This window comes from Electrona antarctica, assembly GCF_951216825.1.
Source record: "Electrona antarctica genome assembly, chromosome: 1".
Classification (NCBI taxonomy): domain Eukaryota; kingdom Metazoa; phylum Chordata; class Actinopteri; order Myctophiformes; family Myctophidae; genus Electrona; species Electrona antarctica.
In genome coordinates, this window is record NC_136806.1 from 31,009,553 (window position 1) to 31,264,552 (window position 255,000).

The window sequence follows — 255,000 nt, forward strand, 5'->3', positions numbered from 1 at the left end:
CAACTTGAGACTTCAAAATAAAATGTCCACCATTTCCGTTTCACTACGCCTTTAAGTACATTTTTAATTCCGAACTTTTACTTGTAAGTATTTCTACATTACAGTATTGATACTTTGTGAGTACTTTTTCCACCACTGGATATTGCATAAGCGAAGGGGCATGCGTTCCCAAAGCATGACGTCTTATTGACTGGCCTAGTCCAGTGGTTCCCAAAGTGGGGTCCGGGGACCCCCAGGGGTCCTTGAGGGGATGAAAAGGTTTGGGAACCACTGGTCTAGTCAATAGCATAATGGGAACTGCACCAAGTACTCTGACAACAGGTACAACACACAGGTATTGCATAACTGAGTGTGTGTTCCCAACAGGCATTGCATAATGCCAGATAAACCTTTTATTTCTCCTTTTTTTTTTAATGCAAAAAAAAGTTTTACCAATTTTGTAGTGGATGGAATACAAGCTCAGCAGCAGAGAAAGTGTCAGAAATGAAAATGTTCAGCTCCAGAGCTATACACTTTACCCACACACATCTCTCACATATGAAGCCTGAAAGACATAATCCGCCTACAACCCTGCTTAGCTCATGGCAAATCATTCCACTGCATGGCTGATTCCACCCTCCTGCAGAGAGCCACAGGCTGTGTGCTCTTGGAGTAAAAGCATCATACTTTAGCTCTCTATGAGCTGTGGCAAACTTTAGTGTTTCTCTAAAAACACTGGTTCCCAAACAGTGGGGTCGGGACCCATTTGTGGGTAACCGCAGACACAGTTGTATGAGTCCCTTAATTTTGTTTTTCCTATATCTTGTTATTTATTATTTTTATTATGATTCAAAACATTTTCAAAAGCATAAACTTTTCATGAATTAAAAACAAAATGCAATGATTTTTCCCAGTAATTTCATGAAGAAATCAAAGAAAAATCTAAGAAATTTCATAAATTAGAAAACAAATATTTAGGAAGTAGTGAAAATAGCGCGAAGCGACACGTTGTTGTGAGCTTGTAGATCTGCTATTTTCACTAGGCAAACGTCTAATCTCTCTTTTGGGTTTCCAGCTAAGAAGTTAGCTGCATATCCTCATCGATATCAATGGCACCGTTGCGGTGGGTATTAACCTGCGCCGTACTAAGAGTCCGACAGGCATTAGTCCGACACCCTACACCCTACCCCAAACCTAACACAAGGTTGAATCATCAATCAACACTTTAATCGTTGACCTCAGAGGTATACGACTAGATTAAGCCGGACTAAAACTAAATATAAGATTGAGACATTTTTTAAGACTAAAACTTAATTGCCCAGACTCTTCTTCAACCAAGATGGCGAAAGCAAACATTCTTTGTTCGGTACTCATACAATAGTTTGGTACAAAACACTGAAGTCCTTAAACCAGAAACCTAACCTCACAGGGAAGCCACGGGTGAGTTTTAACCGGCAACGTATGTGTCTTATCCAGCAACGCATGTCGCGAGCCACAGGTGAGTTTTAACCGGCCACGTATGTGTCGTATCCAGCAACGCATGTCGCGAGCCACAGGTGAGTTTTAACCGGCCACGTATGTGTGGTATCCAGCAACGCATGTCGCGAGCCAGAGGTGAGTTTTAACCGGCAACGTATGTGTCGTATCCAGCAACGCATGTCGCGAGCCACGGGTGAGTTTTAAACAATTTTAGCCGGGGAGCCACAGGCCCAAAAGCTCAACAGTTAAGGATTAACATGTGATGTCATGACAGGTCTGCTCTGCCGGAAATATTGCGAAAAAGGTTATGGCCATTTCTGTATACCCCACCAAAGACAACCAATATAAGGCAAAATGTCATCATACTTTAAGTAGCATGTGACATGTCAAACTAGGGGGTTTTCATGATTCTGAATCCATTCCAAGCATTAGTTTTGCACGAAAAACACTCCTTGGCCTAAATTTGGCCATATCCACACTCCTTGGCCTAAATTTGGCCATATCCACTGGCCAAATTACGCCCAAATGTGTTGACCTCATCACATTTGTGTAGCTGTTTTTAGGCCAAGGAGTGTTTTTCGTGCAAAACTAATGCTTGGAATGGATTCAGAATCCTGAAAACCCCTTAGTGGTTATATCCATGTAGAAAACAGAAGACATATGTACAGTATGTGCGGGACTCACAATCTCACATACATACTGTACAAGACCTATCACACTTTCAAACCATTTTAGTTGTGTGTGTGTGTGTGTGTGTGTGTGTGTGTGTGTGTGTGTGTGTGTGTGTGTGTGTGTGTGTGTGTGTGTGTGTGTGTGTTCTGACTGCTGATAATCGTCTAGTTAAGCTACACTAAAACTGATGTCAAAAAGAGGTTAATGGGGAAAACTATTCCACAAAAATAAATCTATTTTCCTCAGATGCAGTGAAAGCGCAGCTTACACGTGCATAAATAATAAAGGTTGTGTAGATCAGAATCTTCCGTGGGCGGAGAAACCCTTAGATCAAAGCTTTATTTGGCATCCTTGCATTGCCTGAGATCTTATATCTTATGCAAATGAAGGAGAGCCAGCACACACGCACGCACGCACGCACGCACACGCACACACACACACACACACACCTGCGTAATGGAGCGGAGGCACCGCTCAAAAAGTAATTATACATATTTTTATGTGGTTCAAAGAATTACTACTATCTCTTCAAGACAGAGAAATTCAACAATGAATGAGAACATTATTTAAGAAGCGTAGCATAGCTGTGTAGCTGCTTTGACTGACACATTAAGGGAGGCCTTGTATTATCCTTTTAAGTGAAACAATAATGCCTGTCTTACAGTATTGAAATGTTGACTGCACTCCAAGAAGAGATGAGTGTGCCTCCAAGGCTAGCTCTGTGATTTGCATATCAAATTTGAAATATTTCACTATGCAGAAGGGAACATGGAGAGTGAGTAGGGGAGAGGCATACAGCAAATCATCTGACTGGCCAGGAATCAAACCAGTGTCAGGCATTTAATTGGGGAATTATCAGTCCACCCCAAAGACAATTAATTTAAAAGAGTTATGCAAGACTAGAGTAGAGGTTGTCCATACATGTGATCCCCATCTGTCAGTCCTTGTCCCTTGTATCCTCACATATGGGCATGCCCATATATGGAGCTGACTGATTCGTCCGCACGTGATGCCATATCAGAATCACAATCACTATAATTTGTCATTTTCCCCCATGTACTTACATACATACTGTAAAGAACATGAAATACCGTTTCCCCTCAGTCTTGCAGTGCAACATAAAACATAAAAAGCTAAAAACTAAAGAGCCCCAATATGTATGTATGATGACGTGCAGTTCATATAAAAAGTTACATATCCTATGGATAAAGTGCCATGGTGCAAAAAACATTACCAGCAAAGTGCTGTTGTGCCTAACCTCAATGGAAGGGCAATAAATATACTTCTAGACCTCAAGCACATTTTAATTGTACGTGTGAGTTTATACCACGTTGCCACCTGTCTCAATTTAGAAGTAGGGACTGCAATAATCCGTCCTCAGATGTGACACCGATAAGGTAATTACAGTAATACATTAGAACAAGTCAGCAAAGCGTAAAATTATGAAGTGGTTTAGCCTTCCCCTGTTCAACCCTTTGTAACTTGGGAGGGTTGTATGCACTACATACTTGTCAGGAGTCGATGCAAGTAGTTCTAGTATCTTAACATTCAGTAGATGTCAAAAATAGCTAAAATCGCTAAAATCGCTCACGAAAGAAAGCAGTAAATGAAAAACAAAATGGGTTAACCCCTTTATGGCCAGTGACGTAATTGACGTAATGAAATCAATAAAACCATCATGGCCAGTGACGTAATGGACGTAATCGATTGATTCCCAATAATCGGGAGCTTATTGTCGCAAAATTTAGCATTTTTTAGCTAATTTGGCTAACGGCCGATGTAATCTTCCTAAAACCGGCCTAAAATCCGCGCGTGCACGGTCGATCACACACGCGCGTGATCGCGCATGCATCGCTGCGTAAAATGCGATGTTTTGGGCTTGATTAGAGCTTAATTTGACTTAGTTATGAAAAATACGATGATAGCTTAGCATTCCAGACATCTGAGAGTGTAACACAGTAGCAAAGCTACTGCCGGATATTTTGATCCAAACCGGAAGTGGTCATCGTTCACTCGCTCTCTTTGGTCAGAATCGGCAAAATGGTGACGTTACCGCCACCATCAGGACTGATTGTCCCAATACTATAGTCTTGCCCCGTCAAAATGAGATATAGTGTGTATATCGCGGATTTTTCTATTGGCATTAAAATGACAAATGAAACATTTGAAAAATGCTGGCTGAAGGCACAATCCACTGTTAATTAGGTATAGCAATAAGTTAAGTACAGTACTTGAGTAAATGTACTTAGTTACTTTACACCACTGGTCAGGAGTGTAAACCTTTGATGGTGATATGAAATGGAAAAGGAACTTCCACATCCCATACCACAGTGACTCATGAGCTTATCTGTTTCGAAAAACACAAGATGATATATCCCAAGGCTTATCACTGCTTTATTTCATCTTTTCAAAAACAATTTTGATGGCTCAACACAGTTTTGACTTGTCAGTGTTACATTCTCTTGCTACAACCATGCATGTGTTAGAAGCTGCAAAGGGTCCACCGCAGTCCGGAAAAACATTGCAATGGCATAATAGTGTTTGAAGGCACTTCTCCACTTTTCATGCGAAAGTTGATAAGTAAGACACAGCAATATGATGAGTAAGACACAGCAATATGAGTTTACGTATACAATATGAACTTATGAAGCTGTACAATAAAACTTTAGTTATTTGATAAAAGGATTTGGATTCAACTGACACGATGAGTTACGTTCATCACACACACGCACGCACACACACACACACACACACACACAGTGTTAGTAACACTTTTGGCACTACTTTCTACCAATTTAATTGTGTTATGATTGTGAAAACATTTGCCAAAGGCAACTATAGTCTCAATGTGTCTACTTTGAGAGCTGTCAGAAACTGCAGGTCCCAACTCCCGAAGCACCGCCCATCCACCTCGGAAAATGACGAGTTATAACAGCGTGTCACTGTGGGAATCTATAGTCGCCCCCCCCATAGAAATACATTGAAAAGTGGGAATTACCATATTATTAAATAATCTACTAAGGGAGTAAATACATAACTTTGTTAACGACCATGACCGGCGATATTGCGGCTATCACACATTATGATTTCTTAATAATTGACACGACCGTTTTTGCAATATTCATAGTGAAACAGAGGCTACAGGTCTGCAGTCAAGTGCAGAGGGGTGTCTTGACTTCCCTCCAGGCTTAGAGCGGGCGAGTGGGGCCACTGACGCAGCGTAGCAAGCCCAAAATGAGTGGCTATCTGTGACTCGGTATGGTTATGGAGGTTTTTTATTTCCCTCTCTCGATTTTAGCGTTGGGCCATGGGACAAATAATGACAACATAAGATTAATACTAGGGGACAGGAAGCGTATTTGTGAGGGAAAGTTCATAATAAGACTTAAAAACATTAAACCAAGCACTTTGCCCTGAGGCTTTGATGATTCGAGACATAATGAACCAGGATTTGAGAGTAATCGAGTGTGTTTCATAAATCAGTAGGCTATTGATTAATAAAAATGTATAGGCCATATCAGGGTTGGCAGACGATATATATTTTACCGGATAAATAATACATTAATCAGCATTTTCTTAATCACCGTGAATAACGTTAAATGCGTGTTTGCTACATGCACCCAGCTCATAATTACACCTCGTTATGTTAGCGCTGCCCTTCTTTCCACTTTATCACAGATGCGATTGCGACCTGTTTTTATTAATTTGTTAACTAAATAATATATAATCTAGCTAGCCCTGGTCCCCCTGGAACATACGAGCGTCATAATGTGAGCCATGGCTACTTTAATGATTAAAGTAGCCATGGCTACTTTAATGATTACAGTAGCCATGGCTACTTGAATGATTAACCATGGCTACTTTAATGATTAGCCATGGCTACTTTAATGATTAGCCATGGCTACTTTAATGATTAGCCATGGCTACTTGAATGATTAACCATGGCTACTTTAATGATTAGCCATGGCTACTTTAATGATTAGCCATGGCTACTTTAATGATTAGCCATGGCTACTTTAATGATTAGCCATGGCTACTTTAATGATTAACCATGGCTACTTTAATGATTAGCCATGGCTACTTTAATGATTAGCCATGGCTACTTTAATGATTAGCCATGGCTACTTTAATGATTAACCATGGCTACTTTAATGATTAGCCATGGCTACTTTAATGATTAACCATGGCTACTTTAATGATTAGCCATGGCTACTTTAATGATTAACCATGGCTACTTTAATGATTAACCATGGCTACTTTAATGATTAGCCATGGCTACTTTAATGATTAACCATGGCTACTTTAATGATTAAAGTAGCCATGGCTACTTGAATGATTAACCATGGCTACTTTAATGATTAACCATGGCTACTTTAATGATTAACCATGGCTACTTTAATGATTAGCCATGGCTACTTTAATGATTAACCATGGCTACTTTAATGATTAGCCATGGCTACTTTAATGATTAGCCATGGCTACTTTAATGATTAGCCATGGCTACTTTAATGATTAACCATGGCTACTTTAATGATTAGCCATGGCTACTTTAATGATTAACCATGGCTACTTTAATGATTAGCCATGGCTACTTTAATGATTAACCATGGCTACTTTAATGATTAGCCATGGCTACTTTAATGATTAACCATGGCTACTTTAATGATTAGCCATGGCTACTTTAATGATTAACCATGGCTACTTTAATGATTAGCCATGGCTACTTTAATGATTAAAGTAGCCATGGCTACTTTAATGATTAACCATGGCTACTTTAATGATTAACCATGGCTACTTTAATGATTAAAGTAGCCATGGCTACTTGAATGATTAACCATGGCTACTTTAATGATTAACCATGGCTACTTTAATGATTAACCATGGCTACTTTAATGATTAGCCATGGCTACTTTAATGATTAACCATGGCTACTTTAATGATTAGCCATGGCTACTTTAATGATTAGCCATGGCTACTTTAATGATTAGCCATGGCTACTTTAATGATTAACCATGGCTACTTTAATGATTAGCCATGGCTACTTTAATGATTAACCATGGCTACTTTAATGATTAGCCATGGCTACTTTAATGATTAACCATGGCTACTTTAATGATTAGCCATGGCTACTTTAATGATTAACCATGGCTACTTTAATGATTAGCCATGGCTACTTTAATGATTAACCATGGCTACTTTAATGATTAGCCATGGCTACTTTAATGATTAACCATGGCTACTTTAATGATTAGCCATGGCTACTTTAATGATTAACCATGGCTACTTTAATGATTAGCCATGGCTACTTTAATGATTAAAGTAGCCATGGCAGTAGCTTTAATCATTAAAGTAGCCATGGCTACTTTAATGATTACAGTAGCCATGGCTACTTTAATGATTAAAGTAGCCATGGCTACTTTAATGATTACAGTAGCCATGGCTACTTTAATGATTACAGTAGCCATGGCTACTTTAATGAATAAAGTAGCCATGGCAGTAGCTTTTTTGGCAAGCGACGTCTGCATGATAGTAGATTAAAGTATAATCTACTATCATGCAGACATCGCTTGCCAAAAAAAGACAGCTCATTGAACTATAATATGTAAAACCTACAGATTGTTTTGTTTTGTTAAATGTTAATGTCATCGTGACTTTATACATTGCAGACAGACAGACAGTCACTCACTGCTTGCTTGTGTAATAGCCACGTTCCCATTTTTATTGCGTTTTATTCAGTCTTGTTTCAGATTCAGCCTTGGAACCCTCGGTTCTGTTCATTACTTAATTCATAATAAGACACTGAACCGAGAAGACTTATAAAGCGCTGATCAGTAGCGGAGCTGTAGTGTGGGCCCGATGTGGGCTTTGTTGTATAACGTGTTGTTTTACATACTAGCTCACAACGCAGCGCCTTGTGACCTTGTAGATTTGATATTTCTAACGCACAATATAGGCTGATCTATCAGCTGCATCTTTAAGAGCGAGTGGCCGTACTGAGTACGGCAAAATAAAGTGTTCTATGGTTGGATATGGAATACATCCAGGTTAGAATATCAGCCATTCTATGGCTAGAATAAAAATGTATTTGAGTTTTGACTTTCACATCACGTTTTACTATTCATTGAAAGTATTATTGAAGGCCATAGCAACCATCTCAAATGTCACCCGGTCTCATCTGTTCATCCTACAGTGCATAGCACGACAGTTTTGTATAGTCCCAAGCAGCTCGTTCAGGCAATTCCTGTACTTATCACATACCCGCATACCCACTTTTGGATTAGTCATGCGTCTGATTCATTTAGCTGCATTTCATAATATCCCTCCATCCTACCGAGTGCTTAGCTCAGTATTGTTTGGCACTGTATACTGTCAAGGAAAGTCTTAAAATCTTCCACATGTAAAACATGTCACTCAAATTTAACCTCCCTCACTATGTTCTTCCCCAGTCAACTGGGTGTCACCTCTTGAACACAAGTGAGCTCAGCTAATGATTGGATGGTGAGCTGCAGCAAATACAGTAGCCTACAGTATAAAACAGTGGAAACTGTAAATATACAAATATTTCACATACTGTGCAGTAGACAGTATGAACCTATTAAGCATGTAATCATCTAGCTGCTAGATGTGCTAGATTCTAGCACAAAACATGCACTTTCCTGGATGCTTTATGTAAAGGCGCACATCATATGTTGGTGGCCACTGTCTGTGACACTGGTAGCTTAGGAGGACGTTGTGCCAAACCCATTGAGTTACAGTACATAGGCTGTACACACAAAAAGGTACAAGGACTGAGGAGCTACAATACATTTCTGTTGGTGCAACTTCTTAGCCTGCTGCTTCACGTTTCTATTTCTAAGAACCTAGAGATTAAACAGTGCTGTAATGGAGTTTCTAGGATTGAGGGTCTTGGAAAGAGTAAATAAAGAATGTACCCCATTAGCGGGGCTTATTCACCTCGGCATGGTGCCACCGGCACCAACGAGGGAGGCTTATTTCCCAGCCTTCAACCTGTGTCCTTGGGATCACGGCGCCGGCGGCAAGGGCAAGATTACCACTGCAACAGCAAAACGCTTGTTTCTTTGTTTTCCTCCCCACTCCAGCGCCAAAGCCTGGTGGTGGTGCGCCTCTCGTCTCCGGAAAATTGCTTCAATTGCTTTCCTTTGAAAGCATTTGATCAAAATCGTGAATCGATATGCCAACAGCCGCAGGGCACCCGAGCAGAGGTGAAAATGGACCTGCAGAAGCAACTGACTGCAGTAATCCTCTTGCTGCTGACGATTACTTTTCAGCATTTATATAATGACTGCTTTCAAATGTATTACTTAAAGACTCGCCTATGAGGACCTGACCTTCTGCTTTTCATGTAATTTGACAACTGAATTTAGGTGACGGGTTAGCCGATTTGCTCGTCTATGACGTACTGTACATTTTTCTTTCATTGTCAATGGCATGTAATGTTTGTGTTGCCACAACGTTACGTCATAATTCAGGCACATACATGTAAATTCTCCTTTCATTGTCAATGGCAATTGTGAGACGTGACAGGACAAAAAGCTGTACTGTATATAGGAGGGGCTAGCAAAAACACTGTTTTTCTAACAATCCAAACCTTTCTGACCCAAACCAAATTGTTGTAGGCAGTCTATGCAAGTTTCTTTCTATAGCACATTTCAACAACGACAATGTACACAAAACAAGTGCATAACAACATACATCCAGCTATTAGTGTAGATTTTCGTCTTACATTCAATTCCCATTGACAATTAATGGAGAATTTACGTCATAATATTGTGTTTGGTGATGTACTGTACGATGAAAAGAGTGCCCCTCACTTCACACAGGTGTGATTTTTCACAAAAGAAATGTTTAGGTTTTCTGAGCTCAATTGCACCCAATAAAACTGAACTTTTAACATTCAGTAGATTTTCTGTGGTCTGGGGTTTTCTGGCTCAAACAAGCGCTCTGATTTTCCTGTGGACTGAGGGTAGTCCACAAAGAGTCCACAAATCCCATATATGACATAGGAATTTGCCAGCAGATGTCACTGTTGAGGGTTTGTCTGTTTTCATTGCAGCTCAAAAGTATTCAGAACACAGAGAAAACACCAGACCACAGAAAATCCACTGAATGTTCAAAGTTCAGGTTGTTTGGGTGTAATTGAGGTTATAAAACCCAAAAGAAAAACGAAAAAGAAAAATAAATTAAAATTAATGTCATGAAACCATTAAGTACCATCTGGATGCAGTGGATGGAATTCTATTCCACATCCACCGCCTCCAGGCATCCACCAAAGTTTCTGCCCTTCAAATCTAGGTGCTTCAGTATGAGCGATTATATTATCAATTACTTTTTCGATTACTATTATTCCATCAAAAAGTGTTTTGATGTTTGTTACACAAATGATATAGCAACAAATTGATAGACTAGAGCACTGAGTCGGTAACGATGGAAGTTGGAGATCCATGCCCCACCTGGCTATGCAATACCGGTTGTACCCGGGTCAAAGTACCCGTTCCACCCATCTGTCTGTGTCCATTTTATATGGCTATGTCTGTATCCGTCTCTCTGTGCCCCTTGATTCCTATATATGGAGTTCTGTGTCAGGCATATGGAGTGTTGTGATGTCAGAACAGGCCAGCTCCATATATGGAGCCTGGGGATCTGTCCGGGCAGAGGCCTGTTTGGGGCGGTTCTGGACAACCGTGGGTCCGACCGACTCGACACCGGGCACTGCACTCCCTGTGGTGGTGTGGAACGCGTGTGTCGAATTCGAAGTTGGTGGGGCGAACGGTTCTCGAGTTATGTGTATTACAGACATACATATGTACAGAGTTTGGTGCATTTAGATAGATTATCTATTATTTGTCGTAATGGAGTAAGTGGTGCATAGTGCACACGGTGCCACACTCCTCCCTCCCCCCGGGGTCCCTCTGGCATGCCCTCAGTGTGGTAGCTGCCACCTACAGAGCTGTCGACCTACATACAACATCACAACAGACAATCAAGAAAGGAGAATGCAAATCTCTGCCAGGAGCAGTGGTGGGGGAAAAATAATACTAAAGGTTTTTACTTGAGTATAGTATAACAAAACAATATCGCATGGATGCACCTGGGACGTATCCTCAGTGATGTATCCCATGGTCATTGGGGTTTCGTGTCTCTCGAACATCATACCCCTCTCACTCAGGCGACCCAGCCGGGGTGATCAAGTCCCGACTTACGTCCCATGTAGCTATACCCTCGATCAGTCCCATTAGGGAAAGACCAGGGCCACACAATCCGTTGGAACTACTCCAGAACTACTGTGCCAGGGCGGGGAGGTACGCTTCTGGCACATGGAAGGACTAGGCTCTGTGGGTTGACTCCTGTCCGGGCCCCTCCTACGTCTCACTCCTGCTCTCACCAGGCCCAGGACCTGTGTGTTGCACCAGAGTCCCAGCAGCACCAGACACTTAATTCAGGAGTGGTGGATTCCTAAGCCGCAATGGTTCCGCAGACTCCACCTGAGCAGGAAGGTGGAGCTGCAGGCGCCGCTTGCGGCTTGAGTGGCCCTCCTAAAGGCCTCACCGAGGGTTTGTTGGGCTTCCTCCTCACGGAGGACACAGGCTGGGGCGCTAACCCATACTGCTCACTTGGGTGCCGTCTACATCTATATTGCGGTTGTCACTCGTCTCTCCGGTGGTCACCAAACTATACCTGGTTGTCACATAGTCTATTCATATGAGTCACTATAAATAGAATAACTAGAAATACTCTGTTTTTACTCTGTAAAAGTCCGGAATTCAACATTTACTTGCATAAAAGTACAAATAAAGTATTGGCTTAAACATGTACTTAAAGTACCAAAAGTAAAAGTAGTAATTGTGCAGAAAATCCCATAAGCTCACAATGACTCGCATCGCTCATTGTGAGCTTGTAGATCGGCTATTTTCAAATGGCCAAAATGTATAGGGCTGAAAATGTTTTTGAGAAAGTAAGTACGTTTTCAAATAATTGTCGTGGAGTAAAAGTACAAGATCATGTAGTGGAGTAGAAGTCAAAGTATTGGAAATTGGAAATTTAAAAAGTTTAAATGTTACTTAAAAGGGACATTTCACCGCTGGAAGAAACTAAATGCTAATAGTATTTGTAGTAGCTAGCACAAAGTAGCACAATTTGAAATGTGCACCCTATGGCCAGAAAAATAATGAAGTCTGTGTGTTTGACTAGGGTTTGACTGGATTGCTGCATTCCTACAATGCCCATAATGCTTTAGTGCACTTCCCCTCCTTGTGGAGAGGGGGAGGCTGCGTGGAGGTCTGACTTTGTAGTCCAGGAAGGAAGCGAGACCACATTTTCATGACAGGGTTTTGATCATGAACATGGTGTCATGACTAAAACATAAAAAAACCCACACATTACACACATAAAAACCCCAGGAAAGTGTTTCTTGTATCCTAAACATCATTAAAATATACTCTGGTGAATTACTCTGGTGAATTAAGTGGCCCTAAGTACAGTACTTAAGTAAACTTACTTTTACTTTCCAGCTGCCACCTAAAGAGCTGACGACCTACATACAACATTACAACAGACAAACAAGAAAGGGGAATGCAAATCTCTGCCAGGAGGCACGTCCAAATAATACTGTGTGTGTGTGTGTGTGTGTGTGTGTGTGTGTGTGTGTGTGTGTGTGTGTGTGTGTGTGTGTGTGTGTGTGTGTGTGTGTGTGTGTGTGTGTGTGTGTGTACACACGAACATGTTACAAACCTCAGTCTAGTCATGATCACTGTCTGACACCTGTCACTGTTGGCATTCGGCTGACGTGGACCATTTTGAATAGAGATGGAGAAATGATTGAATTCTGTCAAAGCTGTCCAGATCCATCTTAACATCCACCATCATTTTCCACAGCTGTACACACATGCAGAATAGCTAGACACATGCTGGAAATTCAACTGTGTTGAAAATTTAAAAGGGGGGAATGTGGCAGTGGCAATGTGCTTGTGCTTGTGCGTACGTGAAATTCAGTCAAGCAATTTCCCCCCAAAAAAAGAAAAATCCCCAAATGTAACTTCCTGATACCAATGGAAACAATGATGATCAAATAAGGAACAATTTTTTCTTACTAAATTACTAATTTGATCAACTCAAATTATACACAGCATTACGTTACACAGCATTTCAGGTATGAAACAAAAGAGATACATGAACAACTCGGCCAGACACTACAGAAGCAAGCGTTTGTCGCTGTCAGAAGTTACAATAAATCGCCCCCCCCTTCACTGCTGATGCTCTCTGACACCTCTATATAGGGATCCAACCCCTTATTGTGACCGGAAAAAAAAGAGACTGTTTTCCTATCTAGGATGGCAGCTTTTGGACTCGACATTCAATCGGTCTGGTGGCTGTCAGATAAATTGCCTCAGTGCCATTGTCCGTATAGTTGCTGGCATGTTGAAGAGTATTGCTGAAGGACCGGGGGTGGGGGTGGTGATGGGAGGGGGTTGGCTGCTGGGGAGTGCTGTGCCACTGAGCTAAATTGCTGGAGAAACCAAAGGTGTGTGGAAGCGTAGGTCAGAAGATGGGGGGTCAGCAGAGAAGCAAATCGATAAAAGAGTTGTTAAAATTGCACGATCAATAGAGCATTGGCCTTCTTACTTGCTTACTTTATAGGACTAACTCGGGGAGGCTGGGACCCGAGGAGATTATGAAGCTTAAAGGCAGCAGCTGTTTTGTCTTCATACTCCACCAATAAGGAGCCTATACAATCCACTGTATGTGGGGCCCGGCAACAGCCTAACCTAATGGCTAGAGAATTGGGCTTAGAACTTGAAAGGTGCTTATTATAAGTGTCAGGGTGGGACTGCAGGGAGTGCAGGCTGGGAAAAACAAGATAATTGCTTTCAAAGTGTGAGGTGCACCCCCCCTGGTGAGGTGCCAGCGCATTACAGGGGATCGGGGCACAGAGAGAGCTGCGGTCAGGTGAAAGGGACAGTCATAGGCACTCAGTCTAATACTTGGCGCTACTAAGATGACTTACACCCAGCGGTAACCTGGCTGATACACCTATTTTAGCTTGAAGAATAGAATCCGTTGCACGGATATAATCAAAGTCCATCTTTGCCAGTAAAACAACAGGAGGTTACTTTATGCCTGCAGCCACTACAGTTGGACAATTAGACTTCCTGTTAGGCCGATGCCAGGTCAGGTGGTGAGAGGGCAGAGGTCAGGTGGTGAGAGGGCAGAGGGGCAACACATTTGTGGCTCTGCTCTTCAACACAAAGGACCCCAGTTCTACAGATGGACTACTATGACTGGAGGCATCACTGCCCGACATGGGAACTGCACATGCCCTCAAGCACAAAGCGCTGCTGAGGGTGGTACGGAGAGCACCAAGCATGCCGAGGGTGGTACAGAGAGCACCAAGCATCAGTGCATGCCAGCTAACTTCCCTCCATCCAGGATGTACAGTATACCACGGTCTGTGTGTCAAAGCAGCTCATAGGATTATCACCGACGCCAGCCACCCACCAACCACAGGCTGTTTCAGCCGATACCGTCTTGCAAGCGGTACCACTGCCTTAAGGCAGCCTGTCGTCCTGTTACTGTAGTACACGCATGCACACACACATGCACACACACACACACAGAGAGAGAGAGAGAGAGAGAGAGAGCGAGAGAGAGGTGGTAGAAGGTTATTCTCCAATGACTCATACTCCATTTCTGGATAATGCAGGAGGCTGAGTGAAATCTACACAGCTATTAGAGTAAACACAGGCTCATTTAGATGTGTACACTGAGCTAATTTAAACCTCAGGAGGAAAATGAAACCTGCAGCTTTGTAATAAGAAAGAACACATATGAGATCTGAAGGGGGGAATTGTGTGTAGCAAAATAAATAAAATAAAGTTTGCCTTGCCCACTCAAGCCCTCCAGGAGCCAATACAGTAATAATAGTCATTATGAATCAAAGAGATAAAGGTGGACTATGTAGACACAGTAGGCTCCGAGAGCTCACGCGCCTCATGTTATCCACAGGACGGATGCTGGATAATAACCTGTATATTCCCTGAGGAAAACGTTAAATGTAATGTTTACACTGAGCCACAGCATTGAAGCATGCCTCATAAACACCTCTGTAGTGCTAATTTTAATTGGCACAGCGATGAGTCTGCCTTCTCGATTCGTAGTCGTGTGTGTGTGTGTGTGGGGGGGGGGGGGCTCGGATGCAGCACGTACATTATGCGTGTGTTTGATTTTAAATGCGTATGGTTTTAAATGTATACATCCGCCTTCTTGTGTATCGTGTATCTTTGAATGTCCATGCATGCGTTGTGTACAGTATTAGGCTACACATGTTAAAATGTATATTAGAGATGTGTATACACATCTTTGAACTTTGTGTACATTGTAGGTATAGAAAATGTCTTTGTTATTCATGCTAGGTCACCATGTTTTATAAACATCGGAATTTTATCGAATATTGTCTCTTCTCATACAGTATAGCACAGATCATACAGTATAGCACAGATCCAGCTATGAACCGAGATGCCCCACTTGCAGTTTGCCTCGTCCAAACAGATCCACCAACAACACAGGTTCAGTCAGATAACTCACGAATAGATTTAACCAATATTTATTATAGAATGAGTGTGCATATGATATTTCATCTCGGTGTTTGTCTCTGCTACATCATTAAACATTAAGAGCAGGGAGATAGATATACAATAACAACCCCCCATGGTGAACATAAATAGCAGGGCCCACCGGTGGTGCTGGGGTGGTGGTGGGAGCAAACATCACATAAAAACCAGGAACCACATGCAGAAGGAAGGCAGGAAGAGCATGCAGTCTAGGGGAGCTTAAATACCCTGCCCAATCAGCGAATGACATGTCGGTCTTGCAAAACACTGAATACACCCATATGGTAATGCAGCATATTAACCCCTTGAGAATAAGTATGCACCGCATGGAGCCACTCGAGTATACCTGCCTGAACTAACTCCACAAGCTACGTATCCTTTCTACCAGTGTTGTGATTAACTAGTTACTAACGACTCGAGTTACTTTATGTAATGCAACAACCTTTTGTGGTAACCATTAAGGTGTGTGTGTGTGTGTGTGTGTGTGTGTGTGTGTGTGTGTGGTGGGAGACTTGGGAGAGAGATTGATAAAGAGAGGGGGAGAGGAGCGCTCTGATCACGTTCAAGACAGATATCTCATGTTGTGTTTATACCGACCCATTGCATATTGATCGTTCAGTCTAGTGTCAATTGAATATTTTGGTACTCGGTTCAGATTATCGGGCCTTGGTTCCGATAGTACGAGAACTTTAGGGTGGTATCGGCCTGAGTACCCGATATTGGTATCAGCACAACTAGTTATTGTTTTGCAAAACACAATTTTTTATATTATTACTCGTACACATTTTATCCATACATTACACAAATCGGTATACACTATCTCTATAGTCATGTGATCAACACAGACCTGTCCGCTTCCCCATATTCCATCGCTATTGGCTAAGATTGCCTTCCAAAGTTTGCAAGATTGGTCCGTTTTGAACAAAATGCCTCAAACCATGAACGCATGAGTGCAATTTGATCAATTTTTCATGCACATTCCCACTAGGCAAAGGAAGAAATGCCACTTGAAAATGTACACATCAACCTCATGGTGGCGCTATAACTAGCCCATTCGTGTATTTACCTATAACTGCACCGATCTGTGTAAAACTGTGTATGCACAATAGAGGCAAAGGAAAAACCTTTGACCTGTATTTTTCACATATGCTCTTTATAGCGCCACCAGGAGGCCGACTTATGTAAAACCCATTGTTGGATATTAGGCTACTCCTTCAGATTTGATCCAAATACATTTTCAAATAATAGTAGAGTAAAAGTAAAAAATTTGGCTCTGAGATGTAGTGGCGTAGAAATAAAAGCATTGGAAATTGGAAATACTCAAGTACAAATACCTCACAAGTGTACTATATGAAAATAAAATGGATGCCAAAAAAATGGGAACATTCATTTTTGTGTATTTATATCAAAAGTCCATAAAATTACTTCCTTAAAACGAAAACGTGCTGCGTGATGATGTGTCAAGGTTCACATCAATAAAAGCCAATAAAAATGAAGCCCTTTACCAAGGGCGGGTCTCCGTCTAGAGACGACGTAGTATTCAATCATGCAAATCATGTCATCCATCACAACACTCATCTCAGGAGCTCTGTCGAGCCAGTTTAAATAATCTACAAAGCATCTTGTTTTACCAGACAATTGTAAGCATTTTGATTTATGCTCTGCAGAACCCGTTTGATTCCCATTGCTGCATCGTCCTCCAAACACAGGTGGTTTTGATTAAAGAACTATTCCGTTTTTAATCTCATTCAAGATGACATGACAGTGACAGATGGCAGTGTATTACTCGTTTTAAACTTAATCATCACGCTAAAATATGTATATGGTTGTGTATAGGTTAGAAATAATCCCCTGATCTGGCGCGAAGCTCCCCCCCCCCCCCCGCTATTCATGTCAGTGGAAGTTGCTCAGTGGCGTTTTGAAGCACCCGGAAGAACCGTCTCAGAACGTCTACATTTTGGTGGTCAAATGCGGAAGTGCAACCGAGCGCTCAATGTTAAAGCCCAGCTGCACGGGGTTTCCCCAAGGGGCCTGCAGTGAGGCACTCCAACGTTGAAGATGCCACTACCTACCGGCGAAATGTGGAATTGCAGCACTTAATGGAAGTGGACGGACGTTCATGACGTCACGTGAAAAGCCCGGACCTCAAAATTGAGGTCCGGGGCTAGGCTAAACTTCCGCTCGCTCGAGCCATTGAGTTATCATTATACTTCCGGAAGTCTTCCGGGTGCTTCAAAACGCCACTGAGCAACTTCCACTGACATGAATAGCTGGGGGGGGGGCGGAGCTTCGCGCCAGTTCAGTCTCTATCCTTTTATATACTCTATGGGTTTCCCGGTCATGAATCCACGGGTCCGCCTGTAGTCCCTCCTCTTACCACTAGGGCCCAGTGCTTCAACGTTCCTCACTGGCCCCTTGGTCGTGCAGCATGAGACGGACTTACGTCCCATAGCCTGGAGGGATGCGATGCTCTGATTGGTTCAGAACTCAGATTCTGCCGTTTGAGGCTGAAACTTCTAAATAAAATGCCCAAATTAACCATTTCAACCCGTCTTTAAGTACAGTATAAGTAGGCTAAATGTACTTAGTTACTTTCCACCACTGCCTGTACGACAGCAGGTGCTTGAATAATTATGCCAAACTGGACTGAAAGTCTTCAATTAATAATAACATGCATTAAAATAGGTGTGTACTGCATTACATGTTTTCTGCGATGGCTTCCATCTGCCCCTGTGGACACAAACATTTGTGTGCCTCATCTCTATTAAATCAACTGCGGTGCTCTGTCTCCAAGTCTTTTTGTCTCTGCCAGCAGGCCAACATACACAGAGTATTTAAGCCTTATTTTAGCCCCTGTAACAAAGTTTAGAGTGCCGATGCCTGACAAAGTCAATTAATATGGAGACTGAGGTATAGACATGTATGTGTATGAGAGAGGGAGCAATACAGAAACAACTATGGCCCCCTAGCCAGCTAGGTCAGCGAAGTCTGGATGTCGGTAGTAATGATTTAATATTCATAAAATACAAATCTGAGCTACATAACTGTATAAATAACCAGGGGCTGTGTGTGATGGTTGGGGGGGGGGGGAGGGGGGTGTTGGAAGAGCAGCCCCTTCCACCCAGTGCTCCACTGACGTGAGACTGACGCATGATTCGATTCAAAGAGACCCGCCCTTGGTAACGCCCCGCCTGCCTCTGATTGGCTACCTGTTTGATCTGCAGCACTGATTAATGTAATTTATTTGTATGTGTTTTTTGATTGATTGATTGAAAATTGTATTAACAGTTTGCAGAATTATAGTACATTTCAAGCACAAACTCAATACAAAGGCTGTTAACTGTGAGTGGACGACCCAATTAAGCATTACACTTGTTTACAACAGGGTCCACCATGTTCAATTCATCAAAATGTTCATGTTGAGTCTTGATTTCAAAGTCAACAATATGTATATCCATAAGCAAGCACATGTTTGATCAAAATAAACTTGAAACATTATTGTAGGCTACTGTAGAAAGGCCTCTTTCTTTCCTCTTTATTCTTTTTAGTATAATAGTATTAGTTTAGTATAATTAGTATAGTTTGAATATGGCATTGTTGTTGCACATGCAGTCCCTAATGTTACTTCTTTGTTAAGTATTTTTGTTGAGGGGCGCTAGCCCCCCTATATTCAGCTATAGTGTAGATTTTTCTCCTAACACAATCACTGAATGCCATTGACAATGAATGGGGAATTTACGTCATAAGTGTCTGAGCAAATCCTTATGCCCCAACCGGGACGAAGAGGATAAGTAAGTAAGTAGTCTGAGCAAATCGGCTATTTTCATCCTACACAAAGATTAAATTCCCATTGACAATGAATGGAGAATTTACGTCATAATGTAGACGAGCTAATCGGCTATTTTTGTCCTACACAAAGATTAAATTCCCATTGACAATGAATGGAGAATTTACATCATATGTGTCTTTGCAACAGGGTCTACTACCCGTTATAACTTAAAATCTGTTGAGTGCTATTAACCAAGATGTCTACTAGAATCGTATCTAAATGTTTTAAGTTTCCTATATATAACTTTGAAACAGATTAGTTACGTCACCAACAATAATGACACTTTATTAGCCGGTGGAGAACATCAACATACATACATATCTCAATCAGCCACGTATGTCGGTGTTGTCCCTCGGCCAATCAGGGACCACCGTTCTTACCCCAACATGCAATCAAAACTTTTGGAATACTAGGACATTCAGTCATTCTTACACTCTCAAAGCGTGTTTTTAGAAAGTAACGCTGCCGGCAGCGGCGTCACAGGGCGCGGCCATCTTTGACTATTTTTGACATTGACAACAACGAGCTCTGACCAATCACAGGCAGGCGGGGCAGCCGGGGCGTTACCAAGGGCGGGTCTCTGGAGACAGACGTAGTATTCAATCATGCGAATCATGTCATCCATCAACACTCATCTCAGGAGCTCTGAGCCAGTTTAAATAATCTACAAAACTTACCAGACAATTTTAAGCATTTTGATTTATGCTCTGCAGAAATCAAAATAAAGATGTTGGTGACAAATAATGTGTTGCATAAAGTTTTATGATTAATAACAATAAGTCGCTGCTTCTTCGCCTGGAAAGGAGCCACCTTAGGTGGTTCGGGCATCTGGTTAGGATGCCTTTCGGGCGTCTCCCTAGGGAGGTCCTTGAGGCAACGTCCCACTGGGAGGAGACCAAGGCACAGTTGGAGGAAACACATCGACTCACTGGCCTTGGAACGTCTCGGGATCCCCCAGGAGGAAGTTACTAATGTTGCTCTGGAGAGGGAAGTCTGGAGGTTGCCCCTGCGACCCGACTACGGATAAGCGGTTGAAGATGGATGGATGGAACAATAAGTGTTCTAAAAGAAAAGGTAATGTCGATCTTACAAGGAATGAGTTATGAAGAAACATAGGCCTAGTGGCCTACTGTATGTAATGGCCAATGGACATCTTATCAAAAGGGGAATCCCAGCCAGGGAACATATTTGGCTTTTTTTGGTCTCCAGGCAGAGGCTCTGAGCCACTCTGCTACTGTACACTCACCTCTCTTTGAGCCTGCCATCACTGGGAAACCCGATCGGGTCACGGCACCAATGTGACCTCTTTAAGGGCGGCAGTAGCTCAGGGGTAGAGCGGCTGGATGGGAACCGCAAGGTTGCCAGTTCGAACCCGGGCTCCCCCAGAGTTAGTGAGCAAGACACTGAACCCTTAATTGCTCCTGATATGCTGGTTGGTGCCTTGCATGGTTTCCGCCATTGGTGAATGTGTGTGTGATTGGGTTAATGTAATGCACAATCTATGTAAAGCGCCTTGGATAAAGGCACTATATAAATGTACCATTTAAGATGTCTGGGAGCAGCTTTATCCTGCATCAATATTAAAAATCACACCCATGTGAAGTGAGGGGCGCTCTTATGATAATACATCATCATGCATCATCTCATACTGGCCTGTTGCCTGCAATTGGTTAGCTGATTTGCTCATTTACATATGAGGTACATTTTCCCTTCAATGTCAATGGCGTTTAATGTTTTGATGTTTAATTTACGTCATATTTAGCGGAATTGTGACATAATTTGTCCGTTCATTGTCAATGGCAGATCTTGAGACGTGTGGGGACAAAAGCTGTTTATAGAAGGGGCTAGTAGTGCCCCTTACAAATCACACTTGTGGGAAGTGAGGGGCGCTCTTATACATCATCATACATCACATTCTGTGCTCAGCCAATCAAATCATCTCCTATATGCCCACACAAAGCTGGGCATAGGAGGGGCTAGCGCCCCTCAAAAAGGACAGTACAGTATACTGTATGTAGACTATTGGAAACAGAAAAAGCACAACACACCCCCTCCGGACCTCTGTGATACACTCTGCAAGTTTGAAGTCGTCGACTGGTCGGATGGTCCAAGTTATGAGCGAGACAGACGGAAACAAAAACACGATGACAGTCTGTGCCTTTTTTCATATATTCTGCGCATTTGTAGTTAGTTACATGTGACGCATTAATTCTATCCATACACGATAGACAGAAATATGTTATTCCAAAGCTCTTGTTAAATATTACTCTAAAAAAAACTATAATTCAACCCCCCCTCCATGCTCTTTCAACATACTGACCATGCCCAACAAAAAAAACATAACCTAACCCTAACCCACACACACAGCACACAGCACACACACAGCATAATATGAACAAAAATGTGTTCTGAACGGACACACAGACGCTGCTATAGACGGCTTAGCCTTTTTCAGAGCCAAGCCATATAAGTCACACAAAAAACATGGTTTTCACTTTATTCTTATCTGTTGATAACTGTCCCCATTATGACTTCAGATATGCTCTAAATATAAACCACCTATTTCACTGAAGGAACATACGGTTCCTTCAGTTTGTAAGGGGTGTCATGTCTTCACTAGTGTCATGTCTTGACTTGACAGAATGGTGGCTGGGCTTCATAAATGTAGCTTGTCATGATAAACTTTCTTCTTTAGTATCCAGCCTTCCTCAGTTCATCAATCATTTCAAATGTTTTCTTGTTGAAATTTCCCCCGTGGACGCCTTCGTTGCCCTTGACCATAACCAATACTTGCTTTCCTTTGCCTATGGAAATGTTGTATGTTGGCTCTCCGTGCTCACTCTTTGTCCTGAGGTCCATTGTCCAGTCGGCTTCGGTGCAGAGGCTGTCTCGGATGACAGAGCACTTTCGATTTCCTAAGGTCAGCCCGTTGGTTAAGAAACGTGTTCGATCTCTTCCCACTATGATGGAAATTTCGTCAGGTGTAATCTCGGCAAAGGTACCGCCAGGATGCGCTGCCCAGACAAATCTGTTATCCGAGTGCCCAACAATGGCCGCGTCCTGGCAGTTGCCATCCTCCATCAAGTTCTCCACATAGGCTTGCCATGTGGACATATTTGTGAATTTGGCTAAAGGTGGAGATTCGTCAAATAAGTCAGAAGTCAGCAGTGAGAGTTGTTAGCAAGCTGTTCTATGGGCTTTAGGTACAAGGCCTCGAGCAGATCCCTGATCCTAAGTCATAAAAGGATTTTCATTTAGAAATGGTTGTAACGTGAAGGTGGGACATATAAGCATGCATGACATTATATATGACATCATATGACGTAACTATCCACATAGGGGATTTATTTTAGACATCTCGGCAGCAACACTGAATTAAATGGGTTTAACGTGAATGTGTAACATATATGCGCATATGATATCATATGACGCCGTAGTTTCAGTTTGCCGGGAGGTTGTTCCATGGGAATGTAGATGGTCCATAAAACTGAACACTGCTTCTACGGATTATGGACAGAAAGCATAGCTTTCCCAGGTCGCACCCAATCTCTGTCTAGTAATATGTAATATGCAGCACTGAGTGAGGACTAGTAATGTGCGTAGAAGAGTTATAGTTCTAGTGTAAAAGAGAGGCTGCTCCCACAGACCACAGTATACTGTAGCACCACCCGCTTTCACAATGCTGTCCCCCCCAGTCAAGTCACGTGACTCTTATACCTGCCACGATGTGCGACCTCTAACTCTAGTCTGGGCACAGTTAGGTGTGCGGTGTGCCCCCTGATAATGATGGAGCTCAGTCCTTGTTGACCCAAATCAAGCACCCCCTACACTACAGGCACAGCTGGCTCCTGACCTAGACCAACAAACATGGCATCAAGTGCAAACTCCGACAGCCCCACAGACTGGCATCCAATGAACAGAAGGACATCGGCCCATTAGAAGCAACAGGAGCCATGGTCATCACCCCGCTGGAAGAGGTGCACAAAGTCAAAGATGCAGCAGTGACTCTTTCCTTATGTGTATGCATGTGCTGTCACTGTCAGTGACAAAGGAGAGGAGTTGAGGAGAATGGAGCAAATGCATGCACAGAGAATGTGGCACTTACTAAAATGGAGGACAGACTGACAAAGAGTGAGGCGTTAAATGGTAAATGGTAAATGGTGCATTTATATAGCGCCTTTATCCAAGGCGCTTTACATAGATTGTGCATCAATTCACCCATTCACACATTCACACACATTCATACACTGATGGCAGCGGAAACCATGCAAGGCACTAGCCAGCACATCAGGAGCAATTTGGGGTTCGGTGTCTTGCTCAAGGACACTTCGACACTAACTCTGGGGGAGCCCGGGTTCGAACAGGCAACCTTGCAGTTACCATCCAGCCACTCTACCCCTGAGCCACCGCCGTTAGAAGAGCCAATTCCAAATATTGTAGGCAGCTGGTACTGTACTTGGTATCAATGCAAAGGCAGAGGAAGAGGCCTTGACTTGACCACAATGAAGCATGTCATCTGTGATGAAACAGGACCCTGGGCTCAAGCGCCCCCTGATAACAGAAATGAACAAGAGCAGTCCTTGGCTTAGACACGACATCAGGAAACTATATGACTGTGAGAAACCCAAAGGCTACAGACTACAGGATACCGAGGCAGAAAGAACGAGCAGCTGCCGCAGGGGAACGCACAACACACTGAACACAGCTAACAACTCCTCAAAAATTGTAGATATGGACCCTTGAGATAAAACAGAGAGAAGGGGAATAAATGCCTTAAGATGTTAGGCTGGAACAAGGGATGGATACAAGACCTTTGTCAGATGATATACTGTAAGTGGTCTCATGGTGATGTAAGGGCTCAACAAAACTAAGAGCTATGTGCAGCCACTAAGCAGCTCTAGCTTTTAAGGCCAGTGTAAGTAATGTTAGGGAGCTTTTATAAAGAAACTGAAGATAACCCTGAAAAGTCAGAGATGATGACACATGACAAAATAGGAATTAATTTCACAGACTACTGCTTTGTACCGTGTGCAGGGAAACTCAGGTCCACTTTACGATAAAAACAATAATGTCACTATATATATATATATATATATATATATATATATATATATATATATATACACGCATATACATATACACACACACACACACACACACACACACACACACACACACACACACATATATACAGAGGGCAGGCACTGAGTAGCACCTGGGGACCAGTTCCACCGACTAGGGGGCAGAGGGCACTGACAGGAGTATGTTCCCAATCCTGATAACATTTCAGTATGTCCCTTTAGGTGTTGGAGGAAACAAGAGCACCCGCACAGGCGCACACACAGAGAGAACATGCAAACTCCACAGAGAAAGGCTACATTCAGCAAACATTCAACAGGATTTGAACCGAGAACCTCCTTCCTGTGAGACAACAGTACCAACCATATATATATATATATATATATATATATATATATATATATACACACACACACACACACACACCGGTATATAGAGAGTAGCACCTGGTATTCCCAGGCAGTCATTCGTCGAAATATACAACTGTCCCGAGTCCGACTCCAACCTTGCTAAGCCTCCGAGATCAAATTAGATCTGTCGTGTTCAGGTTAGAGATGGGCGGCATTTTTGGTTATTTCCATATTCAAGTTAAATTATTGTATTGAGTATTCGAGTACTCACAAAAATAAAATCTAGCGCAAGAATAAGGTCTGAAATGAACACCCAAGTGAAAATAAAGGTTGATTTTTGTGGGGCGCTAGCCCCTCCAGGTGTAAACACAAACTTTGAAAACAAAAGTGTGTAAACAAAACAAACATTGAAGACAAAAGTGTGTAAACACAAACATTGAAGACAAAAGTGAGGATGCAAATTGTGATTGGCCAGCGTGATGGAGAATCCCTGATGATGTCACGTGATGTCATGACTTGACGCATGTCCATATATGGAGGCATGACGAGCCAGCGGGAAATGCACGTTTTCATAGTAAATGCGACCTGCAGTCGCAAAAAGGATTTGATTGCACATTGAACGAATACTGACATCCAAAGCGAGTACTCTAGTATTTTCTCCATGCCCATTCCACATTCAAGTATGGTCGTAATCTCAGCTCAACAATCAATCATAGCTCATCGAAATATATTGAGCGGTGTTCATTTCCTCATGAGTACGAGGCTTCTCTTTCTTTCTGTATTTTGTAAGGCGGCAGCAGAGCCTCTCAGTCCTGTCTTGGTTGATGAATTATTGACCTTTCCTTAGCCCAGCAGCCTCTCTGGTGTGCAAAGTACAGAGCAGCAATAACCGGGAACAACAACATTACCAAACCCATAAAAATGTAAAATAAATGAAAATACGGGAAATGAAACCTACAAAGAGTCACAACGCTTTTCGTGAATCGCCTGCATTATTAAGATATGGGCTATATATTTTTTTAAACAGTCAAAGAGGTGCATAACTTTCCTTTCCCAATAGGCTATTATAAAAGATGTATTGGCTAACAAACAGATACAAGGCCAAGCTAGGCCAGCTTTGACTAATTCATATAAGTGTTTTTACTGTGATCATCGAGTACAGCTGCAATAAGTGAATAGTTTGACTGAAGTTGCACGGTAAGTTAATATGCTTTTTTGGTCTCAACAAATGAAAATCCACAGTCAAATACATAATTGTGGGGGTCCTTAACATGAAAAAGTTTGAGAACCACTGATAGCAACATATATGTTTTTCTGAAAAATGTCAAAAGATTTAGAAGACATTTGTAGAATTGGTCAACATTGTATTAAACTGTATTAATATTAGCCTATTGTTGCCATAACGGTATGAAACATTGCTGTCAGGCAAAAAACATATCACACACACGCCCCTTGCTAGCCTGCATTGCATCTGCATCAACAACAACCACCAGCAACAACACAAGTTAACCAACCTCAATTCAAAACACATCTCCCTTCACGGCTTCACCTCACACAAAAACGCTTTATCCTGAATTGTTTTTGTCTTACCAAGTAAAATATTAAATTACACAAACACAATTAAGCTGCATTATTGCATTAACGTAATGTTAAAAGTAGCTAACTGACTCACCTGGAGAATGAATCCAATCAGTTGGAAAGAAAACCTCCCAATGCAGTTCATCAGGCTAATGACTCACTGTCATGACGATATATTTCACTGTTCTCTACTGTCTGTCTTGGCAATATAATAATACTGATACCTTACTCAACTTCCATGTGTTGGAATGCTACATTAAAAGTTCTTCATGAGGTGCGGTGGGGAGGAGGGAAAACAGTGTCGAAAATGTTCAGCAGACTCGGGGTGTCTACCTGCTACAGTGCTACTAGTAGGGAGTGTCTGCCAATTACAAGTATGAACTATGAAGACTATATCAGTGGTTCCCCTAGGGGTCCTTGAGGGAGTTCCAGGGGGTCCCCCAGCTAAGTGATAGTTTGGAACCAAATCTCAGAGTTAAATTAACCTTGATTTTACTATATAAATTGGGGGTCCCAGAGATAGAAATGCCACTGAATGGGGGTCCGTAGACTAATCCACGTCAAACTGGGGGTCCTTGAAATCAAACGGGTTGAGAGTCTCTGCTAGAGTGCTAGAGCCGTACATTTTTTATGGGGGTCCCTGGCATATCTTTTCAAATGGGGGTCCGCGGGCTAATAAGTGTCAATTTGGGGGTCGTTGATGTGAAAAAGTTTGGGAACCACTGTTCTAGGGAGCGTCAAAAATGTTCAGCACAGACTCGGAGTGTCTACCTGCTATAGAGGGTATGCGCATGCTTAAAGTGAATGGCACATCGAGTGGCAAATCGAGTGGCAAAGCAACATGCAAAGTGTGTTTAACATTGTTTAACGTTGTTTAATGCAATCAGATATGACTTTTCTGTGTGGATGTATGGGCTATCAAGGCCAGAAAGTAGTGTTTTGCCACTCAGTAGGCATAACTCCTGCATAACTTCCTTTTTTGATGATGATGTCATGCGCATAGTATGAACTATGAAGACTATATTTATTATAATAAATAGCAACTAAATCAAGTTTGTTCAATTCTAGACAACAAAGCAAATTCAGTCAAAGTAAAATAAGATAAAATAAGCTAGGCTATAAAATAACATCACACTAGGCAAGTCAATGGAACAGTAGGTCTGGGTATAGCCTATAGTTAGTTAGTTGCTGCGAGAGTGAGGTCTAGCCAACACCAACTCGGGATTCCTGGATCGCTGCACAAACCTCCACAAATTCCTATCCACAAATTCCTATGTGGAGGGCATAGCCGTGTTAAGTCTGTGACTTTGTTTCAACAGCATACATGATTGATTGATTGATTGATTGTTTACTTATTTTCGTGTCCTGCACACAATGTGCCCAACCCTCATGGGTTTATAAGACACCATTTCACAATTGCATTTACAGCATGTTTACATTACATAATTCATTACATTACAACCCAGAGTTATACAGAGTACTCTGTCTTCTTTCCCAAGCTTGACAAATAAAATCTGCCACAACAAAAGTCCCTTTGGCAAAACATATCTCCATTTTTACCTAGTCATTTAAATCTAGAAAATCCCCACAGATAGAAGTCATCCTATTAACCAAAATATCCCTTATGTCATATTTAGAGCAATAAAACAAAAAGTGAACCTCGTTTTCAATTTCACCAAGTTCACAGAACAAGCAATATCTCTCTTCTTCAGGAGTGGCATTAAACCTGCCAGTCTCCACTGCTAATGGTAATGTTCCTGACCGTATTTGTGCACAGAGAGATTGTTGTCTTTTGTTTAAATTATACTTCACATAAGGTTCTACGGTGTATGTCGTTTACAAGGCAGTAGGTTCGCAACTTAGGTTTATACCATAAGTCCCTACACCAGTTTTCTTTATATCTAGAGAACATTGTATTTCTAATTTGATGAACATTACATTGTAGTATTGTATTTTGAAAAATAAAAATAAAAAATAAAATTCTCAGTTAATTTGTCCAGGGGTGACCACCTCTAAGATCCCAATTAAAGATATTTAATTGGGATATATAAGTAGCTACTGTAGGAATAATATCAAAACTTTAATGACTTTTTCTATTATTTATTCAGACGGCCAGCAATGAGTAAAACGCTCTAAAAAATGTAGTCTCTATGACACATCTAGGGGCCACAATCTGCATTCAAAGATGTTCCTAGAAGCTTTGTCATCGTTTGATATGACTAACCAATCAAAAAGTAGACAGGCAAATCGACCAATGACAAAGTTTCTAGGAACATCTTTGATTGCAGATTGCGGCCCCTAGATGTGTGACAGAGACCATTTTTGTAGACAGACTACAGTGCATATACTGTAGTAGGCTATTTTTAGACACACTTGTCAGTTTGACAAATTATTTTGTTTTCCATGGAATTATTAATCGCAACAATAACTTTAATTTCTTTATATGCTTCTGTTACTCGTTTTAATTCCTTGAACCATGCAGTTCCTTCCACTGCGATTCACACATTGATTTGACAGTTGTTTTGTCTCTGTTGTTTTTCCAGGTTATTTTTTTCTTCTTCGTTCCAACCTGTTTTGATGTAGTCCTATTTGGTAAAGATTTAGGTATCGTTTGAGCATAAAGCATAGAAGGAATGAAGATGCCAAATGTTTTCTTGTCACGATTAGGGCAGTTAGGCAAACAAGTCCATCACGACACAGTTAATGGTGTGTTCTGTCTTCTTTCACACATCTGACTACTTCATCTATGCTGATGCTGTGATTTAATAGCCCAGAGAAGTTCCTCACAGCGACCCCAATATTTGTTTTCTTATTTTCCCTCTTTAAAGTAACAAGCAACTTCTGTGTAATAATATGATATATTTCGACAACTTTTCTGATAAGATTACTAGAGACATGGAGATATATATTTTTAGTTCACCTATGTTTAAAAAAAAAAATCCATTATAGCCTATATTCCCAGAAAGAGATCACAGATATTTCCAATATTTCTGGCTTCCAATCACTTTACCGACAACAATAATATATCCTCTTGGATAAATAGATCTCTGGTGACATTGACAATGTATTAGACAACTTAATATATTCACATTACACACTGTTGCATTGTTTAAGGGCAACTGGAGCACAGAAATAAATGCAGAGGTACAGTAGACAAGGGACATACATAACTCTGGTACTTATAGCTATAGGCACGGTTGATATTTCTTCAGAACTGGTATGGAACAGACAGCCAAGTGGAGGAGTTGGGGATGCAATTCCTTGCTTTGGGTCTGTAAGCTAGCAGTACGAGACCACTAGAGAGAACATTAGGGCCTCAATCTTCATCACATGCACATGGCCTAAACCAGTGGAACCAAAATGGAACGAAATATTTGGTTCCATTTGTACACTCTGAGTGAAATTAACATTGATTTTACAATATAAATTGGGTGTCCCAGAGATAGAAATGCCATTAAATGGGGGTCCGTAGACTAATGCATGTATGCATGAATCACTGCTAGAGCCGTAAAAATCCTCTTATGGGGGTCCCTGGCATATTATTTTCAAATGGGGGTCCGTGGGCTAATTAGTGTCAATTTGGGGGTCCTTGACATGAAAAGGTTTGGGAACCACTGGCCTAAACTATACAGTACAGTGAGTATACAAACACACACACACACACTGGGGCGCCCGCTGGCCTAGTGGTCCAGGCGCATGCCACATATAGGCTCTGGCCTGACAGCTGTGTCGCGTGTTCGAGTCCTGTTCATGACGACCTTTGCTCTCTCCCCTTCTCTCGCTCTCCCCGTTTCCTGTCCATCTTCACTGTAACCGGTAGTTCCGGAGTGGTTCCAACGGATTGTGTGGCCCTGGTCTTTCCCTAGTGGGTCTGATCGAGGGTAGCTACTGGGACGTAAGTCGGGACTTGATCACCCCGGCTGGGTCACCCGAGTGAGGGGTATGATGTTTGTGAGACCCGAAACCCTGATGACCTTGGGATACATCACTGAGGATACATCCCAGTTGCATCCATGCGATGTATTTTCGTTCTATCAATAAAGGGGCACAAAAAGACAAAAAACGAATCTTTAAAACACACACACACCCCACACACACACACACACACACACACACACACACACACCAGACCCACTTTTAAAGGCATTTATTGATGAAATACACACTTAAGTTTTGACAAAAGCTTCCGTAGTATTGTGTAAGAAATTCCAGCCCCCCGTTCTAGACCCAAACTCCTTGACTTAAAATGTGGCAATGGAAACCATTTTATCACATGTGCAATAAATAATAATACGATACAAAGAGGCATGGAGAGGGAAACCTGCATAAGTGTTAACTCATAAAATGGTCAATTCTGTCACAGGAATAATATAAAAAAAAAATAAAAAAAAGAGAGAGAGAGAGAGACAAGACCAAAATAAAAATCCAGTCGTTTCATATTTCGGGTGCATTAGTGTGAATTCTGAGTTTTCCTGGCCGTCCTCAGGACCAGAAGGCATTTGGTGACCTGAGGAATTGACTGGAAACAAAAGACTAATAAAACGATGACTGGAGTTCAACCTGGAACCATCTGAGAAATGTATATTGCACATTTTCTTTGCAAATACAACGAACCACACTGCCAGATGTACAAGTATTTACTTTTTTGCCAGACTGTGACCCCAACATAAACATACCTATTTTGGATTGGTTATTCATAGACTGAGCATTGAGTTGACATGATCACACTCACAGTAACAAAACAAAATAAAATAATAACAAATCAACTCTCAATTCATAATTTAAGCCTTAACAGTTAAAGCATGACTCCAGTATGTATCCACCAAAGAAATAGGAGAAGGGAAAACCATTTTTTGGAAGAGAAATTATACAAATTCATGAGCACAAGAGTAAATTCTCTTAAAAGATGCATCAACAAATAAGCTACTGCAGGAGTCATTATTTACAGCATAAATAAATAACAATACAAAATTGGACAGATTTACTGATGACATCTGTATGGCTCATGAGGGCATGCCACTGTGAAGAGTTGAGCTGATTCCCCAAAAGAAATGACTAGAACCAGAAGAATCCGCAATTTGGATCACACATGCAATCAATAGGGGAAAAAATCCCAGAAGACTAGCTGAAAGGGCTTTGGTGATAGATGTGGTGATAAAAACATGAATGTGTCCAGTAGTATAATCTGATCACTCAGTCAAATCGAGGGTGCTACTTTGGACTGCCAAACAGCCAGTAAAATATCTCTCTCTCTCACACACACACACACACACACACACACACACACTTCAGACAGCATTTAAGCCAGTCTGGGTGTGTCCGACCGACCCAGCAGTCCGTCACAATTCACATTCACTCTACCTCATTCATTTTGACTGGCTGTGAGATTACCAAGCTGAGGACCTGGAAAGGAGGGAGGGAGGCAAAGGAGGGGGAAAGGGGGGGCTGAACAGCCAAAAAAATAAGCTATCACGTTCCCAGAACGGTAGCATTACCACCAATAGCAAAGCCATTTTACGTTCCTGGGAGTAGTTTCGGTGCCATCTTGAACGAGCAATAAAACAAATCTTGCTGCATTCAGAGAATAGCCTTTCCAATATACCTCACAGAGAAAATAGACAGTTTTCCTTGTCTTCACAATATGTGTGCTCAGTCCACTTAAACCCTGTGCAACCATCTAGAACCAAAATTTCACATGGTTCACCAATTCCAACTCCTATCCGCCTGCCATGAATGTTAGTGGTAAGATAACAAACAGCTCTGACAGGTGTTCCTAGGTCGAATCAGTGAAGAGGTGCACAAAGAGGCAAGGCTTTTTGACAGGCGCTGTGGTCTACTGGAAACAACCATTTTTTAAAAGACTCGACATGGAAACCCTGTCTGCAGCCAGGCAGAATCAGGGGCTTCCTATATAAGCCTCTTACAGCTTCGGCTGGCGAGCGTATCGGCCACTGATGTCTCAATGTCAGGGCTGATAAAAGCATGAACAATCGACCCGTTCTCCTGAACCACAGGTGGAATATAATTTAGTCAGCAGTGTTCGCTTAATCACACACACACACACACACACACACACACACACACACACACACACACACACACACACACACACACACACACACACACACACACACACACACACACACACACACACACACACACACACACACACACACACACACACACACACACACACACAAAGTCCTTTGGGGCGGTGGAGGAAATGGGGGTGGGGGGTTAACTATGGAAACATTTCAACATCACCATTTCTGGACCCACCACTTTGCCAAGCCAATTAATTGCCGGCAAGGCACCGGAACCCAGTATTGGGAATTGCAAACATTCTGCTGAAGGACATTGCAGGTCAAATAGAGAAGTCTGGAATAAGCGTGTTTTTGAGGTGGGGCATCGTGAATAGCACACACGATTTCTCTCCACCTTTATGTTTCCTTTTGGTTTTCGATTCAACCACATCATGGTCTGGACATTATTTGACATTCCCTCTGTTCTGCCTGCTGGAGCACGCATTCAATTTCAGGGAAAACCAACAACAAACAAATAAAAAAAGGAGCAATAAAGCCTGCACCTTCTTAATCTATGCAGTAAAACCGCAAAAATAAAATTAACACACAATATTTATAGCATCACCTCTAAAGAAAGAGGCCATGTTGAATTAAAATGTTGTGCAGTCCCCCCCCCCCCCCCCCCCCAAAAGAAATGCAACATCTCCAATCTTTTGAAGAAGTTAAAAGGAAAGATAGAAGGTTAGCACCATAAAAAGCACCGTAAGTAGGTAGGTAGGGAGACAAAAAAACAACCTCCAACCTTCACTGTGGCAAAGCCCCGGAAAAACATCATCCTGCTCCTATGTCCTCATGCCCGAGTTCGTTTTAAGAAATCACAGGGTCCTTGAGCAGGACTCACAGAATACAAAACGGTTAAAGTGAAAAAATAAAATAAAATAAAAATGGAGAAGAAAATAATATACCCTTTGTTCCAATGGCAACCACTTTTACAACACAAAGCAGAATGCACTGCATAGAACAGAAGTATTTTGCAGTAGATCATTATTTTTTTCTTCTTTTTGTTTTCTTGATTATACTGGTATGTGTAGTAGCACCTTTGTGGTATTTTTCGGATACAATTCTTCAAGAAAAGTATGTATACATGTCACGGCTAGTTATGGTTATGGAAATATGTGTTTACATAGGAACTGAGAGGTGACAACACTTAAAGGAATTTGGGTGGCCTAAGCTAAGGTCAAAAGGCATGTTTAGGTAGATTTGAAGTGAGCGAGTGAGTGACAGAAAATGACTTAAAACACATAACTCAGACTTGGGTCAGTTGGAAATTGTAAATACTTGTGTTTTGTTCTACTTCGATGTCGGTGGGTTTAAGTTACTACACTAGACCACACTACTATATCTGCAAAGATGTTTGCATGATCACACACTTGTGACAATTCCAGCAAACCCTGCCCATCTTGCCCTCCAAGTACAATAAAACACAATTAAAGCCCAAAGGACCATTTGCAAATAGAGACTGACCAAATTAAATGAGTTTTGGTTGAGCTGTATGAAACAGGACTTTTAATATGCACATCATAGGACCCTCATTCCGGGGTTCCTAATTCTTAATTTCAAAATTGTATTCTTTTTCAAAAGCTTTTGATTGGTGAACATGCTTACAATGGCTGGGTATATGACTGTCCAGGAGCCAAACAATCTCATCGCAGAAGATTATGCTTCATAATCAATGTCATGAAAATATGTAAAATTGTGGTTTACAAAATAAATTCAAATAAAAATGCATCCATGTGCATGATAATTGATAACCTGACAGCAAGCATTTTTTATACTTTGTATGTGCAATTTCCAAACTTTTCATAATCTGGAGAGCTTCAACTCCCATATTTTTAAGTTCTCTATACTTTTTCCACCCTTTCAAAATCTGTGTAGGAACCCTGTATATTGGTATTGCATACGCCTTTTGTGTGTAGATACAAGGAACAATGCAAAGGGTGAAAAACAAAACAAGAAACTAACTCTTAGAAGTCAAACTCTTATCGAGGATAAGTCAGTGAGGTAATGCTCCTTGAGGTCTGAAATGGCGTTCCGGGGTCCAGTTGAGCAAGATAAAAACAAATCAGTGGTTTACACTGAACACTAAGGTGACCCATTAAGAATTAAGACTATTTTGTCCAACAACCAATTGGTTGCACTGTGTGTCACACAATAAAAGACAGTATGCTGCTAAAGAACATTCTGCACCAAGATTAATAAACATACATTTATAAGCACCAAAATGACCAAACAGCAGTCATCGATTTTGTCAAAATGCTCAAAAGAACGAACAAAGTATCCCTGTGTGGTACCTGAATTTGTGACCAATTCACAAGACTTGTCAATCAGTGTCTCGGAAAAAATGTGAACCGTATTGTACACTTGCTCTTCGACGTTTACGGCGAGTCAGTTGCTGCTTTTCAACATTGAATTAGAATCCTCCTCAACTTTCAGGGAAAACAAATAAAATAAAGATAATTATACCTTGGAAACAGGTACATTAAGTCGAGAAGTTTTTAAAAACATCCAAACCTTTTAAAAACGGAGGAGATACATGCTATCACAGGAGCATGATAACATCTGCTGGCTGGGTGTTCTAGAGCTGTGAGCACACATGGGTGTAATTACTGGCTAAATGATGTACCAGGGCGGGTTGGCGTATCAAAACTGGCTTGAAGAAACTCAAGGACGGATATTATAAGGACTGAATGGTGCAAATCTCAATTAGATTCAAATCAATATGCAAATAATGTTTCCTCTCTGTCAACTGCTGCTGCATATTGCATTGTACATCTCGCCGTCATATTTTGGACACAAATGCTCTGTATAGCATAATTCATGGGATTCTGCTTGACTACTAGACAATCATAACAAAAATATATATAATGGTAAACGATACTCCACGGAAGGCAGGTGAGATGAGCAACATGGGTGGGAAAGTGTTTCTGCTTCCCTCAACTGGCAAAACGTCTTATTATAATGCTGACACAGCAATGCAACGTACTTAGGCTCCAACATATATACCTATAAATGGCAGAGGATATGATATATTTGCTTTTGTGTCTTTCTCAGACAACATAAAGATGCATTTTTTATACATTTTGATACCGATAGTGAGTGTCTTTAAAATCCTAATTATACTGTATTACCGCCATGACATACATGTAGCCAGACCTATAGATATTTAGCACTTCTGGGATCCATCATTTTTTTTAACAGTCTAAAGTCTCTCTCTCTTTCTTACTTTCTTCAATCTCTCGTAATGACATTTTTTATGTACAATATTGATAATATAGAACATAAATTACTACACTTTTTTTTTTAGCCTATTCACAATCAACAATCATCAGGAAACCCAATAATAGCAAAGGGGGAACAAAACAAATCATAAAAAACAGCACAGTTTTGATAAAACAGCTTAAAAAAAACAATATCTTGTTTTAGAACATATATATTTTCTGTGCTTCCAAAATGAGTTGAGTTCAATCTGAAATGCCCCCCCCCCCCCCCCCCCCCAAATAAAATGTAAAACAAAAAAAAAACCTTCCTCATTTCGTCAGGAGGTTGGGGTCTGTCAAACTCTAAAAAGAATAAATGGAAAAAGAAAGATGGTCACATAACCCCCCTCCCCCGACATCTTGTTCGCGTGTAAACAGAGCACCAGTAGTGTCTTGATTCCAAGGGTCTCTTCTGTACAAAAGTATAAATATATGCTTTCTCTCCATTTTGTGTTCTTTTTTTCACATATCTAGGATCATGTCACGGACAAAAAAACAAAATGTTTTAGTTCCAAAAACCCACCAGTGTGTTGCAGTATCATCTGTGCTGGAGGTTGCTGTTTTTTTTGTCGTTTGTTGATGTTGTTTCTGTGTGTGTGTGTGTGTGTGTGTGTGTGTGTGTGTGTGTGTGTGTGTGTGTGTGTGTGCTCGCGTGTGCGTGTCTTTCTCATTGCTGGCTTGTGTGGACTTTTGCGGTGAGTGTTTGCTTGGTGTTGGCTGGCTGGTTGGGTTGATCGTCTCTGCATAAATTAGGAAAAAAAAGAGTGTCTTGCACGGTCCACAGAGCAACAGGGCCAACTAAACCAACCACCGCCGGTCCCTTCATACTACAGCAGATCCATCTTCGGTCTGTAGTGGAGCAGGAGGGGAGATTTCTGAAACAAGATGACAGCAAACAGGAACTCAATGCCAGAGCCAACATGAGCAAGTTCTGAAGGAACACTCTTTCCACACATATTTTGTATGAATTTATTTTTCTTGTTCCCTCTCCTTTCCAATTGGCCCACCCGGTGCCCCCTCGTGGCCCGCACTTCGAAAACCTGTGTCCCACAGCGAGTTACCTTAAATCTCCATCTCGTCACGACGACAAATTTCAATGTGTGGTCCTTTCCTAGGATTTCCTCGTTGCATAAAATGTCCAGCTGTGAAGAGAAGACAGTTGGGATGATGATTGTAAAGCAGCTTATTTGAAGGGGTGGGGGGGGGGGGGGGTGGGGGGGTGTTCCAGTTGTATGAAAGAGGAAAAATAAACCCTCCTGTTCCTCTGTGAGGTTTGATGAATAACGACGTTAAATAGTGGTTCTCAAATGATTTCACACTGGGACACAAACTTCACTAAGCATTCCCCATTCCTTCAGTTACATAACGTAACACTCAGCTATGTACAAATCGGGGGAAGGGAATCAATGTCATGAGTGTTTTGGCGGTGCAAGCTAAGGTGGTTCTTGTACATGGATTTGGTTTATTTTTGTGGTTCCGGAGCTTGAAAAAAAAATCTATTCCAGACATGGTGTCTTCATTCTTCATAATATGGTGGTTGCTGTGCAGGTCCCTGCACTACAATACTTAAACATAGTATTTTTTTTCGCTGGGACTGAAAAATATTTCTACATGATCCGTCTCACAAAAGCAACACTGTGTATGCAGTGGTGGATTTGGCCATGACCCCAAATACCTGAATGTGTGGCTGAAAGAATAAAGTTGAAACCCAGTATACACAAAGCAAATGATGCAATATGCCAGTGTTAAGGCTACAATCCGGAACTTATTTTAATGAATGAAAAAGCTATTTTAACCAGAATGTATGGTAGAGTAGAGTAGGTGGTGGTTGTCTCCTTAAGAAATGTTGACTCAGGTGTCGGGTATAGGACACCTACGATACTCCTTCACAATGTCAATAAAATATTATTTTATTGAATCGGGAGGAGACAATGTACAGATAGTAACTTTTAAAAATCACACCCGTGTCAAATGAGGGGCGCTCTTGTCATCTCCCTAAATATAAATATTTGTATGTATTGCAATTGATATATGATATGATATACTATGATGTAATAATGACAACATAATATAACAATGTTTGATTCCCCTCAAAAAAGTCCCTTTTCACAATGATCATGTAAGATGCCAACTGAATTCATGTGATTGGTTAGCGATTTGCTCATCTACATATGACGAAAAATTTCCCTTCATTGTCAATGGTGTTTAATATTTTAATGTTTAATTTACGTCATATTTGGCTGACCTAATTTCTCCTTTCATTGTCAATGGCAAATATGGAGACGTGTGGGGACAAGATTTAGCGGACATTTGACCTAATTTCCCCTTTGCTTGTCAATGGCAAATATTGAGACGTGTGGGGACAAAATCGGTATATAGGAGGGGCTAGCGGCCCTCAAAAATTGAGCTCCATCTACGAGAGCATAAACATTTCCAAATGTCACAGTCGTTTGTTATCCTGGTCCTTTAGCTCTGAGCCACATGGATTTACAATGAGCGTGAAAGAGCTCAATGTCTGGCAACAGGTCACCTGGCTGTTGAGCAACACTGGCTTTCGCAAGGATTAATCCGTTCAGGACGGGAAGGAGCCCCTTTTGGTGTTTTAAGCATTATGTTATACTTTAGCTATTGAAAAATAGCAGATCTACAAGCTCATAGCGCAGCACCGAGTGCCACGCTACAGCTTGTAGAACTGCTATTTTTGAAAAATTGTGAAAATGTGGCGCAAATCTTTGAATATATATTCTTTTAGAGCGAACGTTTTTAAGTCAAATCTTTGCTTCTGGGGGGGGGGGGAACAACATATTTTCAGATGGGGGTCCGCAGCCAAATACAAATAATTCTGGGGGTCCTTGACATGAAAAAGGTTGAGCACCACTGACATAGAAACATAGGTTTTTAAGAAAACTTGTAGGATTTAGAAGCCATTTTGTTTAGAATGGGCCTCAGTTCTAAATGGGTTAAACGATGGACGGGACTGAAAGAGACAAGGCAGACGGACAGAGAGGAAAACATCCACAGCAGCACCTGCTGGTGAGTTGTGGTCACAGCACCAAGCCTCTCGGTATTACTAGTAGTCAAGGGTTTTATGATCAGCAATGTAAGAAAATAGCCTGTATCAGGGGTGCACACACCTTTTTGACTCGAGATCTACTTTTAAAAATGACCAGCTCAACAAGATCTACCCACCCAAAAAAGAATTATCCCATTGCTGAAAATACATTAAACCCCAAAAAAACAAGTAACATCTTGAACAATGCATTGTATGCAATGCATATCAATCAAGTCACCTTAATTCAAAAAAGATTTTTGTAATTTTTGTTTATAATAATAAATATTTTCTTTTAATATATTTTAATTATTATAAATTTTAGGGGCATGTCATGTGTTCTACCTGCACAGCCATGGTGACCTAAATTCAAATATGAGCAAAAATAGCTGATCTACAAGCTCAAAACGTGTCGCAGTGGGATGCGTTTTGAGCTTGTAGATCGGCTATTTTTTCTACAACAATAATATGCAATGTGGCCCTCTGGAGTGGGAGTGGAAATTTAGTGGCCCTCTCCATCGTCAAAGTTTCCCCTGCTGGATACCATCATCCTGAAATAAGACCACGGCCCCATTTTCATCAGTACTAAACCCCTTATCCCTAAACTTTGCCTTTATTTTATTTTTTACCATTTTGAAAAACATCAAAATTGTTCAACAAACCGTTCTACATCAACACGTTGTGAGCTTGTAGATCGGCCATTTGAAACAAAAATGTTTTTCAAAATAGTAAAAAAAAAAAAAAAAGGCAAAGAAGTTTAGGGAGAATGGGTTTAACACTGACGAAAATAGGGCCCTAGTATAGTCTCTTTCCTATTGTAATAACTAGCACTGATCCACGACACGTGTCATTTCCTGTTATGTGTCGAGATGCAGTGCTCATTCTCATGTCACATGTCATGTGTTGCCACATTCCTGCACCAATGCTACCAAGACAAACGCTTGAACTTGTCAAATGAAGTCATTCTGAAATTTGTCGATCCACATATCAAACCCGGAAAGGATCCTATCCGTGGAAATAGGTTGTACTTTCACACAGCAATCATTGCCCGAAGATTGCATTCCTTTTCTTTGTCTCTCTTTCTAGCTTTTGACTTAATCTGTTAAAGCCGGTGCGCCCCATGAACGTGCAGCTTCCGTTCTCTACAAATGGCAGCAGGGAGGAAATAGGGCGACACATTCTTTGACAAAGCAGCGTGTTTCAAAGCCTCACTGTCAGTAACAGAATGCAGCGTTTATTGGAAGCAGACAACAATGATGATGATGAAGACCACCCACTCGTCTTCGTGGCAGATGGCAAAAAATGAGAGAGTGAGATCAAATGGAACAGCTAATGATTAGTCACGCAGTCCTAAAAATGTATCCATCAAATGATTACCCATGGCCGCCACCCTCAACGGCTGTGAAACGCTCGACAAAGGCGTGACAGCATGAAAATGTTAAGCTCTACAAAAGGACTTCACAGGAGCACAAACTAACAAGCACAACCGCACAGACTACAGCAATGGCTTTGATCGATACCTCGTTAAACGATGTCAGGTTGAGCTTTTTGGCGATGAACTTCTTGAGGTGGAGGACAGTGGCCTGCGCCGAGCAGCGGATCCACTTGCGCTTCAGACCCCGGAGTTTACTGCTGTTGCACTCCAAACAGATACTGACCTGTTGGGAGGAAAGCACACACACCACCACATTTTCACAATTTTTCAAAAATGACAGATCTACAAGCTCGTAGATATGCTATTTTTCAACAGCTAAAGTTTAAAACAATGGTTAAAGTTAGCCTGGGTTCCAGCCTGATTTGCTGCGTTCCGCAGATCTGAAAATGTCACTTCACAAGTCAGTCTGGACAGAGGCTGCTTGACTCGAATTTCCCTAGCGTCACCTGTTACGTAGAGACGTTGTTCCAACGAATCAGAGTAGCGTTACGTCATCAGCCAGCGCCACTCTGCCCATCCCATGCCTGGAGAGTTGTAAACAATAGGCACCAGGCACCAGACTCTAGTTTGAGACTCGACAGACTGACGACTCCAAGCTGCATTTCCAAGCTTGGCTGCTTCTTTCCTCTGGTCTTCCATAAGAGTTACGAGGGATAGGGAAGAGATACGACCAAAACAATAGCCCCGACGCGACCCATTTCCTCAAGAACCAGTGGGGCTAACTGATGAATAAAACACTCCCCGAAACCAGTTGGGAGAACACCCAACACATCGCCACCTCCAACAAACGCTTTCAGAGCTTTTAGAAAAGTTATTCCTGTTACCGTCTTTGTTATTGTTAAAGCCTTTTCAATAGCAACGTCAATGTTGTTCTCTATGGCTGCCATTTTCCACTGTCTCTCTGCAGCAGAAGCACGGTGCGATGACGTCAACTGGTGTTTTTTTCCAACCCGCACCACAGACCAATCAGAAGCATCGGTTCCATTTCAACCTGCATATGTCCCGCCTACCTGTGGGGAATAGGAGACTCTCCAGACTGACTTGCGAAGTGACATTTTCAGATCTGCGGAACGCAGCAAATCAGGCTGGAACCCAGGCTTGGTTAAAGTCGCTTATAGCTATGAGGTGACACGCAGATATGTCCTCAGGTGTAAATGGGTTAACCACTTACAATGTGCTATTTCTAAGTGTCAAAGTCAAGGATAGGAGGTAATGTTGAATGCATGATGGCGCCATCAACCGATGGGAATACAGTATAGCAGCTATTCTTCAATATTCCTCCTAATAATGATATTAATCTAGATATGCACCAGGCACCAGCAGTGCAGAAAATGCTTCTTTAGTGCGAACGAACGGATATATTTATCCACATATTTTCAAGCGTTCCAGAACTCCAGTTGCACCACAAGAACAGCCCAATGTTCTGCCCCCTATTCATTCCCAAAGGACTGCTATTTGCCCTGCCAAAAGCCAATCTCCCTCCAAGAACACAAAACAACAAAACGCATTCTGCTGTGCTCGTCGTAACATGCAATGCATCTCTTGCCGAGCCCCTGGCTGCATTTGTTATGCTGAGAAGAATGCAGTCTGTCTCTCTTTTCAAGAGTGTCATGGCGCGCAGTGCTCCACACGTTTGTTTATATCCCCAGGAGTATATGATCTTGGCAGGCCATAGTTGCAGGAGCCACAACGCATTATGGCTGTCAGGCCTCTTCGTACAGCCTGACCCCCTGGAGAGATGGTCACCCAGGTGCAGTGTCTCATCACTGTGTTTTGGAGGGACATTTGGAGACGAAGGAGGTTAGAACGTGTGTGTGCGCGTGTGTGTGTGTTTGTGGTGGGGGGATAGAGCAGAAACAATTGTTTTATTCTGCTATCATACAAACACCAACTGCACCAAATGAATGGTCTCCCCTTCCAGTGACCAAAATAGAGCCATATGTGTCTAGGAGCAGTTGTAAACTCAAATCTGTAAACACAGAGTTGGGTGGTCATGCATGGACAACACAGACTTCACTTTTTGCGACACCTTACACTTAAGGATCACTTCACCACCTTTCAACCCAGCTTGTCAGATGTCACTGGTGGACGGGTTTCTGAACTGCCCACAGCCCTCCTATGAGACACAATTGTGGCATTTTACGATGAACATTAATGAGGGCTAATTATATGAAGGTAGGTTGACACTTTTTGTGTCTGTGAGACTGTTTTATGTAATTTGTTCATAAAATATTCATTGACATTAATAGTCTCATCTATTTGCTGTCTGTGAAGGACAAGAATAGCATGAGACAAAATTGTATTGTCAAAGTCTCCTCCGTTGTCAAAAGTCTCCTCTAACAAGCGCAGCAAGATACTTGTGGCCCAGCCAAGAAAGCAAAGGGAATTATCTAGTCAAACCTGACCATGTTCTGTCGAGTAAATTCACTGTAACGGCTTCAGGTCAGTGTTAGAAATATGATATGCCTCTTAGGAGAACAAACCGCTACACTAAGTCCACACAATCCTTTCACTATCGGGCTATTAAACACTGACAGTAGGCAAAGTAATTTCAAATGATTCTTACTATTCCTTATTTATATTAATAACTATAACAAAATGTCCCATGTATTTATTTGATCAATAAAGACCTGTCTTCCTAAAGCAAAGCCTAAGCAGACTCCCACCGCCTTAGCCCTTTAAGACCTGATTCTACAAAATGTCTTCCGGACAGTTCTGAAAAACCCTATGTTTCTACGTCAGTGCTTCTCAAACTATTTCATGTCAAGGAGCCATGTCAATTTGGCCACCAGACTCCCCATATGAAAATATGTTGTTCCAGGTTAGGAAGATTTACAAGCTCACAAGGCCTCATGCTGTGAGGTGTTGTGAGCTTGTAGATCGGCTATTTTCACAATTCTCTTACAGTCTCTTTCTTATTTTATTTGACTATTTGGCCAATGTTTGACCAGTGTTTATACTATAGTTTGTCGATTACTATTAATGCAGCAATGGTCTTTTTCTTTTCTTTCGTTATTAAAAAGGTCTTAAAAGTCCTCGTCACTTCACTACCATCTGGGTTGGGACCGCCTCTAAATCATGTGGGGACCCCCCTGGGGTCACCCTCTCAAACCGTACTCTCTCCACACATTTCTTTTCCGTTATGTGATCGTTCTCTCAATCTGGAGACCGGCTACAGATGACATCCAGGCGTACTTTACCAGCCGTGATGGTGGTGAGTAGGCCTAGATGTCATCAGCGAAGGGTTCACTCCCCAATTCTTCCCAATCTCTCTCACTATTATCCCTTGGCTCATTGTGCCTCCATGCTATTACCCCCCCACCCCCGTGACATTTGTTTCGATCCTTCCTATATTCTGCTCACACAGCGACTCTGAAGTCGTTGGCCATTCTGGGGGGCGCAAACTTCACCCCCTGCAATGCCTCACTGCAGCCTCCCTCCAGCCATACTGCAGCCTCCCTCCAGCCGCACTGCCTCACTGCAGCCTCCCTCCAGCCGCACTGCCTCACTGCAGCCTCCCTCCAGCCGTACTGCCTCACTGCAGCCTCCCTCCAGCCGTACTGCAGCCTCCCTCCAGCCGCACTGCCTCACTGCAGCCTCCCTCCAGCCGCACTGCCTCACTGCAGCCTCCCTCCAGCCATACTGCAGCCTCCCTCCAGCCGCACTGCCTCACTGCAGCCTCCCTCCAGCCGCACTGCCTCACTGCAGCCTCCCTCCAGCCGCACTGCCTCACTGCAGCCTCCCTCCAGCCGTACTGCCTCACTGCAGCCTCCCTCCAGCCATACTGCAGCCTCCCTCCAGCCGCACTGCAGCCTCCCTCCAGCCGTAATGCAGCCTCCCTCCAGCCGTACTGCCTCACTGCAGCCTCCCTCCAGCCGTACTGCAGCCTCACTCCAGCCGTACTGCAGCATCCCTCCAGCCGTACTGCAGCATCCCTCCAGCCGTACTGCAGCCTCCCTCCAGACGTACTGCAGCCTCCCTCCAGACGTACTGCAGCCTCCCTCCAGCCGTACTGCCTCACTGCAGCCTCCCTCCAGCCGTACTGCAGCCTCCCTCCAGACGTACTGCAGCCTCCCTCCAGCCGTACTGCCTCACTGCAGCCTCCCTCCAGCCATACTGCAGCCTCCCTCCAGCCTCCCTCCAGCCGGACTGCCTCACTGCAGCGTCCCTCCAGCCGGACTGCCTCACTGCAGCCTCCCTCCAGCCGTACTGCCTCACTGCAGCCTCCCACCAGCTGTACTGCCTCACTGCAGCCTCCCTCCAGCCATACTGCCTCACTGCAGCCTCCCTACAGCCGTACTGCCTCACTGCAGCCTCCCTACAGCCGTACTGCCTCACTGCAGCCTCCCTCCAGCCGCACTGCCTCACTGCAGCCTCCCTCCAGCCATACTGCCTCACTGCAGCCTCCCTACAGCCGTACTGCCTCACTGCAGCCTCCCTCCAGCCGTACTGCCTCACTGCAGCCTCCCTCCAGCCGTACTGCCTCACTGCAGCCTCCCTCCAGCCGTACTGCAGCCTCCCTCCAGACGTACTGCAGCCTCCCTCCAGCCGTACTGCCTCACTGCAGCCTCCCTCCAGCCGTACTGGCCGTTTTGAGCATCACGGTTGAATGTCAAAACGGCACACCTCCTGCAGTGTAGGGCGCTGACTGGCGTGTTGTGTGACAATTATTTTAGTTGGCGTCGTGTCTTGTCTTGTCTTTTTTTTTTTTTTTGCTGGCGTCTTGTCTTGTCTTTTTTTTGCTGGCGTCTTGTCGTGAGACATCGAAGTCCTGTAATGGCACACCGTTCCGGTTTCCGATTCAGACTCAAAGTGTTTGTGATTGTGACTGTGTGCGTGTTGTTGATACTGTAAGCCCACTCGACCTGCATTATGAATATCATTTTGCAGTGCAAGAATGTGCCAGAATACTAATGAAATCAAGAAAAGCCCATTTGCATTTGCAACGTGTTAGCTATATATGGCTGCCGTGGTGACAGCCAGAGAGTGTGTGTGCGCGCGCGCACGCACGCGCGCGCGTGCGGCAATCATACAGCCACGGCACACAGGAGTTAGCTGATGATTTTTATTCAAGAGACCTCATTAACTATTACAAATGCACCTTTGTAAATGGGGGGGGGGGGGGGAGATATTTTTTTGCTTGCTTACCTCGCTAAGAATCCGATAAAAGTCGCTGATGATCCCTCGCGTTCATATTTTTGAACGAGAGGCAGTTGAGAAGTCAGAAATGAAGAGCTTAGTATATCCATCAGATCAAAACCACGGAGAGCTCCCTAGATTAGGAGAGACGAGGCATTCTTTCTGCAGCGGTAAACTAGGAAGTGAACGGAACGCGCATGAACGGAAAGCGAAGCGTATGGTGGCCTTGGAGTTCCAACTCAAAATAAAAAAGGAAAAAATTCAGAATATTCTTCTCTCGTTTGATATCATTGAAGATGCGCTAGGAGGATGTGTACACACGTCATTGCAACCCGTCGATTGGATTGCTTATGACGTGTGGGCACGTCGGTTTGACTGAACCAGTTAATGGTGACCATATGGATTTTGTCACTGTGGCGATCCCGAAGGTCTTTGGCTCGGGCGCCCTAGCTAAAATCACTAGAGCAGGCCCTGGGCTACATCTGTTAGCGCGAATTATCCCTATGCTGCGCAACTAGAAGAGATTACTTCCTGCTTGACAGTAGATGGGAGTCGTACCTGTTCGTCACTACGGTGATAGTCGTTGTCGTCTTCAGGTTTCTCTTCCGTGTCTTTACTGGCCGGATCTTCTTTTGCATCACCTGTTTTGGAAAGAGGAGAAGGTTGCATTTAGTACCATAGAAAGGTTGGTATTATTCATTTATTCATCCACATATTGGATCCCAAAGGCTGTAATCCACACCAATACATGTGCACAATGTATGGAATATTTAGTTACCAATCACATGAATATTGGGCTTCGTTGGATTAACATCGAAATGTCTCAATTTATTGTTCAATTTCTGGCATATTAGCAATGGCCCTGCGACTGCGTGCAATTACCACTGTCGATACAACGAGTGCCATCCACATGACTCCACTCTAACACTCATTAACTTAAGTTTAGTGGCGTGAGCTCGATTGACTGCCACGCCGCGGCGGCTCGCCAATCACCGAGGCACAAAACAATACTCACCGCAGGGTGCCTGAGAAAATGGCCATATTGATTCCCTTTAGTATGCAAAAGGCTGTCACCTGCTCAACCATGCCATCTGGCTCTCATAGGAAACCCATTTATAAGTTAATTGGGTGTCTCGGGCAAATCTTTTATATTAGTGGTTTTCAAATTAGCACGTCAAGTACCCCCAAATTGTTATGCATTTGGCCCACGGAACGCCATTTAAAAATAAATGTCAAGAACATTTTTAAATAACAGATCGACAAGCTCACAATGTGTCACACTGTCCGTGATGCTTGTCATTACAGGTTTTGTGTTTCCAAAATTGAACCCAGAATAAATGTGGGGTCCCAGAATCCAAACAGTTTCCCAAACCCTTGTGAACAGAGCTTATGGGTGTCCCAGACACAAAACATTCCATGAATGCAATCATCAAAATGTTTTACTGCATATTGGGGTCCGAAACCTTTTTTCGGACGCCTTCAAGCACTTATCTAAATTCTGGGTTTCTTTTCTCCCTACAATATGATACTCCATCAGAATCAGCAATTCATGAATCATTCACTACCTTGCTTCAAAAGAAACAAATGCTGATTAAAAATCTATATTTAGTTTCACATCCAATGTGCATGTGTAGCATAACAAATGAATTTTAACTCTGGGAACAGACATGCATTTTGGCAGTAGATGAGATGGTCAAATTATAAACATTTGGTAAATGGTGCATACTGTATATGGCGCACGCCTTTAAAACACATTTTGTGCCCAAGACGTCTGTGGACGTCTTTGGTATTACCGCACGGGCATAGCCCAAGACGTCTGTGGATGTCTTTGGTATTACCGCACGGGCATAGCCCAAGACGTCTGTGGACGTCTTTGGTATTACCGCACGGGCATAGCCCAAGACGTCTGTGGATGTCTTTGGTATTACCGCACGGGCATAGCCCAAGACGTCTGTGGACGTCTTTGGTATTACCGCACGGGCATAGCCCAAGACGTCTGTGGATGTCTTTGGTATTACCGCACGGGCATAGCCCAAGACGTCTGTGGATGTATTTGGTATTACCGCACGGGCATAGCCCAAGACGTCTGTGGACGTCTTTGGTATTACCGCACGGGCATAGCCCAAGACGTCTGTAAAAAAAAAAAAAAAAAGCATGCTCGCGTTGTGAGCAAGGTGTAAATATATAAAGCGATAATTGCGACCAAAGGTCGCACACTTACTATGCAAACGTGCGCTGTAATGCTAACTCAAGCCCGTCACATCACACACACATTTAGAGGGCTCCATCTGGTGGACTATTGAGTACTACACTACCAGTGACACACACACGTAATTCATGTTATTGTGCGTTTGTTTTGGTTTCAGTGGTTGAGCTGCTAACAAACGTCCTCCTACTGCTTAACGACCACAAATACAGTGTCTGTGACTCTTAGCATCTTTGTATCTTTTGCATCTGCCCGTGTGGGCAGCATGACATTTTGCCAGAGTAGAAATGTCCCTAATGCCCCCGCCCCCCCCCTACTTACTATGCAAACGTGCAGTGACGCTGTAACGCCAACTCAAGCCTGTCACAGGCTCCCATCAGGCCGTCACATCTCACACACACACACACACACACACACACACACACACACACACACACACACACACACACACACACACACACACACACACACACACACACACACACACACACACACACACACACACACACACACACACACACACACACACACACACACACACACACACACACACACACACACACACACACACACACACACACACACACACACACACACACACACACACACACACACACACGAAACTTCTATGACAGTGCTGACATAATGACATTCGGTCGCAATTATTCCGGTAGTGTCTCAGCCCTTCGGTCGCCCGTCGCCTAAGGCGTCTTACTGTGTATAATATACATATAAAGCGATATAAAATGTACTGTATTTATATGTCAATTGTAGACAACAGGTGGCTATTAGAAAAAAATCACACCTGTGTGAACTGATCGGTGCAACTATACATTTATTGTTATAGTTACTGTGCTGTACTTTGTACTGTATTGTAGTGTACTGTGCTCTGTACTGTACTTTGATTAATTTTGGAAAAGATCTTTGAGAAATGACAGAGTGGGGGTCCCCGGAACATCCAAACATCCCCCAGGAACGTGCCCAGAGGGGCGGCCCGGTTCCGGCGAGCCATCCCGCATCCGAAACGGGTCGAGAAATGTTAGTTACCATGTTGCAGCTTTCCGTGCTCAGACACAGAGACGGACACGCAGAGACAGACACGTATGTAGACATAGGGACACATAGTTGTGTGAGATGTGTTTGGAAATTAATCTTTGTTTTTTTTAGTCAGACTAATAGGCAGACTAATGATGTGGCTATTCAAATTCATACCTGAATACATAATTACATTTCTGGCTTGGTTTTAAGTCTTCAAAGACAGGGAGTCAAGGATATAATTAACTTTCAAGCCTTCTTCCTTGGCTTTTGGAAAATAGTTTGTGTGTGGTTGGGGGGGGGGGGGGGGGGGGGTAACTTGCATTTACTGCAATCTATCTATCCATTCACCCATTTTTCAAGTCTTCCTTCCCTGACCATTAGGCAATTCCACAAGGCACAATGAGCGACAGGGCCTGAATGAACTCCAGAGTAAGCCGTCTCACTGATTGTGACTCAACCTTCATCCAAACCCGAAGAGTCTCATCGACTCCAAATAGACGCACAACAAACCCTGCAGTGTATTTCAAGCAGTGCCATTTGGACATGGGATGATTGCTCTTCAATGCAGACTTGAAACATGGCCGTCTGCTGTAGAGGTACGTGTTTTGTTTCTCAGTCTCCTTCGTTTCAGCATGTCTAAATCAAATGTGTGATCATTCATAATAAGTTGGCTACGAATTTCTGTCCTCACTCCGTCATACACAAACACACAAATATACCGAGATGCAAATGTGAAAGCTCGTATTGTATGGCAGAGAGGGTAAACAAGCTTGGCTTCTTTTTGAAGAAACAGCATCAGGTAACAGGATGATTTCTTGCTCTCTAGGTCGTCCTCAAACGAGCCTTCCATCGTTGCTTCCAGTCATCCCGGTTCTCCATACATCCGGCCAGCTCGTTGGTGCTTTGTGCTCCTGCATCTTTCTTGAGTACATCCACATATGTGACCAAATTTGACTGAGGGACTGCCATTGGATATTTTTGAATTTTCGTTTTTTTCATGTCATATGAAAGCATACAATCATAGCTTCAAATTGACATATTGGTTCAGTTTGACCCACCAGTTTTGGAGATATGGCTTATAGAGTAATGTCTTTCAGAAAACAGCGAGTTGAGAAAGGTTCACTTCTTTGGTCTCTAACATTACACCTAGCTACATGTTTAAAGATGGAGTGCCACAATTTTTGTATTTTTCCAGTTTTGAGGTGACATGAGGTGACAGTACTTCATTAGAAACCCTGGAGTCGTTTTTATGTGCAATGGTGTATTAACTTTGTATTTAGGGTTTCTTCCTGGAGGCTGAACCCTTGACAGTCAAACGGGCCAATGAAATAAACAGTAATATAGTGACACCACACTATCAGCCCCTCCCCTAGCCCCTCCCCCTTTATCATACAACTACAGCTGTGGGTGCGGCTCGACTGCCTGTGCTATTAACTCATTTTGGAGTAAAAATAAAGTTTTTCTCTGGTGAAAATCTGGAATTTGCGCGATGGCAGGCTCTCAGTCAAATCTGGTCACATATGTTAGTATGGGACGTCCTCGTGACCGGTGCCCATGTGTTGGTTCCCACAGCACCAGTTTGCTGGCTGGCAGCTCCTGGTGTCTTTGGCAGTGTCCTGCAAGTCTCATTCTCCTGGCTGCTATTTTGTCGCTCACCCTGAATATTCCAGCATACAGATTCTCGTTGGTAACATGTGTACTCTTGCTGATGTTGAGCACAACACGTAACCTTCTGGTGTAACACCCGTCTAGAGCATTCTGCCGAGTTGGCTTCAGGGTCCAGCATTCACTGCCATATAGGAGAACAGATTCTACCGTCGCGTATAAGAAGCTTAGTTTGGTTTGGCGGGGGAGGTTGGAGTTCCATACACTGGCCATGCCATTCAGGGCCCTCCATGCATGTCGTCAATTTAAAGACTATTCTTCCGGGTGTTTTCCTCTTGTGGAGGTTTGGTTTCCTTGGATCATTTTGGTCCAGCAAGCAACCGTGTCTTATAAAGTGTACCGTTTGGTGCTGGAGAATCAATTATAGGTTTGGTTCAAGTCATTTTATCTCACAGATCCGTCTGAGCCGTGCATGCACGCACACATGCACGCACACACGCACACACGTTCACCATTAGTACTGCTGGATGCACTAATGACAAAATGTACAAGCATTATCTTGTATAACATTTTCACTCATGCAGTATATAATTAAATTCAATCAATACAAATGTTTTTGTTCCTTCAACTAAAATCTATTATAGGAACATTATCATTGTGTTCAAGAGGAAAATAATTGGCTATTATTGTCTATTTTAGAGTGCTTTCACATTCCACAGAACATGTGCGTTGACGTGTGAAACCCTTATTGGATTTTTCCAGCCATCAGATGCACACGCAAGCAACGGAACAATGGCATTCTGAAGTAGCTCTATAATAAACTATGAGAGTAAACAGCTTCACTGTGTGTGTGTGTGTGTGTGTGTGTGTGTGTGTGTGTGTGTGTGTGTGTGTGTGTGTCGATGACGGAGAGAGAGAGAGAGAACGAATGTTGTCACCCCATGCTTCTGAGCTTAGCTCCTAGGAAATCAGAGAGCACTTACTGCGGCTTTAAGTTGTCAATTATTCAGACAGAGGACGCCCAAAAGAAGCAAGCTGTGTGAAGTCAATGACGTCTCAGTGCACGGTTTATATATAAAAACTAAACGGATAGATTCACATCATCATAACACTCGTAGTGCAACTTCCCGCAAGGACGCTAGAAGTTCTTACTTGGCTAAAAGGCTGTAGTCCCAGGTTTCCAGATAGCCGTTTTCCTGTTTCGGTTAATTTGACCATAGCTTCATTTGAATGCAGCAGATTTGAACGGGAAACACATATAAAGGTGTCATTTGTGTTTCCCGCTCAAATCTGCAGCTGAGCAATCAAACGAACAAAGCCATCATAGAGTTATTTATAAACCAGAGAGCGGACTGCCCCGCCCCAGCTATTAATTTCAATGGAAGTTGCTCACTGGCATTTGAAGCACCCGGCAGAATGCTCTACTTCCTACTTCCCGCCTTTTCTTGATTTGGGCACCAACATTTGGTGTCCAAAATACAGAAGTGCTAACCTCCATGAACACGCCTGAAATCCATTCATGAACGAGCACTCCGTGTTAAACCCCAGCGGCATGCTTCTTTTTTTTGGGGCGACTTCAATGTTTTCTGAGGGCCTGGAACATAGATAGATACGCCCTAGAGCAGGAAGAGGCATCTACCTACTGTCTATGGCAGTGGTTCCAAAAGTGGGGTCTGGGGACCCCCAGGGGTCCTTGAGGGAGTTCCAGGGGGTCCGCAGCTAAATGATAGTTGGAACCAAAATGGACCCTAACTCTAAGAGTTTACATTTGTACACTCTCAGAGTTAAATTAACATTGATTTTACAATATAAATTGGGGGTCCCAGAGATAGAAATGCCTGTCTGTAGACTAATATGCATGTCAAACTGGTGGTCCTTGAAATTAAACCGGTTGAGAATCACTGCTAGAGCCGTACAAATCTTCTCTTATGGGGTCCCTGGAATATCTTTTCAAATGGGGGTCCACGGGCTAATTAGTGTCAATTTGGGGGTCCTTGACATGAAAAAGTTTGGGAACCACTGGTCTATGCTATGGGACACTGCACCAGAACAGGAATTGGGTATGCAACCTTCTGGAAGTGGAAACATGGGACTACAGTTATGGACGGAGCTTCTTCTCCGCTTGCTTCTCAGGGTCACAACCCCAGGGTTCTTTTCAGACCATTAATTGATCAGCCCAATGCTTAATCAGCCCTTAGAGACAACATCTGAAAAGGGAGGAACAGTTCCTCCTAATTTTACAAACAAAATAGGTGATTAGGCTGATGATTTCCCCTGAGCCCAGAGACCTTGGTGAACACGATGTTGTTCTGCTGCGCTAACCCATTTTGAGAAGATTCCCATGGTGACGAAACAATATCACGGATTCACGTACGATGCAATCGTCTTCCTTTCCAATGGACATTATCCCCACTAGATTCCTTAAGTAGCTATTGGAGACTATTGGTCCAAATATTCTCTAACATTCTATAATAATAATACTTTGTCCACTAGATTCTTTCCCTTAGCCTTAGGTCTTAAACATGCTTTCGTCCAACCTCTACAGAAGAAGCAGACACTTTGTTTTTGAAGTTTACTTCATCTTTTTCTTTCTTTCAGGTTATGTTCCTGTCATTGTTTGTGAAATGTTCTTTCCAAAAACATAAATAGTAATCACAGTCTTAGATGTGATCACATTTCCAGGTTTCCTTTTCTGTGTGTGTGTGTGTGTGTGTGTGTGTGTGTGTGTGTGTGTGAGCGTGCGTGAGTGCGTGCGAGGGTGCATGCAGACTGCAGAGGCGGGTAATGCAGCCCAGAGCCTGTGCCGCCTGCCGCTGACAAGGCGATGGGACAGTGGGACAAGACCGCTTCCACTTCCATTTGTGCCCTAATTGGGGGTGGTAAGTGGGTGATTAGGCCTGCCAGTGTGACAGTCCTCTAGGTGCACATTTACAGCAGCCCCAGGCAGCCATCAGGGTTGGAGGCACACAGCACAGTCAGACTGAGACTCTAGACTGGTTGGAGGCACACAGCACAGTCAGACTGAGACTCATCAGGGTTGGAGGCACACAGCACAGTCAGACTGAGACTCATCAGGGTTGGAGGCACACAGCACAGTCAGACTGAGACTCATCAGGGTTGGAGGCACACAGCACAGTCAGACTGAGACTCATCAGGGTTGGAGGCACACAGCACAGTCAGACTGAGACTCTAGACACACAGCACAGTCAGACTGAGACTCATCAGGGTTGGAGGCACACAGCACAGTCAGACTGAGACTCTAGACTGGAGGCACACAGCACAGTCAGACAGACTCTAGACTGGCAAAAACTGTTGTTTAACCACTTTCAACCTGGTGTCTCTACTTTGGGAAATGCCCAAAATATATTTATAAAAAATAGCTGACCTGAACGGCACAAACACTGCCCTTCATTAGCCTTCATGAGTTCATTAGCAATATGAGTGGGGCAGATCGTACCGTTGCGTTCTAGGTGGGTCTTACACAGCTCTCCCTTGATGTCTCCAGGCACTTCCATCCCTAGCTTCTGGTAGAAGTCTCTCTGCTTCTTCATCTCCGCTGAGAGAGACAAAGACAAAGACAGGGGGGGGGGGGGGGGGGGGGAGAGAGAGGGGGGAGAGATGGTTGGTCAGAGTCACAGAGAGAGGGAAAGGGAGACAGACTCAGGGGAGAATAAAGGGTGATTCATACTTTGTGCACGTTGTGGACCGAAAATTACTGATCTACAATCTCACAAGACGTCACAGCATGACGTGTGAGCCTGTGCCCTGTGAGCTTGTAGATATGCTACTTTCAGTGAACGACACGGCGTGCAACCAAGAATAAACCAGGCATTACGAAGGGTTAGTGATTGCAGATGCAGACACTGGGCTATTTAAACATTTAATGCTGTGTATGGCTACGCTATGTGCATGAACGTGTCTAACATATTTCTCTCATTAGACTGTAGATCGAGCCCATGCACCCATGAAATGTATTCATATACTTTTCATGCAGAGCTACATTAGACATTAGAATTGTGCACACAAAAAAAGAAGAAAAGAAAACAGAAATAGAATAAAACAAGACAATGGTGGGAAAGTAGTAATAGACAGCTTTGTCAAGACAAACCAGCTATGGTTTGAAGATTACCAACTCTTCTTGGTAACTTACCCTCTTGAAGTCCCGGTACCAACTTGTAGACAATGTCTTGCATCGTCCGATCATGGCTAAGAAAAAAAAATAGAAATAATAAGTTGGGCATTAGTTTAGATAAGAATAAAACATTACAGTCCACGTGTGCAGATTAAATAAGACAGAAACATCTGCATGACAACAATAAAGCAGGGCCTGCAGACAGCACATACACTACACTTATTTATAATTGCAGGTGAATAATTGGTTATGCAGGCAGGTTATTACCACTGAATATACATACCATAGCAAAAGAAAACAAATTTAAACAACCCAACATAAGTCTGACCCAGAGAAACCAGATACAACAGTAGGTAATTCAAAATAAAATAAAACTGTATTTGTAGTGATCCCAGAGAGGACATTTCTTCCCTGCTTTAGGAGGTGATCCTATGAGCACACAGGGAACAATTTGGGGGTTCAGGTTCTTGCTCATGGACTGTGGATACCTTACTTAAAGCTTGGGAATGGAACCGGGGACCTTCCCCAGTCAGCCGCTCTACCTTCTGAGCCACTGCTGCTCAATTCTGTGTCGAGTTAACACATTTAGACCCATTTAAAATGGCTTCTAAATCCTAAAAGTTTTCTGAAAAACCTATTTCTATGTCAGTGGTTTTCAAACTATTTCATGTCAATGACCCCAAAAATTATATGCAATTGGCCACCGACCCCCATCTGAAAATATGTTGATCCAGGGACCCCCCCGAAGCAAAAGATTTGAGTTAAAAACGTTCGTTCTGAAAGAATATATATATTCAAAGATTAGCGCCAAATTTTCACGATTTTTAAAAAAAACACCAAAAGGGGTTCCCGTCCTGAATGGGTTAATAGCACAACAGGCCTACAGCGGCATATTAAATATACCTATCCTATGCTTTATAATAGGGCCCCACAGAGGGGATTAATATTGACAAAATGTGAGGATTGACTACAGGGCACCAAGAATCTCGCACTGGAACATAATTATGTTGCTGTAACTAATACATAACAGGGGTCTCTGTAGAATGTCTCCTATCCTACATTTACCCTTCTTTAGTAATGTGACAACCATTGTGAAAGCCTCAGAGGAGAAAAAAAAGGGAGGGGGGGGCAAAAGGAATCTTTATAATGGCCAAATGCATTAATACAGCAGGATTTTGTAAGCAGAAGAATGTACCAGCACAGCAACATTGGAGAGTAGACCTTATATGACTTTGATTATTACAAGGGAGGCGAATACCTGTATTCTGCACACTAGCGCTGTCAACCGGGCTCAGAAATGACAAAATGGTGTACTTTCCATTCAATTCAATTAGTAATACTATGGTATTGTTGCATAGGAAATACGCACAGTAGGGCATTAACCCATTCTGAACGGGAACCCCTTTTGGTGTTTTAACTAAGCATTATGTTATACTTTAGCTATTGAAAAATAGCAGATCTACAAGCTCATAGCGCGCCACCGAGTGGCACGCTACGAGCTTGTAGGTCGGCGGTGGCTCAGGGGTAGAGTTCTCGGATGGTAACCGCAAGGTCGCCAGTTCGAACCCGGGCTCCCCCAGAGTCAGTCTCGAAGTGTCCTTGAGCAAGACACTGAACCCCTAATTGCTCCTGATGTGCTGGTTTGTGCCTTGCATGGCTTCTGCCGCCATCAGTGTATGAATGGGTGAATGTAATGCACAATCTATGTAAAGCGCCTTGGATAAAGGCGCTATATAAATGCACCATTTAGGTCTGCTATTTTTGAAAAATCGTAAAAATGCGGCACAAATCTTTGAATATATATTCCTTCAGAGCGAATGTTTTTTTTATTTCGACGTCAGGCCTAAATTCCTTCCTGGACTACAATCCCCATAATGCTTTGGTCCACTGCTCCTCCTTGTGGATAGGGGGAGGACTGTCTTACTGAGACAACATGTAGTCCAGGAAGTAAGTGAGCCCAGTGTCCATGACATCATGGAGCCCATGGACACTTTGAAATACTGAAATATCTAAAAACACATATTGCCCACATAAAAAACCAAGGGAAGTGTTTCTTGTCTCCCAAACATCATTAAAATAAGATCTGGTTGAAAAAGGGGTGAAGTGGCCCTTTAAACCCCATGTCGGTGAATTATCTCCCATCAATAACCACCTAGGCAGACATTATCCCGCTTATTACATGGCTAGTTAAATTGACCCAAAACACAACACAAAACACACACTAGTTTGGTCTAATCTCTCTTTTGGGTCACCGGCAAAAACGTTCGGGAACCACATGGACATGCAGGCCAGTAGTGGCTTTTCTCTACTGTCCTACAGCAGAGGTCATCTTGACTGGGGGCAAATTTAGCTCCCCCATCTCTGAGAGAGAGAGACACACAGACAGACACACAGACAGACAGAGACAGAGACAGAGACAGAGACACAGACAGACAGACAGACAGACAGACAGACAGACAGACAGACAGACAGACAGACAGACAGACAGACAGACAGACAGACAGACAGACAGACAGACTCCTGTAGGGACAAGGGATGGATAAAGTGGGAGGACAGAGCAAACGTTTCCAGTGCTGCTGTCCACCAGACGGAGAGACAGTGACCCCTGGCTGGCTGACAGTGCCTCTGCTGCACTTAAGCGATGTTGCCTCATGTTGTTTTCTAGTTGGCATTCAGCTTGGGAGACAAGGCAAGCATATAGTACTTGTCAACACACTGGCTGGCAACAGCAACATGCTGTATTTTCCCTGCAGTAATTACCACATGTACACTCATTTGCATTCAGAGAGTGTAAAAATGCCATTGTCTGCACTCACAGTGTGAAATGAACACTGAGGATTTTTGCCTGTATGCTACCGGTGGCCTAGGATCAAATCCTGCCACAAACTTGCTTGTGTTTCTCCGATTTAAATGGTCTTCCTGTCAGTATCCACACGGTCCTATCACAATAAAGAAAACCAACTGAAATGCAAAAGTGACCCGTCACCTGTCCACTTGCGGCTACATTGTCATAACCTGAATAACCCAATGCACTTGAAAGAAAAAACATAGAGGATGAGAACTCCAAACAGTACCAGCAAGCGGGATTAGTGCCGACAGTACGCGAGTTTTTTATTCCTATGATGGGAGGGAATTTGGAGCGCTGTGATTGGTTGTCAGTGGAGTAGGAAGCGCTGGGCTGTGTTTTGGACCGCACACAAGTGTTTATGCCTACTAGTACTCTATGACTAGTACTAACCCTATCTCTAACTCTAACCTAAACATAACCGCAAGCAGGGGAGCAACGCACCCCTCACCAACCTTAATCCAAAAACTATTAACGTACCCCTCACCAACCTTAATACAAAAAATATAAAAAAAATCTGCGGTAGTAAAAGATTGGTAAAACGAGCGCTCCTAAACCTGAGCTATCCTAGGAATAAAAAACTAGCCTCCCGTACACCCTGAAACAAGACTTCAGCAGAGCGTCCATTTTGGACTCCAAGGCACAAACTCAGAAGCAGAATCTGTCAGGCGATTAAAAATTTAGCTTTCGGATCATGAGACATTCTGTCTTCTTCACTGCGAGGCTTTGATCTAATTGTCAGTCAAATGAAGTGGAATAACAGCTGTGTGAATTGTTAATGCATTCCTAAATGGCAGTATTTTCCAACTAAACAGTGATGCCGCAGACAACAGTGTTATGACTGAATTGGGTGCGCCATCAGTGCATAAATCAGGCAGTAATGCACCAACGGTGTCATGGGGCTTGAATCAGAAATTCACCCAAAAGTTTTTGCCAGATAAATTGTGCATTTTATTCGGGGATCAGATAACGGTGTGTGGTCCCTGTGTGTGTGCAGTAACTGTATGTGTGCCAACACATCTATGTCCATTGAAAACATTTATGCAGTCTTAGGGTATACTCCACTTTAAAAGCCGAATAAGTGGGTTTGGGATGGGTCCCCGACACAAATTTAGGCTCTATAAAAGTCAATTCATACTAGCGCCGAAGTCGCTTGCAAATATTGGAGGTCCTTGACATGAATAATGTCTGTGGCCAGGAAACAGACCTGCTACCTGCTCATTGCAAGTGGTTCTGATGAAGACTTACAATGTCAAAATGCCATGGCAACTCTTCAACATCAATGAAAAACTAGTCCATCCATACACGGGGATGTGAGCACTGCAGACTTTGGGTCATGCACTGTTAGGGTCCAGTGTGCCAGCACTAACTCCAACTGACCCAGTGCCCGTCACTGTAACATGTGTTGGGGACTCAGTTTTCTGACGAATCCATCCACGGTTCTGTTCAGACAATAAGCTACGCCAGTCAACGGAACGCCTCGGGTGCTGTTCTCCTCTGACTGGCAATAAAATGAAGAAAGGCATAAAGTGCCAAGTTTACTGCTACGCTAGTGGATTGTCTATTGGACTGCATGCTTGATGCTCGACTGAGGCAGTGAGGCCCCAAGGGCAGTAACTGGCTCCCTGAACACTGAAGATGGAGTGTGTGTGTGTGTGTGTGTGTGTGTGTGTGTGTGTGTGTGTGTTTGCGAGTATGTGCACGCCTCACACTAATGAAGTCTTTGGAAAGAAAGAGAGGGAACAAAGAAACTTAGAAACAGAGAAGATTGAGTGCCTTTGCCTGTCTGCGTGCGTGCGTGCGTGCGTGCGTGCGTGCGTGCGTGCTGCAGCGGCCCCTCACTCACCCGATATACTGCAGTGGATGACTCTGGTGAATAACAATCCTACACGTGGGGCACGTGTTGTTCTCTTCCAGATACTTCACCAGACAGCTCCTACAGACTGCACACACACACACACACACACACACACATACCATAAGGGCTACTGTTTTTCCACCTCGAATAGAATGCATTCTTTACAGTGTTCACGCAAGAATGTAGCAATAGAAGAAAGCTAAAATATAATATTGTTATTTCTCTCTCTCTCTCTTCTTTTCTGTCTGTGCGTAGGATTGCAACAGAGGACGACATTTGAATTAAGGACTAATCCAGACACTACAGTGCTGCTCTCTAAGCCTATTTCCGTCTTGTTTGCGCCTAGCAAATGGACAAGCAGGCAGCACCAGTTTCATTTTGTGCACCAACCAACATGTGAACCGATGTTCACAAGCAACGCGGCGTATCAAACATATTAAATACTCTCACAACAATTGACAGGCATGAAGTCACAGAACACAGACATGGATATTCTTCACAGCTCAGTGAGCAACACACACAGGGTAGAGAGGCGAAGACCTGGTTACCACAATGCTCCGGGCAGCACACCCCTCGCGCCTCCACCTCCCAGTTCTTCTGCATGTGTGTAGTGTCAACACACGCAGAGATGACAGATCAGAATCACACACACAGACTCACGCGACAGTTTTGGTATGGAATGAACATAATATAATAATTAGGCCTGCATCGCTTTGCCTAACACTTAACTATGAAAAGGACCGCAATTGGATTTTGCGATTTGTTGAAGAGAAAAATATATTGTTATTATGCTTAAATTATCGCTTTGGCTAAACGCTGAATCCCGCAGATAAAGTAGGCTATGTACACATAACTACAGGCATTCATAACTACAGACATTAATATAGCCTACCGCATAGGATTGTACATATCCCTACATTTAACAAACAAGCTTGATTGACATTTGTAAATAGGTCAATACAAAAACTGCTATGAGGATAAAACCAGAAAAAGCAATAAGACTTGTTTACATCAGGTATAAGGTAAAAGGAAAACGTGACAACCGTATAGAAAAAGGGGCAGAAGAACTGGGAGGCGGAGGCGGTGCACTGACCGGAGCAGTGTGGTAACCAGGTCTTTGCAGTAGAGAGAGAGATGCATAGATACATCAACGTAACAACGCTACGGACAACAAACTTGCAGAGGAGAGAACACAGGTTTAACTTTTGTTTCTCTATCTCACCGTGTCTTGATTTTGACAGCAAATATTGATTTTAGTTTTAGTCATAGTAATGGCCGATTTTACACTTTTTTACGCTGAAAATAGGCGATCTACAAGCATACAACGTGTCGTGCTGCGACACGTTGTGATCTTGTAGATCGGCTATTTTCAGCATGCAACCAAGTGTAAAATGACTCGTCTTTTTTTTTATTTTTATGTGTTTTTGCCTTTTGTGCCTTTCTTGATGGTTACAGTGAAGACAGGAAAGAGGGAGAGAGAGAAGGGGAGAGACATGCAGCAAAGGTCGTCATGAACGGGACTCGAACACGCAACGCGTGTCAGGCCAGAGCCTATATGTGGCATGCGCCTGGACCACTAGGCCAGCAGGCGCCCCCAAAATGTCTCTCTTACTTAAACTGGATCTCTCTAGTCTAGATTTTATTTGTTATATATATATACTATATTTAGTCATAGTTTTAGTCATGATAGCTTAGTTTTAATTTAGTTTTTGACTTTTTGTTTAGTTTTCATAAGTGAAAAAAGGTAGTCAACAAACCTTTTCGTCATAGTTTTCGTCGACTAAATAAACACTGTAGTACTAACTACTGTCGGTTCCACTTAATCTTCCCATCAAGTTGTAAACATTGACAACTGCGTTGACACGAGGGAGAGAGGCGGGGCCTTTGCATAATTTGTGTGTAATTTGTGTGAATTAAGTGGTTATTATTGATGGGGATTAACGTCAACATAATTCCATTTCATTTCATGCATTTCATTATTTTTTTTCCCATCGTGCGTCACGTAAAAGGCACACTGATGTGAGAACAAACAAAAAAAGCCACAAAAGAAAAACCACTGTATGTGCATTTGAGGTCACAGAAGAACTTAGAGGTCCCAGAGCCGAACTCCGGCCCATTTCCGGCATTATTTAAACCCTCCACACACACAAAAACACACACACACACACACACACACACACACACACACACACACACACACACACACACACACACACACACACACACACACACACACACACACACACACACACACACACACACACACACACACACACACACACACACACACACACACACACACACACACACACTCGTAAGGACATCTGCCTCAGATGATATTGGTAATATTGCGAATGCATTTTCCCCTGTTGTCCTTACAAGTGTAAGTAAAGTTTTACTTTGCATGAGGTACAGAATCATATTTTAATGGAAAAGGTAAAGCATCTTTGGTGGATTATTTTCAGTGATATATTTGAACTGGAAATCACTGCTTCAGTAAGGTGGGGGGAATGCCATAATGATTCCAACTGTGACATATTCATCATATTAAATAGATGATCCGCTTATTCACAGTGGGTGTGCATGTGTGCAACTACCCTTAAAATATGCTTTTTTTAGTCGAACCGGAGACGGGAGGCATAGAGTGTTCACGGATCTACCTTGCCGCCCACTGGAGAAAAGACGGAGCTCAGCAACCACAACGTGATATAATAATAATATGAATAATAATATGAATGCTTCGGTGTTGGCTCTGGAGTCGACACGTCTCTTTTCTAACACAAGGAGGAAAAACACTGAGGAGGATCAAAGCTATCCACGGGGCTTTCAAGGTTTCTGGTGTTCAGAGTAGGCCAGCAAGTCCCCCAACTGTGGTACGATGGCTCCCTCTAGCGAAGGGATGAGGTATTACCATTATCGGTGTAATGATGTATTATAATGTAGATATTCAATGTATACTTAAAAATAACCTACAGTGTATAAATATTGTAATTCATAATTAAATACTTTGTATTGTATTTAACTTTTTCATCATTTGCCTGACAGTAACTTATAATGACTAGGTATAATTACCTAGGTTATGAAGTTAGCCAATAACATGTTTTTGTCGGAAGTTGCAGCCGGTGAAGCAGCATTAACGCCTCCGCTGGTCGAATGTCGAATTAATTGAAGTCAGTTGGAAAATCAAAACATTCGACCAGGGGAGGCGATAATGCTGAGGTTCCAATCCAAACAGAGCTAGTCTTAACTTGGTTACAAGGCAAGACATTGAACGACATTGACTTGAGCACCAATTAACTGCAATAGTCAGTGACTATATACACTCACGGTGTCTTATTATGACAGTTTTAGTGAGTACGTGCAGTATAATAGTTGTTAAATTCATCAACTTTTCCAGAAGAAAGAAAGAAAATGAGAGAATAATTAGAAAGAGTGGAAGCAGAGGTGCATGGAAATGTTAGGTAGGTGACGGCTACTTACAGGTGTGTAAGCACTCCGTTACAGTAGTGGCATCAATCAGGTACCCCTCACACAGCCGACACGTGATGTGGGCATTGATGTCCCACAACTTGATTTTCCGGGTCAGCATTTCGGGGTTCTATGGGGAGAGATAAAGGACAAACATGGTTAAATGTATTATATAGGAGCTGGTGGGTGCGCCAGTGTTTTAGACATTTTGACAGCAAATTTAAGATTTTAGTTTTAGTCAGTGTTTTGAAAAGTTTAAATTTAGTTTTAGTCACATTTATGTCACCTGGAATGTTGAGGTGTTAGTCTAGTTTTAGTCGACTAAACATTGTAAGATTTTAGTCGACTAAATCTACAATTGATTTAGTCGACTAAAATGTATTTTGGCGGGCCTTGATGCCGTCGTTTTTTACACTTGCTGAAAATAGCCGATCTACAAGCTCACAACGCGTCCCAGTGTTGTATCTTCAGCATCTGTTACTTATACTGGATCTCTTGTCGACTATAGTCATTTTAATCTATTTATTTAGTCTTAGTCATCGTAGCTTAGTTTTTATTCCGTCTTTGACAGTGAAAAAGGGTAGTCGACGAAGATTTTTGGTCGACAAAGTCAACACTGGTGTGCACATCGTGGGGAACATCATTGGGTGTCATTATGTCATATAGTTAGAGAAAAGACTGTAACTGCAGTGCTAGATAAAGGTAGGTGTAACATAGTCAAGAATGTGCTTGATCAATGTTGAGAGAGTGTGAAGTTGGCTGGTCCTCCTGGGATGCCACAATTTACTGTTGATACTACTCTAGGTATAGAGGGTATATGAGCATGCATAAAGTGAATGGCAAATTGAGGGCTAAAGTGAGTGGCAAAGTGAGTTTAATGTTGTTTAAAAGTTTTTAATGGAATCAGTAGTTTTTTGCCACTCAGCAGGCATTCCCGCATAACTTCCGGGTATGATGATGATGATGTCACACACGCGTATACCCGCTATTGTGGGCCTAATTCAACCATCATAGGAGGCGCCAACCACACTCGTTTAACACCCTGAGTGCTAGTATGCGAGCGATCTGACAATGAAATCGTGCGACAATCTGTCCTGGCCGACTAGTACTAACCCTAGTCTGCATCCGGTGATATCGCTATTGATAAAAGAGGAACAGTGGGTTATCTTGTCTTTCTTCAGCAGTAGTCCGGCACGACCGGCAGTCGGGGTTGTGGAGTGGGCAATTTGGTATATAGTATTTTTTATTGGCCTAAAATATTGTCTATATAAATACATTCATGAATCCACTTGCTGACCGGCTGTCAGTATTGAGGAATTATTTTTATAGGGGTTTCTTGTGACCCTACCAACAATACAAATGACGTTAGTTTTGTGAATTCATTTAATTTTAGTGCGTGGCCCCAGTGGCAGTGCCCCCCACAAAATGACCGGAACTACTTAATATTGACCAAAACCAGAGCAGAACTCCCACCACGGGACTCGGGCAATCAATTAATTCACAGTAGTTGCAACCACTATATTAATGGCAAGTATTTCACAAAAAAACACTCCTTGGGCTAGAAACAGCCATAGCCACTTGCCCAAATGTGCCCAAAATGTGCTGACCTCATCACATTTGTGCTGACCTCGTCACATTTGTGCTGACCTCGTCACATTTGTCATGACGGCTATGGCTGTTTTTAGCCCAAGCAGTGTTTTTTGTGTATCATCAGTATATGTATACTGTATATAATCAGAATCAGTAGATCTCGGTTAGGTCAGTGGTTCCCAAAGTGGGGTCCTTGAGAGTTCCAGGGGGTCCCCAGCTAAATGATAATTAAGAACCAAATGGACCCTTAAGGGTCTGTAACTCAGAGTGTACAAATGGAACCAAATGGACCCAGAGTTAAATTAATAGTGATTTTACAATATAAATTGGTGTCTCAGAGATAGAAATGCCATTAAATGGGGGACCGTAGCCTAATTCACGTCAAACTGGGGGCCCTTGAAATGAAAATGGGTGAAAATCACTGCTAGAGCCGGAAAACCTTCTCTTATGGGGGTCCTTGGCATATATTTTCAAATGGGGTCCGCAGGCTAATGAGTAACATTTTGGGGGTCCTTGAAATGAATACGTTTGGGAACCACTGGGTTAGGTTTTCTTATTGAGTGAACGGCTGAGATTTCCTGTAATGTGAACACCAAAACGTGGTACTTTTGACAACTTTCCTCTTTCCCTGATGAAGACCTTTCCAGGTCGAAACGTTGGTTTTCATTTAAAAAAAGATCCTGCATTGTGCCTACGAGTGTTCAGTGTGCGGCAACTTCAACATGCCAGAGAAAGACAGCAGTGGCAAAGGACTCTTAGCTGCTTGATGCATTCAACGTATGCTATAATGAGTTTTATCTTCAGCTGTTTGTTCAGTATAATGTTGCCTCTAAACTGAACCATTTTCCACATGAAAGTCGTTGCGTGTCCTCCTTTTGGAAATCATTTAGTTCCACTTGCATCTTTTCTAACCTCAGTCAAACAAACTTCACTATCATCTCTCATACATCCCCGTCTCTAGCTCGCACGCACGCACGCACGCACACACGCACACTCTGTCACAGACAGACATACACACCTCTTTCATGGTGTTATAGCTGTCTGTTGAGCTTGTTATTTTGCACTCGTTTGTGAAAATTAGAGTAGCCTACCCAAGATCAATGGTTTACAAGCCGTATCATAATGATGGTATTATTTGTTCTTGAAAACGACTGAGGACCTCTCTTAGCTGGTCGGCACATTGTCTGAGTGAGTACACAGGCTGGGATGTTGTCGTCCTCATGCCAGCAGTGAGCAGTCAGAGTGCATGTTTGCCAAGGAGAGGGGTGGTGATCTCGGTTTTGCATTTACAGAAGTAGCTTCCTAGTCACAGTAACTCCATATTCTTCAAGGTCAATGTGTTGAGTGTAGGTGGCTGACTGCCTGAACATGTGCGTTAGTTCATGTAGAACCTCCTTTGTGTACCATATGTAGAGTGAGTGAGTGTACACAGTAAATGCAAAACCGAGATCACCACCCCTCTCCTTGGCAAACATGCACTCTGACTGCTCACTGCTGGCATGAGGACGACAACATCCCATGCATTGAATGTGGCGAATGTAAATTTTAGAATTTGTCAGAATTGTATTGAGAGGATGGCCCCTTGAGATGCAGCATTTAGAGAGAAGCGCTTTGGATGAAAGCGCTATATAAATGGACCATTTACCAGTGAGTGAGTGAGTGAGTGACTGACTGACTGACTGACTGCAAGTCTTTGCTTCTGGGGGGGTCCCTGGAACAACATATTCAGATTGGGGTTCCTTAACATTAACAGTTTGACTGCGGAACACGCTAAATCTTTTTTTAAATTTTTTATCTTGTCTTTTCCCCTGCTGAACATGGTAATCGACCTATCACTGGCTTGCAAGGGCTGCTGGGAAACTGAGGCCCAATGCATTGCCTACGGTGCGTGTCGGCTGCTTCCTGCTTGATCTGTGCCCCGTTTGTCAGTCTTACCCCTAGTGCCGCCATGTGAAGTCCGTGTTTGTCAGTCTTACCCCTAGTGCCGCCATGTGAAGTCTGTGTTTGTCAGTCTTACCCCTAGTGCCGCCATGTGAAGTCCGTGTTTGTCAGTCTTACCCCTAGTGCCGCCATGTGAAGTCTGTGTTTGTCAGTCTTACCCCTAGTACCGCCATGTTTAGTCCATGTATGTCAGTCTTATCCCTAGTGCTGCCATGTTTAGTCCATGTATGTCAGTCTTATCCCTAGTGCTGCCATGTTTAGTCCATGTATGTCAGTCTTATCCCTAGTGCCACCATGTTTAGTCCATGTATGTCAGTCTTATCCCTAGTGCTGCCATGTTTAGTCCATGTATGTCAGTCTTATCCCTAGTGCTGCCATGTTTAGTCCATGTATGTCAGTCTTATCCCTAGTGCCACCATGTTTAGTCCATGTATGTCAGTCTTATCCCTAGTGCTGCCATGTTTAGTCCATGTATGTCAGTCTTATCGCTAGTGCTGCCATGTTTAGTCCATGTATGTCAGTCTTATCCCTAGTGCTGCCATGTTTAGTCCATGTATGTCAGTCTTATCCCTAGTGCTGCCATGTTTAGTCCATGTATGTCAGTCTTATCCCTAGTGCTGCCATGTTTAGTCCATGTATGTCAGTCTTATCCCTAGTGCTGCCATGTTTAGTCCATGTATGTCAGTCTTATCCCTAGTGCTGCCATGTTTAGTCCATGTATGTCAGTCTTACCCCTAGTACCGCCATGTGAAGTCTGTGTTTGTCAGTCTTACCCCTAGTACCGCCATGTGAAGTCTGTGTTTGTCAGTCTTACCCCTAGTGCCGCCATGTGAAGTCCGTGGATGGTGGCGTCGCCACCGTCTGTTGCTGTAGTTGTGCGGCCGGCGGTGTTAGCTCCGCATCATGAACAGCCTCTCATTGGAGCCTACACAGGGAAGGAGAGAATGGGAGAAACCACTGTAAGGACTGGTAAGGACTGGGGTAAAAAAAAAACGTACTGGCTACTTTCAACACTTACACACAAACGGAATGACAGAATGACTTTCAGGGGCACGCTTGTACGTCCTGAATTCAATACTGATGGCTGGTTTCTTTCCAAAGTAGCTTGAAGGGCCGGTGAACCACAGCTGAAATTCGCCAGCATTTAATTGGGGGTCAATTCCCCACCATCGGTACTATGTGACATTTATCAAGATGGCAATACAATATAATGGTAAGACAGCCAAGACTGCAAGACTCTTGGAGACCTCGCCAAATACTTTCCTTTCAGAAATGAATGACAATGTTCAATTCTTCAAAGTAAGATATTGACAGTCTATATTGAAGTTGGGTAACACATTATGACCGCATTCCAGACAGTGCACAAACCTGTATTGTCACCTGTCAAAGCCAAAGGTTGCACGGGTTCAACAGCAGAAGCAAGCAGATGTTTGTATATACCATGTGTCATCACTTGTGTTACAGACCAGCTAAATTTCCTCGAGTATATGTGGGTCATGGGTGGGGTCCGTTATCTCTACTTCCCATTACATGCCCTTTACAAAAAGCATATTTTTGTTTAATTAATTAATTAAAATAACCTTTGTGTACTTGTTGAACAGATATGATAACATTAAAGGAACTACAACATGCATTTTAAAACAGTTTTAAATTGAATATCATATTGTTTATGTCCCTCAAACGTATTTCGAATGGTTTGAGCCTAAATCACACTCTGATATAACCAGTCCATGTCATTTCATTCTGGCTTCTGAAGCAGTTTTAGCTGCAGTACCACAATGTCCTGAGGTGGTGGGGGCGCTGATATGCAAATTATTTAATCTTGAGTCATTATAATACTGATGCTAGATAAACCCAAGCTTGTTTCCATTCCATGCCAGCTTGGAAAATCAACAATGGCGGACATTGTAAATAAAATGGAAATGCAATTTTGGAACTGAAGACTGAGGGGGAGGAATTATACGAAGTAGGGTGATACAAATGACATCACGGGTACGACCAAATCAGTTGAGCCGTTTGAGAGAAATTTCCATAAAAGCCCCTATATGATGAGAAATCCTGATTGTTCAAAATTGCGTGGGATTGTGGGGATAGAAAACACATAGGGGAGCGCAAAAAACAAACAAATTTGGAAAAGTTGAATTTCATGTTGTAGGACGACCTTTAAAAGTTGTTATACAGATAAAGTTTTGCCTTGCCTATAGTAGAAAATGTTTCCACAGTTTAACACACTACTAGAACAAGGCCAAGTAAAATTGCAAGAGCAACACAACAGAACAGAACACAACAGCAACAGAACCGCTCCTAAGATGCCAACCAACCAACTGTTATTTTGCCCTACCAGCCAACGGTTTAGTCATATCATTATAGAAGTGATTCACAGACTAATTGCAGAAACCCAAACCCTCCAGTCACGACGTGCAGAGGAACGCCAAAATAACACACTGCTTGAACAGCCCACAGACAGATGGGCAGACACACAGACAGACACCGACGCAAAGTACACAGGAGCAGGCCATGAACAAACAGACACACACACACACACAAAAAGTCCTCTTTTAAACCGCACTGTCTTTATTAAGTGCACCAGTCCAGCATGCTTCCGTTTGTCTGCTCATCAGACTGTGAAATTAGCCCAGTTTATCTATTCAAATTCTAACTCAGAAATTCAGGCACAATCGCACATATTGGGTGACGTGACCAAAATAAAAAAGGCTAATATTGTCTAATTCTCCAATATGAGTTACCTCGCAATACTGGACTCTCCATCACAATCGCAATAAAAAAAACCATTTATTAGCAGTCCAATCAGAACTACCATTACAATACCATAGATTTGCCGCCGTCAAGCAGTCCAATCACAATCATCTCAACAAAGCAGTCCAATCAAATTTCCCATTCTCTCTATAATGTGTCGATGCTGCTTATAGAATCCAGTAGAAAGGCTGGAGCTATTCAAAGACCTTTGCCAGGGGGTCACCTCAATCCAGGTCATTAAAAGCCTCTTAATTGGCAGCCACAAATTAATTATTAACCTAGAGATTATATGGTTGTATATAGAGACTTGTGTTTCCTCTGTTCCTCCAAAATAAGAATGCTATGTGGACCACCGACTTTTGATATATTGATTTGACATACCCAAGTATTTTGGGTTGAGCCAAGAAGGTGCATGTTTTTAAAGCCTCACTATGTACCGGTTGTGTTTCATGGATAAAATGTAATTTTGTCCAATCTGTATGTCAGAGTATGTTAATTGCGACCGTAGCTCAGAGATGACTATGAAAACCTCACGCCTCCACACACACACACACACACACACACACACACACACACACACACACACACACACACACACACACACACACACACACACACACACACACACACACACACACACACACACACACACACACACACACACACACACACACACACACACACACACACACACACACACACACACACACACACACACACACACACACACACACGCGGTATGGTTGTCAGTGCACTCAAGAGACACGCGATATATGGCCATGAACCCTGGCCATACCATGCATGCTTTCATTATGCGTTTTTTGGTCAATGAAAAACAGGAGAAATATATGGGAATGTCAATATATGGCCATATTGTGATGAGTAACCAGAGTGGTTGCCGAGTCACACTTGCAAATGAACCAAGTTGGTACAACACATGGATCTCCACATGTGGAGCTGACTATCATCACCTGGATCTCCATATATGAAGATCACGACACTGACCTCATCAAACCCTGGATATACATACATGCCATGGTTTGACATACTAGATCTGCATATATAGAGCCGGCCAGCAACTCTACATCTGACCTCACTGATACCAGATGAATACTTAACTGTTCCGTATTAAGAAGCTCTGTTGATTCAACGAGGATTCTCGCCCTCAGGGCCTCTTACTGGTACAATAGAACGTATTTGGGGTGGTTGTATTGTGTCTCCCTGCTCTTCTATTGAAACATTTAGAATGATCAAAGGTCGTGTCTCATCTGGACAAAGGCCTGATGTCTCCCTGCTCTTGAAACATTTAGAATGATCAAAGGTCGTGTCTCATCTGGACAAAGGACTGATGTCTCCCTGCTCTTCTATTGAAACATTTAGAATGATCAAAGGTCGTGTCTCATCTGGACAAAGGCTCCGACATGAATTTTGACCTGATGGTCAAGATTTAATTTATTCCACAAGCAAGCAGTCCGGCTCTATTAGCTCAATGGTAAAACATGTCAGCACTTTAGCAGCATTTGAAACCAGGTTCAAATCCGGGGTAGAAGAGGAAAGTTACATAGACTGATAGTGCAGCTTGCCTTTAACCTTGCAGATCAATTTATTCCTTGCGGGTCAAAATTGGTCACTTTATTTTTGAGCAGTGCCTCCGCTCCATTACGGAGCTATGTGTGTCCGTCCGTATGTCTGTCTCTGTGTCTGTCTGTTGGTCCGAGCACGGAAAGCTGCAAGACCTAAAGTGGCCAGTAGAGTACAGCACAGAGTAAAGTGGCACAGAGTGCACTACAGCAGTGTTTCCCAACCTGTGTGCCGCGGCACTTTACTGTGCTGTTTGATGTGTCCAGGTGTGCCGCCTGATTTGACCGAAAATAACACTAACCCTCCCCCGAAAGCAATATTATAGCTACTGGGCTGCAGGCTTCCTATTGTTGCGTCGTTGTTGTTGTCACACGTCTAACCATTAGACCTGCGATAACGACGGAACAATAGACTCTAACGACCCTCGGCCATTGAAATGTTAATGCAAAAGAGATCCAGAAGACGCTACATTTCGCGCATATGCACGTAGACAGCAGACACATACAGTCCTACATGTCCCGACCCAAACACTGAGGAGGTAAAGTAAACGTGACGTTGTTGTGATTAAACATAATGTGCCACTAAAAATAGCTGTCCAACTGTCCAAGTGTTCATACATGATCGCCTCGTTCGGCCAACACAATATATCTCCCTCCCTCCACAGAAGCGCAGTGATGCCTGATTTATTCTTCGTCGTACACTTGTTCCATGCTGAAAATGGCTGATTTACTTACCTTTTTTTAAAGGAATATTTTTTGTATTATTAAATCCCCCAAAAAAAATGTATTCAATAAAGTCTGAGGTTCTATATGGCTATGGGCTGTGGTACTGTGGTAATAATAATAATAATTCAAAAAAGAAAGAACGAAAAAGAACTAAAATAGTTCATTTTTTGGAACCATGAACTTTAGTTCAAAATATATATATATATATATATATATATATATATATATACACACACACACACACACACACACTGTATATATTATATACACATACATACACATATGTATGTATATGTATATAGATAGGCCTATACACCGTATATCTAGGTGTGCCCTGAGATTTTTAGGCTATGAAAAGTGTGCCCTGGGACAAAAAAGGTTGGGAAACACTGCACTACAGTATGAGCCCTAGGCCGTTCCTGGGGCTCTGGATGTTCCGGGGACCCCCCGGGGACCCCCACACAGACCCCCCGAAAAAAAATTGCATTTTGTATTCATGAGTTGAATAACGCAGTGTGGGTGCAACTGAAACACACGCAATCCCTGGAGCTGCTACAAGCTGCCTACATATATTTATGCTTTTTTTCCATGTTCTAGAAATGTTTATTTTTATTTACAGTATTATGGTCCTGTTTGATAAGGTTTTAGCCTAAAAAAACACTCGGATAAACCATGGCCAATTATATTCTGTTCTGAAGGTTTTTTTTTTTTAAAGCAAAAGAAAACCCAAAAAAGACAAATAATAAAAAGTTAAATTTCATGATAGGTATTAGGCATTTGACATCATGATATTTCAGTGGTACGTGGTACTGTTCAGTACTCGTACTTAACACAGCTAACAGAAAACGGAGCGTATGACAACAGAAAATGGTCTTGAGTGGGTGGCTGGCTTGATGCGCGACCATTTGGATGAGTGGGTCACTGAGGGCCCCTAACTTGACCCCTCTAAATCAGAAGCGACCAGGCATATCACATGTCAGCTCACATTAACACCGTTTTGAGCCCAGCCTGCCAAGTGAGCTGCATGGTGGTGGATGTGGGTCTGTGGCACAGTGAGCTGCATGGTGGTGCATGTGGGTCTGTGGCACAGTGAGCTGCATGGTGGTGGATGTGGGTCTGTGGCACAGTGAGCTGCCTGGTGGTGCATGTGGGTCTGTGGCACAGTGAGCTGCATGGTGGTGGATGTGGGTCTGTGGCACAGTGAGCTGCATGGTGGTGCATGTGGGTCTGTGGCACAGTGAGCTGCATGGTGGTGGATGTGGGTCTGTGGCACAGTGAGCTGCATGGTGGTGCATGTGGGTCTGTGGCACAGTGAGCTGCATGGTGGTGGATGTGGGTCTGTGGCACAGTGAGCTGCATGGTGGTGGATGTGGGTCTGTGGCACAGTGAGCTGCATGGTGGTGGATGTGGGTCTGTGGCACAGTGAGCTGCATGGTGGTGGATGTGGGTCTGTGGCACAGTGAGCTGCATGGTGGTGGATGTGGGTCTGTGGCACAGTGAGCTGCATGGTGGTGGATGTGGGTCTGTGGCAGTGAGCTGCATGGTGGTGGATGTGGGTCTGTGGCACAGTGAGCTGCATGGTGGTGGATGTGGGTCTGTGGCACAGTGAGCTGCATGGTGGTGGATGTGGGTCTGTGGCACACCAAGTGAGCTGCATGGTGGTGGATGTGGGTCTGTGGCACAGTGAGCTGCATGGTGGTGGATGTGGGTCTGTGGCACAGTGAGCTGCCTGGTGGTGGATGTGGGTCTGTGGCACACCAAGTGAGCTGCATGGTGGTGGATGTGGGTCTGTGGCACACCAAGTGAGCTGCATGGTGGTGGATGTGGGTCTGTGGCACAGTGAGCTGCATGGTGGTGCATGTGGGTCTGTGGCACAGTGAGCTGCATGGTGGTGCATGTGGGTCTGTGGCACAGTGAGCTGCATGGTGGTGGATGTGGGTCTGTGGCACAGTGAGCTGCATGGTGGTGGATGTGGGTCTGTGGCAGTGAGCTGCATGGTGGTGGATGTGGGTCTGTGGCAGTGAGCTGCCTGGTGGTGGATGTGGGTCTGTGGCAGTGAGCTGCCTGGTGGTGGATGTGGGTCTGTGGCACAGTGAGCTGCATGGTGGTGGATGTGGGTCTGTGGCACAGTGAGCTGCATGGTGGTGGATGTGGGTCTGTGGCACAGTGAGCTGCATGGTGGTGGATGTGGGTCTGTGGCACAGACATCAACACACCCCGTAGACTCAGCCAACCATGACGAAATGACCTCTCTCTTACTTTCAAGCGTGCACACATGCACGCACGCACTAAGAAAACAATTAATTCTGTCCCAAAAGTTCTGTCTCAAACACACATTTTAATTTACGGCTAGACTGCTGCACACGCACAGACGTGTAACACACCCACACATTAATAAGACTGGAGGAAGCAAAGCAAATTTGCAGATTAACAACGTGCACAGTCAATTGCCATGATAAATTGCTGACAGTCATGAGGTGAACTGAGAAGTTGATGAGTACTTAGATTACACACACACACACACACACACACACACACACACACACACACACACACACACACACACACACACACACACACACACACACACACACACACACACACACACACACACACACACACACACACACACACACACACACACACACACACACACACACACACACACACACACACACACACACACACACACACACACACACACACACACACACACACACACACACACACACAGGGTAGTGGAGTGTTTTAGCCTGCGTATAAACTGGCTGCCAGCTGGTGGAGGAGACAGTGAGGGCTTGTGTTAGACTCAGAGGACACAGCCAGGACGTACGAGAGAGAGGACTCCGCTTGTTGTGGGAGGCGGTGCTCTGGACACACTTAACCAATCAAGAAAAAAAATACGTTTTCTGAAAAACATATGTTGCTCAGTGGTGCTCAAACTTTTTAAAGGCAAGGACCCCCAAAATTGTATGTATATTTGACCACCGAAACCCAATCTCAAAATATTTTCTTCCAGGGACCCCCATAAGATTTTAGTTAAAAATGATCACTTTAAATATATATACCCGGACACCACCTTGCCACAGAAATATCTCTGCTTTTGCATGTGATGTGAGTGTGACAGACAAGACACTTGACAAGTACTTTGCATTTGATTGCATTCCTCATAAAAGCCATAGAGCACCGAAGTCCTGATGTCACTGCCCTCTACTGTCAGTAGAGGGCGTCAGTCCACAGGTTCATGTACTTTTTATTTGCATTGTAATCTCCATAGGGGGATTTTAGATCGCCTCATATAAGAACTGTGTTTGAAAATTTAAACCGATCACCCCGGCCTTTTCACTCATATGGATATGAAGCATCGACTGAAGGTGGAAATGTACAAATATACCCAAAGAGTAACAAAATAAGCGTTAGAAACGAGTCAAACAACCCAGAGACTACATTTCCGGGTAGGGGGTGTGGCTGCATCTGCCCGTCGCACAACAGAAACTGAATGTCAATTACGTTTATTTTTATTTTATTGATATTTAATGTTTAGTGGTTAGTACGAGTCGAGTCACCACCAGCTGAGCTTACGTCAACGAGGAATCTCAGGAACGCAATGTGTTGACAGCTGGGCGTGACGTATATTAGCAGCGACATATGTAGTTTCAAGGCTTTTGCGGCCACATTAATTCCATTTTCTCCAGAAACTGGCTGTATCAAATATGAATGGACATCATTAACGACGCACAGCCACTCCCCTGACAGAAAGGCCGGTTTATTTTTCAAACACAGTTCTTATATGAAGCGACCTAAAATCACCCTATGGAGATTTCAATGCAAATAAAAAAATACATGAACCTGTGTGTTGGTGCCCTCTACTGAAAGTGACGTCAGACTTCGGTGCTCTATTGCCAGGCCCTGTATCTCAAATGGTCAAATAAATATTTGATTAAGGAATATAATATGTCTTTTGTATTCTTTCTGTATATCAGCAAAATGTAGATTTTATGTTAAATGTAGACATTATTGAGGGGAAATAAGATGATCAGATATAAAGAAAAACAAAAAAAACACAGCTTATTCAAACATTTGAACACACTTTCACGATTTTGCGAAAGTAGCAGATCTACAAGCTCATGGTGTGGCACGAAGTGACGCACCATGAGCTTCTAGATATTTGGAATTTTTTTTTGGAATTAATTATAAAATAATGGTTAAATAAGTGGTCAAAATAAAAAATGACACAGATGCTTCCCCGGTTTTAACAGGTTAAAGGCACACAAATACACTGATGCCACTGCCAGCAGACACACATCCATCCACACCAATATGCATGCGTCCGTCCACCCAGATATGCATTAGGCCAGTAAATCTAAGCTAAAGAGGGGCGTGACCCAAAATAAATTGCAATAGTAATCGTTCAAGGTATTTTATGATCCTTAGGGTCATCCAAATAACATATTAAAAATGTATTATCTATTCAAAATTCTACAAATTTCCTTAGCACAGAGCAAGACTGCTGCTCGCTTAGGCATTTCACAACGCCACGCCGCACGGACAGCCTCAATTAACCTAGCGCCACACAGTCCTGTCCTCCAGCCTCAATTAACCTAGCGCCACACAGTCCTGTCCTCCAGCCTCAATTAACCTAGCGCCACACAGTCCTGTCCTCCAGTCTCAATTAACCTAGCGCCACACAGTCCTGTCCTCCAGCCTCAATTAACCTAGCGCCACACAGTCCTGTCCTCCAGCCTCAATTAACCTAGCGCCACACAGTCCTGTCCTCCAGCCTCAATGTGCCCTGCTTACAAATACCAAATTAACAATCATCTTAATTGAATTCATTTTTGTCAAAAACAACTCATCTACCGCAGATCACGTGTCACCAGTGAAATACATTCTCCCGAGACGGCACATGCTACAGTGATACAAGCGCGACACCCGAGACCGACACAGGACGCCTCTCTCTCTCCACCTACCACTTCTTCCCTGCTTCTTTCTACCACCACCGCAATCTACTAAGTCATGCCAAAGTAATTTGCAAAGTTTAAACTGCTCGAACGTCACTGGATATAACTTTTAACTACACGTGGGTGACACACTCCTCTCCTACACCACCTCCTTCGCCGTGCCACACAAATACAACAGGGTTTTCCGAGTCCCATTCAGCCCGGGACGGTGAATTAGCAGCCACAACGTTACGTGCGCCGAGACCACAAAATGGAATGAGCGGGTCCATTTGGCTACACTCCCAAAGTTACATTACTGTGACTGCGCAATGACTGCCATCCCGTGCCGTCGACAAAAATAAAAAAAAGATAAATACATACAGAGATGCAATGACAGTTAATGGCAGATATCTAGCTTATATAATAACATTAATTTTGTGCCCAAGTTCAACCCAACTTCTCAAGATCGTCCATTAACAATTCCCTCACAATCAATGTAATCTATTATTTCGCATTACCCAGTTACCCACACTGTACATAATTTCCTGTTCATATATTAGAACGGGTAAGGCCATCGTTATATACATTTTGGATCATGGTAAATTCAGGGGTTGAACATTGGGGTACCATTGAAAACCTATATAAGGCAACAATGTCACATTTGAATTATGCAGCATTAAGTAGTGAATGAAGTAGCATGTGACATGTCAAACTGGGGGTTATTCATGATTCTGAACCCATTCCAAGCAATAGTTTTGCACGAAAAACACTCCTTGGGCTACAAATGGCAAAAGCCACTTGCCCAACTTGCTGCCCACTTGCTGCAAATGTGATGACCTCATCACATTTGTGAAGACGGCTATGGTCGTTTTTAGTATAAGTTTTCAATGGTACCCCAACGTTCAACCCCTGAATTTACCATGATCCAAAATGTATATAATAATCAATTTTAATATGTTATTTAGATGACCCTAAGGATCATAAAAAACCTTGAACGATTACTATTGCAATTTATTTTGGGTCAAATCTGAGATTGACTGGCCTACATTGCATGCACAGTTGCACACACTCCTCAGTCCTCAATCCTGGAGGTATGATTCAGTGGCGGTCAGACAATTATAAAAGTGCTTGTTTTTAATCAAGTGCAATGCCAGTGGTTTCAACCTCTTTCATATCAAGGACCATTATTTAGTTGGCATTTGAGCCGCAGACCACCATTTGATGACATTTAGTCCTCTCGGACCCAAAATTAAAGAATATTTATCGTTAGATAAACTTTTGTCCAAATTCAATGCTGTATTGATGTTGGCACCGTAGAAGCGATAACAGGCTGATGTTGATCAAAATAACAATTATGTTTTAATTGTGTAGACTTCTTGTAAATTAACTAATGCAGATGTATAACAATAATGTAACTCTTGATCATTTTACGCTCTCAAGAGCTAAATAACTATAAGGGTCCAATTGGTTACCAACATTCCATCATTTAGCTGGTGACCACCTGGAACCCCCAAGGACCACTGGTGGTCCCCGGACCACTGGTTGGAAACAAGACATGTGCAATGTCTGCGCCAACTCCTCCCGTGTGGAGTTTGCATGTTCTCTCCGTGTCCCCTAGGGTAGGTACCCTCACAAAAAACATGCAGTAATCCTGGTCTCTAAACTGCCTCCCCCTGGCCAGCCGGGGCGCCTGATGGAGGGGAAAGGAACTGGTTGGAATAACGTGTTCCTTCCACACGCTAACTCCCCCCTGTCAGGTGTAAAGGAGCAACTTGGACACTCAGGCATGAAGGAAGCATGAGTTCAAGTCCGTTTCTCTCCCCATGTCCCCCATATATGGGGACTAGGTTGGTGGAGGGTGTGTAGAGCCCAGGATCACATTAGATAATTGACACAGGGGTGAAAAATGGGTTACAAAAATCATGGGATAAAAACATTATAAAAGAAATACTAAGGTATACTCCACCAGGAGTGTAATGACCATCTGGCGTACAGGGAGTTTTACCGGTGGAATGACATACAAATGGGGCCAATAGACTAAAACAAAGGGGGGGGGAAGCAAAATAAAGTGCTGCCTATCTCTAACTGGCCAGTCCATGCGAGTGTGTTGCAGGCTCATTGTTTTTTTGGAACAACTTAGCTCAAATAACTTAGCTCAAATAAATCTAAATCACTTGAGGCAGGTACAGCCAAGTGTTTTAAAATATCAAATGATGTTAACGTTTGTGGCAGCAGCAGCACCGCCTCGGCTGCTGTCATCAGCAGTGCCAGTGATACATATTCCCAAAAAGGCTGCAGAGAGGAGGATGACCATGAACAGATTATTAGACCGGGCCAATGGCCAGCAGCACCCAAGTCTCGTCCCGGGGGTTGACTGGGTTCCTGGAATGGATTCCCTGGAATTTGGAAAAGGATAATTTATCTGTTTTAAAGTCATAACTTCCCGTTAAAAATGGTTGTAAACTTGTAATCAAGGGGAAATTCACAATCTCATAAACCTCCCCAATGTATTAGATATGTGTTGGTAAGTATGTAAAGTTAGTATGGAGCCCTAACAATATGCTAAAGATTGTGTTGAGGCTTCGTTCTAATGTTGCTTTTCCATAGAGTAGAGTTGGCTCTACCCGCCTATGGCTCTATCCTCCTTTTTTGCCTTTCCAGTACCAGGTACTTGAAGGTGGGCCTGCATGATTAATCGAAAAAAGATTGTGATCTCGACACCTATGATATGATCTCATTTCTAAATGATGGCGATTCTGTGACGTCATGCTGCATTCGCATTAGGGATGTCCCGATCACGTTTTTTTGCTCCCGATCCGATTCCGATCATTTGATTTTGAGACATGCCGATACCGATTTTTCCGGATCCAATCTTTATATTTTATACACTTATGCCATGCGAGAAATGTCACTCTAGTCTAGTCAAAGTTAAAACTCTTGTAGATAGATAGTAGGCCTACTACAGGACATTATTTCCGGAAAAGCGAGATTATACCCTCATCCTTGGTTATTGGTGACCAGCTTTAACAGCTTTAAATTCCTTGGCACCACTATTTGCTGCTCCCTGAAATGGGAAGTTAACACTAGTAACATTCTGAGTAAAGCCCACCAGAGGCTTCACTTCCTGCGTCTCTTAAAGAAGTTCGGTGTGACTGGGGAGGCGTTGGTTCACTTCTATAGAGCCACTGTGGAGAGTGTCCTCGTCTTCTCAGTCACAGTGTGGTATGGAAACACAACTGTCTTAGAGAGGAAACAGCTGGAAAGGGTGGTACGCACGGCATCTAAAATCATTGGCCTCGACCTCCCATCTGTCTCCTCTATCTACACCACACGCACTAAGCGTAGGATGCAGAAGGTGATCACTGACCCCTCCCACCCTGCTCTCTTTTCGCACCCCTGCCCTCAGGTAAGAGACTGCGGTCTCTAAAGTGCAATACCTCCCGCTTTAAGAACAGCACTTATCCTGAGGCTGTTCACCTCCTGAATGCTGACCCTCTCTTCACTCGCACTTTACAGCGTGAAGCTGCTTCATTAGAATGATGAACCTTGATGAATTGCTATTTATTTGAAATGAATTGTAACGTTCTGCATTCTTATTTATTGGTCCCTCTCATATGATGTTTGTACTTTTTCTACTGTCTGAATATGTGATGTGAATTGTGATTACGTGTCTATTCGTATGTCTGTTTTTAGTGCACTGAAACAAATTCCAATCAACTCTGTTGAAATGGTAATAAAGTCTTGAATCTTGAATCTTCATATCATGCATAGTGGGGGACTGGGGGTTGCATTTGTTTTCATCATGGGTCTATTTCACACCTCTGTGAATGTCTTTGTTGCATGATCTTTGAGACCAAATGTTTGCCACTGCTGGAACTAGTGCCCCAGGAGGAGAAACATCAAGCATAAACATGACAGTTTTCACAAAATATCATTGTTTATACATCTTTCTTTGAGATTTACATTAGACACAAGCCTATTTAGACACACTATTTTATTGAAATAAAAAAAGAAAACCGCAGATTTATTTCTCCCGATCATTTGAAAATGACATGATCGGCTCCGATTTCCGATCACCCGATCCGATCGGGACATCCCTGTGTGTGTGTGTGTGCGTGCGTGCGTGCGTGTGTGCGTGCGTGCGTGCGTGCGTGCGTGCGTGCGTGCGTAAAACACACAGAAAAACTCTGTCGGGGGGGGATGGAAATGGCTGTGGAGTCCACGGGAGATGCAACGGTATGCTGCCACTATAACCAGTACTATAATCAATGGAACCCGGCTAGTCGGCTACACCGAGCACGGGTGCGGTGCGCAGGTTGTGTGTAAGCGCCGCGCGTGAATATTTGTTCTCTTCTTGCTCTATTCTTCCAGGCAGCCCCAAATTCCTGGCCGCCTTCTTGGAGGTACGTGTCCCGCGGACCGGCACACGTGGGCACAAGACCGCCATTCAGACATTCAAATTCGTCGAAACGTCACAGGAACGCCCACAATGTCATTCGCACCAATGACAACATCACACCTTTATCCACGAGTACATCTTGCCTCTGCAACCACGCTGGTATCCCAGTAAAAACCTCCATCGGTTATGCTATTCATTACCATCATCCATCCAACACAATGCAAGCTACCACATCAAGTCAAGGAAGCAGAGTTTTCCATCCAGACTGACACTGTGCAGGACATCACAAATAATAATCAATGCTCTCTGTCATATAATGTATGTGATAAACTGATCCATGAGAGACTTGTGGCCGAGATGAAATGTGACGCGTCCACAGGACAATACTTTGACCAGGTACTGAACAAAGTATTGAACATGGAGCTTGACGGCAAGGCCAGTTTACAGTAGGGCTTCTCTGCCGTACTCCCACTGACCTCAGTCACAATGGTGAAAGTATTATTTGGGAGAAAAAGACTTTGCGGGGGTGAGACGCAGCACATGTCGCTGGGATCGGGACCCGCAACACACTGTCTGGATATTACCAGGCTACGTGCCCACACTTCCCAGGCGGCTACACCAGCCTCCCGGGCCACTGGGTAACTTTTTCAATATATTTTTGAGGGGCACTAGCCCCTCCTATGGTTTGTTTTTAGTTCAATGTTTGTTTTAAAAACGCCATTGACAATGAAGGGTCATATTGTCCCTCATTACGTCATTTTGTCTCTTTATTGTAATGGCATTTAATGTTTGTGTTGGCACCGTTTGTTTTACATCACCATTACATCACCTAATCAACATGAGTTAGACTTTAATAGTGCCCCTCACTTCAGTTCACACAGGTGTGATTTTTTTTAGCAACAATATACAATATGTTCCTGATACTGAGTGATCAATATACTGAGGATGAACATTTGGGAGGAGAGCAAGGACCAACGGCACAGACACCTCAGAACATACAGATGCTGTAAACTCCACACACACTGCGTATTATGAGTGGGAGGGTGCTTTGGATATCATCTCCATAGCACTAGCACCATAGAGTTAGAAAGGAGGGTGCTTTGGATATCATCTCCATAGCACTAGCACCATAGAGTTAGAAAGGATATCATCTCCATAGCACTAGCACCATAGAGTTAGAAAGGATATCATCTCCATAGCACTAGCACCATAGAGTTAGAAAGGATATCATCTCCATAGCACTAGCACCATAGAGTTAGAAAGGAGGGTGCTTTGGATATCATCTCCATAGCACTAGCACCATAGAGTTAGAAAGGATATCATCTCCATAGCACTAGCACCATAGAGTTAGAAAGGATATCATCTCCATAGCACTAGCACCATAGAGGGAGGGTGCTTTGGATATCATCTCCATAGCACTAGCACCATAGAGTTAGGATATCATCTCCATAGCACTAGCACCATAGAGTTAGGATATCATCTCCATAGCACTAGCACCATAGAGGGAGGGTGCTTTGGATATCATCTCCATAGCACTAGCACCATAGAGGGAGGGTGCTTTGGATATCATCTCCATAGCACTAGCACCATAGAGGGAGGGTGCTTTGGATATCATCTCCATAGCACTAGCACCATAGAGGGAGGGTGCTTTGGATATCATCTCCATAGCACTAGCACCATAGAGTTAGAAAGGAGGGTGCTTTGGATATCATCTCCATAGCACTAGCACCATAGAGGGAGGGTGCTTTGGATATCATCTCCAGAGCACTAGCACCATAGAGGGAGGGTGCTTTGGATATCATCTCCATAGCACTAGCACCATAGAGTTAGGATATCATCTCCATAGCACTAGCACCATAGAGTTAGGATATCATCTCCATAGCACTAGCACCATAGAGTTAGGATATCATCTCCATAGCACTAGCACCATAGAGTTAGGATATCATCTCCATAGCACTAGCACCATAGAGTTAGGATATCATCTCCATAGCACTAGCACCATAGAGTTAGGATATCATCTCCATAGCACTAGCACCATAGAGTTAGGATATCATCTCCATAGCACTAGCACCATAGAGTTGGATATCATCTCCATAGCACTAGCACCATAGAGGGAGGGTGCTTTGGATATCATCTCCATAGCACTAGCACCATAGAGTTAGGATATCATCTCCATAGCACTAGCACCATAGAGTTAGGATATCATCTCCATAGCACTAGCACCATAGAGTTAGAAAGGATAGAGGGCAGACTGCCCCACCCCCTGCTGTTCATTTCAATGGAAGTTGCTCAATGGCAGTTTTGAAGCACCTGGAAGAACGGTCTACTTCAAAATGTGGTGCCCAAAATGCGGAAGTGCTCAATGTTAAAGCCCAGCGGCGCAGGGTTTCCTCGTGATAAATGCAGGGGCCAGGGGCCCGTCTGCAGTTCCAGCTTTCACCACTACGGCTCGCAGCTTCAACGTTGGCAAGCCTTAGGAGTGCAGCCATTTCCGTCCCCAGTGTAGTCACACCCCTTAAGCAGGCGACATAGTGTTTTCCTGTGTGTTTTGGGGTGATGAGTGCAAACAAACACACACACACTCAGGCCTCATTCACACATATCAAACGAACATGCTCTGTTCCGTCCGTGTTTCATGGCCGCCTCAATGCTTTTCCAATGGAAGTCACGGGAGACCCCCGTTACTTAACAAACACTCTATAACAATGATTACTATCACAATATAGATGTTTTGTTTTAACCAAAGAACATCACTTACCCTACCTTTAAACCATAGAGAGCGCATAACCCAAAAGTCTGCATATAGTTTGGCTGAGACCATCACGGTACGGATTAGTTAACTTAATCATAATGCCGGTCACTTCTCAGCCAGGGCTATAACCATCTTTAGACATATTTGTCAATGTATGTCAATATGTCATATATACATGTCAATATGTATCTAAATGCATTGTTATTTTTGGAGCCTCTTTATGTAAGGTATAAACAACTTTCATTCCTCTACATGTGTTCACGTACTGTATAGAAAAGGGCAGAAGCCTGTGGTCGCATATGATTTATTCAAATCATTTCTATATCCACCTGCTGGTCTGTATCATGTATCTCACTTTTCCAAGCTAGAAAAACAACAAGAATATCAACACCACAGCACAGGTTAAAGCACATTGGGAAGGATACAATAATATAAGGCTTCTGACGTATGAAACCAAGTTAACTTATAGAGGATTCACACTGAGACGGACTGAGTCGGTTTCATTCGAACCGTTTCCGAATACGGTTGCCTGATCCCCGCTGGCTATGATTCACATTGCCCGAGATTCAACAGCGCACCCGGGTACACTTGCATAACCCACTTTGATCCTCCAGGTGGCGGTGTGCTTGATGGCTGGCGCACACGGACACTGACCATCAACTCTGTGACATTTTCTCCAATAAATCCAGACACACTGCATTGCCTCTTTGCCGTTATACTACTTCACTGTCTGCCTGCTATTCACTGTGTCAGTCGGTTCTGTGCTCCAGTGTCGTGTTTGATTAGTTTGCTATGGATTCTACTTTAGCATCATTATTATTTTGTTTAGCTCGGCCCGAGACTATATGCCAAGCAAAGCCCAAGAGCCACATGTAGTCCGCAGAATAAGATCAGCGCGTACTGCGCGTATACGCAGATTCAATAGGAGACGGGCGGCGTTGAGAAATGCGCTGGTGTTACGCGTCGTGCAGCGTCTGTGTGTTTTTTTTGTTGATGCTTGGCTCGTCGACTAGAGATTACATTCTAAAAAAAAAACAGTCCACTTCCTTCTTTAGGTACGCATGCATTCACATTGGAACGATCCGTATCCGAATACACTTCAACAATCCAGAGACCCGCCCCCCATGCGGTCCCGGGGACGGTTGGGCGATCATTCACACTACCACAACATCTGCCAAGTGGTCCCGAGTGCGCACCCGGGACCATAGTGTGAATCGCCCCTGAAGTTCTCTACTCCACTCAGGAGCAGTCTCTCTATCTTTTAGTACTAGAAATAGTTTGAGCACCAGCAAAACACAAATTCGACATAAAAGTCTAAGGCTAATAAATAGTTAAAAATTAAAAATTTCGTAAAAGTAATTCTCCATCCTGCCTGTGTTTGTAGTGCAGTGTAGCACTGCACTACAAAGGTAAGAGGGTGACAGCACAGCCAGGCTTTACGTTTCACCACCCGTGAATAAAAAGGTCAATCAAACTGTACTATCGGTATCTGTGCGTCCATCCCAGAGCAATGCCACCCAGCTTGTTCACTTTTATCTGACACTGACAATTATCATCATCTACCAAACTGTGGTCCTACCCAGACAGATAGAACAGGCACTACACAACCTGACAACAGGAGAATTAATCAAATGAGTACACAGCCTCAGACCCAAGCAGCACAGAACACACTGGATACCCGAACGGCTACAAGACAAAGGAGATAAGCTTCGGAACAAGGAATCCAGGCTCCTGGTTTCTAAACTACCTCCTCCTGGACTGGTCAGCCGGGGCGCCTGATGGAGGGGAAATGAACTGGTCGGAATGACGTGTTCCTTCCACACGCTACATCCGGCTGGGGAAACTCTCCCCTGTCAGGTGAAAAGAAGCAGCTTGGACTCCTCATGCATAGAAGGAAGCATGAGGTCAGTCCCCCCCAGGTAGGCAGAGGAAGTGTAGCGCCCAGGATTACATTTACATTAGATAATTGACACTGGGTGAACAAAATGGGTTGCACAATCGTGGGATAAAATTGAAGATTAAAAAAAGTTTCAAAATGTATTGTTTCTAGATGTTGCCGGCTACAACAACAAATTCCCATGGTCCTGGTGACACACTGGCATTAACCCCTGGGCCCTGATATGATGTTTCTAAAAGCTAGTTCATGACAACAAGGCTGTGCTTGCTATTGAGCTCTATAGCAGGGCCCTCTCAAGCCAACACTGTATTTACAGTACAGTACACAAGGCGCCCGTCATCGTCACCAACAACCACTGGAGACTCCCAACATGAATCCATCCTCTACATCAGTGATTCCCAAACTGTGGTGCCCCTTGTGGTGCGCGAGTGCCTTCTAGGGGGTGCAGGACATGAAAAGTGGTGGTGCTATGGTTTTATATTAAATGTATTGACATATGATGCCAATATATGGCAGCATATGCAGAATATAGCCTATGCTGCATATATATGCCATATTCAGGTTCATATATGTGGATAAATAGGAAAACCGCTGCTCTACATCTATGTCGGTGGCCTGGAGAACCCTGGTACAGCTGGTTGTGGCCGAGACTATGATTTTGTCTGTCCGCCTGCCTGCACGATGTGACAAAATTCTTCAGGCAGGGGTTAAGTTCCTAAGCTTTAACATTAAGATTGTTCAAGGCTTGAAGGGAACTCTGAAATGTGTGTGTGTGTGTGTGTGTCCGCCCGCGCACACATACACAATTACACACACACATCTTACTATTACATTTGATTTGTGCTATTAACCCTTTCAGAAGTGTTAACACCTTCCGTTCCCATCCTCGGTGTTACACACCTATGCTCTACACTCTTTGCGCAGTGAAATCCTTACAAACCAAAACACCAAAACTCGCTTACAATATGGCTCCCCGACGCCACCACACGACACTTCCGATCGGACTCCCGGAAGTTACATACTACACACACACAGAGCTACGTTCCCCAAACAACCACACACAATTCCAGACATATTCCTTCAGTGTATTTTTCTAAAGTTGCAGCCCGTTCAGAGCTCACTCAGAGCCAGAAACGAATCAGAGTCCTGATACGTGCATATGGTAAAAGCCCCATTTTAAGACATATTCGTCCATCCTATTGAGCAGCCTGTATGACAGTCGCTCGTAAGCGGCCAATAGTCCCATCGATGCATCCCAGAGGGATGGAGCAGGTGCAGATGGAGCCTTCCAGTCCTTGACCAACAGCCTCCTACCTGACATAATGGCCGTTTGTATCCATTCAGCTAAAGGAGGAGCAACATGCCTCAATGTGGCAGGATCCCCCAGAATGAACAGACTGGGTGAAAAAGTAATGTGTATGCCCGTTATTCTCTCCAGTCTTTCATGTATAGCAGTCCAATATTCCTGAATTTTGGGACAGCCCCAAAGCATGTGTAAAAGTGTACCGTCTCTATCCTGACACCTCCAGCATTCGGGACTTTTCCAGCGGTTAATTGAACTCATGCGTACATTTAAAAAAACCTTTATTAGAACAGACACAAATGTATCAACAAATTAATTTACTTTAAGACACTGTATACGGCCAAAACTTTTGGGGACAAACACTTCGCAGCAGCCTCACAACTCCGTTGGACTCTACACCACTTTACTTCACTTCACAGCAGCCTCACAACTCCGTTGGACTCTACACCACTTTACTTCACAGCAGCCTCACAACTCCGTTGGACTCTACACCACTTTACTTCTGACTTATTTTCTTTCCATTGACCTCGACGCCAATTCACTCGACTTCTGTTCTTTCAACATATACGGTAAGAATAACTTCTGTTTGTTTGTGTGTGCACGCGCCGACACAGCGCAGCGGTGGGTTGCATAATATTGACGCTTGGATCCAATCCTACATAGATACCCTCAATTATTATTTACATTTTTCCCTGCCCCACGACTAATTCCTCCTGTGTGATGCATTAGTCCACGGACAGTCGGACACCCATTAAATCACAATTCTATCTCTGGGACTGTGTGTGTGTGTGTGTGTGTGTGTGTGTGTGTGTGTGCCGCTGAACATATTCACATACTGTACCCTATACTACTGTAGCCTATAGAATAGGCCCTATACTACATACATATTCACATACTGTAGCCTATACTACATAAAGAACACTGGCCTCAACCTGCCACAAAATGTATTGTCCAATGTGGTTTCACAGCAGTGGTTGACAAACACTTGACCACACTTGTCAACACTACCTGCAGCTTCCACAGATATACAAGCTCACACTATTAAATATAATGTCTTTCCAAAGTTACATCTGACTTGCCTAACATACAGATACCCTGTTACATAAACTACAGTACAGTACACATGCTATTTACCCTGGGTGTGCGTGTGTCTACGATGTGTAGCCATACGTTACTACATGTGAAGGGCACAAATATTAATACTGGGTTTAAAAACACAGCTGAAACATGAAGTGGAGGCTGTCAAATCCCGCAATTTCTTCTTCCCATTGCGATGCAACGTAACTAGGCTGAGCCGCCCAAAGGGTGGAAGAATTCTAGTACATATACTTTTTAACTGATTAGCGGATTCAATCTACAAGCTCACTTATAGTAATTGATTGGCCGATCTACAAGCTCACAACGTGTTACATCATGATGCATTGTGAGCTTGTAGATCGGCTATTTTCATGCATAACTTTCTTTTACATACATTTTGTCCCCATGTCCGTCCATCCCTATGTCCGTCCATCCCTATGTCCCTATGTTTAGAGTACCAGTAGGGGCAAAAGTGGTGCTGTTGTGCTAGAAACAGAGAGAGAGATAGTGTTGCACTGTTGCCTGCTAATTACAATGTAGAAAGAGGTCTGCTAATTCCCCCACACAGTAACTCTTTTCGGACACGGGGCGGCTCGCCGGAACCGGGCCGGCACCGTGGGCGCGTTCCTGTGGGTCTGGATGTTCCGGGGACCCACCGGGGACCTCCACGCAGAGTTGCACCACTCAGTTCACACGGGTGTGATTTTTTATATATAATTGATTAAATTGATTAGTTATTATCCATCACATGTTGCAGTGCACCTCCATGCTTACAAGAGAAAAGAACCCTACTGATTTTCTTGCACACAACACAATATCTCTACAAATCTATTTGGGCAGATCCCTGGAGGAAGGCTCCTTTTGATTTTGATGACCCATGGCCTTTTGCACCACCTTTAGGCCAAAGGTTCCACTTAGTTTACTTTGCACATAAGATATCTCAAAATTCCTGCTCCTCAGACGATGACCCTTTAATCAACCATGTGACCTAATGAACTTGACAGGTCAGCTTTGCACAAGATACAGTCTATCAGCGATAGGCTACATCATCATATTCTAATCGGCAGATTGCATGATGAACCCTTAGAGTATACTGTATATTAACACAATCAGTGCCGGGATTCCTTCAAAATAGAAGCTCTGGGGTGCCGGAAAGACATGGCCGCTTTTACTCTGAATTTAATTAGAGGCGTTGTAATTAATGAATGTAAATTAATCACATTTTAATCGCATATCAATATTCGACCTGAGAACAGTGATATTTATTTTCAAATGGATTTTGTTATTTTGGTGTACCAGTGAATCAATGAATAGTGACTACAGTAGCTTATAAAACTTTGGTGTAGGCTACTTGATCAAGACCAACAGATAACGTGCAGCAATGCAAGTAGTCTATGAATACAATAAAAAAAAACTGTGGAATGAGAGCGTTTTGGGGTGTGCATACTGTCTGTTCATAATGTAATTGCACTGGTTAGAGTTGAAACAAAGTACACATTGCTTGAATTGAAAATGTCTTGAGAAAAAGTCACATTACAGCAAACTTTACTGGTTGGTTACTGTCATTTCACCACGTAAACCTGAGACATTTTTATGACTGAAGTCCCCCAGGGCTCTATACTAGATACCAGTATTTTCTCTACAATGTAGATTGACAAGTCTACATCAAACCTCTTCACAGAGGCCTGGGCCGTAGCGGTCCAGGCACCTTGGCTGATAATCCAGTCTGGCAGTGTGCCGCGGGTTCTACTCCCGATCCCGACGGCCTTTACTGCATGTCACACACCCCCCCATCTCTCTCCCCATTTCCTGTCAGCCTACTGTATATCCCTCTATAAAAGCATAAGAAATAAAGGCGAAAGCCACAAAAAAATACACAGAAAATAAAGCAATCAAAAAGCTCACAATATGTTGCAAACGTGACGGTATGCGACATGTTGAGAGTTTCAGCTATTTTTGAATGTTCACCCCAGAATAGGGACGCCGGTCCTAGTGGTTATATCTCATCAAGAGGTCGGAGATTTGATGATGACATTTCTAGGTCACACTGACTAGATCTACATGCTAACAACCCAGCGCAATGCGGCACATTGACAGGTTGTAGATCTGTACATTTTTGCGACACAGCTTTGTACCAGAGAGAAAGGAGAAAAAAAAGAGTTTGATGTCGTGTTAGCCTGATTTTAACCAGTGATCGGCACTGCAATTCTACTGAATTCAAAAACGTTATCGATGTCTGACTCTGTGCACCAGTGAATGAATTTAAATGACATAACTCTCGACATGGCATGTTGAGGAACAGTTCATGAACTCATGAAAGAGGTTCTAAATGTCTGTTTCAATACACTTTTGACTAATTGTCCAGCTTCTGATTTCACTTAATTCAAATATCACTTAATTTTTTTGGTTTGTTGTAATCCTCCCTACTATAGAGTGTGCTGCCCATATAAGGAGTTCCTCCCTGTCCCCAGTTAACCCCTGGGGTCAAAAAACCTTAGGTTTAGTTTTTGGCTAGGTGGCCCAGCCTTCATCCAATCAGGATAGAGGGGCCTTCCGCCAATCATGATCGAGCGGGGGCGGGCCTTGGAGTGCGTGCTGTTGGCCTGTTGCGTGTCCCCCCACTGTAGTGCGTGCATGTGCACATCTTGTTACCGGGGCAGACTGGGGGGTTTTCCAAATCACTGAATGCTCCTTTAATGCCGTTTTTCACCATACAAGTGTTTCAAGCATTCCCCCATCTCCGTGCCCAAATGGGAGAAAACCGGGTCGGCAGCTTCTGATTGGTCTGTGGGGGCAGGACCAGCGTTGTCGAATGTAAAACTCCAGTCACTTCCTGACTTGCCTACGTAATGGAAATATGACTCGAAATGACCCTGGCCAGACTGACTTAGCGAAGTGAGAAAAAGACAAAACATAGTGAAATCAGACTGAATTCCAGGCTAACGATTTCATATTATCTTACGAAAACACCCCCCTCCTAAAATCTGAAATAGCTTGCTTGTAGATCGGCTAAAATAGTCAATCTACAAGCTCAAACACGTCGCAACGCGTTGTGAGCTTGTAGATCGGCTTCTTTCACTATTTCTGAAGATTTGTGTTCCATTTCCGAAAAAGTAAGGCTTTTGGACAGTTTTCCACCTGACAGACGATTTCATATTAGCTTATGAATGATACACATTTATTACCATTATTAAAGGCCACCATATTGACATTGATTTGATTTTGATTAATAGTAGGACTTATGTGAAATGCCAATTCTTTAACCTTCACCCTAAACGGCCACCCACTTCATAAAAGACACACAAAGAAGCCTCAATGACTATGTCTTATTGATTCGGAATTGCACCTGTCATCAAGGCAGAGTGTCACTCCTCCACGAAAGCCTCTTGGCCTAATGACCTCCTGGGGTATGACACATCAGCAACCCAGGGGGGAAGCAGATAGACCCAGAGGCCCAGAACCCTGACCCCTCTTTAACACGCCTCGAATAGTACTGCTGGATAACTCTGGAACAGGGAAGGTCGCTAGAGGTCATTTCACTTTAAAATGGTTACAGCCGACTGATAACGGGAGGGCGTCCTGACTGGAGGGAAGAAAAAAGCAATGGGGGAAGCAAGTGAAATCTGGAGGGTTCATTTAACTCGGAGAGTGTGCAAACAGAACCAAACGGACCCGTAAGGATCCGTTTGCACACTCAAGAGTTACAAATAAATGTATCAATTTACCCAGTTGTCTGTGTATTGCGGAAGGAGAGTATGAGACATGGGAGGAGACAAGGAGCAGAAGTGTTTGTGAAAGAGGAAGAGACAAGAGAGAGACCCTTACTCAACAGAAATGGGAAACACAGGGACAAGACCGAGGTGGCTGACACAGCACCTCTGGAAAGGCCATTTTAAATATACTTAATTTATATTGTATATTCCCTGAGGGAGTTATGCGAGGAAAAGTCTTGTTGTTGTTGTGGTAACCAAAGTCAGTAAGTTTCAACCTACAATCCAGATAGAAACATGCTTTGGGCTTAGGGAGGAGCAAGAGAAAATGCAGAGGGGTCACCAAAATCAGTAGGGGTCATCCTCTGAATTTTTAGGAATTCAAACCAGCACTATGTATTGCAACCAACTATCAATTGATGGCTCTGTGAAAAGAGAAAATAACATGTCTGAGACTCAATTACACTAAAGACTAAATGCTGGGTAAAACATAGCTACGAAGATGCATTAAGGGCCTTTTAATCTCAAACAGTGAGTGGACTGAAGCCCTACAGGAGGACGCCGACAGGTGAGCCCAACATGAAGCCAGAGGTGGCAGTTATTATGCCATTCACTGTGCAAGTTGGGCAGCAGGACAAGACGAGCAACATAATTAATTAAACATTTGGCTCCTCAAACATTCATTTACAAATAAGCTTTGTGGGATCGTTAAATGTGACAGTAACACTAAATAGTGGTGTCCACACTCCACTCATTCACTGCCTTATTACGGATCGCCAGAAGATGAACCTGCCAATTTTCATCGCACATGAAGCGCTCAAAGAATCAACAGACCACAAAAATTAAAAGTCGCTGTGTAATAATATCTAGTGAGTTCAGTTGTATCAAGTGGATCAACTCAATATATTGTGACACAGGGCTGCTGGTCCATGAATTTATTCAAATGTAGCACTGGGTAAGATGAAAGCAACTCCTTTAACATTTTCCATTACAAAATATATAAATGTAACATCCATTGTGTTGCGTATTAATAATATTTCTCTGTTCTCCTCTCCCCTACAGTCAAGAAAGTCCTGATGCGTTTTTTGTGACATGCGTGAATTAATTGCATTTCACAAAGTAATAACTTGTATTGGTTCTATGCCTGAATCTTCTTTTACATCCGTATTTCCCATGCAAAGCCAGAGTAATAAAGTACAGTATTTATCAAACCAGGGGATGTACAAACAGATCCCCCCTCAGACCCTCAACTTACTGCTGATATACAATCGCGTCCCATGATCCGGAGTTATGAATGAAGTCCACTACATAGCTCCGGAAACTGTACAGATGTTTTAAAATGTATTTATAATCCATTTGGTTTTGCCAACCAGCTGATAAAGAGAGGGGTTGTATTCATAGTTTCATACACAATAACATAAACAAAGCACATCAGGATTTGTGAAGTAATTAGTTTGTAGAGAAGTACAAACAATACTCCACATGGTCACTCTCGGCTTAACATAGCAACAATTGGGTGATTTGCAGCAAAGGAGAATCATGCTGATGTGCCCAGTTATCACTGTTCACTCCGTCTGTCACAGCCATCTTCACTAGAGCTGGCCCAGTGGACAAGTGTGCCTGGAGTACCCAGCCAACAACCATCAATTAAACATCCCTCTATACGGCCAGCCAGCCACCACTTCAGGAATCAAGTAAGGCCGTCTACAAACCTATGGTATGACAGCATGAAGTTAATTTGGCGATGAGACAGGCCACCTGCCGCCGATCATGTGCATAATTATATAGTCTACTCTAGGTTTATTGTGAGCCTAATTCTCCCTGGGCCAAACTAGGCCATCAAAACTCAGAACGTGCCACAGTGGATCTGAAAATCAGACTGACTGTATTTCCTTTGTTCTCGGATGGCGAGAGTGAATGTGGCTGTATCGTGTGCGTGTGTGTGTGTGTGTGTAGAGAGCATGTTTGTGCATATTTTCAAGAAAACAAAAAAGCAAGTCCAGCCACTTCACTTTGCACAACCTGTTGAGAGCCAGTTATTCTAGATGTTGGCAGATAAAAGAGCAACACTTGTAAAAGTCCAGCAAGCATGATGTTACAAGCTAGCCAAGAACGGCTGTGATGATATCACATACATTTCATGCATAGATTGCCCATATGCCCACCCGGGTAGCATCTTCGCGGCATTAAACGCTGTCGCACTGAATGAGTACTCACATACATATTACGTATGGGGCAACTGACAGGCATGTTGCGATTGGTGTGGGGTAACATGTCAATTGTGTGTGCTCCCCAAAAGAAGTTTTAATTTGTTCAGTTTTCTGCCAGAACTTTCAAATGGATATGAAACTAGAGGACAATATCTGACTATAGTACCCGTGAGTAATCATAGGAGCGATCTATGGCTGTGTATTTGGAATGCATGAAATATATGTAATATCATAGCCATTCTAGGGCTAATTAGTTACATGCAAGGTGATGGTCCCTGTGTAGTATGTCTCCTTTCCCACATAAGAGGTAGTCAGGTACTGCAACCTGACAAAATGAACATCATTTGTATTTTGTTTCAATGGAGTGTTTGAGTGTCACATTTGTCAAGATAATGTCTTGAGGAGTGTGATACAACTTACAATTGACAGCTACATGGTTTACATATCATGCCACTGAGATGGATTTATGTATTGTCAGAATGTCACACAATGTACATTTGTCTTTACTTTGCTAGTGTCAAAAGGACTAGGTCTATATAGTCAAAAAAGTTAATCTGCACTGTACAAATGGATACAATGACAACGACAACTTTGTAATATAATAGTAGTTCCGTAGTACAGGATACTGTATAGAGTCCTTGTGCACTAATTACATTCTTAGGAATATCTATCCTGAGACAATACATCAAAGGCAAAGCCTTAATGTTTGTCAGTTCTAAAGACTTTACATGTGACATTACTTTATGGACCACCAGAAGGTGAGGACAGAAGAAGCCCACCTTTTATCTGCAAATCTTTGCAAAGATTTCTGAAATCAGTAATCCTAAGAGCCAAACATAACCAATTTAGCTTTAAACATGGAGATTCCCCTTTAACATTTAGTTGAATTGAAGAAAAGACTATGTTTGTCTGAGAGACTGCCTTTGAATTCATTTTCTTAACACAGTTTGCCACAAGGAAAAGCAGACATTTCACAACCCCAGGGAAAGAATAAAACTTCCTGCAAAAACTAGTAAAACAAATGTCTACAACTCTATCCTATAGTCAGCCTGGTCTAACATGCAAAACTTTTTGCTTTTCTTAAAATGATCAGAAATCACATTTATTTTCTAAATGTACCCGGTTCAACAGCACCCCACTCAACAGTATTTATAAACTATATATTGTGTATTAACACACCAATAAAAGGTCATTTTCTTCCACTATGTATTTAACCTATAGAGGGTATGCGCATGCATAAAGTAAATGGGAAATCGAGTGGCAAAGTGACTTGGCAAAGTGAGTTTAATGTCGTTTAACGTCATTTAATCAGATAGGACTTTTCTGTTTGGATGTATGGGCTGTCTAGGCCAGAAAAGTAGTTTTTTGCCACTCAGTAGTAGGCATTCCCGCATAACTTCCGGGTATGATGATGATGTCACGTGCATACCTTCTATTGCAGTGGTTTTCAACCAGCCCCCGAACTCACAGCGGTCAACCTAATAACAAAAGCCGCCCTATTATCAGTCGTGTTCCTGTGAGTTCGGGCCTCCTACCCCCGCTTTCGTTACGATCAACTAATACACCTCGTCTGAAAAAACTTCTTACCCGTCACCCTAGCCTTAGTGATCTGGCCCAGGGACCACCAGTGGTCCTTGAGGGGGTTCCAGGTGGTCCCCAGCTAAATGATGGAGAGTTGGTAACCAAATGGACCCTTATAGATCTTTAACTCTTGAGAGCATGAAATGATTTCATGGTAGTTTCATTTTACACTCTCAAGAGTTAAATTATTGTTAAACATCTGCATTACTTAATTTAAAAGAAGTCGACACAATTAGAGAATGTAGAAGAATTGTTATTTTGATCAACGTTTGCCTTTGCCTGCCATTTCTCCTAATGGTACAAACAAACAAACAAAATATTCTTTAGTTTTGGGTCTGAGAGGCTAAATCTCATCAAATGGTGGTCCGTGGCTCAAATGCAGAATAAATAATGGGCCTTGCCGCCTTGATATGAAAAAGGTTGAAAACCACTGCTGACTGCTCTATTGAATACTTGATTTCTAATGGGAGATAATGATAAGATAATGAAACAGATCTATCAACATCTATTATCCGTGTCCGTCCTAGTGTACTTTGTATTCATCATCATTCTGCTGTGAATAGGCTACTACTACCCTAAACATTCTGGATCTTGCAGTAATAGGTCGACCCCTCGCAGTTTTTAAAGGGATGCATAATTTCAACAATCAACACCTTGACGTGTGACGGTGTGAGTGCATGTGATACCCTGCTAGACCAAAGCAATGCCCAGTACAGTAACATGACACAAGACACGTACAAGACACAAGCCGACCGTACATTAATAGACAGCTGATATGATTCAGTCAGTGGTGTTGTCTGTCTGGACTCTGAAGCGAGCGGCGGCGGCAACACGTTTTGGTTGTTTTTTTTTAGGATACCGACCGGGGGTTGACTAAGGTAACGGTCCACGTGATTCAATGTAGTTGAACGGGGACGACGGGAACCTGCAGACGGACGGAGCCTAAAAGTTGCATGTTCCAGTTCGTGTTTTGAGTTTGATCTGCAATACAAGGCAGAATGTCGACATCAAAGTTGATGCTGCTTTGGTTTGGTTGTGTGTGCTGTCTGTGCATCAGACAGTGAGTGTCGTTTAGAATGTTGTGAGTCAGTCGAGGCCAAATCAACATTCGACAAGACGAACGGTTGATATTATTTTTGCTCAAACAACGTGTCGAATACATGCTGTATCTTTACGGATACATTAACCTTTATATGGGATAGTAGATGTACTTGTTGGTTGCTCTTCGCCTGCCTCTGCCTTCCCCCAAAGCTCCACAATGTCACAGCTCACTGCAGTCTAAAGCGAGGGGCGACAACATCCACCCTAAAAATGCATCAACTTTCCCCTTGTCCCTGGATTCGACTAGACCAGACCCTCATTCAGCATAACCCGCTTCTTGAACTTGGACAGCTCGTGGAAGAGGTTCACACTTAACGTGCTTTTTTTCAAGAACATTCCAGGCTATATGGGAGAACAGAATCGGTCCTGTCGCTCATATAAGAACCACCACCACCACCATTATTTATGACAGACGAGCAAGAGGAGCGTCCGCGAACGGTGTCCGACTCCCCGGGTACATGAACAGCGTGCATCGCGGCGAGCACACGGCAGCCCCCATATAATGCACTTTTGCGTCCAAATAAAAGATCCCCGGTCCGGTGTGCAAACTGCAGGGCCCGGCGCCGCCATACACCACCACAGGCACACAGAACAACACGTATAGCATGCCCCCAGCCAGCACCAAGCGAGCGGAAAAGAGACACGCGCATACTGAAGAGAGAGAACAATACGGAATCGTGACGGTAAAGCACCAACGGATACATGGAGCCAGAGACACGCCGAGAAGCCTTTTTGAGTTAAACGAACTAACCTGTTTGGTGTACGGGTACAGTCCACTGGATACTGGGGTTGAATCCGACGAGTTAAATCCACTACCAGTAAAACAAAGAGGCGAAAATATACGGGTGATGCCGAAACAGGCCGAAACAACACTCTGGGAGCCGTGCTGGGCATGCGCAGAGTCTACGAGGAAAGATGGGGGGGCAGGGGGAGGGAGGGAGGTAGGGGGGGGGGTGAATGACGGCAACTCATTTAGCAAGAGTGTCTCTCATTCATTCATTTTGGTCGAAAAAGAATGTTCCAAATAAATGAATGTGACACTGAGTGAGTAGATACAATTTTGCAAATGATTTGCATATCTCCAGCCACACACCCACTTGCCTACATTAATGACCCCTTTGTTTTAGGAGATGTGTGTAGGAAAACAAGATAGATCAAAGTGTCATTTGAATTGTTAGACATGTATTGTTAGACATGTATTGATTGATTGATTGATTGAAAGATGTATTAACAGATTGGGGAACTACAGTACATTTCAAGCACAACTCAATACAAAACTGTTAACTGAGCCTTGTTTTAAGGGCCTTTGAGGTGCTGTGGTACCAAGAGGTGCATGCATAGTCGAAGAAACCTTGTACGAGGGCTCATGTAAGGGTCTTCAGGGTGTTTTTGTTGACCAGTGAAGAGACCCTGTATAGGAATCTTGTTCTTTGGTTGACTTTTTTGATTACCCCCAGTTCAAATATGATTATTTTATCCTTGAAAGGTTTTGGAACCCTTGCTATAAACCAATGCCAGTGGTTCTCAAAGCGGGGTCCAGGGGGGGTCCTTGAAAGTAAAAAGTGTGAAAATCACTGCTCTAAAGTCTGTTGAGATGGTAATGTAGGCTACCTCAGTAGGAGCCCCAACCAACCTTGGCACTCATCCAATGAAACTCATTCACCAATACCTTCGTAATTTTTCTTCTTAAATGAAGTTCTAAAGTTAATTCCTTAGAAAAGTCGAGTCAGATTCCTGAAATTCTTAGAAGGCAGAATTGTTCGTAATTATGTTCTTATGATGATAAATCCCAATCCTCGTAACTTGAAGGGGCGTGCCAGTTATGCTATTATCATAGGCAGACACCCCACCTATCCCATTTAGCATCGAAATTAACATAGTGAGCCGCCCCACCAACCCCCATGTAAGGGTATGGTCCTGCCTGCAGTCACACCTTTTGTGTGATTTAAATCACAGGAAATCGCATCACTGATCACACAGTGGGTCCAGGCATTTATACTACATGACTGGAAAACCGGCCAATCTCTTTGATGGCACTGCCCACCAGCTGCTCAAAGCCCCGGAAGATATCAAAGGAACGGCTGAAGTGCTCCAGTGCCTGGGCTCGCGTTTTGCTTGCAAAAATAATCCACTTTGTGCTTGCACCCAAAAAAAGCTGAGAAAATGGAGCAGGTTTGGAGGAGTAGCCTACATCACTAGGACCCAGGAGAGGATGTTCTTCCGGAATGAGTAGCTGAAGAAATTCAACCTACAACAGAAAATGATGCTTCTACATGTATGGATGGAGTAGTGCATCCTCACCACATCATCACCTATGGTTTGCTGTCTCCACTGCCAAGGACAAGTTTGTAGGTTGCGAAAACTTGTGTCCTGCCATCTCTCCATGATCTGTACTACAGGATCATCAAGGAATCACTGTTGACTCTTCTCATTCGAGCCACCACAGACTTCCATCCACAAGAGGTGCCCAGTCAATCAAAACTAAAACACCAACAGTTTTTCCCCCATGACAGTAGGGCACACAAACAAGCCTCCCCATGTTGTGTTGCTGTCTGCAACATACACCACCATGTCAAATTCTTTACCTTAATAATTTTACCTGGAGTTTTACCTGGAGTGACCACAACAGAGTAGTGCTGCTAAGCTGAGGTGAAAAGGGTGGAAGCATTCTTTGTTGACTTCAAGATAATGTAATTGTGACGAATACCAAACAACTCGCCCCGGGCGTACAGCCGGCGGAACTGCACAGCCTGGTATTCCTAAAGTAACCTAAGTAAATTATGCTTAAACGGTTAAACCTAACCTTATTCCTAACCTTAACCTCAGTAAAACTATGCCTAAACCTAACCATATACCTAAATTTAACCCCAGTTAAACTATGCCTAAACCCTAAACTTTTTTTATAACCTTATTCTCAATAAAACAAAATAAAGAATACCCCAACCACGGCACCGAGCGGCTAGCATGAGGTCGACACTGACCTCATCTAACCCTGGATAACATACATGGAGAAGACTGGATCATCACTTAGACCTGCGTATATGGAGCCGGCCAGCAACTCTACATCTGACCTCAAACCCTTAGATCTCCGTATATGGAGCTGACCTGTTCTGACATTCCATATGTTGATCCTTCTCCAACTGGCCACCAGTCCTTCCTGTTCTGACATTCCATATGTCGATCTGACCTCAGGGTGGGGCGAGAAGCCTGTGGGGCGAGAAGCGGCCTTGCCCGCATCCGCCTGGGTGACGGCAGACTGCTGGGCGAGCGCTGGCGCTTTGGTATGGGGGGTCGTCAGAAAAACATATGGAATGAATTCTGTACTATAGACGGATTCAGAAACGGGTCTCATGGTCGCAGCTTACGTATTTCCTGTAGGCGGACTCGACGTAGCTGCGGGTTTAAACCCTCACCAGGCGCACCTCTTCTATAGTGAACGGCAGAGTGACTGATGTTAGTCTGCCTCAAACGTTACTCTTTTACCTGCTTTTTACTAACGCTAACATTACAAAGATGCCCAGAACATCGAGATGAACCTGTGTAGTTTATGGTTGAGACGAAGCAGTGAAAGGTCCTGAAAGATACATAACGTCAGTCTTACCCAATACCCAATCTTTCTGTTTTATGAACACAAGGCTGCCGTACTTTATCTCATACTTTAAATGCTTAGTTTAAATGCTATGGAATTTCCTCTTTCTACCCTATATCTTTGTATTTTCTTTCCACTTCACTTAATTGTTCAAATCAAACCACAGAGATTATTTTTGTGTCAACATTGAACAACAGAGGGCCTCTTTCTGTAGACCTAACCCTACACACTTTGAGTCAAGTCAAGAGCAAATCATTGTGCAGGAACTATTTATATGTAGTAGAAATTCCTAATACATACTGTAAATGCATACATTTAGTATTGTGTCTGTCGGGGCACTATGCCTAACTATTAACTATGTACTGTATGTACGCACGCACGCACGCACGCACGCACGCACGCACGCACGCACGCACGCACGCACGCACGCACGCACGCACGCACGCACGCACACACACACACACACACACACACACACACACACACACACACACACACACACACACACACACACACACACACACACACACAAATTACAATGGCACTCACACAAAGTGAAAATCAAACAGACAGCCCTTGGTAAGGGCCACAGGTGTTGGACAAGCCCTGAAAAATAACAATTTGGGCATCAGGGGAAAAAGGGCAGGTGTCATGTCAGGGCCCCCAAAGGACTTCCCCTCCTCCTCCTCCCCCCTTAGGAATGTGCCAGTCCTTTAACTCCATCGCAGTGTTGCCATGTCGGCTTATTATAAGCGACTTTGGGCTTGTTTTTCTGTAAAGTTGCTTGTAAATATTGGTAGTTGCAGGTTGCGGCTTTTTGGCGCTTGTTTCTAAAGTAGTCCACTTGCCAGAACGTGAACCCAGGCATGTTGAGTACACGTACATCCAGGGCCGGCCGGCCCTCCCATCAGGCAGAACAGGTAGTTGCCTAGGGCATCATGAGGGGAGGGGGGGCATCCACCAAGCAAAAAAAAAACACAGTGCTTTAGAACACAAGGGGGCCATGGTCATTTTTCAAGGGGGCATCACGAAAAATCCTGCCTAGGGCACCAAATTGCTCAGGTACATCAAAGGGAAAGATTATCTAAATTTCATCATGCTTTAAGTACCATGTGACATGTCAAACTAGGGGGTTTTCATGATGCTGAATCCATTCCAAGCATTAGTTTTGCACAAAAAACAGTCCTTGGGCTAAAACGGCCATAGCCGTCATCACCAATGTGACGATCAGCACATTTAGGAAAGTGGCTATGGAGTGTTTTTTGAGGGGCCCCTATATACAGGTTTAATGTTCTTTAGTTCAATGTTTGTTTTGTAAATGCCATTGACAATGAAGGGAAATGTACGTCATAATGTGCCTCATTACGTCATATTGTTTCTGTATTGTTAATGGCATTTAATGTTTGTGTTTGCACTGTTTGTTTTTACATCACCATTACATCACCTAATCAACATGAGTTAGACTTTAATATATTAGCGCCCCTCAGTTCACACGGGTGTGATTTTTTGCAATACTAATGCTTGGAATGGATTCATGAAAACCCCCTAGTTTGACATGTCACATGCCACATAAAGCATGATGACATTTTGAATAGTTTGGCTTCTATAGGTTGTTAATGGTAGGCTATGGTCACATATGCCAATTATGAAAATTGCTCTCAACATATGCAAGTTAGCATCCGGCAGTTTCTAAATGCTGGGGACCCATATCATTTCTAACATAAAACCTTGGTGTAGCTCACATTAATGTATTTGTCCAAAATGGTAAATGGTAAATGGTGCATTTATATAGCGCCTTTATCCAAGGCGCTTCATACACCGATGGTGGCGGAAGCCATGCAATTATGAAAATTGCTCTCAACATATGCAAGTTAGCATCCGGCAGTTTCTAAATGCTGGGGACCCATATCATTTCTAACATAAAACCTTGGTGTAGCTCACATTAATGTATTTGTCCAAAATGGTAAATGGTAAATGGTGCATTTATATAGCGCCTTTATCCAAGGCGCTTTACATAGATTGTGCATTACATTCACCCATTCACACACACATTCATACACCGATGGTGGCGGAAGCCATGCAAGGTACCAACCAGCACATCGGGAGCAATTTGGGGTTCAGTGTCTTGCCCAAGGACACTTCGACATGTAGCCAGGAGGAGCCGGGATTCGAACCGCCGACCCATGGATCATTGGACGACCTGCTCTACCTCTTGAGCCAGTCGCCCCAAGGACCCTACTACATCTTAAGATATTTTGTGCCAGTGTCCTTAAAATGTTTCAAAAATATTCCACATTTGTCACTTTTTTGTTGAAAATATCAGATCTACAAGCCTAGTGCAGTTGCTTCTTTGCTTGTTTTCATAGACCTGGTTGCTTATTTCTCCCACAAAATATGGCAACACTGCTCCATCCATACTGAACACAACAGGCGCTAAGACAAGTGTGCTGTTCACGTTGTACACTGGTTGTACCAGAGTAATCTGAGTGGCGACACTAGCGTTGACTCCCATTGTAACAATGGAATGCGGAAGTGCTCATTCTATGCGGCGAGATCAAAGCGTGTCGCCACTCTCTTAATAGATTACTCTGGGTTGTACTACAGTATGCTGTCTACTAGCCTGCTTATGATTTTCTATGAATCAGGAGGTGTGTTTTTGCTTCCTTCGACCTCAAACCGGCCGGGTGTGTTTAACCTACACACATTCTTTCTTGGGATGACAACACATATTAAGCAACAGCAACGCACAAGAAACAGTTCAAGTGGATATTATTTTCTTCATACAGCACTGATGATCCGTCAGCATTTACAACCATTACAATGTTTCGATAGATAGCTATACGAGACTAATAAGTGTGCCTTTACATAATCGGAATTACTCATGGACCAGGAGGACTATGGAGAAGGAGAGCACTCAGCCGAGGATAGCAGCAACGACTCGGTGATACAAGGAAATCCAAACAACAACGAGCTACAAAAACTTCTGGTGTTCAAAGTATACAAGAGGAGATGGTTCGTTCTGTTCGTGCTGTGTCTGCTAAACTGTTCCAACGCAGCGGTGAGTGAGTCAGTGGACCGTCATTGTGTCGTCCACAGTAACAGTCTTTGTATTGAGTTGTGCTTTCATGTGAAATGTACCCATTCTGCAAACTGTTAATAAATCAATCAATCAATCAATCAAACTCTATACAGTCAACGGTGTCGGTGTCAGTCTGTGTCGGGCAATCCCAGACATATTTCGTGTAACTCTCCTTGTACCGTGTGACTCGTTTCGGGTGTCATTTCTGAGTTCTGATTTAAATCCACGAACTTTGCTAGTTTGTTAAATTACCATGTAGTTAAATGAAATGCAGTGCACGAGCCAGTCAGGCAAATGATGATGCCGAACCGGGGTGAGAGACAAAAGTGGATGCCTTCAATAGAACGAATTGTTGATCTAAATCTAAATAATCTAATAAGGTTAGAGTCGACAAACAGGGCACCTAATCTTTAATCGAGTTTAATGTTGAATGTATTATCTTATGTACACATCAAGTAGCCTATAAGGTTGATTATTCTTACAAGTATGCCAGGCGTCATGTGTTTTAAATTATGTGATGGAATCTGGTTATGTTGTATTTCTGACCTCTGGTCATATCTTATCTAAATCTAGCATATGACCAATGAACTGTACTTTGGCATAATAATAATAATAATAATTAATAATAATAATAATAATAATAATAATATTGTGAGGTTTGATTCGCATAATTTGTCAGGGTTAATTTATCATGAAACAAAATAATGTAATGTAATACAGGAGTCGGGACGGACAGGTAGTTGGTGCCATGATGTGGTTGGTACACCTTTTTGTGTGTCACAGAACATGATATCACTCCCTGGGGCTATTGCCATTGTATAGCCAAGTGTGCCTGAGGGCAAATGCAGCCAAACAAACTCAGCCCCTCCCTAACCCCAGTTACCCCACCAATGAGTCCCTGGGGACCTGCTGTCACCAAGGTAACCATTATTTCTGTGTGTGCTGCAAAAGACACTCAGCTGGTGTAAAATCATCTGCCTGAATGTCTACTTATGAGCTTTATAAATAAAATATTCTTGAAATGTCCTTTTTTTTGTTGGGTGACAAACAGTGCTTGACAGATACAGTATCTTTGTGATATCTACAACAAATCAAAACAAGTGTTAGACCAAATAAACTACTGGGTCTGGTACACAAGATTGCGACCCTATTTTTAATTAAAAAAGTCATTGATTCTCAAAAAGGGTTGTATGGAATAAAAATGGACAAAGTGTATAAATGTGCACACCTATAATGGCATGCAGGACTCACTTATGCGAGAACAGTGGTGACCATTGTGTATACACATCAGCTGACGTGCCCTGCTTCAACTTGGCCGCATAAATTAGATTTTCTTGAATGCCAACAAAAGAGTGAAGTGTATCAGGGGACTTTTTTTTGTTGTCCCAGTGCTTTGTTAAACATAATACTTCCATTTGATTGGTTCCACCTCTCCTTAAAATAAGAACCCTGTGTGTTGCCTTTGCACTTCAGAGTTATACTAAATTAGTAAAGGAAAATACACATTTCTTCAGCTTAGTGTTTTTATTGCTTTAACCTTGTGTGATTTTATGGACATTACACGTTAGTTGTATTTTAGAAACACTTAACCACAGAACCCTAGCATCCATATTCTGGGCACGGCATGTCATAATAGGCGAACATTCGGCAAAAGCAGGCGTATACGCAGAATACAGATTACTTCTGATCAATAAAGTATATGAAGTCTTAGTCTGATATAGTTGATTTCAAATATGAACTCGAAACAAAAAAGCATTTCTGAGTTCTGTTTCTGTTGTCTGTTGTATTCATAGTGCCATTAGGGCCTATTCATAGTTACCGTACGTAAGGCTGGATCACAGGGACATAATAAGAGTATAATTACATCCTATTGCTTCATCATATTGTCCTTTTCTTTGGTGTATATTTATGATTTGACTCTTCATAGATCTCTTTCCCCGCCAAACAGCTGATGTAACTGGCTGCCCTTTGTACCCTGTAAGGTTGTTGTTGTGTATGTATGTGAAGATGGTTCACGACTCACGTCAGGTCATGAGACAGAACAGCATGGATCATTGTACCCCTGTCTTACACGGTCATCACATGACCACAATCACCACATGCATACATGTCATCCTTTTTTTCTTACCTATTAGACGCTATCTAGAGCCTAGACATGGTCTTTGGACTTCAAAGTCATTAGAGATTTATTTGATAAAGAAATCAATAGTGTGGACTCAGGTCAGATGACTAGTTCAATCCCAAATGTTTAATAGTGAATTCACAAATGTATTGTACGGCAATTAAAGATATTTATGGGGGGGCAATATCTCACAACGGGTAAGGACTAGTACAGATAAACTGGAGAATGATCCAGTTTACAAAGTTTTGGGATAATGTCTAACATTTGCACCTAGCCTATTATTTACATTTTAAGCATTCCACATTTCAGCCTTTTAAATTAGTGTTGTCTTCTGTGTTCCTCTCCCCGACTGTAAGGCCTGTTCGTTTTTTTGTGACATCGTTATTTTTTATCTCTACTCTACTATCTTGTAGGCTTACATATATTATGTATGCCTGAATCTTATTTGTACATCCCCCTGATAAATACGGATGTCAAACAGTTCCCCCCTCAGAGCCTCAACTGACTGCTGAGTGTGACTGACTCGTAGGCCTGTCTGTCCCCAACTAAATCAGTGACAATGACACCACAATCAAAAATACACCACCCTTATTTTTCTCTTTCCCCCTCAGCTATGGCTGACCTTTGCTCCAGTAGCAGACCAGTCTGCCCAGTACCTGAAGGCATCTCTAAACCAAATAAACTGGCTTTCTCTGGTTTACATGGTAGTGGCTATACCACTCAGCTTTGGAACCACCTGGATGCTGGACACTGTTGGGCTACGGTTCACGGTAAGAATGGAAAGAAATTCAAAGAATAGAAATTTCAACTTCCGTAAAGTTGTGGGGTTTCACAACATTAATAGCATTTAGGATTCTGAAGCTTAATTTACTTCATATAGAATCCATAGATGCCTTTTAATAGGTTTACATTGGTAGTTCCAGTGTTCTCAGTGGTTTCTTTATTATCATGCTCCGGTATTATACTACTGGAGCCAAGGAATCTGACCAAAGGAAGGGACGTGACTGGACGATGGGATGCGTCATGGCGCCATGACGCTCATCGGTGGCACTTTGTGCTCTTTAGATACTTCCTATAAAATGGCACAGTGCACACATCGAAAAGCAACACAGCAGACAATAATGTGTTCCGTCTTCTTTTATATTCCAGAAGCGATTATTTTACAATGGTCTCAATCATTCAGAAATATTTGTTCATATGCTTGTCTATTCGGCTCCATTGACTCCAATGTATTCCACCAGAGTTTCGGCTGCAGTTTGCCACCCAGTGTGACGAATCTGCCGGTTGGAAATATTATGCAGGGTAGAGAAAATGACGTCGGCGACCTTTCCTTTCGTCAGATTCATTGACCGGAGCCAGGCAATGAAGCAAAGCAGAAAATAATATTGAGATTGGAAAAATTATGAAACAGGACTGGAGGTTAATATGAAAGCATGAGTATAATCAGACTCTGTTTATTTACCATGTGCAGAAAATGCACACATTTGTTTACTGGAGAGAGAACAGTAGTTGAGAAAAAGGCAGATGGAAACATCTGACAGAGGCCTTTCAGTCACACAACTCTTTTTTTATAAAAAATGAAAAAAAAGTGAGAAAAAAAAGTTCCACATGCAAACAATAAAGCCTTTTGGTAATTGATTATCCAACATTTGTTACATTTTAAGTATAAACCAGGCTATGAAGCCTGCAGTGGCATAATGGTTAATACAGATTTATGCCGGTTGCACACTGTCACTGGTGCATTTTTTCGTTGCGTTTTGCTGATCCAAAAGTAGTAGTATAAAGTGAGGTCAATTTAGTTTTTACGTCCCCCGAAATTCACTCTGATATTTATATTTAGCTGAAAAAACGCACCAGTGTGCTTTATTGTTGAGTAATGTCTTCCTACTTGCAAACCAATCCAGCATCACTGAGCAACAGTGAACACCACATGTTTCTGCGAAATGTGTCCCCGTCTGTCCCCTCATTTCAATCCTCCAGCTGATCCTGGGAGCCTGGCTGAACATGCTGGGTGCAGTGCTGCGTTTCCTTGGTGTAGTAAAGAGTATAGGTGATCAGGACCCCTATGTCATGGTGATGTCCGGCCAGACTCTGTGTGCCCTGGCCCAGCCCCTGATCGTCTTCACCCCCACCAAACTGGCAGCACTCTGGTTCCCTGAGCATCAGCGTGCTACGGCCAACACCATCGCCTCAATGTGTGAGTGTTTTGTAAGGGATTCGTTGAATGAGCTTTTTTGGGGGTGCTTTGTCTGCATTTTATTTGATAGTGTACAGTAAGCTGACAGGAAATGGGGAGAGATGGGTAGTGAGTGACACACAGCAAAGGTCGTCGGGATCAGGAATCGAACCTGCGACATGCTGTCAGGCTTAGCAGCCTAGGTGCCTGGACGTCTACGCCAGCCGTCCGGGCCATAAGCATTTTTAACGCCATTAACAGACACCTACTACATGCCACTCTAGTAGATAATCCCCATGTCCATGGCGCTTGGGTGGGGCAGTGATGAAGTGCCTTGCCTACCACAGCGGAGGATGGGGCCGGGGGTTCAAATCCACCACAGTGCATCCGGCTTTGTCGAGCGTCTACTGTATGTGAAGTTTTGTGAGCACAATTGGTTCGGGGGAGGGTGATATTTGTCATTGCACATAGTGATGGACGGGACGAGTAGGATGGAGGCTCTACGTCCTCCCGGTGGGGGCTTCTCACTGGCAGGTGAGCCAGTAGGACACAACAGCAGTGACAACACACACGTGTTTGTGTGTGGGGAGGAATTAATTGGCATTAATTTAATTTGACTAAATTAGGGAGAAATGGGCTAAAAGTAAAATGTAAAAAGAAAATCGAAGAAAATAAATAATCATGTCCTCATTAGCTGACTGTAGCTAGGCCAGTGGTTCTCAAACCTTTTAATGTCAAGGACCCCCATAACTCCAAGGATGTACACAGTGGAACCAAATGGACCCGTATCTGGTTCCATTTGTACACTCTCAGAGTTACAGACCTGGAAGGATCCATCCCAAGAAACCCTGGGATGGAGAAATGTGTGTATTGGGTCTCCCACAAAAAAAGGTATCACTGTAGTATCCAGAAGAATTTAGTAGGCTATTTATCACGCTATTTATCACACAAGACTTTGCTGTGGATTTTGCTGAAAATAATTAGATGATTTATTTGTGATTTAGAGCCAGCCTTCAAGAGAAGAAGTGATACCGGTAAAAGTGGGAACTTGGAAGAGGAAGTATGAGCAGATTGCATGGGCTCTAAACATAGGAATGAAAGTACATATAGATAATATTACTGACCAAATCTCTCATTTGCAACTTCTCGTTTCTCGTTTCTTCCTCAGCCAATCCCCTGGGCCTCCTGTTTGCTAACATCTTCTCCCCTATGGTTGTTGGGACATACAACAGTATTCCTCTGCTGGTGAGTCAGACTGAAAGCTGGGTCCATAATGGCTTCTGCATTGTGAACTTTACTGACCCTTTGATATAGCCTCCCAATGCCCAGGCCCAATAAATATACTTTGTGATCAGAGGTTTACAGGTATAAGAAGTTGGTGAAATAATTTTGTGTGTGATAAATTGTGTTCAATAATGTAAGGATCCTGACTATAATGATGCCATATAAACACATTGAAATGATTATAAGTTCACAATATGTTAGAGAGAGAGCAAGTGTGTTTTACCGCACCGGCACAACTGCTGATAGTAGCCGTGGCAGTGTTTGCGCATTAGTCCGACACCCAACCCCAAACCTTAAAGGTATATTCAGTGATTTCACTTAATTCAAATATATATATATATTTTTTTTTATAATCCTCCCTACCATTGAGTGCTGACCATATAAGGAGTTCCTCCCTGTCCCCAGTTAACCCCTGGAGTCAAAAAACCTTAGGTTTCGTTTTTGGCTAGGGTTAGCCAGCCTTCATCCAATCAGGATGAGAGGGGCCTTCCTCCAATCATGATCGAGTGTGGGCGGGCCTTGGTGCACGTGCTGTTGGCCTGTTGCGTGTCCCCCCACTGTAGAGTGTGTGCATGTGTACATCTTGTTACCGGGGTTTTTTTCAAATGCTCCTTTAACCTAACTCTAACCTCAAAGAGAAGCCACAGGGGATTTTTAGCTGGAAGCGCATGTCAGGAGCCATGGTGAGTTTTAACCAGCCATGCATGTGTCTTACCGACAACGCATGTCGGGAGGCACGGTACACTGCCGCGGCTGTTATCGGCAGTGGAGTGTCATAATCCCCCCACCTTCCCCGGCAGGTGCCGCCTCTACTCCCGGGCCGCGTCTGATCGTTGGTGCCAGAGAATGCACTCGCTCCTTCTGATATGTTAAGCATAATAACACACAAAAGTCAGTTTGTTCTCAACTGGATTTAAAATGCCAGCACATGTCCAAAAGGTCAGGGATTTTGTACAGTTTCAAAAAAGCGAGAGTGCATACCTCCACCAATGCCATGCAATTGCCTAAATGTGCCAATTACATATTGTATGTCCAAGCCTTATATATCCAAAACCGAATATGAAAGTGTTTGGGTCGACTTTAGTTAGGTTTGGCAAGCAAACACATAATGTCTTTTCATGGGCCAGCGCAGTACGATTGAGGCTAAACAATCAGGTGTGAATAAGGTACACAGACTACACACCCTCCTTAAATAATCTTATCAATGTAACCCATAACTGCTCTATTAGACCTTTCTCAGAGGCCATCAGTAGAAGACTGGCTACTCCCATGGTTGTGCATGTTTGTCTAACTGTATGGATGTATAACACTATTGTAAAAAGCTCATGTGTGGTTCAAGGTTGTACTTGTACTTTATTGTTACATCTTGTGTACAGGTACATGAGAGTAAAACACATTTTGGTTTGGCTTCCTTCAGACAATGCAGCAGCATAGTGTGTGTGTGTGTGTGTGTGTGTGTGTGTGTGTGTGTGTGTGTGTGTGTGTGTGTGTGTGTGTGTGTGTGTGTGTGTGTGTGTGTGTGTGTGTGTGTGTGTGTGTGTGTGTGTGTGTGTGTGTGTGTGTGTGTGTGTGTGTGTGTGTGTGTGTGTGTGTGTGTGTGTGTGTGTGTGTGTGTGTGTGTGTGTGCACACAGTCATACACACATATACACAAGGTTTTCATCGCACAGCTGGTCAAAAAAGCATCCGGCACCTGCTCTCCTGTCTCTACTCCTCCTGCTGAAATGAGGCTCTGATATATTGTATATACTTGGTATATTATATACCAAGAACTGCTACAGTGCATGTATTCTATGCGCAATAAACTTTTTATGTCCAATAAAAAGTGTAATAAAAGGGAGAATGCTCAACAATACATCACCAAACAAAAGTGTGATGCTCAACGAAACATCATCAGGATAAGATAATTACTCAATTGGGTCCATAATCCAACAGCCTAGACTAGTCAGTCAGGCATATAACTACACAACCCATACCTGACATCCAAATGAAGATGCGTTGTCTTTTTGAGCGGCACACCATCTCCAAAGAAGTGTCTGTCTGTCTGTCTGTCTGTCTCTCTGTCTCTGTTTCTCTCTCTGTCTCTCTCTCTCTCACAATGTATGTCTGTTTGAGTATGGACAGCTGCAATACCACTGGGTGACCTACCTTCGCTGTTGAGCTTCACTTTATGATGTATTTTACCACAAGTGCTAATATAATAATATCCATTCATCACTATATTACTGTGTCCCCTCAGATGTTTATCTATGCAGTCCCAGCTGCCATCGCCTGTGTACTCGCAACAGTGGGGCTACATAGCAGTGCCCCGCCAACACCACCGTCTGCCAGTGCTGACTCCTCCAACTCTGAACCCTTCATACAGGGAATCAAACTGGTACGGACACAGACTGACTGAAAGTCTAACAAGCCAACAGGCTGTTTCACTGACTGGGAGACTGAGAGAAATACAGTAATATAATATTTAACTTGACAGACGTTTAGACAGGCTTACTGACAGACGGACACCAATAGTCTTACGGCTTATCACCGCTGATCATTTTTACAAAGCATACTGTGGTTTGTTTGATATTCGAGGAAGGTATGAAAATCAACTTGCAGATTTTAAATGTTCTTGAGATTGGTTATTATCTACAACGTTCTAATTATTTAGTTTGGTCACAGTCAGGATGTCATTGCGTTGTAAGGCATTTTCAAATGCGGATTGGTTAAGAAAGTGTGCTTGAAAATAGTCTTTAGAAATTGGTTTCTGAACATTTTAAATGTGCAATTTAGTTGGATAAGCCAATTTACAGTACTAACTCAGGTAAAGTTGGTTAATGTTTTAATGAAATTGAATTGAATTGTAAACAAACGTGAAATCTAAAAATAAGACGGTAACAAGAACATGGTCTGTGTTTATGTTTGATACGAAGCTGTGATAAAACAATGATATGTATTGATGCTGTTATAATTCGTTAACGACTGAAGACCCCCGAGAGTCTAAATCGTTATTTTTTACCATTTATATCAAATCTCTTTGCTGATAATAGCAGATATACAAGCTACAGAGCTTGTGGATCTGTTGTTGTTATTATTATTTTTTAAAAGATTTGTTTTGGGGCTTTTCATGCCTTTATTGATAGGGAACAGTAGTCAGGCAGGAAAGGGGGAGAGATGACACGCGGCAAAGGCCGTCGGGCTCGGGAGTCGAACCCGTGGCACGCCGTCCGGCTGGCTTGGCAGCCTAGGTGCCCAGACGGTTGAGCTAACCGTCCAGGCCGTAGATATGTTATTTTCAGGGCGACCTGAAAGTCGCCGTGTTTGATTCTCGGCTGGCTAGACAATTTTGTTGCATGTCACTCCCCTACTCTGTCTCCTGTGTCTCTCCACTGTACTATCGACTAAAAGCTTAGAAAATGAGAAAATAACTTTATTTTTGAAAGATGTGGAATGTTGACTAATTCTGACATGCCCAGAATAGGGCTGCTAGGGTTTATGTGGTTAATCTGATAAACAGATTAACCAAATAAACAGAAAGACTGGCACAATGCAGACAGATGAGCTCACTGGCTGATTCACAGATGGACACCACAGGCAGACCCAAGTGGCTGACAGCAATACACATCTAGAAGAAAAAAGTCCTTATGCACACCTATAGAGCGTCGCAGTCCCGCCCCCTACCATGGCCCAGGAAATGAATCCCAATGCATTTTTTCCATAGACATTTCAAAAAGTATTTATTTAAAGACGGTTACGCTGCGGACAAAGCCAACTCGAGTCGTGACAACTCATGACAACACAAACAATATTTTGGACCAAACAAATAATTACAAAGAAGAAAAACAACAAAAAAAGTGTTGTAACCTGCCGTTTTTTTCTTCTTTCTAATTATTTGTTCGGCCCCAAAAATTGTGTTGTCATAATTTGTCACGACTCGAGTTGGCTTTGTCCGCTGTGTAAACGTCTTTAAATAAATACTTTCTGAAATGTCTATGAGGAAAATGAACGGAGAATCATTTCCTGGGCCATGGTAGGGGGCGGGACTGCGACGCTCTATAGCGGACCTACATACTGACCTTTTAGATTAGAATTGGTTAAAAAATAAAAATAATCTAGTTTTTATTGGTTATTGGTTGGGTCCTGCCCCCCTTCCCCAAAAGGAACAGGGTCAGGGCAAAATACAAATGGTATTTTGTTTTTGTCTGTTTTGTTTTGTTACTCCCCATGTCCCCTTTCCCCAAAAGGACCACAACGGAAACAAGCCTAACTAGGCTTTCTTGTGTCTGTATCCTTTTTAATTAATTTGCAATAAGGTTTTCAATCAATCAATCAAAACAGGTGCGTTGGATAACTGGAACTGGTGAAGTAGAAAAAAAGGGATCCCGCACACTGTCTTCAATTACAGCATTACATTTATTGAGCAACGTTTCGGTCGTTCAGACCTTCATCAGGCATGATGCCTGATGACGGTCTGAGCAATACACATCTAAAATGGAACTAGATGGCAGCTTCAATTGTCATACAACAAATTGAACACTGGTCATGCTCCTCCTGCAAACCGGTGGTGAGACAGACGGATAGAAGTAAAAAGCTGTGACCTGCAGGCCTGATAAACTTGCATTTGTGTCCCTGTAGTTACTGAAAAACAAGGCATACCTCATCCTTCTACTGTGTTTCGGATCGGGCATTGCTGTGTTTACCTGCTTCTCTACGCTGCTCGAACAGATCCTGTGTGTGAAAGGATACACCAATGTAAGTGACATTATGCACACATTTGACAATAGCAATTAACGTGATTAATTATGTATATGTATGTGTATATTTTGATATTGAATGGATAGATTGATGCTTTTCTATAAACCTGCTCTGGAGACAAGGGCAATGAATGCAGATTAGGCCCCTTGTGGGATTTGATCCTAGGTCAAGCCAAGGATAATGCTTGCTAGGCACAAAGCAAAAGCTCTTTTAATGATTTCTCCTCAGTCCTCATCCTTGGTCCTTGGGAAACTGACTTTGTTCATGCTCTGGCTGTGTTTACAGGACTTCTCTGGCCTGTGTGGAGGTCTCTTCATTGTGTTCGGCATTGTAGGAGCAGGGATCCTGGGTGTCTACGTGGATAAGACCAAACAGTTTGTGGAAGTCACCAAAATCAACATGAGCTTCACTGCTCTGGCCCTCATTGCCTTTTCTGTGGTGAGGAAATAAACGGTTAGGGTTACATTTTCACGTTATAAAGTCAGATAGATTAATTAACTCTTTTTAATATATTTTCATATATCCAAATTACCAATTGATTGATTTATTGAATAATGTACTAGTCAAAAATGTAAACGGCTTACGGCACGTAGTACAATCAGACATTAAGGCTAAAATGATAACACAAACAAGTCCTGGGGACTAGTTTCCATTGCCCAGAGGGTGGGTGGACCGACATCCAGACTTGCAAGGCTCACCGTTTCTCCGATCCGCACACAATCTTGGCACAAACACAGTTCTGAGGTCTGCTATGAGAATAGCCACCCCAGGGGCCCCAGGTTCCTCCAGGTACACTGATGCGCTAATGCGCACCACAGCAGCAGGGCTGCTCTGCTACACAAACTGGACATTCAAACTTTGACTGGTGCTGCAGATAGTGAGCACGAAAGCGTATATCTAATGTGCGGCTGAGCATAGACATGGTAACGCCCCGCCTGCCTCTGATTGGCCTACCGACACTGCCCGTCTTGACTCTTGACTGGATAGTCTGATCTCTGCTGCGAGGTGGTGGAAAATAATACGGTATCGGTATGATACGAGAACTGCCTGTAACTTTTAAGTTTTATTTTTGTAGAAGAGGCAAACTAATATTTTTTATGCCGTTTGCTTTGATTGAATGATTGAATATTTACGCCGTAATATGATTTGATTTGGGTGTGTTCTAAATAAAGTGTTTGTGTTGATTATTGTGTTATGTATCATGTGTAAACGTGAAACAGTATTGTACTGTAAAAAGGTCTCTCTTCCATTCACCTTTATCCTTTAGTTTACACGATAATCAACACTTTATTTAGAAGTACACACCCAAATCAAATCATAGTACATCGTACACGTGTGTGCGTGTGTAATCAAAGCAAACGGTATAAACAATATTAGTTTGGCTCTAATACAAATATATTATCTTGTATTATTTCCCCACCACGGAGTAACCGCGCATCTCGGAGGACAGTCGAGGCGGGCAGTGTCGGTAGGCCAATCAGAGGCAGGCAGTTACCATGTCTATGCTCGGCCGCACATTAGACATACGCCTCATGAAAGGGTGCTTTTGCCCTGATTATCTATCATGAAATCTCTCCCTTCTCTTCCTACCCACCAGGTCTCTCAGATGCAGGGACAGAAAGTAGCAGTGGCAGCCATTTGCTCCCTATTCGGCTTTTTCGGTTTCTCCATCTACCCGGTGGCCATGGAGCTGTCCGTGGAATGTTCCTACCCTGTTGGAGAAGCTACTTCTGCTGGCCTCATCTTCATATCAGGGTATTACTGTCTCCAGGAAAAGCTATAACATTCTTGTCCTACACAGAGCTTTCCTGTAATTTTCAATGGGCTGTTTGGTGGTTTTAAACTTTGTAGTTGCCTGAAGAAGGTCAGTAGACCTAAAGCTTGCAAATAAATCTATTAATTGTGCACAGATTTGAGTGTGCGGAGCTTCCCTTTATTTTTTGTAACTCCAGTACCTTTTTTTTTCAGCAGATGAGTGGTGTTTTTTTTTACATTTTTGTCAAACTTTGTAGTTTCAAAATGATATTTGCAAGGTGCATGTTAATGACTTTGACTGGTTATAACTGTCGTGTGCTCTCACTGTGTTTTTCCAGACAGATTCAGTCAGTTCTCTACATAGTGCTCCTTCAGGCGCTGTCCAAGCTGGTCAGCTCTCCTATTGCTACCTGTTCAACTGATACCCAGTCCTGGAAGGGTAGGGTGCATTCTAAGATGTAATGACATGACATACTGTAACATGAGATAGCATGACACAATGCAGTGCCTTGACTACAAACCATGCCAGCTTGGGTGGCCTTATTGGGACACCCGGGTTAGGCTGTCATTCTCATCATTTAAGGGAAGTAAGGGTATCTGATGCAGGAGGAAGGACTGGACGTGAAGTATTTAATTGACTGTTTTCTCTGTCTCTTGCAGTTTCCGTGCTGGTGATGGCAGGCCTGTTTAGTGTATCTGCCTGCGGCTGTATCATCTTCTTCGATACGAGATACAAGCGACTGGATGCTGAGGCACAAGCCACCCAGGAGACCCCGCAAATCAAAGGCACCGCCACCCAGGACCGTATCCCAGTAATCTGGAGTGTGGAGGCATACTCCCCAGAGTGCCCACCCCCAGAATGGAATGACATAAAGACAGAGTGTATAAAGTGAAATACACCACTGGCTGATGTGGTAAAGTCCTCTGCCAGGACTGAAAGGAACTATTAACTGAATTAAGATTGGATCCCGTCGGAGCCTTAACTTCCACTGTCTGCCTCTTAGCTTTCTACTGAAAAAGAAAGCTGTGTTGCCAAAGTCATTGTTTCCTTATTAAGTGGTGGGACCCAAAGGCAGAGCCGTACTTGTGGTGCAGTGTATTGTTCACATTCTTCACCCTGTCACAGTTCTCCAAGCCAGATTACTTGAACACTGACCCAATTTGCCACTGAGAGAATAACACACAACATGCCAAAGAAATGGAGATGGTTATTGGATGTTCATAAAGGGGAGAGAGCATGCCTGGCAAGGGTATAGTAAAAGTTAAACTGACTGTTAGCTTACCTCATATCAGGGAGAAGGAACAATGGAGTGCTACAACAGTACACCAGGGCTAAAGGTTTTTGTTTGTTTTCTTCATTTATAGATACATTCCTGTGTAAATACTTTTGTATAACCTTTTTTTTAAGTGCCTACCTGGCCCTTTGTTATATGGAATAACAAGTAAAAAGCAATCACTGTTTGTACCAACACAGTATTTAACCACTTAAGCCATATCTTATATTTTGTTGTACTAAGGTGTTTGGCAGCAAAGAAATATCATCTACATCAGGGGTGGGCAACTTTGACCACGGAGAGGGCCCCAATATTTCCCCACTCACTCCAGAGGGCCACATTGCATAATGCTGTCGTAGCAAAAATAGCCGATCTACAAGCTCAAAACGCATCGCAGTGCGACGCGTTTTGAGCTTGTAGATCAGATATTTTTTTGCTATTTGAATTTAAATCCTGAATTAATTTTTGCTATGTTTGGAATTGGAATCCTGAGAAGTAACCTTTTTATTTAATTTCAAATGCCTTTAATTATAGTTATGTTAACTTTATGAACTAAATAAAAATGCATTGGACATTTAAAAAGACATTTTAATAATACTCATTAAGCTACTAATCTACTTATCAGTATTCTAGTGTTAACCTGAGGGCTGCATTAAGTGAAGGTGGGGGCCACATGTGGCCCCTGGGCCGCCAGTTGCCCATCCCTGATCTACATGTAGATCAGCAATAAAAACAGAGTGAAACATTTTGAAAGTGGTTAAACTGTAAAATTACGGGGTGCCTGCTGGCCTAGCGGTCCAGGCGCATGCATGCCACATATAGGCTTTGGCCTGAACAGCGTGTCTTGAGGCACTTACGGGTCAATTGTTTTTCCATTTGAACACTCAGTTATATTAAGGGGGTCCTTGCAAATAAAACATCTGAGAAGAACCACTAATAGTTGGACTCCTAATGTGCCATATATAGTAGTAAATGAGTGTCCTACACATTCTGAAGCAAACCTGGAGACTTGACATTCAGAAATAAGAACATAGTGGTGTTTGTAAAACAGAAAATCAAACATTTGCCACGGACACGTGTATGGACATGTTGGTGCCTGGTGACTCCAGGCAGTGAGTGCTAGCCTGGGGACCAGACGAATCTGCCGGTGCAAAACAAAACTGCCCACGCAGTGATAGTCATGCAGGCTAAGTGAGTGCACTGACCATAATGTTCCCTGAGTTTTAACCAATTGATGCCTGGTGCAACCTGTACGTACTACCTTTGATGCCGGCACGTTCTCCATGTCATCAGCTATTGCTATACATGTAGCAACATAACTATTTAAAAAATAATCTGAATTTGAAGATTTTCAGAAACCTTAGGTCAGGCCGTAGAAGGCGTTCCCAGATTCGGCCTCAGGCATCAATGGGTTAAAGGACTGTCTTGTGTTGCCTATGCCCAGCAACAAAGCAAGAATGGTTTCATAAACTGGAGACCTGTCCCAATATGCATGGTGGAGGTGGAGTCTAATCCATCTCAAAACAAATGAAGTACAAACTGTCTATTAGTACAATATCAATTTGTGGTTAAAAGCAAAAAGATGCTTTTGTGTCATAGTATACCTCTTACCTCTGTAAAGGTACATTTATAATTATCTTTGCCTGCTTTACAAAAATTGGGACTCAATCGGTCCTATAGTTGGTAAATGAACTGTATCGATTGATTTTCTACAATATACTGTAGTGTATATTGCCCTGAACATGAAGTCTTGTCCACAATATGCACACTGGGTTAAACTAAGTTGTCAATGTCTCTGAACCAGTGTTATCAGGTAAATAAATCCTCCGTCATGTAGTACCATACTAGCATGATTATCAGACTGAAGCTTCCACTCAGTCAAACAGTCAAGACATTGCAATATATTTCATCATGGTTTCAAAGCCTTACATGGTGCGTGTCACTCCATAGCCGAGTTCTTGAGAATGGCGGTGAGACAATAGACACAGCAGGCAAACAGACTCTACAGATCTTTAATCATTTCCCCAATTTCACATAAAATACATATAAAAAAGTAGAGCACTCTGGGTTTGGAATCAATCGGAGGAACACCTGAAATTGCCTTATACTGAGGGTTTATTTTTTTCTACTGCTCAGTTCTGACTCGCAGATGATACATTTAAAAAATACACTCATAGGACTACGAGCATTATGATAAAAATAACAAAACAAAAACCTAACTAATAAATGGCCAAAAGATTGACAGATTCCCGTTAGCATTCCTACTTTCAAAAGGAGTACATGTAAAACCAAAAATTGACCAATGAGATTCTTGAGGCAAGAACTGGTTTCTGTGCAAGTATGGTTGGCATTCAGTCGGTTGACTATATACACTGACTATGACTAAAAGGTCAGTGGACACCATTTCTAATTAGTGCCCTTTGTTCCAGTGAAATTAAATGTTTATGCCATAGCTACAATGATTGACATTCTAGACAAGGTCATTCTGTTTCAGATTGACAATCCCTGATGACACCCACACAGGGCTGCACAAAAGAAAAACAATGTAATTGTGACGCTACCAATTTAAAAAAAATAATGAATTTGGTCAGCTGTTGTACCTTGCCCTCATCTCCTCACCTTTATAAGAGTTAATATAACCACACAATGGGGAAGAAAAACATTTCATCATTACTAATAATCATGATCAAAATATTATGCAAAAATATAAACCAATCCACTTCTGAATGGATTGGTAGCAGCTATACAATTAAGATTTCAAAGGGCACTAATTAGAATCATTAATCTGTCCACTGACTATTGGTCATCATATAGCGTAAGCGTATATGGCAAGTTTTTAGAGGGAGATGAAGTGTGTGCGTGTCTGTATGTATGGTCTTAGAGCTGCAGGGCACAGAACTGCTGGTACACAGCCAGGATGTGAGGGTCAAGCTCTGCGGTGAACAGCAGGTTCTCCAAGGTGCCCATGTACTGCTGGATGGTCACATGGTGCTGCACAGGGGAGAGAAGGACCATCAATCAATCAATCAATTCATCCAACTCCAACTGATCCATTGGTTCTCGAAATGATTCATTTAATGGAACCAAATCCAACCATAGGAGCCACATTGTAAAACTCTTTTTTGCAGAGTACTTCCTTAGTGTGTGTGTATGTAATGTATATGCGAGTGCTTTACCATAAGGAAGATCTGCTCCAACCTCTCGATGCAGTTCTTGTACCAGGGAGTGTTGATGTCGACGCTGGCCGTCTCACAGCGAACCAGGTGCTCCGTCAGCATCATGATGAAACGCTGCAAGGAACACAAAACAAATATTGATTACAATTACTAATATATCGTCACTGTCGGGAGGAAACCATCAAACTCCATTTTCTTCTTCCATAAAATCAATGCTATTGAAAGATTGAACCAATGAAATGTATTAAAAAGTCCTTCAGACAAAACCACTCAACTCCATTGGACCCTCAAACTGTCTGCTAAAGCAGATATATTTATTGATTGATTGAATACTTTATTAACAGCCTTTGGGCCAATCCCCCAGGGTCTAGGCTTGTTTCCATTTTGGTCCTCTGTATCAGTGTTTGACAGCAAATTTAGATTTTAGTCATAGTCTCTTGAATAGTTTATTTAGTTTGTCACATTTTAGTCACCTGGAATGTTTTAGTGTTATCATAAGATTTTAGTCAACTAAATCTACAGTTGATTTAGTGGGCTAAAATATGTTTTGGCGGGCCTTGATGCCGTCGTAATAGCCAAGTCGTGCTGCGAAGCGTTGTGAGCTTGTAGATCGACTATTTTCAGCATGCAACTAAGTGTACATGACTTGATCTCGTATCCACTAGTCCCTTCCTAACATTTTAGTCTAGTTTTTATTTGTTGACGGAATTGTCAATGTATTTAGTCTTAGTTGGTCATCATAGCTTAGTTTATTTAGTTTGTCAGTGAAAAAGGTAGTGGACGAACATTTTTCGTCATAGTTTTAGTCGACAAAATAAACACTGCTCTGTATAATATCGGAATCGGTATCGGCAGATATGACCCTGCAAATAATCGGAGATCGGTCATAATTTCATAATCATGCACTGTGCATCTTTTTGACAAGAGATTTCAGTGAAAGGGCCTCCGACATAAACCACATGAACCATATCGTCCTTGTTCTGGACATATCGTAATGAGGGGATGTTTTGGCGAAAACAGGCTAACATTCAGCTAAAATAGCAGATCTAATAACTTATAAGGTTGTACAGTAGATGTGCTAAATCCAGCAAATAATTTTGATGTAGAAGGGGGGGAAATGGGGGGCCTTGGGGAACCCCGGTCAACAAATGATAAACTAAATAGTGTTCAAGTGGTTTAGAACCACTGTGGTACCTGGAAGATGACAAGGAAGAGGTTCTTCTGTTCACTCTGAGCAGACTCCACTTTCTCCTGGAGTTTATCTATCTGCTCCTCCAGCTGACCTTCCTCGTCCTCACTGTTCTTCTCCATGTCTTCGTCGTCGCCGCTGTGAGTGCTGTGAGTGCTGTCCCTCTGCACACAAACACACAGAATGTCGAACTGATCAGACTTTTCTAACTCAACATTACCAGTACAACCAAGGATCAGTTTCAACTAAGTTTTGTATGCAATAGGCCACGAAACTATGCGTACACAGCGGTTTTAACACAATCATTCCTGGACAACCAGAGTATTCATTTCAGACCATTGCATACATTCATAAAAATGTCTTGATCTTTCTCAAATCGGTGGAATGTTATTGGACACTATGGTTCTAACCGTTGCAATTCTTGCAACTGCTTGCTTGCTAATGTTGACGATAGAGAAATTTAAAGCTCAATCTATGGTCACGTGGTCAGGAGACGTAGGCTAAACGGGATCAGAACGTAATTCCGACGGATCATTAGTCTGACATGCGGGAACAACAGTAAGGACTACCGCTCGAACATGCGCTGCTCCCGTGCTTGCGGTTAGGGATAGAGGTAGGTTGTCGGTCTAATGACTAAACAGTGAGGTTAAATTAGGAATAAAAGCCCCCAGAGGCGGGGTTGGTGAAAGGGCCTTTCCGTGTGGAGTTTGCATGTTCTCCCCGTGTCCCCTAGGGTAGGTACCCTCACAAAAATCCTGGTCTCTAAACTGCCTCCCCCTGGCCAGCTGGGGCACCTGATGGAGGGGAAAGGAACTGGTTGGAATAACGTGTTCCTTGCATGCACTAACCAACCAGGGAAACTCCCCCCAGTCAGGTGTAAAGGAGCAACTTGGACACTCATGCATGAAGGAAGCATGAGTTCAAGTCCGTTGCTCTCCCCAGGTTGGCGGAGGGTGTGTAAAGCCCAGGATCACATTAGATAATTGACACAGGGGTGAAAAATGGGTTACAAAATCGTGGGATAAAAAAAAAAAAATCACACCCGTGTGAACTCTCTCTCCGTTTCTGGCACAACAGCGCCACTTTTGCCCCTACTGCTACTCATAGTCACATAGGTTACACATAGGTTAGCCTCGGAAACCCAGACGTTTTTTTTTCCAGGGAGAAAAAAAAAGTCTGGGTCCGAGTCCACTTCAATTCGGCATAGAGTAGCACAAACATCTCTCAATCTCTGCTGATTTCTGATCGTCTGCACCTTTGTTAAATTGACACACACGCACACATGTACACACACACACACACACACACACACACACACACACACACACACACACACACACACACACTCCTCTCTCTCTCGCTCTAAGTAATTAGTCTCATGTTGCGCAGCTGCGCAGTTTCTCCCGGCGGATCCTGCCGGGAGCTGCCTATGCCATAAAAAGCATAGGTGAGTTCCAGGCTACACATAGGTTAACACAGACATTGCTGTTCCTTGGAGTGGTTGCACCACTCAAAAATAAAAAAAGGAATAAAAGATTACCCTCTTGTGTTGCTGTTTCTCCAGCTTGTCCTTGGCCTCTTCCAGCTCTTTCTGGATCTTCTGCACATGTTTGTTCATCTTACGGATGGTGGAGTGCAGAATTTCCCAAACATAAAACCTATACAGAAGACAGGGTCAGAAGTGCTCATCATAGTTTCATTTAACGCTACTCCCTGTATCACTAAAATATAATAGAGATTAGATAGATCATTTTATAATTTGCTTTTCCATTCCAATTGACCCCCTTCCAGCTGTTTCCTGGCAGCCCCAACTTTGAAAACCTGGTCACTACCCAACAAAATGGCCTAGTAAATCCACATGATTAAATCTCTGATCTCCGTCTGTCTCTATCCACCTGGTGAATTCGTGAGCCATGTCCGGAGAGAAGAGCCAGTTGGCCACAGCCGCGCAGTCCACAATCTGGGTGCGGACCATCTTGTCCACCAGCACAGAGGTCATCTGCAATAGCAGTGCACACATGGTTAATACTGAATCGATCACGTTTTTACACTGCATTAAACGATCCAACTAGAATCTATCTATCCCTTTAAGATGAATTGAATTTGGTGACAATAGTTCTTATAAAATATCTGTTTGAATATTTCCAACTGGCTGATCTAGGGCATAAAGAGAGACAGAAGAAAGCGGTGGTCAGGGTGGTTAAGCAGGTATCAAGCTCATAACATTGCAAACAACGCAGGCAGCACTAGTCCACAAACCCATACACATCAGTAGGTTAGTCTTTCACTTCTGTAGGTTTACTGTAGTGTCAAACAACAAGGCTTGTTCTGTAATCCTGTACATGCCTGTGTGTTCTTGATTAATCAGTTAATGTCAGACTGGTTTTACCTCTGGATGGTTCCTCCAGACCTCATAGATCACTCGGAGTATGTGCAGTTTGCCCTCATCACACTCCGTCAGTGCTTTTAACACATCGTGGAACCTGTCAAGAAGGGATTTAGAATACATATCATGATCAGGCCCTGGACACATTATGTATCTATGTGACTATTCATTTTCTCACGTTTATATATATATATATATATATATATATATATATATATATTTTTTTTTAAACTTACATATCTTGTATCGATATGGTATGATACTCGGAGTACGATACAATTATTGCCGTATAGATTAATTGAACCCACCCCTACTTGGCACAGTGGGTGGGAACCAACCAACCACACAAACACTCACTTGGCCAGGGCACTGAAGGAGTGGCTGAAGGACTTGGCAGCCAAATGGAGCAGGGTCTGCAGAAACACCTCAATTTTCAGAGGGTTGAAGCTCTCTCCCTCATCTGGAAGAACACAGATGGAGACAAACGGACAAAGAGAAAGTAATTCAGAAAGTAGGACAGAGCTGCTGCTCTTATGCAGCTGGGAGGTCAGTCTAATGAACAGCTAAATGTCATATCAGTCCTTATATTGAGAGAGGGTAGAAACATGTATGTGGAAGAGATAACTAGCTCTAGCATGGGTAACATTGTTACCCATGTCCTGTTCACTGTCCTATAGCTATTTAATTATTATTAACTATTTAAATGCTATCTATTTTAGTTGGCTGGGCAGCAGATTCAAACTCAAACTACATGTACCCTGTCCTGGGGTCTAGAATGACAAAAATATGCTGGTTCTATATGCAGTCTCTCTAGCTAGCAACTTATTTTAATGAATAAAACATTTGAACCAATCTGTATGGTACATCGTTGTTAATACAATATAGTTAGCATATCTGCAGTGGTTGGAGGTGGTCTCCGTCTTTTCCCATCGATATATTTTGACCCTAGGGCTAGGCCTGGTGTCCGGTAAGACACCATACTGCTGGTTGACAACCCATGGAGCCACTCACCGTCATCGTCCTCCTGGTTAGGGTTGGGTACATCCTTGAGGATGGTCATGATCTCCTCATTGGATGCTCGGTTCTTGATGGCGTTGCTAATGGTGTTAGCCATTTGGTAACCTGGCAACGCTGCTGCGGATGCTGTTGGGGAGGGGGCACACTAATTACTTTAAAGTCTTTCTTTACATCAATTTATAATCCGCCGCTCCTGAACGAAGTGTCTGGTGGTGGGAGTGTCTGGTGGTTTCTCAATGACCTTGAGATACATCACTGAGGATATGTCGCAGCCAGGTGCATCCATGCGATGTTTTTTTAGTTCTTATCATCCATACCTCAATAACACATTTGACCAGAATGGTAATCACAGGCAATTTAACTGGAGGCATACTATTCTAATATGTTCGGCAAGCTCTAAAAATACTGAGTGTTTAAGTAGTGCACTCTTGTAGAATAATGAATGCCGATTAAATGAGCATACCGATGACTGCTTTGGAGTTCATTATTTAACCACAATTTAACTAGATTTCACTTGGAATCGTTCCAAAAGGAGAATTGGCCATGGAATGGGTACACAAACAAGCAGCATAATAACAGTGTATCACAGTTACAAATACAAACAAAAGTTACATCACTACAGATAAACGCACACAATTCCAGTGCAATACATGTCAGGGTCAAGACGATAATAATAGTCAAATAAAGAATGATTGACTTACGATTACTCTCTTCTAAGTATTTGTAGTAGAAGAGGGGTTCTGCTGGGATGAGTACTGAGAAACTAGCAGGGACGATGTCCACTATCCTCTGGTGGTATGACAGCCTAAATGGACAAATTGACAACTCAGCAGCTAGGACCAGAAATATAACGTGTTGCATTGTGAGGGGTTTGTGAGCTTGTAGATCTGCTACAACAGCTTTTGTCCCCACACGTCTCAAGATTTGCCATTGACCACGATAAGAGAATTCCGGTCAAATGTCCGCTACATTTTGCCATTGACGATGAACGGAGAAATTATGTCAGAATTCCGCTAAATATGGCGGAAATTAAACATCAAAACATTAAACGCCATTGACATTGAAGGGAAAATTTACGTCATATGTAGCGAGCAAATCAGCCAACCAATCACAGGCAATATGCATTCTGATTGGCCAATGGCCAGTATGAGATGATGCATGATGATAAGAGCTGATAATTCAGCTAAATATGACGTAAATTAAACATCAAAACATTAAACAGCATTGACATTGAATGGAAAACTTGCGTCATATGTAAACGAGCAAATTGGCAAACCAATCACATGTTGGTGGGAGCACTTGGCCAATAAGGGACCACTGTATGTAGCAATGTCAAATGTCCTCTAACATAAATTGATGTACGATGACAAGAGTGCCCCTCATTTCACATGGTTGTGATTTTTTTATGGTATTATCTGCCTTGATAGTACAGTGGATAGAGACAGGAAACAAGGAGAAGCGGTCAAGTTTCACGCAACAAAATTAGGTCCAGCCGGCTGGGAATCAAATCAGGGACTCACTGAGCCTGTCACTCACTATGTGGTACGCCTACGCACTATGGGCCTTAATCGGGTGCAGTACTTAGTTTAGACAGTACTTGGTTTAGACATTGTCATAGGTTAGACCAGTCATCAGTAGAATGCATTTCTATCAGTTAAATGAGTACACTTGATTTAATGAAGCTCATGGGGCACTTGAGGGCAAGAGGCAGAATTTCCATGAATCACTTGAGTTCAAGCTTGTGCCTACATTACATTACACAATGCGATGTGATATAAGAATTAATATTTGTATAAAGCAGACAGAACATCTGAGGCGATGATATGCAATGCCTCGAATATTTTATTACCTCATGCATTTCTCGAGCACCTCCTTGACAAATTTGGGCTTGGGTCTGTCTAGATCCACGGTTAAGCAGTCAGCCCTATGGAAAGAGTCACAATACAATCAACACATTTTAGAATTTGTGCAACATTAAAAAATGATAATAGCAATTGATTTGTCAAAAAGAAATGTAACGTATGCTGCACTTTATGTATTAATATTTTCAAAAACAGCATGCACTGAATGAAATGTAAAGGTTCAATATAAAATTAGAAGTAATTATTAGACTTTAACACATTCAGACCGTACGACGTGTGGAAACGTCATAGCTAATCCAAATGACTGATTGCGACGCGTGTACACGTCCTAGCACTTTTTCATTGATATCAAACGGAGAAAAAATAGGGTTGGCCTATCCTTCTGCAATGCACTCCAGGCTTTTCGCGCATGCACGGTCCCGTTCACTTCCCTGTTTAGCGATCAGAAAGAAAGGCTCGCCACGCGTAATCTAGGGATCTCTCCGTGGTTTTGACCAGATGGCTATACTTCGGTCTTATTTCTGACTTCAACATGCCTCTCACCTGGAAGCTTCTAGAGAGACTTGATCGTCATCATAGTAAGGTAAGCAAGCAACATTATGCCTCCCCGTTTTTGTACGGAACGGAAGCCCCCGGATTTAAGAGTAAAAGCTGCCATATCTGCCTGGTATCCCGAGCTTCTATTTTGAAAGAAATCCCGGCGCTGATTATGTTAAAATCATATACTCAAAACTCAATACCGACCTTCATTGTGCACATAAGTATTTTGCCGCAAACATAAAACATGTGTAGTCCCATAAATATTGATGCAGTATTTACTCACCAGTCTTCCCAACTCCATCGAAATTGGAAGTTGCTCAAATGATGAGCAAACCAGTTGAGGAGTCTGAAAATATTCACGAGACAAGCTTGTAAAACTTGACCACATAAACAAATGCAATTTCTACAAGGCCTTTTAATTGTTTGACAACCGTTAATCAATCGATGGCCTTTACATTGTTGAAGAGTGAAGGTACTTTTACCAATCAATTTGTATGTAATGTACACATTTTTGCGTTACGAAAATTATATTTTTTGGCCTCACTCTTGACATGGTTAACTGTCTGGTCCTACAGTACCCAGAAATCAAATCAATGTGAAGGCTGTTGCACCTTGTGTGAGAGGAGAGAATGGCTGTAGTTTCATCTTTCTTTTGATTTGTTGCTTAAAAGGGATATTTCACTTTCAAAAACACTTTTTTCATCTACTCAGGCTTATGTGAACATGGACACCCCAGACAGTTTTTAAGTTGCTATTGTCCTAATACGTGAGCGGTGCTGGAGGATGTTCTTTTCCAAAGAATTATTAAAAATGAATGAAAACAGTAAATTAAAATCCATATTAGACAATCACATATTAGGGCAGTATCAGTAAACAGAAAAAAGGTAGGGTATTTTCAAAGAATCTATCATAGTTAAAATAAAGTTTGAGGTTACAATGGGTTTGTATAGAGGGTATGCGCGTGACATCATCAAGTTATGCGGAAATGCCTACTGAGTGGCAAAAAACGACTTTCTGGACTTGACAGACCGTACATCTAAACAGAAAAGTCATATTTGATTGCATTAAAGGACTTTAATCAACATTAAACTCACTTTGTCACTCACTTTGCCACTCGATTTGCCACTCGATCTGCCATTCATTTTATGCATGCGCATACCCTCTATAGGAAATATCTAATCACTGAATCAAGTAAGTTAAAAACTGTCTGGGGTGTTCACATAAGCCGCCCTGAGTAGACAATAAAATGAACAAAAGTTTTATTTTTTAAAGTGAGTGAGTGTATTGATCAAAACTCACTGATAAAGACATGGAGATAAGATTGTAAAAACAGTAAGTGATTCACCGGCCCAGATACTCCATACAGAGACAGACAAAGCCTAGGTTTCATATATCGATGGCTATGGACAATCGGATATAGACAAAAGAGACAAATCTGAGAGTGCATAGTTTACCTATCTATGCAAGCGGTGTTCATAGTGTCCAGTCTCATGTACAGCATCTCTGTAGCTTGAGCCAACTGGCATTCAGCTGTTAAGGTCAACTCAAATGACATTTTATAATGAATTGAACAAATCTATATCAATGCTTTTAAATAAATAGCAAAGTATTAACAGCATGTAATGTGTAGGGCCACTATCAATACAATTATATTTGTGTGTGTGTGTGTGTGTGTGTGTGTGTATATATATATATATAACCATATTGAAGATTTAAAAAATGTTCAATGAAATAACTTCACCATTGGTACAATAATAAATTAGCTGCTCAAACATACAGCATTTTAACTAAGTTAAATCATCATCACAGCCGGTAAGGATACAACTTGGGGCAGTGATCCAGGCTGCAGTTTGCAGAGTTCAATGAGCAATGTGGTGTACATGACATCAATGTGTGGCGGAACAGGGAGCTGGAAAAGTTGTCCAAAAATCACCTGTGGCAAAGAGAAGCAGACATTTATTTTTCTACTACAGTGGGAACACCTCTGTCTCAACATTTTCCTGGTGACAAAAACCATATAAAATAACCCCATACCTCCACAATGTGATAGTTAAGTGGAATCTTGTTCTTCCCTGGATAGCTGAGTAACTGGGCAGCACTGAAAATAAAATCAACATTATTTTAGAGAAATATAAATTCAAGAAATTCAATTAAGAAATTCCTTTACCCAACCACTTAAACCCTATATACTTTGTTGACATGGTGTTGCTTGAAGATTCATTTAGTCATTTATTTTTATCCTACTAGTTCTTAGTTAGTTCTTAGTGTAAGAAACCGCACTGGCTCCCTGTTTAATGAAACATTTCAGGGCAAATACACGTTTCTCTAGCAATCTTTGAAATGACGACACCTGCTGGTCAACTACAAGTACTATGAAAATAGGATTCACACAATTAATCCAATCTCCAACAGGGAAACGGGAATAATTATACGATTTACAGGCACCAAAAACAATTGTACATAGGATAAACATAATAAAGAACAACTAAAATAATACAAACTTAATACAGCTAATATAAGCATTGAGGAAATATTTGAAATAACTCTTAGCACTAGCAGCGTGTACAATACATCCCATAGAGAATACTGTATACAATGGCTGGACCACACACAGACAAAATGCTCAACTTGCGAAAGGCTTTTCTCCCTTTAGCCCTAAAATAATTAAGACATTCCATGAGTTTTGTAGAAGGGGGCATTTATAGTGTATTAAGGCATACAAGGCTTATTAACCAGGGTGTGTTTTAAATTCTCACATCCAGACATGGAAAAGAGGCCCATAGTTTGAGGGTGATACATTTTTATCTTTGGCAGACAGCAGCAGAATTTGTACATTGGGTCCTAAAGGATTAAAAAGATTGGCCTAATGAAAAGGGACAACCCACCGCAAGAAGCTTTTATTGCACTTTTAATTTTGCCCACTCGGTGGCTGGTGCTAATGCACTAATGAACAACACCGAATAGCTATTGACCAGTTTACCGCCCTCGAAACCAGAGATAGCCGTTCCTCACCATGTTTTCCTCTCTTTCCAGTGAGATTTGATGATACAGTGTAGGTTCTCCTCAATAACAAACCTCTCAACTGAATGGCTGCCGGGCATAACAGGGCCCTGAGGATCGACAGAAGACAACGTTGTAGAGAAAAACAGTGGCAATACTTCTAGAATGGTACACAATAATTTGTTTTTTTTAGAGTGGGATCTTTTGGGCTCTACTGGTACACTATCAGTTGATATCAATACCTAGCCATATGAACACCATACCTCAGGGGCATCAGTGTAGTCAAACATACGGAAGACGACGCTGGGCATAGGGTACTGGGCGTCAGGCATGTGTCCCGGCGGGGTGAACGGAGGCAGGTTGTGCTGCAGGGCCTCGCATAGTACGCTGTCGAAGGCAATGTAGGGACGCAGGATGTGTCGCTCCTGCCAACGATCCTTTTTTAGCTTCTGAATCTGGGCCCAAAGGCAGTCTAAATACTGGGAGGGAAAGGGAGAGGATAGGTTACAAGTACATTTTATTTTACTACCCTATTCCAGATAAATAAAGACAAGTGACAGGACAATTTGATTTGATTGTGTTAAACATCTTCTTATAGATTGTCCTTGTTTCCACCTCTGTTTTTATTGTTTCACTGCTGGATTCGTTTAAGCATCTTGCAACCTTGTTAACACCCCGAGCGGCAAGGACGGAGTTCTCCGTTCAATCAATTAGTAACGCCCAGCGCTCAGGACGGAGATTGATAAAAGGACGGAGATTTATTGATATCAAAACCGATCGCATCGCTCCACAGGCTGGGAGCGTCTGTTGCACAACATTCAATGTTATTTTCCGGTGGGATGCCATCGAAAATATTCCCCCCCATTTTAGCCGAGAGACCGAAAATCTTAAAACGTGAATAACTCTTGATCTAAATCATAACGTCCAATTCTAAGGAAAGATTATGTGTTGGACGGCACATCACGGTCCCGTCGCTAGTCGCGTTAGAATTAATCATACCTCCCATTGTTGTCGATCGCATCGGGAGTGTATTGGCTACATCTAGCTACTTCAGCTACATCCGGGATAGCGCCTGGTCCGTCACTAAATGTGCTCAGTTGCTATAATCGCTGGGCGCTCTGATATAAAGATAAAATAACCCCGGGCGTTCGGGGTGTTAAGAAAGATTCTATAGTACAATCAATGTATTATCATGTTGGTTGCTTAGGGGTTCAAACATATGACACAATAGTTACTGGATGGTTGCTTAAACTGCCATGTCGCTAGGGGTGGAAAATAAAAAATTATTCATAGATTAATCGCAATGTGGACATCGATTATGAATCGATTCACAAATGTCAATAATCATTTTTATTGCATGTTGTTACAGAATTATTATTATTTTTCTTTTAGAAAGCGGTTTAATGTTTGTTTGTTTGTAGTGTAATAAAACATAATGGAAGTAAATTAACCAATTTGTATTATGGATCATTAGAAAGCACTTGATTTATTAGTCACACAGTGAGGGGGGAATACATCATGTATTGGAATCGTGACGCATCGGTAATCAATTTACAATCGAACAGTAGCTCTATGAATCAGAATCGAATCGTCAGGTACCTAGAGAGTTCCGTCCATACATGTCAACCTGCTACCACCATGCCATCACAAAAAAAAAAGTTTTTGCTTGGACTTCAATATACAGTGGCTGTTTCCCTCACCTCCTCTTGTGGGTGGGGCTTCTCTGCTGTCCACACCTGCAGCATGGAGACATGAGTCTTTGCTCGTCTCCTGACAATCAACAATGAGACACATATTTGAACTTCCTTCCAGTTTAAGGAAAAGCCAGACACTGCATGATTCTGATGTCTACTAAATACATTACTATATATGTAGTTTGAGAAATAACAGTGGGATGTGAATGAAAGCGAGAAATGAAAACAAAAAGCAAGAAAGGGGAATAGGAAAAGATGGGAGTGGAAAGTTATAACAAGAAATAAGAACTCTTACTTCAGGTAGCCCTCAATCTGGCTGAGCAGACGGTCCATCTCAACATCCTTCTTCTCGTACAGCTCCTTACCAACCCAGGGCAGAGAGGACAGCACGACATACACAAACCAGTCTGACCGCACCTGACAGGACAAAGAAAACGTGGTCACTTTTTTTTTTGCAGATTACATGAAATGTTATATTTCTCCATGTTTTTCTTTCCCATATCATTTTTAACCCCCTTATTTTGCACAGATCAGTAAAATATACTGTATAATAATGTATCGTTTTAATACATCTGCATTTAATACAACAGTGCAGGATTGGAACTATACCCAAATGCACATTTAAAAATCCACAAGATCCATATTATTTTGGTTGTTCTATCTTCACAATAGCACAGGTGAAACCATGTGCAATACATTGTGTGCTCCCAATAGCTACCTGTGGTACGTCCTCCTCTTGCGTAACACTAATGAAGTTCTCAAACATTGCCACCATGGAGGGAGCAGCAATCACATGGCAGTTGACCAGATCAGACAGAAATCTCACCTGCAAAATGGACAACCAGCATTGAATTAAAAGTAGGTAAAATTCAGATTACATAAGAGTCCATAGCGGTCCATAAAAAAATATTGAATGTATAGAAATTCAACGAGTCAAGAGAAGTCAAAGTCGTTTGTATCGTCCATGAGGTCACTTAGTAGCCCTACCAAGTAAACAGCTTCATTGTAGAAATTGTTTTTTAACGTCTCCTTGAGTTGTCTGATCATGGCCTCCACAAACTCGCCACCGAAGTTGTAGTTTCGGGCATTGAGAAGGCCAACCAATGTTGTATACACAGATAACTTCTCAGGTAGGAGCCGGGCACTGAAAATGCAGAGAGAGACAACCGAGTTAACTGTAATCCTGGCCTCACAACTTTGGGCATGTCATTATAGGCAAACTTTTTTTTTTAAATAGCAAAAAGGATTGACACTGTCATATGACAAAGTTGTATTATAACTTTATAAGAGAACAGGCTCTAAGGTAGTAACGTTAGGGCTCATGTGGTTAAGACTTTAATAAGAGAAAAAGAGAGAAATAGAAATGAGGTAACAGAATGTACGTACACAGCACATAAAATGCGCAGGATTTTGTTTTTGTAATTTGGGAGGTCGGCCTCTAGAACGCCTGCAAGACCTTCCAAATTGCTCTCCAGTGATGATGTACTCTGTGGGGCAAAAGAAACACCATTGGAAATAGTTTACAAGCAGTGGTAGGTACTGTAAATGTTTGACCTTGGTCCAAGTTCGGAACTAGCTACAGTGGTTCTCCTCCTAACTCACCGACCGGACCTACCAGGTTTCTTGGAAAGGTTTGCCATCATGCCCCCTACCCTACAAACTGGGGTCCCACAGGGATCTGTACTTGGTCCCCTCAATTTCTCCCTGTACACTAAGGGCCCTATTAAGCAAGTGGAATCTAATTACATATAATTTTACAGTTTTTAAGACGTGGGGGCGGGTGCAATGTCATATTACAATTATGGGCCAGGTAAGAAGCGCTTTCGACACCCCGTGGTGTGAGCAAAACGGCCTTGAATTAGTCATGGGAGTGTTTAAGGGAGTTTTGAGGCTTACCCAATGAACATGTCCGTACTATTCTCTTTACGACACCAGCTGATGATGCGCCCTTTTCGGCAAGTGGTATTACATTTCTGCAGACTGGCACCATAGACATGACATGACTTTGTCACATTTGGGTTAATTATTCATATTGCACTGCATGCCGTCACCTTTATGCCTCCAAAGAACAGATCCACAAGCTGTCACAGCCATGATGTGCATAGCTTGTAGGCCTATGTCTCTATTTTGTTAAGTAACTTGCAGTTTTCATTGGAAAGTCATTACAGCGGCGCAGCCATATGCTAAGGGAGGGAGATATACGCACATCGTCACTTAATTTGTTTCTGTTCTAAGCATGAAAAACAGCTGTAAAAATCTTTATTCTAGTTCATTTGATTCATAAATGAATAACTAAGACTTTGAAATGGCACCTACCTATACCTTTCAGATCGGAATGGAACTGCGAGTAGATACGCAGCATTGGCTGGCAAATTGGCAATCCATGCGTAATGTTCCCAGAATCGTCTAACCCCCGAACATACAAGTTCGTTTGATATTGTTTAATTCGATAAAAATAGAACCATGTACCATACAGCGAATGAAAGCAAGATTCCTAAGGAATATGGGGATTTTTACATTTTAAAAAACGGTTGAGAAATGAGAGAACCATGAGTGTTTATAATATCAAATATTATAAGAATAATATGAAAGACAAACGGGCTGTGAAGAGCTCAGCTCACCATCCCGACAAGGAGGAAATATAGCCTATAGTGCATGCACGTATATGCACTGACTGTTGCACACACGCTCTTTATTTGTTTCTATTGAAAAACACCAGTAAAATAACGTTTATTTTATTTTATTTCATTCGAGTCACGACGAAGGAATGAGTTGAAATGCCATACGTGCGCCATGCGTATTGCTGCGGCCCCAATGTTATGGTCTTCGCTCGTAGCATATTATTGAAGAAGAATTGAGTCGGGTGTGATACAGCGTATGAAAGCAAACCTCCCAATGAGTATGGAGATGTTTTAATTTCTAAAAAAGGTTGAGAAATGAGCGATATATGACCCTTTATAATCTCAACGAGAAAGCCAGAAAACTCGCTGTTGCCATGTGTCATAGAAACAAGTAAATAGGTCTATAAACATACTCCCAAAAGAATCGCATATAACAGGGGTCTACAACCTATTTTAAATGAAGTGCCATGTTTTTATTTTCTAGATAGTGAGTCTGCCATATCAAGATTCCTTTTAATGACACCACATTAAAATTTCCAGCATATTTTGATTGTCCACAAATATAAAGTTCTTCCTTCTTTTTACATATTTTCTTGCACATTGTTAGAATGATCATTATAAATATATATCCCCCTGCAGTCAGAGTTCATTGTTTTAATGAATGAATGTGATGCATTGTGAGCTGGTAGATCTGCTATTTTCAAAAGTAATCTTTGAAAAAAGTGACAATTGTGGAATATTTTTGGAAAATGTTATTGAAACATTTAAAAACACAAATCTGTCATGGGGGTCACTGGCTTAGTTGGGCAAATGCATTAATCTGGGGGTCCTTGACATGGGAATGTCGCTGTGTGAGGATCACTGGTTTAAACAACATTAGGAGAAAAGCCCAAATAAGCACTTTAGAAACAAGAAAAGCAACCACAACTACCAATATTTACAAGCATCTTTGCAGAAAAAGAAGCCGCTTATAATAAACAGACATGGCAACACTCCAGCAGCACTCCAGAGCCGCTCAAGTGTAAAATGAAACAGTGCTTTTTGCTTTTAAGACGTGGTCAGACCCAGGCGGAATCGGTATGCGCTGAGTGTTTTTAGGTCAAGGGGCTTAATAGCAAATTAGCGCAAAGCGAAAATAATTAACATATGGACACTCCCCCAATGCTAAATTATGCAGGAACGTGGTATTCCATATGAGTGAGCGCTCACCACGGCTTCCATAATACGAAAAGGCGCAGAGCGAGGGCGAAATCTGTATTACCGCATGGGTTTTTCGTCTTGCTTAATAGGGCTCTAAATCTCTTGGCACTATCATCACTGCTCACAATCTATCCTATCACTGTTATACCGATGACACGCAACTGTTTCTATCCACAACAGTCTTGTGAAAACTTGACTATTTTAACTCCCTCCTTACTGGCCTACCGCCGGCATGCGCACTTAAGCCTCTCCAAATAATCCAAAATGCCGCAGCTCGCTTGGTCTTCAACCAGCCAAAATTCTCACAGGTCTCCCTCCTTCTCCGCTCCCTCCATTGGCTCCCTGTCGCTACCCGCACAGTATACAAAACTCTGATGCTGGCATTCAAAGCAACCAAAGGATTGGCTCCCCCATATCATGCAAGTCTGATCGAACCCTACAAAACCTCCCGCGCACTCAGAACAGCCAATGCAGGGAAGCTGGAAGTACCTTCACTAAAAACGCTGTGACAACACGACACGTCCCAAACTCTACTCCCTTCTGGCTCCAAAACTATGGAATGCACTTCCCAATACAATCAGAACTGCAGCCTCACTCCCAATCTTCCGCCGTAGTCTGAAAACCCACCTCTTCAGACTCCACCATGGCCCGTAGCACTTGCCCTAGCCCCAACGACCTTAAAGGCGTATGCAAAGGCCCACTTTATGTAACTTAAGCCCTAACCACACCAAAGGGTCACCATGCAACTCCTTGGGTCCAAACGGTTGCAAGGAGTTAACGCTAAAACAGTCTTGACCCTTTGGTGTGGTTTGGGCCATTGAATTGCATGCGTTGAATCACTAGGGTCAACGTGCAACAAGACATATCAGACCGCAGGGCCAACGCCAACACCGTCTTGACCCTTTTGTGTGGTTAGGGCTTTAGATAGCATTTTATTTAGACTTATAGCATCTTATGTAGACATAGCACTATAAAGTATACATGCATAGTTTCATTATATAGATATTCCACTGTTGCGTTCTTACGTATGATTCATGATAACTACGTTTTATGTATGTGATGTATTGCCATGCTTTTGTTCTTGCTTAATGTAAGCCACTCTGGATTAAGAGCATCTGCAAGTGCTAAATGCCTAAATTATACGTAAGGATTTCTGAAAACATTCATATTCGTATAAAAAATAAAACAATAATGTTGCTATATGAGACACAGAGGTGTATGTGTATGAGGGTTCAGCCGGCATTAAAGGTAAAACAACGTATAGGTTACACCAGGTCTAAATGTGTTAATGCCAGGTCAATTTTCTCAACATAAATGATGAATAATGAACTAATAAATATGTATTAACTCCTAGTCACTTTCAACCTGCCATCCCCATTCTCATTACAGGCAAAACATCCATAAAATAGGCAATCTACAAATAATTAGCTATGAATTTGTATATTACCAAGACAGCAAGACTCCATTACCTTCTCTCCCACACGACATATCAACGACTCCAAGCGGTCCTCAATTTCAATGGGCTCAGATGTTCGCCTCCTTTTGTGGGCTTGGCCTCCTACGAGGGAGAAGTGACAATTAAAAAACATAGAATATTATGATTATGAAATCAACGAATAGTATTTTATCCTTCATGTCAGCTACATGTATTTACATGTAGCTCTGGTCCATAGCTATGGACCAGAGCTAATTTACATGGCAATGGGTTCATGGATGGGATTTATATTTCATTCACCAAAACACATACCCATAAACAATTTCTGAACTGTACTTCTATTTATAGTGACTCATAGGAATAGACTATGTGACAACCAACTCTGGTGACCACCGGAATGTAGACAGCACCCAGGTGAGCAGTATGGGTTAGCGCCCCAGCCCGAGTCCTCCGTGAGGAGGAAGCCCAACAACCCTCGGTGAGGCCTTTAGGAGGGCCATGCAAGCAGCAAGCGGAGCCGCAGCACCATTTCCCTGTGGAACCATTGCCCACCACTCCTGAATGAACTGTCTGGTGCTGGGACTCTGGTGCAACGCACAGGTCCTGGGCCTGGTGAGAGCAGGAGTGGACCTGGTGAGACGTAGGAGGGGCCCGGACAGGAGACAACCCACAGAGCTTAGTCCTTCCATGCACCAGAAGTGTACCTCCCAGCCCTGGCAGAGTAGTTCCAACGGATTGTGTGGCCCTGGTTTTGCCCTAGTGGGACTGATTGAGGGTAGCTACTGGGACGTAAGTCAGGACTTGATCACCCCGGCTGGGTCGCCTGAGTGAGGGGTATGATGTTGGAAGACCCGAAACCCCGTTGACCTCAGGATACATCACTGAGGATACGTCCCAGGTGCATCCATGCGATGTATTTTTAGTTATGTACCAACATTTGGCACTCAGTAATATCAGTGTTAATGGGTTTAGTGGGCTAATGAATACTGTATATTTATATGCCATTAAATGTTCTGATGGAGGACCCCTATAGAAACAAGCCAGGCATAGGCTTTCTTGGGTTATAAAATCCTCTTGTATTGAACTGTACTTTCCTGTGCTATTTTCTGCAAACGGTTAATAAAGAGTAAAGTATTTAATCAAACAAATCAATCAATGCAGGTTCACTCAGTCAGGTTGCCGCCCCCATACAGTCCACTGCCTGACTAGCTAGCTAACTAGTCAAGCTAGGATAGCAACTAGTCTGAGCAAGAAAGGGTGAAGTAGGAAAACACCCAACATTCAACTGATGCATTCGGTCATCATTTTGAGAACCTTTCGCAAGGTGGGAAACGACTCATACACACAATTACACTACGATGTTGTATTCATCACGTCACCTCGTACATGTGCTGCTGCACCATTGCCAATCAGCTAGCATCAGTTAGCCTAGCATATAAAACAAACAGCCAGTCGGTGTAACTGTAACGTGAAACTTACCGTCATCCCCGTCGCTGTGTCGTCTCCTGGACATGTTTCGTCGCGCACTTTAACTCACAAGTGTTTATAAAAACAGGCACTATGTAATCTATGTTGTTGTTATTATGAGAGTGTGTTTGAATTTGAATGGTCGCTGCATAAGAGAATAGCGGTTGGATTCAAGTGAAACGCATCCGGCGCAGCCAGCCAGTACCGGATGGAAATAATGGTTGGTGCATCAGGCTTTGTCTTCCGACGTCGCCCATCGTCATATTTGTTTTTGTCACACACACGCCTGCTGTGGTTACTTCTACCTTTGTTTTTAATTTATTATAATTCCTTTGTTAGTACAGTGTAGTAAAATGTGATGCAAATCCGAGTGACAGCAACGTATTAACTATTATTGTTCGTTATTCTGCAAAATATTGTGTTTCTGGTTGCCAGAAAGAAGTAGTTCGTCGTGAAAAGGTTCTGGAAACAATACCTGTATTTACCGGTATTTATTTTTTGCCAACCATGGAGATTGAGAACAAGCTTTCTGCAGAGTTCACAGGCTTTGATCTGGACTCATTCGTCACACCGCATGGGTCCAAAAGAGAAAAACCTCCCCTTTCTGCCACACTGAAAAAGTACCATGCATTCTGCAGGAGGAGGGTGAGTAACAACAACAACAACAACAACATGTCCTACAGATGGACACAGGTCCATGGGCAGGCAGGCACCATGCTATTTATGGAAACCATAACTTTAAATTTGCTGATTGCTATAGGGTAGGAGAATGGCTGAAAATTGAACTGATGTCTTTGGTTTGAAAATCAGTAGTGTAATGGTTCCCCAGGCTACTGCTGGTAGTTGAGAACAACTGATCAATGATTATTTTGTATTGTATATATGTTTCCTAAATAGGCCTATCAATTCTTTTCAGGCTTTTGCAACATATGTGGCATCCAAGACGGATGGATGCTGCAAGGAAGGAAATCCCATGCTAGCTTGGTGCTGCTGTGGTCAGACGTTCAGAGAATCCTCTTCCATTCACAAGCATGTGGCCAAGAGTCATGCATCTGAAATTCAACACCTCACAGAGTCCACGTTTAAACGTTTGTTGAGCCAACTTGAAGAAGAAGCTGTCAAGCATAAACAACCAAGTGTGCCACAGGCAGAGCCGGTGAACATTGCACAGTGGATACCAGACACCAGTTACATCACCGAGGATCAGCTTCAAAAGTATTTGTCTTTATTTTTCACTTTGTTCGGCCCTGTCTTTTGGCACTCTTTTGCATATAGCACACTTTAATGAATACACTTTTTTTTCATCAAAAGGGGTCCAGGCAAGGTACTTCTGTATTACTGCTACTGTGAGGTCGAAGACCCGCATGTCATCTCAGCTTGGCAGAAAGATTTATGTGAAAAGCTCCATTTAACTGGCAAGGTAAGTACATTTCCTTTCCTTGGAACTGACCTTTTCTAAGGTATCTGTAATCATTATTAGCCAATAATGTTATTGATTAATTAATTGGTTGTCCCGTTGTCCGTGGTCCCCCGGAGGTCGATCTATACTTGCTTGGTCGGTCCCCTCTTTACACATTTTGCCGCAAGCTTGTAGATCTGCTATGGCCGGGGACTGCAGCCAATACATAACTCTGACATCCCATTACTCCGACTATGTGGCTTTGCGTCCAGTTAGGGATAGGGTTAGTAATGTGTCTCTATTCCCCCCATCTGTTTAACAATGTTTTGCAGAATCTTCACCTTTCCATTCTGCCATTCTCAGAATAATGATGCTAGGATTCATGTGGCTAATGCAATTGCATATGGTTAATTCTCTCAGGTGAGGGTGGCCACTGAAGGAATCAATGGAACTGTTGGGGGCACTGAAGCTGCTGCTGACATGTACATCAAGGCAATGCGTTCACATCCACTCTTCAACATGATGGAGGAAGAAGATTTTAAGGTTAGAATGAGTTGTACTGTACAAATATCTGTTGTATAATGCATGGTACATGGCTTTCCCCATGATACACCTTTATTCATACACACACATGCCATACTAATAATAGATTGAATTGACTGAACTAATTAGCTGATGAAACACAACATTTTAAGCAAAAGCAATTTACTTAAAGATGGAGTGCCATGATCTTTTTCCACCCTAAAACATGAGGTCTAATTGTTATATAAGGAGGAAGACATTTTTCAAAAAAGTGTACAGTATTTGTTAAAATGTCGTTTTTATGTTGGCCCCCCCACCAGTTCATTAAGTATGCCTGGTTTGCCTGGTGGGTGGTGATCCACCTGAACTTAAGCCATACCCACAGCTGTAGTTGTATGATAAAGGGGGAGGGGTTAAGGGAGGGGCTGATAATGTGATGTCACTATATTACAGTTTTTTTCATTGGCACGTTTGACTGTCAAGGGTTCAGCCTCCAGGAAGAAACCCTAAATACAAAGGGAAGACATCATTGTACATAAAAACAACTCCAGGGTGTCTAATGAAGTACTGTCACCTCATAGACACATGAAAAATACAAAAATTGTATCTTTAAACTTAACTTCTGTTCATCATTCCTTTCAATGATTCCAATTGGTATTGTATTTTATATCGTTGTTATTGTTGAGATTAGTCACCTTTTACAAAGAGGTATAACTAGTAAGGATTGTGCAATCGTGGAATGAGCAACACATATAAAATAAATGTTTGGGTGGCGCCCCCCCAAAACTTGCCAGGATCCCCCCAAATCCACCAATAGTTTTGAGCGACAGGTGTGTGACTGGTACCTGAGCATGGGTCCTGCAACTTTGACATAGATCTGTCTGTGGCACCGGTGTGTAAAATGTGCCTGTAAATCTCTGGAAGAAAGCCTATGGTTCCTCATAGCCGCAATTTGCAACACTAGATTGTTGTCTCCACCAGGCCGACGGCACTCCGTCCATCCGTCCGTGTGTGTGTGTGTGTGTCCGTCCGTCCGTCCGTCCGTCTGTGGACAGCTAATCTCCGGCACAGTTGGCTTGATCGCAGCCATACTCTGCACACACACTCCCTGAATGCCACAGCTGTTCCTCTGCCCCAAGGTTTTCACATTGGCCTCTTATAGCGCCACCAGCAGGCCGCTTTGTGCAACAAAAACAAATTGGACAGTACACCTACAGATTTTGTCCAAACATCACGCAAATTGGTACACGGTCTCTCTAGAGCCATTCAACGAAACTGGTCTTTCAGATTTTTCAGACTTCATCCTGATTGGCTAAGATTGGCTACCAAAGTTCGCAGGAGTGCACGGTTTAAAACAAAATGCCGCAAATCATGAACACATCGTGTGATTTCCATGAAATTGTGCACGCACATTCCTAGCAGAGGAAGAAATGCCACTGGAACATTTTCAACTCAGCCTCATGGTGGCGCTATAACTGGCCAATTCATGTTTTTACCTCTAACTGCACAGATCTGTGTAAAACGTTGTATGCACACTCCCTAGAGGCCAAGGAAAAACCTTTGCCTGGAATTTTTCACATCTGATCTTTATAGCGCCACCAGGAGGCCGACATATGTAAAACACATTTTCTAATAGTACTCCTTCAGATTGTATCCAAATTTCACGGAAATCGGTACACATCTCTCCATAGTCATGTGATCAAGACGGGTTTGTTTTATTTATCATAATCCATCCTGATTGGCTATGATTGGCTTCTAAAGTTTTCAGGAGTAGCCCGCTTTGTACCCGTTTTGTACAAATGGCCACAACTCCTCAACGCAGCATCCAATTGCGGTGAACGTGTGCATGCATATTGCATGAGGAAGAAATAATAATAATTAATACAAATAATGAATTGCATTTTTATAGCGCTTTTCCAAGTGCTCAAAGCGCTTTACAATGGTTCATTCATACATTGGGAGGTGAAGCGGCAAACAGTCGACGCCAGCGTCCTCACTTCCCACATTCACACACCAATGGTGGCGAGCTCACACCAACCAACTCATTGGAGGCAATGTAGGGTTCAGTGTCTTGCCCAAGGACACTTCGACATGTAGGCAGGAGGAGCCGGGATGCAATGTCTTGCAATGACCTTTTCTAGTTTTATAATGGGATGAATCTAGAGTTGCAATACCATCCAGTGTGAGCCCATTCATCCAAATTGCATTTGCGATTTGCTTGTATTAAACAACGTTAAACTCACCAACATTGCAGCTGTAGTGCAAACTCGAATTATCCTCCTTCAATCTGCAAAGCGTTTGTTTCATAAAAAATCCATCGTATGAGTTACTTTCTGTCAAGAAATTCTGTGCCGTGATATTCTTGTAAGACGTTGGAGGTTGGAAGCACTCGTTTTTATTAACGGGTCGTGCTGCCTCCTGCATTATGTGCAAATTTGAAACAGGTGGTACACATGGTCGTTCAGTGACTTTGACGAGCGCTTCCAACTCCAACACTTGCCACTCTGCGTATCAGAACACCAGATTCCACTTGCCCTATTGCACGGGCCTTATCCTGAAGGGACAAACGTGGCATCTTTCCATGGGGGCATGTTGATGCTCGGAGCATACACAAACTCTACAAAGGACGCAGGACCCATGCTCAGGTGCCAGTCACACACCTGACAGGAGGACTGTTATGGCAAGTCGCCATAACAGAGAGTGATTACCAACAGAAGCATATTGGGAAATATGCTTACAAGTTGTACCTCATTGTAAAGGTGACTACAACGATAACGATATACAATTGTTAAAGATGAGGTGCCGTGATTTATGTATTCTTTCCGGTTTTTCATGTCACAGTACTTCATTGGACCCCTTGGTGTGGTTGTTATGTACAATGATGTCTTCCCTTTGTATTTATGGTTTCTTACTGTAGGCTGACACCTTGACAGTCAAACGTGCCAATGAAAAAAACAGTGATTTTACTCCGAAACCTACGACCCGGAAACAATCCGCTCAAAAAAGTTCTCTTTACATTGCTAGCTTACATTCCTATCGTTTTAATTTATACGATATATGATCCAAAAAGCGTTCATATTTTGCGGGAGAGATGGATGAGGAGCAGAAATGAAGCGCTAGTATATCGATCCGTTAGAAACCACGGAGAGCGCCCTGGATTAGGAGAGACGAGTCATTCTTTCTGCCGCGCTAACAGCTAAGTCAACGGTAAGCTAACGAGTCTAGAGTGTAGCATACGGTAGCCGAAAGGCGAACTGACAAATATAATAAAAAAAAAAATCAGAATATTCTTATCTCGCCCCGTATCATTGAGGATGCGCTAAGACGTCTGAGGACGTCGTATTTACCCCTCGGTTCGAGTCCCTATGACGTTTCACGACGTCCTACGGACGGAATGTGTTAATAAACTGGTGGGCGTGTCCACATAAAAACGTCATTTTAACAAATACTGTACACTTTTTTGAAAACATTCTTCCTCCTTATATAATAATAATACCTGATGATCATGTTTAGGATGGGAAAAATTATTAACTGTTTTTGAGTGGTGCAACCACTCCTATAGACAGCTATGTGTGTGGCTGTGTCTCTGGGTCCATCCCTGTGTCCCTGGCTGTCTCTCTGGGTCCGTCCCTGGGTCCCTGGATGTGTCCGAGACTCCGAGCACGAAAATAGTGTCACTGTTGTGCAGCCTAACACACACGCACATATTAACTGTATATGATGATTTCAGGTGTGACAGTACAGTACAGTGACAGTACAGTAGAGTAGAGGGACCCCCTGGGGACCCCCACACGGTAACTCTGTCATTCTCAACCATTTCGGACGCGGGGCGGCTCACCGGAACCGGGTAGACACCCTGGGTGCGTTCCTGTGGGTCTGGAACTTCCGGGGATCCCCCGGGGACCCCCACACAGAGTTGCACCACTCACTTCCCACGGGTGTGATTTAAAAAATAATATATATTTTGTACATGGTTTGGACTGGTTTCTGCCTGACAGCAGAGATATATTTTTCATGTGATTGTCTAGATGAGTGATGGTGGTGCACAGTGTTTCTCTGATCTGAGGGTTGGTGTCTACAAGGAGATAGTCCCCATGGGAGTCAGCCCTGATGTCATCTCCTATAAGTTGGCAGGTACTCAATACAATTACAGTACTCAATATAATAATGATAAGTATTGTAGCAGATAAAACTATTTGTAATTTTGTATAGCCCTTTGTACATTGTCAATGCATTAAAATAAAAGGAACAAATCTTATTGTTTCAACTAATCATCTTAATACACACTGGTGACTGAATAAAGGACAAATTACCGGTTTCAATTTTGTTTTTCAGGAATTCACTTGCAACCTGAAGAATTTCACAATGAAGTGGAGGCACTTTTATCTAATGGGGATTTATGTAACGATACCATCCTATTGGACTGCAGAAACTTTTACGAGAGTAAAATTGTATGTAAAATGTCTGTAAAGAAATATAAATTGAATCTGTGTATAAATCAAGAATTAAGAAATGTAGCAAAATGTTCACTGTCATTGCATATTTGTATGTGCATGCAGTGTTTCCCCTATATAGCCAGAAGCTGATGGTGTGGGGGGGAGCTTTCACCGACGCATGCATGCGCGATGCACGAGCGTGCATGCGTCGGCCCGTGCACATGCGCGGGTGACATTTTTGTGCTTTGGTTTGTGTGTTTTTTGCAGTCTTTTGTGGTTATTTGCCTTTTTTGGCCTATTTGCGGCCACCTACTAAAGTTCATACTGTGGGGGCTGGTCATAATTTTGACACGGTTCTTAAGACGGATTCAAAAGCATTACATTGATTATGAGCACAGATTAATAAACCAGACAGTGGGGAATTACTTATTTGAAATATATGCTTTATCCCCCCCCCCCCCCCCCCCCCCCAGGGACAATTCAGTCATTGTCTGGCCCCCAACATTCGGAAGTTCAGCTACTTTCCAGACTATGTGGACCAGAATCTCGAGCTGTTCAAAGAAAAGAAGGTTCTCATGTACTGCACTGGGGGAATCCGCTGTGAGCGTGCCTCAGCTTACCTCCGCTCCAAAGTGAGTTTCATATTGAGTTTACATTTGCTAGTAGTTAAATTCCAAATTACCAGATTATCAGCCTAACTAGATTTTTTTACCACCACACAAGGATGAAAAAAGAAATTGGGCAATTTCTGCTATCCACCACCATCATACATTGAAGTGTGAAAGTTGCTGGCTAAGTAGATAAACTTCATATGTCTTCAGGATGTGTGTAAGGAGGTGTACCAGCTGAAGGGTGGGATACACAAGTACCTGGAGCATTTCCCAGAGGGCTTCTATCGCGGGAAACTGTTTGTGTTTGATGAGCGCTACGCCATCTCTTCCAACAGTGATGTCATCTCAGGTCTGTGACGAATAATAATATGATGTTGTATATTACTTCTAAAAAAAACAAAAGAACATGTAATAAATACATTAAATATGCTAAATAGTTTAACACAGTGCCATAGGAATGACAGAATAGTCTTTTAGCATATTATATTACATCCACACTGCCATATTGATCATCAACCAATACCAATGACAGCAAATTTAGACTTTATGTCATTTGCTTTTTTTTCTTTTTTTCTTTTTTCTTTTTTAAAGATATTTTTTTGCGGCTTACGCCTTTTATTGGTTTTTGAAGGGACAGACAGTAGGCTGACAGGAAACGGGAGAGAGATGGGGGAAGACATGCAGTAAAGGCCGTGTCGGGCTCGGGAGTCGAACCCGCGGCACACTGCGACTGGATTACCAGTCGGGTGCCCAGACGGTTACGCCACCGCCTGGGCCGTCATTTGCTTTTTGCTTGTAATTTTAACATTCTATTAGTGTACTAATTTACGCTTTGGCAAAAAAAATGTCAGGTGACGTTGCATGTTCCACAACACTTTGATAAGCGGTCCTGCATCATTCTTCTCTGTCCCACGTTTCAGAGTGCAGGTACTGCAGCTCACCCTGGGACCAGTACCAGCTGTGTACCACACAGTTCTGCTGTCAGCTGGTGCTCTCCTGTCCCGCCTGCCGTCTGGAAGGGCGTACCGCCTGTTGCCTCGCCTGCCAAACCAAACGGGGACGGGCACAAAGTGACGAGTCTTCCTCCGCTCCACAGCAGAAAGAGGAGTGTGAGTGCACAGATGGGCGACTCCGGGTTCCCCAGGAGGTGTGACGTGTTGCAATGTCATCTCTGAGAACATATTTGTAGGACGTTTTCAGCCCCCCTCCGGCTTCCAATAAAGCATCGGTGAAGAGGTTTGCCGATGACCGAAATGATTCTTCTTTACATACCAACTGGTGAAAAGTACAGTAGAAGCGTGCACGCTGCACAGCTCAAGATCATGACTATGAATAAACAATACGAGCAGTCACAGATCAATAGTCAATGAACACTTTTCTTCTGAAAGAGATCTTCGGCGTAATCAAAACCAGCAGAATGTATTTAATAGAAAATATGATGTCCAAACCCCAACTGGCAAAGATAATGCATCATTACAGAATAGGGTCCATCAGTCAACATCAGTCAGATGTGTGTGCTCTTCTTTGTAATAAATTAATTAATCACAATGAGAACAAGAGTATATGGGACAGGGATTACATTATTTCTGTTTATATATTGAAATCTGGAAAACAGCAGTCTGTGCATTTGTATTTGTATTACCTTGTGTTTACCTTGATTACTGTAAATCGCTCTGGATTAGTGTCTGCTATAAACTGCCTAAATGTAAATTGTTAACAATATGTACACTGGGCTGGCTATTTTGAAAATAGCCTATCTACAAGCTCAACATAAGCCATGACACGTTGGGAGGTTGTAGATCCTCACTCAGTTTCCACACATTTCAGTTGAAATAAAAAGCAGATCTGTCTGCTTTTCTTCTGAATTCTTGCTGAATTCATGCTTCTTCTGAATGCATCTGCTGCCTCTTCAAAACTATAATCTGCTGTTAACATACTGTGTGTGTATACTACTGACGCAACGTCAACCAATAAATTATTATGATTCCCGTTTGGTGCCTTTTTAATGATGAGCTTTGGTGATCATGCTCCCTGTGTAGGGGCCGATTCATACTCCTATTTTACCGCTGTTTCGGCGCTGTAGTGCCGAAATGATTTCGGCTCATCAGAAATTTTCAGTAGCACACAAGAGCCGACTTTAGGACGGTACCCGCCCCCTGAACCTCAAATGACGTCACATTGTAGGCTCTACAGAGCCGAACCGACTTTTATTTGGCTCTAAAATAGGAGTATGAATCGGCCCTAGGCCTGTGCAGAACTATCATTACATAATACTTGAGTCAAAGATACTCTTGGTCAAAATATATTACTCACATATACAAGTGAAAGTTGCTCTGTTAAACGAGGGCTACTTGCTTTTATTGAATTCTATATTTGAAAATTTAGACATTTACCCCCAATATTCAAAGACTTCCCCAAAATGTATTCAAATCCCCAAAAGGTTTACAGCGCGTCATGATGCCATGTGTTGTGAGCTTGTAGATCAGCTATTTTCCCTATGTTTGAATTAGAGCCTAAGTGGTTAATTCATAATGTATTTTTGTAAGTTTGGGTCCCAGGAAGACACCAGATGTATATTTTGGACCTCGAACCTAGAATGTTTGTAAAACTGTACATACATTACTGACTTACTTAATCATCATCATCATGCAATGAATCCATGATCCAATACATAGAAATTGATTTATTGGAGATTCTGACTTTCAATTGTACTGTACATACATTTTGTTTTGACTGTATTGTTACTTTTTTTTGCTTTGGCAATGTAAACGTTTTCTCATGCAAATAAAGCCCTTTTGAATTGAATTCAATTGAATTCATTGAATTGAATTGAATCCAAAAGCACCTGCTCCATCATCCATAGCTCTAATGCCTTCAACGGCAGCAAAGGGCATTAGGGCTATGGAACAGAGCTACAATTACCGTAATACCTCTCCCGCACGAGCACACCAAAACCACGCAAGGGGGTCTAGCTTGGAGCTGGGCTGGCGGACCGCAGTGCAACGCCGCTCCGCTGACTGCCTGGATGTGACTGGGAAGGGAACATCCTCAACATCCGAGGCGACTGTGAGCAGGCGAAGGCTCGCCTCCCAGGCTGTTTAGAGCGCTGCGGGGGCCGGGGGGGTTTATACTTCAATAAATACACAGCCGTCAGCCGGCGATGCATCGTTGATGGCAACAACACACCGCTTCTTCTGATGTGTCTTCACACCACCACCACCAAAGTGCATCTGTGGCTATAAAGGAGGATAATAAGGCAGGCGGATCGGCGACATCATGTCTGCGCCGCCGGGTTTTACCAACCTGAACGCCTCCGTCCGTTACAGCCCAAACTCAACGGCCAACGGAGGAGAATATGCGCCCCCTTATCAGAACGGTAATCCATCCACCATCCATCCAGGCCATGGTGACTGGGATTAGCCACACGGCTAACCCCGTAGCATGCAAGCAAGCAAGCACGTCAGGTGTTTTTATTATTTAGACAAGTGTCTGTTTTGGTTCTGTTCAAGTCACCAGAGCATCATAGTACAAGAAATAACAGCTTTAAACTTGTCAATGACAGTAAAGCTGCGTTAGCTGGTCCACCCGGCTAGTTAGCTTTCTGCTAGTGTTAGCTGTATGCTTCAATGCCTTGTCGTTGGCATTGTGCTACTAGTCATTTAGCATAAAGTAAGGTGATTATAAAGCAACAGAAGTATTTGACAGATTGTACGTCATCCGTCCTGTCCCGTATATCAGTGTGTCTCGTCAGTCTGGCAATACTACTATAATGTGTCAATGTAGTGTAGTAGTAGGATGGATGCAGCTGGGAGACATGTAACTAAATAATGCGATTTCAAGTTACATTAACAACGGTGTTATAGCAGCTGTGTTTAATATTAACCTATGTATTTTGTCTGCAAAGGTTGGTGATGGAGTTAATTTGGAAATTAAACACAGCATTACATTGAATTGTCAAGAGTTTGGGGAAAGGGGAAACAGTAAGATAGGCTATTTGACATTGTGACCATCCGTGTTTCTTTGATTTCCAGGACCAGAACAGAAGTCCATGTATCCACCTGCAAGCTACTATGGAGCACCGCCTCAACAGCAAGGTCAACCCACCATTCCTGCACACTGTACCCCTGCCCCTAACAAGGCACCTTCCACGAACAATGCCTACAGTGCTAACTACTACCACAACAACCAGCAACAACAGCATCGCCTCCCTCAGCACCAAGTTGCCCCCAATATAGCACCCTCGGCGCCCTCTGGGGCAGTGGCACCCCCAAGCTTTGCCCCCCCACCCACCCATCCCTATGGTACCATCCCAGCCACCACCAACCCCATTTCTTCCCCTCCGACTCCACAAAACGCTCAACCTAACCCCCAGTCATTCCAGCAGCAGCATCAGCCGGACCCCTATGGCACTCCAGGAGCTTACTATGGACAGCAGCCGTTCCAGGCTCCCCACACACAGCAGCAGCCCAGTTTGGTGCCAGCACCACCCAGCTGTCCCGGCGCTCCTGTCTATCCTATTGTTTCTTACCCGTCAGCTCCTGGTAGCAGCCAGTATGGGACCCTGCGGTCTTCCCAGACCCCTGCTGGCGGCACTGTGGCCAACCTAATCAACACCCCCCTCCATCAGCAGCCCCCGGGGAGCAGTGCCTCACACCCCCCGACCCCTTCTACGACAGCAGTGCAGCATGGGTACAGTGTGGCCCCTCCTCCCGGTCAGTCGACAATGGCAGTGAATGGCCAGGGCAGCACAGGTAAAGTATTATGGCTTCTTTTTTATATACAGTACAAAAAAAGTAATTCTTCTCTTAAAAAATAAGAGAGGGGATTATGTGGGGAACACTGGTTTTGATCATATGATGTCATGATTGGGGAAACCGCAACGCTCACCCCAAAACACGCATGTATTCGAAATATGTTTATGGTTAGGCGTCGTTTTACTGAAGTTCAGGAATAGGGTTAGGTTTTAGCACCGTTTTACTGAGGTTAAGGTTAGGAATAAGGCACGTTTAGGCATAGTCTAGTCTACTGAGGTTCCGTTTAGGAATAGCAGGTAGAGACCGTTCCGAGGTTGCTGGATATTATGCGCCTGGGGCGACTCTGTTTTAGGGCAAGAGTTTTGGTATTCATCGCTAGACCTGTGCCTACTAACTTGCTGAACCACCAAGATGCTAGCCTGGGTTCCAGCCTGATTCGCTGCGTTCCGCTGATCTGAAAATGTCACTGCGCTACTCAGTCTGGACAGTCTCCTATTCTCCATAGGTAGGCGGGACATATAAATGGTGCATTTATATATATAAATCCCCTTATCATTCACTAAACTCACCCCACACAGCTACTGCTGTTGTCCTGCAACGTCCCCTTATCATTCACTAAACTCACCCCACACAGCTACTGCTGTTGTCCTGCAACGTCCCCTTATCATTCACTAAACTCACCCCACACAGCCGTAATTTTTTTGTACTACTGAATCTGACAGTGTACTACTGAATCGTTTACTTTTTACCGTAGGTTTTTACTCAATACCGTATAACGGCATACCGTTTTTTTCAACAGTGAGAAGCATGGACAGAGTGGTGCTGGCTGATAACGTATCAGCAACAACGTTGCGACGTAACAGTTGACTTGATGTTATGAAATGCGAGTCAAGCAGCCTCTGTCCAGATTTGAGTAGCGCAGTGACATTTTCAGATCCGCGAAACGCAGCGAATCAGGCTGGAACCCAGGCTACCAAGATGCCCCATTTCCTTGTATAGGAGCAGGAAAACAAATTTAAATGTGGCTTACCAGCCAAAGTACCAGCCAGGGCCAGGCAGATTTGTTACCGCCCAAAACAATAGTGTTCCAGTATATTACCGTTTAAGTAATCCTTGCTGAGCCATGTGGCCTCTCTAGTGACATATTCCAAAAATAACGGATCTACAAGCTTTATTGTCACATCACAGGGTTACAGGTCTAAAGAAGTGGGTGAATAATAATAATAATAATAAATTGTAGTGATGGGAGATTAATCGGCAAACACATCGGTATCGGACGATTTTAGTTGTTTTTAGATTAATCGGCATCGGTTTGATTAATCAATCAGACCGATTAATTAATCGGTCCGATTAATCGGTCTGTCTTTACAGATAAACAAGCCCAAAGTAACAGCTTGAACAGATCTACAAGCTCACAATATTAAATATAAAGGTATTAAAGTAAAATCTGACTTGCCTAAGCCTGCAGTGCAGATACCCTGTTACATGTATTTTTCAGAATGGACAAAATTATTATAATGTTTCAATACGGAATGAGATCGTATCGACATCTGTAATATCGGTTATCGGCCATAACACCAATTAATTATATCGGATATCGATATCGGCCGAAATGTCTCTCATCGGCACATATCTAATACATTTCTTGGTACTCAACGTTGCTTTCCAAGAACAAACAAAAAGACTACTTGTGCAAAAGAAGACTTTGTTCGTGTGACCCCCATTTAATGGCATTTATATCTCTGGGACCCTCTGGGATATTGTAAAATCAATGTTAATTTAACTCTGAGAGTGTACAAATGGAACCAAATGGACCCTAATGGGTCCATTTGTTTCCAAACTATCAATTATTTGGGGACCCCCTGGACCCCAGGGGTCTTTTTTGATTGATTGAAATATTTATTAACATTTTGCAGAATTACAGTACATTTCAAGCACAACTCAATACAAAGACTGTTAACTGTGAGTGGATGACATTTAGAGACGTACAAATAGACACTTCTATAACCAAAGAACAGAACAGGAATTCATCATAAAGGAGGTAAAAAGGGAAAAGAAACATTCCGATTTTACAGGGGGCCAGTTTCGAATTGCAGCCGTCCGTAGGTGCCCTTTGAGAGTGGTTTTGAAGGAGTCGAGGGATTTGCATGTCTTAATGACTGTTGGCAGGGCATTCCACATTTTGGTGGCATAAGAGCGAAAAGTATTTAGTCCCTTGCTTGTGCCGAATCTGGGTTGTACATGGTTTGTTGCACTCCCTCTGGTGTTGTGGGTGTGGACTTTGTTAACATTAAGGAAGTATTTAGACAGGTACATGGGTATCTTGGTGGTGTATCGAATCTTGTGGACCAGGCCCATTGCAAGACGCTGTACTCTGTCGTCGACCCTAAGCCATTCCAGCCTGTCAAAGTGGGCAGGGGTGAGGTGGGTTCGGGGGGTGAGGCCAAGTAGGAGCCTGACCAGTTTGTTTTGGGAGGTCTGGAGCCTTGTTTTAAGGGCCTTTGATGTGCTGTGGTACCAAGAGGTGCATGCATAGTCGAAGAAACCTTGTACGAGGGCTCCTGTTAAGGTCTTCAAGGTGTTTTTGTTGACCAGTGAGGAGATCCTGTAAAGGAATCTTGTTCTTTGATTGACTTTTTTTATTACATTGGTGGCCATTTTATCACCGGAAAGATTAGCCTCCAGGATGGAACCTAGGTAGGTATTAGGTAATTTTATTTCATCTTTTCGTGTGATACTATTGTCACCCACTCTAACCAAGAAGCCATCTGCCTTGCTGAGATTATTTGATCCGAAGAGAATGGATTCAGTTTTTCCTAGGTGTAAGGAATAAGGATAGTTTGTTATCAGCGAGCCAGGTGCAGATTCTACCGAGTTCAGAGCTGAGGGTCTTTTCAACCTGCAGTTTGTTCCTGTTCGAGACCAGCATTGCTGAGTCATCTGCGAACAGGAACAAGTTGCAGTCACAAGCTGATGTCATGTCGTTTACATATATTAGGAACAGTATAGACCCTAGTATGCTTCCTTGTGGAACGCCACAGCTCACTGGGAGGGTGGGGGACACTGTTCCGTTCACCTCCACCATCTGTTCTCTCCCCTCCAGGTAGGATTGCATCCAGCTCACTGATGTGCTATCAAAACCAATTGCTTTTAGCTTGTTAACCAGTATGGAGTGGTTCACGGTGTCAAAAGCCTTTTGGAGGTCCAGCATGACCATGCCGCAGTAAAAAAACAAAGCTAAACAGAAATCACAACATAATAGTGAATCAATAAAAGCAATCCCAGCTATAATGATGAGTTCCATAATTTAACTGCCCTAAAAATAAAAGATCAGCTTCCCATACTAGTTTTTATTTTTGGTAGAACATAAATATCTTTGTGTCTTGATCTTGTGTTGACCTGATGTTTCTCGCGAACTAATGTTAATTTATTCTTTATTTGGAGGGGAATATTGTCATGACCAGTGTAGTGGCCTTGTGGGGTTGGAGGGCACTCAGTTTTTTAAGTACCTCCTCAGTTGATACCATTGCCATTTTAAAATCATCTTTACAAACACCTAGGTTTTTGTAGAAGGCTTTGATGTGCTCTACACCAAAACGCCCAGAGTGGGAGGGCAGTTTGTTAACCAGCGTTGTTGCAATGTTTGTAAAGAAGATGTTTAAGTCGTTGGCTACATCAAGCTTGTCAGTGATGAGGGTGTCATTCGATTTGATGTTTATGTTTGTAAACCTGGTTTTTAGTTTCTGACCACAGCCTAGTTGTTTGTTTAGTAGCTTCCAGAGCTCTCGAGGATTGTTTTTGTTTTCCTCTGCTTTATCATTGATAAAGTTTATTTTAGCTGATTTGGTCATGGCAGTTACACTGTTTCTTAGCTTGTTTCGTTGTGTTTTTAGGATGCCCAGTTGGGTTTTTTGTCTCTGGCTTTCATTGCAGTCAGTATGTCCGAATTCATCCATGGCTCCGAGCGGGTTTTGACCCTAATGGTTCTCAAAGGAGCCATGTTGTTTGTCCTTGTCCTTGAGGGGTCCCTGGACCCCACTTTGGGAACCACTGTCATAGATTATGGATGGGCCTGGGTGGTGATTGTCCTTAATGATACGCTGAGCTTCGACCATGCACATCTTCTCATATAATGTCTGGAGGGAGGGAAGCTCAGCACATTGTGGAATTTGTATTCGGAAACTTTGGTTCCCTAAGCCAAGTTTATGATAGTACCACAAGTTACAACTCTCCCTATTACCACTTATTTGCTATGATTGTTAATATAAATTTGTCGACTGTTTCTGGATGCTCTCTCCCTGTGAGATGACTTGAATTTACACATTGGATTAGTACTATTATGAGCAACACGTATCTATTCATCATGTTTCTTAACACTTCAGGGCAAGTTGGGGCTCTGACACTTACAAACATATGGCTAGCACTGGAGTTTCTTGGAGCTCCTACCAGCTAACCTGACTCCGCCAGATGGGGCAGCAGAGAGTAGCAGCTAGAGGCGGGATCAAGGCATACACAGTGCTGCCTTGATCCCACCTCTAGCTGCCGCTGATTGGCCAGGCCGTTTTGTGGCCGGAGCATCAAGTCTGCCTGAGAGTTCCCAGATGGGAGCAGGAGGGGGGAACCCAGTGTACTCTCTGCTGCCCCATCTGGCGGAGTCAGGTTACCTACCAGCAGCCTCATACTATCATTATACGCCACCTTGAGTTTTCTCATGGACTCTTGTTTATACCGACACCACAAATGACCAGTATACAAGGATGTACAATATGCCTTAAAAATGTGTCTGTAATTCACCAGCGATTGTGAAAGATGACATCTGCTCAAACTTGTTCTCCATAGAGGAGACTGTGTTGTCCTCCCTACTTTACTGTTTTCCTTCTATATCAAAGCTGAGAGGCACAGGAGAGAAGGGTTTAGTGGGATTTGATCCTGAACCAGCAGAGTAGGTGCACTTAGGGTAGATTCACACTATGGACCACTTGGCAGATGTTGTGGTAGTGTGAATGCTGCGTAGTGCATACCGTACTCACTGTTCCCCAGAGCGGATCACCCAACCATTCCCGGGACCGAGGTAGTCTTGGGACTGATTGAAGTGTACTCGGATACGGATTGATGCAATGTGAAAACATTGAATACAGTTGAATGAAGTGTACTCGGATATGGATCGATGCAATGTGAAAGCATTGAATACAGTTGAATGAAGTGTACTCGGATATGGATCGATGCAATGTGAAAACATTGAATACAGTTGAATGAAGTGTACTCGGATATGGATCGATGCAATGTGAAAGCATTGAATACAGTTGAATGAAGTGTACTCGGATATGGATCGATGCAATGTGAAAGCATTGAATACAGTTGAATGAAGTGTACTCGGATACGGATCGATGCAATGTGAAAGCATTGAATACAGTTGAATGAAGTGTACTCGGATACGGATCGATGCAATGTGAAAGCATTGAATACAGTTGAATGAAGTGTACTCGGGTATGGAAGAATCAAGGCCAATGTGAATCATGCCAGCGGGCACCAGGCAATCGTATTCGGGAACAGTTTGAATCAAACAGACTCAGTGTGAATCTGCCCACAGACTATCGGATACAGCACATCTTAAGTGCATGATTTTGTATTATTATATTCTTTTCTTCTTTTCCCACAGCCCAAACCACAGGTCACCAACACATTGACCAAAGCCACCAGGCCTCTGTGACCTATGACCCCTACTGCAGTGTGGGTCCAGACAGAGACAGACCCCACTCAGGGACCCCCTCAGCTTCTGTCCATTCTTCTCCAGGACACCACCAAGGTAAAAGGCAAAGAAAAGATAGAGCGACAGTGATCGATGACGCAAACGGCATACCGTGACAATCATATTGGATATATAGTATAAATTAGGCTTTGTGCTCCATCGCAGGTGAGAATCACTTGCAAAACTCCAGATCTACAAGCTAACAACACTTAACAATGCAAAGTGTTTTCAGCTTGAATATCTGTTTTTTATTAAGGCACCATCGTAGTTGAACTAGAGATTGTACGTCTCTCTCTCTTGTACTAAAGAGACATTCAACACACATAGTGCTCCATTCTACATGCCGTTGAGGGAGTTGAATCGGGCGTTGCACTATGCAAATGATTCACACAGACTCAATTTATAAATGACCGACATTCATCCTTTGTTACACGTGTGTAACAAACTTAACCCATTTAGACCTGATGTGTTGCCTTATAGCTTTTAACCTTTTAACTTGAGCAGATCTACAAGCTCATAGGAGCTTGTAGATCTGCTATTTTTGAAAAATCTTGAAAATGTGGTGCAAATCTTTGAATATATATATATATATATATATATATATATATATATATATATATATTCTTTCAGAGCGAACGTTTTTAACTCATCTTTGCTTCTGGTTGTCCATGGAACAAAATATTTTGAGATGGGGTTTGCAGCCAAATACATAACATTTTGGGGGTCCTTGACATGAAAAACTTTGAGAACCACTGACATAAGGCGGGCCGTGGTGGCTCAGGGGTAGAGTGGCTGGATGGTAACCGCAAGGTTGCCAGTTCAAACCCGGGCTCCCCCAGAGTCAGTGTCAAAGTGTCCTTGAGCAAGACTCTGAACCCCTAAGTGCTCCTGATGTGCTGTTTGGTGCCTTGCATGGGGTCCGCCGCCATCGGTGTATGAATGTGTGTGTAAATGGGTGAATGTAATGCACTATTTATCATTTTACATAGAAACATAGGTTTGTCAGGATTTGGAAGACATCTTTAGAGTCAGTTCTCAGGTCTAAATGGGTTAAACAAAGGCACACAAATCAAGGCTGTGAAACACACGTTTCATGAAACTGGCTATAAAGGTTTCATGAATGAGGCCCAATGACTTGAAATAGGTGACACAATAATTAGTGGTTTGGTAATAGCTTTCATTGATAATGACTTCCTGTTAAGGTTTCTTGAATTTACATGTTTCCTTGTTTAGCGCTTTATTGTAGCAAAATGAAGAATGGGCTATTTCTTTCTGGCATCGCTCATTTCTGCCTGGGCTATTGCCAATGGACAGCAGACTAGCTGACTGCAGTCGCTGAACAGTCGTCCTTCCAGGCTATGGGACATAGTCTGTCCGCGTCTGGGCGTGGCAGATGTGGACTACTGAGCAATCCAATGCACTTCCATCCCAATGCAAAACTAGCGATCTGGTCAAGGCATATTTTCATTTGTATATTTTACTGCATTGCGCCCTGTCTGGCAGATACAGACATTAACACAACTTGAAAAGACAGAAATGTGTTTACTGTTTAGCAGTGGCTAAAATGTTGAGTTGACCATCTTTATTATCCTATCTTTTGACCAATCTATAATCAGATGTTGCAGTTTAGAGTGAGGACGAAGCTTGCACCAACGGCCCTGTCTGTGACAATCAACCTTTATTTATATAGCACATTTCACACAACCGAAATTGACCAAAGTGCTTCACAGAATCACAGTAGAAAAGTAAACATGGTAAAATGTAATCAAATAAGAAAAGAAAACAGGGAAACATGGCATGTATATTAACAAGAGGCATAAACAACAAGAATACGTAACCATTAAAATAATCAGATAACATTAAAGGCCAGAGAGAAAAGGTGAGTTTTAAGAAGGGACTTCTCGATGGATTGAGCAGCTCTAATGTGGGGGGGAAGGTTGTTCCGTAGCTCTGGGGCTGTATGAGTTCGGACATATATGGGGGAGCCAGGCCATTATCCCATTCTCGGCGGGAACCCCTTTTGGTGTTTTAAGCATTGTTATACTTGAAAAATAGCAGATCTACAAGCTCATAGCGCAGCACTGAGGGCCACGCTACGGGCATTTTCACGAAAAATCGTGAAAATGTGGTGCAAATCTTTGAATATATATTCTTTCAGAGCGAACATTTTTAACTCAACTCTTTGCCTTTGGTAGGTCCCTGGAACAACATATTTTCAGATGGCGGTCCGCGGCCAAATACAGATAATTCTGAGGGTCCTTGACATGAATTGGTATAGAACCAATGACATAGAAATTTAGAAGACATTTTTTTAGAATCGGCCTCGGGTCACAATGGGTCAAGGGATTTAAAAGTAAATAAAATAACCTTGAAATCAATCCTTTGTTTGATAGGGGAGCCAGTGAAGAGTGGTTAGGACTGGTGTGATGTGGTCAAATGTTTTGGTACTGAGAGAGGTTAGGACTGGTGTGATGTGGTCAAATGTTTTAGTACTGAGAGAGGTTAGGACTGGTGTGATGTGGTCAAATGTTTTGGTACTGAGAGAGGTTAGGACTGGTGTGATGTGGTCAAATGTTTTGGTACTGAGAGAGGTTAGGACTGGTGTGATGTGGTCAAATGTTTTGGTACTGAGAGAGGTTAGGACTGGTGTGATGTGGTCAAATGTTTTGGTACCGAGAGAGGTTAGGACTGGTGTGATGTGGTCAAATGTTTTGGTACCGAGAGAGGTTAGGACTGGTGTGATGTGGTCAAATGTTTTGGTACTGAGAGAGGTTAGGACTGGTGTGATGTGGTCAAATGTTTTGGTACTGAGAGTGGTTAGGACTGGTGTGATGTGGTCAAATGTTTTGGTACTGAGAGAGGTTAGGACTGGTGTGATGTGGTCAAATGTTTTGGTACTGAGAGAGGTTAGGACTGGTGTGATGTGGTCAAATGTTTTAGTACTGAGAGAGGTTAGGACTGGTGTGATGTGGTCAAATGTTTTGGTACTGAGAGAGGTTAGGACTGGTGTGATGTGGTCAAATGTTTTAGTACTGAGAGAGGTTAGGACTGGTGTGATGTGGTCAAATGTTTTAGTACCGAGAGAGGTTAGGACTGGTGTGATGTGGTCAAATGTTTTAGTAATGAGAGAGGTTAGGACTGGTGTGATGTGGTCAAATGTTTTAGTACCGAGAGAGGTTAGGACTGGTGTGATGTGGTCAAATGTTTTGGTACCGGTGAGAAAGCGGGCAGGCAGCAGCGGTTTGAACTAATTGCAGGCGCCTGAGTGCGGATTGGCCGATGCCATAATTTACGGCATTACAGTAATCCAGCCTTGAGCAAATGAAAGATTGGATAACGGTTTCGAATTGTTTGGGGGTAGATAGGGTTTGACTTTGGCGAGTAGACATAGACGGGACAGTGATATGCACATGGACAGTCTGCTCAGTTGTGATGGTCCAAGTGGAATAAAATAAAAATACATTTTCAAACGTGCATGACAGCACAAAAAATCACACCCGTGTGAACTGAGTGGTGCAACTCCCCTCTCCCCCAACAGCGCCACTTTTGCCCCTACTGCTACTCATAGTCACATAGGTGAGGACGGGGACGGACGGACATTGCTGTTCCTTGGAGTGGTTGCCCCACTCAAAAATAATGGCTAGGCTAGTAGTTTGCATGGGAAGTTTGCAGACATAGTAATTCTAATTTCTATCAATATCCTAATTACAGTGAGATTGAGCTAATAGTTAAATTTGTTAATCTCTGTGTGTTCAGTTTGGGAAAACTTGTCTAGCGCACAGCCATCTTCATGCTTGGTCTGGGCTGGCTGAGTAAACGGGGACTCGGACCCCATATATTTCCAGGATAATGGATAGATAAGACTTGTAGTAAGGTTGTTATTTTGAGAACTAAATGCCCCACAATATGAATACATTTTTATGTTTTATTTTCATGGTAACTGTATAAGTATAATCGCAATATTCCACTCGAGGGTGATGCTTGCAAAACTCTCCTCCGCCTGGTTCCTTACGGCATCACTGTCGTGCTCGTGCCAATAACCACGATAACGCACACACCCTTTGGAAAGGGGCTTAACAAGCTCAACGAGTTGGAGTGGCAAAATAAATTCAAGCATTTGACTGAACTTCATCACATTCCACAAATCATGTAACAACATTACATGACCTACTTAGTCACAGCACGATCAAATGGCCATAGGTAACGTTTTTGACAGTTAAAAGACAATTATGTACTGTATATAATGTACCTACAATAGATACGAGAGGGTATTTTCTCACCAAGCCTAAAGACTACCACTTCAAAATCAACCTAAACCACTGTAGGTAATGTAATAAAGCTTGAAGTTGTGAAAGGACTATGTTCACATGAAAAACAATCACACCCGTGTGAACCGAGTGGTGTAATTCAGTCTTACCCAATACCCAATCTTTCTGTTTTAGGAACACAAGGCTGCTGTACTTTATACCTCATACTAAGCATTTAAAGTACGAGGTATAAAGTACAGCAGCCTTGTGTTCACAAAACAGAAAGATTGGGTATTGGGTAAGACTGACGTTATGCATCTTTCAGGACCTTTCACTGCTTTGTCTCAACCATTACTCTGGTAATGGCTCTGGTCTCAGCCACCGCGGTAGATATTTTGACATTCCGTTCCGTGGTCTCTGGATCGGGTTCTGGTGAGGAGGCGGGCAGCAGAGTTTTGCACATACTGAAGTTTTTTGAGAACTTTAAAGGTGACACCTTGCAGTAGTCGAGTCTGGATGTGATGAAGGCATGGATGAGTGTCTCTGCAGTCTGCAGCAGTGTGGGATGGAGGCAGACATGCAGCCAAAAAAGATTAGTTTGGACCAACGAGTAATAGATTTGAAAGCAACTTTGCTCTCTTATTAAAGAGTATTCTCTAATCTCTTCTCTACACATACTCGTGAAATCTGTACAAATACCTTGACTTGGTTATAATTCATGAAATAACATTTGTTAATACTGCCTTACATTACACTTTTAAATTAGACATACACTGTAGAAATCCACCATAGAGCTGAGTTTTCCTGTACTAACGGTTGAGCAAGTTGGTACAGTACAACTACAGTATAATCTTTATGCTCCAACACCTGTTTTTTGTCTTGTCTGTTGTGGCTGTGTTAAAAGGAACATCTTGGTCTGTCCCATTTTTAGATTTGTAGACCCGACTGTGGGAATTATTGTCATGCTCACAGGTGTGCTGAGTCTGCTTACCAAACACACCTTTTGCTCCTTTTCACGCAGATCTACATGCATGTGACCAGCCAGACCATCCTCCATCCTAAACAAACTGTAGCACGTGTTGAATAACACTGCCATTTGACAGACGCACAACACTCTGTGCTGGGTGTTGCAGCCCCCCAGGTGCTCCCTGTGTACTGACTTCGCCACGTCACTTCACTCCTCACACACCATGTGTTCTGTACCTCTTCCACCCCCCACCCTCTCCCCAACAGGCCTGCAGTACGGATATGTTGCTAATAGTGGAGCTAGCTCAGGCTTTGCCGGCAGCGCCTCGGCCCAGGCGGCAGCAGTAGCAGCCCCCCCCTCGCCATCCAGCTCCGAGGATGATGACGATGATGAGGATGAGGATGAGGAAGCAGGTCTGCTTTAGCTTTGTACCACCCCACCACCGCCCCGTCCCCCCAAGTCACCCTGTCTTTCCAACATCACGCTTGCACTTTCTGTTTACTTTTTATATTGTACATCCCCACTCTTGACACACGCGAGCACCTGCGATCACTGACATTCATATCTCATCTGTATCCGTGTCTATCCATCTGTTGACCCCCCAATACTTATTGGCTTTCCATTTGTCATCTCCTCCTTACTCTTTTCTAGTAGACTAATCATGACTCTGTCCTCCATTTCTGCCTTCTTCCCTGCTCCACATCCTTCCAGCATTCAGCAAATTGCTCATCTTCCTTCCTCCTCAGCATAGCTATCAATGTCATTTGGAATCTTACATCATTTGTTTGGGCTGGGCACTTTGCATGTATCCAAAACCTCGTCTTTCAGACAGGTGAGAGGTAAGTTGCAGTACCTGCCTACTTGTCCTAGGACGGTGTTGCAGAATCCGCTCATCTCCTTGGGATATCAGAAGGCTCCCAAATGTGTCTCCTTGAACCTGTCCCTGAGCTGGACACTCGGCTCATCCTATGTCACTCTGGGAGTCTGGATAGGGGCTAAATGCATGAACTGTAATTGCAATGCAGACGGTGGGATTGTAATGCACGAGTGGGCATTCCATTCCTCACTTAGCATGTGTCTCGGTGCCTCCTTGCTAAGTCACCCAGTAAAGCTCTGGGCAATGATCTGTCTTCTGCTGCAGTGCACTTTAATTACCAACAAGCAATTCATCTATGGTGGCTGAGTGAAAATGCAATCATTATATCAGGATACTGGTTCTCAAAGTGGACTCCGGGGTCCCCCATCAGTCCCCCATCGGTCCTTGAGAGGGTTCTAGGCAGTGCTGTAGCCTAGGTTATTTTTTCAGACGGTCCATAATTATTCCCAGCGCGACACATGCACATATAGGCTATACGCTCGTGGATGAAATGGTTAGCACTAGACGGTATACGCTTTTTCCCCCTAAAACTTTGCCACGGTATACTGCATACAACGGTAGACTACATCACTGGTTCTAAGGGGTCCCCAGGCAGCAAAAAACAAAACAAAAATAAAAAGTTTAAACTCTTAAACCCTAGTTTATTTGTTGCCAGGACCGGCCCACAATTTCCCTCTGTATTGGGAAAGTGATGCTTGGTGCTTTGAGCCTGAGGTCACACAAAGTAGTGGTATGCTGTAGTAAAAAGTATATTCATAACTTTTTGTATGGTTGTATACAAGTCCAGAGGCACATCTGGACTTGGTATGGTTGTATACAAGTCCAGAGGCACATCTGGACTTGTCTCATGGCACACCATTTGTGAACCACTGGTGTAAATGTGGCACCTTGGTGTTCTTCTGAAAGCCATTCGTATGGTTTCACTACTAATGTCTGCAACCTCGAGGCTTTTGTTGGTCAGTCTGTCCTCGTAGCCTAATGTCCACACAGGAGATAATCCAGCAGGGTTGCCTGTTGGTTGGTCAGATTTAGCATGACATAATTGGATCCCACTCTTACCAATGAACTCTCGGCAAGCGCTATACTACTCCATGTGGCCCCAGTAGATTAACTGACTCATTCAAGTGTGTGTGTGCGTGCGTGTGTGTGTGCATACTGTGTTTGTCACTTGTATGCATACGCACACTTCTGTCCCCTCACCTCGAATTACAGAGGACATACACAGAGTTGATGTTCAGTTCAAATGACTAAAAGTTGCTCTTTGTTTTGCCATACAGTACTTGTTGTGCTTTCCTCCCCTCCTTTTTCGTTCCTTTTTATCATCTCTCATCTCTCCTTCCTTCCAATTGACTTCTTCCACTGCTGCCATGCTCATCATTTTATTCTGTTAACCTCTCTCTCTCTCTCTCTCTCTCTCTCTCTCTCTCTCTCTCTCTCTCTCTCTCTCTCTCTCTCAGGTGGTACGTCCTCCTCTACTACTGATAGTGCCTCTCCGGTCCCTAACAGCTATGACTCTTTAGAAGGAGGCAGTCCATACCCAGGTGCACTCTCCAGTCATGCAGTGCAAATATAATACCGCAACATAACAATGCTCCATTCACTAAACATGTTCTGTTCCTTGCACACACATCATCTCCATCCGAAACACTGGGACGTGCGTGTGCGCGTGTGTGTGAATATGCGCATGCTTTCTGGTATGAATGTCATTTCACAGAGAGAGACACTGTTTATATTGTTAAAATCTCTAACTCATGTCTTGCACGTGTGAATATCACATTATTAGTTGGTAGACTGAGGCTTCCAGCAGATTCTAAATTAGTGGTTCCCAAACTTTTTTATATCCAGGACCCCCAAATTGACACTAATTAGCCCACAGACCCCCACTTGAAAAGATATGGCAGGGACCCCCATAAGAGAAGATTTTTACGGCTCTAGCAGAGATTCTCAACCCGTTGAATTTCAAGGACCCCAAGTTTGACATGCATTAGTCTACGGACCCCCATTTAATGTAATTTATATCTCTGAGACCCCAATTTATATTGTAAAATTAATTAATTAATTTAATTTAACTCTGACAGTGTAGAAATGGAACCAAATGGACCCTAACGGTTTCATTTGGTTTCATTTCTATACTCTCTGAATGACCTACACTCTCTCTCTCTCTCTCTCTCTCTCTCCTGCTGTCATTCATTCTCTCCCTCTCCCGTCTGTCCTACGACACACACTGTCTGTCCCTCCCATCCATCGGCCTCTCCTCCAGACTCCATGCCTCCCTCCAATGACATGTCCAACCAGGCCCCGCCCTACAGTAGCTACGGTTACCCCGTTATGCAGCCCACCTATCAGCAGCGGCCCGTCTCCCACGTCGACTCCTCCCCTTCACACGAAGACTACGGCCAATCCAGCTACCAGCAGTATAACCAGGTAAAGCCTGATTGATTACAATGGTCTATAGATAACAAAACTACAAACTAACAAAGTTTTGCAGTGCGACACGCCTTTTAACATCTCAACATGCCCCTGAAATCACATGGAAGAGAGACACAAACCTTGCTAATGCTATATTTAGTGGTTCAGGTTAATAAAGAACATATTCAGGGGCATCTCTTACTTGAAAAACCTTTCATGTTTATATGCATTTGATGCATGCGTTTACCTTGCTTACTGTTAAGTCGCTGTGGATAAAGAGTGTCTGCCAAATGCCTAAATTATAATATACTGTATAAAATCACACCCATGTGAAGTGAGGGGTGCTCTTATCATCGTACATCATCATGACGTAACATGTCTATTTGCTCAGACACTATGATGTAAAATTGTCCATCCATTGTCAATAGGAATTTAATGTTTGTGTTAGACGAAAGTCTACACTAATAGCTGAATATAGGAGGCACCCCTCAAAAATCACATGTGTGAAGTGAGGGGCATCAGCATACATCATCATACGTCACATTCCGTGCTCAGCCAATCAAATCATCACAAATCTCATTCCAGCCAATCACTTTTATCTTCAATATTGACTTTGCTCAGCCAATCAAATCATCGCTATGGGGTGATCGGCCACAGCCAATCATCAGCCAATGTTTGTGTTCACACAAACCCTCAAAGCTGGGCTAAAGATATATAGTATATATAAAGCAACAGCTACAGTATATAATACCCCACACATTTTATGTACCGGTACCTACATTTTGGATTGGCCAAACGTCACCTTCCCAAATTGTGTCATAGTCAAATTACGTCAAATTTTACGTCATAGTGTAAACACAAACATTGATGACGAAGGTGCGAACGCAAATTATGATTGGCCGGAATGAGATGATGTATGATAATGTACGATGATAAGAGCGCCCCTCACTTGACACGGGTGTGATTTATTTTTTAACTTAATACTTTCAGCGCCATTGCCGAAGACCTTTGTCAATTGAAGCCTAATTTTGATACTAACACTTAACGCCATTGCCGAAGCCCTTCGGCAATTGCGCTTTTATAGTGCGTTCGATTGTTCAAGCCAAAATGCTACTTACGTTAGCCGGTTAGCTAGCTGTGTTGTTAGCACCCAGATGGCATTTTGGTCAAAACAGCGTTTCTTTGACGGCACAGAGCTGATGATCTGGAGCTCTGCAGAGCTCCGGTCTGGATTCACAATGTAAACAAGGCCGGCCCAGCTCTGTGTAAATTCCTAACTTAGGACTACTGCTAGTGGAGTGGAAATGGCGGCTTTTCAAAATAAGAGTTCAAATAAAAAAAATGCTAATCGTAAATTTTCAATAAATGATAGCGCTGAAAGGGTTAAAAATCTTTATATTTGGCATTGTCTTTATCAATGGTTGCAGGGTTGCTATAGTGCCTCTCTGCTAGTTAATGAATCCACAGGGAGTTCAGGTTTCTATTCTTTCTCCCCCTCCCCAGCCATTCCCTAACCTGTCCCAGCTGCAAACGGCCCTCGGGGGCCTCAGTGGGGTGCCAGAGTTGGAGATGGAGGCCCTGATGCCGGTGAACCTGCTGCATGAGAGGAACCTGCTGCCCACCAGACCCCAGGAAGCCCCTGAGCCCAACCTCAGCCCCGAGCTCAGGAAGGTCAACTGCAACCCACAGTGAGTTGAGCGTTCGCTGGCATACTACCGCGTAGTATTATTTATCAGGGGGCAGTTATATCCATACTATAGACATAGAAAGGTAGACGTCTCTTCCGGCTCTGGGGGTGAATGCTCTCAAGCGAGGGCAAGCTTCCATGTTGGTGCCAAGGAACGTAATTAAAGGAAGGGACGTGAGTCAGGTGACTGCAAGGCCACCATGACACTCATGTCCATATAACTCTATATATGGGCGCCACTTCCGCCCTCAGTGCGAGACAGGTTGCTCCAATGAATTGCAGCGGCCAATGAGGCGTCTACCTTTCTATGGTTATATCATCATCATTACTTGTATCTTAAGTCTCCCATTCTGGCCATGAAAGCCATAAAGACGTAGTGCAATGGCTATTTCGGTCATTTTATTTTGAAGTTTGAGTCTGAAACGGAAGGCTGTACGGTTTCTGAACCAATCAGTGCGTCACATGCCTTCAGGCGATGGGACGGTAGCTCTGCTACACGCGCGGCGCATGGAGTTTGATTGTTTACAAGCCAGACAGTCGGCCAGTATGCTGCTATTTGGCTTATTTCTAACCTATAATGTTTTCAGATATATATTTTAAGTTTGAAACGAGTAATACACTGCCTGTGTCATCTTGAATGAGACTTAAAAACGTAGTTCTGTAATGGAGGATAGTGTTTTGAGGACCGTGCAGCAATGGAAATAATTGAGTGGTGTAAACCACTCCTACAACTGGCTTTGTTATTGAGTGGTGTAAACCACTCCTACAACTGGCTTTGTTAGTCTGTCTGTGCAGAAAAAATGAGCATGGTTCCTACGGTCACCCGGTTCACCCGGGTGTGATTTAATTACGTCAGACATTACGTCAGACCACAGCTGATCAGGCTATATAAGACCTTACACCACTCAGTTCACACGGGTGTGATTTATTTTATTTATGCAGGACTCGACACATCATCACACATCACGTTTTCGTTAAGTAATTAAAATTTAAAAAAAATAGGACCTTTGACATAAAAATCACACCCGTGTGAAGTGAGGGGTGCTCTTATCATCTTAAAACATGATGATGTAAAACAAACATTGAGACAAAGCAAACATTAAATTCTCTTTATTGTCAATGGCGTTTTTAAAACAAACATTGAACTAAAAACAAACATTAAACCTGTATATAGGAGGGGCTATCGCCCCTCAAAAATACACAAAAGTGGAAAACCTCCCATTTTTTTGGCATCCATTGTTAGGTATGCCCATATGATGACCACGGATATGGTTTAAAAGTGTGAAAAACATATTTTTTTATTTCACTATGTCTTTAAATGCCTGGTGAAAGTGAAGTGATTCTTATGAGGAATATGATAGTTGGGTCATATTTGAAAATCCTTGCATTGTCTCTGTTCCACAGTACGTTCAGGTGTACCCTGACCAGTGTTCCCCAGACGCAGACACTGCTCAACAAGGCCAGGCTTCCCCTGGGACTGCTGCTCCACCCCTTCAGAGACCTCCAGGTAAGACCCACTGACTCGATGTTGGGAGCCAAATTACACTAAATATGTTGGTTAAAAAATAGAGATGTACAAGGAACCTGGCAAAAGTTTACAAGAAACCCTTAGGATTAGCAGTTACAGGCACATGACAGAGAAGTAGGTCAGGAAAATGGTTACAGTTGCGCACAATCCAGCCACATTTCCTGGGGGAACACAAACAATGCCTTCGCCTTAGAGATGAACAGAAACATATCTTTCCCTCATTTCATGTGTTTGGGGGATCATGAGGTGAACTCAAAACACAAACCATGCAATATGAAACACTTGGGTCCATACAGTACATAGAGTAAGACTCACAATGTCATTATCCCCCCCGCCCTTTTTGCAGAACTTACCGGTGATCACGTCAAGCACCATCGTTCGCTGTCGCTCGTGCCGAACATACATCAATCCCTTTGTCTCCTTCCTGGACCAGCGCCGGTGGAAGTGTAACCTCTGCTACAGGATAAACGATGGTACGACCCACCATCTCATAGAATAGGCACCCACCCACCCACCCACCCACTCACTCATTAATTCATTAATTTGCTTATATTATGTATTGAAATAAATTGTCCAACCTCTCTTTACCACCCTATTTAAATCAGAGAACTCAGTCAGTGTTGATTTTGACAGCAAATGTTGATTTAGTCATAGTCACTTGAATAGTTTTCATTTAGTTTTAGTCACATTTTAGTCACCTGGAATGTTTTAGTGTTACCGGTAGTCTAGTTTTAGTCTACTAAATATCATAAGATTTTAGATCTACAAGCTCATAGCACGGCACCGAGTGCCGCACTACGAGCTTGTAGATCTGCTAAAATTGTGAAAATGTGGCGCAAATCTTTGAATATATATTCTTTCAGAGCGAACGTTTTTAACTCAAATATTTACTTCTGGGGGGTCCCTGGAACAACATATTTTCAGAAGGGGGTCGGCAGCCAATTACATATATTTTTGGGAGTCCTTGACGTGAAAATGTTTGAGAACGACTGACATAGAAACATTTCTTTTCAGAAAACTGATTTAGAAGACATTTGTAGAATGGTCCTCAAGTCTAAATGGGTTAAACATTGTGTCATTTCCCCTCTGTCTCAGTGCCAGATGAGTTCATGTACAACCCAGTGACCCGCTGTTATGGTGAGCCGCACAAGAGACCCGAGGTCCAGAACTCTACTGTGGAGTTTATCGCCTCCTCGGACTACACGGTGAGCTCTCCTCTCCTCTCCTCTCCTCTCCTCTCCTCTCCTCTCCTCTCCTCTCCTCTCCTCTCCTCTCCTCTCCTCTCCTCTCCTCTCCTCTCCTCTCCTCCCCTCCCCTCCTCTCCTCTCCTCTCCTCTCCTCCTCTCCTCTCCTCTCCTCCTCGGACTACAAGGTGAGCTCTCCTCTTAAGTTTTGAACATTTAATTTGTCCGTCCACTAGAGGGAGTGCCGGTCACACAGTTGTGTGGCATACAGTGAGTGAGAATAAACAAAAGTGTGGCTCGTTTAATTTGTAAAATGCCATGGTATGTGCCCATGAGACAGTTTGGTCGATATCGATATCCGATATAATAAATTGCTGTTATAGCCGATAACCGATATTACCGATGTCGATACGATCTCATTCTGTAGAACTAGAATTATAATAATTGTGTCTATTCTGAAAAATACATAACAGGGTATCTGCACTGCAGGCTTAGGCAACTGAGATTTAACTTTAATGCCTTATATTTAATGTTGTGAGCTTGCAGATCTATTCAAGCTGTTACTTTGGGCTTGTTTATCTGTAAAGACAATCGGGGCGCTCTTATCATCGTACATCATGACATAAAATAGACACTGTCTATTTGCTCAGACACTATGAAGTCATCCATTCATTGTCAACGGGAATTTATGTTTGTGTAGGACAAAGTTTGTGGACAGACACAAACAAGACCAACCAAGCTGTATATAGGAATAAAATCATACCCCGATGACCTGTGTGAAGTGAGGGGCGCTCTTATCATCATACATCATCTCATGAACAACTGCATTTATGTGATTGGTTAGCCGATTTGCTCGTCTACATATGAAGTAAACTTTCCCTTCATTGTCAATGGCATTTAATGTTTGTGTTGCCACAAATGTACGTCATATTTGACGGACAATCGGACATATGACCTAATTTCTCCTTTCATTGTCAATGGCAAATATGAGACGTGTGGGGACAAAAGCTGTATATAGGAGGGGCTAGCGCCGCTCAAAAATATTGAACCAATGTTTTCTCATTTTCCGAAAAATTAACATTTTGGAGGTGGGTGGTTTCTGCTATATGCTTACACACGTGTGTGTGTGTGTGTGTGTGTGTGTGTGTGTGTGTGTGTGTGTGTGTGTGTGTGTGTGTGTGTGTGTGTGTGTGTGTGTGTGTGTGTGTGTGTGTGTGTGTGTGTGTGTGTGTGTGTGTGTGTGTGTGTGTGTGTGTGTGTGTGTGTGTGTGTGTGTGTGTGTGTGTGTGTGTGTGTGTGTGTGTGTGTGTGTGTGTGTGTGTTCAGTTGAGGCCCCCTCCTCCAGCGGTGTACCTGTTTGTGTTCGACGTGTCTCACAATGCTGTGGAGGCTGGATATCTGAAGTACTTCTGTGAAACATTACTGGAAAACCTAGAAAAGTAAGTGTGGCACTCTGCTAGCAGTGTATTCCTTACACATGTTTACATTTATTCATTGGTTCCTCTGGCTGACTTAGTTTAAAAACGTTTACTGTAAATCGTTCAATAACTCTCTATTCTCCCCTCCGATTGGCCAGCGATTCGGAACTCTTCCCAAGACTTTGTTGTGCTTTGCCATCACCTGATAGGACGGTATAGGGTGGGTGGCATACCCACCCACCCTATACCGTCCAATCAGATGAGGTGGTTTCCTATAATAGTGCGGTCTCCTATAGAGATAGGCAACCACACTCGCAATTCCGCAGGATTACATATTTCTAGTTAGAACCTAACTTTACTTGCTCCTCTCATATTATTGATCGAAGATTTGCCATAAGGGATTAACACACTCTTCCCTCCAAACCTACGCAAACTCCAAACTGACCCTAGAGGTGAATCCTACCCGCTGTCCAAACCCCTCTCAGCCGTCCTACAGTCTGTCTCAGTAAAGGAACACGTAAAAAGAGGGGTGGACGATGCACTACTATATAATGTGGAAGGAAACGACCGAAGCACTGGTTCTAAATGCCTGTCAGGTCTGTTTCTCAGGGAGATATTTCATCTCCTCTGTCCCCCTCATCATCTCCTCTGTCCCCCTCACCACAGAACAGGCTGCGACAGAAAGCTGGCCTGCAATCCTGTTGTCTGGACATCGTCCTACCTCTCTTCCTCTCCCCATCTTAACCACACTCTGAAGTCAATACTTTTTCAGTTAGGATAAAGTTCACTATAATGCAGTCTATAAAAATACAGTTTTGGGTGGACCTTCGACCCTCTCGGGTGCGGGGAAGGCCGGCAGGCTCGCCTCGAAGAAAACACTTTAACCCATTTTGGGCGGGAACCCCTTTTGGTGTTTTAAACATTATGTTATGATTTAGCTATTGTAAAATAGCAGATCTACAAGCTCATAGCGCGCCACCGAGTGGCGCGCTACGACCTTGTAGGTCTGCTATTTTTGAAAAATCGTGAAAATTTAAATTTCGAGGTCAGGCCTAAATGGGTTAAAGGAAAATGCACCAATCTGATGCACTTTGAGAGCCATATTAAGATTCTAGATCTATGAATAAAATGGGTCCTCAACACAGGGGTCCTCAACATGTTTCATACCAAGGACTAGGAATGTCCCGAGCACGTTATTTTGCTCCTGATCCGATTCCAATCATTTGATTTTGAGTATCTGCCGATACCGATTTTTCCTGATACGATATATATATATTTTTTTAACACTTATGCAATATCACAATAGTACAATATCCAAAATCACAGATATATGCTAAGGATAAATATTGACACTAGGGATGTCCCGATCATGTTGTTTTGCTCCAAATCCGATTCTGATCATTTGAAATTGACGTGATCGGGAACCTACCAAGGACCCCTTAGCTGAGAGAGAGGGGTAGAGCAACCCCTCTACCCCTGAGTGGCTCAGGGGTAGAGCGACCAGACGGGAACCGCGAGGTTGAACCAGTGTTGTAAGTAAGCCTTACACCGTGGCGTTGTGTGAATCTCAGGTTGCCTGGGGATACACGGACCAGGGTGGGGTTCCTGACGTTCGACAGCACCATCCACTTCTACAACCTCCAGGACGGCCTGTCACGGCCACAGATGCTGGTGGTCTCAGACATCGATGGTATGTGTCCATTATCTGAACTACTAAAACAGCGGCATTCAGTCCTGCAAACACTGTGGACTGTCAAGTAGTACCTAGCCTCGGAAACCCAGACGTTTTAGAACCAGTCGAGTAATTGACCCTGTGCATTGCAGCCATGTATGTGTGTTTGTAAATTAACAGACACAGTAGGCAGGCTCTATACTGGATCTGAGCAGTGGATAGAAACCAAGCTTTCCATACTTACTGAACTATGGAAAACCTGGTGATGTGAGTTTAAGTAACATTTTAAGGATATATCCTGGAGTGTTTGGTAGATTCAGTTGAAGGAGGTGGAATAACTGAACATCATACTATCGAGAGGTATTTAAACACAGTTGACTGGTGATGCAAGCTGGTAGCTTAGAATCTCTAGCAAAGTGTTGCTAATGACAGGGCAGGCATTATTAAAAGACGGAGAAGCTGCGAACATTAACAAATCACTGTACGATTTATAACGCACGGTTCAAGAGTTATAGGGCAAAATGTTAAGCAGCCGATGTGAAAAGTGTTCTTCTTCCTTGGTCTACCGATGGGTCCCGAGGTTAGCTGTTCACAGACGGACGGACAGACGGACTCGAGGGACTGAAAACATAATCCTTGCCATCGGCGTAACGGCCTGCCCTGGCGGGATAACAAATGCATGGCGATACTTCCCAGTTCTACTGGCAGAATGCATTAAGAACGTTTAGGCCCGGACAGACAGAGAAAAAGACATGCCCATTTGTAGACGGCTAGCCTCCTACAAGAGCCATGCTGTACAATAATTGAAGTAAATATGACCACATTAGGGTTATGAGTCGACCTTCCATAATGGCTGCTTGACCATTTAAATTACCAGCCACCAGTGAAGCATTCGACTGGTGGCTCCTATACTTATGAAACTTCTGGAATATTTGATGTGATTACCACACTTGAATACCAGGACGTGGATGGTGGCATGATTTATTACTTTTGACTAGGCATTCATTATTGACTATAATTATGGAGCAAATATTTCTGGAAAATCCATTTAAAATACTTAGTTCATGATTTATTCCTTTGCTAATGAAGAATGATGTTCACTAAGGAGTCTGAATGACTCCCAGATGTACAACAAAGGTATGCGGAGCGACCACCAGACAAAATACAGTATGTGGGGCGACCACCAGACAAAATACAGTATGTGGGGCGACCACCAGACACAATACAGGTATTTTGGCTGTGGTTGCTAAGCTTGTTTTCTCTGAGATTGACTAGTAATAAGTCATCCTCTGGAGGTGCTCTTCTTTAAAATTAAAAAAAACTTTTGGTGTCATGTGAACATATAATTTTGTTGCCTCGGTTGAAGACATCTTAATATATATATTCTTTCATGTTTTTCAGATGTGTTCATTCCATCTTATGACAGTCTAATGGTCAATCTAAAGGAAAGCAAAGAGGTAGGTAGGGCTTGTGTGTCTTCGTTGTGTGTTGTGATGTTTGTGTGAATGTAAAAATGGCTTATTCTATGACAGCCTTCATGTTTGTTGTGATTTGTTTTGGTTCATATTGTGCAACTTCACTCACCTAACTTTGTTTTCCTCTCTCTCTTCCCTGTTTCCCTGTCATTGCCCCCCCCCCCTCCTTTCCTCTCTCTCTTCCCTGTTTCTCCTGTCATTGCCCCCCCCCTCCTTTCCTCTCTCTCTTCCCTGTTTCTCCTGTCATTGCCCCCCCCTCCTTTCCTCTCTCTCTTCCCTGTTTCACCTGTCATTGCCCCCCCCCCTCCTTTCCTCTCTCTCTTCCCTGTTTCTCCTGTCATTGCCCCCCCCCCTCCTTTCCTCTCTCTCTTCCCTGTTTCTCCTGTCATTGCCCCCCCTCCTTTCCTCTCTCTCTTCCCTGTTTCACCTGTCATTGCCCCCCCCCCTCCTTTCCTCTCTCTCTTCCCTGTTTCTCCTGTCATTGCCCCCCCCCTCCTTTCCTCTCTCTCTTCCCTGTTTCACCTGTCATTGCCCCCCCCCCTCCTTTCCTCTCTCTCTTCCCTGTTTCACCTGTCATTGCCCCCCCTTCCTTTCCTCTCTCTCTTCCCTGTTTCTCCTGTCATTGCCCCCCCCCCCTCCTTTCCTCTCTCTCTTCCCTGTTTCTCCTGTCATTGCCCCCCCCTCCTTTCCTCTCTCTCTTCCCTGTTTCACCTGTCATTGCCCCCCCCCCCCTCCTTTCCTCTCTCTCTTCCCTGTTTCTCCTGTCATTGCCCCCCCCTCCTTTCCTCTCTCTCTTCCCTGTTTCTCCTGTCATTGCCCCCCCCTCCTTTCCTCTCTCTCTTCCCTGTTTCTCCTGTCATTGCCCCCCCCTCCTTTCCTCTCTCTCTTCCCTGTTTCTCCTGTCATTGCCCCCCCCCTCCTTTCCTCTCTCTCTTCCCTGTTTCTCCTGTCATTGCCCCCCCCCCCTCCTTTCCTCTCTCTCTTCCCTGTTTCACCTGTCATTGCCCCCCCCTCCTTTCCTCTCTCTCTTCCCTGTTTCTCCTGTCATTGCCCCCCCCTCCTTTCCTCTCTCTCTTCCCTGTTTCTCCTGTCATTGCCCCCCCCCTCCTTTCCTCTCTCTCTTCCCTGTTTCTCCTGTCATTGCCCCCCCCCCCTCCTTTCCTCTCTCTCTTCCCTGTTTCACCTGTCATTGCCCCCCCCTCCTTTCCTCTCTCTCTTCCCTGTTTCACCTGTCATTGCCCCCCCCTCCTTTCCTCTCTCTCTTCCCTGTTTCACCTGTCATTGCCCCCCCCTCCTTTCCTCTCTCTCTTCCCTGTTTCACCTGTCATTGCCCCCCCCCCCCTCCCCTCCTTTCATCTCTCTCTTCCCTGTTTCACCTGTCATTGCCCCCCCACCCTCCTTTCTTTGACTGTCATCTCCTCTGTCCTGCTCCCTACTCCCCCCACCTTCCTCTACCATGGCCTTCTCCTTCACTCCTCATCACCTCTTTCCCTCCATTTCTCATTCTCATCCTTTGGCCTACTTGCCGTTGTTTCTCCTGCTCTCATCTTCTGCCACTCCCTTCCCTCCCTTCCACCCCTGACCGTTCACCAGCTGGTGAAGGACCTGTTGCTCTCCCTCCCATCCATGTTCAGTCATAGCATGGAGACCCACAGTGCTCTGGGCCCTGCGCTGCAGGCCGCATACAAGCTCATGTCTCCCACCGGGGGCCGAGTCTCTGTGTTCCAGACCCAGCTGCCAACGCTGGGGGCCGGCCTGCTGCAGTCCAGAGAAGACCCTAACCAGAGGTCCAGCACTAAGGTATGGCACATTGAATACGGATTGATTGATTGGTTGGTTGGTTTTATCGATCAATATTGACTGATGAGTAGACTACTACTTGTGTGACATATTTGTTTTTTTACTAAAGCCTGTTGTGTTGACTTAATTACATCCTTGGTGCCTAACTAAGATGAGCTGAGCTTTTATTTACTCGTCAACAAATCAATCACTAGGATCCCCTTAAAATAGGATCGGTGAACCAATAGGATGTTTTCGACCGGCACCCGCCCCTCTAGAGCAGAAACCACACAGGCTAGGCCACCCGCCCCTCTAGAGCAGAAACCACACAGGCTAGGCCACCCGCCCCTCTAGAGCAGAAACCACACAGGCTGGGCCACCCGCCCCTCTAGAGCAGAAACCACACAGGCTAGGCCACCCGCCCCTCTAGAGCAGAAACCACACAGGCTAGGCCACCCGCCCCTCTAGAGCAGAAACCACACAGGCTAGGCCACCCGCCCCTCTAGAGCAGAAACCACACAGGCTGGGCCACCCGCCCCTCTAGAGCAGAAACCACACAGGCTAGGCCACCCGCCCCTCTAGAGCAGAAACCACACAGGCTAGGCCACCCGCCCCTCTAGAGCAGAAACCACACAGGCTGGGCCACCCGCCCCTCTAGAGCAGAAACCACACAGGCTAGGCCACCCGCCCCTCTAGAGCAGAAACCACACAGGCTAGGCCACCCGCCCCTCTAGAGCAGAAACCACACAGGCTAGGCCACCCGCCCCTCTAGAGCAGAAACCACACAGGCTGGGCCACCCGCCCCTCTAGAGCAGAAACCACACAGGCTAGGCCACCCGCCCCTCTAGAGCAGAAACCACACAGGCTGGGCCACCCGCCCCTCTAGAGCAGAAACCACACAGGCTAGGCCACCCGCCCCTCTAGACCAGAAACCACACAGGCTAGGCCACCCGCCCCTCTAGAGCAGAAACCACACAGGCTAGGCCACCCGCCCCTCTAGAGCAGAAACCACACAGGCTAGGCCGGGCTACAACTAAAGTAACACTTTAACTGTTGCGCATAGTTCTGAAGCGTACAAATCATGCTTACTGTTGTGCGTAGGCCCATTCTGAGCCAGGAAGAAGCGTTCTATAAAAACCTGGGTTTATGTATTGGTATTCATTGGAATTGGAAATCTTACATTTCTACTCTTGCCAATACTTTGTTGATTTACTAAGCGTGACATCATCTTAGACATGAAACAGTCATGGCCTAAAACACGAGAAAGATGTTCCCAGGACCATGATTTATTATCATCTGTTGTTTATAGAGCGATGTAGAACGACGAGGGCCCAGGAAATAATTCTCTGTTCATTTTCCCCATAGACTTTTCAAAAAGTATTTATTTAAAGACGTTTACACCACGGACAAAGCAAACTCTTGTTGTGACAAATCATGACAATAAACACAATGTTTTGGGCCGATTCTTTTCTTCTTTCTAATTATTTGATCTGCCCAATACATTGTGTTTATTGTCATGATTTGTCACAACAAGAGTTGGCTTTGTCTGCGGCGTAAGTCTATGGGGAAAATGAACGGGGAATTATTTCCTGGGCCCTCGTCAGGGGGCCCAGGCACATAAATAGAGCGACGCTCTATTTATGTGATGTACAAACAAATGACAGTCAGATGCATATTTGCATTACTGGAGCGTGTGATGATCGAGGCAGACAACTGTCCGCATCAGTATTATTATTCAAATCGCAGCAGGCTCTCAAAGACAATTATGTTGTATGGGGAAAATAAAAGCACATGCACTCAGTTGTGTTGTTGTCAATTCCAGAGTGTTCAGCACCTGGGTCCAGCCACAGACTTCTATAAGATGTTGGCTCTGGACTGCTCGGGTCAACAGATAGGAGTGGACCTCTTCCTGCTCAGCTCCCAGTATGCTGACCTGGCTTCTCTGGGTAAGAAATGCAACTCTCCTAAATACCTTTTTATTAAAGTGTCGGTAAGGCTGGGCAAATATCGATATTATTGTGACGAGACTACCTGTCATCTGGGATTTTGGATATTGTAATATCGCAATATATGGCATAAGTGTTTTTTGCCACCAACTGGTTTTATTTACCAATTTAAACCTTATTTTATACAATTTTCAAAAGTAGACAAAATAGCCAATCTCCAAACGCACAACGTGTTGCAATGTGCAACGTTTGAAATAATCGCCCAGCCTTAGTATTAGGTCTCCCAAGGTGAAACATCTTGTTTGAAGGTTTCCCATGCATTGATATTTACCTGGGCGAGAATGGGAAATTGTAATTAATGCTACCTCTGGTGCTGTGGGTTACTCATATAAACATTTTTAATAATGTTGAATGTTTTAATGCTGTTGATTGTCAAGCATGTGAAAGTCAGGGTCTATGCTATACTATACGTAGCGGCAGCGGTGGCCGAATGGTTTGCGGAGCGGTCTTGTTATCGGAAGGTCGCCAGTTCGAATCCCCGGACCGGCACGTTAAAATTACCACCGCTGAAGTGCCCTTGAGCAAGGCATCTATGAGCAGGGTCTGGCTGTAAACAAGCATCTCGAGCTTAGTCCATTCACCCTGGGTAAACAAAGAAATTTGCTTTGCTTTGCTTTTGCCTCAAATGTTTGCCCAGAATAAAGGTTCATATATGCACATTGTTAAATCACAGCTTGTACAAGATGTGGAGAAGTGAGTCCTTGTGCAATATTTGTGGTCAGTTGTGCAACATTTCACCGTATGTTTGAGCAATAAGGTGCTGTTCTTCTTTGTGCTGTTAGTGAAGTTTATGAGCAGTTTCAGAAGGTGCAATATTCTGGTTTTGCAATAACCGATTTTTATGAGCAGTACAACCAATGCACGGCACTGTAGTATTGACTGTGGTTGACCCAATAAGGTGCCACTTCTCCTATGATGATGTTTTCCAAATAGACACATGCAGGATGGTGAACTGCCACTGCCACAGCTGCTGTGGCTGCTGGGATGATTCCCAGTATGTTGGGGGAGAGATGTGTATATCTGAATGTTTGTGGTCTCTTCTTCTCTCCACCGAGTACTGCCTTGGGGAACTCCTTTTAACATTATGTTTATAGGATTAGAGGAATAGTGTCTGGGCTCCGAGACCTTAACCTTTTTGTAAAAAATGTAAACTGAGTAAGAATGTAGGTTGCTAATAGAATTCCAAATGTGTATTTCCTCCCTGCTCTATAAACGCAGCCTGTGTGTCCAAGTATTCGGCCGGCAGTATCTTCTACTACCCGTCCTTCCACCACATTCACAACCCAGCCCAGTTGGAGAAGTTCCAGAAGGATGTGGAGCGCTACCTCACCAGGAAGATCGGCTTCGAGGCCGTGATGAGAATACGTTGCACTAAAGGTAGCAGGGGGCAGGGGTTGTCCATGTTGTACTTGTTGTTTTTATGAAAACACGTTTTCCACTTGATATTAACACAATCCAATCCATGCCAACCTCGAGATATCTTGTGGAAAGCTATTAAACCCATCTTGTCCAAACACGGAATTTGATAAGAGAGCATCAATCCAGCATTAAAAATAATTACCTTATTTTAGCTTCCGACGCTAGACCCCATAGGGGTCCCATGTGTTACATCAGTGGTTTTCAACACCTTTCAAACCAAGGTCCATTATTTTGTGAAACCACTGTGTTACAACATTGAAAATCCAAAAACGCTGTGTAATGTAAAACATTAATTCAAGGACGTGGAACGTAACTATTTCAATGAAATGAACTGTGCGTTGTACTATATTTTTATTCTTTTAACTCTTTAAATGACATGAAATGAACTGTGTGTTGTACTTTATTTGTATTCTTTTAACTATTTCAATGACATGAAATCAACTGTGCGTTTCACTTTACTGTTATTCCTCTTCTGTCTGTGCCTCTCAGGTCTATCCATCCACACGTTCCATGGGAACTTCTTTGTGCGTGCCACTGACCTGCTGTCCCTTGCCAATGTGAACCCAGACTCTGCCTTCGCTGTCCAAGTGTCAATCGAGGATAGCCTGGCAGACTCCTCGCTGGTCTGCTTCCAGGCTGCACTGCTCTATACATCTAGTAAAGGTGCAAACACACATGCAGAAAGATGGACTCGCAGCCATATACCTGTGTACGGTATTCTGTGTACACACACAGACGGTGCCATTCAGAATGGGTGCATAGACACCTCATGCAGACACACAAAGACACAGTGGCTCAGGGGTAGAGTGGCCGGTAGAGCAGCTGGAGGTGAATCACAAGGTTCCCAGTTCGATTCCCAGGCTCCTCCAGAGTTAGTGTCGAAGTGTCCTTGAGCAAGACTCTAAACCCCTAATTGCTCCCGATGTGCAGGTTGGTGCCTTGCATGGTGGAGTGTGTCTGTTTGTGTGTGTGCTGCGCATTTAGCCCTGGAAGGTTCCATTTTGTTGTGATTTAAAAATAGTAGTAAAGATAGACGCTCAACCTTGCGGCAAGCAGGGGACCTTTCTGCAGCAACCTGGTTGCTGTGGTTTTCCGGTGGTGTGGTTATTGTCACACCCACCTAGTTACTATGACATTACATTATGCACATTTCACTACCGTGCTGCACGTACATGAACACTCATGTGCACTTGTGTATCATGCACAGATGATAACTAACTACTAATACAAATGCCAACGAATGCGTTTGATGTTTTGTCATAGGCTAAGTGTGTGGGTGTGTTTTCTCACAATGGACAATGCAATGTGTTCCAGAAGGGATAGACAATCACAGGAAAGTATTAGAAAGTCAGCCCAAGTTTGCTTTCCTCTAATGGACGGCCTCCCACACGCTATCTGAATCGCCCCACTTCTTCACCACTAAAGCCCTGTTTTATTCTTAGACTATCCAAAAATAGCCGATCCACAAGTTCACACTGAGTGAGTTTGTAGATTGTGTTTTTTTTTTTGGTGAAACATGTAATCTGTAATCTCATGCCCAAAATAAGGACGCCAGTGTGGAAGTGAAACCCATTCAGGACGGGAACCCCTTTTGGTGTTTTAAGCATTATGTTATACTTCGCTTGTAGATCTGCTATTTTTTGAAAAATCGTAAAAATGTGGTGAAAATCTTTGAATATATTTTCTTTCAGAGCGAACATTTTGAACTAAAATCTTTGCTTCTGGAACAACATATTTTCAGATGGGGTCCGTGGCCAAATGCAGATAATTCTGGGGGTCCTTGACATGAAAAAGTTGAGCACCACTGACATAGAAACACAGAAAACCTTTAGGATTCAGAAGATTTTTTTTTAGAATCTGCCTCAGGTCTAAATGGGTTAAAGCGAAAGGAAGCAAACACTAGGAATGTTAACCCATTCAGGCCTGACGTCGAAATTTAAAAAAAATGTTTTCTAAATCATGACAATTTTCTGAAAGATTTGAGGCACATTTTAACGATTTTTCAAAAATAGCAGACCTACAAGTTCATAGCGCGCCACTCGGTGGCGCGCTATGAGCTTGTAGATCTGCTATTTTTCAATAGCTAAATTATAACATAATGTTTAAAACACCAAAAGGGGTTCCCGCCCAAAATGGGTTAAAGAAATGATTGTATCCCCTTCAGTAATTGTTGGGGTATCTGCTACGGTAACATTTTTTGACTTGTTGGACCCTGTTCAAAAACACAAATACCTTTTTCATGAAAAGCAAATGATGACAATATCGTGTCCCTCTCTTGGTCATCCATGCTGTCGTCCAGGGAAGCGGCGTATCCGCGTGCACACGCTGTGTCTGCCGGTGGTCAGCCAGCTGAGTGAGGTGTATGCTGGGGCAGATGTCCAAGCCATCACCTGTCTACTGGCCAACATGGGTGAGTCCAAGACTCCAAGTCCCAGAATGCATCTTTATTTTAATTACATCAATGCGTTTTCTGCCTTGTAGTAATATGTGAATTGAAAGATTGTTAGGTGGTATCAAATCAAAAGGAAATAAATAACACACTCTTCCATTTTTCAGGCTTCAGCTTTGTTGCCTGTCATGTCCACTACTTATTTGATGTGTATATAATCCAGTTAGGAATAAAGGAATAGCCAGCACACAACACATGTCCTTCACATGGTTTATTTGCCTCTGACGGACAATAAACCATGTGAAAAGGACATTTCTTGTGTGACTGGCTATTCCTTTGTTCCCATGTGTACATTTGAGCCTTGCACCTACAAGACAACTTTCTAATTTGGAGTGTTGCAGGTTCTCTTTGTTAAAATGATTTGTTAAAGATGGAGTGCCATGATTTATTTCCACCCTAAAACATGATCATCAGGTATTAGTTATATAAGGAGGAAGATTTTTTTTTCCAAAAAAGTATTTGTTAAAATGACGTTTTTATGTGGACACGCCCACCAGTTCAAGTATGCCTGGTTTGTCTGATGGGTGGTTATCCACCTGAACTGAAGCCGCACCCACAGCTGTTGTTGTATGATAAAGGGGCAGGGGTTAGGGGAGGGGATGATGGTGTGATGTCACTATATCACTGTTTGTTTTTCATTGGCACGTTTAAAGGTCAAGGTTTCAGCCTCCAGGAAGAAACCCTAAATACAAAGGAAAGACATCATTGCACATAACAACCACACCAAGGGGTCTAATGAAGTACTGTCACCTCATAAACACATGAAAAACTTGAAAAAATACAAAGATCACGGCACTCCATCTTTAGATTTGTATAAAGATAGAATTTCTGAACACTTTATGTGGGTCTAAATCAAGGTGTGATATGTCCCTACTTAAATGAATTTCCCATGTCAACGTGGCAGCCATCGACCGGTCGGTGTCATCTAGTCTGTCGGACGCGCGGGACGCCATGGTGAACGCCGTGGTGGACTCCCTGTCGGCCTACAAGAGCACCGTGTCCAACATGCAGCAGTCGGGACTCATCGCTCCCTGTTCACTGCGCCTCTTCCCCCTCTACGTCCTCGCACTCCTCAAACAGGTGCATGTGGACACACACACACACACACACACACACACACACACACACACACAAAACACACGGCTGACGAACAGACTCAACAGAGGCATGCAAGATGAGATGATGAGCCCAAACCACACCAACGATTCAACATGCAACTCCTTGCAACGACTTGCAACCATTATCTCCAATAGCAGTTGGAAGGAGTTGCAGTGGTGTGGCTGACTGTTGTGTTGCAAGGATAGTTGCAACAGGATTGGTGCGGTTTGGGCTTTAAAATGCCTTCTAAATCCTGACCTAAGATTTCAAAAATGACTATATAGAAAACAAAAACTGATTTGCAACAACTAATTTGCAACAACTCAAAAATGGGTTCCCATCTTGAAAGGTAAAACCCCAAAATGGGTTCACGTGCTTAATGGGTTAACTAAAACTAAGCAGAAGCTAGAAACTAAACCTAGGTGTGGGGAAACAAGCAGAAAGTGTATTGTGCACATATGTGGTCGTCTTGGTCTGGTCAATTTGTCAACACAACAAGCAAGGAGAGTCGTGGATTATGTGTGCACAGTTTCATGCCAGATCGGTCCAACGGTGCCGGAGTTTACCTGCTCGGTCACAAACATAGTCTGGGCCACGCCTTCAGCATGGTGGAGACAATAACCTTGACACACACACATCCATCCATGTTGTCACCAGTGTTGCATGAAACCCCCATGACTCTTGCAGATACTAGACAGGATTAATTCGCACACATATTACCGAGGGTATTATTCACACACACACTCTAAACCACGCCCTCAACCCTGAGCTGCAAACATATCCGCCTTATTCACCCACATGTTCATACACAAACACACGCACGTGCACACGACAGTTTAATGCCATGCCACATTCTCCAACACCCCATTAATTCCTGTTTTCATCTGGGGCTTATGCGTATAGTATACATCCTGGCCTGGGTGTGTTCACATTGTTGCTTCAGACAGACAGACTGACATACCCACCATCAGCTGGCCTACACTTACTACTGACACACACCAAATTACAGTACTTGAACCTTTTATTAAAAAATAAAATATTACAGAGGGGTAATACCGCAAAATGAAAGGCCATGCTCGTTTGTTTGGTTGTCTCTATTGTTTGAGCCACCCTTTCATTGTAATATCACAGACAGTTAACATGTATTTTGTAGCAATTGTTCATTGTGGTAAATCTTCATCGGATCACCTTGATTTTGGACCATCTTGCCAAACATTGAGGGCGTTGAAGCCAAAATATAAAGACATAGTGATGTCTTCCCTGCCGTTGTAACCTAACTGCGTTCGTTACACCCCTAGGTGCGATATTATGTTATTGCTTTCATAAAGTAGGCGTAAACGTCTTTAAATAAATACTTTTTGAAACGTCTATGTGGAAAATGAATGGGGAATTATTTCCTGGGCCCTCGTCGTTCCTGGGCGACCCACGGGTTGAGAACCCCTGGACTAGTTGATAAGGGGAAAAAAGGGGGGGGGGGGGGGGTTCTCCTGTTTTTGTAGGCTTCAAGATCAGCTAGAATGCTAGATTATAGTCACCAATGTACACAGTTAATATAAAACTAAAACACACAGTGAAAGCCCTACTCCCAACGCGTCCCCTGACTCCCCTGCTGCGTCTCTCTCTGCAGACAGCCCTGCGGACGGGGACCAGCACGCGGCTGGACGACAGAGTGTTTGCCATGTGTGAGTTCAAGAGCCAGCCACTGCAGCAGATGATGCGTATGGTCCACCCCGACCTCTACCGCCTGGACAACATGTCCGACCAGGTAGGAAATGCAGGGCTGCAACCATCCAGCTTACGGTATGTTCTTAGCGGTTGTCCTAGCGTTGACTTTTTAGGTAAATCGAATAATCGAGAAGGTTTATTTTTAATACATTAACAATGTTAATCAATTTACCACTTAACCATTATTTTATACTTTTTTTGAACGTTTTTGAAAGCTTATCTTTTATACTCTTTTATACTGCTTTCAGATTTTTATTAAAGGGATAGCATGTTGAGATACAAATACAGATAATATACAATATATCATTAAAACAGATCTTAAGTATAGTGCTCACAGCCCCCAGCACTAGAAGGTGCTGGGGGCGTGTTCTCTCCTCCGCGTCATCAGTGCCCATACCCGAGGCGGGGTTGGCAAAAGGGTTTTTCTGTGTGGAGTTTGCATGTTCTCCCCGTGTCCCCTAGGGAAGGTAACCTCACAAAAAACATGCAGTAATCCTGGTCTCTAAACTACCTCCCCCTCGTCAGCCGGGGCGCCTGATGTATGGGAAAGGAACTGGTCGGAATAACGTGTTCCTTCCACGCGCTACGTCCAGCTGGGGAAACTCTCCCCTGTCAGGGGAGCATAAGGAAGCATTAGGTCAGTCCGCTGCCCCCCCCAGGTTGGCAGAGGAAGTGTAGCGCCCAGGATTAGATAATTGACACTGGGTGAAAAAATGGGTTGCAAAATTGTGGGATAAAAATGTAATTAAAAAGAAAACAAAACATACGTCATGGGCTCCCTTTAAGTTTTTAGACATCTCCAGAAGTCTCCTTAGTGTTAAGCAATGGGGAAAAAAAGGGCACAGTGCAAATCTGCGATCCATTAAATTGATTAGTTGGATTAGCTGTTGCACCACCCCTACAAGAAACAACCCAAAGTGCTGGGAGTGACGAGGAGAGAAGCTTTTATCCTCAAACTAATCCCCCTGCACCACCTCTCTGCCGCCGATAGGGGGCGCTCCATCTGAACGACATGGTGGTTCCTCAGCCCCAGCTGCTGCACCTGTCTTCTGAAAGACTGAGCCGAGACGGAGCCTTCCTCATGGACTGTGAGAACGTAAGACCCTGCCTCCTTCCTTCCTTCCTTCCTTCCTTCCTTCCTTCCACCCCACCAGGCTGAATCACAGCCATGCTGTGACAACCACACATGCTGCGGACGTTATTTAGAATTAGATCAGTGGTTCTCAGACATTTTCATGTCAAGGACGCCCAGATGTATATGTATTTGGCTATGGACCACCACCTGAGAGCTTGTACGCATATGTACAAGCTCCTGGGGCCGAGGGGCCAGGCACCCCCAGGTATTGAGCCCTGCATCGGGAGCGGGATGTCCCAATGCAAATGTTTCGGGCGCGGGCGGTATTTAAATACCTGCGGGCGGGAACAGGCGGTCAAGATAAAACCAGCAGGCCCCGCAAAATCCTGCATCCTCCCACAATTAACCAGATACAGAGCTTATATACACTTTATGAATATGACCTGAGGAAAATATAATTTCCCCTAATCGCATGTGGAGTCTCTCCCTCTCTCTCTGACTCTCCCCCTCAGCACAGGACGCAGTGTGAGAACGAGAGAGTCTCTCTCTCCCTCTCTCTCAGCACAGGACGCAGTGTGAGAACGAGAGAGTCTCTCTCTCCCTCTCTCTCTCAGCATGAGAATGAGAGAGAGAGTGCGCAGCTCTGTGTATGTCACAATATCATGGCCTACCAATAATATAATTGTCCCGTCGCAATATAAACACTTTCCCCTCTATCTGTGTGCTACTCCTCACAAATAAACAACCCCTCTCTCGTGCTTGCCTGCTCAATCTCAGCAACTGTTGGGTAAATGTAATGTTTTTCGATCTCAATGGAAATATTGCGCGTTTAGCAGCATTTTGTTGTATTATCTCACCTATGCAAGCGATTCATATGATAGAAAGGTAGGCACACTAAGCTAAGGCTTCAGCCTACACCCATTTGGTCAATGTTTCATTTCAAACAAATGCAGGCACTTTATTAATCCGTTTGTTTTTTCCTCTTTTAATGACCAAAATAAATAAACTACTACTGCATTAAACAACAAAATTGCAGGATGGTGCAGGATTAAATGGGACTTCATATTTGGTTGCGGGCAGAAAAATAATCCCTTGTGGTGGCTTGTATGGTCAGGATAGCCGCGGCACATTGTTTAGACAGATGCTACTGTAGGGCTTGTGTTTGTCCTGGTGTCCTAGTTACTTTGTAGCACTATATTGTGTTTCTTTGCTCTTTATGTAGGTGACCATTCATGGCAGGGGTTCATGCCATTTAATCTGATCACTCTTAGGGGTAGGGGGTTGTTTATGTTTTATGCTCTATTTCTCTAGACTAGAGAGACGGGAAGGGCAGAGAGAGGAGAGACTTACGAGCCAAGACCATAAGTCGTCATTTCTGACGTCACAATAGTTTAATTCAGTTAAGATTCGTACGGAAAACGATTTCATCTTGAAATCTCTAATTTCATCAGGATTTGATTTGATTCAATCCGATTCAATAATTTTATACAATGAATTGCTATCCTTCCATCTTCAACCACTTATCCGGCTTGGTTCACGGAGGTACTGTAGCAGGACCCTAGACTTCCCTTTCCCTGGCCACATTAGCCAGTGCTCAGGCTGGCTGGGGGATCCTGAGGCGTCATGTAGAGCAGTTACAATACCTCCTCCTTGCCCTCAGACTCTGTGGCCTCCTCCCAGCTGGGCAGGCCTGGAAAAAAGGCATCATTACTAGATGCCTGAATCACTTCCCCGTTTTTCGTACCCGATTTTGCAACAGTGAGGGGTGGAGAGCCCTGTATGCAGATTCAAACACACTGCCTCTGCCTTATTTACTACAGCAAACAACCTTAACAATTGTTTTAGTTGCCTTATAAAGATTCATAACTTGTAAATTGTAATATGCTATTGGCTATTTGTATTCTTTTTGGAAAAATATACTCATGGAAAGACTATTATTTTACTTCTATTGACCCTATAAACAATTTAGTATATTCATTTTTTGCCCACTCAAATGGTACCTCGTCAGATAATCCCCACATAGCCTACAACAACTTCCGTGAACCGACTTCACTGTAGTAACCTTTTCATAAATTAAATTATATTTGTACTTTAGGCAAAGTCGTGCAAGTTTATAGTTAGAGAAATTCAAAGTTTCAACACCAAAGTAGTAGTAGTTGTGAATTAGCAAACTGGACATTTTATCCTCATGTTGCGCATGTTGGCCACTTGAATCTCAGTCTTTTGTTCATGACCCACATTTCATGGCCATAGGCGAGAGTAGGAACAAGACCGAGAGCTTTCCCTTTCCCTTAGCTCCTTTCATGATAAAGCAGTGTGGTACAGCGAAACAAAACACAGCTTCTGCTGCCTCTAATCTCTGGTCGAGCTTAGGCTCCCTCACTGGAAAACACTCAGGGTAAGGAATCATTCCCTATATGGAATGGGCCATGGCCTCAGATTTAGAGATACTGATCCTCATCCAAGCCGACCTCGCACTCTGCTGTGAACTGACCAAATCAGTGCTGAAGTTGAATGAATAAAAATGCATTTAATGTGACTGGATGAACTATTTTGATCAGTAGTGGAATATGGACCGCAAATGATATGATACATCAGGCTTCAGGTTCTCTGCGCATTTCTCTTCAAGTGCCATATTTGATGTTACTTTAGCCAAATAAATTATAGATTGTAAATTGAATTTCCACCTTATAGTCTAGTAGCCAGCCCATAGAGCCCCATTGTGAACCCGGACATGTTGAGTACACCAAGGTTTTATGTTAGAAATGTTTAGTATGGATCCCCAGCATGTAGAAACTGCCGGATGCTAACTTGCATATGTTGAGCAATTTTCATAATTGTTAATGGTATGGTCACATATGCCAATTATGAAAATTGCTCAACATATGCAAGTTAGCATCCGGCAGTTTCTACATGCTGGGGACCCATACTAAACATTTCTAACACAAAACGTTGGTGTACTCAACATGTCCGGGTTCACTTTTTGGCTACTAGACTATTAGCATAGATGCACCAGTGCATTGTAACACCGCTAGTGTGAATATTGCCAATGAAGTATCATTTAAAAACCCAGGAGTGACTGTACAAAGGTTTTCAATTTCTGCTCTTATTCTCTGTCAGGGAGGTAACATGTACATAGTGTATGTACATCAGTGTTCCCTAACTTTGTATTTCTCCATGTACAGGTGTTTTACCTATGGGTGGGTAAATGCTGTAATGAGATGTTCATCAGAGACGTTTTCGGCTGTCCCAATCACGCTTCTTTACCACCTAACATGGTTAGTAACACGTTTCATTGCATTACCAAAATCAGCAAGTGGACTTCTTGGACAATTTAAAAACAAACCACTTGCACTTACCGTAATAGCAATGTTTCATCCAAAGCATAAAGACATGATTGAGGAATGACAGCTATGTCATGATTATGTCACAATATTTGGTTTTTACACACACACACACACACACACACACACACACACACACACAGAGAGTAAACCAGAATGCAGACAGCACACAAAGCTTTATAGGCCCAATTCAGGGCTCTTGATACAGTGCGGTATTATTATATACTCTACACCAGGGGTGCCCACACTTTTTGACTTGAGAGCTACTTTCAAAATGACCAGCTCGGCAAGATCTACCCACGAAATCAATTATTATACTATTGCTGAAAATAGTTTAAATATGTACCTGAGGGGGCTTCGGAATAGTAGAGTTCGTGTTACATTCTGTACAGTATAAGACAAATGCACTTGGAATGGGAAATAGAGGGGGAGAAATGTTTTTTTTTTTTTTTTTAATCGTTTTTTTTCTTCAATATTTAAATGAAATACTATTTAGGGGCATGTCATGTGATCTACCTGCACAGCCTTTGTGATCTACTGGTAGATCGCGATCTACCTTTTGGGCACCCCTGCTCTACACATTACAATTCTGAATTTCTAGCTTCACAATAAAATGCCTTCCAGTACAGTCAGCAGTGCAAAGCATGTCGTGCAGCAAAACAGATTTGCTTGGCTAGCCTTTTCTTTTGTACCCCCCCTTTAACAATAATGTTGCGGCTACCTCGGACACTGTCATTACAACACAACCATGTGGGTGTGATAACAATAGCCAAAACTAGCATCAATTGTCAGGGCTTGTTTCTGCCCTTTATTCCATATGTCTAGACCAGGGCTGACTGACACATCCCACAGCCACCTCTAGACCAGGGCTGACTGACACATCCCACAGCCACCTCTAGACCAGGGCTGACTGACACATCCCACAGCCACCTCTAGACCAGGGCTGACTGACACATCCCACAGCCACCTCTAGACCAGGACTGACTGACACATCCCACAGCCACCTCTAGACCAGGGCTGACTGACACATCCCACAGCCACCTCTAGACCAGGGCTGACTGACACATCCCACAGCCACCTCTAGACCAGGGGTTGACTGACACATCCCACAGCCACCTCTAGACCAGGGCTGACTGACACATCCCACAGCCACCTCTAGACCAGGACTGACTGACACATCCCACAGCCACCTCTAGACCAGGGTTGACTGACACATCCCACAGCCACCTCTAGACCAGGGTTGACTGACACATCCCACAGCCACCTCTAGACCAGGACTGACTGACACATCCCACAGCCACCTCTAGGCTGACTGACACATCCCACAGCCACCTCTAGACCGGGGCTGACTGACACATCCCACAGCCACCTCTAGACCAGGGGTTGACTGACACATCCCACAGCCACCTCTAGACCAGGGGTTGACTGACACATCCCACAGCCACCTCTAGACCAGGACTGACTGACACATCCCACAGCCACCTCTAGACCATGGGCTGACTGACACATCCCACAGCCACCTCTAGACCATGGGCTGACTGACACATCCCACAGCCACCTCTAGACCATGGGCTGACACATCCCACAGCCACCTCTAGACCAGGGGTTGACTGACACATCCTACAGCCACCTCTAGACCGAGGTTGACTGACACATCCCACAGCCACCTCTAGACCGAGGTTGACTGACACATCCCACAGCCACCTCTAGACCAGGGGCTGACTGACACATCCCACAGCCACCTCGAGACCAGGGGCTGACTGACACATCCCACAGCCACCTCTAGAACAGGGCTGACTGACACATCCCACAGCCACCTCTAGAACAGGGCTGACTGACACATCCCACAGCAACGGGGCTGACTGACACATCCCACAGCCACCTCTAGAACAGGGCTGACTGACACATCCCACAGCCACCTCTAGACCGGGGCTGACTGACACATCCCACAGCCACCTCTAGACCATGGACTGACACATCCCACAGCAACGGGGCTGACTGACACATCCCACAGCCACCTCTAGAACAGGGCTGACTGACACATCCCACAGCCACCTCTAGACCATGGGCTGACACATCCCACAGCCACCTCTAGACCGGGGCTGACTGACACATCCCACAGCCACCTCTAGACCATGGGCTGACACATCCCACAGCCACCTCTAGACCGAGGTTGACTGACACATCCCACAGCCACCTCTAGACCGAGGTTGACTGACACATCCCACAGCCACCTCTAGACCGAGGTTGACTGACACATCCCACAGCCACCTCTAGACCGAGGTTGACTGACACATCCCACAGCCACCTCTAGACCAGGGTTGACTGACACATCCCACAGCCACCTCTAGACCAGGGTTGACTGACACATCCCACAGCCACCTCTAGACCGAGGTTGACTGACACATCCCACAGCCACCTCCGTGCTTCACATTCCAAACCACGTGCATAGTTCTCCCCACCGCATATCCAATTGTGTAACCGGTGGCGGAGAGCAACTAAGTACATTTTACTTAAGTACCGTACTTAAGTACAATTTTGAGGTATTTGTGCTTTAGTTGAGTACCGGTATGTCACATTTCCTGTGCTTTTACTTCTACTCCACTACATTTCAGAGGAAAATATTGTATTCCGGACATTTAATTGTACGGGTGTATTTCTACATTGCAATATTGGTACTTTTACTTAAAGGACCACTTCACCACTTTTCAACCTATCTTCATATAATAGGTCCTCACTAATAATCATGATAAAATGGCACCATTTTTTTCGACTCAGTCTGTGATAAGAGCACTGTAACCCGTCCACCAGTGACATCGTTAGGCAGATTATTTTTACAAAAATGTTTAGATTTTTATTATCGTGAGAACGATGGCTTCCATTTTCGCATTGCAACTTTTCAGGACTAGAAAGCCTGCAGTTTCTTGGATTTCCCATTGATGATGTCATTGGGGGTCGGGTTTCTGAACTGCCCACAGCCCTCCTATGAGACTGAGTAGAAAACCTTTTTTTTGTGACATTTTATCATGATTATTAGTGAGGACCTATTATATGAAGATCGGTTGAAAAGTGGTGAAGTAGTCCTTTAAGTTAAAAAAAAAATATATATATATTTTTCCACCACTGGAAAGAGAGAGAGAGAAACCCGGGCTGAGTATCTGTATCTGCGAAAGCTATTTCTATCAAGTCGGTGGCTCTCCAAGGCTCGGTAGTAAAAACAATCCCTGCTGCATGTTTTGTTCTTTCTCCTCTGTTCCCGGGCTTATGAATCCCAGACCCAAATTCCTGAGTTGGACACCCCTCTGTCTGAGAGAGTGCGCGCATTCCTCGACTGGCTGCAGGACCGCAGACCCTTCTGCCCCACGCTCTACGTCATCAAGTAAGTATCTGCACAGTGGCGGAAAGGAACATATAGTACATTTACTTAAGTGCAATTTTGAGGTATTTGTACTTTTAAGTATTTCCAATTTTTCAACCCTTTTTTTTTTTACTTCTACTCCGCTATGTCTCAGAGGCAAATGTTGTACTTTTACACCACTACACCAACTTTAGTTACTTTGATTATTATTATTATTACAAATGCATACATTAACCACTTCAGCCATACTGTATATACATTTCGGCTATTTTCAAATTTATCTGCTATTTGAAAATATTATTTTCTGAAATGGGACATTCTATATAATGAGTACTTTCAACTTTTGATACATTTTAACACAATCCGTACTTTTCACGAGAGCTCTCGTGAAAACGTATTAAGGTCACCTGAGCCATCCACGAGAAAATATTTGATTTAAAAACATTTAAAAAATATTTGGTGGGTGGGTTTACTGATTTATAATCCATTCATATGATGTCATTAAAAGTAATCAAAACATATTTTACAAGTAAGAGATTTTTTTTTAGCCCACGGTTTTGTGACCCATTTCTTACCCTAAACTAATCTCCTTCTGCCAACCCGGGAAATGTGAAGGGGGAGGTGACAAACTAACGATTTGGACTATGACACACAGTATGGTAGCCCCCTATCCCCCTTCATATTCAGTAGATCCCATGATCTTTTGTGGACAGGTGTAATCCCCTGGGGTCTAGTAGGACTATAGGAAATAATAATAAAGAAATTGCCATTTCTTTTGTCAAAAATAGCTAAAATCGCTAAAACGAAAGAAAGTAGCACATGAAAATAAATAACACTCATCTTTTACTTTCTCTAATAACAACCCAAAACATGAACCTTGGTTAAAAAAAACAAAGTTGTCCTTCAATTTGTCAAACGTTGACTCTAATCTTGACTCTCCGCTCTCCTGCAGGGACGATGCTTCAGCCAAGATGACTTTCTTCCAACATCTGGTGGAGGATCGGTCAGAGGCAGCCTCCTCTTACGTCGACTTCCTCCAGCACATCCAGAAGCAAATGTCTAAATAGCAAAAAGCCCCATCAACAAAGAAAGCCACTTTGGTGGCTGTGTGGAACAAAAAAAATAGTGAGTGAGAAAATATTTCTGGACGGATGAGATGTATGGGGAAAGCATCGCTAGCCAAATGACATCTGAAGCCCAGTCCCTTTACAGCGGCTTGGTTAAGCTGTGACCATTTACAGCCAAAAGGGCAGGAGCTCCAGGAAAAAGATGCAGACGCCAGGCGGTTGTAGAAAACAACAGGAACAGAATGAAATGAACAAACAATTGTGTCTTGGTCCCCGGAAGCAGTTGGCTGAAATCACAAACGATCTACCCATTCAAACCACTTGGATTTCATTCCCCTCCCTGTGTTCTGCCGTCTGTCAGCCTCATGTAGCCTGTGGCCAAACCCTAAAAGAAGGGGAGAGAGCCTAGAAAGAAAGATGTTGTGTTTCCACAAAGTTTTAGTTGACTTTTGTGTCTGTGAGCTCACATGTAGCTAGTGCTATCCCCCCAATCCCTTCCCTTTTTACGTTTCCAACCATTTTGAAGACACTGGAGAAATGTATTTTTCAGCTTTTTTGTTTTGTTTTTTAACGTTTAGTTTTTATTTTGTTTGTTTGCTGCTAGTGACGATAAATTACCCTTCCACTTAAAGACGACCTAAAATGTATTTAATTTCCATTTCGTTGTGTATTTCCTGTGTGCATCTCAGCCAGTCAAACCGATGTGTTGGAGTTGAATTGAACCGGAGCTTGGAACCTCCAGGTGCCGTGCAAGTGACCATCTTTTAGCCAGCTATGAATTTCTTTCCACTTTTTTTCACTTTATTGTTAACTACTGTATCTCCATTAGGACCGCAATGTGCTCTAAATGGGTGAAAAACATTTTCCAATTCAGCTCGTCTTTAATGGGAAGATAAAGCCTAATTTATACTCCATAGCACGGCGGTGTCACTTGCCAATCAGAACAGATAGATAGCTGGAAAATCACTTCTTATTGGCCAGCGACACCGTTGTGCGATAGAGTATGAATGAAGCTTAACTCGTAACAGAACATGAAATGAAGGAACCTGTATCAAACCAGACCCTGTTTTGTTCCCCCTCTATGCGCTAACTGAAAATTGCTATCCACTTTGTAACTATTGAAAAGAGTCTTTTATGTGCGATAATTTATGAACCAGCTTATTAAATAAAGGTAAAACGGTGCTCTGCTTGTTTTAGTCTAATGATTGCTTAGTTATTACTGTCACAGTAACTACACTTTGGCCTTGAAGTAGCATTTGACAAGGAAAATGCAACAATCTGTTCAGAACATTTGCCATTTTGGACAGATTTCAGCTATGACTTCACTTTTAACACCGGCACTCAACTCTGTGACGTGAAATGAAATGATTACTATATTTACCCAGGGTATCTGGGCTAAGCTCAAGAACTTGTTTCCAGCCAGGCCCTGCTCATAGAACATTTCATCGTAGTGGTTCAATGCCTTGTTCAAGGGCACTTCAGCGCTGGTAATTTTAACGTGTCGGACCGCTGATTCGAACTGGTGACCTTCCGGTATCAAGACCGCTCCGCAATCCGTTCGGCCAAACGTTTTCTATACCGCTTCGGTTGACCTGTTTGGTCTATGTCCATTGTCCTGAGAGTGGTTGGGTGATTTTAATTTACATTTGAGAGTTAAAAGGTGCTATATTTCACTATACAGCTGATTTCCATTAAAAATAACACAAAAAAATAACATGGGGCGTGGGGGAGGGATTCTGGATCATAGAGATGTCTATACTTTTCCAAACTATTTCCACTTAAGGTTTACCTTTTTTCACCAATGTTTGTGCATTATGACATATTGATGCTTCCACAAGCCTGTGGTTAACTGAGGGTGACATCCACTAAACATCCAAACATCCAGTCAACTGTATGCTGTTGTGTTCATTTCTCTGCTCCGTTTGCAGACATATCTGGCTGCCATGTGTCCCGACTGTTTAGGGAAAATTACTCCCCGGACCTCAAATATTTCACTCAGTCACGCTTTCAGTGACAGCACAAGCAAAGTGCAAAATGCAGGCGTAAGTAGAGTTAGGTTTGAGTTCAGCCCTTTGGGCATGACCGAGGAAACTTGATGGTCTACATTGGGAAATATATTCAATATTGTAGGAGCAAAAAATGAGTTGTTTTTGCCCATATCCAGCTGGGAATGGGCGTTGAAACAGTCAAGTGTTTTCATGCACTTCAGAGCAAACCGCTGTTTTAAATCGTACATACTTGCCACTTTTCACAAATCTCAAAATAATTAGACCACTCACAGAGGGACACCAGATGTTCTTTCATATACAGTATCTCTTTCTTTCGCTCCCTCTTTCCCCTCAGCCTCTCTCGCTCTCACAAACACTATTGTACACATGCACTTGGCATGAGAAATCCAAAAAGCATCTTTGCTTTTCACCTCTGCCCTCAGTAGAGGCGTTAAAAGCACTGTTAATTTATTAGGCTCCCTTTCACCCAGAACACAACAGCCGAGTAGTGTTTGCCAGCTATATTTAAACACTCCGTTTTGACTGGTCCACCTCGACACACACCCACTTTTCCATGACTCAACTCCTCCCTCTCACTCACCCTCGCCTTGCCCAACCCCTCCCTCTCTCTACACGCCCTGGTTGACATGTTCATGAACAGCATGTCACAGTTACAAGTGCAACTTCACAGTTTGTATGTGTTAAGACATCTGAGTTGATCTGTTTCCTGGAGTCTAATTGTGCAGCCATGAAATAAGCTTAAATTCCTAGATCAGAAACGGTACATTCAGCGTCTGTAGTACATGGGTTCCCAAAGTGGGGTCTGGGGTCCTTGAGGGAGTTTCAGGGGGTCCCCAGCTAAATGATAGTTTGTAACCAAATGGACCCTGAGTGTACAATAACGGGTCCATTTGGTTCGTGTTAAATTAACATTGATTTTACAATATAAATTGGGGCCCCAAAGATAGAAATGCCATTAAATGGGGGTCAGTAGTCTAATTTACGTCAAACCGTGGGCCCTTGAAATGAAAATGGTTGACAATCACTGCTAGAGCCTTAAACAGCTTCTCTTATGGGGGTCCCTGGCATATCTCTTCAAATGGGGGTCAGCTGGCTAAAATATGTCGATTTGGGGGTCCTTCACATGAAAAGGTTTGGGAACCACTGCTGTAGTACATGGGGCCCTTTTCACAGTTTGGCGCTAAATGGTAGGGTACAAACTGGTGTTATAAATGAAATCTAATTAAGGTTGTGTTCCGTTCAGGTCAAAATAGTGAGGGTGCTGCGATTGTGCATGCTGGATCACTGGAAAGACTGCTACGCTAATGGAACAATTGGTATGATTGGAAACATCCGTGTATATACCCTACTATTTAATGTCAATATGGCTGCTATGAAAAGGTCTTTCGTGGTCATGTCCTCGGCAGTCGGCACCCTGACAAGCGATGTAATAAATATTCCTGAGATGAATGATGGTGTGTATTATTACAGTACTATGTTACTATTATATGAACATGGACAGGAATGTTTATGGCTTCCATTGTCCAGGGACTGTGGTTTTGTAAATCAAGTGTGGCGGCACTGTGGTTTCTCATTTTGAGCTCAATGCAAAACTTTCTTTTCATTCAGGCAATTTTATGTGACAAACAATTGTTGGTCTTTATTATTACACCTACAGTAGGAATGTTAATTCAAGCCAGCCAATTTGCTTGCTGCCGCACATTCCTTCTTTATCTACAGTGTACAGTATATGCCTAAATCAAAAAGCTCACGTTGAATTCCATAACTGTTTGTTTATCATGAATGACTACTGAATACATGTCTTCATTTGAGCCAGTTGATAAACGATAAACCTCAGCTCTATAGTGCCCATCGCCCTCCTTTTTAAGACAAGACTGACACACATCTCTTGACTTGTGGAATTCGAGACATTATCTACTGGAGAGATACAATGTGTTTCTGCAGTCTGTGTGCGTGTCTTGTAAGCACACAATGGAGTATTGTTAGACCGGATATACATCACATACTACTGGGCGGCAGTCAAAATAGAGGAAAACATGCTTTTTGTAGTCAGAGGAAAAGCATTTGTGTGCTTCCAGATAAGAACCTCTTTTCTGTCCCTGTGGTTCAATAAACTCTGCTTCTAGTGCAGGGTACTTATAGTATGAGGCCCGCAGGCATGGTTTGTTTTTATGTGGCTGCATGTTTTGACTTCATAAAGTAGTCCCATATCCTTTATATCCTTTCAAGTTGACTGTTTATTTGGTATAGTTGAACATCTGTCTTTGGCGGTCGAAGGACGCGCTACTGGAGCTCTTTTCCGTGTCCGATATTTCTATACCCACGAATAAAGGCTGCGCTTCATAATGCCTCTTTTGTAAAGAAGCATCACAATGATGCGAATGGAGCATGCATCATCTCTCTTTACCACTGAACTGCTGTTGTGTACCAAGCAAACAATGCTGTTTGTTCAGCTTTCCTGTTGCTTGACACAACTGCATGCAAGCAGTTTCCCCAGTTAACCTCCCCCTGCCCCCATTATGCCTTTCAACTGCCAGGGAGAAAGGGAGAGAAGATATGAGTTTATTTTGATGAGCATTCCTTCCTGAACAGACCTGACTTCGAACTTGAACCACATGCAGAACGACTTGAACAAGAATGCTGCCAAGCTGTTGGCATTGAGTGCATGGATGCTGCACTGCTGCAGGCTTGACTAGCCACAGAAACACACTACAGGCCCCAAAGGTGTATAATGGCAGTTGGGTTGATTATTGCACCAAATCCAATATCTCTTATAGGCTGGACATAATGAAAGAGATGTCCATGGCTCTCAATGAATGTATTATTCCTTTACTTCAAAGTCGCATGAACAGACCCAAAACAAAGGTTCTGGATGTGATAGCTTTGTTTTTAGAGTGTAATGTAGCCTAGAGAAATTTCTTACTGTTTTAATAGTCTCCCATTAAAAAAAGGCGTCTCAGATTTGCTCTGTTGGACTGGACTGTTGTACTTGGCTGGTGGCTCCCATCCGAGGGGGCCGTCAACAGGGCTCTATATTATACTCGGGCTCCTTTTCTAGAGTCACTACCTGCTAAAGGCCCCTAGCTGTGTTTGACGTCGAATGTATTAATCTGCCCAATTACATAAGACTTCCTGCCTTCTGGCCGCCTACAACTCAGGCTCCTGAAACGTCTTCATTGGTTGGATCAAAGTCAGGAGGCAGCTTCCTGCTTTTCCTGCGCGACATTGCAAAATCCTCCTGAGCGTCAATTTCAACTCGGCTCAGGGTTTTACAGTACAGGGCTTGGTTTCCCTTGCTGGCTGTGTGCAATGTCTCCAGTGCTTCCTCTGTGAATGGACTGAGTGTACTACTAGTCTGCCTCGAATGTCAGCCAAAGCGGACTGCAGACCCACATACCACTATATCTCTCTCTCTCTGTCTCTGTCTCTCTCCATGTGGAAGCAAGCAAGACACGCCATGAATATAATGTATTCATGCTGCATACTTCATCGAAAAAAGATCGAGATCTAGATTCAGACACCTATGCTATCTCATTTCTAAATTTGAAGAATCATGCAGCACTACTTGGCTGTCCAATACATTTTAGTTACTCTTGTGTTTTTGCTTTAAGAGAGGTTTTAAGTCAAGCACTTTGATGTTGTCTGTTTAAAGCCACGGTAGTTTGCCACATTTTGAATGTAGTAATGTTTGGTAATGTTCATGGTACTGTAATGTGTAGTGGCTGAGAAGCAAACACCAAATAGCTGTGTTTGTCACTATGACTGTCCCTGTCCCACTCTCTGCTTATGTCTCCCTTGTTTGTGGCTCTTTTACAGTATGCCGCTCAGCTTGACCCTGCCCGTCTCGGTCCTCAACTGTCCCTCTCCCAGCTACATGTGAATTAGGTTCCTCGCTTTCCAGATGTTGTTACTGGGGGTGTGGGGTGGGGGGCACAGAGAGAGAGAATCGGAGGGTAGTTCAGTCGTAAAGATAGGGGAGGACCAGAGCTGAGTCTCATGTAAGAGCCATGTGCCGGCAATGGACACCCCCATTCCAAACAAGGCTCTGTGAACTATGTGGTAAAAGGTGAAGGATGAAGAATATACAGGGAGTAAGGGTACTAGAGGTCTGTTCTCCCTGTTCCGCCTGACGGGTCACAGATTTATCGTAGCCTACTGTACATCATGAATAGATTTATTGTCCTTTGTTTGTCTTGCGAGGAGTCGTGTGCCCCCATTTCTGAACAGTGTTTGTTTTGGATTTCCCTTTCCTCTGGTCGTCTGGGCGGTTATGTAAACGGTTGTACTTCCTCCTATGTTTTTCTAATATATTCATGACATGGAGAGGATGCTGGGTAATAATTAAGTGAGATTACGCATCCCAGCTTCCTGAAGGGTTTGATTCCAAACTGCTATATAAAGCACATATCCTTTTATAGCAAAAGGATATATATATATATATATATATATATATATATATGGAGATATATATATATATATATATATATATATATATACCCGTGTGAAGTGAGGGGCGCTCTTATCATCATCATGCATCATCTCATACTGGCCAATCAGAATGCCTGTTGCCACAAATTTACTTCATATTTGGTGGACATTTGACCTAATTTCTCCTTTCATTGTCAATGGCAAATATTGAGACATGTGGGGTCAAAAGCTGTATATAGGAGGGGTGCCCCTCAAAAACAAAAGAAAGATACGCAGTAAAAATGGGTTAGAGACTTTCTGATTTATTTGTGCTGGGGAAAAACTGAAGCTTATCTATCTATCTGCAGTATACCCAGACATCCATCTCCATGTTTCCCCTGGAATGTGAAGATGCTGTTGTGAATAAACACAAGTACACACTCATGATGAGCATTCACGCAGGAACTTTGACACTGTCTGTAATTAGGTGTCAAAATAACACTTGACTGAACAACAGCATTTTGTAACAGCAGTCCCACCCACCACCCTTCATAAAGAAACAATATCATTATGTCTAGCAACCGGAATGCTATCTTCTGAAGTCAATATTATGATTCAGACTAGAGTTCTTCATGTCACAATTAGTACGATTACTAAAGGTTTCCCTAGCAGCACAATAACCACACCTACAATGATATTGTGGTGAAGATTTGTTACACGTATGCTTGGTGCCTGCAGTGCACTTGTATTGTTTTCCCTCACAGGTCCAGCCCATCAATAATAACATCAACTCCGCCTCGCCACCACCAATTGGATCCCTTATCTTCAGTCCTTCAATCACATCCAATAAATACACCTGTGTGCCTTCAAATCAGTCCACTTTTCCTTCCAGGCTTCCACCATGACCTGTTTGTGTTCAGACCTACAGTCTTTTGTGTTGAATTCAGGCCTGTTAGTGTGTCTCAGCATTCTGTTTTTCTATTTGAATCAGGGAAACCTGGGTAAGATTTAAGGTACCGTTTTACATTTCATCACGTTATGTTATACACTACTAGGTTAGGCATGAGTGTCTCTCCAGGTTTTGCCTCTCTACACAATAGATTCTTGTCCTAACATTTATGCCATTGACAATTAATAGAAAATTTACGTCATGTGTCTGAGCAAATCGGCAATTTCTGTGTTAACACAAACATTAAATGTCATTGACAATGAATGACTGATAGTTGGTGTAGTATGTTTTGTTGTTCAGTTAGGCCTTTGGGTTTTGCTGTACCGGTAGCTTGATTTGGCACTAACAAATCCTTTTCCCTGTTTGACACCTCACTAGTAAATAAAACATTGTATTTTTGCCTTTCGTTTTCGCTGGATATTAATACTGTTAAACTAGACGAATAGAAACCAGTAGAATTACGATAGCAAGTCTGTTTAAAAACTAGTCAGACCTCCTCCACATCCCCATGGGGCACCTCCTCCTCCAGGCTCCCATCCCTTGTAGATCCAAAAAGCATTGGATGCACAATGCACACAACAGCCAGGAACGAAGCTATAGTCCTGTGTAACTAACTTATGTTTCATTATGACAGTACAGCATAGCAGCTAACATCTCAGGAAAGCAGAGTTCATTGGCCATTAAGTCATGGTAGGACTACACATCACTGCCTGGAATAGGTCATGACTCCAGACAGGCCTTGGTATCTATTGTGTAGATGCATAGACACTCACTGCTATCTCAGCACTGAGTGTCTTTATCTCAGCCTAATGAGGACGAGGAGTCACTTTATCCAACACCGACAAGGTGTTTGGTTCAGCCATACCTTATAGTTCTCTGTCTCAGCATGTTTTTGTCTCCACCAGGCCGAAGGCATGGGGAGAGAGTATGTTTTGCACTCCGTCCGTGTGTGTGTGTGTGTGTGTGTGTGTGTCCGTCCTTCCGTCCGTCTGTGAACAGCTAATCTCCGGGACAGTTAATCCGGTCGATGCCAAACTTTGCACACACACTCCCTGGATGCCAACGATGAACCTCTGCCCCACATTTTCCAGAACGGCCTGTTATAGCGCCACCAGGAGGCCGACTTTTGTAAAACACATTTTTTTATATTACTCCTCCATATTTTGTCCAAAAATTCCGAAAATCATTACACAGTATCTCTATAGTCATGTGATCAAGACAGATCTGTCCGATATTGCATATTCCATCCTGATTGGCTAACAGTGGCTTTCAAAATGTGCAGGATTGGCCCGATTTCAACAAAAAGCCTCAAATCATGAACGCAGCGTACAATTTACGTGAAATCTTTCAAAGACGTTCCTACTAGGCTGAGGAATATATCCCACCTTTTCACATTGGCCTGTTATAGCGCCACCAACAGGTGGATTAATGCAAAACACATTTTTTTGAACAAAATGCCTCAAATCATCCAATTGCCATTCAAGGCATAAGAAGAAATGGAACCCTTTTCACATTGGCCTATTATAGCGCCACCAGGAGGCCACAACCTGACCTGCCCTGGTGGAGACCTGTGCCCTGAGGGGCACTTTTTCTAGTTTGTTTTGTTTTTGTTTTTGTTTTTTTAAGAAATAAAGTCAACATCCGCCACCCATTGAATGCTTTTTGCTTCTGGACTTTGGATGATTTGATTTTAAGCATGCAATTTCTACAGTTTGATATATATTGGCATTGTATAATATTGTTTCACTGAACTAAACAGTGCAGTAAAACATTTCTAGGGGGTTAAAGGCATATTTCACTTTACCTCCTATATACAGGTTTAATGTTTGTTCTTAGTTCAATGTTTGTTTTAAAAACGCCATTGACAATGAAGGGAAAATTTATGTCATCTTGTCCCTAACACAAACATTAAATGCCATTAACAAAGATAATTTAATGTTTGTTTTGACACCGTTTGTTTTACATCACCATTACATCACCTAATCATAGCAAACATGAGTTAGTTAGAGTTAGACTTTAATATATTAGCGCCCCTCACCTCACACGGGTGTGATTTTTATCATCAGGTTTATGTGAACATCCCAGACAGTTTTTAAGTTGCTTGATTCATTATTTAGATAGGCCTATTTGATATTCATTTTAGCTGCCCCACCCCCTTCCTATACAAACCCATTGTAACTTCAACCTCCATGTTAGATTCATCGTAAACATCCTTTATACTGGTGACTCATACTGCACTCCTATAATACGTGAGGTGCCTGTGTTTTTATCATTTATTTTTAATAATTTATACGGAGCCATATTCTTTCCCTGATGTTTTTCACAAAACAATTATAAAAAATAAAATATAGCTGCAAGCAGCGAAAAGGCGGAACCAAGCAGGACGGCATAAGCAATAAGAACAATATGCAGTCAGTTTTGATTGGGGGGGTTCTTGAAGACTCATACACTGACTTGGCAGTGCACAGATTTTAACCCATGACCACCAACTGAGCTATCTGGACACAATCAGTTGTAAACAGCAAAATCATACAGTGTTTTTAATAACAATCATGTGTGTCCTGGTTTTGGGTATCATCTCCCAAAACAGACTGTTTTTTAGATGGTCTGCACAGCCTGGGGACAGGTGTTCATTATGTGTTTGGCAGACGGTTCAGGCTCACCACATTCATATAGGCCTACTGCACTGTCTTTAGATATTGTTCTATGAACACTGTAATAGAATACATTTTATTCTGCTTTTATTCAATAAAAGCAATAAAAAGCAGCACAGCACATTTATTTAACCAATATGTTATTTTCTTTCTTTATTTTATTCATTTCTAACATTACAAGAAAAGGGTTAACTAACTAGTTTGTATTCTTTTGTGCATCATCCTCAAATGTTCAACTCAGTGTTCAATCCTTTTCTTCTGATGTGGCGGTAAGTAAATATTTAGTTAAACACCTCGATCAGTAATGATTCAGTGATTACATTTGGATTATGCTGTAAATGGGTAGACTATAGCTAACTTTGATTAGGCTACTTACACCAGCAGGAGAGGATTACCCAACGGGCCCCGTCACCAACAACAATGTTCTAACCCGTGCTGACCTCCCAAGCGTGGAACCGATCATCGCCAAGAACCAGCTGCGCTTACTCGGTCATCTATATCGCAAGGAAGACTCATCCTCCCTTTAAAAAAATAAAAGTTTTTATCCCACGATTTTGCAACCTATTTTTTTGTCAATTATCTAATGTAATCCTGGACGCTACACTTCCTCTGCCAACCTGGGGGGGGGGGGGGCAGCGGACAAGCCTCATGCTTCCTTCTATGCAACGTTATTCCGACCAGTTCCTTTCCCCTCCATCAGGATTACTGCATGTTTTTTGTGAGGGTACCTACCCTAGGGGACACAGGGAGAACATGCAAACTCCACACAGGGCGACAGCACTACCGACTGCCAACGTGCCCCCTTTACTCATCCCTCCCTAAACAGACCCTGGTGAACTGGTCCATGGTTCTAGGCTGCTATAGGGGGACTCAAGAGACGGCTGAAAGACCAGTTTGCTGCTAAAAAAGACCAGGATCCCAGTGGACAACTGGGAGGCCCTGACAGCAGACCGCCCATCCTGGCACAATTGCCTTTGGTGTTCAGAGACTTGAGACCGATCGAGCACAAGCAGCAGAGAAGAAGCGCCAACAAACACATCAACGTCTTATGCTACCCCATCCACCTCCAACACTTCCATGCCCAGACTGCCCTCTTCCACACACACCTTGGACTCCAAAGTAACCAGCAGGCACACAGATGGAGAGTCCAGTTAGCTCAGCTAGTCCAGAAGGAGAAGAAATGAATGGCTGAGGAGAACGGATCCTCCTTTTCGAGGCGGCCATGATGATGATGATGATGGTTTATTCATTCATTTCAATAAAATAACCCTAAAAGTCCTAAACCATCATGATACATTGCGGCAAGTGTTAAAACCTTCAGTTTATCCATAAGGCTTCCAGAGGGAGGGATCCAAAAAGCAAGTGTGAAACAACAACATTAGATGTTCTAATTTATTATTATGACCACAGCATTTCAACAATGAGGGGATCCATTTAGATAAATTGGGGTAGATAACATAATCTTATTGTTATCTACTCCGTTTTTTCTAAATAGGGTCCCCACATTCATACAATAGCATACATGTATAACAATTGACTGTATGGTCCTTTACATATGTGTTACCAGTGTTAGGCCTTAAGCTGGGACAGGTGAGATTCCTTAATTTATAGGGGCCCAACTCTTGCAAGAAACCAGGGGGCCTGCCCTATTTATAACAGATGAAGTAGCCTATAATGAGATGAAAAATACATAATATAGCTTCAACAAAAAGTTCAGCACCCGATTTACATAATTGTACTTGTGAAGGTCTGATACCAAGAATCACCACAAGACAAGGATGCATACGTTTGACACACCGCAGTGTGTTTTATTTAACATAAATAGGCAGGCCAGAATTCAACCGAGATGTCACTTTGCAAATAAACAGTTCATTATTCAACAGTCTTTGGTCTCCTTGGTCTTCACATTGCAAGGGATGAGAGTTCAGTTAGTCTTCAGTTAAACTACAACATAAAGTCCTTTTTCTGCGGCGACCCGGCTCTACTATGGAGGGAATTGAACTAATAGCTATAGCCTTTTTTTTCTCTTCCAGGTAGACGTGGCAAGCGGAGTCCATTATCTCACGGTCAGCCTATGTACACCAGGGTAATAGGTGTAGATCTGTATACTATATTTAATGTAGTAACCTGTTAGAAAGTAAACTCTTGCTTTAAAGAAAATGTGAAATGTGCTTGCCCACCTATTTACCTGCTATCCCTGTATGTGAAAATAATGAAGCATACTTCTTCATTATTATTAATATCATCAATGTATGATTATTTGTCGAAATGTTTATAATTTCAGGGTTAGGGTTTTTTCTGAGTAAAATCCTGCCAACTATGTCTCATGGCTTGTTCCTTGTTGGAGGAGTTGATGCCAAAAGCAGTTTAGCTTGTTATTAATTCAGTTCCTTCATTGACACAATTGTATTTGAATAACATTATTGGATAACAGTATTAGTCGTGCAATTTAGTTTAAACAAAATGCCATACAAATAGCTTTTAAAGTTATACAATGCCATAATACTTTGTACTTTACTTGTTGACCTCAATTGTTCTTGATTGGCGTTTGTTGGAATAAATACATGAAATGGAAGTGGTTGGATTCAATTTATGTAATTTGTTATCCCTGACCCTGAGTCACTAGAATAGCCCAAAACAAAACAGAGTACGGGGCCCAGCCTTGATCATTGATTTGATTTGTGCTTATGCCATGAGTGTAAAGTGGTATTTTCTCATACTTAATTAATCAAAAGAGGAGTTGTAGCCCTGTAACTGTAGTTTAATGTAACAGTCAAAAGTCACAATGCATAGGCTACTCTTGGTTGATTAGAACTGCCTTTACTACCTTTACTTAGTTAGAAAGGTCTAGTGGTGCAAGCCTAAAGGTGATGTTTCACAATCCTAAGGTTGTGGTTTTGAATCTTGGTCCTGAAGCATGGAGGCAGCCCACCTTCCTTCTCAGGGAGGAGCACAGAGGGTGCCCACCTCTCTGCCAGGATAGGTTGGATCTTGGTTTTTAGTATGTTCCTACTGAGCCTTGAACCTAGAACCTTCAGGTTATAAAACTTTGATTTATTGTTTGAGCCACAGTGGAATGCCAACTTTATGTGAGCAGGGTATAATTAGCCTTTTAGATTTTAGAAAGAGAATGTAAATGTTCTCATCAGTGGTCTTAATCCACATGTTTCGTGAGCTTTGAACAGAGAACCTTTGGTTTGTAAACCCCTGACTTGGGCTATAGCCCATGGTCTCTGAGTGATTTTTGTCTTTTTTTCAAATCCTCAAAAATGATGAAAAACAGCATGCTATAGTATGACGTCCGAGGCCATGGGCTATGGTCTCGGAGTGATTTTCGTCTTTTTTTCAAATCCTCAAAAATGATGAAAAATGGCATGCTATGGTATGCCGTCTGAGGCCATGGGCTGAACTTGAACCCACGACCTGTGGCTCACATAGACAGCAGCTTATCACAGAGTGCCACCATGCTCTCTGAGAATCTCCTCAGCTTTCCATCTCTTTCCAGTGTTCTTCTGGATGTTATTCTCCAAAACATGGTGCAGAGTGAAAGTACGTAGGACTAGTAGCATGCCAAAGTTTGTGCTATTGCCATTGAGAATGCATTCAAAGATTCCTTTTCAGGCAAACATGTCCACCGTAAGATGAACCTAAATAGGTTTGAATGGGGTTTCTAGGTGTAAGTATGTAGGACTAGTAGCATGCCAAAGTTTGTGCTATTGCCATTGAGAATGCATTGGGCGTTTAAGTTAAATAACTCAGAAACTACAAAACATTTCAAAGTAAAAGGTTCCAGCATGTGTCTCCACAGTAAGCTGAATTTGAAACAGTGTTAATGCAGTTTCTAGGTGAAAGTGCTTTTTTGACGTGCCAATATCTGCCATTGAGCCCCATTGTAGATTTCTCAAATTTGAAAGCACTATATTTCTAAAACTATGAAACATTTCAAAGATTCCTTTTCAGGCAAACATGTCCACCGTAAGATGAACCTAAGTAGGTTTGAATGGGGTTTCTAGGTGTAAGTATGTAGGACTAGTAGCGTGACGACGAGTATAATAAACTGGAAGAAAAGTAACAAGTGTGTGTTTTGGTCCTGTTGATTGAGCAGAGCAGGACCTATAAACCTTGAAGGTTTATAGGTCCTTCTCAGCTCAATCAACAGGACCAGAACACACCTGGGCTGGCTGCCAGGATCACATCCACCAATGGGGAGGCTGTCTGTGTCCTGTCATGGTTTATCCTCTGTATTATCTGATTAACATCCACGATAACACTTAAAAGCACTAAAGACACCTTTGATGCACAGCACCATTCAAATGCTCTGTACATGATCCCAAGGCCCCATTTGAAAAGTGACACCAAGAAGAACAACTTACAACCTAAACATCACTGAGAGCTCAGTGGCACCCTTGTTAAGATGACGTCCATGTGAGCCAGACGTTGTGAGTTCAAATCCAGCTGAGTTCCTTCTACTTTCACTCTGCAGCATGTTTTGGAGAATAACATCCAGAAGAGAACTGGAAAGAGATGGAAAGCTGAGGAGATTCTCAGAGAACTCTGTGATAAGCTGCTGTCTATGTGAGCCACAGGTCGTGGGTTCAAGTTCAGCCCATGGCCTCAGACGGCATACTATAGCATGCCATTTTTCATCATTTTTGAGGATTTGAAAAAAAGAAAAAAATCTGTCCGAGACCATGGGCTATAGCCCATCGTCTCGGAGTGATAACCCTCCTGGCAGAATGAAATGTTGTCCAGTAGGGGGAGTGGGTTTACCCAGGCTAATGCTATAGTATGTCGTTTTTCACGATTTCGGAGGTTGTGAAAAAATGGTGAAAATCACGGAAAAGCGAAAGGCTATAGTAGGTCTATAATATGTCTCGGAGTGAACAGAAATCATGTGTAATAAATAGACTTGGTAGCCTAACTGTAGGGAGTACAAACAGAGAACCTGGGGGTTATCATCTATGAAAAGGCAACACAATGAGCAGAAAATTAAAATAAACCATGTAAATACAACACATTGAGAAGAGCACTGCAGGGACTTGAACCCCGTTCTGGTAAACCAGGAGTACCACACCAGTGCCTTTGTTTTGTTGTAATTTACAGGTCCATTAAATGATGATAAATGATAAATGATAAATGATGATGAATGATGAATGATGATAAATCATATTTAGGATTTTTAAAAAAAGACGAAAATGACTCCGAGACGATGGGCTATAGCCCATGGTCTCGGAGTGATTTTTGTCTTTTTTTCAAATACTCAAAAATGATGCAAAACGGCATGCTATAGTATGCCGTTCGAGACCATGGGCTATAGCCCATCGTCTCGGAGTGATTTTCGTCTTTTTTTCAAATCCTCAAAAATGATGAAAAACGGCATGCTATAGTATGCCGTCCGATATGGGCTATAGCCCATGGTCATAAATGATGAAAAACGAGGATTTGAAAAAAAGACGAAAATGACTCCGAGACCATGGGCTATAGCCCATGGTCTCGGAGTGATTTTCGTCTTTTTTTCAAATCCTCAAAAATGATGCAAAACGGCATGCTATAGTATGCCGTTCGAGACCATGGGCTATAGCCCATTGTCTCGGAGTGATTTTTGTCTTTTTTTCAAATCCTCAAAAATGATGAAAAACGGCATGCTATAGTATGCCGTCCGATATGGGCTATAGCCCATGGTCATAAATGATGAAAAACGAGGATTTGAAAAAAAGACGAAAATGACTCGGAGTGATTTTCGTCTTTTTTTCAAATCCTTCAAAATGATGCAAAACGGCATGCTATAGTATGCCATTCGAGACCATGGGCTATAGCCCATCGTCTCGGAGTGATTTTCGTCTTTTTTTCAAATCCTCAAAAATGATGCAAAACGGCATGCTATAGTATGCCGTTCGAGACCATGGGCTATATATAGCCCATCGTCTCGGAGTGATTTTCGTCTTTTTTTCAAATCCTCGTAAAAGGATGAAAAACGGCATGCTAAAACTATGAAACATTTCAAAGATTCCTTTTCAGGCAAACATGTCCACCGTAAGATGAACCTAAATAGGTTTGAATGGGGTTTCTAGGTGTAAGTATGTAGGACTAGTAGCATGCCAAAGTTTGTGCTATTGCCATTGAGAATGCATTGGGCGTTTAAGTTAAATAACTCAGAAACTACAAAACATTTCAAAGTAAAAAGTTCCAGCATGTGTCTCCACAGTAAGCTGAATTTGAAACAGTGTTAATGCAGTTTCTAGGTGAAAGTGCTTTTTTGACGGGCCAATATCTGCCATTGAGCCCCATTGTAGATTTCTCAAATTTGAAAGCACTATATTTCTAAAACTATGAAACATTTCAAAGATTCCTTTTCAGGCAAACATGTCCACCGTAAGATGAACCTAAGTAGGTTTGAATGGGGTTTCTAGGTGCAGAGCAGGACCTATAAACCTTGAAGGTTTATAGGTCCTTCTCAGCTCAATCAACAGGACCAGAACACACCTGGGCTGGCTGCCAGGATCACATCCACCAATGGGGAGGCTGTCTGTGTCCTGTCATGGTTTATCCTCTGTATTATCTGATTAACATCCACGATAACACTTAAAAGCACTAAAGACACCTTTGATGCACAGCACCATTCAAATGCTCTGTACATGATCCCAAGGCCCCATTTGAAAAGTGACACCAAGAAGAACAACTTACAACCTAAACATCACTGAGAGCTCAGTGGCACCCTTGTTAAGATGACGTCCATGTGAGCCAGACGTTGTGAGTTCAAATCCAGCTGAGTTCCTTCTACTTTCACTCTGCAGCATGTTTTGGAGAATAACATCCAGAAGAGAACTGGAAAGAGATGGAAAGCTGAGGAGATTCTCAGAGAACTCTGTGATAAGCTGCTGTCTATGTGAGCCACAGGTCGTGGGTTCAAGTTCAGCCCATGGCCTCAGACGGCATACTATAGCATGCCATTTTTCATCATTTTTGAGGATTTGAAAAAAAGAAAAAAATCTGTCCGAGACCATGGGCTATAGCCCATCGTCTCGGAGTGATTTTCGTCTTTTTTTCAAATCCTCAAAAATGATGGAAAACGGCATGCTATAGTATGCCGTTCGAGACCATGGGCTATAGCCCATTGTCTTGGAGTGATTTTCGTCTTTTTTTCAAATCCACAAAAATGATGAAAAACGGCATGCTATAGTATGCCGTCCGATATGGGCTATAGCCCATGGTCATAAATGATGAAAAACGAGGATTTGAAAAAAAGACGAAAATGACTCCGAGACCATGGGCTATAGCCCATGGTCTCGGAGTGATTTTCGTCTTTTTTTCAAATCCTCAAAAATGATGCAAAACGGCATGCTATAGTATGCCGTCTGAGATGGTCTCGGAGGGCATGCTATAGTATGTCGTTTTTCACGATTTCAGAGGATTTGAAAAAATGGTGAAAATCACGGAAAGCGAAAGGCTATAGTCCATGGTCTCGGAGGGCATGCTATAGTATGTCGTTTTTCACGATTTCAGAGGATTTGAAAAAATGGTGAAAATCACGGAAAGCGAAAGGCTATAGTCCATGGTCTCGGAGGGCATGCTATAGTATGTCGTTTTTCACGATTTCAGAGGATTTGAAAAAATGGTTAAAATCACGGAAAGCGAAAGGCTATAGTCCATGGTCTCGGAGGGCATGCTATAGTATGTCGTTTTTCACGATTTCAGAGGATTTGAAAAATGGTGAAAATCACGGAAAGCGAAAGGCTATAGTCCATGGTCTCGGAGGGCATGCTATAGTATGTCGTTTTTCACGATTTCGGAGGTTGTGAAAAAATGGTGAAAATCACGGAAAAGCGAAAGGCTATAGTAGGTCTATAATAGGTCTCGGAGTGAACAGAAATCATGTGTAATAAATAGACTTGGTAGCCTAACTGTAGGGAGTACAAACAGAGAACCTGGGGGTTATCATCTATGAAAAGGAAACACAATGAGCAGAAAATTAAAATAAACCATGTAAATACAACACATTGAGAAGAGCACTGCAGGGACTTGAACCCCGTTCTGGTAAACCAGGAGTACCACACCAGTGCCTTTGTTTTGTTGTAATTTACAGGTCCATTAAATGATGATAAATGATAAATGATAAATGATGATGAATGATGAATGATGATAAATCATATTTAGGATTTTAAAAAAAAGACGAAAATGACTCCGAGACGATGGGCTATAGCCCATGGTCTCGGAGTGATTTTTGTCTTTTTTTCAAATACTCAAAAATGATGCAAAACGGCATGCTATAGTATGCCGTTCGAGACCATGGGCTATAGCCCATCGTCTCGGAGTGATTTTCGTCTTTTTTTCAAATCCTCAAAAATGATGAAAAACGGCATGCTATAGTATGCCGTCCGATATGGGCTATAGCCCATGGTCATAAATGATGAAAAACGAGGATTTGAAAAAAAGACGAAAATGACTCCGAGACCATGGGCTATAGCCCATGGTCTCGGAGTGATTTTCGTCTTTTTTTCAAATCCTCAAAAATGATGCAAAACGGCATGCTATAGTATGCCGTTCGAGACCATGGGCTATAGCCCATTGTCTCGGAGTGATTTTTGTCTTTTTTTCAAATCCTCAAAAATGATGAAAAACGGCATGCTATAGTATGCCGTCCGATATGGGCTATAGCCCATGGTCATAAATGATGAAAAACGAGGATTTGAAAAAAAGACGAAAATGACTCCGAGACCATGGGCTATAGCCCATGGTCTCGGAGTGATTTTCGTCTTTTTTTCAAATCCTTCAAAATGATGCAAAACGGCATGCTATAGTATGCCATTCGAGACCATGGGCTATAGCCCATCGTCTCGGAGTGATTTTCGTCTTTTTTTCAAATCCTCAAAAATGATGCAAAACGGCATGCTATAGTATGCCGTTCGAGACCATGGGCTATATATAGCCCATCGTCTCGGAGTGATTTTCGTCTTTTTTTCAAATCCTCGTAAAAGGATGAAAAACGGCATGCTAAAACTATGAAACATTTCAAAGATTCCTTTTCAGGCAAACATGTCCACCGTAAGATGAACCTAAATAGGTTTGAATGGGGTTTCTAGGTGTAAGTATGTAGGACTAGTAGCATGCCAAAGTTTGTGCTATTGCCATTGAGAATGCATTGGGCGTTTAAGTTAAATAACTCAGAAACTACAAAACATTTCAAAGTAAAAAGTTCCAGCATGTGTCTCCACAGTAAGCTGAATTTGAAACAGTGTTAATGCAGTTTCTAGGTGAAAGTGCTTTTTTGACGGGCCAATATCTGCCATTGAGCCCCATTGTAGATTTCTCAAATTTGAAAGCACTATATTTCTAAAACTATGAAACATTTCAAAGATTCCTTTTCAGGCAAACATGTCCACCGTAAGATGAACCTAAGTAGGTTTGAATGGGGTTTCTAGGTGTAAGTATGTAGGACTAGTAGCGTGACGACGAGTATAATAAACTGGAAGAAAAGTAACAAGTGTGTGTTCTGGTCCTGTTGATTGAGCAGAGCAGGACCTATAAACCTTGAAGGTTTATAGGTCCTTCTCAGCTCAATCAACAGGACCAGAACACACCTGGGCTGGCTGCCAGGATCACATCCACCAATGGGGAGGCTGTCTGTGTCCTGTCATGGTTTATCCTCTGTATTATCTGATTAACATCCACGATAACACTTAAAAGCACTAAAGACACCTTTGATGCACAGCACCATTCAAATGCTCTGTACATGATCCCAAGGCCCCATTTGAAAAGTGACACCAAGAAGAACAACTTACAACCTAAAAATCACTGAGAGCTCAGTGGCACCCTTGTTAAGATGACGTCCATGTGAGCCAGACGTTGTGAGTTCAAATCCAGCTGAGTTCCTTCTACTTTCACTCTGCAGCATGTTTTGGAGAATAACATCCAGAAGAGAACTGGAAAGAGATGGAAAGCTGAGGAGATTCTCAGAGAGCATGGTGGCACTCTGTGATAAGCTGCTGTCTATGTGAGCCACAGGTCGTGGGTTCAAGTTCAGCCCATGGCCTCAGACGGCATACTATAGCATGCCATTTTTCATCATTTTTGAGGATTTGAAAAAAAGACAAAAATCTGTCCGAGACCATGGGCTATAGCCCATCGTCTCGGAGTGATTGTCGTCTTTTTTTCAAATCCTCAAAAATGATGCAAAACGGCATGCTATAGTATGCCGTCCGATATGGGCTATAGCCCATGGTCATAAATGATGAAAAACGAGGCTTTGAAAAAAAGACGAAAATGACTCCGAGACCATGGGCTATAGCCCATGGTCTCGGAGTGATTTTCGTCTTTTTTTCAAATCCTCAAAAATGATGCAAAACGGCATGCTATAGTATGCCGTCTGAGATGGTCTCGGAGGGCATGCTATAGTATGTCGTTTTTCACGATTTCAGAGGATTTGAAAAAATGGTGAAAATCACGGAAAGCGAAAGGCTATAGTCCATGGTCTCGGAGGGCATGCTATAGTATGTCGTTTTTCACGATTTCAGAGGATTTGAAAAAATGGTGAAAATCACGGAAAGCGAAAGGCTATAGTCCATGGTCTCGGAGGGCATGCTATAGTATGTCGTTTTTCACGATTTCAGAGGATTTGAAAAAATGGTTAAAATCACGGAAAGCGAAAGGCTATAGTCCATGGTCTCGGAGGGCATGCTATAGTATGTCGTTTTTCACGATTTCAGAGGATTTGAAAAATGGTGAAAATCACGGAAAGCGAAAGGCTATAGTCCATGGTCTCGGAGGGCATGCTATAGTATGTCGTTTTTCACGATTTCGGAGGTTGTGAAAAAATGGTGAAAATCACGGAAAAGCGAAAGGCTATAGTAGGTCTATAATAGGTCTCGGAGTGAACAGAAATCATGTGTAATAAATAGACTTGGTAGCCTAACTGTAGGGAGTACAAACAGAGAACCTGGGGGTTATCATCTATGAAAAGGAAACACAATGAGCAGAAAATTAAAATAAACCATGTAAATACAACACATTGAGAAGAGCACTGCAGGGACTTGAACCCCGTTCTGGTAAACCAGGAGTACCACACCAGTGCCTTTGTTTTGTTGTAATTTACAGGTCCATTAAATGATGATAAATGATAAATGATAAATGATGATGAATGATGAATGATGATAAATCATATTTAGGATTTTAAAAAAAAGACGAAAATGACTCCGAGACGATGGGCTATAGCCCATGGTCTCGGAGTGATTTTTGTCTTTTTTTCAAATACTCAAAAATGATGCAAAACGGCATGCTATAGTATGCCGTTCGAGACCATGGGCTATAGCCCATCGTCTCGGAGTGATTTTCGTCTTTTTTTCAAATCCTCAAAAATGATGAAAAACGGCATGCTATAGTATGCCGTCCGATATGGGCTATAGCCCATGGTCATAAATGATGAAAAACGAGGATTTGAAAAAAAGACGAAAATGACTCCGAGACCATGGGCTATAGCCCATGGTCTCGGAGTGATTTTCGTCTTTTTTTCAAATCCTCAAAAATGATGCAAAACGGCATGCTATAGTATGCCGTTCGAGACCATGGGCTATAGCCCATTGTCTCGGAGTGATTTTTGTCTTTTTTTCAAATCCTCAAAAATGATGAAAAACGGCATGCTATAGTATGCCGTCCGATATGGGCTATAGCCCATGGTCATAAATGATGAAAAACGAGGATTTGAAAAAAAGACGAAAATGACTCCGAGACCATGGGCTATAGCCCATGGTCTCGGAGTGATTTTCGTCTTTTTTTCAAATCCTTCAAAATGATGCAAAACGGCATGCTATAGTATGCCATTCGAGACCATGGGCTATAGCCCATCGTCTCGGAGTGATTTTCGTCTTTTTTTCAAATCCTCAAAAATGATGCAAAACGGCATGCTATAGTATGCCGTTCGAGACCATGGGCTATATATAGCCCATCGTCTCGGAGTGATTTTCGTCTTTTTTTCAAATCCTCGTAAAAGGATGAAAAACGGCATGCTAAAACTATGAAACATTTCAAAGATTCCTTTTCAGGCAAACATGTCCACCGTAAGATGAACCTAAATAGGTTTGAATGGGGTTTCTAGGTGTAAGTATGTAGGACTAGTAGCATGCCAAAGTTTGTGCTATTGCCATTGAGAATGCATTGGGCGTTTAAGTTAAATAACTCAGAAACTACAAAACATTTCAAAGTAAAAAGTTCCAGCATGTGTCTCCACAGTAAGCTGAATTTGAAACAGTGTTAATGCAGTTTCTAGGTGAAAGTGCTTTTTTGACGGGCCAATATCTGCCATTGAGCCCCATTGTAGATTTCTCAAATTTGAAAGCACTATATTTCTAAAACTATGAAACATTTCAAAGATTCCTTTTCAGGCAAACATGTCCACCGTAAGATGAACCTAAGTAGGTTTGAATGGGGTTTCTAGGTGTAAGTATGTAGGACTAGTAGCGTGACGACGAGTATAATAAACTGGAAGAAAAGTAACAAGTGTGTGTTCTGGTCCTGTTGATTGAGCAGAGCAGGACCTATAAACCTTGAAGGTTTATAGGTCCTTCTCAGCTCAATCAACAGGACCAGAACACACCTGGGCTGGCTGCCAGGATCACATCCACCAATGGGGAGGCTGTCTGTGTCCTGTCATGGTTTATCCTCTGTATTATCTGATTAACATCCACGATAACACTTAAAAGCACTAAAGACACCTTTGATGCACAGCACCATTCAAATGCTCTGTACATGATCCCAAGGCCCCATTTGAAAAGTGACACCAAGAAGAACAACTTACAACCTAAAAATCACTGAGAGCTCAGTGGCACCCTTGTTAAGATGACGTCCATGTGAGCCAGACGTTGTGAGTTCAAATCCAGCTGAGTTCCTTCTACTTTCACTCTGCAGCATGTTTTGGAGAATAACATCCAGAAGAGAACTGGAAAGAGATGGAAAGCTGAGGAGATTCTCAGAGAGCATGGTGGCACTCTGTGATAAGCTGCTGTCTATGTGAGCCACAGGTCGTGGGTTCAAGTTCAGCCCATGGCCTCAGACGGCATACTATAGCATGCCATTTTTCATCATTTTTGAGGATTTGAAAAAAAGACAAAAATCTGTCCGAGACCATGGGCTATAGCCCATCGTCTCGGAGTGATTGTCGTCTTTTTTTCAAATCCTCAAAAATGATGCAAAACGGCATGCTATAGTATGCCGTCCGATATGGGCTATAGCCCATGGTCATAAATGATGAAAAACGAGGATTTGAAAAAAAGACGAAAATGACTCCGAGACCATGGGCTATAGCCCATGGTCTCGGAGTGATTTTCGTCTTTTTTTCAAATCCTCAAAAATGATGGAAAACGGCATGCTATAGTATGCCGTTCGAGACCATGGGCTATAGCCCATTGTCTCGGAGTGATTTTCGTCTTTTTTTCAAATCCTCAAAAATGATGAAAAACGGCATGCTATAGTATGCCGTCCGATATGGGCTATAGCCCATGGTCATAATTGATGAAAAACGAGGATTTGAAAAAAAGACGAAAATGACTCCGAGACCATGGGCTATAGCCCATGGTCTCGGAGTGATTTTCGTCTTTTTTTCAAATCCTCAAAAATGATGCAAAACGGCATGCTATAGTATGCCGTTCGAGACCATGGGCTATAGCCCATCGTCTCGGAGTGATTTTCGTCTTTTTTTCAAATCCCCTAAAAATGATGAAAAACGGCATGCTATAGTATGCCGTCCGATATGGGCTATAGCCCATGGTCATAATTGATGAAAAACGAGGATTTGAAAAAAAGACGAAAATGACTCCGAGACCATGGGCTATAGCCCATGGTCTCGGAGTGATTTTCGTCTTTTTTTCAAATCCTCAAAAATGATGCAAAACGTCATGCTATAGTATGCCGTTCGAGACCATGGGCTATAGCCCATCGTCTCGGAGTGATTTTCGTATTTTTTTCAAATCCTCAAAAATGATGCAAAACGGCATGCTATAGTATGCCGTTCGAGACCATGGGCTATAGCCCATCGTCTCGGAGTGATTTTCGTATTTTTTTCAAATCCTCAAAAATGATGCAAAACGGCATGCTATAGTATGCCGTTCGAGACCATGGGCTATAGCCCATCGTCTCGGAGTGATTTTCGTCTTTTTTTCAAATCCTCAAAAATGATGAAAAACGGCATGCTATAGTATGCCGTCCGATATGGGCTATAGCCCATGGTCATAATTGATGAAAAACGAGGATTTGAAAAAAAGACGAAAATGACTCCGAGACCATGGGCTATAGCCCATGGTCTCGGAGTGATTTTCGTCTTTTTTTCAAATCCTCAAAAATGATGCAAAACGGCATGCTATAGTATGCCGTTCGAGACCATGGGCTATAGCCCATCGTCTCGGAGTGATTTTCGTCTTTTTTTCAAATCCCCTAAAAATGATGAAAAACGGCATGCTATAGTATGCCGTCCGATATGGGCTATAGCCCATGGTCATAATTGATGAAAAACGAGGATTTGAAAAAAAGACGAAAATGACTCCGAGACCATGGGCTATAGCCCATGGTCTCGGAGTGATTTTCGTCTTTTTTTCAAATCCTCAAAAATGATGCAAAACGGCATGCTATAGTATGCCGTTCGAGACCATGGGCTATAGCCCATCGTCTCGGAGTGATTTTCGTATTTTTTTCAAATCCTCAAAAATGATGCAAAACGGCATGCTATAGTATGCCGTCTGAGATGATCTCGGAGGGCATGCTATAGTATGTAGTTTTTCACGATTTCAGAGGATTTGAAAAAATGGTGAAAATCACGGAAATCGAAAGGCTATAGTCCATGGTCTCGGAGGGCATGCTATAGTATGTCGTTTTTCACGATTTCAGAGGATTTGAAAAAATGGTGAAAATCACGGAAAGCGAAAGGCTATAGTCCATGGTCTCGGAGGGCATGCTATAGTATGTCGTTTTTCACGATTTCAGAGGATTTGAAAAAATGGTTAAAATCACGGAAAGCGAAAGGCTATAGTCCATGGTCTCGGAGGGCATGCTATAGTATGTCGTTTTTCACGATTTCAGAGGATTTGAAAAAATGGTGAAAATCACGGAAAGCGAAAGGCTATAGTCCATGGTCTCGGAGGGCATGCTATAGTATGTCGTTTTTCACGATTTCGGAGGTTGTGAAAAAATGGTGAAAATCACGGAAAAGCGAAAGGCTATAGTAGGTCTATAATAGGTCTCGGAGTGAACAGAAATCATGTGTAATAAATAGACTTGGTAGCCTAACTGTAGGGAGTACAAACAGAGAACCTGGGGGTTATCATCTATGAAAAGGCAACACAATGAGCAGAAAATTAAAATAAACCATGTAAATACAACACATTGAGAAGAGCACTGCAGGGACTTGAACCCCGTTCTGGTAAACCAGGAGTACCACACCAGTGCCTTTGTTTTGTTGTAATTTACAGGTCCATTAAATGATGATAAATGATAAATGATAAATGATGATGAATGATGAATGATGATAAATCATTTTTAGGATTAAAAAAAAAAGACGAAAATGACTCCGAGACGATGGGCTATAGCCCATGGTCTCGGAGTGATTTTCGTCTTTTTTTCAAATACTCAAAAATTATGCAAAACGGCATGCTATAGTATGCCGTTCGAGACCATGGGCTATAGCCCATCGTCTCGGAGTGATTTTCGTCTTTTTTTCAAATCCTCAAAAATGATGAAAAACAGCATGCTATAGTATGCCGTCCGATATGGGCTATAGCCCATGGTCATAAATGATGAAAAACGAGGATTTGAAAAAAAGACGAAAATGACTCCGAGACCAAGGGCTATAGCCCATGGTCTCGGAGTGATTTTCGTCTTTTTTTCAAATCCTCAAAAATGATGCAAAACGGCATGCTATAGTATGCCGTTCGAGACCATGGGCTATAGCCCATCGTCTCGGAGTGATTTTCGTCTTTTTTTCAAATCCCCTAAAAATGATGAAAAACGGCATGCTATAGTATGCCGTCCGATATGGGCTATAGCCCATGGTCATAATTGATGAAAAACGAGGATTTGAAAAAAAGACGAAAATGACTCCGAGACCATGGGCTATAGCCCATGGTCTCGGAGTGATTTTCGTCTTTTTTTCAAATCCTCAAAAATGATGCAAAACGTCATGCTATAGTATGCCGTTCGAGACCATGGGCTATAGCCCATCGTCTCGGAGTGATTTTCGTATTTTTTTCAAATCCTCAAAAATGATGCAAAACGGCATGCTATAGTATGCCGTTCGAGACCATGGGCTATAGCCCATCGTCTCGGAGTGATTTTCGTATTTTTTTCAAATCCTCAAAAATGATGCAAAACGGCATGCTATAGTATGCCGTTCGAGACCATGGGCTATAGCCCATCGTCTCGGAGTGATTTTCGTCTTTTTTTCAAATCCTCAAAAATGATGAAAAACGGCATGCTATAGTATGCCGTCCGATATGGGCTATAGCCCATGGTCATAATTGATGAAAAACGAGGATTTGAAAAAAAGACGAAAATGACTCCGAGACCATGGGCTATAGCCCATGGTCTCGGAGTGATTTTCGTCTTTTTTTCAAATCCTCAAAAATGATGCAAAACGGCATGCTATAGTATGCCGTTCGAGACCATGGGCTATAGCCCATCGTCTCGGAGTGATTTTCGTCTTTTTTTCAAATCCCCTAAAAATGATGAAAAACGGCATGCTATAGTATGCCGTCCGATATGGGCTATAGCCCATGGTCATAATTGATGAAAAACGAGGATTTGAAAAAAAGACGAAAATGACTCCGAGACCATGGGCTATAGCCCATGGTCTCGGAGTGATTTTCGTCTTTTTTTCAAATCCTCAAAAATGATGCAAAACGGCATGCTATAGTATGCCGTTCGAGACCATGGGCTATAGCCCATCGTCTCGGAGTGATTTTCGTATTTTTTTCAAATCCTCAAAAATGATGCAAAACGGCATGCTATAGTATGCCGTCTGAGATGATCTCGGAGGGCATGCTATAGTATGTAGTTTTTCACGATTTCAGAGGATTTGAAAAAATGGTGAAAATCACGGAAATCGAAAGGCTATAGTCCATGGTCTCGGAGGGCATGCTATAGTATGTCGTTTTTCACGATTTCAGAGGATTTGAAAAAATGGTGAAAATCACGGAAAGCGAAAGGCTATAGTCCATGGTCTCGGAGGGCATGCTATAGTATGTCGTTTTTCACGATTTCAGAGGATTTGAAAAAATGGTTAAAATCACGGAAAGCGAAAGGCTATAGTCCATGGTCTCGGAGGGCATGCTATAGTATGTCGTTTTTCACGATTTCAGAGGATTTGAAAAAATGGTGAAAATCACGGAAAGCGAAAGGCTATAGTCCATGGTCTCGGAGGGCATGCTATAGTATGTCGTTTTTCACGATTTCGGAGGTTGTGAAAAAATGGTGAAAATCACGGAAAAGCGAAAGGCTATAGTAGGTCTATAATAGGTCTCGGAGTGAACAGAAATCATGTGTAATAAATAGACTTGGTAGCCTAACTGTAGGGAGTACAAACAGAGAACCTGGGGGTTATCATCTATGAAAAGGCAACACAATGAGCAGAAAATTAAAATAAACCATGTAAATACAACACATTGAGAAGAGCACTGCAGGGACTTGAACCCCGTTCTGGTAAACCAGGAGTACCACACCAGTGCCTTTGTTTTGTTGTAATTTACAGGTCCATTAAATGATGATAAATGATAAATGATAAATGATGATGAATGATGAATGATGATAAATCATTTTTAGGATTAAAAAAAAAAGACGAAAATGACTCCGAGACGATGGGCTATAGCCCATGGTCTCGGAGTGATTTTCGTCTTTTTTTCAAATACTCAAAAATGATGCAAAACGGCATGCTATAGTATGCCGTTCGAGACCATGGGCTATAGCCCATCGTCTCGGAGTGATTTTCGTCTTTTTTTCAAATCCTCAAAAATGATGAAAAACAGCATGCTATAGTATGCCGTCCGATATGGGCTATAGCCCATGGTCATAAATGATGAAAAACGAGGATTTGAAAAAAAGACGAAAATGACTCCGAGACCATGGGCTATAGCCCATGGTCTCGGAGTGATTTTCGTCTTTTTTTCAAATCCTCAAAAATGATGCAAAACGGCATGCTATAGTATGCCGTTCGAGACCATGGGCTATAGCCCATTGTCTCGGAGTGATTTTCGTCTTTTTTGCAAATCCTCAAAAATGATGAAAAACGGCATGCTATAGTATGCCGTCCGATATGGGCTATAGCCCATGGTCATAAATGATGAAAAACGAGGATTTGAAAAAAAGACGAAAATGACTCCGAGACCATGGGCTATAGCCCATGGTCTCGGAGTGATTTTCGTCTTTTTTTCAAATCCTTCAAAATGATGCAAAACGGCATGCTATAGTATGCCATTCGAGACCATGGAGTGATTTTCGTCTTTTTTTCAAATCCTCGTAAAAGGATGAAAAACGGCATGCTAAAACTATGAAACATTTCAAAGATTCCTTTTCAGGCAAACATGTCCACCGTAAGATGAACCTAAATAGGTTTGAATGGGGTTTCTAGGTGTAAGTATGTAGGACTAGTAGCATGCCAAAGTTTGTGCTATTGCCATTGAGAATGCATTGGGCGTTTAAGTTAAATAACTCAGAAACTACAAAACATTTCAAAGTAAAAAGTTCCAGCATGTGTCTCCACAGTAAGCTGAATTTGAAACAGTGTTAATGCAGTTTCTAGGTGAAAGTGCTTTTTGCCAATATCTGCCATTGAGCCCCATTGTAGATTTCTCAAATTTGAAAGCACTATATTTCTAAAACTATGAAACATTTCAAAGATTCCTTTTCAGGCAAACATGTCCACCGTAAGATGAACCTAAGTAGGTTAGAATGGGGTTTCTAGGTGTAAGTATGTAGGACTAGTAGCGTGACGACGAGTATAATAAACTGGAAGAAAAGTAACAAGTGTGTGTTTTGGTCCTGTTGATTGAGCAGAGCAGGACCTATAAACCTTGAAGGTTTATAGGTCCTTCTCAGCTCAATCAACAGGACCAGAACACACCTGGGCTGGCTGCCAGGATCACATCCACCAATGGGGAGGCTGTCTGTGTCCTGTCATGGTTTATCCTCTGTATTATCTGATTAACATCCACGATAACACTTAAAAGCACTAAAGACACCTTTGATGCACAGCACCATTCAAATGCTCTGTACATGATCCCAAGGCCCCATTTGAAAAGTGACACCAAGAAGAACAACTTACAACCTAAAAATCACTGAGAGCTCAGTGGCACCCTTGTTAAGATGCCGTCCGTGTGAGCCAGACGTTGTGAGTTAAAATCCAGCTGAGTTCCTTCTACTTTCACTCTGCAGCATGTTTTGGAGAATAACATCCAGAAGAGAACTGGAAAGAGATGGAAAGCTGAGGAGATTCTCAGAGAGCATGGTGGCATTCTGTGATAAGCTGCTGTCTATGTGAGCCACAGGTCGTGGGTTCAAGTTCAGCCCATGGCCTCAGACGGCATACTATAGCATGCCATTTTTCATCATTTTTGAGGATTTGAAAAAAAGACACAAATCTGTCCGAGACCATGGGCTATAGCCCATCGTCTCGGAGTGATTTTCGTCTTTTTTTCAAATGGGCTATAGCCCATCGTCTCGGAGTGATTTTCGTCTTTTTTCAAATCCTCAAAAATGATGCAAAACGGCATGCTATAGTATGCCGTTCGAGACCATGGGCTATAGCCCATCGTCTCGGAGTGATTTTCGTCTTTTTTTCAAATCCTCAAAAATTATGAAAAACTGCATGCTATAGTATGCCGTCCGATATGGGCTATAGCCCATGGTCATAAATGATGAAAAACGAGGATTTGAAAAAAAGACGAAAATGACTCCGAGACGATGGGCTATAGCCCATGGTCTTGGAGTGATTTTTGTCTTTTTTTCAAATCCTCAAAAATGATGCAAAACAGCATGCTATAGTATGCCGTTCGAGACCATGGGCTATAGCCCATCGTCTCGGAGTGATTTTCGTCTTTTTTTCAAATCCTCAAAAATGATGAAAAACGGCATGCTATAGTATGCCGTCCGATATGGGCTATAGCCCATGGTCATGAATGATGAAAAACGAGGATTTGAAAAAAAGACGAAAATTACTCCGAGACCATGGGCTATAGCCCATGGTCTCGGAGTGATTTTCGTCTTTTTTTCAAATCCCCAAAAATGATGCAAAACAGCATGCTATAGTATGCCGTTCGAGACCATGGGCTATAGCCCATGGTCTCGGAGTGATTTTCGTCTTTTTTTCAAATCCTCAAAAATGATGCAAAACGGCATGCTATAGTATGCCGTTCGAGACTATGGGCTATAGCCCATGGTCTCGGAGTGATTTTCGTCTTTTTTTCAAATCCTCAAAAATGATGCAAAACGGCATGCTATAGTATGCCGTTCGAGACCATGGGCTAAAGCCCATCGTCTCGGAGTGATTTTCGTCTTTTTTTCAAATCCTCAAAAATTATGAAAAACGGCATGCTATAGTATGCCGTCCGATATGGGCTATAGCCCATGGTCATAAATGATGAAAAACGAGGATTTGAAAAAAAGACGAAAATGACTCCGAGACGATGGGCTATAGCCCATGGTCTCGGAGTGATTTTCGTCTTTTTTTCAAATCCTCAAAAATGATGCAAAACGGCATGCTATAGTATGCCGTTCGAGACCATGTGCTATAGCCCATCGTCTCGGAGTGATTTTCGTCTTTTTTTCAAATCCTCAAAAATGATGAAAAACGGCATGCTATAGTATGCCGTCCGATATGGGCTATAGCCCATGGTCATAAATGATGAAAAACGAGGATTTGAAAAAAAGACGAAAATGACTCCGAGACCATGGGCTATAGCCCATGGTCTTGGAGTGATTTTTGTCTTTTTTTCAAATCCTCAAAAATGATGCAAAACGGCATGCTATAGTATGCCGTCTGAGATGGTCTCGGAGGGCATGCTATAGTATGTCGTTTTTCACGATTTCAGAGGATTTGAAAAAATGGTGAAAATCACGGAAAGCGAAAGGCTATAGTCCATGGTCTCGGAGGGCATGCTATAGTATGTAGTTTTTCACGATTTCAGAGGATTTGAAAAAATGGTGAAAATCACGGAAAGCGAAAGGCTATAGTCCATGGTCTCGGAGGGCATGCAATAGTATGTAGTTTTTCACGATTTCAGAGGATTTGAAAAAATGGTGAAAATCACGGAAAGCGAAATGCTATAGTCCATGGTCTCGGAGGGCATGCTATAGTATGTCGTTTTTCACGATTTCGGAGTTTGTGAAAAAATGGTGAAAATCACGGAAAAGCGAAAGGCTATAGTCCATGGTCTCGGAGTGAACAGAAATCATATGTAATAAATAGACTTGGTAGCCTAACTGTAGGGAGTACAAACAGAGAACCTGGGGGTTATCATCTATGAAAAGGCAACACAATGAGCAGAAAATTAAAATAAACCATGTAAATACAATACATTGAGAAGAGCACTGCAGGGACTTGAACCCCGTTCTGGTAAACCAGGAGTACCACACCAGTGCCTTTGTTTTGTTGTAATTTACAGGTCCATTAAATGATGATAAATGATAAATGATAAATGATGATGAATGATGAATGATGATAAATCATTTTTAGGATTTGAAAAAAAAGACGAAAATCACTCCGAGACCATGGGCTATAGCCCATCGTCTCGGAGTGATTTTCGTCTTTTTTTCAAATCCTCAAAAATGATGAAAAACGGCATGCTATAGTATGCCGTCCGATATGGGCTATAGCCCATCGTCATAAATGATGAAAAACGAGGATTTGAAAAAAAGACGAAAATGACTCCGAGACCATGGGCTATAGCCCATGGTCTCGGAGTGATTTTCGTCTTTTTTTCAAATCCTCAAAAATAATGCAAACAGGCATGCTATAGTATGCCGTTCGAGACCATGGGCTATAGCCCATCGTCTCGGAGTGATTTTCGTCTTTTTTTCAAATCCTCAAAAATGATGAAAAACGGCATGCTATAGTATGCCGTCCGATATGGGCTATAGCCCATGGTCATAAATGATGAAAAACGAGGATTTGAAAAAAAGACGAAAATGACTCCGAGACCATGGGCTATAGCCCATGGTCTCGGAGTGATTTTCGTCTTTTTTTCAAATCCTCAAAAATAATGCAAACAGGCATGCTATAGTATGCCGTTCGAGACCATGGGTAATAGCCCATCGTCTCGGAGTGATTTTCGTCTTCTTTTCAAATCCTCAAAAATGATGAAAAACGGCATGCTATAGTATGCCGTCCGATATGGGCTATAGCCCATGGTCATAAATGATGAAAAACGAGGATTTGAAAAAAAGACGAAAATGACTCCGAGACGATGGGCTATAGCCCATGGTCTCGGAGTGATTTTCGTCTTTTTTTCAAATCCTCAAAAATGATGCAAAACGGCATGCTATAGTATGCCGTTCGAGACCATGGGCTATAGCCCATGGTCTCGGAGTGATTTTCGTCTTTTTTTCAAATCCTCAAAAATAATGCAAACAGGCATGCTATAGTATGCCGTTCGAGACCATGGGCTATAGCCCATCGTCTCGGAGTGATTTTCGTCTTTTTTTCAAATCCTCAAAAATGATGAAAAACGGCATGCTATAGTATGCCGTCCGATATGGGCTATAGCCCATGGTCATAAATGATGAAAAACGAGGATTTGAAAAAAAGACAAAAATGACTCCGAGACCATGGGCTATAGCCCATCGTCTCGGAGTGATTTTCGTCTTTTTTTCAAATCCTCAAAAATGATGCAAAACGGCATGCTATAGTATGCCGTTCGAGACCATGGGCTATAGCCCATCGTCTCGGAGTGATTTTCGTCTTTTTTTCAAATCCTCAAAAATGATGAAAAACGGCATGCTATAGTATGCCGTCCGATATGGGCTATAGCCCATGGTCATAAATGATGAAAAACGAGGATTTGAAAAAAAGACGAAAATGACTCCGAGACCATGGGCTATAGCCCATGGTCTCGGAGTGATTTTCGTCTTTTTTTCAAATCCTCAAAAATGATGCAAAACGGCATGCTATAGTATGCCGTTCGAGACCATGGGCTATAGCCCATCGTCTAGGAGTGATTTTCGTCTTTTTTTCAAATCCTCAAAAATGATGAAAAACGGCATGCTATAGTATGCCGTCCGATATGGGCTATATCCCATGGTCATAAATGATGAAAAACGAGGATTTGAAAAAAAGACGAAAATGACTCCGAGACCATGGGCTATAGCCCATGGTCTCGGAGTGATTTTCGTCTTTTTTTCAAATCCTCAAAAATGATGCAAAACGGCATGCTATAGTATGCCGTTCGAGACCATGGGCTATAGCCCATCGTCTCGGAGTGATTTTCGTCTTTTTTTCAAATCCTCAAAAATGATGAAAAACAGCATGCTATAGTATGCCGTCCGATATGGGCTATAGCCCATGGTCATAAATGATGAAAAACGAGGATTTGAAAAAAAGACGAAAATGACTCCGAGACCAAGGGCTATAGCCCATGGTCTCGGAGTGATTTTCGTCTTTTTTTCAAATCCTCAAAAATGATGCAAAACGGCATGCTATAGTATGCCGTTCGAGACCATGGGCTATAGCCCATCGTCTCGGAGTGATTTTCGTCTTTTTTTCAAATCCCCTAAAAATGATGAAAAACGGCATGCTATAGTATGCCGTCCGATATGGGCTATAGCCCATGGTCATAATTGATGAAAAACGAGGATTTGAAAAAAAGACGAAAATGACTCCGAGACCATGGGCTATAGCCCATGGTCTCGGAGTGATTTTCGTCTTTTTTTCAAATCCTCAAAAATGATGCAAAACGTCATGCTATAGTATGCCGTTCGAGACCATGGGCTATAGCCCATCGTCTCGGAGTGATTTTCGTATTTTTTTCAAATCCTCAAAAATGATGCAAAACGGCATGCTATAGTATGCCGTTCGAGACCATGGGCTATAGCCCATCGTCTCGGAGTGATTTTCGTATTTTTTTCAAATCCTCAAAAATGATGCAAAACGGCATGCTATAGTATGCCGTTCGAGACCATGGGCTATAGCCCATCGTCTCGGAGTGATTTTCGTCTTTTTTTCAAATCCTCAAAAATGATGAAAAACGGCATGCTATAGTATGCCGTCCGATATGGGCTATAGCCCATGGTCATAATTGATGAAAAACGAGGATTTGAAAAAAAGACGAAAATGACTCCGAGACCATGGGCTATAGCCCATGGTCTCGGAGTGATTTTCGTCTTTTTTTCAAATCCTCAAAAATGATGCAAAACGGCATGCTATAGTATGCCGTTCGAGACCATGGGCTATAGCCCATCGTCTCGGAGTGATTTTCGTCTTTTTTTCAAATCCCCTAAAAATGATGAAAAACGGCATGCTATAGTATGCCGTCCGATATGGGCTATAGCCCATGGTCATAATTGATGAAAAACGAGGATTTGAAAAAAAGACGAAAATGACTCCGAGACCATGGGCTATAGCCCATGGTCTCGGAGTGATTTTCGTCTTTTTTTCAAATCCTCAAAAATGATGCAAAACGGCATGCTATAGTATGCCGTTCGAGACCATGGGCTATAGCCCATCGTCTCGGAGTGATTTTCGTATTTTTTTCAAATCCTCAAAAATGATGCAAAACGGCATGCTATAGTATGCCGTCTGAGATGATCTCGGAGGGCATGCTATAGTATGTAGTTTTTCACGATTTCAGAGGATTTGAAAAAATGGTGAAAATCACGGAAATCGAAAGGCTATAGTCCATGGTCTCGGAGGGCATGCTATAGTATGTCGTTTTTCACGATTTCAGAGGATTTGAAAAAATGGTGAAAATCACGGAAAGCGAAAGGCTATAGTCCATGGTCTCGGAGGGCATGCTATAGTATGTCGTTTTTCACGATTTCAGAGGATTTGAAAAAATGGTTAAAATCACGGAAAGCGAAAGGCTATAGTCCATGGTCTCGGAGGGCATGCTATAGTATGTCGTTTTTCACGATTTCAGAGGATTTGAAAAAATGGTGAAAATCACGGAAAGCGAAAGGCTATAGTCCATGGTCTCGGAGGGCATGCTATAGTATGTCGTTTTTCACGATTTCGGAGGTTGTGAAAAAATGGTGAAAATCACGGAAAAGCGAAAGGCTATAGTAGGTCTATAATAGGTCTCGGAGTGAACAGAAATCATGTGTAATAAATAGACTTGGTAGCCTAACTGTAGGGAGTACAAACAGAGAACCTGGGGGTTATCATCTATGAAAAGGCAACACAATGAGCAGAAAATTAAAATAAACCATGTAAATACAACACATTGAGAAGAGCACTGCAGGGACTTGAACCCCGTTCTGGTAAACCAGGAGTACCACACCAGTGCCTTTGTTTTGTTGTAATTTACAGGTCCATTAAATGATGATAAATGATAAATGATAAATGATGATGAATGATGAATGATGATAAATCATTTTTAGGATTAAAAAAAAAAGACGAAAATGACTCCGAGACGATGGGCTATAGCCCATGGTCTCGGAGTGATTTTCGTCTTTTTTTCAAATACTCAAAAATGATGCAAAACGGCATGCTATAGTATGCCGTTCGAGACCATGGGCTATAGCCCATCGTCTCGGAGTGATTTTCGTCTTTTTTTCAAATCCTCAAAAATGATGAAAAACAGCATGCTATAGTATGCCGTCCGATATGGGCTATAGCCCATGGTCATAAATGATGAAAAACGAGGATTTGAAAAAAAGACGAAAATGACTCCGAGACCATGGGCTATAGCCCATGGTCTCGGAGTGATTTTCGTCTTTTTTTCAAATCCTCAAAAATGATGCAAAACGGCATGCTATAGTATGCCGTTCGAGACCATGGGCTATAGCCCATTGTCTCGGAGTGATTTTCGTCTTTTTTGCAAATCCTCAAAAATGATGAAAAACGGCATGCTATAGTATGCCGTCCGATATGGGCTATAGCCCATGGTCATAAATGATGAAAAACGAGGATTTGAAAAAAAGACGAAAATGACTCCGAGACCATGGGCTATAGCCCATGGTCTCGGAGTGATTTTCGTCTTTTTTTCAAATCCTTCAAAATGATGCAAAACGGCATGCTATAGTATGCCATTCGAGACCATGGAGTGATTTTCGTCTTTTTTTCAAATCCTCGTAAAAGGATGAAAAACGGCATGCTAAAACTATGAAACATTTCAAAGATTCCTTTTCAGGCAAACATGTCCACCGTAAGATGAACCTAAATAGGTTTGAATGGGGTTTCTAGGTGTAAGTATGTAGGACTAGTAGCATGCCAAAGTTTGTGCTATTGCCATTGAGAATGCATTGGGCGTTTAAGTTAAATAACTCAGAAACTACAAAACATTTCAAAGTAAAAAGTTCCAGCATGTGTCTCCACAGTAAGCTGAATTTGAAACAGTGTTAATGCAGTTTCTAGGTGAAAGTGCTTTTTGCCAATATCTGCCATTGAGCCCCATTGTAGATTTCTCAAATTTGAAAGCACTATATTTCTAAAACTATGAAACATTTCAAAGATTCCTTTTCAGGCAAACATGTCCACCGTAAGATGAACCTAAGTAGGTTAGAATGGGGTTTCTAGGTGTAAGTATGTAGGACTAGTAGCGTGACGACGAGTATAATAAACTGGAAGAAAAGTAACAAGTGTGTGTTTTGGTCCTGTTGATTGAGCAGAGCAGGACCTATAAACCTTGAAGGTTTATAGGTCCTTCTCAGCTCAATCAACAGGACCAGAACACACCTGGGCTGGCTGCCAGGATCACATCCACCAATGGGGAGGCTGTCTGTGTCCTGTCATGGTTTATCCTCTGTATTATCTGATTAACATCCACGATAACACTTAAAAGCACTAAAGACACCTTTGATGCACAGCACCATTCAAATGCTCTGTACATGATCCCAAGGCCCCATTTGAAAAGTGACACCAAGAAGAACAACTTACAACCTAAAAATCACTGAGAGCTCAGTGGCACCCTTGTTAAGATGCCGTCCGTGTGAGCCAGACGTTGTGAGTTAAAATCCAGCTGAGTTCCTTCTACTTTCACTCTGCAGCATGTTTTGGAGAATAACATCCAGAAGAGAACTGGAAAGAGATGGAAAGCTGAGGAGATTCTCAGAGAGCATGGTGGCATTCTGTGATAAGCTGCTGTCTATGTGAGCCACAGGTCGTGGGTTCAAGTTCAGCCCATGGCCTCAGACGGCATACTATAGCATGCCATTTTTCATCATTTTTGAGGATTTGAAAAAAAGACACAAATCTGTCCGAGACCATGGGCTATAGCCCATCGTCTCGGAGTGATTTTCGTCTTTTTTTCAAATGGGCTATAGCCCATCGTCTCGGAGTGATTTTCGTCTTTTTTCAAATCCTCAAAAATGATGCAAAACGGCATGCTATAGTATGCCGTTCGAGACCATGGGCTATAGCCCATCGTCTCGGAGTGATTTTCGTCTTTTTTTCAAATCCTCAAAAATTATGAAAAACTGCATGCTATAGTATGCCGTCCGATATGGGCTATAGCCCATGGTCATAAATGATGAAAAACGAGGATTTGAAAAAAAGACGAAAATGACTCCGAGACGATGGGCTATAGCCCATGGTCTTGGAGTGATTTTTGTCTTTTTTTCAAATCCTCAAAAATGATGCAAAACAGCATGCTATAGTATGCCGTTCGAGACCATGGGCTATAGCCCATCGTCTCGGAGTGATTTTCGTCTTTTTTTCAAATCCTCAAAAATGATGAAAAACGGCATGCTATAGTATGCCGTCCGATATGGGCTATAGCCCATGGTCATGAATGATGAAAAACGAGGATTTGAAAAAAAGACGAAAATTACTCCGAGACCATGGGCTATAGCCCATGGTCTCGGAGTGATTTTCGTCTTTTTTTCAAATCCCCAAAAATGATGCAAAACAGCATGCTATAGTATGCCGTTCGAGACCATGGGCTATAGCCCATGGTCTCGGAGTGATTTTCGTCTTTTTTTCAAATCCTCAAAAATGATGCAAAACGGCATGCTATAGTATGCCGTTCGAGACTATGGGCTATAGCCCATGGTCTCGGAGTGATTTTCGTCTTTTTTTCAAATCCTCAAAAATGATGCAAAACGGCATGCTATAGTATGCCGTTCGAGACCATGGGCTAAAGCCCATCGTCTCGGAGTGATTTTCGTCTTTTTTTCAAATCCTCAAAAATTATGAAAAACGGCATGCTATAGTATGCCGTCCGATATGGGCTATAGCCCATGGTCATAAATGATGAAAAACGAGGATTTGAAAAAAAGACGAAAATGACTCCGAGACGATGGGCTATAGCCCATGGTCTCGGAGTGATTTTCGTCTTTTTTTCAAATCCTCAAAAATGATGCAAAACGGCATGCTATAGTATGCCGTTCGAGACCATGTGCTATAGCCCATCGTCTCGGAGTGATTTTCGTCTTTTTTTCAAATCCTCAAAAATGATGAAAAACGGCATGCTATAGTATGCCGTCCGATATGGGCTATAGCCCATGGTCATAAATGATGAAAAACGAGGATTTGAAAAAAAGACGAAAATGACTCCGAGACCATGGGCTATAGCCCATGGTCTTGGAGTGATTTTTGTCTTTTTTTCAAATCCTCAAAAATGATGCAAAACGGCATGCTATAGTATGCCGTCTGAGATGGTCTCGGAGGGCATGCTATAGTATGTCGTTTTTCACGATTTCAGAGGATTTGAAAAAATGGTGAAAATCACGGAAAGCGAAAGGCTATAGTCCATGGTCTCGGAGGGCATGCTATAGTATGTAGTTTTTCACGATTTCAGAGGATTTGAAAAAATGGTGAAAATCACGGAAAGCGAAAGGCTATAGTCCATGGTCTCGGAGGGCATGCAATAGTATGTAGTTTTTCACGATTTCAGAGGATTTGAAAAAATGGTGAAAATCACGGAAAGCGAAATGCTATAGTCCATGGTCTCGGAGGGCATGCTATAGTATGTCGTTTTTCACGATTTCGGAGTTTGTGAAAAAATGGTGAAAATCACGGAAAAGCGAAAGGCTATAGTCCATGGTCTCGGAGTGAACAGAAATCATATGTAATAAATAGACTTGGTAGCCTAACTGTAGGGAGTACAAACAGAGAACCTGGGGGTTATCATCTATGAAAAGGCAACACAATGAGCAGAAAATTAAAATAAACCATGTAAATACAATACATTGAGAAGAGCACTGCAGGGACTTGAACCCCGTTCTGGTAAACCAGGAGTACCACACCAGTGCCTTTGTTTTGTTGTAATTTACAGGTCCATTAAATGATGATAAATGATAAATGATAAATGATGATGAATGATGAATGATGATAAATCATTTTTAGGATTTGAAAAAAAAGACGAAAATCACTCCGAGACCATGGGCTATAGCCCATCGTCTCGGAGTGATTTTCGTCTTTTTTTCAAATCCTCAAAAATGATGAAAAACGGCATGCTATAGTATGCCGTCCGATATGGGCTATAGCCCATCGTCATAAATTATGAAAAACGAGGATTTGAAAAAAAGACGAAAATGACTCCGAGACCATGGGCTATAGCCCATGGTCTCGGAGTGATTTTCGTCTTTTTTTCAAATCCTCAAAAATAATGCAAACAGGCATGCTATAGTATGCCGTTCGAGACCATGGGCTATAGCCCATCGTCTCGGAGTGATTTTCGTCTTTTTTTCAAATCCTCAAAAATGATGAAAAACGGCATGCTATAGTATGCCGTCCGATATGGGCTATAGCCCATGGTCATAAATGATGAAAAACGAGGATTTGAAAAAAAGACGAAAATGACTCCGAGACCATGGGCTATAGCCCATGGTCTCGGAGTGATTTTCGTCTTTTTTTCAAATCCTCAAAAATAATGCAAACAGGCATGCTATAGTATGCCGTTCGAGACCATGGGTAATAGCCCATCGTCTCGGAGTGATTTTCGTCTTCTTTTCAAATCCTCAAAAATGATGAAAAACGGCATGCTATAGTATGCCGTCCGATATGGGCTATAGCCCATGGTCATAAATGATGAAAAACGAGGATTTGAAAAAAAGACGAAAATGACTCCGAGACGATGGGCTATAGCCCATGGTCTCGGAGTGATTTTCGTCTTTTTTTCAAATCCTCAAAAATGATGCAAAACGGCATGCTATAGTATGCCGTTCGAGACCATGGGCTATAGCCCATGGTCTCGGAGTGATTTTCGTCTTTTTTTCAAATCCTCAAAAATAATGCAAACAGGCATGCTATAGTATGCCGTTCGAGACCATGGGCTATAGCCCATCGTCTCGGAGTGATTTTCGTCTTTTTTTCAAATCCTCAAAAATGATGAAAAACGGCATGCTATAGTATGCCGTCCGATATGGGCTATAGCCCATGGTCATAAATGATGAAAAACGAGGATTTGAAAAAAAGACAAAAATGACTCCGAGACCATGGGCTATAGCCCATCGTCTCGGAGTGATTTTCGTCTTTTTTTCAAATCCTCAAAAATGATGCAAAACGGCATGCTATAGTATGCCGTTCGAGACCATGGGCTATAGCCCATCGTCTCGGAGTGATTTTCGTCTTTTTTTCAAATCCTCAAAAATGATGAAAAACGGCATGCTATAGTATGCCGTCCGATATGGGCTATAGCCCATGGTCATAAATGATGAAAAACGAGGATTTGAAAAAAAGACGAAAATGACTCCGAGACCATGGGCTATAGCCCATGGTCTCGGAGTGATTTTCGTCTTTTTTTCAAATCCTCAAAAATGATGCAAAACGGCATGCTATAGTATGCCGTTCGAGACCATGGGCTATAGCCCATCGTCTAGGAGTGATTTTCGTCTTTTTTTCAAATCCTCAAAAATGATGAAAAACGGCATGCTATAGTATGCCGTCCGATATGGGCTATATCCCATGGTCATAAATGATGAAAAACGAGGATTTGAAAAAAAGACGAAAATGACTCCGAGACCATGGGCTATAGCCCATGGTCTCGGAGTGATTTTCGTCTTTTTTTCAAATCCTCAAAAATGATGCAAAACGGCATGCTATAGTATGCCGTTCGAGACCATGGGCTATAGCCCATCGTATCGGAGTGATTTTCGTCTTTTTTTCAAATCCTCAAAAATTATGCAAAACGGCATGCTATAGTATGCCGTTCGAGACCATGGGCTATAGCCCATCGTCTCGGAGTGATTTTCGTCTTTTTTTCAAATCCTCAAAAATGATGAAAAACGGCATGCTATAGTATGCCGTCCGATATGGGCTATAGCCCATGGTCATAAATGATGAAAAACGAGGATTTGAAAAAAAGACAAAAATGACTCCGAGACCATGGGCTATAGCCCATGGTCTCGGAGTGATGTTCGTCTTTTTTTCAAATCCTCAAAAATGATGCAAAACGGCATGCTATAGTATGCCGTTCGAGACCATGGGCTATAGCCCATCATCTCGGAGTGATTTTCGTCTTTTTTTCAAATCCTCAAAAATGGCTATAGTATGCCGTTCGAGACCATGGGCTATAGCCCATCGTCTCGGAGTGATTTTCGTCTTTTTTTCAAATCCTCAAAAATGATGAAAAACGGCATGCTATAGTATGCCGTCCGATATGGGCTATAGCCCATGGTCATAAATGATGAAAAACGAAGATTTGAAAAAAAGACGAAAATGACTCCGAGACCATGGGCTATAGCCCATGGTCTCGGAGTGATTTTCGTCTTCTTTTCAAATCCTCAAAAATGATGAAAAACGGCATGCTATAGTATGCCGTCCGATATGGGCTATAGCCCATGGTCATAAATGATGAAAAACGAGGATTTGAAAAAAAGACGAAAATGACTCCGAGACCATGGGCTATAGCCCATGGTCTCGGAGTGATTTTCGTCTTTTTTCAAATCCTCAAAAATGATGCAAAACGGCATGCTATAGTATGCCGTTCGAGACCATGGGCTATAGCCCATCGTCTCGGAGTGATTTTCGTCTTTTTTTCAAATCCTCAAAAATGATGAAAAACGGCATGCTATAGTATGGCGTCCGATATGGGCTATAGCCCATGGTCATAAATGATGAAAAACGAGGATTTGAAAAAAAGACGAAAATGACTCCGAGACGATGGGCTATAGCCCATGGTCTCGGAGTGATTTTCGTCTTTTTTTCAAATCCTCAAAAATGATGCAAAACGGCATGCTATAGTATGCCGTTCGAGACCATGGGCTATAGCCCATCGTCTCGGAGTGATTTTCGTCTTTTTTTCAAATCCTCAAAAATGATGCAAAACGGCATGCTATAGTACGGGCGAAAATGACGACGGGCTATAGCCCATCGTCTCGGAGTGATTTTCGTCTTTTTTTCAAATCCTCAAAAATGATGAAAAACGGCATGCTATAGTATGCCGTCCGATATGGGCTATAGCCCATGGTCATAAATGATGAAAAACGAGGATTTGAAAAAAAGACGAAAATGACTCCGAGACCATGGGCTATAGCCCATGGTCTCGGAGTGATTTTCGTCTTTTTTTCAAATCCTCAAAAATGATGCAAAACGGCATGCTATAGTATGCCGTTCGAGACCATGGGCTATAGCCCATCGTCTCGGAGTGATTTTCGTCTTTTTTTCAAATACTCAAAAATGATGAAAAACGGCATGCTATAGTATGCCGTCCGATATGGGCTATAGCCCATGGTCATAAATGATGAAAAACGAGGATTTGAAAAAAAGACGAAAATGACTCCGAGACGATGGGCTATAGCCCATGGTCTCGGAGTGATTTTCGTCTTTTTTTCAAATCCTCAAAAATGATGCAAAACGGCATGCTATAGTATGCCGTTCGAGACCATGGGCTATAGCCCATCGTCTCGGAGTGATTTTCGTCTTTTTTTCAAATCCTCAAAAATGATGAAAAACGGCATGCTATAGTATGCCGTCCGATATGGGCTATAGCCCATGGTCATAAATGATGAAAAACGAGGATTTGAAAAAAAGACGAAAATGACTCCGAGACCATGGGCTATAGCCCATGGTCTTGGAGTGATTTTTGTCTTCTTTTCAAATCCTCAAAAATGATGCAAAACGGCATGCTATAGTATGCCGCCTGAGATGGTCTCGGAGGGCATGCTATAGTATGTAGTTTTTCACGATTTCAGAGGATTTGAAAAAATGGTGAAAATCACGGAAAGCGAAAGGCTATAGTCCATGGTCTCGGAGGGCATGCTATAGTATGTAGTTTTTCACGATTTCAGAGGATTTGAAAAAATGGTGAAAATCACGGAAAGCGAAAGGCTATAGTCCATGGTCTCGGAGGGCATGCTATAGTATGTACTTTTTCACGATTTCAGAGGATTTGAAAAAATTGTGAAAATCACGGAAAGCGAAAGGCTATAGTCCATGGTCTCGGAGGGCATGCTATAGTATGTCGTTTTTCACGATTTCAGAGGATTTGAAAAAATGGTGAAAATCACGGAAAGCGAAAGGCTATAGTCCATGGTCTCGGAGGGCATGCTATAGTATGTCGTTTTTCACGATTTCGGAGGTTGTGAAAAAATGGTGAAAATCACGGAAAAGCAAAAGGCTATAGTCCATGGTCTCGGAGTGAACAGAAATCATATGTAATAAATAGACTTGGTAGCCTAACTGTAGGGAGTACAAACAGAGAACCTGGGGGTTATCATCTATGAAAAGGCAACACAATGAGCAGAAAATTAAAATAAACCATGTAAATACAATACATTGAGAAGAGCACTGCAGGGACTTGAACCCCGTTCTGGTAAACCAGGAGTACCACACCAGTGCCTTTGTTTTGTTGTAATTTACAGGTCCATTAAATGATGATAAATGATAAATGATAAATGATGATGAATGATGAATGATGATAAATCATTTTTAGGATTTGAAAAAAAAGACGAAAATCACTCCGAGACCATGGGCTATAGCCCATCGTCTCGGAGTGATTTTCGTCTCTTTTTCATATCCTCAAAAATGATGAAAAACGGCATGCTATAGTATGCCGTCCGATATGGGCTATAGCCCATCGTCATAAATGATGAAAAACGAGGATTTGAAAAAAAGACGAAAATGACTCCGAGACCATGGGCTATATAGCCCATGGTCTCGGAGTGATTTTCGTCTTTTTTTCAAATCCTCAAAAATAATGCAAACAGGCATGCTATAGTATGCCGTTCGAGACCATGGGCTATAGCCCATCGTCTCGGAGTGATTTTCGTCTTTTTTTCAAATCCTCAAAAATGATGAAAAACGGCATGCTATAGTATGCCGTCCGATATGGGCTATAGCCCATGGTCATAAATGATGAAAAACGAGGATTTGAAAAAAAAGAGGAAAATGACTCCGAGACCATGGGCTATAGCCCATGGTCTCGGAGTGATTTTCGTCTTTTTTTCAAATCCTCAAAAATGATGCAAAATGGCATGCTATAGTATGCCGTTCGAGACCATGGGCTATAGCCCATCGTCTCGGAGTGATTTTCGTCTTTTTTTCAAATCCTCAAAAATGATGAAAAACGGCATGCTATAGTATGCCGTCCGATATGGGCTATAGCCCATGGTCATAAATGATGAAAAACGAGGATTTGAAAAAAAGACGAAAATGACTCCGAGACCATGGGCTATAGCCCATGGTCTCGGAGTGATTTTCGTCTTTTTTTCAAATCCTCAAAAATGATGCAAAACGGCATGCTATAGTATGCCGTTCGAGACCATGGGCTATAGCCCATCGTCTCGGAGTGATTTTCGTCTTTTTTTCAAATCCTCAAAAATGATGCAAAACGGCATGCTATAGTATGCCGTCTGAGATGGTCTCGGAGGGCATGCTATAATATGTAGTTTTTCACGATTTCAGAGGATTTGAAAAAATGGTGAAAATCACGGAAAGCGAAAGGCTATAGTCCATGGTCTCGGGGGGGCATGCTATAGTATGTAGTTTTTCACGATTTCAGAGGATTTGAAAAAATGGTGAAAATCACGGAAAGCGAAAGGCTATAGTCCATGGTCTCGGAGGGCATGCTATAGTATGTAGTTTTTCACGATTTCAGAGGATTTGAAAAAATTGTGAAAATCACGGAAAGCGAAAGGCTATAGTCCATGGTCTCGGAGGGCATGCTATAGTATGTCGTTTTTCACGATTTCAGAGGATTTGAAAAAATGGTGAAAATCACGGAAAGCGAAAGGCTATAGTCCATGGTCTCGGAGGGCATGCTATAGTATGTCGTTTTTCACGATTTCGGAGGTTGTGAAAAAATTGTGAAAATCACGGAAAAGCAAAAGGCTATAGTCCATGGTCTCGGAGTGAACAGAAATCATATGTAATAAATAGACTTGGTAGCCTAACTGTAGGGAGTACAAACAGAGAACCTGGGGGTTATCATCTATGAAAAGGCAACACAATGAGCAGAAAATTAAAATAAACCATGTAAATACAATACATTGAGAAGAGCACTGCAGGGACTTGAACCCCGTTCTGGTAAACCAGGAGTACCACACCAGTGCCTTTGTTTTGTTGTAATTTACAGGTCCATTAAATGATGATAAATGATAAATGATAAATTATGATGAATGATGAATGATGATAAATCAATACAAATGATGCAAAACGGCATGCTATAGTATGCCGTCCGATATGGGCTATAGCCCATGGTCATAAATGATGAAAAACGAGGATTTGAAAAAAAGACGAAAATGACTCCGAGACGATGGGCTATAGCCCATGGTCTCGGAGTGATTTTCGTCTTTTTTTCAAATCCTCAAAAATGATGCAAAACGGCATGCTATAGTATGCCGTTCGAGACCATGGGCTCAAGCCCATCGTCTCGGAGTGATTTTCGTCTTTTTTTCAAATCCTCAAAAATGATGAAAAACGGCATGCTATAGTATGCCGTCCGATATGGGCTATAGCCCATGGTCATAAATGATGAAAAACGAGGATTTGAAAAAAAGACGAAAATGACTCCGAGACGATGGTCTCGGAGTGATTTTAGTCTTTTTTTCAAATCCTCAAAAATGATGCAAAACGGCATGCTATAGTATGCCCTTCGAGACCATGGGCTATAGCCCATCGTCTCGGAGTGATTTTCGTCTTTTTTTTCAAATCCTCAAAAATGATGAAAAACGGCATGCTATAGTATGCCGTCCGATATGGGCTATAGCCCATGGTCATAAATGATGAAAAACGAGGATTTGAAAAAAAGACGAAAATGACTCCGAGACCATGGGCTATAGCCCATGGTCTCGGAGTGATTTTCGTCTTTTTTTCAAATCCTCAAAAATGATGCAAAACGGCATGCTATAGTATGTCGTTCGAGACCATGGGCTATAGCCCATCGTCTCGGAGTGATTTTCGTCTTTTTTTCAAATCCTCAAAAATGATGAAAAACGGCATGCTATAGTATGCCGTCCGATATGGGCTATAGCCCATGGTCATAAATGATGAAAAACGAAGATTTGAAAAAAAGACGAAAATGACTCCGAGACCATGGGCTATAGCCCATGGTCTCGGATTGATTTTCGTCTTTTTTTCAAATCCTCAAAAATAATGCAAACAGGCATGCTATAGTATGCCGTTCGAGACCATGGGCTATAGCCCATCGTCTCGGAGTGATTTTCGTCTTCTTTTCAAATCCTCAAAAATGATGAAAAACGGCATGCTATAGTATGCCGTCCGATATGGGCTATAGCCCATGGTCATGATGAAAAACGAGGATTTGAAAAAAAGACGAAAATGACTCCGAGACCATGGGCTATAGCCCATGGTCTCGGAGTGATTTTCGTCTTTTTTTCAAATCCTCAAAAATGATGCAAAACGGCATGCTATAGTATGCCGTTCGAGACCATGGGCTATAGCCCATCGTCTCGGAGTGATTTTCGTCTTTTTTTCAAATCCTCAAAAATGATGAAAAACGGCATGCTATAGTATGGCGTCCGATATGGGCTATAGCCCATGGTCATAAATGATGAAAAACGAGGATTTGAAAAAAAGACGAAAATGACTCCGAGACGATGGGCTATAGCCCATGGTCTCGGAGTGATTTTCGTCTTTTTTTCAAATCCTCAAAAATGATGCAAAACGGCATGCTATAGTATGCCGTTCGAGACCATGGGCTATAGCCCATCGTCTCGGAGTGATTTTCGTCTTTTTTTCAAATCCTCAAAAATGATGCAAAACGGCATGCTATAGTACGGGCGAAAATGACGACGGGCTATAGCCCATCGTCTCGGAGTGATTTTCGTCTTTTTTTCAAATCCTCAAAAATGATGAAAAACGGCATGCTATAGTATGCCGTTCGAGACCATGGGCTATAGCCCATCGTCTCGGAGTGATTTTCCTCTTTTTTTCAAATACTCAAAAATGATGAAAAACGGCATGCTATAGTATGCCGTCCGATATGGGCTATAGCCCATGGTCATAAATGATGAAAAACGAGGATTTGAAAAAAAGACGAAAATGACTCCGAGACGATGGGCTATAGCCCATGGTCTCGGAGTGATTTTCGTCTTTTTTTCAAATCCTCAAAAATGATGCAAAACGGCATGCTATAGTATGCCGTTCGAGACCATGGGCTATAGCCCATCGTCTCGGAGTGATTTTCGTCTTTTTTTCAAATCCTCAAAAATGATGAAAAACGGCATGCTATAGTATGCCGTCCGATATGGGCTATAGCCCATGGTCATAAATGATGAAAAACGAGGATTTGAAAAAAAGACGAAAATGACTCCGAGACCATGGGCTATAGCCCATGGTCTTGGAGTGATTTTTGTCTTCTTTTCAAATCCTCAAAAATGATGCAAAACGGCATGCTATAGTATGCCGTCTGAGATGGTCTCGGAGGGCATGCTATAGTATGTAGTTTTTCACGATTTCAGAGGATTTGAAAAAATGGTGAAAATCACGGAAAGCGAAAGGCTATAGTCCATGGTCTCGGAGGGCATGCTATAGTATGTAGTTTTTCACGATTTCAGAGGATTTGAAAAAATGGTGAAAATCACGGAAAGCGAAAGGCTATAGTCCATGGTCTCGGAGGGCATGCTATAGTATGTAGTTTTTCACGATTTCAGAGGATTTGAAAAAATTGTGAAAATCACGGAAAGCGAAAGGCTATAGTCCATGGTCTCGGAGGGCATGCTATAGTATGTCGTTTTTCACGATTTCAGAGGATTTGAAAAAATGGTGAAAATCACGGAAAGCGAAAGGCTATAGTCCATGGTCTCGGAGGGCATGCTATAGTATGTCGTTTTTCACGATTTCGGAGGTTGTGAAAAAATGGTGAAAATCACGGAAAAGCAAAAGGCTATAGTCCATGGTCTCGGAGTGAACAGAAATCATATGTAATAAATAGACTTGGTAGCCTAACTGTAGGGAGTACAAACAGAGAACCTGGGGGTTATCATCTATGAAAAGGCAACACAATGAGCAGAAAATTAAAATAAACCATGTAAATACAATACATTGAGAAGAGCACTGCAGGGACTTGAACCCCGTTCTGGTAAACCAGGAGTACCACACCAGTGCCTTTGTTTTGTTGTAATTTACAGGTCCATTAAATGATGATAAATGATAAATGATAAATGATGATGAATGATGAATGATGATAAATCATTTTTAGGATTTGAAAAAAAAGACGAAAATCACTCCGAGACCATGGGCTATAGCCCATCGTCTCGGAGTGATTTTCGTCTCTTTTTCAAATCCTCAAAAATGATGAAAAACGGCATGCTATAGTATGCCGTCTGATATGGGCTATAGCCCATCGTCATAAATGATGAAAAACGAGGATTTGAAAAAAAGACGAAAATGACTCCGAGACCATGGGCTATATAGCCCATGGTCTCGGAGTGATTTTCGTCTTTTTTTCAAATCCTCAAAAATAATGCAAACAGGCATGCTATAGTATGCCGTTCGAGACCATGGGCTATAGCCCATCGTCTCGGAGTGATTTTCGTCTTTTTTTCAAATCCTCAAAAATGATGAAAAACGGCATGCTATAGTATGCCGTCCGATATGGGCTATAGCCCATGGTCATAAATGATGAAAAACGAGGATTTGAAAAAAAAGACGAAAATGACTCCGAGACCATGGGCTATAGCCCATGGTCTCGGAGTGATTTTCGTCTTTTTTTCAAATCCTCAAAAATAATGCAAACAGGCATGCTATAGTATGCCGTTCGAGACCATGGGCTATAGCCCATCGTCTCGGAGTGATTTTCGTCTTTTTTTCAAATCCTCAAAAATGATGAAAAACGGCATGCTATAGTATGCCGTCCGATATGGGCTATAGCCCATGGTCATAAATGATGAAAAACGAGCATTTTAAAAAAAGACGAAAATGACTCCGAGACCATGGGCTATAGCCCATGGTCTCGGAGTGATTTTCGTCTTTTTTTCAAATCCTCAAAAATGATGCAAAATGGCATGCTATAGTATGCCGTTCGAGACCATGGGCTATAGCCCATCGTCTCGGAGTGATTTTCGTCTTTTTTTCAAATCCTCAAAAATGATGAAAAACGGCATGCTATAGTATGCCGTCCGATATGGGCTATAGCCCATGGTCATAAATGATGAAAAACGAGGATTTGAAAAAAAGACGAAAATGACTCCGAGACCATGGGCTATAGCCCATGGTCTCGGAGTGATTTTCGTCTTTTTTTCAAATCCTCAAAATTAATGCAAACAGGCATGCTATAGTATTCCGTTCGAGACCATGGGCTATAGCCCATTGTCTCGGAGTGATTTTCGTCTTTTTTTCAAATCCTCAAAAATGATGAAAAACGGCATGCTATAGTATGCCGTCCGATATGGGCTATAGCCCATGGTCATAAATGATGAAAAACGAGGATTTGAAAAAAAGACGAAAATGACTCCGAGACCATGGGCTATAGCCCATGGTCTCGGAGTGATTTTCGTCTTTTTTTCAAATCCTCAAAAATGATGCAAAACGGCATGCTATAGTATGCCGTTCGAGACCATATGCTATAGCCCATCGTCTCGGAGTGATTTTCGTCTTTTTTTCAAATCCTCAAAAATGATGAAAAACGGCATGCTATAGTATGCCGTCCGATATGGGCTATAGCCCATGGTCATAAATGATGAAAAACGAAGATTTAAAAAAAAGACGAAAATGACTCCGAGACCATGGGCTATAGCCCATGGTCTCGGAGTGATTTTCGTCTTTTTTTCAAATCCTCAAAAATGATGCAAAACGGCATGCTATAGTATGCCGTTCGAGACCATGGGCTATAGCCCATCGTCTCGGAGTGATTTTCGTCTTTTTTTCAAATCCTCAAAAATGATGCAAAACGGCATGCTATAGTACGGGCGAAAATGACGACGGGCTATAGCCCATCGTCTCGGAGTGATTTTCGTCTTTTTTTCAAATCCTCAAAAATGATGCAAAACGGAATGCTATAGTACGGGCGAAAATGACGACGGGCTATAGCCCATCGTCTCGGAGTGATTTTCGTCTTTTTTTCAAATCCTCAAAAATGATGAAAAACGGCATGCTATAGTATGCCGTCCGATATGGGCTATAGCCCATGGTCATAAATGATGAAAAACGAGGATTTGAAAAAAGACGAAAATGACTCCGAGACCATGGGCTATAGCCCATGGTCTCGGAGTGATTTTCGTCTTTTTTTCAAATCCTCAAAAATGATGCAAAACGGCATGCTATAGTATGCCGTTCGAGACCATGGGCTATAGCCCATCGTCTCGGAGTGATTTTCGTCTTTTTTTCAAATCCTCAAAAATGATGCAAAACGGCATGCTATAGTATGCCGTCTGAGATGGTCTCGGAGGGCATGCTATAGTATGTAGTTTTTCACGATTTCAGAGGATTTGAAAAAATTGTGAAAATCACGGAAAGCGAAAGGCTATAGTCCATGGTCTCGGGGGGCATGCTATAGTATGTAGTTTTTCACGATTTCAGAGGATTTGAAAAAATGGTGAAAATCACGGAAAGCGAAAGGCTATAGTCCATGGTCTCGGAGGGCATGCTATAGTATGTAGTTTTTCACGATTTCAGAGGATTTGAAAAAATTGTGAAAATCACGGAAAGCGAAAGGCTATAGTCCATGGTCTCGGAGGGCATGCTATAGTATGTCGTTTTTCACGATTTCAGAGGATTTGAAAAAATGGTGAAAATCACGGAAAGCGAAAGGCTATAGTCCATGGTCTCGGAGGGCATGCTATAGTATGTCGTTTTTCACGATTTCGGAGGTTGTGAAAAAATGGTGAAAATCACGGAAAAGCAAAAGGCTATAGTCCATGGTCTCGGAGTGAACAGAAATCATATGTAATAAATAGACTTGGTAGCCTAACTGTAGGGAGTACAAACAGAGAACCTGGGGGTTATCATCTATGAAAAGGCAACACAATGAGCAGAAAATTTAAATAAACCATGTAAATACAATACATTGAGAAGAGCACTGCAGGGACTTGAACCCCGTTCTGGTAAACCAGGAGTACCACACCAGTGCCTTTGTTTTGTTGTAATTTACAGGTCCATTAAATGATGATAAATGATAAATGATAAATGATGATGAATGATGAATGATGATAAATCATTTTTAGGATTTGAAAAAAAAGACGAAAATCACTCCGAGACCATGGGCTATAGCCCATCGTCTCGGAGTGATTTTCGTCTTTTTTTCAAATCCTCAAAAATGATGAAAAACGGCATGCTATAGTATGCCGTCCGATATGGGCTATAGCCCATCGTCATAAATGATGAAAAACGAGGATTTGAAAAAAAGACGAAAATGACTCCGAGACCATGGGCTATATAGCCCATGGTCTCGGAGTGATTTTCGTCTTTTTTTCAAATCCTCAAAAATAATGCAAACAGGCATGCTATAGTATGCCGTTCGAGACCATGGGCTATAGCCCATCGTCTCGGAGTGATTTTCGTCTTTTTTTCAAATCCTCAAAAATGATGAAAAACGGCATGCTATAGTATGCCGTCCGATATGGGCTATAGCCCATGGTCATAAATGATGAAAAACGAGGATTTGAAAAAAAAGACGAAAATGACTCCGAGACCATGGGCTATAGCCCATGGTCTCGGAGTGATTTTCGTCTTTTTTTCAAATCCTCAAAAATAATGCAAACAGGCATGCTATAGTATGCCGTTCGAGACCATGGGCTATAGCCCATCGTCTCGGAGTGATTTTCGTCTTTTTTTCAAATCCTCAAAAATGATGAAAAACGGCATGCTATAGTATGCCGTCCGATATGGGCTATAGCCCATGGTCATAAATGATGAAAAACGAGGATTTGAAAAAAAAGACGAAAATGACTCCGAGACCATGGGCTATAGCCCATGGTCTCGGAGTGATTTTCGTCTTTTTTTCAAATCCTCAAAAATGATGCAAAACGGCATGCTATAGTATGCCGTCTGAGATGGTCTCGGAGGGCATGCTATAGTATGTAGTTTTTCACGATTTCAGAGGATTTGAAAAAATGGTGAAAATCACGGAAAGCGAAAGGCTATAGTCCATGGTCTCGGAGGGCATGCTATAGTATGTAGTTTTTCACGATTTCAGAGGATTTGAAAAAATGGTGAAAATCACGGAAAGCGAAAGGCTATAGTCCATGGTCTCGGAGGGCATGCTATAGTATGTAGTTTTTCACGATTTCAGAGGATTTGAAAAAAATTGTGAAAATCACGGAAAGCGAAAGGCTATAGTCCATGGTCTCGGAGGGCATGCTATAGTATGTCGTTTTTCACGATTTCAGAGGATTTGAAAAAATGGTGAAAATCACGGAAAGCGAAAGGCTATAGTCCATGGTCTCGGAGGGCATGCTATAGTATGTCGTTTTTCACGATTTCGGAGGTTGTGAAAAAATGGTGAAAATCACGGAAAAGCGAAAGGCTATAGTCCATGGTCTCAGAGTGAACAGAAATCATATGTAATAAATAGACTTGGTAGCCTAACTGTAGGGAGTACAAACAGAGAACCTGGGGGTTATCATCTATGAAAAGGCAACACAATGAGCAGAAAATTTAAATAAACCATGTAAATACAATACATTGAGAAGAGCACTGCAGGGACTTGAACCCCGTTCTGGTAAACCAGGAGTACCACACCAGTGCCTTTGTTTTGTTGTAATTTACAGGTCCATTAAATGATGATAAATGATAAATGATAAATTATGATGAATGATGAATGATGATAAATCAATACAAATGATGCAAAACGGCATGCTATAGTATGCCGTCCGATATGGGCTATAGCCCATGGTCATAAATGATGAAAAACGAGGATTTGAAAAAAAGACGAAAATGACTCCGAGACGATGGGCTATAGGCCATGGTCTCGGAGTGATTTTCGTCTTTTTTTCAAATCCTCAAAAATGATGCAAAACGGCATGCTATAGTATGCCGTTCGAGACCATGGGCTATAGCCCATCGTCTCGGAGTGATTTTTGTCTTTTTTTCAAATGCTCAAAGATGATGAAAAACGGCATGCTATAGTATGCCGTCCGATATGGGCTATAGCCCATGGTCATAAATGATGAAAAACGAGGATTTGAAAAAAAGACGAAAATGACTCCGAGACCATGGGCTATAACCCATGGTCTCGGAGTGATTTTCGTCTTTTTTTCAAATCCTCAAAAATGATGCAAAAAGGCATGCTATAGTATGCCGTTCGAGACCATGGGCTATAGCCCATGGTCATAAATGATGAAAACAAAAAGACGAAAATGACTCCGAGACCATGGGCTATAGCCCATGGTCTCGGAGTGATTTTCGTCTTTTTTTCAAATCCTCAAAAATGATGCAAAACGGCATGCTATAGTATGCCGTTCGAGACCATGGGCTATAGCCCATCGTCTCGGAGTGATTTTCATCTTTTTTTCAAATCCTCAAAAATGATGCAAAACGGCATGCTATAGTATGCCGTCCGATATGGGCTATAGCCCATGGTCATAAATGATGAAAAACGAGGATTTGAAAAAAAGACGAAAATGACTCCGAGACCATGGGCTATAGCCCATGGTCTCGGAGTGATTTTCGTCTTTTTTTCAAATCCTCAAAAATGATGCAAAACGGCATGCTATAGTATGCCGTTCGAGACCATGGGCTATAGCCCATCGTCTCGGAGTGATTTTCGTCTTTTTTTCAAATCCTCAAAAATGATGAAAAACGGCATGCTATAGTATGCCGTCCGATATGGGCTATAGCCCATGGTCATAAATGATGAAAAACGAGGATTTGAAAAAACGACGAAAATGACTCCGAGACCATGGGCTATAGCCCATGGTCTCGGAGGGATTTTCGTCTTTTTTCAAATCCTCAAAAATGATGAAAAACGGCATGCTATAGTATGCCGTCCGATATGGGCTATAGCCCATGGTCATAAATGATGAAAAACGAGGATTTGAAAAAAAGACGAAAATGACTCCGAGAAGATGGGCTATAGCCCATGGTCTCGGAGTGATTTTCGTCTTTTTTTCGAATCCTCAAAAATGATGCAAAACGGCATGCTATAGTATGCCGTTCGAGACCATGGGCTATAGCCCATCGTCTCGGAGTGATTTTCGTCTTTTTTTCAAATCCTCAAAAATGATGCAAAACGGCATGCTATAGTATGCCGTCCGATATGGGCTATAGCCCATGGTCATAAATGATGAAAAACGAGGATTTGAAAAAAAGACGAAAATGACTCCGAGACGATGGGCTATAGCCCATGGTCTCGGAGTGATTTTCGTCTTTTTTTCAAATCCTCAAAAATGATGCAAAACGGCATGCTATAGTATGCCGTTCGAGACCATGGGCTATAGCCCATCGTCTCGGAGTGATTTTTGTCTTTTTTTCAAATCCTCAAAGATGATGAAAAACGGCATGCTTTAGTATGCCGTCCGATATGGGCTATAGCCCATGGTCATAAATGATGAAAAACGAGGATTTGAAAAAAAGACGAAAATGACTCCGAGACCATGGGCTATAGCCCATGGTCTCGGAGTGATTTTCGTCTTTTTTTCAAATCCTCAAAAATGATGCAAAACGGCATGCTATAGTATGCCGTTCGAGACCATGGGCTATAGCCCATCGTCTCGGAGTGATTTTCATCTTTTTTTCAAATCCTCAAAAATGATGAAAAACGGCATGCTATAGTATGCCGTCCGATATGGGCTATAGCCCATGGTCATAAATGATGAAAAACGAGGATTTGAAAAAAAGACGAAAATGACTCCGAGACCATGGGCTATAGCCCATGGTCTCGGAGTGATTTTCGTCTTTTTTTCAAATCCTCAAAAATGATGCAAAACGGCATGCTATAGTATGCCGTTCGAGACTATGGGCTATAGCCCATGGTCATAAATGATGAAAAACGAGGATTTGAAAAAAAGACGAAAATGACTCCGAGACCATGGGCTATAGCCCATCGTCTCGGAGTGATTTTCGTCTTTTTTTCAAATCCTCAAAAATGATGCAAAACGGCATGCTATAGTATGCCGTCTGAGATGGTCTCGGAGGGCATGAGGGCATGAGGGTATGTCGTTTTTCACGATTTCAGAGGATTTGAAAAAATTGTGAAAATCACGGAAAGCGAAAGGCTATAGTCCATGGTCTCGGAGGGCATGCTATAGTATGTCGTTTTTCACGATTTCAGAGGATTTGAAAAAATGGTGAAAATCACGGAAAGCGAAAGGCTATAGTCCATGGTCTCGGAGGGCATGCTATAGTATGTCGTTTTTCACGATTTCGGAGGTTGTGAAAAAATGGCGAAAATCACGGAAAAGCGAAAGGCTATAGTCCATGGTCTCGGAGTGAACAGAAATCATATGTAATAAATAGACTTGGTAGCCTAACTGTAGGGAGTACAAACAGAGAACCTGGGGGTTATCATCTATGAAAAGGCAACACAATGAGCAGAAAATTAAAATAAACCATGTAAATACAATACATTGAGAAGAGCACTGCAGGGACTTGAACCCCGTTCTGGTAAACCAGGAGTACCACACCAGTGCCTTTGTTTTGTTGTAATTTACAGGTCCATTAAATGATGATAAAAGATAAATGATGATGAATGATGAATGATGAATGATGAATGATGATAAATCATTTTTAGGATTTGAAAAAAAAGACGAAAATCACTCCGAGACCATGGGCTATAGCCCATCGTCTCGGAGTGATTTTCGTCTTTTTTTCAAATCCTCAAAAATGATGCAAAACGGCATGCTATAGTATGCCGTCCGATATGGGCTATAGCCCATGGTCATAAATGATGAAAAACGAGGATTTGAAAAAAAGACGAAAATGACTCCGAGACGATGGGCTATAGCCCATGGTCTCGGAGTGATTTTAGTCTTTTTTTCAAATCCTCAAAAATGATGCAAAACGGCATGCTATAGTATGCCGTTCGAGACCATGGGCTATAGCCCATCGTCTCGGAGTGATTTTCGTCTTTTTTTCAAATCCTCAAAAATGATGAAAAACGGCATGCTATAGTATGCCGTCCGATATGGGCTATAGCCCATGGTCATAAATGATGAAAAACGAGGATTTGAAAAAAAGACGAAAATGACTCCGAGACGATGGGCTATATATAGCCCATGGTCTCGGAGTGATTTTCGTCTTTTTTTCAAATCCTCAAAAATGATGCAAAACGGCATGCTATAGTATGCCGTTCGAGACTTTGGGCTATAGCCCATCGTCTCGGAGTGATTTTCGTCTTTTTTTTAAATCCTCAAAAATGATGAAAAACGGCATGCTATAGTATGCCATCCGATATGGGCTATAGCCCATGGTCATAAATGATGAAAAACGAGGATTTGAAAAAAAGACGAAAATGACTCCGAGACGATGGGCTATAGCCCATGGTCTCGGAGTGATTTTCGTCTTTTTTTTAAATCCTCAAAAATGATGCAAAACGGCATGCTATAGTATGCCGTTCGAGACCATGGGCTATAGCCCATCGTCTCGGAGTGATTTTCGTCTTTTTTTCAAATCCTCAAAAAGGATGAAAAACGGCATGCTATAATATGCCGTCCGATATGGGCTATAGCCCATGGTCATAAATGATGAAAAACGAGGATTTGAAAAAAAGACAAAAATGACTCCGAGACGATGGGCTATAGCCCATGGTCTCGGAGTGATTTTCGTCTTTTTTTCAAATCCTCAAAAATGATGCAAAACGGCATGCTATAGTATGCCGTTCGAGACCATGGGCTATAGCCCATGGTCTTGGAGTTATTTTTGTCTTTTTTTCAAATCCTCAAAAATGATGCAAAACGGCATGCTATAGTATGCCGTCTGAGATGGTCTCGGAGGGCATGCTATAGTATGTCGTTTTTCACGATTTCAGAGGATTTGAAAAAATGGTGAAAATCACGGAAAGCGAAAGGCTATAGTCCATGGTCTCGGAGGGCATGCTATAGTATGTCGTTTTTCACGATTTCAGAGGATTTGAAAAAATTGTGAAAATCACGGAAAGCGAAAGGCTATAGTCCATGGTCTCGGAGGGCATGCTATAGTATGTCGTTTTTCACGATTTCAGAGGATTTGAAAAAATGGTTAAAATCACGGAAAGCGAAAGGCTATAGTCCATGGTCTCGGAGGGCATGCTATAGTATGTCGTTTTTCACGATTTCAGAGGATTTGAAAAAATGGTGAAAATCACGGAAAGCGAAAGGCTATAGTCCATGGTCTCGGAGGGCATGCTATAGTATGTCGTTTTTCACGATTTCGGAGGTTGTGAAAAAATGGTGAAAATCACGGAAAAGCGAAAGGCTATAGTCCATGGTCTCGGAGTGAACAGAAATCATATGTAATAAATAGACTTGGTAGCCTAACTGTAGGGACTACAAACAGAGAACCTGGGGGTTATCATCTATGAAAAGGCAACACAATGAGCAGAAAATTAAAATAAACCATGTAAATACAATACATTGAGAAGAGCACTGCAGGGACTTGAACCCCGTTCTGGTAAACCAGGAGTACCACACCAGTGCCTTTGTTTTGTTGTAATTTACAGGTCCATTAAATGATGATAAATGATAAATGATAAATGATAAATGATGATGAATGATGAATGATGATAAATCATTTGAAATGATTTTTGAAAAAAAAATTGAAAAAAAAGACGAAAATCACTCCGAGACCATGGGCTATTGAGTGCCAATATCTGCCATTGAGCCCCATTGTAGATTTCTCAAATTTGAAAGCACTATATTTCTAAAACTATGAAACATTTCAAAGATTCCTTTTCAGGCAAACATGTCCACCGTAAGATGAACCTAAGTAGGTTTGAATGGGGTTTCTAGGTGTAAGTATGTAGCGATCTATAAACCTTGAAGGTTTATAGGTCCTTCTCAGCTCAATCAACAGGACCAGAACACACCTGGGCTGGCTGCCAGGATCACATCCATCAATGTCCTGTCATGGTTTATTACATTACATTACATTTCATTACATTACAGTCATTTAGCAGATTTAAAAAAAAGACGAAAATGACTCCGAGACCATGGGCTATAGCCCATGGTCTCGGAGTGATTTTCGTCTTTTTTTCAAATCCTCAAAAATGATGCAAAACGGCATGCTATAGTATGCCGTTCGAGACCATGGGCTATATATAGCCCATCGTCTCGGAGTGATTTTCGTCTTTTTTTCAAATCCTCGTAAAAGGATGAAAAACGGCATGCTAAAACTATGAAACATTTCAAAGATTCCTTTTCAGGCAAACATGTCCACCGTAAGATGAACCTAAGTAGGTTTGAATGGGGTTTCTAGGTGTAAGTATGTAGGACTAGTAGCGTGACGACGAGTATAATAAACTGGAAGAAAAGTAACAAGTGTGTGTTCTGGTCCTGTTGATTGAGCAGAGCAGGACCTATATAGGTCCTGCTCTGCTCAATCAACAGGACCAGAACACACCTGGGCTGGCTGCCAGGATCACATCCACCAATGGGGAGGCTGTCTGTGTCCTGTCATGGTTTATCCTCTGTATTATCTGATTAACATCCACGATAACACTTAAAAGCACTAAAGACACCTTTGATGCACAGAACCATTCAAATGCTCTGTACATGATCCCAAGGCCCCATTTGAAAAGTGACACCAAGAAGAACAACTTACAACCTAAAAATCACACCCGTGTGAACTGAGTGGTGTAAGGTTTTATATAGCATGATCAGCTGTGGTCTGACGTAATGTCTGACGTTAAAGATCTTTGGCTAGGTAGACTCGTCTTCTGATGTGATGATTTGTGACCATGAAGTTGATTCAGCTGGAGTTTTTGTCCGATGTGAGGTATTATATAAGGTAAGGTATTATATAGCCTGATCAGCTCTGATCTGACGTAATGAAATCACACCTGGATGTGATTTCACAACTGGCTTTTTTGTGCAGAGAAAATGACCATGGTTGCTACGGTCATCCAGTTCACCCGGGTGTGATTTAATTACGTCAGAAATTATTTTGAACATAGCAACCATGCTCATTTTTTTCTGCACACAAAAGCCAGTTGTAGGAGTGGTTTACACCACTCAAAAATCACTGAGAGCTCAGTGGCACCCTTGTTAAGATGACGTCCATGTGAGCCAGAGGTTGTGAGTTCAAATCCAGCTGAGTTCCTTCTACTTTCACTCAGCATGTTTTGGAGAATAACATCCAGAAGAGAACTGGAAAGAGATGGAAAGCTGAGGAGATTCTCAGAGAGCATGGTGGCACTCTGTGATAAGCTGCTGTCTATGTGAGCCACAGGTCGTGGGTTCAAGTTCAGCCCATGGCCTCAGACGGCATACTATAGCATGCCATTTTTCATCATTTTTGAGGATTTGAAAAAAAGACAAAAATCACTCCGAGACCATGGGCTATAGCCCATGGTCTCTGAGTAATTTTAGTATTTTTTTCAAATCCTCGTTGAGGATTTGAAAAAAAGACGAAAATCATGAAAAAACGACATACTATAGTTCATGGTTTCGGACGGCATACTATAGCATGTCGTTTTTCGTGATTTTGGAGGATTTGAAAAAAAGATGAAAATCGTGAAAAAACGACATACTATAGTCCATGGTTTGGGACGGCATACTATAGTATAGTATGTCATATTTTCATGATTTTGGGACACTATGTCAGAGCCAGGACTTGAACCTGCAGCCTCCAGATTCCAAGGCAGGCTCTGTACCCAGTGATCCACTGTCCATGCTGTTCTTAAAAGGCAGAATAGATAATGACAGAAGAGCCAGAGACTTGTTTCCATTGTGGTTCATAAACATTCAAACGTCTAGAGATAAACAACAGCAAAAGAAACAATAGACAAATCACCTGTTATTTTATTTTTTGTATTTTATTTTTGTATCAATGTTGTACTCAAAAGGAACAGCAGACTACATTGTGGCAGGTAGCAAGTAGATCAGTGACTTAGCACACTGGCTGCATCATCTGGAGGTTGTGGGTTCAAACCCCACTCAAATCTTTACTTGCCAAAATCTGCCATTGACCCCTATTCTGAATTTCTCAAATTTAAAAGCACTATATTTCTAAAACTATGAAACATTTCAAAGATTCCTTTTCAGGCAAACATGTCCGCCGTAAGATGAACCTAAATAGGTTTGAATGGGGTTTCTAGGTGTAAGTATGTAGGACTGTAGCGTGCCAAAGTTTGTGCTATTGCCATTGAGAATGCATTGGGCATTTAAGTAACTCAAAAACTACAAAACATTTCAAAGTAAAAAGTTCCAGCATGTGTGTCCACTGTCCACTGTAAGCTGAATTATAAAAAGTGTGAATGGAGTTTCTAGGTGAAAGTGATTTTTGACGTGCCAAAATCTGCCATTTTCCCCCATTTAGGGTGGCCTTGAAGAAGAAAATTTCTCAAATTTGAAAGCAGATGAAAATCATGAAATAAACGACGTACTATAGTTCATGGTTTTCGACGTTTCATGGTTTTCGACTTCTTGGTCCCTTAATAAGAATCTGGTATTGTTGAAAATGACTCAAATGTCTTAATTGTAAAAGTATCAATACTGTTATGTAGAAACACTGTTACAAGTAAGAATCTGGTATTCTCCCTTCCACCCGCTCTCTCTCTCTCTAACAGTGCAATTCTCTCTTTCTCTCTGTTTCTAGCTCATAGCGCCACTTTGGCACCTGTTGGTACCCTAAACATAGGGACATACATACAGACATACCCTAAACATAGGGACATACATACAGACATACCCTAAACATAGGGACATACATACAGACATACCCTAAACATAGGGACATACATACAGACATACCCTAAACATAGGGACATACATACAGACATACCCTAAACATAGGGACAGACATACAGACATACCCTAAACATAGGGACATACATACAGACATACCCTAAACATAGGGACATACATACAGACATACCCTAAACATAGGGACAGACATACAGACATACCCTAAACATAGGGACATACATACAGACATACCCTAAACATAGGGACATACTGTACATACAGACATACCCTAAACATAGGGACAGACATTGCTGTTCCTTGGAGTGTCTGCTCTGCACCACTCAAAGACCTTGGCTTATAGCCACCAATTTGTAAAATGTAATGTAGGAGAAAACTTTCGCACACCTAGACATTAGGCGTATGCACAGGTGCGTAGGCCAGTGGTCATCAATGAAAGCAATAAGGTACACCCGCACACTGTGTATTTGCTTGGTACATGAGTATTGTCTTATTTAATGAAGCGTTTCGGTCCCTCCGGACCTTCCTCGGATGCCTGAGGATGTGAGGGTACCTACTACCTACCCTAGGGGACACGGAGAGAACATGCAAAGTCCACACAGAAAGGCCCTTTCGCCAACCCCGCCTCGTGTATGGGCACTGATGACGCGGAGGAACACACACCCAGCGCCCACAGATAGATTGGCTATTTGAACTATTCAAAAATGTTTTTCAAAATAGTAAAAAAAAAAAAAAAAGGCAAAGAGGTTTATGGATAATGGGTAAGGGCCCCTAGTATACAGGAGTAGATAATGGGTAAGGGCCCCTAGCTAGTATACAGTAGAAGCCTGGTGGACAAATAAATATAGGGTTGAAGTGGTTAAAGTATCTTCAATTTAACTTAGATTAGTTTAGATTAAATGGTGGGGAGGGGTGTATAATGATTTGTGTTAACATGGAAAGGACACACACCACCCACCTCTACTATCACTAGAATTTCATCTGAGGTGTTGGAAATTGAATGGACTTTGACTCAAAAGGGGAGGAGAGTTTTCTTATCAATAAATATCACCTTTATGATCTATCAGAGCCAATGAGCTTGTGATGTATACGCTCTTCTCAAGTTTATGGTATGTTTACCAGTAAGTCATAAATTCAACGGCTTTATGTCAGTGGTAGTGTCCTGTAGGCAGTGGCATATTCCTATACAGTAGGAAAGGATTAGTAGTACTATTTACCCATCAGTGAAACGTTTCTAAGTTGCTTTTCAACACAATATATGGTAAGAGTAACCACACATTGACACATCGACATGGTGTAGGCTGAAGAGATTAGAAGAAGAGACATTTTAGGATATCAGTCAGTGACAGTTAATAGAACAACAGTGATGCAAATAGGCTGTACCTTGACGCAATGAATTGAGAAAGTACGCAATCATGTCACCCTCTGCGTCCCAGGGGTCCTGGGACGCAATACTGTACTCAGTACTGTACTGAATCCACGTTAACATTTAACATTGAGTTATATGCTGTTATGTATATACTTTGCACTGTCCATCCATCCATCCATCTTCAACCGCTT

At 42.6% G+C, this 255,000-nt stretch overlaps 5 protein-coding genes across 9 annotated transcripts; 3 read left to right on the plus strand and 2 right to left on the minus strand.

Annotated features, from left to right (window-relative positions):
- Nucleotides 1–36,514: 36,514 nt before the first annotated feature.
- pcgf3 (polycomb group ring finger 3) lies at nt 36,515–97,956 on the minus strand. 3 transcript variants are annotated; one of them, XM_079511886.1, is made up of 11 exons: nt 97,940–97,956; nt 97,022–97,173; nt 67,052–67,162; nt 62,719–62,836; nt 59,227–59,323; nt 54,554–54,609; nt 53,861–53,959; nt 46,113–46,195; nt 40,501–40,638; nt 36,993–37,073; nt 36,515–36,806 (listed from the first exon to the last, which is right to left on the minus strand). In XM_079511886.1, exons 3-11 carry the CDS (start codon nt 67,064–67,066, stop codon nt 36,759–36,761), a joined length of 735 nt encoding a protein of 244 aa, XP_079368012.1. In that variant the 5' UTR covers nt 67,067–67,162; nt 97,022–97,173; nt 97,940–97,956; the 3' UTR covers nt 36,515–36,758. The 3 variants fall into 3 exon arrangements, with proteins under 3 accessions (XP_079368012.1, XP_079368011.1, XP_079368013.1); XM_079511885.1 differs by lacking the exon at nt 97,940–97,956 and having other exon boundaries at nt 97,022–97,184; XM_079511887.1 differs by lacking the exons at nt 67,052–67,162; nt 97,022–97,173; nt 97,940–97,956 and adding an exon at nt 66,232–66,252.
- A 4,483-nt stretch (nt 97,957–102,439) lies between these two features.
- On the plus strand, nt 102,440–117,327 carry slc49a3 (solute carrier family 49 member 3). Its single transcript, XM_079503574.1, has 10 exons — nt 102,440–102,917; nt 105,672–105,830; nt 107,041–107,257; nt 108,405–108,481; nt 110,759–110,896; nt 113,137–113,253; nt 113,542–113,694; nt 114,854–115,011; nt 115,350–115,450; nt 115,672–117,327. The coding sequence occupies exons 1-10, from the start codon at nt 102,741–102,743 to the stop codon at nt 115,902–115,904; spliced, it is 1,530 nt and encodes a 509-aa protein (XP_079359700.1). The 5' UTR covers nt 102,440–102,740; the 3' UTR covers nt 115,905–117,327.
- Nucleotides 117,328–118,283: 956 nt separating this feature from the next.
- ncbp1 (nuclear cap binding protein subunit 1) lies at nt 118,284–138,078 on the minus strand. The gene is made up of 23 exons (XM_079504256.1): nt 137,885–138,078; nt 136,440–136,528; nt 132,536–132,636; nt 132,137–132,293; nt 131,868–131,975; nt 131,445–131,566; nt 131,156–131,225; nt 129,719–129,934; nt 129,468–129,565; nt 128,490–128,553; nt 128,278–128,388; nt 127,910–127,974; nt 126,739–126,801; nt 125,903–125,977; nt 124,755–124,858; nt 124,048–124,179; nt 123,394–123,496; nt 123,040–123,133; nt 122,546–122,649; nt 122,191–122,308; nt 120,656–120,814; nt 119,462–119,575; nt 118,284–119,276 (listed from the first exon to the last, which is right to left on the minus strand). The coding sequence occupies exons 1-23, from the start codon at nt 137,916–137,918 to the stop codon at nt 119,163–119,165; spliced, it is 2,415 nt and encodes an 804-aa protein (XP_079360382.1). The 5' UTR covers nt 137,919–138,078; the 3' UTR covers nt 118,284–119,162.
- A 191-nt stretch (nt 138,079–138,269) lies between these two features.
- On the plus strand, nt 138,270–146,829 carry tstd2 (thiosulfate sulfurtransferase like domain containing 2). The gene is made up of 9 exons (XM_079504269.1): nt 138,270–138,517; nt 138,789–139,087; nt 139,184–139,292; nt 139,692–139,814; nt 143,822–143,927; nt 144,129–144,244; nt 144,703–144,861; nt 145,051–145,189; nt 145,761–146,829. The coding sequence occupies exons 1-9, from the start codon at nt 138,380–138,382 to the stop codon at nt 145,991–145,993; spliced, it is 1,422 nt and encodes a 473-aa protein (XP_079360395.1). The 5' UTR covers nt 138,270–138,379; the 3' UTR covers nt 145,994–146,829.
- A 904-nt stretch (nt 146,830–147,733) lies between these two features.
- On the plus strand, nt 147,734–193,309 carry sec24b (SEC24 homolog B, COPII coat complex component). Of its 3 annotated transcripts, none has more exons than XM_079504808.1 (24): nt 147,734–148,216; nt 148,872–149,591; nt 155,254–155,400; nt 160,824–160,970; nt 162,892–162,975; nt 163,695–163,858; nt 165,347–165,531; nt 166,935–167,037; nt 167,405–167,531; nt 168,154–168,263; nt 169,569–169,681; nt 171,232–171,350; nt 172,734–172,789; nt 174,401–174,607; nt 176,409–176,532; nt 177,811–177,969; nt 178,501–178,674; nt 180,311–180,421; nt 181,365–181,540; nt 183,186–183,323; nt 184,311–184,379; nt 187,544–187,636; nt 190,978–191,081; nt 192,013–193,309. In XM_079504808.1, exons 1-24 carry the CDS (start codon nt 148,117–148,119, stop codon nt 192,125–192,127), a joined length of 3,645 nt encoding a protein of 1,214 aa, XP_079360934.1. In that variant the 5' UTR covers nt 147,734–148,116; the 3' UTR covers nt 192,128–193,309. The 3 variants fall into 3 exon arrangements, with proteins under 3 accessions (XP_079360934.1, XP_079360935.1, XP_079360933.1); XM_079504807.1 differs by having other exon boundaries at nt 147,735–148,216; nt 184,275–184,379; XM_079504809.1 differs by lacking the exon at nt 155,254–155,400 and having other exon boundaries at nt 184,275–184,379.
- Nucleotides 193,310–255,000: the final 61,691 nt, after the last annotated feature.

Coding starts and splice junctions, on each gene's coding strand:
- pcgf3 (XM_079511886.1), bottom strand. Junction 46,196..53,860: donor GACCCACCTAGAACGCAACG/GTACGATCTGCC, acceptor TTTCCAAAACAG/GTGATGCAAAAGAAGATCCG. Junction 37,074..40,500: donor ACCTGACATCGTTTAACGAG/GTATCGATCAAA, acceptor TTCTCTTCACAG/CTGGACATTTTATGCAACGA.
- ncbp1 (XM_079504256.1), bottom strand. CDS start 137,918: ATGTCCAGGAGACGACACAGCGACGGGGATGACG. Junction 129,935..131,155: donor AGCCCCACCCACAAGAGGAG/GTGAGGGAAACA, acceptor TTTCCCTCCCAG/TATTTAGACTGCCTTTGGGC. Junction 128,389..128,489: donor TTAACTATCACATTGTGGAG/GTATGGGGTTAT, acceptor TCTTTGCCACAG/GTGATTTTTGGACAACTTTT.
- tstd2 (XM_079504269.1), top strand. CDS start 138,380: ATGGAGATTGAGAACAAGCTTTCTGCAGAGTTCACAGGCTTTGATCTG. Junction 139,293..139,691: donor AGCTCCATTTAACTGGCAAG/GTAAGTACATTT, acceptor TAATTCTCTCAG/GTGAGGGTGGCCACTGAAGG. Junction 144,245..144,702: donor ACTTTTACGAGAGTAAAATT/GTATGTAAAATG, acceptor CCCCCCCCCCAG/GGACAATTCAGTCATTGTCT.
- slc49a3 (XM_079503574.1), top strand. CDS start 102,741: ATGGACCAGGAGGACTATGGAGAAGGAGAGCACTCAGCCGAGGATAGC. Junction 105,831..107,040: donor CTGTTGGGCTACGGTTCACG/GTAAGAATGGAA, acceptor TCAATCCTCCAG/CTGATCCTGGGAGCCTGGCT. Junction 115,012..115,349: donor GGCCTCATCTTCATATCAGG/GTATTACTGTCT, acceptor GTGTTTTTCCAG/ACAGATTCAGTCAGTTCTCT.
- sec24b (XM_079504807.1), top strand. CDS start 148,117: ATGTCTGCGCCGCCGGGTTTTACCAACCTGAACGCCTCCGTCCGTTAC. Junction 165,532..166,934: donor AAGGTCAACTGCAACCCACA/GTGAGTTGAGCG, acceptor TCTGTTCCACAG/TACGTTCAGGTGTACCCTGA. Junction 191,082..192,012: donor CCCACGCTCTACGTCATCAA/GTAAGTATCTGC, acceptor GCTCTCCTGCAG/GGACGATGCTTCAGCCAAGA.